The following is a 259290-nucleotide window of genomic DNA, read 5'->3' as shown; positions in this document are numbered from 1 at the left end:
TGGATACCCCTGGTTTAATGTGTTATTTGGCTTCTGGGGAATTGCCTTTCTCTGAAATATTGATAATTGACCGTGGCTAGAGGTAGGAAATTAGCTAGGTTGTGCTGGTTTGTTTTTTGGGTTTTTTGCAAAGCTTTGCAGATGTCTGACTAAAGGGCCTTGCTCATGTTGACTAACTGATTTGGGAGCAAGAAGGATTTTTCCTCAAGTCAGCCTAGCATGATCTTTTGGTAATCTTTTGTCTCTTCCTTTCTTGAGTGGAGCCTGGGCCACTTCCTAGGATCATCTGTGTATATTTTACCTTAGAAATCTCCTGCCACTTCAGTGGCAAAGACACAAAGCATTGGTAGTACACACTTGTCTCTTATGCTCTCTTCCTTTGTCATGTGCAATAGCCTTTCTTTTCAACAGAGATTAAGTGCATTCATATTGCTTAAAGTACTTAATGGAAATTTAAATATCTATATATTATTTCAAAATCCAAGCCAAAATGTATGTGGTAAGTAGGGTGACCACCTTTTCAAAAGGGGAAGGCGGGACACGTGCCTATCTTTCCCCCCACTCCTGCCAGCACAGCTGGACAAGAGTGGAGCAGAGGTGGATGTGGGCTGCCTGCTGCAGACTTGGGGCCTTCTTTTCAGGAGCCCCATGCCAGCTGCATGCCCCCTGCCCACCTGGCAGCATCAGGGTCAAAACTTTGCACTGCTGCCAGCCCCACTGCTGCCGGTCAGGCAGGGAGCGCCTCACCATGGCAGTGCAGCCAGGGTGGAGCCCCTGGGGGCAAGGCAGCAGGGCGGGGAGCCCACAGTGGGCAGCCCACATCCACCCCCGCCCTCCACACAAATCTGGGGGGGCACATGACCCTCCTGTGTGTGTGTATGTGTGTATCTAAGTGCCCTGGATGAGCCTGTGGCTCCGTCCTCCTCCCTGCCCCAGCCCCCATGTATTGCCCTGGCTGGGCAGTGCCCCCAGCCCCTGCCCCACTCTCTTCCTCCCTCACTGTGTGGGGCGCCCTCAATCTGCCCCCCCCCCCCACCCCCATGCCCCCATAGCTTCTGCAGGGAGCTGCTCTCCACGATTCCTGGCTGTATTTCCCAACTGTGTGTATTTGTGAGGACGCGCACATGCAGGTGCGTCTTGCACCTGGCAGCCCCTTGCAGGCTGGAACTCTGCCAACCTGCAACAGGAAACCCACCATTTCCCAATCCCTGTAGATACTGCAAATCCAGGACAGATTCTTTCCCAGAGTTACACAGCCTGGGACTGGGACTTCAGGTTCCCATTGTGAGACTGTCCTACCCAATTAGGGATGGGTTGTCACCCTAATGGTAAGTCACTAGCTTTGGCTTTTCCCAGGTAAATTAGATTGTAATGTTAGATTTAACTTTGTAAAGTTGGAAGTTTAAAAAACATGGAATTTTAGCCAGAAAGGCTCCTAATCTTTACTATGAGTACAAGTTTAATGTGGCATATTTCAGCATCTTTACCTTGATAATAGTGTGATCAGTTGTCTTTAAACTAGTATTTATTAAAAAAGAACAAGAAAAAATTGCTTTCCCTGTGCAAAGTTCCAAAAGGACCGACATGGTGTTTATGGTGGAATCCTGGTTTCAGTCTTAACCATAGGGATATGGACAGCTACATAATTAACTGCCTATAAAGTAAAATATCTGGCCAACTTCTTCAAACCTTTCTGGAGATCCCAGTTGGATGCCATTCTGCAATAAGGCCTAGTTCAGCACATAAAGTACTTAAGAACATATTTGTGTGTTCTAAATACGGATGGGATTACTCATGTATTTTAGTGCTTTGCTGACCGAGAGCCTCTCAGGGAAGCACCCATTCTACTGCGCTACATGTTCCTGCCACAAAACTAGGGCTAGACCTTAAGTGCTAGTAACACAGGCCTCTGTCACCTGAGTTAAGGATACATCTCTGTTAAAATGGTAAATATAAAATTACCCTGTCCTTAGAGCTCATCAGCAAATAAAGAACAGTATCACTAGAACCATTACAGTTGGACAATAGTTGTTCACTATAGACTTGTAACTCTTATGGATTGTAAATTGGTGTAAAGGAGTAGTGACCACCTTGCTCCTCTCAAAAAACAATGAAGGTAATGTCCCAGGTAGGTCTTAACTAGAAGGCAGGATGTTCCTGGAGAAATCTTAATATGGAAAACAGGGTCACAGAATAGGAAAAAATGTAATCTACTTATGTAAAAGGATCACAAATAACTTCTAATAAAATAATTTAATTAAACAAATATAGCCTGAGATTTCAAATGTAGCTTGAGTTTTCAACAAGATATGTGGAAAGTTAGACTGTGTTCTAGAGCCACAGGAATATTAAAAATTGATGATGATGTTTGAGGATACAGAATAGAAGTCTTGTCAGAAAGGAAGAATTAGGAGTGAAGATTAATGCACAAGCTGACTGTCATTGAGAAAGCATGATAATGAATCTAATTTTTTTTAAGATGGACAGCTATGACTTCAATAAAACTACTTTATGATAAGAAAAATAAATTAGACAGAATCTAACTTCATATAGGCAAATTTTTATATTAGCTGTTACTTACAAAGAATAAATCTATTTTTGTAATAGTCTGTAGAAAAATATTCCTTACCTTTCAAACTAAACTTGGCTAATGTAAATGCCTCAAAATTACAGAGGTCAAAAATAGGTCTTACGATACTTACAGCCTTAATAATAGAAGGATTGTGATTTCTTTACGATGTCCATTCATTGAGACTTGACTATTATTGAGTGCCTGCTGTTCCAGTTAAACTTCTATGCCTTTGATGCTTTTAATTTGTTATACATTATTAAAGAAATGACATTAACTAGTTGGTTAATCTTTTTTAGTGATACTTGCCCGTATCTTTTCTCATAATGAAAACTTTCATGTTTAAAGGATTGTAATGAACAGTATACCTGTAATGTCCCCCTTGGATTCTATTGTACATACTACATACAAAAGTGAAGTTACAAAAGTGGTGAGATATTAACTAATGCATAAAATCAGGTAATGAATAATTCAGTAAATGAGTTAATAAATATTTCAACACAAAGTTGGACCCTGGTGAATGCCTGCTAACCTCTTAGTTACTGAAATTCCTTTGTGTATTTGTTATACCTTACTTAATACTTATTAAATTTTAAATATTCTGTATAATTAGGTGGGAGTTTACAAAAAAAAACCCCGCAGTCATAAATATTAATCAAACTTTTTTAAAGGATTTGGCTAAAATTGACTAATAATAATCTCCAGGCTACTTAACAAAAGACATTTATAGAGACAGTCACATTTTGCAGTCATATGTTTATTTTCATCTGATGATGTTAAAGTTTTGTTATCACCGTTTTTCCTATGAGAAAACTGAGGCATTGAAAACTGGGAAGATTTGTCTGTGGGCACACTGCAGGTCTGGGGGACAGCTGAAAATAGAACCTGGCTGTCCTCAGAGCCAGTCACAATTTTTGTTCACTGGCAAGGCTTTATTTAATTTAGTCAAGCTGTTTAGCATTAACCAGAGGGATAAACTGTCATATGTGGAGTTCTCAGTTGAAAATCTGACCACCATTGAAAATTAGGACAGACATTTTGTCATAATTTTGGCAGCTTTAAGTCTACTCAGACATGATGTTTTGATCTAAAGGCTAAATATAAATTTAGCCTGTAGGTACCTAAATAGGGCACACAGGTTCCAAATGTAGTCTAGAACCACTGAGCTCTATTTATGAGGCCTCCTGCAAAATACCGCAAATGCATTTGACTCTAAATTCTCTCTCAGAATGAAAAAAAAATGAGCTTGTCAAGATCTGACGGGCTGCAGATAGCCTATGTGTTCAGCAGGCAGGGCATTCAGTCTCTGGCTGGAGCTTGCGCAGGGTAAAAGGTAAAGCAGCAAGAGAGAGCTGGGGACATGGAAGACACAATCAGGTCGTAACAAGGAAGGATGTAAACAGTGTCTGAACAAGAGAGCTGAACCTTGGAAAAAGCAAAAGTTGCATATCACATGGCCAGAGGCCTACCAGGGCAAATTGTAGGCATGCAGAGTTATTTCTCTTTGTTGCTTTAAAATTCCATTATATATAAAGTTAAATTACTGTACATAAAGGCTTAAGAATAAAAGTGCAGCGGAAAAGCTGTCTATGTGGGTCAGTCACCAAGTAATGTCTTGTATATTTTTTCTCAGCCAAAAATTCTTGAAAAAAACATTAAATCTGCACAGAAAATGTTTACATCATTACTGTACACATCATTGCTGTTACCAAACACCCGGGTTTTCCCAGACCTGTCCTCTTTTTGGATCCTCCAATCTTTGTCCGGGTGCTTTTTAAGAATACGACCGAGTGTTAGATTTTGCTCTGCTCATCATCAGTGTTTTTCCCAGCAGCGTCCCAGATGCCTGCGGAGGGTTCGGGACTGAGAGTATGGTCGGGGTTAGAAAGGTAAGAAAGGTTTATTGACTTAACAAAAACACGACTATGCACAGATAACAAAACAGACAGACAATAATAATTCACGTCGGCAACTTATCGGCAGTCCCCTCTGATGCCTGATGTACAACAGGTCTCTCTTCTGCGAAGCTCAGCAAAGTCAGGCGTCCCTGATCAGCGCTGTCTGAAGGGCACCGGGAAGGACCCTGCTATTAAGTCCTTGGGCTCCTCAAGGTCCACGGGCCCACTAATCCAGGCCAGCAGCTAATCTTAAATCAGTATTTCTTTCACAGAGCTACATCTTCCTTTTAAATGATTTCCAGATGTGCCAGACAATTTATAATAGCTGAGCTATGCTGATAACTTACAGCCATTCAGATTCTTTTTACTTCAACTGTCCTTAGACTGACTAATAGCAGTACAAGCCTTGCATTCTTTTGATAAGGTTAATTTTAACTACGCCACAGGGACTTACTACTTCAAGGCTTTGCTAAATTTACTAGGCCTTACTTCATACAGGGCCTTACTACATCTTAAACTTTAATTAGGCTCTTAGCAATAACATATAGCTTAATATCTGAACAAATGAGAGAAAAACACTTGGTCTAATCTTCATAGAGCCTTCAGCAATCACCTTTATCACACAGACATAATTTTCAATGGTCACACAGCAGTTCCTGGCTTTCCCTAGCAAGAAGCTGCTTGGGGCTGGGGGTAGCAGTAGGAGGGTGATTGGAGGTAGGGGGTTCCACATGCATGTTTACATGCACATGCATGTGGCTGGCGTGCAGCCAGGCAAGGTGGTGGGAGCAGCCCTGGCAGTTGGACACAGGTAAGTCTGTGGGGAGGAGGGACATGAAGGCCAGGGCTTGGGGACTGTTCAGGGGGGCTGTGTGTGTGGCAGGGGTGTGTGGAGGGGATGGGTGTGGGGGAGATGGAGCAGGTGCCTGCCTGCTGCTGCTGGGGGATGGTGGCTGGGTGCTGGGCCTGCAGCAGGGCAGGGGTGGCAGGGGGAGGCACATGCCCCTCCAGTGGGGGAAGAAGGTGCAGAGACCCTTCGCGGACAGCAGGGAGCTGTGTGGCCGGGTCAGTGGCAACAGGGTTGGTGGCCTTGCTCTCAGGGGCAGGGTGGCTGGGAGATGCTGCAGGGCTGGAGGGAACAGGTGGCTGCAGATCAGGAGTGTGAGGCACTAGCAGGGCTAGAGGGGGCTGTTGCTTGAAAGTGAGTGGCACCAGGGGGTGGGGGACTATGGGTCAGGAGTGCAGGGCACTGGCAGCATTGGGTGGCTGCAGGTCAGGAATAAAGGGCACCAGCAGGTATGGGGGGCCTGCAGGTTGGGAGTGAGGGGCACCAGCATGGCTAAGTGGGGTGGGGTACTGTGGGTTGGGGGTGAGGGTTACTGACAAGGCCAGGGGGTCTGCGAGTCAGGAGTGAAGGGCAGCAGTAGGGCTGGGGGGCGCTGTTACTTGAGAGTAAGGGGCAACAAAATGGGCAGGGACAGGGCACCAGCATACCACTGCCCCCCACAATCATATACCCCGTTCCCCCACAACAGATGTCCTCTTTTTGGAACTGGAGTAAAAGGTGGCTGAATGTGGTTCTAACCATATCATTCATTTATGTGCTTCTGGCTGTAGAAAATGGCATGTCTTAATCATGACAGCCCTAAGAGCCTCTAGGCTCAGACAGATCTTTCACAAAACCTTTGACCTGTGTGATGTTAAATGAAATTAAATTGGATCTATCTTATTATACATAATACAAAATAGAATATAGGTCTAAAACAGGGGTGTGCAATTATTTGGGCCAGAGGGGCACTTAAAGAGTTTTGGTGAGCTGTCCCAGGCCAGATCAGCCCTCCCGGCCCCTGCAACAACTCACCAAAATTCCCTAAGTGGCCCACTGGCCCAAATAATTGCCCACCCTTGATCTAAGGGTGGAGAGGACAAAGGTTAGGGAAACCTTTGTTCCCTGCTTCTTCATCCACTTCCTCCTCTGCCCTGAGTCCCCAGCACGCAGCTGGGCCAGTGCCATGCTGTATTCCTGCATGCTGCCTTGGGCCACATGGGTGCAGCTGGAGCAGCTCCTGTCCAACCCAGCCATGTGCCAGGGGCTTGGGGTGGTGGAGGCAGTGCAGGGAGAAGGGAGCCAAGAGCTGCAGGTTATCTGGGCCCAGCTGGGCCAGTTCCCCACTCCTCCCATACCCCGAGTCCCCAGAATATGGCCAAGCCAGTGCCGTGGTCTGTTCCCAAACACCACTTTGGGCTACGTGGGGGCAGCTGGCACGGCTCCTGCCTGACCCAGCTGCATGCTGGGGACTTGGGGTCAGGCAGGAGCTGCACCAGGGTCAGGCAGGGTCCACACCAGCCACTCGAGCTGCGCCCACATGGTGCAGCCTGAAGCAACGCACAGTAACACGGAGTGACACCACACTAGCAGCATTGGTGCCCCTACCAGCCCTCGCCCAGCAGAGCCCAGATAACCTGCAGCTTCTGGGCCTCTTTGCCCCACACCTCCTCTCCTGCCAGTAGGGGGAACCTTACCTGAGTTTTGACTCGCTGGGGGCCAGGCTGGTCTGCGAAGGGCTGCAAGGTCAGAGCAGCCTGCAGACAGCCTCATTGGCCAGAAACTTCACCAGCCAGCCTCATAGCCTCACCAGCCAGAAGCTTGACCAGGAGCTCAGTGCCCCCTGTCTTGGAGCAAACAGTGGGGGCTGGGGGTTAGGACAGGGAGGGAGAGGCTACTGCTGCTGCGACCAGCTGGCATGGGGAAGGGAAAAGGGCAAGAGGTACCAAAAGCCAGGACAGCCATGGGTCAGATACAATGCTCCTTAAGAGGAGCAGCCATGGGATGGGAAAAATCATTCAGCAGGTTGGATCTGGCCCGTGGGCCATATTTTGCCCACCCCTGGTCTAAAATATTGCATTGCCACTTTTATGCTTTAGACCATCTTCTTGCAGGAGGGTATGGGCAGGGGTCTGTTCTCAAATCTCACTGGTACCACAATGAACAAATTCTGGCCACAGTCATTCACCAGAGAATTCGCTCTTTGAAGAGGAGCTCACAGCAGGCACAAATGTGCAGCCCCCTGCATTGTGCCTGCACGCCCTCAGCAAAAGGGCACATGTCTGGAGGCAAGAGAGGCCAGAGCAAACTCCATTTGTTATGCATTTCGTCCATTAAGGATCCTGCATCAGCTGTACAAGTTATAAGCCTTTGGTAAATAATTCAAGAGAGATGGGAAAGACATAACTCACATGATACTTGGCAAGGCCTCAAAGGGCCTAGGTCCATTTTCCAATCTTTTCTCTGCACTCTTTGTACCAGGGGTTTGGCCTCCTGTTACAGTCCCTAAAGCAGATGAAAATCCTCTCTCCCTTCCCCTTATGGCTCGAAGGTATGCCCTCTCTTTTCCCCTGCTGTACCTGGGGTTGGGCAGCACCAGAGCATTTCAGCCTACTGCGTGGGAGCCAGGATCAGTTGGGGATGTCAGCAATGGCAGCTGGTCTGCTATTTTACCCTATTTTTGTAGACGTCCAAATAAAGCAAAACCTTTTCGTTCTTATTTGTATTTTAATTTATATGTTCTGACTTTATTTGTTCCTCTATTATGTTAACATTTCAGGAATATTTTAGTGAGCCAATATAAAGAAGAAACATTCTTAGAAAATTGTATACAAATACTTAAGAATATTGCCAGAAATTTTCACACTCAGCCTGATTCTAAATGCTACATTCATCCAGTCAGGGAATAGAATCAAATCCTTTGACTTTTTGTGCATTCAACAAACCAATACAGATTTGATTTTAAGTTATGGTCCTCACCTGTGACTTATACAGCCTCATTAAGAACAGAGCTGACACATTCACAGACCAGGCTTACTACTAGTTTGTTGAGGTGCCATCAAGCAAGCAAAATAATTCATATCCCATATTTGAAGTTTACTTTTTCAGAGTCTATGTTTGCTTGAGTAAGACTTTGATGTCATGGATCTAAGAGAACTATCAAGGATATGATCAAGAGAGAGAAACTTTGCAGGGGGAAGAGGATGTGTACAGTTCCTGATCTTTAATGAGATAAAAAACTAAATGTCAGTGACACTAATTAGCTGTCTCCAGGGATGAATTTAGATGGCAGTCTGGGGTATCTAACATTGATAAATCTGGCTGAGGGCTGAAATCCTTAACCTACAATGTAGGGATAGGTAGGTGTATTCCATGAAGTCAGTAAAATCAGTTATTGTAAATAAATTATCTAATGCATTTGACACTGTTTTTTCAGTTTATAAATGATTTGACAGCTTATCCTAGATTTCTGCAAGTAGCTTATTCATTACTTCTGAGTATGTTCAGAACAGTTTGGATGAATGATTTTCAGCCTACGCACTTCCCTTCAGTTATGCTACTGGTATTTATGGTGCATGATGGGTGACTTAATTTACATAGTACAAGTTCTGCTCTTCAGCTGGATCACTACAGTTCTTTAAAGAAGAAAATAACAAATGGTGACTAGTAAAAAATAATTAATAAAGAACAAATAGTCTTGATCACATCTAAATACCTGGTTTACCATAAATAAAGCTAAAGGTTGAAGAACCATTTCCTTCGGGTGGCATTTACCAAGGTGTATCATGTGTTCCCATGAATGGGCATGAAACTCTAGGTAGGAAAGAGCATGAAATATGTATTCAGATGGATGCATGATGAGACTCCAGAAGAAGAGGGCAAGGCACAGATTAATTTAATTTTTCTGGCTGCTAGCAGGGAACTGCTAGCAGCCAGAAGGGAAGGAGCCTCCAGGGAGTAAGTGCCCAGTGACACAGCAGCTGCTTAATATGCTTCACCCAGGGCTGATGGGGCTCCATGGGCTATGCAGGTACCCTTGCCCATAAGATATTTAAGGGCCAGAGAGGAAATTCTATGCTTTTAAGGGGACAGAGCACATTCTTGTGTTTTTGTATTATGTTATAGCCCGGGGGCTTGTGTTTGGTTTATTGTTTCATACCACCAGTGGTTTGGGTGAGGCTGTTTGGGGAAGGAGGAGGCCTCATTGGGGCCTGTTACAGAGTGGAGGCCCCAGTGCCAGAGAGGGCATGGCATTTTGGGGCGCGGAGGTCCCAGCGTCAGTGAGGGCACAGAGACAGGACTGTGGAAAGCCCAGTGAGGACAAGGGGCCAAATTGTAATGAGGCCAAGGCAAGACAACGCCAGTACCATCTGCAAGGCTTGGGGCATGGTAAAGGGACGGTTGGAGCCACGCAAATAGCCCATAAGGCTAGGGTGCCCCCGAAACACCCACTTGAAAACAAGACCCACAAGGGGTCCAGGAAGCCACGGGGTTCAGTAAGACCATCAAACCGTGCCCAAGAGGACTTAAAAGCAGCCTCCCTATTTTCATATTTTTCATCAAAGATGAGGCGGACGAGAACTCAGGGTGCCCTTTGGGCCAAATGGGCACAGTCAAGGGGTGTTAGGAGAACATGGCCATCCTTAAGGACCCCATCCTGTGACACTGCAATAAAAGCATAACCCAAAGAAGTGCTGGGGAGACAGGCCTGTAGACCACAGTCATGTGATACCTCAGGGGTGCTAAAGGTTCTGACCCTATGTAACAGGGAACCCCAACCCCTGACACAAGGAGAGCGGAGAGTCAGAGAAGGTTGTAAAAAGACTGAGGGGCAGCAGGTATGAGCTGCCCAGGTGAACTGAGTCATGGCAGCAGCCCCTGTGCCAGGGAAGCAGAAAACAGGGGCTTGGGTCACATAAGCCCAGCCCTTAGTCACAGAAGAGGCAGTTTGACCCTGGCTGTTGCAGAGCAAGAAGCACTCAGTTGAACTGGCTGCAGCTTGGCATCTAGCCAGCTCAGGAGAGGTACCTAATGGGCTGGAGGGGTGGAAGCAAGCCTGACTAAGTAGGAGGGCTTGAGGACTAGAGACAGGAAGGGCTTTATATTTGAGTTAGGACTGGTTAGATTGATGTTTTGTGTTTGAGTTTCACTGGAGGACTGGATTTGCCTGTAGGGGTGGATTGGAGGCCACATAATGGAGTGCCTGGGGGCACTCTGGGAGTCAAGCCCTGCCAAGGAGCAGCAGGAGTAAGCCAAGGACTGGGTGCAAGCTGAGAGAGGCAGGTTAGGGCGGAGACCCAAGAGCTGAGGTCCAAGATAGTGGACCAGGGCTGAGAGCTTGACCAGAGAAAAGGGGGCCGAGGCTGGGATGGCTGAAGCCCCAGCGAGTGCTTTGAGGCCAGAGGGAGTGCTACCTTAAAGAAGAAATATCCTGAGGGAAGCATAGAGACCCAGCACCAGATGAGCTACTCCTGGCCTCCAGGGACTGCCTGCTCCATAAACTAACAGGAACATCAAAGACATGGCAGGCAAAAGATTGAAGATGAGGTAGAGCTAGAGAGTGCAACAAGTGGGTTGGACACCAGGGGACAAGACTCATGAGCTTGCTACACCTGTCATGTCATTGGTCAGTAGTCAGTGGCTGCTGCCTAGTGTCACAGTATGGATTTTGCAGGATGGAGTCGTGTCTATGTAAGTCATGACTCATGAAGATTGTATTTATAATTCAACTTCCCTGAGAAACAAAAGAATGTCTTATGGCAATTCGCTGGGGGTTTTTCCCAGATCTTTTATCTTACTATAACTTATCTTTCTATGGGTAGCCTCTTGGGTTTCCATAGGTACTGAAGCATTTCTGCAGAGCTATTGTGTATCTAAAATTGGACTATCTTGGCCATCTTGTGTCTAAATTTCAAATGTCTCTAATCATCACTTATCTTGCTACTACTGTCAGTATCTGTGATTTAGGCAGGAGTCTTAGAGGGGAGAAGTGGCAGATTCTGTTCTGGACTGGCAGATTTACTATGCACCTTGGGACAAAAATTACTTAACTCTTCTGTCCCTCACTTTCCCTGTAGGTTTAAAGCAAATACCAGTGATTGATTACCCACCCTTGTGAGATGACCTGAAATCTATAAATACAAACAACTGTTCTTCTAATACAGGGGTTCCCAACATTTATGTGCCCAAGGGCACATTCAAATTTAAAAGAAAAAGCAGCAGGCACCGATATGAATATTAAAGTTTAGAATTTAGAATCCTGGTTATGCGCATGCGCATAGTTTCATTTGGGGAGGGAGTAGTAAGTGCCACTCCGTCACTGCGTCAACCAGACTGACTCCGTCTCATTTTGGTGGCCGTTTTTTACAACCTGAGTTCAACCAGCAGTGACAGCATTTTTTTTGTTGGAATAATGATTTTTACTGATTGTGAAAATGCACATGGGCACCTGAATAAACCTCAGGGGGCTCCATGGCACCCGCGGGCTCTACATTAGGAACTGCTGTTCTAATACTATGTTCTTAGATTCCCCTTGCCTTAATAAATAAGCAGTATTTAGTTTGCCTTGTTTGGCTTGACTGTTTTCCGGAGCAGGAGAGTTTAGCCTGAGGGGTGATATTTGATGTCTTTTAAGAACCTCTAGAATTGTGTTTTTAAGTGATGGATCTCTCATTTTGAGAGGATCAGGCAAGGATCAGTACCTTTAACTTTTAACAAAATGGGAGCTAGATACAAAAATTGCAGTTACCTTATTTGTTTTATTTGTGTGTCCATTTAGAAGCAATGATAGAGAGAAACAGGCCTAGGTGATGATGAGGCTTCTAGATGAATGCTGTTCAGCTGCTCAGGGGCCATATGACACATGAATGTCCCCTGATGCACCACATACCTGTGCACCCTCCCCTTGCTGCAGCACGTGCCCACATGAGCAGCCCCCCAGCACTGCACTGTGCACCACATGGCACTAGACTTACCCTGAGTTCCTTATCCTGTGCCAGGCAGTGCTGCCCCACCCCCTGGGGTAGATGCAAAACACAGAAGCCAGAGGAAGGAGGGGGAGTCCAGAGATTCTGGCTACTGCTGCAGCTGAAGCAACAGGGGAGTGGTGGCCAGGTGGGAACCCAGCAGGGGTGGTGCATTGGGGGTACATGTGGGTGCTTGTGCACCCCCTGAGCGTGGCAGTGCACCCCCTACAAAAAGGCGCCACCAACAGTGTCGGCGGTGCCTGCAGGTGGTCACCGCTCACCACCCCACTGCCGCCGGCATCTGTGGGTGGTCTGTGATCCTTGCTGGCTGCCGCCGAGGCTGCCAGTGGTGTCTGCAGGTGGTCACCAACCCCTGGTTGGTGCTTGCCATTCCCCACCCCGCTGCCGACAGCGCCAGTGACGTCTGCGGGAGCTCCCTCGCTTACCCCCGCCCATGCTTCCACCACTCCCGCTACCACCACGCTCCCGCTGCTGCTGTGCCCCCCCAGCCATGGGAGAAACAGGTCGTTCATAGAGCCCAGGGGCCACAACTTAACCCCTTATAGGCTGCTAGATGGATAAACTTGATCTAGGCTACAAACAGACATTGCTTTTGCCCTGGGAGAAACTATTTTATCTCGGGATAGTGTGCTCATTCAGATATTCATGTCCACTGTCCTGGGATAAACCCTAAAAAGGTTCATGAGTTAAGAAGTGCTAACAGTTTGTCCTGGGATGCCATGAAGTGCATCTGAATGGTTGTCCTGGGATTGCATCACTGAATCAATGTCAGAAAAGTGGCAGTGTGTATGTACAGCCAGCTCACTAACTAAACCCTGATTAGAAGGGTGATGTGTGTACACACTGCAGTCCTGGGATTTATCTGTTCCAGGACAAACACAGGCACAACTTGTCCCAAGACAAATGAAATGTCTATCCCTAGTCCTAGTCTAACGGGAGTATTTCTTAGAGCTGCAGCATAGAATATCACACTTAATTTCCAGTTAATTTGTATGAGTTGATCTCCAGCTCACCTATTCATGGTATAATAGTACTGCTGAAGAAAAACTAAGTGAAAAAAAACTGTTTGGAACTTTCATTGTGCTTTCTGTCAATTCATTGGCAATGTGGTTAAAGCTATGTTTACAAATGCACAAAAAAGCTAAGTCAAGTGAATTTACCTTCATGGATCCTATCCCTCTAAGTTTAAAGAAGGGGAAATGATCACCATTGTTGGATCTTTGCAGCTGAGCCCTTGTGACACAGGAGTAGAAGCTGAATTGGGATCCCCATGACCAAGGCTGTCCAATTGGTGGCCCATGGGCTGCATATGGCCTGTGAGGGGTTAAACTGCAACCCCAGGCTCCTGCTTAGCCATGACTCCTCAATGGTAGCTGAAGCTTCCAGGCTCCCCCTCCCTCCTCTGGCTTCTGCATTCTGTGCCTGCCCCAGGGAGCAGTGTGGCATGGTGGAGGGCAGTCAGGGTGAGGCGGGGGGTGAAAGGGGCCCAAGAGGGCATGCACTGCAGCAGGGTACGTGTATGTGAAGTTCAGTGTGGGGGGCTTTCATACAGCATGCAGCCTGGGACCCCTGCTACAGTGGCCTGCAGCACAAGTGGCCTTCAGCTGTTTAGAAGCTGAACACCCCTGCCCTCTACTGTTACATTATATGGGCACCCTAATTGGACTCAGTTGTTTGGTTAAAGCTTTCAGTATAGAATCTCTATGGGAGCCTTACGTAATAAAGATAATGAACACTTTAAAAGTAGAATGACTGTAAACAACTTGAGGTGTATTACAAATGTTGTAAACAGTTTTTGGTGGGGGGGTTCCTCCTCAAAGGATGACAAGAGCACTGGAAGTTTGGACACGTATCCACTTAAGATCGTCAGTGAAAAACAGGGCCACCTTACTTCCTGGTGCAATCCTGTTTGATCCAGTGGACGTTCACTAGATTTTTCTTGTTCCTAAATATAACTTCAGGGGCAGGTAGAGGAGGTTTTGAAGGCAGAAGCCAGTCACTTTCTTTGCTGGAAGATAGAAGTGGGAAGTGTCTGCTTTCAGAATTACTGTGTGCCCAAGGGGAGTGGCTACCTGTTGTAACATGGGATGTAGGGTAAAAAAGATCTCATTAGAGAAAGGGCACAGTTTGTACCTACTGAGTCAACTTTACCACATCTGAATAAGGAAGGGACAAACAGACCATTGCTAGATTCAAGCATTGTGTAATTTATTTAACTTTATAATACCACAGGCCAGTTACATTGGCCTGTGTCATCAACTGTAAGTGTTCCAGTGAGCTAGCAGCTAATCCAATTAGCCTTCATTCTTCAGTTTCTAAAACTGGAGCTGAAATGTTGAACATCATGTTGTATTCAGCTTCATTAGTTTAACGAGCATTCTTCCTCAGGTCTGAAGTCCTACATAGTGTGAGCTTTATTAGAAACACATTCTGCAGATAAATGAATTGATTTGGGGAGAAAAAGAGGTTCTTTGCTCACTTTAGATCATTTGTATTTGTGGTTGTGTTTGCAAAATAAGTAAGAGTGAATGCGAGAAAGGTTGCAAGAGTCTCAAAGAATGGCTTAGTATCACATTTCTTAGGTAGCTGATGCCGTCAATATCTGGCTGTTAGTATTTTACCAAGGTCCTTTGTTCTTTTGAAACAAGTGTAACCCATGTTTCATGTAATGTATTTATCATTTTGATGGAGGGGTTGAGGACAAGAGGTTTGTTTCTGCACTTTGTTTGTTACAAAGATTTCTGGACCAGCACATTGCCATCAACCCTCAACATTTCTCATGTATGATCATGCAACCTAAACATCAAAATTTTAATGGAAGAATTCTATAAAGGCAGACAGGACATGCTGCAATCTGGGGACCATATCCAGAGAACTTTCCATGGCCCCAGGGATCACTGTGATGTCCATGGCACATCAAAAGGGAGGGAAGTTGCTATTTTACGACCTTATCCATTCTCAAATGTAACAGACAGTTCTGTGGAAGCAATATGGATAAGTAATACAAAAAAGTATTCTCATAGTCACTTCAGTGATCACCATGACTCGATGAATACTTCACATCGTTCTAAAGGTAAGCGTGTAATAGAGCCAGGAGCCTCTGTCTCTCTAAGGAGGAAAGAACAGCTGAGCTAAAAGCTAGTAGTACTGGACTGAACAGCCAGGTAACACTGGTTAGTGGCTATGGGGGTGGCTTGGAGACCATGCAGCAGAGTGCCAATGGGGCACTCTGTGTTTTGAACCCCACACAAGGCAGAAGCGCAGAGGAGCTGAGGCCAGAGAATCAAAGCCTGACAGTGGGGCCAGGACTGTAGGCCCCATTGAGAGAGAAAAAGGGCCAAGGCCAGCAAGGCTGAGGTTCAGACAGACTGGTGCCTAAGTGGTCAGAGTGTCCTGATGGGGTTGGAGAGTCTTCCTTCCCCTTCCTGCCCACCATATTAGTGACTGAACAACACCTGCAAGACATGGGCATTGCTATATGGGCACTGGAGACCACAAATGCTGCCCCTAAGACATGGGTGGTGCCTGGTCTGTGTCAGCAGGGTTTTGGGATAGGTTTTGATAGCACACTGGGATCAGACAGTGTAAGTCAAGGTCAGGTTAGGACATCAAAAGTAAGATTACCCTGGGGCTTAGGGATGGTCCCCCACTGCAATAGGGCATTTCCATTTGTGGCAGGTGAAACTGTAAGGGAGTACACAGAGGAGCTGGAGTAGGGCAGGATCAATGCAGCCACTAGGGGACACCACCACTGCTCCAGGGTCCATCCTGTCACAAAGCACTATTAATTTGCCAATAGTGAAATCAGTCATTTTTCCTTTAAAACATTAAGCTGATTTTGGAGTAGGAGAACACCTTTGACATTTAGTCTTGGTTTTCACTGATGCAACTGCAGCTGTTATTCCCCTAGTTTCAAATAGACTTTCTATTTTGTTAACCAACAGCCCAAAAACATAAGTGAGGTAATAAAAATAAAACTAGGACACCTCTATTTCTTACTGTTTATTTATTTTTTTTAACTATGGGCTATAGACAGGAAGCTGGAAACTGAACTAGTGAGTATTAAGATTCCATTTGAACTCCAAGCAGTTGAGTTAGATCAATTAATACCAAACAGGACTTACAAACTGCTATTCTATCTCATTTTATGCTTTTATTTTCACCAGTAGTAATGCAAACTTGGTAAAAGCTTCTGTGGGTCAGGACATATCCAGAATAGTTCCAATTAAAGCAACAGTTACAGTGGATTTACAACAAAATTAAGTAAGAACAGGATTCATCTCTATGCCTTTCCTAGTTGATTCTATACTAAGTGTCACGGCAGGGTCCTACAGGAGGGCCGTGATCCCCTTAAGGCCCCCTCTCCATGCCAAGCTGGCCCAAGGGCACCCTCTATTTCTCGCCCACCACGTCTTTGATGGTTCAAATCAGTTGGGAGGCTGCCTCACGTCTTCTTGGACACGGTCCATTGTACCCTCTGGTCTTGTAGACTCCTGGACCCCTTGTGGGTCTTGTCTTGCAAACGGGTGCTTCGGAGCACCCTAGCCTTATGGGCTATGTGTGGCTTCAACCACCCCCGATACCCCGCCCCAAGCCTCGCAGATGGAATCAATGTTGGTCTGTCTCTCTACATACACTGCCTGTCTCTGGGGCCTTCTCTTGCACTGCTGCCCCCTTCTCTGGGGCTCTCTGCACCTACACTTGGGCATCTCAAAGTTGCGCTCCCCACTCTGGGGCTTGCTACACCCAGGCTAGGGCGTCTCAAAAGTGCGCACCCCTCTCTGGGGCTTGCTGTGCCTACACCTGGGCTTCTAAAACATGCTGCCCCCCTTCTCTGGGGCATCTCAATAGTGCCCCACCTGGGGCTTGCTACACCCATACTGGGGCATCTCAAAGTGCCCCCTCTCTGGGGCTGGGGTCCAGGCACCCCGTAAGCTGCGCCCTTACTAGCACTGGGGTCCTCACACTCAGCTGTGGGGCCCCTTTGAGGATACTGCACCCTCACTGGTGCCAGGGTCCCCCACTGCTGTGGGTTCCCCCTGAGTACGCTGCACCCTCACTGGCGCCAGGGTCCTCACACTCCGTTGCGAGTCCCTGATGAGGCCTCCTCCAGCCCCTTATAGCCTCACCAAAACCACCGGTGTAATAAACAACAAAATGCTACAGAAACTCGAGCCTCCTGGCTATCACTTAACTCAAAGCCGCCTGGCTAAACCACATTGCACAGACACCCTAGAGCTACCATCCAGAACTCTGCTCAAGCAGTACCTTTGAGTGTCACTACTTCTCACAACCCCACTCCAGGAGCTCCTGCCTCTCTGGCTGCTGACAGGCAGCTGCCAGCCTGGCCTCAGCCCTGGGCTTTATAAGAGCCAGGCCTTGCCCCTTACAGCTGGCTGACCGCTGTCAAGTGTGGGTCATTTGCTGCCTCCAGTTGCCCTGGCAACCTGCAGCTGTGCTCCTTATCCACTGCTAGGGCTTTTTCTCTAGCAGTTTCTGCCCTCTAGGAGTGGGGCACCTCAGTGCTCTGCGACACTAAGGGTACATTGTTCTTGCTTACCTCTACTAGAGGACAAACTTCTCAAATATTGTGAGAAGCGTTTGAACTTGTATGACACGTTCCATACAAGGCACCATACTGCCTATATTCATGTTTAATGGGAAATTTTCTAAACAGGTGAGGCATGCTTTGTTTAACATCTTTATGTCTATCTGATTATAGCTTTGCTAAACTTTTAATCACTATCCTATTCAGGTGTAGCCAAGTTGTAAAGCTCTAAAAATTACCATGTACATACAGTCAGTTGAGTTTGATCTACATTTGTTCTCTAATTCTTCAAATGTTTTACCTTTTACTGTGTATATTTCAAAGTCTAGGTGAATTGCCTGCACCAGCATGCCTGTGTGACCTCCTGCTCCATACACCAAAATAACATTTGGTGTCAGGCAGTGATTTTCAACCTGGGTGCTGCAGCCCTCTGGGGTGCCTTAGATCTATTTAGAGGTACCATAAAATGCTATGCAGTGTTAGCACGGTTAGATGTGCAAATGTGATTCATAAGAATAAACCCAGAGATTTCAAATAGGAATCCATAAAACACACTGACCTGTTGTGGGGTTTTTTTTAGTTCTTTGCAACAGAAGAATTGTTCTATTTTTCTTTAATCAAAAATCAAGTGAAAACTAAGAGCTGGCATTTTCCAAGGGGCTCCCTGAGTCTAGTGAGAGATGCCTTTAGTCTCAAAAGGTTGAGAAACACTGGTCTGAGGAAAGAAACACTGGATTGGGAAGCTGGAAGCCATTTATTCAAGTTTTACTTCTTCCAACTGTTGGTTGTATAATTCTGTTACTTCAAAATTTTTATCATCAGGTGAAGGTATGTGCCTCACCTTAGACAGACAAAGTTGCTTTTGCACAACTGGAGAAAACCCTAGTTTCTAATATGACAATTCAGGTCTCCATCCACTTTCAAAACTAAGAGTCAGGTCAAATAGTGTTTGTTGCTGTTGATAAATGCTGTTTTAACAATTAAATCACACTCCTGATTCTCCATGCTCCTGTTCAGCTTAGTAAATAGTATTGTAACTACTGGAAAAGTGGATGATAAATCCTACTTGAACTGGTCCACACAAATGATAAAAGCCTATAACAGTCATCCATTGCTCCTTCAGCTCAAGGAAGTCATTTGCACTATGAACCTAAAAGCTGTCACAGATGTTCCCTACTTGGAAGTCATTACTGGCAGAAATATTGATGTTTCATTCTTCTCAAAATACCTAGGACAGTATACGTAAATCATGATGGAAAATGTAAATATGGAAAGCTCATTCAACTTGGAAATGATGAAATGCCACATAAAGATTCTAGTCTGGTGCCTTAGCTGTGAGACCACCTTTATTATCCCTTCAGGTCCCAGACTTGTTCACCATCCACCATCTGCTGTGAGTAAGGCAGGTGTTATACAGAAAGTATGCTTGTTTATTGCACATTTCTGCCTCATTCACTGTTCTTTCCATGTATCTGAATGTGACAAGTCCCGTGAAAAAAGGAGTATGTGTTGATACTACTCTGTGGGTGCGTCTACATGAGATGCTAACTGCACAGTAGTCTAATAACACTGAACAGTAGTGTGCTGGGCAAAACCCATGCTAATACATTACTGCACAGTAATATTAGGCTACTGCTCAGTTAGTGTCTGAAAAACCCATGCATCAGCACTACTGTGCAGAAGTGCAAGTTACTATACATTAATTTAATTATCCAAGTACAAAACTTAATGCACAGTAACTACATACATTAATTAACATGTAGATCCACCCTGTATCTCCCTATCATGCACAGACACAAGGAAGGATTAAACTTCCACTGATAGCCTTAACTCTGGTATTTCCAACTTTCGGTTGCTTGACTTTTGCAATTGAAATGAGGTTTTAACATTATCTTTTTATAGTTGGGAAAATCTAGCAGTGGTAGGATTAATTTGTAAATCCTACTTTCCTATTGTGAGATATGAATTACAACAGTCTGTCTTATAAGAAACAGCAAATATTATTTGAGATTAACTTTTTATTTTTCTCCACCTGCCCCATGACCACAGATAAACATTTTAGAAAAGCAGGGTACCAGCTATGTAACTTGGTGTGAGTCTCCTAACCTAGCTAGGCTTTCATTATGCCTTTTGTAAAACCAACATAACTTGGTTTTCCTTGGAATAATTGTGTAGGGCTTCCCTAAGGGTTGGGTCCTAATTGTTTAAGTCAGGGGTTGTAAACTGGGGGTATGCATACCCCTAGGGGTACTTGGAAAGGTGATAGGGGGTACACACAGACAGGCAGGGATGGAACAGGGCGGGCAGGGGCGAGAGCAGTGGTGCCCCTCTGTGGATGGACAGGGGGTGGGGGGGCTCATACGTGGCTGCCGCTGGCACCCACCACCCCGTGCTGCCACCTCCCAGGAGCAGAGCCATGGGGGAGGGCAGTGGTGCCCCTCTGCAGGCCACCACAGGTGCCGCCAAGCTGGTGGCTTCACAAGGTTGCAGACAGGCAGCATGCAATTGGCTGGGCATGAGGCCTGTCAGCAGCTCATGGAGCCACATGTGCAACAAGCCATGAGAAAGTGTGGTGCAGTGGGGGTGGCGGGGCAGCACAGAGTGGTAGGCGGCGTCAGCAGCACGGGGCAGTGGGTGGCAGTGGCTGCATGCAAGCCCTCCCCCAGCATGTGAGCCACCCCCCCGCATGCAAGCATCCCATGTCCTGCTGCTGCCACAAGAAGGGGTTCACTTGTTTAAAAAGGTTGAAAACCCCTGGTTTAAGTGACAAAACTCCCACTGACATGAACAGAAGCAAGGTCTAAATGTTTGTGATGTACAGAAAACTCTTAAAGCTCTTTAGTGGAAGACATCAAAACACAGAATAGTATCACAGAGCTTTTATCCCTGTGCACATTCTCCCAGGCCACAGAAGGATTTTGTAACAATCCCAATGTACATGTCTCACTAAACTAATATTTGAGATCATAATTGGACTATATATGAATCATATCAAAACTAGAGTTTTCACTTCTCTTTAGCTCATCCCACAGAAACTGGTGTTAAACAGCTCACAGTTACAATTTTAATAGTTCTTTATTACATTAACAATTTAAGGGATTTGGCATAGTAAACTATCTTACTGGCACAAAATTGTAATGAAAAACAGAAAAATCAGCCTCAAATGTTTTTGTTTTTATGACAATGGGAATATTCTTGTTGTATGGGATTTAAAAAGATAATTCCCATTAAAATTGCAAAGGGTTGGATGTAGAAATAAATCCTGCCAAATTTCTTCCTGGGTTTAAATGGTTCATTTCAGTGAAGTATCTCCAAGAATGTTTAGCCTAACAAAAGAAGTACATTTCCCAAGGGAAGTATTTTACATACCAAGCATTACCATCCATTAACCTTGTTTAGAATAATGGGACATCTTAGTGGTAGAGAAGATCCTGGATGAAAAGAGGGGCATGTGGATGCCTTTCACTATTTATACACAGAAACAATGAAGCTTAGCATCAAAACTATAAATGTTGAACTGCATGGGTCAAATGGTAACCTCGTGTAAGCAGGTACAAATCCCAGGAAAGTTTGGGGAAGAAGCAGAAGTGATATAAACAGAATGAAAAATAATTAAACTAATTGGGAATTCCATGGGTGTTCAATGTGTTGTATACTAACAGGCAGAAAAGATAGCAGTGAAAGCAAGGAGAAAAGAGTAAAACAAAAGTGGGAGTGGAGAGGCACTACTTTGATCTGCATAGGTTAGACAGTGTCACAAAATGAGCTGTCTCTTCTTTAGTGGAGTCTATGGAGCCCCTGATCGGGTGACAGAGAGCAGGACTTCTGGGACATACAAGACCTGTCTGTCATCAGCATAAAAGTAGTAAGGTTGTTGTAGCCATGATGGTGCAGGAAATTGGGGGCAGAGGGTGTTGTGATACCTTGAACTGAACCTTAGTGAAGTGGACCTGAGGAAGGGTAGTGTGTGCCTGAAATCTTGTCATACTTCTTTCCCAACTATTGGTCCAATAAAGAATATAACAAGAAACTTTGCCCCTCAATAGGAAAAGCCGTTAGTACTCTCTTGGAAGCCTCTGTACAAGATAGGGAAGGACTGGCTTCAGCTTTGACTCCTGCTGAGGGGAACCTGTTGAAGAGGACAGAAAGGGTGTGTGGAAGGAGCTGTAAGTGGCTGGAAAGGAAGCGTATTAGCAATTTACAGAAGAACTCTAGGAGGTAGAAAAGCCAGACAAGACCTGTTCATCGATCACTGTTACGAAGTGCCCAGGGAGTCAATAGTGTGGGCAGTTATGTGGTTAGGACAGAACAATAGTTGCATGTTTAGGTACCAGGACTGGCACCTGTAGCAGAGGGAGGACATGTTTCCCTTATGGTGTCAACCTAATGCTGATGCTAAAACCCCATTGAGAGGAAAGTGATTATAGGTCCCTCGAAATGGCTGATAAAGTCCTATAGTCTTGGAGAAAGGACTGTTTTGTTTGGACTATCGTGTTTTCTTTGGAAGGATTTTTTTCTTTCCTTTCTGTTAAAAGGTCAGAGCAGCAAATCACAAATTGGCTGTTTACTCAGAGGGAAGACCAAGGCAGCAGATGAGTCTAATCATCTGACAGTGAACTGGATAAAGGAGTCTCTTACTGATGAATAGAATTAGATTACAGACTGGTAACAATGCTTGAGTTCTGTCTTCTCTACATCTTCAACATTGCTATTGCCAACAGAGCAGCTGATCATGCCTGATAATTTTCCTAGTGCAGACAAGACTAAAGTGACTATAGCCAGGTCCTATCTCATTCCACTTGTTTAAAAAAAGAGTAACTGTACTGTTTTTTAGTGATCTATAGATTCCAGATTTTGAACTGTTTCCATGGTGTCTTGCATATGGGGATTTGGGAAAGAACCCATTACATATGCGCTTCCCCAACTCAGAGGCCAGCCACACCATGCCAATTCCTGACAGGAGTTACAGCAGCACTGGGCTGTTAGTGATCTTGAACGGCCATTCCACAATTAAAAATGACCAAAGAGTTGCCATGCTCCAGCTATGTCACTTTCCCCTATCAATCATCCTCCCTGCTTCATAGGCCATGAAACAACTCACCGGCTTCTCAGAGAATATTTCTGTGTAGGAGGAATTCCCAAAAAGCTCCAGAATCTAATCATCAGCATCAGATGAGTTACTCCAGATTTGTGTGTGTTGTAGTAAAGATCAGGATCATGTCTTATGTCTCTTTCCTGAGCAAAACTGAATCTTTTATCTTTTTCAAGCTCTGTTCCAATGTGTGTGGGTTTCTCTGTGTGTGTTCAGCATAAATATGGATGTTGAGAAGTGCTGTGTGTGTTGTCATTCTCCCACCCCTCAATGTCACTAGCAAAAATAAAGAAATAGCTCCTCCAGACAGGGCAGAGTGAAATTATGAACCACAGGGACTGCTGTTGTTTTGGGAGAAAATATTTTAAAGACTTAGCCCATACAACTAATTAATGTATTGTGCATAGGTGGCATCTTTACTTTGTTTAGTTCCTGACTGCTTCTCTTGGAAATGATGGTGGGGAGGGGGGAGGGAACCATTTCAAACTGATCAAAGGCATTGTATGAAAAGGCTTCATTTTCTTTTTAAATACAGAACTTGAAAGATTGTCCTGTTCCTGTGTGTAGTGACCACAAGCTTTTTCTGTTTCCAAAAAACAAAAGAACTGTGCGTCACAAAGCTATAAATGCAGCAAACATAGTGTTAAGTCTCAACACAGCTATTTACACAGCAAATTTAATTATCATTAGATAGCATGATACCAGGGTAGAGAAACCTGCCAGAAGCTAACTCAGAAAAATATGATCAAGGTTAACTAGAGTAGACATGGCAGGGGTGGTGCTAGAGGAAGAGAATCTGGGGAGTTATAGCCACCCCAAAATTCACCTTAGGCCCCCTGGAGCCACCCCTCCCAGTGCCACCCCTGTCTAAGTCCCCCACCTCTCCCCTTGGCTGCCAGTGCCAACCCCAGACAGCTGAGCCCGTCTCACTCCTACCCACAGCCCACAGAGGTGCAGCACTCCCAGCCCGGCCCATGGGGTCTGTGTCCTGCCTTTGTGTGGGGATGAAAACAAAAAAATATGATGTATAGCACAGCCCCCACAATTTTTTGTCTATCTTACCTCAGCCCCCCACCACTGGAAAGAGGCTGCTGGGACATGGTAATCTGATGTAAACCCTGCTCAGTTGGAGACCTAAGGCAGTTTTTTAGGTTTGGTAAAAACAAAAGCAAATGGTGTTGTTTTACTTCTCTCTGGGCACGTCTACACATGCATTATAAGTCACTTTTCCTAATGCGCAGTAAATTTAGTACCTCCAATGTGAGGTACTAAACAAATGTGCATTAGGCTACCTTAATGGACAGTAGCAAATGCACATGGTTTTTAAGTGACACTTAATGCACAGTAGTTTATTTTACTGCATGTTAGCACAATGGCATGTCTTTTTATGGGACACTTTAATACAAAGTAAAATAGGCTACTGTGCATTAAAGCACATGTGTATATGTGCTCGCTGTGTGAAATTCATGGATATAGATGACCAACATGAGGCCTGTACAAAAGGCACTTGCCATGATGAGATGTGATGCTGGAACTGCATGCAATCCATTCTTCCCACTCTTCTGCTGAGTAGTGTTGTGAATTATCTATTACTTAACAAATAGATACTTGATTTGATTTCTAGTTACCTGTGAAAGAGGGGCAACCCATTCCTCTCCTTTTCCTAAGTAATTTCTAGTCTTTGTCTAACTCTAATGCACTCCTTTCTGGTGTTGCTGAAGTATCTATAGAAGATACTAGTTGATAGTATATTTCAGGGGTGTCCAACTCATGGCCTAAACGCTGCATCTGGCACACAAGGGGTTAATACACAGCCCTCTGCCTCTTGACCAACCACCACTCCTCCAATTGTTCCTGTTGATGTGGCAGCTGGACTTTCTTGGGCAGGGCAGCATGGCATGACCAGGCTTGGTGAGCTTGCTGCTTGAATGGGGTGGGGGTGGAGGAGGGGAGGCTTGTGCTGCCTGTGGTGGGGGTTGCATACAGCGGAGGATCCAGGGAGCCCATGCGGTGTGTAGTCCCCGTAGAATGCAACCTGTGTGGTATGTGGCCCCTGGCCACTCTGTAGTTGAAGAGATTGTATATAGATCTTGGTTTATATAACCAGATTACTTTGCAGAATGAAAGTAACTCCTTACTACAAGTAGCACTCTCCTACAGTGCTCAATATACCGCAACAATTAGGCCTGCATAAGAAAATATTAAATCCAGTGTATTTTTAGCAGATGTGAAAATTATAACGATCTACCTCTATTTAGTGGGGAGAAGGGGGTGGTACTGATGGGTACATGGACAAGCCAAGGGCTGCAGTCAGGGAATTTTAGTGTGGTTTAAGGAAATGAGGCTAGATTGTGGCAGATCACATCTTCAGTGCTTCTATTAACATTACACTTGTCCAATGGATTAATAAAGGGCTTTCGACTCAATCTGTTGATAATCCTTTCAATGTCATAGGAACTGAACATACCACTTTTCTATTAAGGCTGAGATACAATGTTACATATAACATCTTAGGCCTGATCCTGCTGGCACTAGTGGGAGCAGGCTTTGATTTTTAGTGGCTATGGTAGTGATCTTTCACATCAATGATTATTGCTGTTCTTTCAGTCCAAGTACCTCAAATTCAACTGGCGGCTTATCTTTATTTCTGGGTATACTACAGGCTAGCTGTCTCTATTTAGCACCATTCAAAACTAAGTTACTACCCTCTGTTGTATTTTATTTCTTCTGCAAATCAGTGTTGGAAAATATCTAGACAAAAAATATGTAGCATGAAACTCGGTTTCTTTACTTTTTTTTTGCATAGACACAAAGGAAACTGGATTTCAGTATTTCTCAATGTAAGTTTCACAGGTAACAACACCAGTATAATTACTTGTCAAATTATAAATCAATGTTAAATAGTCTCAGCCAAATTTTGCTCTTATTTACATAAGATAAAGCTTATTGCCCAGTGCAAACTCTCTCTTCCTAGTTTCATGAAAGAAAATGGTTCATGTTGCCAAATCCTAAAACTGAACCTGTATATCTTGGGCTCCCAAGTATCTGCACTGGGTAAAGAAAATGCAGTTGGATTGCATAAATTTGTTTGAAAAGTCACTGTCTTTCTTTGAATATATTTTCTTTAATCAAAAAATAAAGATGCCTTCTTTACTGGAAAAACAGATTTGTTGTCTGCAGCTCTACAATACCAAACAAACAGAAAAACAAATTTAATTTTCCGACTGTCCAAGCAAGTAACAGGGAAAGAAAGCTTGCTATTAAACCCTCCTTTCCCCATCCCTCCCCATTTTTTTAAATATGCTGCAGCACTTTTTAAAATTATTACTATATTTTTGTTTACATGTTTTTGGTTTGATTCTAGGCAATTCTAGTATTTTTACTTTTTGCTCAGTAAGTTATATTTTCAAAAAACTTCATGTTCAGTACATCAGTTAATTTAGGTAAACCATAATATTTAGTTAGAACAACTGGTTTCTTTCCAAGATCAATCCAGATAATTTGTCTTCCTAAGATTAACATCCCAAAAGTTCACCCTGATTTACTTCATATTTAGTACAAATCAAGACTTTTGCTGAAGTTCACATTACTGTGTCTGTCATCATTTTTACAGCTTGGAAAAGCTTTTCAAAAATAACTTGCATCTTAAGTCAGTTTATTATTCTAAGTCAAGCCTACAGAATTACCAATGATTCACTAAGTTGTAGTCTGAGAGTAAATCTGCTATTTACTCGAAAATCTGCCCTGGCAGAGATGAGACATCTGTTAGGGAAGCATTTTTTATAGAAGCACAAGGAAACCTCATTGGCACCCTTTTGTTTAATACATACTTCCAACTATATTAGTAATCTCAAGTGAGGTAATCTTGTGCACTTGCCTTGTTTTGTTTTGTTTTGTTTTTAATTATGTTGTACTGACCACTAACTATAAGTAATGCATTGCCACATCATTTTTATTTAATGTCTAATCCACTTCTAATATATCAAAAGACATAGTGGAACAATTCCAGTAGCTATGTAGTAAAGTTTACTAGCAATCCGCAGCTGCAACAGCTCTGCTTGATTTAAATATCATATAAGCTGGATGTTTGAGTCATAATATATACCAACTCTGCCTTGTGTTTAAATACAATTTATGAACTTTTTTATTCCCAGATGAAGATAGAAAAGGCCACTTTTCACAAACCTCAATAAATTTTAGTTTATATGGTAATGTAAGTTTTGCTTGCTCCACTGTAAGTGTAGTTGGACAGGAAAAATAAAGATGTAATAATATGGTTAAATTACTAAACCCAAATAACAAAGTTTAGTTAAAACTTTACTGCTACATACTGGGCATGTCTACATGTGATGCTACATTGCCGTAGTGACACACTACAGCATAGCAGCTTGTCGCTACTGCGATGTTGCGTTGGCAGGTACAAACCATGACACCAACGCTACGTTACTTTAGCAACAAGATACTTCATTACAGTGCATTGCTATGGTGGCATAGCATCTAAAAATAAACGTGCACCACCTGAATGGCACAGTAGCATAATTTAGGACTTCCAAAAGGAAGTACTAAATGACAGTGCAGTAACAGCTGCACCATGGGGGATACATGTAGACACACCCACTGTTCATTAATGAAATATGAAGAGGCCCTTGAAAACAATACAAAACCAGTTATAACAGAGTAAACAATGGCACAAAGACTCACCTTTGTGACTCCTATATCCTAAGTGTAGTGAACATCAGCTCTGGAATGAATTACAACAATTTAAACAGCGTGAAACTGTGTATTTGAGATCTCGGCTGTGATGCCATCTCTGTCTTTGGATTGCAGGTAATGTATGATGTGTATGGTTTTGTTTCAGTTTTTTTTATTCTGGGAGAGTCACTGCTCTTCCAGGAAAACCCCCAAGGATTTTCATGATTTTTCTTCCGGAACAGAAATGGCCACCCCAGAAGAAAAATAACCTGAAAATAACCAGGGTTAAATTGCTCCCAAGAGTTTATACATATTCTCTTTTCAAAGAAGCCATAGCGGAGTCCCCCAGAATCCCAGGGTGCTTTGCTCCTGCCCCTTCTCCTCTTTCCCCCAGGGAGACTGTGCCACATTGTGCTGAAGGGAGACACAGAGTACCCCTGAACAGTCTGGGTCAGCCAATCAGGGCTACCCTGTGCACTGATGTTGTCAGTCTCCAGGCTGATTGAGGGAGCCTACAGAATGCCTATGTGGGGCCTCCTGACTGCACAGTGTCTGCACTGCAAGCTCTTTAATCTTCAAGGGCTCACAATTCAAATGTCTGTTCAGGTGTCTCCAGGTCATTTGTTTTTCCTACTGGTAAAGCAAACCTGGGACAATTCTCCCATATCACTTGAACGTGTAGACATAGCCCTTTACTCCACCTCTGTCCATTTCTTTCTCTTTAAAGAAATGCTTTACAGTTTACAGCATTCTTATTTTATTTTTGTCTTTTCCAGGGAATGGCCAACTTTGTGCCATATTTATCCACTGCCCTTTCTGATCAGGGCCTCTGTATATTCATGCAATAATAAGACTGTGTTTACAAGAAGGCTCTCTAATTTTTATGTGCCACTGCAATTGAAAGGACACCTTTTACGCATGGTGCCTTCTGTGCTTCTGGTTTCAAAGTAGACTAAGAAGAGAAATGACACTCCGAAGTGCCAAAACCATGTCCCACAAGATTGTAGTCTTGAAAATTTCCCTTCCACATCCTGAGCAGGCATTTCCTCAGTTCCAAATCTGACAAAGAACACAACCTGGGAAAGAACTGCTGCAAGGATCCAGGAGCTCCTATTGAACAGAACTGATTGGGAATTTGTAAAAACTCATCTCCATCATTTCTAACTCAGGTCATGATGATGACTTTGCTAATTATTTTATGACTACAGAACCAAGGAACCATTACAAACTCCAACATGAAAAAAACAAGAGGCTTTCTTTTCCTTAATGGAACGGTAATATGACATATTTGAATTGCAATATTTTTTAATAACATCTCTTTAAAAAAATCATATCAACATGTATATATCAACATTAACAGTAACAGAAAATGTCACAAAGACCACTGAGAAACTGGGAGCCAGATCTACTTGAGAAAGTGTAAAGTCCATCAGGTGATGCCAAACTTACAGTAGTTGGTGATGTGGGCCCCAGGATCTAGTGCCCGCATGAAGTGAGTTTGATAATGTCAGTACAGCTTCTGAAGGACCCAATGCCATAATAAAAATAAACAGATAAACCAAAGACACACCGCCCTGTTTTTTTCCTAGGTTCCTGACACATCTTACATTTAAGACATGATTAACAGATTAATTGTGCAATAAATAGTAACCCAGCCACATGTTCAAATCAATTTTAAGGCATAATAATACAGTAGACAAACCACAAAGTTGTTATACATATAATGTGCAACATCTTTATGGCTTGTTGGTACCATGCCTTAAATTGAATGTGTGGCCAGTTGGGGTTGGCCCATGATAGATCCCAGCACTCAGCTGAGTGTCAGGTTACAGCATGGTGTAGCCCCATGAGACAAAGCTGTACCCTACCTAATTGGGCTGGGGGAAGAACCAAGCCCTGGACCCTGGGGGCTCCTGTAAAAACAGCATGTGCTGCCGAGCTGCTGTTTCCTGATCAGGGGGGCCACAGCCCAATCTTGGGGTCTTCGTGCCTGGGGATAAGTAATAACCCAGCTGGGCAGCACAGCAGGAGGTTTATAGGTCCTGATGCATAGGGACCCAGAGCTTGGGTTGTAGGCTCCCAGGGACCTAGAGATTGGGCTATAGATTAGGCTGGCAGCACACAGTTTTACAGTTCTCTGGATCCCTGTGCACTGGAACATGCAAAACCATATGTGCCCTCCAGCTAGGGTTTTGACAATCAGCTGGGACCAGGGACTGGAGTGGAGATGGTTCCAGATCTCAATTTTGTCCTCAGCCCTGACTGCCTGGGGTGGAAACAGAGGAAGAGGCTGCAGAGACCCAACTTCTCTCCTTTGATCAGCTCCAAACTGTAGCTCAATCTCCCAACCCAACAGCTAACATTTGTTGGGTTGGGAGGATTGATTTAACTCATGGTGCTTTCTGTGAAGTGCCATGGGTTAAACCTAGGACCTGTATTTCTGTCTGTGCCTTTAATGAAACACCATCTTGTCCATACAGGTGGGCCTTCAAAGTCCAGGCTGAGAAGCACTGCCAGGACTACATAGAAAATTTAGCATCCTTCTGCTCATTCTGTGCTCATTCTGTTGATTGAGGGAAATGTAATTGGAATGACAGTGAGTCAAGCATCTTTCACAACTATTTAATTCACACACTGATGTGAAAAAACAATCAAGGCAGATCAGCTGGACTAATTTTGTAAATTACTAAAGTAAGGTCAGAGAGCATTAGTCCTGAATGAAAACATTCAGTAAATAACTTTCCATTCTCTTTCCCTGTTAGACTGCATTATGATCTTGTGAGACTGTAGGGACTGTTTTGTGAACTTACTACAGTACACTCTTATTTACAATAGTACATCTGTCGCAGGGCACCTCGGTGCCCCTGCCCCTATAGAGGAGAAACTGCCAGGGAGCGAGTGAGCGTGCCCTGGCCTGACATAACGTGCCCAGCTGAGGCTTGCTCAGGTAATGAGCGCAGCTGCGGGTTGCCGGAGCAACCAAGGGGAACCAGCTGCCTGTAGGGGGCAGGGCCTGGCCCTTATAAAGCTCGGGGCTGAGGCCAGGCTGGCAGTTCTCTGCCAGCAGCCTGGGAGGCAGGAGCTCTGGGAGTGAGGATGTGGAAAGGAGCAGGACGTGCAAGTACAGCTTATGATAGCCCTGAGAGGATGGGCACTATGGTTTAGCCAGGGGGCTTTAGGTTTGTGTTATAGCCAGGAGGCTCTAGTTTACGTTTGGCTCTGTATATTACACCCGGAGGCTTGGGCGAGGCTGTAGGGGTTGGAGGAGGCCTCAACTATAGGGACCCCAGAGAGTGTGGGGTGCCCTAGCACCCAGAGGGTGCATTATCTGCATAGCGCCAGGGAAGGCGCAGCTCACACGCCAGTGCGTGAGCAACCAGCGGTGAGGAGTGCGGCCAGTGGGTCGCGGGCGCAACCCGTAGGTTGCGGACGGGGACCTAGACCCCGGATTGCGTGTGGGAGAACATAGACCCCGGCCCCAGGAAAGGGGCGGTATTATTGAGTAGCCCAGTGTGGGCACGGCGAACCCCAGAGAGGGGGAGCGCCATTGTACGTTATTGAGTAGCCCAGTGTGGGCACAGTGAGCCCCAGAGAGGGGGAGCACCATACCGAGGAGCCCGAGACGGGCATAGCGAGCCCGGCCGCAGGCTAGTGTGGTAACACCCCTCAGACTGAGGCAGGGCGCTGCGGTTGCCCCGAGGAGACAGGGAGTAGCAGCGCAGAGAGCCAGGGTCAGAGAGGGTGCCCATGCGGTTGGCCCATAGGACTGGAGGCCCGCTACGGTGAGCCCCAAAGAGGGGGGAGCACCATTGTACGTTATTGAGTAGCCCAGTGTGGGCACGGCGAGCCCCAGAGAAGGGGGGAGCGCCATACTGAGCAGCCCTAGAGAGCGGGGCCATACTGAGAAGCCCGAGACGGGCGTAGCAAGTCCGGCGACAGGTTAGTGCGGCAACACCCCTCAGACTGAGGCAGGGCGCTGCAGTTGCCCCGAGAAGACAAGGAGTAGCAGCGCGGTGAGCCAGGGTCAGAGAGGGTGCCCGTGCAGTTAGCCCATAGGACCGGGGTCCGCTAGGGAGTCCCTGAGTGGGGACCGTACCATCAGGGGAGGCCCAGCGGGAGGCTGGGCACGAGAGAGACAGACCGGACAATGTCTATTACATCTGCAAGGCTTGGGGCGTGGTATTAGGGGCTGGTAGGAGCCACGCATAGCCCATAAGGCTGGGGCACTTGGGTAGCGCCCATTGTACGGGGAGACCCACGAGGGGTCCAGGAGCTTACGTGCCCGAGGAAACACAAGGCAGCCTCCCTATTACATATTGCATCAAGACGTGGCGGGCGAGAATGGAGGGTGCCCTCGGGCCGAAGTAGCGCGGTGAGAGGGCCTCAAGGAGATCACGGCCCTCTGCGAGGACCCCGCCGTGACAACATCTTTGAAGATTATTTACAATCAGTGACTTTGATGCTGGTAACAATATATCCTGTGCATAAGCTACTTTCAAAATGGCTGAAACTGGTTTAAGATAAACCTGGATGGATGTAGTATCAGACTTAACTGATTTACATTGGATCAGTTTATTGAACTGCCTCAGATCCCCTCCAGATTCAAGTTAACTCACAGTCCCCCAACATCCCAGGATGCTCTGTACCCCTTCTGCAAAACCCCCTTGAAGGGTGGGTGGGCTACCTGTGGGCCAAACCATCTGCTCCAGCTGAGCAGGGAAGCATGCTCTAGTACCACCTCCCTCCTTCTGCCCTGCCTTCTGGCCTGGGCCACTTCAGGCATGTGACTGCATTTCTGGAATCAAAAGTGAATGTCTGTTCACTTGCCTATTGATTCAATCTATGAAGCTCAGACAAACCTGTGAAAATTGAATCAATTCAGCCTCTGGCTTTTTACCTGTCTGTAGTTTAGCCTAAGTCAGTAAATGTAGCAGCCATTCCACATGCAGTAATTGCTGGCACACAGCAGTAGATGGCAGATCCCTTTTCGTTGACTGATGAAACATTAGCCAGGTCACCGACCAAGAATTGGTTCCTGCTGACTAGCAGTCATCTTTAACTTCCCTCCAAATGCTGAACAAAGACAGGATTTCAGTTCTCACTCCAAGCAGGAAGACTACAACACAGATGCTACAGAACTAAAACTGGTTGTACCTTCTGAACCATGTTTTGAGACTAAGTGAAGTGATGCTAGCTGAGTAGTTAAGATACTTTCCATTAGTGAAACACTTATCTAGTAGGAGTTCTTAAAAATATAAATTACTTACATGAAAGAAACATATGATGTTCTTAAGTAACTATGGATGAACTAGCTCTGATTAAACAATATGGTTAGTCTCAAATTCTTTTTGTGAAGGGTCACATGAATTATGATAGACATGCTTATTACAACAAATCCCTGATCAGCCCCATTCTAAGGAAAAGAAAACAAGGATCCAGGATATTATTCTTGTATAGTAACACAATAGAGGGTAAGAAAGAGAATCGGTTTCATTAATGCTAATGCCACCAGATGGTGCTGAACATTGAGCTGACACAGATCCTTGAAACTTTCAGTCTGCTGCATATAAATGGTTAGTTTGTTTTGATGTGGGTGAAATTTAGCCGGGGAGAAGGAGTTAACACTACATCTAGAAAGTTCTTGAGGTCTGAAAATAGAGCTTACACGAGCATTGTATGGCACAGCAAACATATGCTGGTGCTTGGCATGGTGAAGGAAGGGTATTTTACTTGTTTTGCATAGTTCTGTTTTTCTGTTTTTAAACTATTCTTCACACATTCTCTGTCTCTGAAGAAGAATGTCTTGTATTTGAAAGTTTGTCTAACTTTGTCCCAGCTACATAGTTGGTCCAATAAAAGATATCACCCTGAGAAATCCTTGCTTCTCTCAGGATTTAAGGCAGTATATATTTACCACTATTCAGTCAATATTCACCAGGGCTGTGCATGAAATTTTGACGGCTGTTTCATTTCAAAGCTGTTTCGACATGTTTTGAGCTAGAAACAGTGAAAATAAAACAAAACAAAAAGCTTTGAAACGAAACAAGGGCACTCGAAACATTTCAAAACTTTCAAAACGTTTTGCGTTTCGAAGCTGGGTTTGCTGCAGCTAAACAGAAACTAGGGAGAGGGAGGGAGAAGAGTGGGGAAGGACTGTTCTGATACTGACATCTAGCTCCCTGTTCACTTCCCCGGATCTCTGATCATTTCCCCAGCTCTTCCCAGGGGACACAGGCCCACGATCTGCACGTGGGTTTCAGGAGGCTGCTACTGAAACTGCAGCGGCAGCTTGCTGAAACCCAGTGCACAGATCCAGGGGCTCATACCCCCCGGGAAGAGCTGGGGGAAGCAAACAGAGGGCTGAGGAAGTGAACCAGGAGCTGGGGGAATGTTCAGGTGCCTGAACATTCCCCCAGTTGCCGGTTGGATTCCCCCAGCTCCCTGATCTTTCCCCCAGGTCTCTGATCACTGTCCCCAGCTCTTCCTGGGGGGCGCTGGCCCCTGGATGATGCAGGATGACAGCAGGCTGCCACTGTCAACTAGGACCAGCACTGAGAAGCCTGGTGCTGCCGCTGGCCCCAGCTTGCAGCGGCAGCATGCTGTCATCCCGCACACGGATCTGGGGGCCCGCGCCCCCCAGGAGGGCTATGGGGCTGTGCCAGACTCCTCCTTGTGGCCTGGGTCCCCGGATCTGCATGCGGGATGACATCAGGCTGCCACTGCTGTTTGGGACCGGCGCTGGGCACAGACCATGCCAAGCGCCGGGAAGCCAAGTGCTGCCCCTGGCCCCAGCCAGCAGCGGCAGCATGCTGTCATCCCGCATGCAGATCCGGAGCCCATGCACCCTGGGATGGCTGTGGGGCTATGCCAGACTCCTCCCAGGGGGTACGGGCCCTCAGATTTGTGTGTGGGATGACAGCATGCTGCCGCTGCCAGATGGGGCCAGTGGCAGCACCAGGCTTCCCAGCACTTGGCACGGGCTGTACCCAGCACCGGTCTCAGCCAGCAGTGGCAGCCTGGTGTCATCCCACACACAGATCTGAGGGCCCGTGCCCCCAGGGAAGAGTCCGGCACAGCCCCACAGCCCTCCCAGGGGCCGCAGGCCTCCAGATCTGTGCGGGGGATGACAGCAGGCTGCCTTTGCCAGCAAGTGATATGAGTTTTGCTTTGAACAGTTTGAGGTGCAGTTTCCCAGAAACCCCTTCACCTATCTCTTTGAAATTGTCAGGCTTCATGTCCTCAGAAGAGGCTACTGTCCCTGTAAATTTCATCCAAATCCGGCAAGAAATGACAAAGTTATAGGCATTTTCATGTTTCCCCATTATAGCCTACGGGCGAAACATCAAAACTCATTGAAACAGTTTCAACAAAACAAAACAGAATAGTGCTTCAAAACGAAACAAAATGAAATGATGAAATGAAACACTCTGCCTTCGAAATGGCAAAACCGAAGTCGAAACAAAATGGTGCTTTTCGCACAGCCTTAGTATTCCCCATGAACATTATTTTCCAACCCAAGGAAAACCCAAACAACTTTCCTAGTTAAATGGCACTGTGACAATATTATTCATAGGCCATTTTGCTAACAACGAAACCATAATTTTTGAAAAAGAAAACAGTTCAGTTTTTAGAAAAAAGCACTATCTACCTAATTCAATAAAAACAATAATGACATCCAAAAATGCATCTTAGATGGTGTAAAAAAGTTTGTCCTGTAATGTGTGGGAGCTTGCATAAGTAGAGAGATTTGATATTATATTATTGCAGAATGTTTCTCTGAACAAAAGGATAAGCTCATTTTTATTAATGACTAGCTGAAGTACCCATTCTTTGCCCAGGATTGTTATTTTTGTAATTGCAATGTTTGTTTATTTTCAAAGAACTTAGCACAACATATATAGGTAAAAAATATTGTTAATTTTTAAAGAACATAGTACAGCATATTAAACATCTAATATTTAACGTGGAGCAAAAAAAAGGCAAGTGTCCATATAATAATGACAATTGAACTGAATTCGCTGCATCCAAAATGGAGTGGTACCAGTTTGTTATCTGAGAAGCAAAATAATCCCAGTCAATGGAAGCCCCAAAAAGGGCCAAGTGAAAAATAACCAGCATATAGTTTTCTTCGGGTGGTATTCAATAATTTTTTGGAAGGTTTAGAGTAGATAGGACCAGCCACACGCACGCGCGCGCACACACACACATTTTTGTTTATCATTTTTATATAGCTTTGATTTGTAAACCTGTTAAAATTTCTTAAATACAGTACATAATTATAAAAAGTAGGTACTACATTGCATCAAACATGTAAGATAGGTCCTTACAGCAGTCAGTAGACTCTATTCATTTACAAACCACAAGGATGTGGCTTGTCACTTAAAGCCCAGGATGCTTTATAGACATTGATAGAATTCAGGTTTGAACCTGGGTATAGTTAGCTTGTGGTATTTGTGGATTCCAATATTTGTAGCATTTTAAGTGAGAGCCAAAACCCTGAATCTGAATATCCTGAACTTTAGGAACCTTCACATTCATATCTAAACTATGGGGGTAGGCTCCATCTTTAATTTGTGGTGTCGCTTAGCTTTATCACATTTGTAGCTTCCTTGACTATAAATAGTACTCCTACAGTCTGTTTTCTCTACTGCTCTCCTGATCTGACAACCAGTCAGTGACAACCCTAGAACAATGTGGTTGGCATAGACTTCTAACATGCACCATTAGTGCCTCTCTCAACCTATTTGTTTTTCTTGCTGATGGAGGTGAGTGGTTTCTGTGGCAACCAGAATAATGTATCCAGCTCAGTCTGCAATATATTAGTGAGTCAACATAGATCTTTTTTATTTCCATTTTCCTGTTGGTTATTAATATCATTGTTTTTTTTTTCTTTTAAATTGGAAACATTTGTTTCACTGTTATATTTTTACTGTATGATGAAAGTAGCCTTAAAATGTTTGACTTCTGTTTCTAGTCTCACACATTTTCTGCTTCTTGTATACTAGCAGAGCAAAAGAGGGATGCTGCAGTTTAAAATACTGGCTTGTTTTCACTCGCTTAAAACGCTACAAATATTTCTATCCACAAAATATTAGATGCATTTATTCAGGAACTGACATGTAATGATCACACCATGTTTTACTGAAACAAGAATTCACTGTTACCTGCATTCCACAGAGAGCACCTTTTGCTTCACTTACCCAATTTCTAAGACGGGTAAGCCCAGTGCCAGGAGTAAAACTCATGTCTCCTGATTGCTACTCCTTTCTTCTAGCTACTAAAACATGCTTCACTCGCAGGAGAGAAATTGGTTTAATGCCACCTGTGCTTTCACCAAGCCAAAAAGCAAAACACAACTTTACAGTATGTGTCTGGGTGTCTCAGTAAGCAACATATTTTCCCTTCCTCAGAGAAATGTGGAATGATGAAAATGTATGCTGCAGTAATGTCTCTGGTTTGCTGAGTATAGTCAATTTTACTATGTTTTTTCATATTTAGCAAATGTGACACTTATCTTGGAACATATCTGTTATTTAAATGCTATCTATGTCTGTCAGGGTACAATGTAGAAAGTACTATTTTAAAGGTTAGATTAATTGTGAACACTGATACTAGTAAGAATACAGTAGCTCTTTCATAAAAAAGTGGCACAGTCCATGTGAAGGATCATATTTTCACAGGCATTCTTTCTGCAGCGTATAAAGATGGCTTTCTTTCCTTAGTCACTGTAGCTGGTGAGCAGCATGCATTTTCAGGGTCCTATTGCTCTCCTAAGGACTAAGTGGAAATTCACATGATTGAAAATATACACTTTTGTAAAATCTTTTATTTTGCCCAATGCTTGTACAGTGTGTAGTATTGCACAGTAACAGTTTCTTACAGACAGTAAACAATACTTGGAGCTTGCAGAATGAGATTCCAAAGTGATTGTCTTGTTTGCAAAAAGAATGCAGAAGATTGTTAATCTGAATGTATGACTGGGAGAACTAAAGCAGACTGCAGGTGAACTATTGGAGAATAAAGGCAGGATTCTCATGGCAACTGGCTTTTTCCCATTGCTTAGGAACTTCTATTACACTACCTGTTTTAAGGTTCCTTTATACTGCCAGGGCAATTTAAGAAGATTTTAATTCAAATTAGAGTCAGGTGCTAAGAATTTGAGCCTGCTCCCATTGAAGCCTGTGTTAAAACACCCTTTGAATTTAATTAAATGGGAACTGGATGAAGACCTAAGCAAATGATCCTTCTGGGGGCAGGGAGGGATCAAGAATTTTTGCATTACAAATGTCACCTAATTTATTTTGACAAGTGTGATCATTATTTATGGGACTACTTACCAGTACTGTAATATATATTGTAAGTCACAAAGTCTTAGTGCTGTGAGACTTCACTATAATGTTACATAGGTTAATTCTTGCTTAGAAATACTGAAGGTCTACCTTGTTCTTGTTGATTTTGATGAGAATGATCAAGTTTGAAGATTCCTAGGGAAGAGGAAGTAAGCATCTACTGTATTATTCAGTAAAGCCTGGGGAGAGAGAAAGAGGTGTGCAGCAGGTAATCTGCTTCTAGGACCTGACTTTTCAACATTTTGCACCTTATACAGTTCTTCAGCAATCCCTCACAGTCAAGGGTGACTGACTTCCATGCATGTCTCATCTGTGGGTCTGAAGATGGCTGACGAGACTAGTCAGGGATTGACAGGCTCTTCTGCAACTCAGGCACGTGTTTCCACATGGGGTGAGTGGTGCTGGAATCTTGATTTGGTCTGCGACACGCTCTCTCTGTGATTCCTGCTTTTCCATCTCCTGTTGTTGTTGTAAGACTTCAAAGTACTGAGATCCCTGCAGCAGACTCTTCCTCCATTTGTAGTGGTTCTGGGTGATAGTCTCCGACAAGTTGATGTTGATGTTGCGTTTTTTCAAGTTGGCCTTGAAGATGTCCTTGAAGCACTTTCTCTGCCCTCCTCCTAAGCGTACACCTTGACTGAGCTGGAAGAATAAAGCTTGTTTCTGGAGTTGGACATCTGGATGATGTGACTCACCCAGCACAGTTGGTATTGGATGATCATCACCTCAATGCTCATAGTATTTGCTTGTGAGAGGATGCTAATCTATCTTCCCACTAGATTCCAAGGATCTTCTGCAGGTAGCATTGATGGTACTTGTCCAATGACTTGAGGTGTATCCTGTATGTTGTCAACGTCACAGCTCTGTACAGTAAGGTGGGGATCACAACTGCTTGATCTTCGAATGCCCATTTCCTCAGGTGTCCAAAGGCTGCACTTGCACATTTGAGGCTATGTTGGATTTCTTTGTTTATATCAGCTGTCTGCAAGAGATGGCTTTGAAGGTACAGAAAATACTCAGTGTTCTTCAGAGTTTCACCATGAATCTGAATTACCAGAGCTGGGGACTGCTTATTAACAGCTTGTTGATGGAGGACCTTAGTTTTCTGGATATTAAGTGTAAGTCCCATTTTCTTATATGCTGTGGTAGAGACGTGAACAATTGCTTGAAGATCTGCCTCCAAGTGAGCACAGGCTACAGGATTATCAGCATACCGGAGCTCAATGATTGAAGTTTGGGCGGTCTTGGTTTTGGCTTGGAGTCAGTTGAGATTAAACAATTTACCATCCATTCAGCAGTTTAGCTCCATTCTGACTGGAAGCTTGTTGGTGGCCAGATCTACCATCAGGGTAAGGATTGTTGAAAAGCATGTTGGAGCAATAATGCAACCTTGCTTAACTCCCATCTGAATCTCAAAGGGATCTGTGATTGATCCGTTACTGAGAACTTGCATCTAAGCAAAGTGAATATAATACACCCTACACTCATATTGCCTAACAAGTCAGGATTGCGTATTTGTGGTTGTTTTGGCCATCTCATTTCGATACCCATTTTGGATGTGTTCAGTCAATGGTCCTAGCTTTGTTTCCAGTTTCCCAGAACAGTTTACTTGTCCATTCATTTCTCCAGGGCTGTACCAGTGAATGCACTCTACATTTTCCACCATTGTGTACTTGCATTTTTTAATGACTTGCTTGAGTTGCAAAGTTTGGATCCAGAATGGAACTGTCACAGAATTCGTGGGTACTACAGCTCTGAGGTTTTGGTGAGAAATCGAATGAACAAATTATTGGAAATAACCACTGGGCTGTGTGTGAACTTCCATGAGTGTGCATTAATGGAACAATTACAGTCCTTCCTAATTCTAGTGGTATTTTAGTTGTATGAACTTGTATCAGATAAGGTTTACCATCACAATACTAATTTGAAATCTGGTTTAGCACAACTGTAGTACGTGATTTTAAGAATTCACTGTAGACTCTTTGCAAGCACAGTGGCAAAGGCTACTGTAAATAAAAGAAGATCAAAGTAAACTTAAAAGTAGGAACGAAGATGGACATAACAAAGTAAGATATACTTACATGTAACCCAACAAACTGGAAATACTTCATTTTCAATTTCCTGTCCAAAATGCTCGCAAGTCTTAATCTCTGTATTTTATCATACATTTTTTTCCTTGCTATTATCAAATATAAACTGTTATGGACATCTACTTTACAGTCTTTCTATGAAGATGTGGACTACATTTTTTTTCTTTTTAATATGTTTGTCAAGCTGGCACTTTATAATGAAGCTGTGAACAGAGCAGCCAGTTTAACTATTATATAGCGAAGGCTGTCTATCACCATAGTCGCAGCATTTTCAAGCAGCAAACAGAATGTGCACGCCCCCTTGTATGACTGTATAAAAAGTGGGAGTAGAAGGATCCTCACCACTCCTGTTCCATTTGCCTCTGGAAGCAGAGCCAGTAACATAATGGATTGTCTTCATTAGATAAAGCCATTCTAAATTAGTTTTTTCAAGATATAATTATATTTAATATTACTAATAAAGGGCCAGAGCATGGTGTAATATGGCTGAAGAGGATGCCAAGAGTAAGTCAGTCAACCCATTCATGCTCTTCTGTGCAATCTCCCCAGACTGTGGGGGCTCACAAGGCCCATTAATCCCCTTTACCCCTTGACACATACAGTCTTCACTAAAGTAAGTGGATATAACCTTTTGAAATTATTATTATTTTGGGTGGACACAACACCTTTGTTACTCAGCAAAGGTAGGTCAGCACAGAGAGCAAAATACTCTGCATCTAGTATAACTGCAACTCTTATGGGTTGCACTTCAAGGCACAACAAAGCCAAAGAGCGTTTTACTATCTGCAGTGTACATAATTGGCCACTATATAGTGAGCCACACTATATTGGAATTTGATTATTTACAAAAGATAGGCAGAATGAAGACTTAATAGTCTTTATTAGAGATGAGTCTGAGCAACAGACTTCAGATCTGGCTCCTAGTTTTCCCTAGAGCACTGGCATATTCACATCCAAGGAGCTGATGATGGTGGCTGTCTCTCATCTCCATGATGTAGACGAGACATCAGTGACCTTGACCTAGTTTGCAAATCTCAGTCATTCTGAATTCGATTGATTTAACATTCCAAGAGCCAGATCCTTGGCCTCAGCCTTCTGCTTTCTCCTGGCCAGGTGGCTGACAGGATTAAACAACCATCTGCATACTCTCCTTGTTTTAAGCAACACGCTTCCACTGGAATATGTTTACATGTGGGCGGTATAACACTGGAACAGCCAGTTTGTCAAGGCTCACTCCAGTCCCAAAGACAGGAGGGAGTCTGGCTTGAGTGCCCTGTATTCTGGCAATCATGGATTAGTTGAAAGAAGAAGTATAAGTAGGGCACAGCAAATGGGGCAGCTGCCTTGGGGAAGGGTGCCATTTAGCTCAGTCCCTTTCCACCCCCCCACCCCCATACCATGGAGTGCTGGCCTTTCTGGCTTCTATGGCTGGCTGTGCTACGCCTGAGTAGCAAAGGCTCCCAGGGAGGTAGGGCCATTCTAGTGGCTGCAGCAGTGTGGGCACATGCAACTACAGCTACAGAAGCTGCTGCCAGAGTGCAGAAAGCTGAGGAAGGTAAAACTCTTTGCCCCCCACTCCCTAGTGGTCAGCAATCTGCCCAAGTTGCTGCAGGAGCTCGCTATGGCTCTACTTGAAAACAACACTGTACAGCAGTGTACCTGTACTGGCTGCTGGGGTCAATTCAGACTATTATCAGGATTGAGACAAAAGGTAGCAGAACACTATTGATGCTATAAATGTAACCAGCTGAGCAGAGACATTCCTGAGAATACAAACCTGGTTTTAATCTGTTCTATGCACTGTGAGTGAGTGGGTATCTCCCATAAGAGAAGGTCCAAAATTTAAATAAATCTTGAGTTCACAGTGGATTACTGCTATTTCCAAATGGGCTCAGCTATTTGTGGAGATTAAAACAAATCCTGCAGCATTTTTTTTCTAGCTATAATCCTCAACTGTAACCAATCTGGATGTGCATTATAATATTATATATAAAAACTGGAAAAAGAAAGCAAATTGGGGCAAAAAACTGTCACATGGCATCACAGTGATACATAGATCAGCAGCAGGGGAATGAGGAAACTGAGGAACCATGGGTTCTATGGCAGGCCCTGGGGAAAGCATGTTGTAACAGGGACAAAATCCCCTGCCAATTTCCCCCTAAAATTTGACCCCTTCCCTTCTAACTGTCATGTCTCTTCACTGAGCTGGTTTCCTGTCATAGGGCCCTCCTCCTTGTTTTTCCTCTGGGCTCTCGGGCCAAGTCCCAGTCTCTTCCCACTCCAGTCTTAGACTCCTTGCTTGGCCAGTGTCAGCCCCTTCCCCCCATCCCAGCCTCCTTGCCAACCACCCCCAGTTACAGTTACTCTCTATCCCCCAGTGTAATCTCAGTCCTTGTCTCTGTTGACTCCCATTCGTCCTCCTTGGTCCCTCTGCATTCAGCTGAGGTAGTTTCCTCATTTATGCTGCCGCAGTGCCAGAAAGGATGGTTTTTGGGAACAGGCTTCCTGCTTTTAGTACTAGTGCCAAGTCTCACCTGGGGCCCAAGCAGCCAAAGGCAGCCATTACAGGAAAAATCCAGCATCACCCCACTATCTCTGTTCCATTGTTGGGATTGATCTGGCACCACAAGAGCTCAAGCATGGTGAGTAGAGTGAAGACAGGATGTATGGAGATTAACTGAATATGTAAACTGAGATTTTTTTTTTCAAGGCTTCTAACTTGACCAAGTTTGGGCATATTCTGATGAGAACAGTAAAAGGCATATTTCCTCAACAAATTTTAAAATCCTGTAAGATGCTCTAAGACTTGAGGCACTAGTTCCATTTAAGGGAAAGGTCACCAGGATATTTTTTGACATGTTTGGCAAAACAACGTATTTCTTCCTAGCCATGTTCTCAGAAAGAGACAAAATATATTGACTAAAAATTTCCAAAAGAAACTTAACTGGAGGCAGATTCTTGGTATGAAAAATTTCAGCCTAAATGGCTAAAGCAAGGTCTTATAACGGAAAGTCATGGTATTACCAGCCGTATCTACAACAAATGCAAATGGGAACTGCATTTAGAATTAATTATTCAATAAGTAAGTAAATTAAACAGACTATGTAAATCACAAAAAACTGTAGAACTGGAAAAATTACTTTACAAAAGGTCAGGGGAATTTTAAGCCATCTTCTCTGTGCATCCATCCCTTCACAGAGAGGCTTCATTGAAGGGGAATAAGCAGAGTGATTCAGGCTGCAAACTACCATTATTACTTTATCAGTTCACATTTTGTAATATGACAACTACCAGAGCCCAATCAAGATGAGTCACAATTGTGTCAAGTGGGCTAAATAAATATTAAGATGAGGTCCCTCCAAAGATCTTACAACCTAATGAAAGAGAAAACACTTTAATTCTACAAATGGGATCACGAATCTGTGATTACACACAGTTGTGTGTACAACTTGAAGGTTCAGAAATCAATATATAAAGGATAAAGAGCAATGATCCCCTCACTGGTCATCTATTGTGGCTACTGGCCATTTTCTGTGGGTTTTACAATGAAGATAGGTCCTGTGAAAATTCAATGTGGTCTATCCTAATGAGACCTACAAATTATGGGTGTCTTCAGATGGCTAACGTAGTCATGTTTCCCCAGTAGCAGCAGTTTGCTCACATGTATTATTACTACAGACTCCTCAGCTCAGCAACTGCACATCTTGGCCCCATCCATGTATTAGACCATACATGGACAAAATACAGCCCGTGGGCTGGATCTCGACCACCAAGCATGGGTGCCGACCATGTGGGGGCCCGAGGGCCCTGGCCCCCTTGGGAAGAGGGCTGTCACCTGAAATGTGTAAAACTTTCATCATGTCCATCATCTTGGGTCCCCCTTTTCCCCACACAGCAAAAATAAAAGTTGGCACCTATGCCCATAGGCAGCAGAAGGCCGGGGCTAATGGGGCTTAGCCCCCACAAACATGGGGCCACTGTGGCAGCACAGAGGAGCACCCAGAGCCTGCAGGTGGCCAGGAACTCAGCCTGTCCTGTGTGGAGCAGTGCCCAGCAGGTAAGTGTGTAGGGAGGCGGAGGGGGCGGGAAGTATCAGGTGGGGGCAGATTGAGGCTCCCATGGTGAGGGGGAGAGTGGGGTAGGGGCAGGGGCTGAGGTGAATGGGCCCTGGGGTGGGTCGTGGGAGGGTCGGAGCCCGGGCAGCTGGAGGGCCAGATGTGGCCTGTGGACTGTATTTTACCCACCGCTGGCCTATGCCTATGCCACCAAGAAATTTTATCTGGCCTATGGCTGGTCCCTTGGTCCATCCAACCCAGGCACAGTGGGCAGCCCAGGTTGTGGTATGTGCAGCTTGTCCTGTCACCCCAGGCACAGAGTGGGGATAGGGTGGTATGGCAGCTGGACTTGTTTCCCAGCAGCCCCTACAGCAGCAGGTCCTTCCTGCTGTTGGTGCCAGTCTCCACCACAGGACCTGGCCACACTGCCTAGGCACTTCAGTCCATCTGCCCTGCACCCACTGCTAGGGGCGCACAGAGCAGGTGGGTGGGGTCTCCGTGGAGACTGGCCCGGACCCCTGCGGACAGGGTGTCCTCATCTGAGCAGGTGGGATGGGGCTGCAGGTGTGTGGGGAGCTGCATCCAGGAGTGGGATGTGGGGGTAGGGCCGGGGTCAGGGCTGGGATTGGGATTGTGGGATGGTTGGTAACAGTGCGGGGCCAGGGCCTGGGACAAAGCCATAATCTGCTGTCTGCACGTCCCTGCAACAGGCGCCAGTTCTGTGGGCAGAGGCATGTGGGGAGCGGATTGTGGCTCTGCCGTTGGCCCCTGCCTTGCTCCGTCACCACCTCATAATCCCAATCCTGGGCCTGGCCCTAGACCCAGCCCTGGCCCCATCCACCTGTCCTGCTTCCAGACATCACTTCCCACCTGTCTGCAGCCCATCCACCTGGCCACCCCCACCCTGCCCAGGGGGTCCTGGGCCAATCTCCATGGAGACTCTGGAATCCCTGGGCGGTGACAGCATGGAGCCAGGGCCTGGAGTGGAGCCATGATGTGCTCCCTGCCTGCCCCTGCCCATAGAACTGGCACCTGTTGCAGGGGCAGGCGGGGAGCAGATCATGGCTCTGCCCCAGGCCCAAGGCCCATGCTGTCATGGCCATGAAATCCTGATCCCAGCCCTGGCCCCACCCACTCCTCCCGCTCCCAGATGTCACTCCCCACCCACCTGCAGCCCCAGCCCATCTGCCCAGGTGAGTGTGATGCAGTCACTTAGGGAGTTTTGGTGAGCTGTTGTGGGTTGGGGGTGGGTACTGAATCGACCCACGACAGCTCACCAAAAATCCCTAAGTGGCCCTCCAGCCCAAATAATTGCCCACCCCTGGATTAGAACATGCTTTACTGCGATTTCTTCTTCCGTTTTGGTTCCTGTCATGGTAGAATATATCATGGAAAATCTCTGATTCCTAGCTCTGCTCCTGCCAGGCAACTCATTGTTTACATCATGGAGCAGCTGCCCCCAAGAGAGAAATGTACAGTGTAGTTGCCAGTATCCTCTTCCTACCAATCCAGCTCAATTTGCTTCTTTCCATGGTATCCCATAGGAAAGAGTATATCTGACCAACAGTCTCCAGGCCTACTCTGAACTATGATTGCTAGGTCTGTACTTTTATTATTACAGGTTTGCGGTGGAAAAATAAACCACAAGAGTGAAGCACTCTTGTGGTTTGTACAGCTCAGCAGAATTGACAGTATATTTGGATTGGATGCATTTCATTTTTTATTAACACTTGAGGATTCGCACAAAACACTAACAACTACTTGTTTATTTGTTTATTAGATTTATCTTGCACCCTTCCCAACAAAGGCTCAGAGAGGTTTACAGGAAGACAACAAAATAGCTTATAAAACAAGAGAACAAATAACTTATAAAAGCAAACAGAGTATTAAAATCAAATATAAAACAACCCATCCTCCTTTTCCCCCCTCCTCCCCTGAAACAATATCCCAGCTTATTTTAGCTTCCTGAATCTTTGGCCAAACAGGCAGGTCTTGCTGCACTTTCAGAAGATGTCCAGGCTGGAGTGGGCCTCGGGGGCAAGGGAGTTTCAGAGATGAGGAGCAACAGCTAAGAATGATCTCCCTCTTTTTGACCAGGCAAACTTGACACATGAATGCTGAAGGTTGCTCTCAGCTTCCACTCCCCCCACCAAATGATTGACCCCATGGGGAGCCTGGCCCCCCCACCAACAATTTACCGGACCAGGCTGGCAACCAGAGTTGGCCTGCGACAGGGCCCCACGCACTGGCTGCAGAGCCATGTGCTGGATTAGACCTGGCATGGTGAGTCTGGGACCGTGCACTGGCTCTGGGGCTGTGTTGGGTCAGAACTGGCACACAGCTCTGGAGCCAGCACAAAGGGTTGGACTCACCACACGCCTCCAGCCATAGTGCACAGTCCCCCCCCCCCCCCGTCCCCCCACCCATAAGCTCCTAACCCCCAAGTTTCCTGTATCTATGTACTGCTGGAAGAACCATGAGCATTAGGCTCACTTCTTTGCACTTTTGGGGCTAGAATTATGGCACATAGGCTGTTTGCAGATGCTAAAAAAGAAAAGCAAAAAACAAGCTGCACTTTACCAGAAGAAGCAGTGTGTTACTTCAACCTAGCTGTGCAGCGTTTGTAAAGATCAGGCGCTTCAATGGGGCTTTATGGTGCTTTTAGCTAAAGCTGATTCAATCAGCTATTAGATAAAAGCACCAACCCCCCGCCCCCCCATTAAAATGCCCGATCTTTACAGATGTTGGGCGAGGTGGGTTGAAGTAACGCACTGCCTCTTCTGGTCATGCACAGGGCTTGATGAAGGAATGCACTGAATTTAAGGTAAAGCGCCGTTTTGCGGGGAAGGGGGGGTTATGTCTGCAAGCACCCACTATACTTTATTTGCCTTGTTAGGTATGGTTCTGTGTCTATGTCAGATAATTCACAGTATGTACATATGTCTCTGTACCTTTCATCTAAGTATCTTGGAACAATTTGCAAACATAAATTAAACTTGTTGTGTCTCAGGAAGGCAAACAGAGATTATTAGGTCCATTTTCCAAGTGGGTTAATGATGGCTGGTTTTTTCAGAATGCACACCTATCTATTCCTAGCCATCTGTTTTTGTCATGTGGCAGCATTATGCCTGTTCAGTTAGGGAGGGTGCCTAACTATTTCTTAATTGAACATAATATTTACCAGAACTGCAACTGAGATGACCATTGTATGACAAATGCTAAATAGTTATCTGAAGCTGTCAGTTCCAAAGAACTTAGCCAGGATATGTACACCATAAGCAGGGAAAGCAGTATATATTTGCTTTGCCACTTTCAAAGCTGCTTTTGAAATATGTGTATCTCACTTCATAAACCAGCCCAAAGTGTGTAGTGTTGATCCAGAGTTGGGATAATCTGGGTTTATCTTTATCCAGAACCTGATTTGAGCATAATATAGGGATTTGTATTTTCCACATTCGGAAGGCCTACTTTGCCTGTACCATATATCTGTAGTGAGCTCTGAGCTCACTGCTTGGTCCATGCAGGGTCCTGCTAGAGTTTTGCATGAGCAGTGTGCTCTGAGCTCACTAGCTGATTGGGACAGAGTCTAGCCAGAACCTTTGCTTTCATGTGGCTCTGGAGCACAAGGGTAAATATTGTTGCTGTTTGCCCTTCCCATTTACCTCCCTCCCCACTGAATTTAGCAACAGGGGAAAGGAAGGGGTGAGCTGTGGCAGTACTGCTCATTCCCTGGGCTCCAGAGCTGGGTGAAAACAGGGCTCCAACTACAATATATGCTGAGACCTCACATGCAACACAGCTAAAGGTGGATGCAACCACACTCTGGATCCACCCCTGCATGGAGCTTCTGTTTTTCTTGGTTGTATATGGTATGAGGAGAATGTTCCTCCTAATGTGCTTCTACTTTACCTTATTCTGCCCTCTGCATGGGGAGATATGCTTCAGGAAGAAGGATTATGTAATTCAATCATAGTGTACACTTGCATATGTGTTTCCCTCCAAATGCCTGAAAAAAAGTGAGATGTGATATCCATATTGCAAATGCAGGCTCCAAATTCCAGAAAACTTTGATCTCTATTCAGATGTAAGCTCTGTTGCTCAGGCCCATCACTAATGGAAAGAATGGCAGGTGGAGGCACGATCGCATGATCACATGGCTTCGAACATGTGTTTCCAATATGCCTTTAGTAATGCATCGTTTAAAAGCTGTGGACATGGATAAACATCAAGAGCCAAATGTATAAAAGTTGCTGAGCACTTGAAGACAACAGAAATTGTGGGTAAATGCTCAGCACCTCGGCATTCATCCCATGTGGGTGTGCTATTTTCTGGGTCTTAGATCTAGTCTTTAGACATCTAACTGGGCTTATGAATCACTCAAGTTCTGCAAACATGCAACAGAGGCAGGAAATGTATTTAGCCTTGCTGGGGTCATAAAAGTTATTTTTAAAAGGTGCTGGAAGCTGTTCAAATAACATTATTTATATACTGTTTTTTTTGCCATTAAAATAAACTTAAAAAATGCTGTAGCCATGCTTACTAGGGAGATAATCAAACAATAGTGGAAAGGTTCCGGGCTTTATTCTTTCATTCCTTTTGCTTTTTTCTTTGTAGTCCTGCTCTATTTTTCTAATGAAAGCAACAATATTGCTTGCCATGGAATAGGAAACTCATCTTTATTTTTTTTAAAGCTCCAAGTAAACAGTGCAAAAAAATTCCATGCATTTTTGCTCATTCAAATTTTAAAATTAATTTGCTTTAACTGTGCTAAGATTCCTTTTGTGTTTCCTTTCCATAAGTACCCTAGTAAATGAATTTACTGAAAACTATACTTGGAAGTAGTGAGGTGTAAGCCAATACTGTGAAGGCTTATTTTTTAAATTTATATTTATGAGTATTTAAACTGCAAAACTGTTTCCAGGAGTTACAACCCAGCCCCTCAAAAAACAGAACAATACTATGTGAGCTATGTGGCAAAATGGCTTGAATGTTGAACGCAGATATTACAATGAACCACTATTGCTCATACTTCTGCATGGGCATACTGGCAGTCGACACCCTCAACCTGCCAGCCAGTACCCAGTAGTCTGCATCAGTAAAAGGGCTGTTTCCAACCCCTTGCCCTTGCTGAGTGCAAAGGAAGCTGGAATCGGTTGCAATCTAGTTCCTGCCCTTCTCCCTCAACAATGTAGTTATGTGCTGCCTCTGGTTGGGCTGGATTGTAAAGTAGGTGCAAATCTTGTCCCAAGGCCTTACTCAGATACATTTCCTCTGAGACCACAGTAAAAGTGGAGTAAGAACTTCAGGGTTTGACCTGAAATAATGTATTTTATTACATGCAATAGGTTATTAAATTGCAAAGTCAAGAGCACAAAAATTAGAAAATGACAGAATGAAAGTTGCCTGCTCAATCTGAATTCATTTTCTTTGAGGATCATAGGAAAGTAAGGCTGGAATGGACCTCACAAGGCTGTCTAGTCCAATCTCCTTCTCATGGCAGGATCATCCCTGACTACTACTTCTTTTTCTCATGTCTCTACACCACATTTGACCATCATGTTACACACATTTGTGCTCCTTTATTGTACGTTGCAAGGCCTTTTGTTGTACATGTGCCTTCAAGCAGCAGGCATTGCAGCAGATGTTGCATAGTCTAAGGTTCTGTGCCACAGTTACATGGTTGGACAAATGGTATAGCTGCACTTCTTCATTAGTTCCTTGGAGCGTCCAGCTCTGGTATGTAGGTGGTTGAGACATTGCCACCTTTGCCATGGTTCATTAGCCCCACATGGTAAGGACTCAACTTCAGGCAAGTCCATTTTTCCACTGTCATATATTTTCTTCAGCCTCTCGTTCCACATCTGCAGTTGTCTCCCTGGGTGTGGCATCAAGAGGCTGGGTGCTGGCGAGGAAGTTCCTGCATGACTCCAAACATTTATGCGCTGTGGGATGGTCATACTGTGGGTGTCTCACATCTTCAGTTTGTCTTGATCATTCAGTCCTACTGGCCACTGCTCTTCTGATGTCAGGCAGAGTGATCCCAGCCAGCAGGTACACACTGTTTAGGCTGTGATGCATCGGCAGTTAGCGTTCAAAATGGGATCAAGGCACTTAGTGTGTATGGATCTTTCCCATACAGGGCATGCATACTCGACAGAGGAGAAGCTGAGAGCCAGAGCAGTGGTTCAGATGGTTGAAGGATTCACTCCCCATTTTGAGTTCGCAAGCTTATATAAATCTTGTTCCACGTGCTCACCTTTGCTTCTGTCATCATGATGTATTCTTTGTATGAGAATACAGGGTTCATTCATTCTAGGGTGATTCCAGGGTAAACTGGATTTGGACAGTGGGATAGTAGCTTCCTGGACCATGTAACGTTGAGCTAGAGGTTAGCCTCATGGTTTTTCAGATGGAAGGCACATATTTGTGTTTTCACTGGGTTGGCACATAATTGGTTTTCAACGTAGTATGAGGTTAGGTCAATTAGTGCCTCACTTAGGGATTTTTCAACGTGGCCAAAGCCAGTGTTTTGGGCTCTTGTGTACAGGTTGTCTACGTAGATTAAATGTTTTGTTTCCAAATTGATTGATTGGTCATTTGTATAGATGTAATATAACAGTGGTGCAAGTATGCTTCCTTCCATTAATCTGTTGCCTCCATCTGCTTCACTTCTCATCCAGTTTGACAAAAAAAGTCTGTATTTGAGCAGAGTTTGTATCGATTCTTTAAGGTGTAGATCTTTTGTCAGTTTTAGGATTTTGTGGAGGAGTTGATGGTGGTTAACTGTACCGTAGGCAGCTACTAGGTCGATGAACACAGCTCTGGTGATTTGGGCTCTTTCAAAACCATACTCAATATGTTGAGTTAAATTGAGCAACTGGCTCATTGTTGATTTTCCAGGATAAAAGTCGCCCTGTTAGGGGATTAAGTATTTATCCATGTACGGGGCAAGCCAGTTCAGATGTATGTACAATTTGTATGTGTGGCATAGCAAAGACATCCATCTGAAGCTCTTTGGCCCAGATGGATCTTTTCCTGGCTTTAGAAGTGCTACTACCTGAACATGTTACCATATCTTTAAAATTTTTCGACTGGCTCTGCATGAGTTATATAGGCAGAGGAGCCATTCTTGAGTCTGGGGTCTGAACTGCTTGATTTGTTCAGGAAGAATGAATGTTTATACATGTGCTCCAGGAGTGGGAAGGGGGGTGCTTTAATTAGAGTGGCTCTGAGAGCATGGAACATCATGTGTACCAGCACCCCTGTACTGAAAAATGTTGATGGGGCACTTTAACTAAAGCTTGTCAAATGAGCTTTAGTTAAAGTGCCCCCGCCACCATTTTTCAGCATGGGGATGCTGATACATGTGACACAGGAGTCTGCTGGAGTGCAGTAATTACCATACTCCAGCAGACTTGATTAATTCTGTTCTGATGCGCTGTAATTACAGAGCATCAGAGCAGCCTTGCCACATGTGTATAGGCACCCTATGTCATCAAGGCCAGTTGCTTTTCCAGTCTTTAGTACATTAACGCCAGCATTCAGCTCTGTCTTTAAGAAGGGGCTTGTAAAACCTAGGTTTTTGGATTATTTGTACCTTTCCCATATGAGTTTTTGTCTGTTTGTTTTTGGTGTTTGGGCTTTTTCCAGTGAGAAGCATCTAGTGAGCAATTTGGTTAGCAGTGACATTATGATGTTTGTAGGGGGTGAGAGCTAGTGCCTTTTGGTGGCTGAAGTATTAGCCATTAGCCCTGCTCTCCATTCCCATCACCCTGGGTTTTTCTGTCACACCTTGGTCTTAAGTGATAGAATGGGGTGAACAGGAATGTACCTGGTCCACAAGGCAATCCACCATGTGAGTTTAGGGGCAGTGCTGCCAGATATCTTTATAGGGCTTCTCCTCCCCTACACTCCACCCACACCTCTCCCAAAGAGGTGTTCTGCAGCAAATGTTGACATCTTTCCTTCCATATTAGTCTCTCTGGTTCCCTCTTCCTTCTGGTGTTGCCCCTTTAGGAATGCTGGACTCCATTCCCAAAAGTTGCCCCTTTAAGGTTCTGAAATCCAAAACAATAAAACCTGGGCTTGCCTTGCCCTTTAATCAGTGTAGTAATCCTTTTAGGAGCCTGAGGGGTCCTGCTGTTGCGGACCTTCTCCTCTTCCTGCTTCTTCCCGTGCCTTACTCTGTAGCTCAGGTTACTCCCCTCCCGGTCCCTTGGATGCTGCCCAGCTGCCTGGCTAGGGTCAGTCTGGCCATTTATTTTCTTTGGCTAAGCTGCTTGCTGTCCACATCTCCTAACTGATGGGGGAGGGGTTTCTAGCATGGCTCCACTTCCCTGGAGCTCCTCCAGTGCTTCCCCTTATGCGCCGTCCCCAGCTGCTTCAAATGTGTTGTGCGTGGGTCCATCAACCAATCTGGGAGCTCCGCCTGTCCCTTGTGACTGCCTAGGAGCTATGGCATGCTGTGTTTTCCCCAGTTGTTTCCTGTTCCCAGCTTGACCCAGCGGTCTTCCCAGTCTACAACCTAAGAAGGGCATGCAGGCAGCAAGGGAGTGCTTTTTGGAGGCGTGTGCGAAGTGGGCCCTATTCGATTTGGACTTGGATTCATCCTGAATCATGGACAGTAATTCTATTCATTGATTCGGATCACTGTCCCCAATTCAATTTGGCCGAATCTGAAGATTCAACGCTGATTCTGAGAATCAGCAATTCACACATAGACACAGCTTTAAGGTAACAGTTGCCAAGCTGGGGGCCGTGGGGGGCCCCCAGTACACTCCCCAGTGGCCCCAGAAGTGAACCAGAAGTGCTTCTGGTCCACTTCTGGGTCTCCTGCCAAGCATGCTGGGGAGCTCCCACGCTGCTGTGGGACACTCCATGCGCCCCAGCATTGCAGCATTCATGAGCCGCCTGGTACCTAGAGATATGTAGAAAAAACATTTAAAGCTGTGTCTATATCAGAATCTCCAAATCTTTCTAAATCTCTGTGAATTGATTCAGAGGGTTCCAATTCAATTCGGAGAGATTAAAGGGTCCTCTGATTTGATTCATTTTTGGAGATTTGGCCACTGAATTAGGCTGAATCTCCACTGAATTGAATCAGGGACTGAACCTTCGCACAGCCCTACTTTCTGGACTCTGGGTTGCCCAGTAAGCGTCCTATTCTTGAGCTCCTGCTACAACAATGATCTACCTTTTGTAGGTTGTCACTTAATTTATGTATTGTTGTCCATGCTTTTTAGTATTATGCATATCAGTTAATTCAATCAGGGTCTGCCAGGATTTCGTGTGTTCTTCTGTGATGGCTAAGATGAGCTCCTCCCCCTGTAGTGATGGTGTTTGCAGAAAAAGGGTCTAGTGCATACCATTCCCTGTAGTCTTTGTATAAGCGAAGTGAGGCCTGGGATGTAATTCATGTGGCAGCCTCCATACTAAACCATTCCAGCCACATGTCTGTCTAACCTGCTCTTGAAAACTTCCAAAGAAGATTCCACAACTTCTGTAGGCAGCCTGTTGCTTGACCAGCCTCGTAGCCAGAAAGTTTCTACTAACTCCAACCTAAATTGCTTCTACTGCAGCTTGCATTCATTGTTTATCATCCTGCACCCTACAGCCACAGGGAAAAGCCCGCCTCTATCCTTTCTATAATCGTTCTTCAGGTATTTGAAAAATGATATCAAATCCCACCCCAACCTCCAGTGTTCTCTTCTCCAGACTAAATAACCCTAGCTCTTTCAGACTTTCCTCATAAGTCTTGTTTCCCATGCCCCTAATCTTTTTTGTCACTCTGCACCAAATTGTCTCCAAACGATCCACATCCTTCCTGAAGTGTGGGGCCCAAAAACTGGACACAGTACTCCAGGTGAGGCCTCACCAGCATTGAACAGAGTTAAAAAATCACTGCCCTTGATTTGCAAGTGACATTCCTTTTAATACAACCCAGCATGCTGTTGGCTTTGCCTGTACACTGAACAAAATGGGAGCCCTGTGGATAAAATAATACATAACCACATAATTAAGGAACATATGATAATTCACATCCAAAAGGGGACTGAACTGAGGTATCACCGGCAACCTTCAGTCTGGCATTTCCTGACTTTTCAATGCTTATCTTTGCAACCTAAAAAATATTTGTTTTTTCATAGAGGTAGGGTTTTTTTTAATGTAATAGCCAAGTTTGTTTTAAAGAAAGTAAAACCAAATTTTATTAAGCACGATTGTAACTCCTAGTTACATATCATCAGGGTCCAAACGCTCCATTTTCATCATTGCACTGGAGATTTGTGCTTGTCAAGAAAATATAATTATTAGCCACTCAGTGCAATTTGGCTCTCCTCCAGGTAGGGATGGGTAATGGAGAGGTAGGCTGCTGGGACTGTGTGTTCCGTCAAGGCGGTAGTTGCAGAATAACACTTGCTTTCTTTCTTTTCTGTTTTCGAGTTGGGGGAAAGTACCATCTCATTTGGTCCTTCCACCAGAAGGGGAGGGACCACCAGAACCATGTGCTTGGTCCAGGGCATCGTTGGAGGAATCCAAACTTGTTTTCCTCTCCCAAGCATACTGCTACAGCTTTGCTGGCAACTCCCAGGCATTTCCAATTCATTGTCAATTGCTGCAGCTGCTTTGGTAGTTACATGAAGCCCATGCTTTGCAATATTTGCATTCAATTATTATTTTGGCATGCTGCCAACATTTTCTCAAACTACTCAGTCAACAGATGGGGCAAGTGACTTCTAACCATGTACACCTGTATATGGAATTTCATGGAATTTCATAGAACAAAGTAAAATCATCTCTCTTCCCTAATCCCCCCCCCCCCCCGCAAATTTCAGAGGCTTGAGAAAATCAAGGAAAGGGATAGAACTTCTCAAAAGAGTTTGTAAGAATCTTGTGTAATGTAAAGAGATTCTACCTACTTCCATACAAGCTGGCAGCAGAAACTGGCCCAGCTAGATAAATATCAAAAAGCACAAATAGCTAGACTTCTTAGTTTAAAAAAATAAAATTATATACATATACCTACATATACATATATATACATATATGTGTATATATATATATATACACACATACACACACACAGATGCAAAATTAAACCCTTTGTTAAAAAATTCTTCTCTCAAACAGCTGCTTCTAGTCTGTCTTTCCTTTTGTACCAGAACCATGCATATGTCAAGATCCAGGGAGCCTCTGGTTTTTTTTGTGTCACTCTATAGCCTGTAGATATAGTTCATGGGAGTTGGCTGTTGATCAGGAACCTATTAGTATTTTTACATTGCATCATCCCAAACTAAACCACCAGTGTGAAAACCTGCTTCAGGCCAGTTGGGAAGGTTTTGGCTTTGCTCTAGCCCTAAAATACGCAGGGGTAACATGTCTACAAGTAATAGGCAATAACCTTTTTAAGGCACACATCTGCTGGTGTAATTATTAGTTTACTAGCCATAGTCATTTGAGAGAGGTCAATCCCCAACCCCCATTCATGGATTCTTAGTCCCCATCTGCAGAAGTGCATGTCTGGGCCTGACTTAAATATACTACATGGGTGAGATAGTTTCTGAGAAACATGAGCAGTTTATTCTTCTAGAGATTAGGCATCTAGATTTAACCTCTTATATGAAGGAGGAAGCTTTACCACAGCACTCTCATACTAATCCTTACAGCAATATGTATCAGATAGGATTTGGACCCAAACCTTCTGGCTTAGAAGGGCGGATGATACTAATTGCTTCCCACTGAGATCAGAAGAGAATACCTCCAGGGTTCTTTCCTTCAATTGTTCTTTTAAAATAAAGACCTGTTCTGTACACAGGTGTTTTTGAACAAATATAACCATTAGGGCTGTTGGAGAGGGGGCAGAGAGTTACCTAGTATACTAATATATTAGTTACTGTGAGGGCAGTCATACCATTATAAATGTGCTTTTACCAGTGATTAAGCTATACCACTTCCATCCTGGTAAGAGCTTGTAGCAAGACTGGCTCTGAGGGAGTCTGTGGTGCCCCTCGTGGCCAAAGCAATCCTGCCCTACTTGAGCTCCTCAGAGTAACCTCACTGTCTTGCCCGCCACTCTTTGATGGAAACTGTATTTTACATTGGGAAAGTGTTCCCCAGAGTCTCCAAGTGTGCCTACTAGACTCAAACTTGGCCTAGCTTCACCTGCTTCACCAGGCCCCAGTCCTGCTCATGGCAACAGACTCAAAATCCACTACCCTACTTTAGACCCCACTGACCTCTGCATACTACTAACTGACTGACCCTATCTATGCCCTCCGGCACTAACTCGCCGGGCATTAAATGTGACCTCCAGTCTTCTCCAGGAGTTGCAAGGCATGGGCATGGCTTTCATCTCATTCCAGTCACTAGGGCTTCTCACCATCTCTCTCCCCCTGGTTCTGTCTTTGCTTCTGCCTTTCCCAGACTTTAGCTGCTCTGCTCAGGCCTTGGCCCTCTTGGCCAGAGCTCAACTTGCTCTCTCTCTCTGTACTCAGACCATAGCCCATCTCTGTCTCTCAACTCAGGCTTTGGCCCTCTTGGCTTTAGCCCACCCCTGGGCTCCTAGCCATGTCCTGGCATCAGCCCATCCTGAACTTCAGCCTCACTATCTGGATCTTCAGTCCTCTTAGCCTTGGCCCCTTCATGTCCCTGCACCTTGCAGGGCTCAAAACGAGTGCCCTAGGTACCCCACTGCAGGGTGTCCTGCTCACTGCTACAGCCACAACTCAGTCCTCTGGTAAGAAACAGAGATCAGTAAGATGTTTCAAACCAAAATGCTTAAAGCCCCCTGTGGGTCATTGTGCTGCTGCAAAAAGAGCCTCATCTCCACTCACTGGCTTCCTACCAGCCCAGCTGGTACTCATCCCAGCCTCATTGCCAATAAACTTGAACTAGTCACTATGTTTGTCAGTGGCAGTCTAGACTCTCCACCAATTTCATTGTTCTTTCCCCAGATTAAAATAGATTAACTCAAGTTAAACTCTTCTGCAGAGAGAGGGAGCAGTCCAGGCAACTAAGCCCATTTAGCTAAGTGCCCTTTGCTAAGACTGCCAACAAAAGTGCCAGTTAATGCCAACTATGGTGGTGATTTTTGACGTGGGATTATTTTCATTTTGTAGATGCTTATTTGACCACTTGAGTGCAAGCTCATTTGTTTCTTTCCTGAGCTATTCACTCCTCTCCTCTCCACGATGAATTTGAAGCATATATCTGATGACTTGGAATGCAAAGATTAGATGAAGTTAAAAAAAAAAGTAATTTCTTTTAAATCTTAGATCAATATTTACTTGAAAGTCCCCAAGACTTTTGGCAGTCTGTTTCTGGCAAATATCTAATCAGAGCCTCAGAAATGGGAGCCTTTTAGGACAGCTGGAATTTTTAACAGGCAATCACATTTTTGTTAACATTTTTTCCCTGTTAGTCATTTATCATTTGTCACTTTATTTGTTTGTTTCTCAAGGATTGTTACTAAAGAATGGAAGTCAAATAAAATGTAACATGATCTGGAACAGATTGACTGCCAACTCTGAAAAAAAGATGCAGATTAAACAATTGAATCATCCCATGTTCACTCCAAAAATTGGAATGCACAATCAAAAAACCATTTTATGACTATTTCAGGACCGGTAGTGGAAGAAAAGAGCTTAAAAGCAGAAGTAAGTATGACCTCATGTGATAGCCAGAAAAAAAACATTAACAAGCCCAGAAACAATAAAAAGTGACAGATGGATACACTTACACAGATAACATCAGAAATGCTTCTAGACAGCCAGGCTATATTCAATGGTGACATTTAATGCCAATAAAATATTAAGATATCAAGAAAAATATGAATCATAGAATCAAAGGACCAGAAGGGACCTGGAGGATCATCAAGTCCGGTCCCCTGCTATGAGCAGGAGGTAATTGGGCTCAAACGAGCTCAACGAGGTGTTTGTCCAGCCTCCTCTTGAATACCTCCAAGGATGGTGACTGCATTACCTCTGCTGGGAGTGTGTTCCAGATTCTAGATACCCTTACAGAAAAGAAGTTTTTCCTTATGTCCAGCCTAAATTTTTCCTCAACTAGCTTGTGCCCATTGGGCCTCATCCTCCCAAGGGGTGCCTTTCTGAAGAGTTGCTCCCCTAGATCTTGGTGTTCACCCTTAACATACTTGTAGGCAGCTATCAAGATATCAAGTCACCTCTCAGTCTTCTCTTGCTCAGACTGAAGAAACCCAGTTCCTGGAGTCCCTCTTCATAGGGCCTAACCTCCAGGCCCCTAATGATGCAGGTGGCCCTTTTCTGTATCCTTTTGAGCTTATCCACATCCTTTCTGAAGTGATGTGCCCAGAACTGGACACAGTACTCCAGCTGTGGCCTCACCAAAGCCGAATAAAGGGGGAGAAGCCTGTCTCTGGATCTGTTTGCAACATATCAGCTGATACACGCCAGAGTTCTATTTGCTCTGCTGGCAACTTCATCACACTGTTGGCTCATATTCATCTTCTGGTCGAGTGTCACCCCCAGGTCCCTTTCAGATGCAGTGCCAGCCAGTGGACCACCAGCCATCATATAGTTGTGGTGAAGGTTCTTCCTCCCCAGATGAAGGACCCTGCACTTGTCCCTATTGAACCTCATCTGATTACGTTCTGCCCATAGGACCAGTCTGTCAAGGTCATCCTGGATCCTTGCCCTATCCTTAAATGTGCCTGCATTTCCCCACAGCCTAGTGTCATCTGCAAACTTAATTGTTGAGCTTTTTACCCCCTCATCCAAGTCATTGATAAAGATGTTAAAGAGCATGGCCCAAGCAGTGACCCCTGGGGGACACCACTGGAGATGGCCCTCCAGGATGAGGCCATCCCATCAATTACAACGCTTTGGGATCAGCCTCTGAGCCAATTGCCAACCCACCTCACTGTAGACTGGTCTAGGCCAGCACCCTCTAGCTTAATTGAAAGAATCTCATCGAAAACAGTATCAAAGGCGTTGCTGAAGTCTAGGTAAATGATTTTAACCTTATATCCCTTGTCCAGCTGATTAGTTACCTGATCATAAAAGGACACCAGGTTTGTTAGGCATGATCTACTCTCAACAAAGCCATGCTGATTGTTTCTTAATACCCCACCAGTTACAAGCTTGTGGTTGATGGCCTTCTTGACAATTTTTTCAAAGATTTTTCCCCAGACTGACTGGTTTATAGTTTGCAGGGTCGTCCCTCTTCCCTTTCTTAAAGATGGGTATCTCATTACCCCTCTTCCAGTCGTTCAGGGCCACTCCCAAGTTCCATGACTCTTTAAACAGCTTCGCCAGAGGCCCTGCTATGAGCTTAGCCAGTTCTTTCAAGACTCTCATATGCAGGTCATCTAGCTCAACAGACTTGAACACTTCCAAATGTTCTAAGAGTACCTTCACCTGTTCGGGACTAATTTCATGTAGATTGTTGTTTTCCCCATATTTCCTGGGCCTCTGGACAAGTGAACAGCTCCACACTGTCGGCCCATGTTCATTTTGGCATCAATAATGACTCCAAGATCCTTTTCTGCCTCTGCACTGACGAGAAGGGAGTTCCCCAGCCTGTAGGTGTGCTGCTGGTTCTTCCTCCCCAGGTGCAGTACCTTGCACTTGTCAGTGTTGAAATCCATCCTGTTCTCATCCGCCCACCCCTGTAACCTGTCTAGGTCTGATTGCAGCCTATTCCTCCCTTCTAGAGTGCCCACTTCTCCCCACATTTTAGTGTCATCTGCAAATTTGAACAAGGTGCTTTTTACACCCCCTTCCAAGTCGCTGATGAAGATGTTGAACAGCGCAGGCCCGAAGACCAAGCCCTGTGGAACCCCAGTGCCCACATCCCTCCAGGTCAAAAATGACCCGTCCACCACCTCCCTGGGTGTGGATCTCCAGCCAACTAGTGACCCATTTGACTGTGTAGGTGTCAATGCCACAGTCCCCTAGTTTTTTAATGAGGATGGGGTGAGAGACAGTGTTGAAGGCCTTCCTAAAGTCCAGAACGATTACGTCCACTGGTACACCTGCGTCTAAGGATTTTGTGACCTGGTCATAGAAGGCCACCAGGTTGGTCTGACAGGACCTGCCTCTAATGAACCCATGTTGGTTGCCCCTAAGTATAATCTCCCCTGCTGGCCCCTCGCGGACGTGCGCCAGGATAACTCTCTCAAAAAGCTTACCCAGGACCGAGGTAAGACTGACTGGCCTTTAGTTTCCTGGGTCCTCCTTCCTCCCTTTTTTGAAAATGGGAACCACATTGGCCCTTTTCCAATCCTCTGGCACCTCACCAGAGCACCATGAGTGCTCGTAAAGCCATGCCAGGGGTCCCGTAATGACCTCTGCTAATTCCCTCAGCACTCTGGGGTGGAGATCATCAGGACCTGATGATTTAAATACATCCAGTCTCTCCAGAAGTTCCCTGACTAGGTCCTCACTGACCCTAGGCATGGGTGTGCCTCCCCTGGGACCTATGGGGGTCCCAGTGGGGGAGGTGACCTGGTCCCTGCTCAGAAATATGGAGGCAAAGAAATTGTTAAATAGGTTAGCTTTGCTCTCTGGTGTGATGACCAGATTTCCTAGTGTGTCCTGCAGAGGCCCCATGTTACCTGGTACCTTCTTTTTACCCCCTATGTATTTAAAAAAGGACTTCTTGTTGTCCTTGGTCTGGGTAGCTAGTCCAAGTTCCATATCCTCCTTGGCCTTCCTGATTGCCCCCCTATAGCTCCGAGCAACTGAGGTATAGTCCTCCCTGGTGATGGCCCCTCCCTTCCATTGGATGTACGCCTCCTTTGTAGCTAGATGTTCCCGTATGCTTTTGGTGAGCCATGGGGGCTTTTGTGCTCTCTTGCCCTCTTTGATCCGCATTGGGATTACCTCCCTTTGGGCTTGGAGGATTGTCTTCTTAAGGAACGACCACTCTTCCTGGACACCCGACTCCCCTCCACTCTGGGACCTCAGTGCCTCCCCGACTATTCTCCTTACCTCATTGAAATCTGCCCTCCTGAAGTCCAGGGCTGCTGCCTTGCTGCAGGCCTTTGCCACCTTGCGCTGGTTGGTGAATTCCATCTGATCTCCATGCCTACCTTGTTCTTTCTTGATTATGCTGTGGACTTCCCCCTTAGGCTGTCTTGGTAACAACAGTGCAACTTGGCACTTGATTAACTCTTTTCACCTTCAAAGCATTTTACAGTATTAATTAATGTACCAGTATTCGTTATCTAACCTGCCAAGGGGATTGAAGACCTGCACAAACACGTTAAGGTCAGTGCTATAACATACTTTTTCTGCCCATAGGAAATTAGAATCAAATGCAGACACACAGAGAAAAGTTCAGAAACTCAGGGCCCAATCCTGAAATCTCTTCTGATTCAGGAAAGTATTTAAATATGTGTTTAATTCTTAGGATATGAATACCTTTTTCACACCCCTCCTTGAAGCCAATGGAAGTATGAACATAGGATCATAGTAAAGCAGGGCTGGTGGCAACCTCATAAGGTCATCTAGTCCAGCCCCCTGCTCAAGGAAGGATGGTCCCTGACTAAATCATCCCAGCCACATGTCTGTCCAATCTGCTCTTGAAAATTTCCAGGGATGGAGATTCCACAACTTCTCTAGGTAGCTTGTTCCAATGCTTGGCCACCCTCATAGTCAAAAAGTTCCTCTGAATCTCTATCCTAAATTTCCTCTGCTGCAACTTCAGGCCATCGCTCCTAGCCCTATAGCCACAAAGAAAAGACCATCTCCATTTTTTTTAATTGCCCTTCAGGTATTTGAAGACTATTATCAAATCCCCCCTCAGTCTTCTCTTCTCCAGACAAAAGTTCCCTAGTTCTTCCAGCCTTTCCTCTTAAGTCTTGCTTCCCAGGCCCCTAATCATTTTTGTTCCTCTTTGCTGGATTCTTTCCAGTCTGTCCACATCCTTCTTCAAGTGTTTAAGTTCACTGATGTACTAGAGCCCTAGAGGTTGGAGTCCTACCATCTTAATTCAGTTGGAATTTGGGTTGAGTACAGATGACGGGATCAGGTTCATCTGGTGGAATCAGTGCTTGAGCTGATGCAGAAAGTAGTGAAGATGTCACTGTGAAAGGCTTTTAGGAAGATGTGGGAGATTTTGAACACAGAATTTGTTTTGATGTAACCAGTAATTTAATGTTCTGCAACTGGGTCATCCCTAAAATAGAGAGCATTGTGGTTAAGATGAGACATGACTTAGATTGAGCTAGTACACAGTGGCTTGACATCCTGGCACATCTTTCAAGCTGCTATTTTTTCCCCTCAGAATCTCAGTTTTTCATTGAAAAAAAAAAAGGCTTGGCTGTCATGGTAGCATAGAAAGTTCCCAAATTATGGGCTGAGTGCAACTGATATAGAGATATCTCCTTGAGCCTGATGGCCACCTGGAACAGTACCTGTGAGAGCCATGTGGTGTTAACTTGGCTGCCTACAGGTGATAAAGAGTAACATTTTAACCAGTTCATTTTTTTTATAAGATAGGAGGCAAAAGAGTACACATCTGTACAATATACTGAAGGTGCAGCATCTGGTATACGTCCTTTCTGTTTTAACCCGATATAAGGAGCCAAGTCCAAGGTGCCTAGTAGAAGTTACAGGCATATTAAAGTCTCCCTTTAGGGGTATCAAGGTACAGGAGCCCAGAAAAAAAATCAAGAAATGCGTAGGACCCAATCACATTTTGCACACCTGTACCACTTGCTGTAAATACTATCATGTCTTGATAATTCAGTGAGTAGACCTTATTTTATCCTATGGCTTTCCCAACTCAGTCATCTATTCACTCTGTCCTCTAACCTGAATCTGGAAGAGGAACTCATGCAACACCATTGTTATGGAATTTATGGTTGTTTCCAAGTGAATCCTACATCCAGGTCCCCTAACATAGCACTTCTGCCTTCTTCTCCTAGGAGAATGAACAGTATGCCACAAGAGAAAACAGGGTGCAGCTTTACCCATGTATCAGCTGCTACACAGTAACTGCTCATGAGCACACTCTTACCCTATAGTCAGTGGAGACAAATTATTAACTTACCTCTTTCTCACTGACTTTTATTAAGATACCACAATTATGATCCCTTACTGGGCATAAGGGTGTTTACATGGGCAGTTACTCACCCTCTCTCTTTTACCATGCAATAAATTGCTCATTGCTTATAGATGAAGGTCAGGTAATGGCCCAGACAGCTGTGCAAGATCCTGTTAAAAGAGGGTGGTTCTTCTCAGAATAGGTTATTTGAGACAGACTAGACAAAATTTGACGGTGACGTAAAGCTCCAGAAGTTCTGCTTTTTGTATTTTTTAAATTAACCTACAATACACTGTACTCTGGTTTTAATAGAGAGGCTCCCCATTCATACTATTAACAGGAATATTAGCAGTTTTATCATCTTGTTCCAGGTAATCATCTCATTCCATATAATTATTAGCTCTTGCTTCTTGGATGAAGTAATCGTTTTAAATCAGCTCATATTTAATTAGCCCATATTCCCTGCAGAATGCTACAGGCATATCCTGTGCAGGTGTAGTCTTGAAACTGTAAGCTTGGTCTCAGAAGTGATTCCAACAGGAGCTGAATGTCTTGTTCCAGGTGGAATTCAGCAGTACAAATCCCCTTCTGAATGAATGGTACCATTTAAGGGAATAAAAGAGAAAGAGGGTTGTCTCAGAGGGTGTGACAAGTGTATCTACTTCTGAATAGGACTCCAACTGAGCGGAACAACCTCTTCATGGGTAAACAAAGGCATACATAAGTGTAATACCTATTATAGAAAAGAAATGAGAGCATGCTGTCCTTATTAATGTTGCCTTTTCAGCCTTGTTTAGATATTTCCCTTTCTTCCTTTGGGTAATTTATGCTGTGAGAGGTTGAGAACTCAGAACTCCCAGGGAAACCCACGGGTTGAGAGTGCTGAGCCCCTGGCCTGGCAGTCCTTATTTGACTGAAAAACTGGTCTAAAAATGAATAATGGAGTGGGTTTGGTATGCTCATTGTGTGCTCAAATCCACATTCAAACACTGGTCTTGATCCATGCATGCAACTCCTACTGACTCAGGCACTTTGTTAGTAGGAGGAGCATGCATGAAGATTGAGTAACCACAGACTGTTTCCTGATGGGATATTTCTTGAAGCTAGGGCTGTTTCAGTTCTCTTGAATATTCAGTATTCTGAAGAACTATTTGCTGAAATATTGGAAGGAATAGGAAGAAAAGTGAATAGAAAATACAGAAAAGCAGGTACTAATTATACTCAAAGGTAGAAAAGAAATGGCTCTTAGCATCTATATCTCAGCATAATGATGGAACAGTTAAAATAAAATGGTTTTACTAGTGCTTGGTGACACCCAAGAAAGGTAGCTTTTGTGAACCAAGCCCAGCTTTATAGTTTTGTCTGCAAATAGCAAAAACATGGACTGCTTAGCAAGCAAAGATTACTTTAGGCTATAGCATGAAAAAAGGAGAGAAACAAAAATATATATTCTAGTTTGTCTGCCAGGGTGGTACAATGACAACTGAAGTTTAACAGTGTGAGTGTAGAATAGCATTAAAACAACTGTTCACCACTGGAAAGATATTTGTGAGAACCCTTCTGAACTGTTTCCTTCCAGTTACTGAAAAGTTCCTCCCAGAATCTCAGTGTGGGTTTAGGGTATAAAGAGGCACAACTGACAGGATCTTCACAGCTCACAGCTGCAGGAGAAATGCCTGGAATAATATAACCCTCTCTACATGGCCTTCTTTGATCTCATGAAAGCTTTTGACTCTGTCAGCTGAGAAGTGTTGGGGAGGATCCTTCTGAAGTACCGATGCCCAAAGAAATTTGTCACCATTCTCTGCCTGCTCCATGCAAGCAGTAGTTCTTAGTGATGGATCTATCACAGATCCCTTTGAGGTTAAAACAGGATCATTACTCTGATCTTCTCAATATTCCTTGCCTCGATGCTACATCTGACCACCAACAAGCTTCCAGCTGGAGTGGAACTAAACTACTGAATGGATAGTAAGCTGTTTAACCTCAGCTGACTCTGAGCCAAAACCAAGGCCACCCCGACCTGAATCATTGAGCTTCAGTATGCTGATGATGCTGTAGCCTGTCCTCACTTGGAAGCAGATCTTCATTGTGAACATCTTTAAAAGAAAAGAAAATGGGACTGACACTTAACATTCAGAAGACTAAGGTCCTCCACCAACAAGTTCCTAATGAAGAGTCCCCAGCTCCAGTAATCCAGATTCATGGTGAGACTCTGGAGAATGTTGAGTATTTCCCATACCTCAGGAGCCATCTCTCACAGAAGGCTGACATCGACAAAGAAATCCAACATTGCCTCAAATATGTAAGTGAAGCCTTTGGACACCTGAAGAAACGGGTGTACAAAATCGCAACATCAGATCTGAAACAATCTCATGGTTTATCAAGCAGTCATGATCCCCACCTTGCTGTATGGAGCTCAGACATGGACAATGTATAGGAGACATCTAAAGTTGTTGGAGAAGTACCATCAACACCGCCTGAGGAAGATCCTCCAAATCCAGTGGGAAGACAGAAGCACCAACGTTAGCATCCTGCAAGCAAACACCACAATTACTGAGATAATGATCATCTGACATCAATTTCACTGGGCTGGCCATGTCATTTGGACATCCAACTCCAGAGGCCCAAAGCAAGTTTTATTCCTATTTTCCTAGGCAGGATTCCGCTCTCATTTACCAAATGTAAATCCAGAGTAATTCTGTCTTTTTCAGGAGAGAGATGCTGATTTTAAACTATTACAAGCATGATCAGAATATGGCCCCTAATATTAATATTTAATTCCTCTCCTTGGTTGTCTTCACTTCTCCCTATGATGATTAAAGGTAGTGTATTTGGGGAAAATAATTCTAAATCTCTCACTTAAATGAAGGAAATTTTCCCCAAAACTCAGTTCTAGGGTATGGCATCTGTAGTAAGTGGCCGTCTTAAGGGTGATCGTGATGCCCATTGGTGGCTGCTCAGCCCTTGCCAACCTGGCTTCTCTTGGGCCATCTCTCTTTTTCTCACCTGCCACACCTTTCATCAATTTCTGCTGAAAGGGAGGCTGCCCCAGGGCATCCCAAACCTGATCTCACTCTTAGGACCACAGGCACTTGTGGTCATTGCCTTAAGGGGTAGTTTTTTGGGCCCCATCCTCTCCAATACGCACTCCCAAACCTCACAGGTGATCTAACATATGCCCTTCGTGGGCTATGGGCTCCCATCCCTGGTCCTTGCACCTCCTGGGCTCCAGACCTCTGGGCTCTCTAACCTTGCTGACACATTGCCCTTTCCATGGGCTTGGACCCTTTGGCTCCATACTCTGCCCTCTCGCAGGCCCCAGGCACTGGAACTTCTCTCAATGCACTGTCATCTGCCCTAGGCACACAACTCTCCTGGTCCCATCCTGTCCCCCTCACCCCAGGCACTAGACATTTGTGCTCTAGTCCTCCCTGAGCACCAAACCCTCCTGGGTCACCTCAGGCACCAGACATTCTCGCTCTAGACCTTCCTGGTCTCCCCCAGGCACTGGACATTCATGCTGTAGTCCTGTTGCCCTGTGGGGTCAGGCCAACTCTCAGGATCTCAATATTACACTGTTAGACAGGAGGGTGTGACACAATTGCACATATACAAACACACAAATGAATTAGGTGTACACACACACACACACACACACACACACACTACCAACTCAGGCACATACACATCCAAACAAGCCTAGGCATATTCAAGCACATACACTATACCCACCAAATGTTAGACAAAAATCAGTTGTCCATACCCACAAACCCAGTACACATACACAGATCACTAATTCGTATACCATGCTCACAATGACATATATGTAAATATATATACATACATAACTGACCCACCTACACATACACACAAGTAAGTTCCTAACTTGGATGGTACAGTATGTATGTATGTGCTTAGGGTACCTGGGATACTTGGGGGAAGGTTAAGGTGAGAGAGAGAGTTAAAGTATAGGGAGTAAAAGTTGCCAGAACTGGGATTAGAACCAGCAGACTAGAGAGAAGCTGGCTGAGGAATTGAAGCTTGGGTTTACTTAAGATCAAGTGGCTCCAGGGTTACTCAAGGTCACTGGTGTCAGGGGAAAAAAGCCTGGTGGCAAGGAGGGAGACAGCTAGGAAAGAGAGAGAGACAGAAACCTGGGAGCTCAGGGGAAAAGGCAGTGGGGATAAGACAGTGGCAAAGAAACAGGGGGTTTGCAGGCAGAGAGGAGCTCAGGACAGGTGCTGGAAGTGGCGGTGAGCCAGAAGCTGGAGGGAGAAATGAGACAGAAGTTAGAGGGGCAAGGACCAGAGATTGGAACAGGGCTGGACTGTAGTAAAGCAAATCCAACTCAGGGGTCCAAGTAACAGTTTTATTAAACAGACAACACACTACACAGCCCCATGAAGTTATTGGTTCACACACACAAGCACTCACAATGGCAGCAGGAGAAAGACTCAGTGGAAGTCCAGGTAGGGAAGAGAAACAGATTCCAAGTTCTTGGTTGAAGAGGGGGTGGGAGTGATAGCTACCTATCCAGGCTGGAAAGGGGTCTTTGTCCAGTAGGTGTTGTCCAGAGGGGGGTTGCCAGCAGGGCCTCTGGGTGGATAGGTGGTGTGGCATGGTGCTGTTCCAGATGGAGAGGGCGTCCCAAGGAGTCAGTCTTCACTACCCATTTTTATGGGGCAGATCTCCTATGGGGAGGGCCTGTCCAGGCAATGTCAGTCCTGTTCCAGAGGGCTCCAGGTGTTCTTACTGGGCACATGCAGCCTTGGCACAATGGTGGGTTGCCTCATCTTTTGTTTCATGAATACTGAGGGTGGTTTCAAGGGCTGGGTCGTTGGTCCCCGTCTTGATGTTGATGGTTCGGTCATTCAGAGGGAGCTATTTTTAGACCTACTGCCATTGTCACTCAAGCACCCGCATTCATCCCCATTCATTCAGGATCCAAGTTACATAGGAGGGGTAGGTATGAGTCATAGGTTAGGGGACACAAGATGGAGGCTTGACATTACAAGATGGAAAGATGATATGACTTATGCTAACTTCCATATGTAGGCCTAAAACAGTAATCACACAATATAAAAGCAGTAAAAAAATTAAAAAAAAAAATCAAAATAAACATAATAATTATCACTTATAAAACAGTGGATGTCTATATCAAAATAGCAGGGCACATATTTGCAAAGAGGGGAGAAAAAAATAAAACTTACTACCTAAAATAAAATGTTAAAGCTTATCCTACAACTTAGCTTACTTATATTTATCTATAGGGAATAGAGAGGGAGAGAAAAAGTCAGAAATGGTTGGGGAACGGGAGGGAATGCATTTTAAAATAAAAAAAAAAAGAAAAACTGGGAGTTTTGCTACAGTTCCCGCTGGGCACTGGACCCTCCTGGTCCCCCCAGAGCACCAGACATTCCCCCTCCTCAAATACCTAATTCTTTTTGGGCTCAAGCTCTCTCTGTCTCTTCAAGCTCTCTCTCTCAGCCTCAGGCCTATCTCTTCCAAGCTCTGGCCCAACATTCTGCCCCTCAATGGGCTCTGGCTCTCTGCCTCTGGGCCCGAGGCCCTCCATCCTTCTGGCCAGCTTGGACTTCCATACCTCCCCTTCATTCCCTTCCTCAACCATCAGTTTATTTACCAGCAGCCCTCTTGGGCTATTCTTCTGTCCCTAGGCCTATCTCTTCCAAGGCCTGCCTTGCCCCTCTCAGGCCCCTGGACCCCCAGGCCTATCTATTCTGAGGCCTGGCTAGCTCCTCTCAAGTCCTGGCCCCCTGGCCTATTCTTCCAAGACTTGGCCAGCTCCAGGTCTCAGTGCTATTTACTAGGGGTGTGCAAAGTGGGCCCTATTCAATTTGGATTCGGATTTGGCCTGAATCAGGGGCAGTGATTTGATTAGTTAATTCGGATCACTGTCCCCGAGTCGATTTGGCCAAATCCAAATCTGAAGATTCAATGCTGATTCGGAGAATCAGCGATTTGGCCATAGACACAGCTTTAAATGTTTTTTCAACATAACTCGAGGTACCAGCGCGGCTCATGAATGCTGTGATGCTGGAGCAGATGGAGCCCCCGCCCCCCCCCGGCTCAGCGATCAGCCACGGGGAGGCTCCAGGTGCCCCCCCAGACCCAGGAGGTATTGGTTGCCAAGCCGGTGGGGGGCCCGGTGCATTCCCCAACGGACCCAGAAGTGGACCGGAAGTGCTTCTGGTCCGCTTCCAGGTCTGCTGCCAAGCATGCTGGGGAGCCCCTTGTGCTTCTGCACCCCAACATGGCACCCCAGCTTTCACAAGCCACCTGATACCTAGAGGTATGTAAAAAAAACATTTAAAGCTGTGTCTATATCCAAACCTCTGAATTGATTTGGAGAGATTAAAGGGTCCTCTGATTCAATTCAGATTCAGAGATTCGGCCACCGAATCGGGCCAAATCTCCACCAAATTGAATCGGGGACTGAAGTTTTGCACAGCCCTATTGCTTACTTCAGCTCAGCAAATATCTCAGGAGCCCTGCTGTCAAGAGCTCCTCTCCCAGTGGCACTCAGGGCTAGTGCCTGACTGGCTCAGGCCCTGGGCTTATATGGCTCAAGCCTAGCCTCCTTCCAGTCAGGTGACACTTTAATCAGCTCCTGCCACACCTGCAGGCTGCTCTGCTTCAGCCTTTACTCTTAAATTCCCAGACTTATTTTTATGTATTTTTTTTTCTTGGTAGTGCTTATTGTAGTATTTGAGCACATAAAAAGTAATGATTTTAACCTCACAGCCCCCATGAGATGGAAAGTTCAATATTCCTATACTGTTACAACTGGATATACTGAAGTATATAGAGGTTAATGCCACAGTGACTCAGTTCTTTTGGGGTGACTCAGCTTGGGACTTCTCAGACAGGATTTGGACAGATGAGAGAGTACTGCTCTCACTGGAGTCGTGGGTGCTGCAAATCAAAACTGATGTGGGTCAGGTTGGGCAATCAAAAAGCTGATTTTGAAAACATGGCCCTCAGCAATTTACTGAAGATTACACAGGAAATCTGTGGTAGTCAGGAATGCAATCTCTACCCCTTGAATCCACATGCAGTGTCTTAACCATAAGACTATCCTTCCTCTTTGACAGGGCAAAATACACAAGGTTTCAAAGCTACAGGTCAAGGTGAAGTGTCTCATCTCTCCAGCAAATGATAATGCAAACCTCAGAAAAAGTGTATGGTAGAAATTACATTCCCTTGCTGAAAAGTTATTGACCAAGGGAAAGCAAGGGAAAAGAGATTATAGGGGAGGAGGGGAATATGTTTGGCTTCTTCCCACAAGGAAGTCACTGGGTAATATGCTGTTTATAATGTCAATGTTATAAATAAGTGTGCTAGTTTTTTGATCTGTGATTATTGATTTTTCCTGTAAAATATTCTTGTGGTTGCCCTACCTGTCTTTGAGAAGTGCCAGTTGTATTGATTAGCATGGAGTTGTTCACTACACAGTGACTCTTCTAGCATTGATTTTTTTTTTTTAAATCTTTTACTTTCTCCCCCCCCCTTGTTTTTATAAAATATTTCCCAGGATTCTTTGTTTTGTATTTAACACCAGGCTCATAATCCCTCTTTCTTTTCTGAAGTGAAAGGTATTTCACAGGTTAGTTTAAACAATAAAGTGCAAAATGCCATGCAGCAGGGTAGTTTAATGAACACTCAACATGCACTTACCTAGTGCCTCTGGTACACCTTAAGAAAGCATTAATTATCACACTAATCAGATCAATTGCAATCTGAAGCATCCGCTTGTAATTAGAAAATTGATTATTAAAAAAGTTAAGTTTTAAGGCAAAATTCAGCCTTGTGTCTTGTAATTGCACTTACATGGGTGGGGTTTAGTCAACAGAAAGAGCACAGAGGAGCTATGGTTCCAAATGAGGGTGAAGACCTAACCAGGAGAAGACGAGGAAATGGAGTCCATCAAGAGCTGTAGAAATAGATCGTTTTGTCCTGTAGTCTCTAGCAGCTACGTTATCCTCGGGTATCATCTGTAACACCATAGGAAAAATATTTCAAACTGACAAATAATTTTTTCAGTTTTGTTCCCCTCACATTTAAAAAAAATGACAACATTCATATGAAGCTTCATGTAACCTTTTTATAGTAAACCAAAAAAGTATGTGAGAGAGAAAACCCTTGGCCTTTAAATCCTGGGCCTAAGTTACCTAACTATATCTCTTTTAAACAGACTTCCATCCACCACTAATCAATCAATAATCTCAGAATATCCTGATATGAATAATTGAAGGTCAAAATATAAAATGCTATCTTCACAGTTAAAGATATGAATAGAAGGGGACTTCCAACAGAGATAATCAGCCTTGCTTATGAACCTGAGTAAAATGGACATCAAATTAGATGTTTCCAGGAAGCTAATAATCAAGCAAGCAGCAAACTAAATAGAGTCAACAAGTCAAGGAGAAAACTTTTCAAGTCTCAGAGTTAGAAAACTTTCTTACTCAAATAAGAAGTGGAAGCTTGGACAGGTTTAAGGGGGTACATCTACACAAAACTGCGAAGTAGACTAATAAGCTCTGCAGTAAACGTCACACATCTACATGTGCACCCATTATGCTGGAGTAAACTAATTCATTCTGCAAGTTCTATCCTGCTGCAGAGTTTTTTACTTCGCAGCAGCACAACAGCACACATATAGATGCTGTCCCCACCAGCTAGCCATGCACTGGAGCACCCTCATGGCCCAGCTAGCCCCTCCACAGAACCAGGGAATGGCGGGGCCCTGGGCTGGCAGGCTAACCCCACAGTCCTCCGCCAGCTGGGGCTGCTCCAGCCTAGCTCAACATGCTGTAGTCTTGGGAGCATGTATAAACGCTGCACCAGGGAGCAATGAACTCTGGAGCAATAAGCCCCAACATTTATTGCTTTGCATTAATTGCATGTGTAGATGTGCCTAAGGTGGTGACCAAAAAGGATTGCTTTAAAACTCATTTTTGCCCTTTTCCTTATTTTCCTTTTGTGATGTTGAAATACGGCCTGAAAATATTTTAAACGATTCTTTTTTCTTTTTTGGTTTTCTTGTTTTAAATCATACTATCAGAGAAGTAAATTCTGGTCTTCTCTTAATTTCCCAGAGGATTCATTGGTGATTTGTGAGGTTGTTTATGTAACAGGGAGTGAAAGGTTCCTGTTACTTTAAGGGGACAGTGCAGCCGGAGGCAGGCAGCTGAGCAGGAACTAGCTGCACTACAAGCTTACTGTGTGTGGCAGATTCTCAGACAGACAGGCTGAGAGAAAAGCTTGCAAGAAGCCAGGTCAGGCTACAGCAGGGAGGAGCAAGAGGACCATTAGGCAAAAGGGGAAACTCTGGTGACTGATGGGGAGTCACCTAACTGGAAGGGGAAGTACTTCAGAGCATAAGTCCAACACCAGAAGCGAGGTGTGCAGTCTGGCCCTGCATGTTACAGGAAGCAAAGTTCCAGGGATAGAAGGGCTGAAAGAGACAGCTCCTGGCAAGCACCTAAGCTACCTGTAAGAGCTGGGAAGTGAGAGCCCAAAAGGAAGCAGGGCTTGCAGGACGGTATAAACCCAAAGTGGGGGGAGATTTTTTCATTGAAAGCGGTTGCTTGTTTTTGTGTTGTAAATTGAAACTGGAGGACCAGGTTGTGGCTATGGGGGTAGAATAGAGGCCACAGGGGCACTTGAGAGGCACCCTGCATAGAGCCCTTGGGGTCAGGGGCCACATGGGGGTTGAGGAGCACCAAAATTGTCTGGCTTGGGTTGGGGACTCAGATGGCTAAGGGGTGTATAAGCAGACTTGCCAGAGTCAAGGACCCCAGAGGGCTGAGAAGTGAAAAAAGCAGCTTTGCCTAGGTCTGGGACCCCAGGAGCTGAAGGGGCCAAGGGTCTAGTGACTGAGACAGGGACTAGGGGCCTGGAGATTGATATATAGAGGGGGCTGAGGCTGAGAAAGCTGGGCTGGAACAAGTGAGCCATGGCTGGAGGCCTGCAGCCAGAATAACAATGGGCTAAAGCTAAGGAAACAGAGGCCCTACAACAGTGGTCACCAACTCACGGATCCCAATCTACAGGTAGATCCCGGAGCCTCTTTTGGTAGATTCTGAGCTGCGGGGACAGCTGGGCATGTGTGCATGCACACACTCACCACCTGCAGACCCAGCAGGTCAATCTGTGGGGGAGGGAAGGGGCAGGGGCCAGATCAAGGTCCCCGCAGTGCCCGGCTGACCCTGCAGCCCAGCCAGGAGCAGGGGAAGGTAAGTGGGGCCCTAAGTATTATTAGTTGCATCAAGGCAGTGGTAGGCAAGGGAGGGTACCCCAGGGAGAGAGAGTGGGGCAGGAGGCGCTTGGCCACAAGGGGGCATCATACCCACTCCATGGGCCTGGATCCTGCTATACTATTAGTTCTCACATCTTCCCTGAAAGTGTCAGGAGAAAGGTGGGGGTGATAATATTTTAACAGACTTCCTGTTTGTCCCCTAAACATGTTCACTGGTCATCAAAATTGTATGCAATGTAACAGAGAAACAAACAAAACAAAACAAAACAAAACAAAAGTCAATCAGAGAGGCTTAAATAGTATGAGTGCAATTTTTTACCTTCTCAGTTGCACGCCTTTCAATCTGTTGGCTCTGTTCTTATTGTCATTTAACTTCTTTTCCAATCATCCCATAGTTTTCCAGAAAACATTTAATATAAATGCTGTTTCGGAGGGGTTAGGAAGGAAAAGGGGAAATACATCCCAACTTCTTCATTCATCATAACAAACCAGAAAGGCACAAGTCCATTTTGGTTTTTGTTTTCACTTTTAACAGACAGTTCTGCAAATGGGTGGATCCAGGAGGGCTACACTGGTACACTTGCCATATCTCCTTGATTCCTGCTCCAACCAAAGTTTAAAGACAACTGCCTGGCAGTGACAGCAGCATTTCAAGTCAGGCAATGCTGAGGATGTCACAGTTCATTACAATCTACCTGATCCCTTATAAACTCTTCATTCCATGGGTGTTAACAATCCTTTCTTCTTTTTAAGGGTCTTGAAGTTCCACTAATAAAGCTATCCTTTGTTCTGAAATGTTGCTGTCTCTTGGTAATGAAGCTTTCATTTCACAGCCCTGCAGATTGTTTTTAACTCTTTCCAATAAAGTTATATTTGTTGTTGCTTAAATAGGATATTAGTAACATTTCTAGTTTATTTTTAACGGGAGAAAAATATGTGTTGTTTTCTATGTGATGATGCACATCACCACATGCACTCCCCTTTTCAAAATTCTAGATCTGCCCATGTCTGTAAAATAGTAAATTATATTGAATTCTCACAATCTGGTATATTCAGCTGTTCTGTAAATGGTCTCATTGCAAATATCAAACGACACTGTTGTTGTAACTTTATAATTAAAAGCACCAAGGATGAAGAAGGCTGAATAGTCAGCCCTCAAATGATTGGTTAAAGTATGTAGGTTCACTGTTGTTATTTCATGCCAAAGAACAACATACAAGCTATGAATCTGCTTTCAGAAGCTGCAGAAGTATGTGTTATGACAGAGTAGGAGTATTTATTTGATGATAGCTGGCCTGATTGACTCCATCTAAATCAATCCTAGTTCTCTCAGGCCTGTAGTCACAACGAATGCTATAGATAATGTTATGAACCCATTTGTAAGCTAAAAATACCTGAAAATGCCTATGTTTATATATGCTTTTGCTGTTACAACTAAATCCATTATGCCAGCCTTGAGGCATGTATGATGTACAAGGGAGACACAGAGCATAAACTTGACATCATCCTGTCTACAGCAAAAACATGTCACTGTATAGCAGTGGTTCTCAAACTTTTCTAGATTCAAGACATCCCTCTCTAGACTTACGGCATCCCTCAGAAAATGCCAGCACTTAGCTTTGATCTGTTTCTTGACTATGGAAAAATAAAACTAGAGCAATTTATCTCTTGCAAGAAACTCAGAAAGGTTACTTACCCTGAGGTAAGTGGGGAAGTCGGGGACTTGGAAGAAGCAGAAGCAGGAGGGGGCAACAGGGGAGGTTCATTCTTCCTGAGAAAGTAGGGCAATTGGCTAGTTACATCAGGTGCCTGTACATGATTGCATGAATGAATGACATGTGCCCCCGGAGGCTGGGGGGGCATGGCAGCACTGGTGGCAGCAGGAGCACAGTGGCGGTAAGTGGGGAGCTCCCGCAGACGCTGCTGGCACTGTTGGTGGTGGGGGTTGATGAGTACTGACCAGGGGTCAGTGACCACCCGCAGACGCTGCCGGCAGTGTTGGCGGTAGCGGGGGGGGGGAGGGGTGGTGAGCAACAACCGCCCACAAGCACCACTGACACTGTCGGTGGCACCTTTTCATAGTGGGTGCACTGCCACACTCAGGGGGTGCATGTGCATCCACATGCACCCCCTACACGTCGCCAATGCACAAATGCACAGATCCTGGGAAACAAGCAGGAAGAACCACCAAGGAGGTGATACTTGCCCTCTATGTGGCACTGGTCAGACTGCAGTTGGAGTACTGTGTCCAGTTTTGGGTGCCATACTTCTAGAAGGATGTTGATAGACTCAAAAGGGTCCAGAGGAGGGCCACTTGTATGGTTAGGGGCTTGCAGGCCAAGGAGAGACTCAGGGACCTAGACCTCTTCAGCCTCCGCAAGAGAAGGCTGAGAGGTGATCTTGTGGCCACCTACAAATTCAGTAGGGGGATGCAGCAAGGGATTGGAGATGTTCATAGATTCATAGATTCATAGATGTTCTGTTCACCAGGGCGCCTCTTGGGGTAACAAGGAACAATGGTCACAAACTGACAGAGAGCAGACTTAGGCTATGTATCAGGAAAAATCCACATCCCTCCTGAAGTGCAGTGACCAAAACTGGATGCAGTACTCCAGCTGCGACCAGACCAATGCCGCATAGAGGGGAACTATCACCTCCCTAGACCTGTTTGTGATGCACCTACTTATGCAAGAAAGAGTGTGGTTAGCTTTACTTATTACCTCATCACATTGGTGAGGTAATAAGTAAGATGCCAGAGCTGAACCCAGAACTCTTTCCTGCCTAGGCAGAGGGTTGGACTCTGTTGAGGTCCCTTCTGGTCCAAGCATCTATGAATCTGTGAATCTATGAATTGGAAGTCCTCACATAGTCATGGAACTATGATGTAATTGGAGTAACAGAGACTTAGTGGGATAGCTCACATGACTGGAGAACTGTCATGGATGGATACAAATTGTTCAGGAAGGACAGGCAGGGAAGAAGAGGATGATGAGTTGTGCTGTATGTGAAAGAGCTGTATGATTGCTCAGAGCTCCAGTATGAAACTGGAGATAGGCCTGTTGAAAGTATCTGGGTAAAGGTAAGAGGGGAGAGCAACAAGGGTGATGTTGTGGTGGGTGTGCGCTATAGACCATCAGACCAAGAGGATGAGGTACACGAGGCTTTCTTCAGACAACTAGTGGAAGTTTCCAGATCACAGGTCCTGGTTCTCATGGGGGACTTCAATCACCCTGACATCTGCTGGGAGAGCAATATAGCAGTGCACAGGCAATCCAGGACATTTTTGGAGAGTGTTGGAGACAACTTCCTGGTGCAAATGTTGGAGAGACCAACTAGGGGCCACATTCTTCTTGACCTACTGTTCACAAACAGGGAAGAATTGGTGGGGGATGTAGAAGTGGATGGCAAGTTGGGCAGCAGTGACTACAAGATGATTGAGTTCAAGATCCTGGCAAAAGGAAGAAAGGACAGCATCAGCATATGAACCCTGAACTTCAGAAAAACAGACTTTGAATCCCTCAGGGAACTGATGGGCAGGATCCCCTGGGAGGCCAGGTGCAAGAACAAACCATCCAAATGTGCAGGAAGTACAAATGTGGGAAGTGACCAGCTTAGCTTAGCAGAGAACTCTTTGGTGAGCTTAAACACAAAAAGGAAGCTTACAAGAAGTGGAAGCTTAGACAAATAACTTGTAAGGAGTATAAGAATGTTGCTCAGACATGCAGGAATGAAGTCAGGAAGGCCGAAGTGCAATTGGAGTTGCAGCTAGCAAGAAAAATTTCTATAAGTATGTTAGCAACAAGAGGATGGTCAGGGGAAGTGTGGGTCCCTTACTGAATGGGGGAGGCAACCTTGTGATAGAGGATGCAGCAAAGGCTGAAGTGCTCAATCAATGCCTTTTTTGCCTCAGTCTTCACAGGCAAGGTCAGTTCTCATTCTACTGCACTGGGCAGCACAGTTTGGGGAGGAGGTGAGCAGCCAACAGTGGCAAAAGAACAGGTTAGGGGCTATTTTGAAAAGCTGGATATATACAGGTCCATGGGACCAGATAGGATGCACCTGAGGATGCCAGGAGAGTTGGCTGATGTGACTGCAGAACCATTGGCCATCATTTTTTAAAACTTGTGGTGATTGGGGGAGGTCCCGGATGTTTGGAAGAGGGTAAATTTAGTGGCCATCTTTAAGAAAGGGAAGAAGGAGGATCCAGGGAACTACAGACTAGTCAGCCTTCCCTTAGTCCCCAGAAAAATCATGGAGCAGGTCCTCAAGGAGCCCATTTCTAAGCACTTGGAGAAGAAGAATGTGATTAGGAACAGTCAGCATAGATTCACCAAGGGCAAGTCATGTCTGAACATGACCAACCTGATTGCCTTCTGTAATGAGATAACTGGCTCTGTGGATACGAGGAACACAGTGGACATAATATACCTTGACTTTAGCCAGGCTTTTGATACCATCTCCCACAGCACTCTTGCAAGCAAGTATGGGCTGGATGAATGGATTGTAAGGTGGATAGAAAGCTGGCTGGATTGTTGGGCTCAATGGATAGTAATCAATGGCTCAATGGCTAGCTGGCAGCTGGTATCAAGTGGAGTGCCCCAGGGGTCAGTCCTGGGGCCAGTTTTGTTCAATATGTTCATTAACAATTTGGAAGATGTGATGGATTGCACCCTCAGCAAGTTCACAAATAACACCAACCTAAGAGGTGTAGATATGCCGGAAGGTAGGACTAGAATTCAGAGTGACCTAGGCAAATTGGAGGATTGGGACAAAAGAAATCTCATGAGGTTCAACAAGGACAAGTGCAAAGTCCTACACTTAGGATGGAAGAATCCCATGTACCGCTATAGCCTGGGGACAGGCTGGCTAAGCAGCAGGTTTGCAGAAAAAGACCTGGGGGTTACAGTGGACAGTAAGATGGATACGAGTCAGCAGCATGCCCTTGTTGCCAAGAAGGCTAACAGCATACTGGGCTGCATTAGTAGGAGCATTGCCAGCGGATTGAGGGAAGTAATTATTCTGCTGTATCTATTCTGCACTGGTGAGGCCACATCTGGAGTACTGTGTCCAGTTTTGCCCTCCCCCCCCACTATAAAAAGGATGTGGGCAAGTTGGACAGAGTCCAGCAGAGAGCAATGAAAATGGTTTGGGGGCTGGGGCACATGACTTCTGAGGAGAGGCTGAGGGAACTGGGTTTATTTAGTTTGGAGAAGAGAAGACAGAGGGGATTTGATAGCAGCCTTTAACTACCTGAACATAGGTGACATGTGCCTCCTGAGGCTGGGGGGGCATGGTGACTTCCCACAGGCATTGGCGGCAACGGTGGGCCGAGCAGGGACCCTCTGCATGTGGCCGTGGTGGGGGGGCGGGGGGGGGCAGCATCTAGACTCTGAGCCCGCAAGTGCTGGCAGCACTTCTCGTGGGGGTGGGGCACCAGCACTCTGCCTGCCCCCCTGCCCATCACCTAAGCCGAGAGCGCTTGCTCTTAGGGTGGGGTGGAGAGGGGCACGTGAATGGTTGTTCCAAAGAGGATGGAGCTAGACTGTTCTCAGTGGTGACAGATGACAGAACAAGAAGCAGTGGTTTCAAGTTGCAGCAAGGGAGGTTTAGGTTGGATATTAGGAAAATCTTTCTCACTAGGAGAGTGGTGAAGCACTGGAACCAGTTACCTAGAGAGGTTGTGGAGTTTCCATCCTTGGAGGTTTTTAAGGCTTGGCTTTACAAAGCCCTGGCTGGAATGATCTAGTTGAGGATAGTCTTGGTTTGAGCAGGGAGTTGGATTAGATGACCCCCTGAGATCCCTTCCAACCCTAATTTTCTATGATTTTGTGATTTTGATTCCTATTCAAATCTTTGGGTTTTTCTTGTGACTCGCATGTAGGTGTTTGCACACCTAACAGCACTAATATTGCATGGTACCCATTAAAGGATCTTGTGCCATTTGGTTATGAATCACTACTGTAAAGCTTCATTGTTATAATGGAAAGTGTACTCGGGTAAATAATTCACAGTGCAATCCAGGTAATATACTTACCTTCCCGAATGGTGGACCAGATAAGTCAGCTCTTTTCATAAGAGATCCTTACATATTTCTCATCCTACCTGAAGCCTATTTGAAACAATCTTGATTTCTCCAGTTATGCTTACAGCATCACTTATTGGAATAATTATCAACTTACTGGAAAAATAAGTGTGTGCCTTGCTGTAGTACTCTTTCAGGAGGCACCAATGGTAGCTGCACATTAAACACTTCTAGAATACACACTTCTGTGGCAACTTACATACTGCTGGTAATTACTCTGTCATATAATAACTAGGGTTCATCTTTTGGGACGAGGTTGAAGTCTTGCTCTTAAGGGTGCTGAAAATGGAAATAAACGTTACTATGTAGATATGCTCCATTTCCATGTGATTATTACAGAAAGGCTAAATTCATTCTTGGTGTAATCGGATCACTTCATAGGGATTGTAAACTGCTTAGAAGCACAGGCAGGTCTAGACAATGAAACATTCAGTGACCAGTCTAGAATAGTGTTCAAAACCAGTGGAGCTGCATTGGTGATTGGACCAAAAAAAGAGAAGAAAATGCTTAATGTTGATCAGGAGCAGTTTGGATTTTAACATAACAGCAAGCTTTTGCAATTGGAACTCTGAATTTTTACTGAGGAGACCATATGTGTTTGTGACCATATGTATACTTTAATTAATACTGAAAGTGTATTTTCTCATAGTGAGCCAAGGAATAACCAGTTATGAGAGTAAATACCCAGTCTAAGGGAGTCTGAAGTAGATGCAATTTTAACAGGACTATAAAATTGTAGTGCATGGCTGATGACAAGCTGCAATATGACACAACAAACTATAGTTTTGTGTGATATGAGAAATAAAGTAAAGTTGTCTTATAATAACTCGGAATTTTAAATCAATCTTCCAAAGTTATCTGAGAATTAGCATGGTACAGGGAAGCTGTTTTTATGTAAATGTGTTCTATAGGAATCTTTCAAGATTTACTGCTATGGTAGTTAAAGATGTCATGAAACAATCAGCAGAAGAAAGGAAATCTTAAGTGTTCTGGGGGTCTCTTCAGTATTTAAGACTGAATTTTGCACCCTTGAATTTTGTTCCAGCTGTTTCTATACTTCTTTGGCTGTAATAGTAGCTAGCTACCATCATTGCTATCTATCCATGCACAGATTTTCTCTACTGAATTTTTGCATAGGCATGGGCCCACATGCCTACCAATAGCCACTCACTGGTCCATCATCAAATACCATCTCCATATTCCTTCAGAGGCCAAAATCACAAAATAACACTCTACTGTGTACACAAAGGTTAGAGTACCCAGACCTTTTACATCAGAAGTGTTGTGATTTCTCTGTATTTAGGACCTTCCACGTCTGCAGATGGGGCAGGATTTGATCACCACTACAAACAATCAATGTGCATTACTATTACCTTTTTGTGGGACTCATCACTATCTTATCTATTCTTTCTTAACATGGATTAGAAATACATTTGTTTTCTACAAAGGAGGCATGTCTAAATGTGCACTGGGCTGTGCTGTTGTTACTGTGTAGTCACTTAGTACTTGCTTAAGCAGGTATTAAATGACTGCACAGTAACCAATGTTACTGTGCAGTCTGGATGCCACACGGGTCTTTTCCCATGCAACTGCACAATAGCAACAAGCTACTGTAGCTCACCGCTACCGCACAGTAGCATTAACATCATGGTTTGTGCCTGCTGATACTACATTGCCTTAGCAAGCTATGGTGACATAGCATTTTGTGTAGACACACCCAGGGAAAAACGTTACCTTCTGCTTTCTAAACAGGGTACTTTCCCAAATGGGATATAGATCTACCTGCAAGGAAACATGGTTGGCATTTCCACTGCTGTGCTAGAGTAAAACTTTCAGGTTTAAGACTAAGGCAAACATAGAGCTAAGTTTGAACTCCACTGGGAACAACTTCCATATCTAAGGCCCCCTATTACCTCTTTATATCTGCTTGGAACTTGCCCCAAAGTAATATATTTCAGCATAAGGACAGGTTGTAGGAGGAGTGCACTTGCAGTTACTAAATTGCTAGCTGCTATACCCCAGCAGTGACCAGCACACCCCTTGCCCACCAAAAAACAACTCAGCCACTTAAACATCCAGATTTTGTTAAAGGAGGCTGTAACAGCACAAGATGTGCTCTGTTACTCACAGGGGCATGGGCCAGCAGCACAGCAGCTTGCAGGTGGCTAGACTCCCAATCAGGCATAACTGCCTGATTGGGAGCAGGGCCCAGCTGCTTGGGATAAAAGCAGGCCCTGAGCAGCAGCGCTGGCAGTTTGCTCGCCAGCAACCAGAGAGCAAGAATCACGCAGTTGGAGCTGCTGCTCATAACATCTTGGAGGTATAGGGAAGGAGCTATGTGGAAGGTGGAGACTCCTAGTCCTGGGGCCTGACCTAAAACTACACCCTGCTGGGGCTGGATGCTGTGGTGGGACTGCTGGTGGCAGGGCACTCTCCAGAAAATGCCATACCTGTGCCTTCTCAGTGAAGGGCAGGTATGGGGTGCCAGAAAGCCTCAGCCCCTGCTACCTTGCTAGTGACCCCATGGAGGGGAAAGGCTAGGGGAGCACACCCAAAGCCAAAGCAAGGGCCCAGGCTCACAGTAAGTCCTGAGGCAGGGCCCAGATCAGGAAGTGACCAGGCTCACTGCGAGTAGTGAGGTGCATGTAGGAGCCTAGTGTGAAGCTGCAGGGGGGTGGGGCCCTAAGCCTACTAGGGAGCTAGATGTGCAGTTCCTGGGGCAAGGTGATAAGCAGATTAAGGCCCAGCGTTGGGCAAGGGGATTGTGAGGCCCAGCGTTGGGCAAGGGGATTGTGAGGCCCAGCGTTGGGCAAGGGGATTGAAGCCCAGTGTCGGGCAGGGGATTAAAAGTGGTGTGGCTGCACTTCAGTTCCATAAAGTTAAATTGCTACACTATTGATGAATACCATATTTCACAGTGCATATGTTAAGTTTTGCAGCCCAATTTTTAACTCTTAAAAGTCAACCTCAACTTATACACCATATCACCATCCCCTGCAAGTGGCACTGGGCTCTAGCGCTGAGCACCGAGCTCCGCCCTGTCTCCTGCAAGCGGTGCCAGGTACCCAGGGGGTGAACAAGTGCCATAGCACTGCTCACAGCAAACAGAACCAGGACCAGACTCGGTGCTTGGTGAGCACAGCCCCATCCCGTGAGTGGTGCTGCCTGGGATGCGCTAGCTGAGTCCTGAGCCTGGTGCCACTTGCAGGGGATGGGGCTGTAGCAGCCGAGCACCAAGCCTGTCCCTGTCTGTTGCGAGTGGCGCTGCCAAGTGCCAAGCCCAGTCCCATCCCCTGCGAGCAGCACCAGGCTCAGTTCTCAGCTGGCACGGCTGGGTTTGGCACTTGGCAGTGCCACTAGCACTGGATGGGGTGGGCTTAGTGCTTGGCTAGCATAGGCCAGGCAGTGCTGCTCACAGGGGTTTGAGGTGTTTTAGCCAAGCACCAAGCCCAGTGCTGTTCACAGGGGATGGGGCTGGAATCCGTGCTTGGCTCATCCTCTGTGATGTGCAGCCCCATCTTCTCTGTGCAGCCTCATTCTCTGTGAGTAGCGCTGCCTGGGCTGTGCCAGCTAAGTGCCAAGCACAGCGCTCCTTGCAGGAGACACGGCTACGCTTGGAGCTTGGCAGCACCACTCACAGCAGACAGGGCCTGGCTTGGTGTTTGGCTGGTGTGGCCCCATCCCCTGTGAGCAGTGCTGGACTCAGCACTTGATTGGCGTGGCCCAGGCAGTGCTGCTTGCAGGGGATGGGGCTGTGTCAGCCCAACACTGAACGCAGCCCTGTCTGCTGCAAGCGGCGCTGCAGCACGTATCCACCCCCCAGGTGCCCAGCCTGCAGTGAGAGCACACAGGGACTGATATAAATCGATCCCATATTTCTGATCCAAAAAGTTAGGTCAGCTTATACACTGGATCTATGAAATTCCTGACTTTTTGGATCAGAAAAATGGGGTCAACTTACATACTGTGTCAACTTATACACAATGAAATATGGTATATAAAGAGATACAGTGTTCCTGTGCAGATGTGACACTGCTATATGCAGTGCTATAATGCTGGTACAAATACAGAGTCAAGCTTATGATCATGCAGACCTGCCTCCCATTAAAGGGAATTAAATGACTGTACATAATCCTACAACTCATGGAGAATGTTTTAAGAACGGTCTGGCTGGTATCCAGTCTGAAGACAGCTGAAGTTCTGGAAGAGTGCTAGGGTCCTTGGTGTAAGCTTCATCTTTGGACTGACAGCATAACAGCTGTGAAAGAGCAAACCAGGGAAGCTTGGCAGAACATTTTACATTACACAGTGTGTGCAAAATATTGGTGTAACATATGATGTTTTGGAGTAACTCTGAGTTACTGCTTAAACTCCATAAATGTGATGTTATTGCTACATTGCTTGAGGCTTGCAGAGCCATCTTTATCAAATATGAACTGGAGAGGATGGATCACATTCCAGAATTTCATGCTGCCCTTACACAAGCTGCCTTAAGAATGGGAGAATTGAAAGGAAACATTCATGTATAGACATGAATATTTAAAGAAGCTTCCTAATGAATATAATGATTATAATGATAAATTATCTATGCATTATCATGAATAATAGTAGTTTACACTCACATAGCAACTTTCACCTGACAATGTCCAACTACTTTTCAACTATTAAAGCTTAGCCCACTAAAATCAATGTAAGCTCTCCATAGGATTAGCTCATAAATGCCAGGTTATTACTAGAACATTATGTGAATGCATTGCATGATGGTTTTTGCCTCTCAGTTTTTGTTATAAAGCGTATGTTTGAGGAAAAGGTGACTTTCATCCTAAGTGCCCTGTCTGCCCTGTCTCCAATATATAATATTACTGAAACAGAACTATAGAGTACAGGAGCTCCCAATCTGTGGTATGTGTACCACTACTGGTACGCAGACAACCTGTCAGTGGTACACATTAACAGATTTATTATAATTACTTCATATGACAAAAATTTGCTGGTGGTACTTACAGTTGAACTGAAAAAATGCTGGTAGTACTTAAGGTTTTATCATTTTAAATTGGTGATGCACAATCTGTCAGAGTTTGGGCACTGCTGTAGTAGAGCATGCAGCAACATTATATACACTTTTTTCCATTGAGGAAAGTTGCCATGTACAGTAAAATCTTTAGTTCAAGAGGGGGGAAAAACATCTTGCTGGGATCCTTTAACCCCAGCTGACTTCTTGCCCCTGGGGCAGGGGGCTGGATTCAATAATCTTCTGAGGTTCCTTCCAGCCCTAGCTATGAAATCTATGACACACACACACACACACACACACACACACACAGTCTTTCCTGTCAGTTATTAGTGTGTTAAAATTTTCAAACTGTTTTATTTTTGTGTGTGTGTGTATCAGAAAAAAATGTATTTAAGCAGTATATTGCTTTGTGTCAGAACTTTTTAATAGGACTCCCTTTTCTTCTCTTGCTTAAATTATTGCATGCTCACATGCAATTCTAAGAATTGCAGTAATTCAAAGGCACTTGACATCTCCTGAACACATCACAAGAATTCCAGGAAAGGAGGCAGGGGAGACCTTATAAATATGTAGTAAGGGGAAGTGAGAACTAATATAGTGTAAGTATGATAGACATGGGCATGAGACTACTGACAAATAATTCCTATACATCCAGTCCTAATCATAAGACCTCTGAAGTACCATGGGTGATATTGTTACCTGATTGAAGCCAAAAGGAGTTCTGCCATGACTTCAAAGGAAGCAAGATTTACTTGTGTAATTAGAAATGGGACTAAGCCAAAACCCCAAGTCTGAACAGTGCCTTGAATTCTGAGTGACTCTGTAGCTTATATTCATGTCTGTATGTAACTACCAAAAGCAATTTCACCATTTCAGAGAAATACATCTGTAGGGGTACTAATTAGGAGGGGAGTTTGGAAGGAAAGAAAAGTATGCAACAGGACAGTGTATATTTGTGTTTGTCTTGCTATTGCAGGTAAATGTAACTTCTTTCACCCTGGCTCCCTCACTGCTAAATGCTGCTTCCTTCCTTCACTCTGTCCATTTTGCTTCGCACCTCTTGCCCTCCTCACAGAGGACGAGAGGCACTTACCACCCTAGGGCTAAGTACAGACATTCAAAAAGTCTGAACCTGAATCGATTCAAACTTTGCAGGTTAGTCTCAGCTGAGTAGATGGAACCAACAAGCAAGTGAATAGACATTCACTTTTGATTCCGGAAATGCAGGCACATGCCTGCAGCAGTGTTCCCTCTAACCTGTGTGGCGTGTGCGGCCAGAAAAGTGTGCTCATGCTGCGCTGCCAGGCGTGCCTGTGCAGCGACGCACACCACACAGCTTAGAGGGAATGTTGGCCTGCAGTGGCTCAGGCTAGAAGCTGAGAGGGCGGGGGGACACTAGAGTGAACCCTCCCTTCCCTTCAGCAGTGGCCAGAAGGCTGGAAGGAAGCTGAGTTGGGGGTGGGGAGTGAGTGGCCAGGCCTGAGTATGATTGGGGAGGGGTTTAAACCCCTATCCTGGCCTGCAGGGACCCCAGCCAGGATGTACCTGGAAGGGGAAAGGAGAAGCGCCCTCTGCCAGGCATTTTCCCCATAGCAGTAGGGGGGAGTGTGGCCGGACCCCAGCCCTCAGCAGTTGCCTGAGGTGAAGGGGTGAGGGAGGTGGGATTAACCCCTCCACTGCCTCTCCTCTCCTACCGGCATGGGTCCCGTTATATGCAACCTGAACATCCTAATATGCAACCTAAACATCCCTTTAACCCCCTTCCCCACTCCAGCTCAGGAGTCCCTGACCCTACTCCCCACAAGGAGGTGGCAATATAATGCCAGGAGGCATTACTTTATGGTTAGGGCTGCCAGGCTCTGGAATGGGCTCCAAGGGTGGTGGTGCTCTCCCCTACCTTGGGGGTTTTCAAGAGGAGGTGAGATAGATATCTGGCTGGGGTATTATGATCCCAGCACTCGTTCCTGCCCAGGGCAGAGGGTCGGACTTGATGATCTGTTCAGGTCCCTTCTGACCCTAGAAACTATGAAACTATGACAGAAAGGGGCATTGCTCTGGTGGTGGGGAGGGGAGTGAGGGACTCCCCAGCCCCTCCTGGAGCCCAGCAGGATCTCTGCCACAACCCCCAGGACTGGGGAGAAGCACAACGAGGTGTTTAGGGCCAGGAGGACCAGACATGCCTGCCCTCTTCTCCTGCTTTTGCTCCTGCCCCATCAGCTGCTTGGAGCAGCTGGGTTCAGGCTCTATAAATAACCCAGGTCTTACAAGGTGGAGGTGGCAGAGGGGAAGGGCAGGGGATGGGGCAGTGCAGCTCCCCGCACAGCCGCCTTTGCCCCCACCTTTGCCCCCACCGCACTTGTTCTGTATGAACTCAAGGAGGAAATCAATGTCAGACTCCTGCTCTTCCCCTGCGCTACTCATGGCTTGGCCCTGGCTCCTTGCAGCACCTGTTGCACCATGCTCCTGCCTGGCCCTGTGGGGTGGGAGCAGCTGCCCATGGCTGCGGCACAGGGTGCTCAGCTACGGCTTCCCCAGGCCCTGGGGTGGCTGCTGCTGCTGCATCTGGGCTGCAATGTGAGCTTGGTGAAGCCCACCCACCTCTTGCTCTGTTTTGATGTTTCTCGGTTTCTAGCAGCCAGCTCTGCTGCTTGCCAGTTCCTTGTGTGAAAATAACCTGCCATGCACCTAGGTGAGGGGACAGCTCTGGCAGAGGTGGATTAATGAATAGACAAGCTGGGCACAAGCCCAGGGGCCCCTTCCAATTCAGGGCCCCAGAATCCTCATCAGCCGGGAAGCAAAAGCCACAGTTTTAAACTTGGTGCCAAACTGTGAATGCCTTTCACATTTGTTTCCCTGGGAGCTGGAAGCAGGGCCCCTCCACCAATGGGGCTGGGGGTGCAGGGCTGGGGTTAGCCTGGGAGCACAGCACCGCAGCTGGATGAGAGGCAGGCCATGTGGTACTGTATTGGGTGGGTGGAGGGGGTGCGGGGGGTGCTGGGCTGGGCTGGGAGAGCCGCGCCCCACCTGGGGATGGTGGTGGTTGGGGCTGGTGTCAGCTGAGCCAGGAGCGCTGCACTGCGCCTTTGTGGGTGGTGGCGCTGAGAGGGCCTTGGAGGCTATAGCCCCCCTAAAATTCATCTTAGCCCCCTTGCAGCTAAGGTACCCCTCCCAATGCTGGTGCTGGCCCACAGAGACATGGTGTGGCCATCTTCATCTGCGTGGCTGCAGAGGAGAGGCCAGCAGCAGCCCCCTGCAGGTCAGTGTAACAGAGGCAGGGCAGGGAGCGAGACTGAGCTGAGGTGAGGTGGGGGGTGTGGAGGGCTGCCTCCATGTGATCGAGAGTGGGGGAGGGAGAAGTCATGTTAGGGGAAAGTGTGTCTGTGTGTGTCTGCCTATATGTGTCTGTGTGTCTATGTGTGTGTCTGCCTGTGTGTCTGTCATTGTGTGTGTGTGTATCTACCTGTCTGTGTCTGTGTGTGTCTGCCTGTGCCTGTGTGTGTGTGTGTGTGTGTGTGCGCACCTGTCTATCTCCCTTTGTGCATTTGTGTCCATGTGCAGAGAGTGAGAGTAGAGTGCACGCGCCTGGGTCTGTGCACGCCCGTGTGTGTGAATGTGTGTGTCTACATTTGGCCGTAGTGGGGGAAGGGAACAGGGAGAAGAAGCGAGCATGTGCACCCCAGCCTCTGCTGCCAGCGCTAGGAGGGGAAGGGGCTTCTCTCCCCACTACAGCCCAGCTCCCATGGGGGCAGGGGCCCTCCACTTTTTTGCTTGCCCAGGGCTCCAGTACACCTTAATCCACATCTGGGTACTGGGGTTGCTGTGGGGCAAGGCAGAAACCAGAGCCCGCCTCAGGGGGAGAGCAGATAGGCTGGTCTCCCCCCGCCTTGTGAGATACAGGGGCTTGCTCTGGTGCTTTGGGTTCTACCTGCTGCTGCACTGGGTCCCCTCTGCCTCTGGCCCTAAAGGCTTCGGGCCCGGGCTGAGATGGCTTGAGGGGATGGGCAAGGTGGTGAGGTGGGTGGCTGAGCACTGAGGGAGATTGTGTTGGCCCCCCACATGTGTGCAGGCGCCAACTCATGGCTGCAGGTTTCAGATTTCCTGCAGCACCATGACTATACACGTGCACAGAAAAGTTTTCTCGTCTCCCCTTGGCTGCAAGACGGGCCCTTAAAACGAGACAAGCATACACACACACCCCTAGAATGTTCCATACACACACATACACCATCCCCCTACGCAGCACAGCCTCTGGCAGCTGCCCGGGGCTGGCATCTGGCCATGCCCTCTGCCACTTGAGCAGTGACCAGGGCAAAATGCCTGGCAGGGACCCCAGTCCCTTGCCAGTGGGAGAGGGGAGGGAGGGGGAATTAAACCCCCTTCCCTCCCTTCTGCCTGAGCCTGCCACAAGCAGGCTCCACCACTCCAGTGGGGGAAATCTGGTTGCATCCCCAGCCAGATTTCCCACACCAACCCCTTGTCAGCCAGCCCTCACTTCTCTAGTTAGGGAGCAGAGGGGCAGGGCCAACCCTGCTCTCTGGAGCAGACAGCACAGCCCAGCCCAGCCCAGAGCTGCAAAGTCTGATATTACATTCAACCAGGTTTATCTTAAACCAGTTTCAGCCATTTTGAAACCGGTTTATGTGCACTGAACGTCTGTTCTGTTATAGGTTTAAACTAGTTTCTGATCACTTAAATTGGTTTATGTGTAACTTCTATCCCTAGCCTAGAAGACTACCTCTGCACATGACAAGCCCTTGTCAAAGGAAGCTTGCTAAACAGATCTCCACTTTCATGGCCTGTTTCTCCAGCTGTGGACAGCAATGAGAGTGGTGGGTCCAGTCCTCTGCTATCCCTCCTCATGCCCAACAAGAACAGGGCTGGGATCTGCCTTGAGATCCTGTCTGGGAAGGCACTGTACATATGGACAATCAAAGTGTGTCATGCTTGTGTCCTGGCTTCCTGCTCTGACATGACATGGAGGGGGCACCTAGCAGCAGCAACACCAGAGCAAGCCTGGCTAGCCTGGCCCATCGTGTACAAGCTATCCATTGTCAAGAGAACTGGTGACCTCCAGTAATAGCTGCTGCATGGGGCCCTGGGCATAAGCACCTTTGTCTACCACTTAGACCCAAGAGCATCAGCAGCCTGCCCTTTCTGTAAGAAGGAGGTAGAGGAGACTCTTTTCCATGTCTTCCTGGACTGCTCCTGGCTGCAGCTGTTCTTTGCTTCCCTCAGGATCCTCTTTGGCACACTGGAGTTGGACTTCTCTGAGATTGTGTATATCTTCTCTATCCTGTACTGCGTGAAAAAAAGGAGTGTGACCTGCCTGGCCAATTTCTTGCTGGGCTGGGACAAGATGACAACTGTGAAAAGCCACAAAAATCAGCTCACAGGGCCTGGATCTAATTATGCCCTCCTTTCTGGTCCAGACCTGGACACTTTACTTTGCAGTTTGTGTTATACTGAGCCATTGAGGGAGCTGTCTGCAAGGTGGAAGATGGACAGCTTGTCCTACATGTGTAACCCCATGAGGAGAATGGGGGAAGAGGTTTCAGTCTCTGGTGGCATGGTGTGTTTTGTTGCTAGGATTTCATGCTCCACCCCTGGGAGGTTCATATACCTTTGCACTTTCACAATTTGTTTTTAACATTTGTATAATAATGGTTTTTAAAAAATTAAATCATACTTTCCTTTTGTTTCCTTTTCTTTTCCTTTTTTGAAAGACATTTGCAGTATGATGCCAGACATCGGTGTCAATCATCAGTTTCAATTAAGCAGTATGATTTTTTTACTACTTCATGTATGAAGAGAAGATGCATGATCTTGTTAGAAACAAAGTTCTTGTTACTAGTGTTATAGTCTATGGCAAGTGTCTTCAGTGTATTTTTCTACTTCCAAGTCCCCATCAAAGAGGGTTTTCAATATCCTGCATCCAATATTCTTTAATATTGTCTTTCTATAAGTTTGATTTATAAAATAGCATTTGTTTAGATATACATACTAAGTGTCAAACTATTCTTATTGTTTTATTAGTTTTCTTTATCTGGTCTCACATGTATGGATCTTGCATTGACCTCAGTGTAATTGTGCTCAGGGGGAAAGCAGAATAGTGGAGTTATAATCTACAGTCTTAGTGTCAAGTTGAAATAACTATGCTGCCTTCAGGGACAAATACAGCTCTCATCTAGGTGGCTTCTGCAATTTTCCTGATGGTAGAACCAGTAAAAGACTATTGTGAAAGTAGAGGTTAGATTTAGGGGCTTATTATGAGGAGGAGCTCCCCCCCCCCCCCCACACACACACAGGGCCTGAGTACAGTAGCATGGGGTCATAAGGGATAAATGGAGGAAGAGGTCTGAGATGACTAAGGGAGAGGCAAGAGGGACTGACTGAAAGGACTGGCCACTGCATGAGGTCCATGTATCTGTATCTTACCTATCCTAAGTTTTACTCTTGTCACCCTTGTATCTCAGTATCTGGTTCCTCCAGTTTTACATGTATGATAATTTAGGCCACAGATGGCTACTTGAGCTGGGTAATGCGTTTCTGCATGCAATCCTTACATCAAGCACTGAAAACAAAAAATATGTATTCTAGAGAATAAAAAATTGTGTGTCTTTCTTATTAAATCTACATGTATCTGTATAGGTACTATATTCACATGTTATATGTACACTCATTATATATGGACATCATATTCAGATAGATATTTTTCAAAGGTATCTTCCATTACTGGCTTTATTTTCAGTGGGAGAATACATGGTATTTAATAATAATGATGTGGTTTATTTTTTATTGGCTATTCTGTCATAGGATTAAGGCATTTGGGGTCACTTATTACTATGAGATAATCCCTCCTGGTTTGTTGAAGGCACAGCCAAAGCTGTTTCTCTATTTCTAAAAAGCTTATGTTATTTCATAGTGTATATTTATACCTACATCTATATCCCTCTCATATATGTATCTGCACATACATTTCATAATTAATAAATTATATATTTATCATAGAATTATAGAGAAGTAGGGCTGGAATACTTTTGATACTGGGCCCACCCTAAAGAACTCACATTGTAAAGAGATGGCCTGTTTTAGAGGACAGGTATAGCTCAGATGGCTAAGCAGTGAAGGCATGCATGAGTCTATTCCATTATTTTTGTTACGTTTAGGCAAAATTTTGCTTTCACGGAAATTTGTCTTAAGAAAGACCAGTTAAGAAAGTGAGTAAGGATATTAGGGTTTGTTATTTATTTAAATATGTTTGCCAACATAACAGAACACACGTTGCACGTTCCTTGAGATTGACTGGATACAATAAGAGAATTCTGATAATTCTTCACTTGATTGCAACAAACTATTTACAGCAAGCAACTAATTCCTTGAAGGCATCTCTTTTTTATTATTTGCAAAGCAGCAAGGAACAAATTTTGGGCCCCAATAATAATGAATGCCACAGGCTGGATCCTTCAGAGGGATTCATGGTGGTGACCCCTGCACCTTCATGAAGTACAGCCATGAATCCCTCTGCAGCCATGAAGTCACCACCATGAATCCCTCTGTAGGATCTAGCCTGTGGCATTCATTATTATTTGGCAAATGACTCATACAAAAATACCTCAGATGATGGATTCATATCAGATTATTCACTTTGACTACTGTGTATTTACTATTTGTAATTTGTTATTGACAGTATGAGATTGGTCCTCTTAGTTACATGGCACTGTTTTTGATCCCTGTTTGCATTTCTCTCAAACCCACAGAGAGGTTGGTTTCAAGATGACCAGGTCACATAAACTCTCGTAAAGTGCATGACTCTGTACAAGTATTTACCTTCCTTTTGCCTGAATATATTTGCACACCAAATTCTGCTCACTCAAATGATCACAGAAAGCAAATATGTGGAATTTATTTGAATGTTTGAGCATTCTTTTTAGGATCATTGGTAAGCAGGGCTGGAAGGGACCTCACAAGGTCATCTACTCCAGCCCCAAGCTCAAGGCAGGATCATCCCTGACTCAAACATTCCAACCCAGTGTCTGTCCAACCTACTCTTGAAATTTCCAGGGATGAGGATTCCACAAGCTCTCTAGGCAGCTTATTCTAATACTTTACCATCCTAATAGGCAGAAAGTTCCTCCTAATCTCTAACCTAAATTTCCCTTGCTGCAGCTTGAGACCATTGCTCTTTGTTCTGTCATCTACCTCCACTGAGAACAGTCTAGCTCAGGGGTTGGCAACATTTTTTGGCAGTGCCAAAAAAACCTGCAACCTTGACTTGTAAGATGTTGGTGTGCCGGGGCAGATGATAAAGAGGCCTGATCCTTGTTGTGGCAGTGCATCCCCAGCCCCTTCCCTGAGGTGCATGTGCCAAGCAAATGCCTTTGCGTGCTATGCTCTGGCACTCGTGCTGGGGATTGCTTACTCCAGTCTAGCTCCATCCTTGTAACCACCCTTCAGGTAGTTGAAGGTTGCTATTAAGTCCTACCTCAGTCTTCTCTTTTGAAGACTAAATAAGCCCAGTTCCCTCAGCTTCTCTTCAGAAGTCATGTGCTGCAGCCCCCAAACCATTTTCATGGCCCTCCTCTGGACTCCCTCCAATTTGTCCACATCCTTTCTGTAGTGGGGGCCCAAAACTGGACACAATACTCCAGATCTGGCCTCACCAGTGCCAAATAAGGGGAATAATCACTGCTCTTGATCTGCTGGCAACATTCCTAGTAATGCAGCCCAGCATGCTATTAGCCTTCTTCACAAGGACACACTGTTGGCTCATATTCAGCTTATTGTCCAGTATAACCCTCAGGTCCTTTTCTGCAGAGCTGCTGTTTAGCCAGTCAGTCCCCAGTCTGTACCGGCGCATGGGATTGTTCTGTCCTAAGTGAAGGACTTTGCACTTGTCCTTACTGAACTTCATGAGATTTCTTTTGATCTAATCCTCCAATTTTTCTAGGTCTCCTAAATCTTAGCCCTACCCTCCAGTGTATCTACTACTCCTCTCCTCCCCGCCCCCCCCAGCTTGGTGTTATCTGAAACTGCACTCAGCTGCTCCAGGGCTGTGCTGCATGTGTTGACTGCTCTGGGACCACGCTGTGGTGGTTGCTTTGTTGCTCTGGTATGTATGCTGGAGCAGATGCTATGTGCATTTAGCTCAATTCAGGTGCTGTATTAACAATGGCAACCAAGTTGGCCTTCAATTTGTGACAATCCTGCATACACGAATCATCAAGAAATCCATGGAAATAGTGAGAAAAGAAAAGGCAAATCAATACCAGAGGAGGATGATCACAACAAGCTCTGTGCATGTGATAGAGGCTTTGGGGCCACACATGATAAACAAGCTACCAGACTCTAGACAAGCTGAAAGGGAACCAGCACAGTGTTGTCTAGTAAGTGTGAATAGCCAGAAAGAAGGTAGAAAATCCTCCCATAGCAGAAAGCATCAAGAAGGTCTGAAGCAAAGCAAGGTTTTTGTTCTCTGTTACTTTAAATCTATACCAAAAGGAAGAAGCATAAAACTGGTCTGTTCTACATGGCTGGGTTTAGGTAAAAAATGGACCAGCAAACCAGTCACATCATTTTACAGTCAAATTGGTCTTCTCAAAAAGAATTTGAGGAAATTAAACCTGAACCATTTGGGTAAAATATGTCCACCATAAATTCTGCTTCAGAGGATGAGAGCATTAATAAACACTTCTCAAAACAGCCCAAAACCAAATGCAGAAGTCCAGACTCAAACCTTAACCAATGCATTCATTGACATCCTTGCAAAAGAAAAGGGTTTACTGTACTACAACAGATATTTGAAAAGATCAAAGAAAAATTGGACAGCAAAAGGACATCAAGATTATACCATGAAAAGCTGTAGATTATGTTAAATTAAGAGAGTAACAAAAATCAGACAAGTTCTGTTTGAAATACAAAATTGTGACATCACTGAGACTCAGAAATTACTAGCAGCTGGTGTCCAAGTATGTCTGTGAAACGATGGGGATAAAAGTCACAAATCATCAGCTCCAATCAATCCTGAGAAACGTCAGAAAGAGGAAGAGACTTGACACAAAAGTCTTAGAGAAAAGAATCAACTTAAAGACATTGCCAAAGGAAATAACATCAGAAGTAAGGATCAGATGTTCAGAGGTAATATGTTCAGAACATTCAAAGCAAGGATCAACAAATATGTGAGAGCAAAAAAAAAAAAAAGGCATGGAAGACAAGATATTTTAATCCCAGAAAAAAAATTAAATGCTTTTTTAGCAGAACAGACTTACAAACAAAAATAAGATCTTCAAAACTAGTCAAAAGAGATCATTTAAAGAAAGCTCTGGAAGGCCTGTAGAAACAGAACCACAGATTCCAAAATCATAGAGAAGGAGGGCTGGAAGGGACTTCTATAAGTCATCCAGTTCAACCTCTTGCCTGAAGCAGGATCATCCCTATCCAAACCACCATATACAAATCCTATACTAGAATAGACTGTTAAATTCTGGAGAAAAGGTATGGGATAGTTAACCACAACTACAATGATGCATGGGTTATGGAAAACCTAAACAAAACAATCTAAATGGTCAAGGCATCCCTTTAGCAAACAAAGAATTGGGCGGTGTCAGGACCAGGTTTTTTGGCTTAACTGAGTTATAGCTTTGCACCTGAAACCTGTGCAACTCAACAAGTAGCCCTACCAGACAAAATTGTTGCATGAATGACGGGAAACAGCAGCATTAATAATAATAAAAAAGCATCAATTAGCTTCCAAATATTAGCCAATCATTTCTCCCAGCCATGTGACAACTGTTGACATAGATCAGATCATACGTATGATCACATTCACATCATATGTACTTGAATCTAAAATAAGTTTTTTTCCTCCCATATAACATGGATAAAGACAGTATTGTGGAAAAAGGCATGAAGAAAACCCAGGAAGAACAGGAAAATCATTTTAATAGGGAAAAACTGGTAGAAAGCATCAAGAAGACTGATGAAAATTTCTCAAAGTGGCCAAAACAAACCACTTAAAACAGTCAATTAAAGCTGTCATTTCAGGTAGACAAAACAAGGTTTGTGTCACAGACTGAAACCTGTAGGACTTAATTTGCAACTAGACCAAGCAAGGAAAGCCAGAAATCTCAAACCCTTACATACTCAGAAAGCATCAGATCATACACACAAAAAATTTATGCCACAGACACAACTAGTCAAGGGGGGCCATATCTGGCAGAGAAAAAAGAAAAGATCTCCGTATAACAACCCTTAACAATGGATTTACAAAGAATATGGAGCACAAAAGTTGAAGTATTAAGTATCGGGTCTTAGATGCAAGAGTCTCCCCATTGTTTTTGTTTTCTTCAAGTCTTCTTCTGTGTTCAGACCTTTAAGAAGCTGGCTGATCCCAAGTTCACTTTGAAAGAGTGCTAATTCATAAACAATGCCCACAATCTAGGAGATGTTGATGGGTAATAACCTTATTAAAATGGCAATTAAATAACAAAATATGACAATCTCTTTATAGCAATGTAAAAATCATTTTGGCAAAATTCTGTGAGTTCCTTTTAGACTGCAAGCTCTTGGGGGCAAGGGCTATCTTTATGGCTTCAATCCTGAAGTGACATGTGTGCAGGATAAAGAATTATGCTTGCAGTGCCAATGGGATTCTGGTCTCACTTAGGTTACTTAAGCAATACCCTAATATAAACAGTAAATAATTATAATTACACTAGAATAATTGTAAAGAGAATCTGGCTCAGGCATTATTATTATGTTGTTGTTGCTAAGTATTAATACCTTTGAATATAAAATGCTTCACACTAGTGGGCGTATCTACATGAGACATTTTACTGCAGAGTAGACTAATCTACTGTGCAGTAAAGCATCACAGTCTATCTGTGTGGGCATTTACTGTACAGTAAATTAGGCTACTGTGCAGTTATTTAGTACCTGTAAATACAGATATTAGATTAACTTTGCAGTAGTTACTACCCAGTACTGCATTTGTAAATGCTGACCAGAAACAAATTTGCTCCCAGTTAGCCTAGGCAGCAGGGAGCCATAGGGGACAGGGAGCTCTCTGTACCTGGTCCTGATGCTACTCAGCTGCTGGCTCCCCCCAGGAGCCAGGAGTCGATTAGCTCTGAGACTGGGGAGCTCTCTGCCCCCTGTCCCGGCTCCCAGCATGGGACTGGGAGCTCCAGAGAATGAGCGGGAGCTAGGAACCCAGCCCCTGCTTACTCTCCAGAGCAACTCTTGTGTGGCATGAAACTGGGAACTCCAGCCACCACTAGCTCGCCAGAGTTCCTCACTCTGTGCTGTGCAGAGCTGCTCTGTGGGGTGGATGGGGGCTGGGAACCGAAGCAGGGAAGCTGCCAATGAGCCCCATGTCTCCCTACTCAGCAGAGGGCTGGCTGGGAACTGTCCTGCAAGTGGGGCAGCTGCTGGTGAGTCTCCTGCCAAGCCAGGGGGAAGGGGACTCACCAGCAGCTGCCCAGCTTGCAGGACAATTCACCGCCAACTCCCTGCTAAGCAGGGGGACCCACCTGGCAAGAGGCTTGCCAGCAGTTGCCATATACCCAGGACAGCTCCCAGTGACCCCCCCTGCCAGGCAGGGAAGCACCACCCAGCAGAGGACTCGCTGGCAGCTGTGCATCCCACTGTGTACCCATCCTGATGTGCACAGGGCCAGAAGACAGCTGCCACTGCAGCCAGCAGAGCTCTCCTGGCCCCATGCGCATTGAGACTGGCCCCCGTGCCCCTTGCCAAACCCTGGGCTAGCACCTGGGGAAGCCTGGAGCTCTCCCTGGCTCCAGCAGCAGGACAAAGCAGGGCAGGAGTAGCCCTGTACCAAGCTGCTTCTGTTGGGAACAAATCTGCTCCCAACAGGGTGTACATGTAGACATGCTCCTAGAGAAGGCTTACTGCACAGTATTTTACTGCTTAGTGGGCATGTCTACGTGTTCATTGATACACCGTAGTTATGGCGCATTAAGTTTAGTACTTGTATAATCAAGCACTAAATCAATGCAGAGTAACCGGCATTACTGCACAGTAATGTATTTGCGCTGTTTCTGCTGCGAAGCACTACTGCGCAGTATTATTATGCTTCTGTGCATTTAGCATCCCGTGTAGATGCACTGAGTAAGTCCAAAGTGCATTAACAGCATGTGTGGATGTGCCCACTGCAGACTTTATCCTGCCTTCACTGAAGAAAGTGAGGGCCAAATAATCTGTAGAGATAAAAAGGAACAGCACCATTGGAATCAATAGAGAATATGGCCCTGAGGATTTTGGCATAGACCTAGTGGGAGGAGAATCAGGTGTTTTCTCTTGAAGTTTAATAAAATGTATAAATAACTAAAATGTTGGTAAAAAATCTAGTAGGAATGTGTGGATGACTTAGAGCAGTTCTTGTTAACTGCTGCATCAAACGAAACAAAATCTTTGCAATTAAATTTTTCTTGGGGGAAGGGAGGGTTTTCTGAACTCCTACACCTTTGTTAACAGCTTAAGACAGCATAATTGGGTTGTGCAAGGATCTTGTTGGGGCTGATTAGGCAGGAAAATATGCTATGACCGCTCCCATTAGGAAATACATGTGAAAGAATCACCCATCCTAGCAGAGTTCAGTCCTGCTCCCACTTGCTAACGTCAGAAGTCCCAGTGATTTCAGCAGACGGAGAAGCAGACTTTTATTTCTTACTCAGCCAACGTGTCTATGAACGTCAGAGATAGCTGTGTATACTCAAGTGTTCAGCACATGTCAGCATTTGGATTAGTTCAACTTTTGTCTTGAGTAATAACTCAATAAAAACAGGTTCAGGACTTTCAGACTTGATTCTCTGCTTTTTAAATGTATTGCTAGGGCTGCAGGACCTGTGCTGAAAAAGTGAAACACACAGAAAAAATGTCAGGAGTTAACTGTGAAACACAAATCTAATCTAAGTTTTTTGATACCTTTTTTACAACTGAAATACTTCATCACTCTTGTGCTTCTCAAAGGCAAATCTCTGGCAAATCATGCTAGGCAGTACTTTCATAACGTTCTCTGATGAGGTTGCTCTCAACTTCTTTGTTATGATTGTACTGTCTCAGTGGGCGTGTCTACATGTGAAAGACTCACAAACACTCTCTCATGGACCTAGAGGGACAGATTTTCATCTCCAGCTTCCTGTGTGCAAAAATGAAGTTTATTTCCTACCTATGGGGACTTTTTGTCATCTTTAATTTTCCCTGAGACTGCTGAAGGGCATTTGAACCCCAAAACTTTCAGAAAAAGATAATTATTTTTTTTGTGATTTCCTAGTTTGTCTAATAAAAGGTATCATCTCTCTGAACCAAGAGTTCTAGATTTTTGCATTTCTTTTTGTCTCACACCAACATAGCTACCAAATACATCCCTGAAACATGGAAGATGCCAAATTTTAGCCAATTTTGGATTTTAAACTTCATTGCTGAACAACAAGAAAGATTTCTACACCTTCCAGCTTGCCATCTCCAGGGAAGGAATCCTACCTGATCTGCACAACAAAGGGCAACTCAGAACAACTTGAAAAGACATTCTCATGGACCCAGAGGGATACATTTTCATCTCCAGCTACCTCTGTGCAAAAATGAAGTTTATTTCCTACCTATGGGGAATTTTTACCAACTTTAATTTTCCCTGAGCCTGATGAATGGTGTTTGAGCCTGAAAGCTTACAGAAAAAGATTTTTTTTTTGCAATTTCCTAGTTGGTTTAATAAAAGGTATCTTCTCTGAACCAAGAGTTCTAGATTTTTGTGTTTCTACATGTGAAAATAATCTGGGAGCAGCTTACATGTGCAGGGACATGGGAGTAGATTTGCTGCTCCCGCTCCCTGAGGCCCTGCAATGGGCCCTGCAGCAGCCAGAGGAAGCTGTAGGCTCCCCCTGGGTGCTAACACAGGGACCAGGAGCTGTCTCCTGGTGGGGGTTAGGACATTGCTCCCTGCCCTGGGAGCTACCTGCTGCTAGGGAGGTCTGCAACACTAGAGCCTGGGTAGGGACAATGTTCCCACTCCACAATCATGGGGCCTGGGCTGGGAGATCCTTATCTTCCACTGCCAGCTTCATGGGAGATCCTTATCTCCCAGCCCAAGCCCCAAGGTCACAAACCTGGGCTGGGCTGAGAGATCTTTATCTCCCAGTGCCAGCTCTGAAGTCACAGAGAAGGATCTCCAAGTGTTGGCCCCGCAACCACGGAGCTGGTGCTGGGAGATACCGCTCTCCCAGCCCAGGTCCCACAACCACAGGGCTCAGGCTGGGAGATAAGGCTCTCCAAGCCCCAGCCCCAGCAGAGTAGGAGCTGGGAGCTCCCTGCTGCTGAGGCAGGGAGACATTGTCCCTGCCCAGGCTCCAGTGGAGAAGCCTACCCCAGCAGCAGACAGTTCCTGGGGGCAGGGAGCAATCTCCTGTACCCTGCTAACCGGCTGACTGAACACAGTTGCTCCCAGTCAGGCATCTACGTGTGCGCTAGTGTGCAGTAAGTAATCTCAAGTAAATTTGCTACTTGCATTTGCAGGCATCATATTTACTCATGATTAGAGCCAATTACTACGCAATAAGCCTCTGCATGTGTAGACACAGACACTTACTGCACAGTAATTACTGCACAGTAAAGCATATCGTGTAGATATGTCTAGGCATATCATGTAGACACAATCTCAGGTGAACTACTGGTTTCTAAAAATGTGTCTCATACTTTAGTTAACTTTTAGCACTCATGAAAGGTGCTGGTCTTGACAGTATGTCAGATACATGTTATTTATTCACTGAAACTTAGTGAAAAAGTACTGCTAGAGAACCATACCACCAAAATGTGCCAACCCTGTTTTGAAAAAATAGTTCTAGTGCTAAGAAGGTAGTTCAGTTTTCATGTCCACTTCACTCTTGGCATTACTACAAATATTTCTAGAAGTGCACAAACTGTATTGAGTGTTAGTGATGTAAATAATTTTTTCAGTACAGAGTGGGCATTGACCACAACCAGCTATCAAATGGCAATGGCATTTGGTCACTATTGATCTAAGATAGATTTGAACAGTGATGTAGAAGTGAAAAGATCCATATCACATAACCACACAAAACAACGTCATTAATAAAAGAAACCAAAATCCATTTTAAAAAGAACATTGCATTTTGCTGTGCTATAAAATGCATCACTTCCATGCAATGGGAAAGTATGAAAATGGTATCCTTGCTAATGCACACTTAGATAATACTTAATAATATTTGGCATTTACACAGCACTCTCATCTTCAAAGTGCTTAACTTCAGTTAATTTTCACTGATGCCTTATTTTTCCTTTAATAATCATACATAGTTTCATCACATCAAGCAGCAAAATATCTACAGGCAAATTCTAATCATATATACGTTGGCATGAATCTAGAGTAAGCTTTAAATCAGTGAAGCATTTAAACCAATATAACCAAGATCAGAATCTGACTCTTACATTCCAGGAACATGACCTGTTATTGGATGATCTGGTACATCTAAAAATAAACATTTTGGTCTTAGTTCATTCTAGAAATTATTTTGACATTGGTTCTCCCTTGAGTTATCAGACCAACTTAAAGAAAAAATAAAATCATTGTGCTTGTATTGTCTAATGATTGGTTCCAGTATCTTTTATCTGCTAAGGTCCAAATTCCTTCCCCTGGTTGGGCTTGGCTGTTGCCTGCCTTATATCTGGCATAGTCATTTGTACTCATGCAGAGTGGGTGCCTGCTACTTTCATTCTGATCTAGGTTTACACCCACTGTGCACAGCAGTGAATGGCTACAGACCCCAATAAAGACTCAGTCCCAAATGTGTTAGCAAAGGAGATATACAACTCCCAGCCTCTTGTAGATCAGCTAAATTGTCCCCACAGGAACAATGGTAGAATTATGTGGTGGAGCATGGGCAGATCCAGAATTTCCTAAAGGGGCTGCAGCATACCACCCCTCAGATCATGGTGTGGGGGGCAGTGAGGCATAGCTGGGGTGGCAGGGGACATCAGGAGCTGGGCAGGGAGTAGGCACATGAATGGGGGCCCACTCCCTGCTGCCACTGTCCCCAGCTGACCTGGGGGCAGGGTGGGGCAGAGCCAGTGGCTGTGGGTCATGGTGGCATGGGGAGTCAGATTTGGTTGCGGACAGCAACAACGGCACAGGTTCTTCCTTCCAGACCCTGCTGCCTACCCACCCTTTCCCCCTGACATCCTTCACTGGAATAAAATACACAGTTATTGCAGAAGCAGGTGCTAGAAAGAGGAACCTTGCTGTAGACACTGCTTCTGTCCCTGACCAAGCCTGGCTCTCTGCACTGCTGCTTCCCGAAGTGGGGGCAGGAGTGGGGCAGGAGCTGCTCTGGGACTCCTGCCACGTCTGCGTTAAATGATGACAGAGGCAGTGGTGTTCAGGTTCTTCCTTCCACTGCCTGCTTCTAGCCATGAAGGGGTGGGGGAAGGGGAGGCAGGAGAAGGGGCAAGCAGAAAACAGGCACTGGAAGGAGGAACCAGTGCACTGCTGGCGTTGCCTCCTACCAAACCTCTCACCCCACACAGCTACAGCCTGCAGCTGGGGCAGGGCAAGAGCATCTCTGGGGCTCCCCCCTCCGCACCTAGGTCAGTTGAGAACTGCTGCATCCTGATGGATCCAAACCTGTGGGGAAGGGCAGAGAAAGGTAATTAGCCATGTTAATCTGAAATCAGGCAGAAGCAGGGTAGAACTAGCTTTCATAGTACTTCTTTGAAGGCAGAGCTCCATGGGAATAACAAGGCAAACAACTGTGGATCTTGGCCTGACTGTGCTCCCCTGGGGCTAACAACGGCACTAAAATAGCACATTCTCTGTTCTTTGATGAAAATATCAGTTTGGTAGTTTTGTAACAAAACACAGATGCGACTGTCTTGCTATGATAGGGCCTAATCCTGCAAGCTCTTTATATTCAGACTTCCCATGGATTGTCATGGGAGTTTTTCTTGCTCAGAAGACTTGCAGAATTGGACCTGCAGTATGCTATCTTGTGGCAAAAGTATACAGGAAGGTTGCTTCAGTGCCAGGAGTGTGCTTGTTTGCTCAACATTTAAAGCTTTTTAGAAGTGTCCTATGGAATCTTCCCTCTTGTAAATTCATTGTTCAGGCCATTATATTCAAGGTTATTAGCAGGTCTAGCACAGTTGCGATTACAGAGAGTCAGATAGCTTTTCCTTGCTCACTGATAACCTCAGAAAAGTCTGTACAATTTTAGTTTAGCTTTCACTCTTCTGTAAGACACGGGGAGTATAATCCATACCAGTAAACAGGTTGCCTCTTTCTTCCCACATACAAATTTGTGGAGGATAAAATTTAGTTTTTCTTGGGGAACTAACATTTATTTGAAGAGTCCATCATGACTGGAGTGTTAGGAAGAGTCAGATGTTTTCTTTCCAGCTTTTCACTGTATCCTATCATTTCTTCAACCTCCTTTAAAATTACTTGGCCAACCTGGTACAGGCAGCTAGAGGCTAAAAAGATTTCTTTTTTATAATGATAACTTTTATGGGGGAAAAAACAACTTTCCAATAAGTCAACAGAAGCCTGTGAAGTGGTGAATTGACTCAGCAGAAAATAAACATATTTCTCTAAATAAGATAACATTTATAATGATAAAAAATATGAGTCTAAATAGTTTTTAAAATTCTCCAGTCTGGAATTTAGCTTAGATTCATAGATTCATGGATTCATAGATGTTAAGGTCAGAAGGGACCTCAATAGATCATCGAGTCCGACCCCCTGCATAGGCAGGAAAGTGTGCTGGGTTCAGATGACCCCAGCTAGATGCCTATCTAACCTCCTCTTGAAGACCCCCAGGGTAGGGGAGAGCACCACCTCCCTTGGGAGCCCATTCCAGATTTTGGCCACTCTAACTGTGAAGAAGGACTTCCTAATGTCCAGTCTAAATCTGCTCTCTGCTAGCTTATAGCCATTATTTCTTGTAACCCCCAGGGACGCCTTGGTGAGTAGAGCCTCACCAATTCCCTTCTGCGCCCCCATGATGAATTTATAGGCAACCACAAGGTCGCCTCTCAACCTTCTCTTGCGGAGGCTGAAGAGGTCCAGGTGCCCTAGTCTCTCCTCATAGGGCTTGGCCTGCAAGCCCTTAACCATATGAGTGGCCCTTCTCTGGACCCTCTCCAGGTTGTCCATATCCCTTTTAAAGTGTGGCACCCAAAACTGGATGCAGTACTCCAACTGCGGTCTGACCAGTGCCCGATAGAGGGGAAGTATCACCTCCTTGGTTCTGTTTGTCATGCATCTGCTGATGCATGATACAGTGCAGTTAGCTTTGCTGATGTTCATCTTGGAGTCCACTAGGACTCTGAAATCCCTTTCCGCTTCCGTGCTGCCAAGCAGGTCATTTCCTAGGCAGTAGGTATGCTAGACATTTCTCCTCCCTAGGTGCAGCACTTTGCATTTCTCCATGTTAAATCACATTCTATTGTTTTCTGCCCATCTGTCCAACCTGTACAGGTCTGCCTGTAGTTGTTCCCTGCCCTCTGGTGTCCTACAACAGCTTCCTAAAAGCAGTCTTCATACTCATTTTGTCAAACAAATACCCTTTTATAGCCCTTTCTTTGATGAAGTATGCAAGGAGGAGGAGAAATATTGCTGGAATTAACCCCTTGCTTACTGAGGACTCTGAGGTGTTCCTGAACCCCGTTACAGAACCTTTTATTGGATTATCCAGTATACGATATTTAAAGTTATGCAGTGGGCTAAACACTGCTTCAGTTTGTGCCTGAATACTTGAAGTTGATTCAAGGGTACGTAATGAACCACTTTTGGGTACCAGGAAAGCCTTTTGGGCTAGGGACAGAAGTTACACATAAACCGGTTTAAATAATCAGAAACTGGTTTAAACCTGTAACAGAATAGAAGTTCAGTGCACATAAACCAGTTTCAAAATGGCTGAAACTGCTTTAAGATAAATCTGGTTGACTATAGACATATACAGGTTTATAAACTGGTTTATGAAACCTGTCCCAGACCCCTTCCTGGTTCAAGTTAAATCACAGTTCCTTAGCATCCCAGCATGCTTTTCAGCCCTGGGCTGGGCTGTGCTGTCTGTTCCAGAGAGCAGGACTGGCTCTACCGCTCTGTTTCCTAGCTGGAGCAGTGAGGGCTGGCTCACTGCCCTCCCCCTGGTAAACCGCTGCTGGGGTCTGGGGCTAGGGAGTGGGAGTTAAATGTCCCTTCCCCCAAGTACAGAGCTGCCCTGCCCTGCTTACTTAGTTCTGGCTGCAACTATGGACTACAAATCCCACAAGCACCTGGAAGCAGGAAGAGGAAGTGATGAGCAACCTTGCAGAGTCCTGCTGCTGTGAGTCACGACTGCAAATCCCAAAGACCTCAGGGGCAGCAGGAGGAGGAAGTGAACACACAGTCCATGCTGGCTATGTGCCAGAGAGCCATGTTCTAGCACCCCCTCTTCCCACCCCTGCAGCTTCTGCAGGCATGTGGCTGCATTTCCTGAATCAAAAGTGAATGTCTGTTCATTTGCTTATTGGTTCAATCTTTGCAGCTTAGACTAACCTGAAAAGACTAAATCAATTTAGCCTTGGGCTTTTTGACTGTCTGTACTTAGCCTTAGTGCTAGAGGGCTATACACTTTAATAAAAAGTGTTTCCCATTAAGGCTTAGTATATGGGGCTTCTTCACATAAGACATACTTAACTCTGTTGAGAGTAAGGAAGAGAATAAAAGAAGCCTCTTGCTTCCTAGGTCAGTTGCCCTTTATGGCCAGGAACCACTCACATTTTGGCTGTATTGGCCTCTGACAGCAGCTCACAGGGAAGTGTTGGAGGTAGTTAGTTATTGCCACTTTCTAAAACCATAATCTTGCCCCATGGGCTCAGAGGCCCTCCATGAGGCTTTAAGTCAATTGTATCAGGAGGAAGAGAATGATTCAGAAGTTCAAGGGTGGCCAGCTCGTGGCACATATGCTGTAAGTGACACAAGGCAGCCTCTGTATGTGGCATGTAGCAGATCAGGAAGGGGACAAGCAACACAGTGGCAGATACAGCAGAAAGTCAAGCAGCAGATGGGGCAGGAAGCACAGGGAAGGAGAGTAGTAAATTGGTCAGGAGAAGGGGTTTGGAGTGTCCCTCAGAGAGGGTGCAAGGCTAACTTGTGGCATGCCTGCCAGAATGTCTGTCCTCCTCTGGTTCAGTTTATGGAAGTAGTCTAGAATCTCTGCCACCAACTTCCTCTGTCACTGTGACCTTAGTCAAGTCATTTAGTGTGTTTGTTTCTCAGTTCCCCATTCAAAAAATGTGGATTATGGTCCTTCCCTACCTAGCAGGGGTGTCACAAGGATAAATACATTAAAGACTGTGAGGCACTCTGATACTACAGTAACAGATGCCATGCAGCTACTTAAGATAAGGAGTCTATGGTTTAAATCACTGCCACTGCAAATAAATGTTCTCATCTAAAAAGGGACCAAAAATTGCATCATTGATACATATGTATCTTTACAATCTTTATGGATAACACACACATTTACTTCCATCAATTCCTGAAATATGAGGATCTTCAAAAAAGATTATAGTATAGTTCCAAAATAATTAATACTTAAAACAAACAAACCAACCAACCAACCCCTCAAGCAAGATCTGTGCATGAAAATGATCTCAAGCCTTGTCTACGTAATAACAAGACATATTTGGTTCTTGAGAAAAAGAGAATTGTAAAAACAAAACTTTCTAGATGTGAGTAGGAAATGACTTCTGACAGCCACTGTCACCCATACGTACACATCAGCAAAGGAAACCAAATGCTCTTATTCATGCCATTCCAATTGAGCAACAAATGGGACAAGGAAGCACAGGAAAGGAAGCAAAAAGCAGAATGTAGATTGGGCAGGGGAAGGGGATTGGAGTGGCCCTTGGGATTCCACACCAGCACTATGGTGGCTGCCTTTTTTAAACTATTTACATAGTGGTTGAAGTTGATTACAGCTGTGGAGAGGTAGCAGATGGAAAGGAAGACCAGATATTTATACAGAGGTTGAGAAACAATTACTACTGCGTCATGGGTTGTGAACTACATAAGGGCCAGTGTGGGGACACTTAGATGATGTAGAACCAGTCTAGCAGCTCCTATGCTACCCTTCCTTCTGGTTGCGGGTGTAGAAGGATTGTGATTTCTTTAATCTTCAGCTGCTTTTTCATCTTCTTGGGGCCACAGACAATAAACCACCACTGGGATCATAAGAGCCTGAGGAACAGAAGCTGTTCCTATTTCTGTAAAATGGGTCTAATGCTATAGCCGTACTGATATAAAACAACTCTATATGTAAACGTCTTGTTTATATATAAACTTCTTTATGGATCTAGATCAGCCACTGAAAAAACACTATTCTTTTTTTGCTACCCTTTGGATGTATCTACATGTTCATTAATGCACTTTTGCTACTGCACATTACATTTAGTACCTCTAATGTGAGGTGGTAACTAAATGTGTATTAGGTTGCCCTAATGCACAGTAGTGAAAGCACACACTTTTTTAGTGATGCTTAATGAGCAGTAGCCAAATGTTACTGCTCATTAGAATATTAGCATGGTTTTTGCTGTGATGCTCTAATGTGCAGTTAAATAGGCTACAGAGCATTAAAGCACACGTGTAGAATGTGCCTTTTATATATTTCCTCCTGTAAAAAAGCCCAGTTAGCTGTAAAATTTAGAAAAACATTTTAGCCATGTTTCAAGACATGACCATTTTATTTAGTAAAAAAGAGACAAATTCTGGCTTCTTGTTATATTTATGCACACTGACATTCCAAACACGATCAGAATTTTTCACAAAAGATGGACTTAATATTGTAATGAAAAAATATAAAGTTTTGTAGGCATAAAGTCATTCCTTTGAACAAATTTTACTTATCTTTTTCTATTGCTTTTTTCACCAAGATGATATTTCCTAACTATTGTCATGAAGAATCATAACTCTTATTGCAATCACCAATATACTTTCAAAGTCTACATAAATGTATATCTATACTTCTTACCCTGCTTCCCTGGTGAAATTAAATAAATAATTTACCCCATCTCCCTGGTTTAAATAATCACACCAGAACCCCCTAATAGTATTGCAGTCTTATTATGTACAGCTGGAAGTACATTATTCCTTACATTTCTGCTAGCTATATTATAAAATGTTTATTTCATTTTCCATAGTATGGATGGTAGCATTGCCCAATTGAAGGCCATATGCATTTTGCCACTAATGTCAGTGGACCCAGGATTTCCCTCTATTTTGGTCACATTTAAATGGTAATATTTGCTGTGTTATTTCAGCGTCTAACCATTTCATTATTAAGAATTAAATTTGAAAATTGTAGAAAAGATTTCATTCAGGTTAGCATTTGAAATGTGCCATTAGAAATTTTAAACAAATGAAACTTCAACCCTTCTGTTGCTGAAGTTAAAAGTGCATGTTTAATTATACTCAGATTGTACCTTGCTGCGTCAGAAATGGGCAATGGAAGACAAGGGTGTGAGCAGCTGTCTCTGTGACAAATGAGCATAGCTACAGTCTCTGTGTTCCCCTAGGGGCACAGAATAGCCCCAATTAGTATGTCCCCAAAAGCCACCAGCTAGTTTTGTGTACAGGAAGGAGTATCTTGGACCATCTGCTGCCTGCATGCCAGAAAGCTGAGACAGACTCTTTCCTGGAGTTCCTCCTTGAGTGAAGTCATAGTTAAGCCCTCATGGCGCAGTATACTGCTGCATAGATATATCTGAGCTCCCTCTGAACAAGCTCAGCTAGCTGTAAGACTCCGGGCATAGAACCATAGAAAAGTAAGGCCAGAAGGGACTTGATGAGGTCATCTAATCCAGCTTCCTGCTGAAGGCATGATCATCCATGTTTAAATGATCTCAGCCAAGTGTCTGTCTAACCTGTTTTAAAAACTTCCAAGGATGGAGACCCCATAACCTCAATTCCAATGCTTAACCACCCTCATATCTCGTAATATCAAATATAAATTTCCCTTATTGCAATTTAACATTATTGTTCCTTGTCCCATCCCCCACAGCCACAGAGAATAGTCTATCACCATCTTCTTTAAAACCACTCTTCCAGTATTTAAAACTGCTATTATTAAGTCCCCATTGGTCTTGTCTTCTCCAGACTAACCCATGTTTCCCAGATTTCTAATCATTTTTGTTACTTTCCGTATGTTAGCCCAAGTGGTGGGCTGTGCTGACATGGCCCTACTTGATCAGAGCTGGCTACGTTACTTCAATAGAGCACCACATTGTGGTCTTAACTGAATAATGAGTAAAAGTCATCTGTTAAGAAATATGTATCTGTTATCTTAGTAGAATACTAAGAAAACAAACACAAACATATTACACACACACACAATATAATTATATATAGTATATAAAATATAAAATATATATAGACATATATAGATACAGATATAACAATAGTTGTATTTGTATTTGACATCCTCTCCCCTGACCAGCAGGAACAGGGTAGAGAGGCTAGGGATTCACTGGGCCCTAACCCCAGCCAACATTTGCACAGCGTGCAATTCTCTGGTGCCCCACAAACTACAACAGAGAGGCTGAGCTGGTAGACATGATGTCATTGGCTTCCGAGCCCCAGTTAGGCTTTGCTTGAAGCAGCACTGACTGCATATTTTATTCCAGTTCTTTGACAGTTCAGGCTATGGGGATGAGGAAGAAGCATAGTGTTTATTGCAGTTCTTCCTCCACTCTTGTACTCCCAACTTTGGTAAGCAGTCCATATCCAGGGCCGTTGTTTTTCAGAGATGAGTAGCTAAAGGGAGCAGGTGAACATCATCATGGTGACTTTCTCTTTCCTCAGAGCCATTGGTCACTTCTTCTGGAGTCTTACTCATCCCTGTCCGACTTTGCATGGGGGAGCAGAAGGGCATGTATTAACTATTGCCAGAAGTGTATTTCAGCTAACCTAACCTATAATAATAATAGGCTTATTCTGTCTGTCTGGAGCACTCTGATTGGTTGTCTTGGCAGCTAATCACAATGCTTACTGAAACAACCAATTAGAGTGTTCCGGACAGACAGACAGCAGGCTCTGCCAAAGGAAAAAAATAATTTAAAAAGCAGTGAGGGGCTTGAGTGGGCTGGAGCTGCCAGTAGGCCCTGACCTGCAGGGGACCATGGTGCTTCCCTCCAAGGCAGTGGTGCCCCCTGGTACTGCCCAGGAGGAGTGCTAGCAAGTGGGTTCTGCTATGGGTACTGCAACCGTGGAGGGAAGCACCAGGGTTTCCTGCAGCTCAGGGCCCACCAGCAGCTCGCTCCCCAGCACGGGAGATGCAGGCAGGCTTCAGGAGGAAAAAAGGTCAAGCCCCTCGCTGCTTTTTTTTCTTGTGGGGGGGTGGGGGAGGGTGGTAGTGCTTCCCTCTGCAGTGACAGTGCCCCCTGGGGCTGCCCGGATGGGGTGCTATCTGTGCTGGTGCAGCCCCAGCTCACAAGCAGCACCCGCTGGATCCAATGGTTCATGGGGCGCTGGAAACTCGAGCATGTTCAGGGAAGCTGGGCCTTGGTGGGCTTCCAACACCCCATGCACCTTCCTGCCATCTGGGACTGCCCAGGAATGGGCTGGCTGCCCTGGGAAGGTGGCAGGAGTGTAGCGGGGACAGTGCCTTTCGAGTGTGAGAAGTTTTGATTCCATTACAGTACTCGGTCAAAGGATAACTAAAAATCCTGCATTTAAAGAAATACTTTTGCAATAAAAATGTAATTGCAAATGTTTTGCGGGTTTCAGCTAGTTAATGTGAAAATGGCAGACATTAACATTAACAAACGTTCATGAGACAACTGCAAAGCAGTGCTTTTGATAACAAAAAATGTAGGGCAGTATTAACAATTATCTGATGATAATACAAAGGGTTCTTATATAGTACTAGCTAGCCCACTCATGCTTAGATTCTATTTTAAGGATTCAGATAGCTTTTCCTGAGTCACTGATGACCCTGAATACATTTAGAGACATTTCAGGCTTTCTGCTGTGACCAATGATCTATGGCAAATCCATAGTGAGATAGGTTTGATCCTACTTGGTGATCCTACATCGGTGGGAATTTTGCCTAAGGGTGGACTGTACACATACAGGCAGTCCTCAGACTTACGACACCATTGGTTCCTGAAAATTGTTCCTAAGTCAAAGCATCATTCCTCGGGACCAGTTTTCCCATAGGAACAATGTTACAGATGCTCCATACAGCTACATCCAGCTGGTGAGTCTGTTGTGGTGGAAGGGGAGGGGGCAGATCAAGGCCCTGGCAGTGAAAGAGGGCTTGGGTCTGGGGTAAGTGCTGTCCAACTGGGGTGGGGGTGAGGGGTGCAGGACAAAGGCACAGCTCATCCAGGGGATGCAGGGATGGGGGGACCGCAGGGATGGGGGGCTGCTCCTGCTGCTGCATGTTGCTGATCCAGGATGGCACGAGGGAGGAGGGGTGAGGGCCCCCAGATCTGTGCGGGGCTGCACTGTACTGCGTTTTGGGCAAGCGTGCCAGTGCTGGGAGTGGGGGCTATGCCCTGCTGCCGCTGTCCCAGCCAGGGCAGGGGGGCAAAGGACAGAGCCTCTGCTCTGCCTCTGGATGAGTGGCACACAGTGGTAGTAGGGCATAGCCCCCACTCCCAATGCTGCTGTGCCCACCCAGAGCACAGTGCAGTGCAGCCCTGGCCCTGCCTGCCCCATGCAGATCCAGAAGCACACGCCCCCTGTGCCCTCCCAGACCAGCAGCGTGCAGTGGCAGGAGCTGCCCACCTTGCCCCCCCCAGACAAGCCACATCTTTGTCCCCCACCCCAGCTAGGCAGTGCTTGCCTCAGCCCCAATCCCTCCTTTGCTGCCGGGGTGTTGATCTGCCCCCTCTCCTTCCACCTGGATGCAGCTGTATCGAGCACCATAAAGTTGAAACCTGCATCAGAACCTTGAAACAGGGTGTCCATTTATAAAGGTTGTAAGTGCCGTTCACCAGAACTCAAAACATCATAAGTCGAGGACTGCCTGTACCTAGATGCATCTCCTTAAGTTTCTTATTTGAGATGAAACTGGATACACTTTGATGAGATAAACAACCAACAGCAAGCTTTCCCCCCAACTTCATTTGGCATGGTGCTTGCCTTGGGCAAAGCCATTCATGGACTCTGTTGTTTATTGAGAGAATGTGAGACCTAGCTATTTCTATATTGTTGAGAATGACATTCCTGTAGACAGACAGCTGGAATGAGCCTACACCTAGTACAGTGGTTCTCAACTGGGATTTTGCACTGCAAGAGTCTTTGAAGAATGATGCGAGAGCCTTTCAGGGGTGATGTAGCCTAGGCACCATTGTTGCTGCCACTGGTGAAACTGTCCCATATGCCTTGTGAAGAGCTGGACCCAAAAGGGCTGGGGCAGAAGCATGTGCACCTGCCTGCATTAGAATTATCTTACAAACCTAACAAAGCAAAAGCAGCTGCTCTTGTGTCAGTCCTTCCTGGTCTGACCTGCTATACCCCTCCCAGAAAGAGAGAGAAGTAGGGCTTCTGCTTCTGGGAGGAGCAGGCAGGTTTTGGTTTATCAGGACCACTCTACACATTACAAGTATTACACAATTAACTGGTTAATTGCATAATTACATTGAGACCAGCTACATGTGCAAAGCAGCTATCATACCATGAAAAGCTCCAACCCACTACAAAGTTAGACCTCAGAAATGTACACTTTTATACATAGCTGGTTGCTATGCAGCTTTAATTTGCATATGTAGCAGGGGCTTCCCTGTGGCTGGGAGACCCATCCGAGACAAAAGGGTGCAACATGCTCAGCCAGGGCTGGGCATCCCACAACCAAGGGGAGTCTCTGTTCTAGCAGCTGCCAACTCTGGGTCCTGACAGCACCCTGCAGCTGCCAGAACCCAAAGACCTGTAGCTGCAGATGCTGGATTCCTACAACATGCTTCCAAGTACTGGGACAAAGCTGGGTCATGGCAGCCACCAGGCACAGCTTCAATCTCCTTGTCCCAGGAATGCACAAAACCCCCGTGGCTAGAGGATTGTAGCTGCTATGCTCCCAGCCTCAGGGATGTGTGAAACCCCTGTGGCTGGGAGATGCCAGCCTCAGTTTCATGCACGGCAGCAGCTGGAGGATTGTGGCAGCTGCATCTCCCAGCTGTGGGGGTACATTGGGTACCCCTACAGTTGAGGGGGCTCCCAGTCATGGAAGCTTGGTTCTTGCTGGTGCAAGGGGAGCCTGAGATCAGGTTTGCCCTGCACTGGCACTAAGGTGTGATGGGATCTAATGCACTATTGTGTGGATCACACATTAGATCCCATCGCGCCTTTACCTGAACACATAGAGGAACACTCAGATAACCTTAACACAGGCAGGAGCTGTGTACTGTAATACTTACAACAGACTGCCTGATGTCAAAAACTAGGAGGCAGGAAATCTGGCAAGTTTCAAGAGCATGAGCATTGCTCATCAGAGTCGCTTCGAGTAGGATAGGATTCAGAGATCGTATTTATTAAAATTCAGGTTTAAAAAATCTGGTGACATTTTGCAATAGAACCATCGATTTTTGTAGGGGAGAAAAGGCGTTTTGTTTTTACAGTTCAAAATGCTTATTTTTAGAGGTAACTAAGTGGAGGAGTGGGTCCTAAGGGTTAGTTGGTTTGCATCCAAAGTGGCTGTTATGTAAGAACCAATAAGCTCTCCAAGACAACATTTTAAGCAAGTCCGCAACTTCATCTACACGAAATTCAGCATCAATTTCCTGTTCAATGTCAGAACCAGTGACTGTCAACCAGGGTGTCACCAGGTCCTCTGAAGGCTGCTATGAGGTGTGGAGATGAGCAGATAAGTGCAGACTCAGGCTTGCAGTCCTCTCTGCAAGGTGAGCACTGTCACATGCCCCCCCTCCCCCCGGCTCCCATGGACCACTAAGGACACTCACACCTGGACTCCCCCTCATCCCTGCAATTATACCCCACATCATTGCTTGCATCTGTGTCCCTCTTAAACCCACAACTCAGTGCTTGTAACTGTGTGCACTAGGGTTGTTAACTCTGTTTGAACCCATTCTGGGAGGTTTCCAGAGTGCCAGCATGCCCACAACACACAATGCGAACATGCCCGTGTGCTTGCATGTATCAGCTACATATTATGGTGCATAGACTCTAGGTCAGGAAGGCAAATGCACCTATGACATTTTAAAAACCCACTGGACCACTGTATAAATCAAATTCAACATTTAATATTTCTTTTAATGAATGCCCTAACATTTATCTCCCAGGTGACTCTCAGCAGTCTCCTGGAGATTTATACCTAATTCCTGGAGACTCCAGGGCAATCCTGGTGGGTTGGCAACCCTAGCATTCACTCTTTCAAACCACAAGTCTGTAACCATGCAGCTTCTGTGCGAGGAGACTTTGCACCTTCTCTACTCTGTAAGTGGAGGGCCTTTAGCTCCCCTATCCCACACCCCAACACAACCCTAGGCTAAGCCACTATATACTGCCATGTAACCCCACCTGCCCCCTTACTAGGGTGCCACCCTTGTCCTGGCCTCTGCATCTCCACCCCAAAAAAATGATTTTTTTTTTTTTTTTGGCAAAAATCTTGTTGGTTGAACAAAAGATATCATCTCTACTATGAGTCCTGATGGCCACCCCAGGAGGAACACGCATCAACTGCAGATGCTTCCTCAGCCAAGCGAAGGGGATTTGTACCCGAAAGCTTGCCAAGAAGAATTTTTCCAATGATCTGAGCTGGCCTAATAAAAAAATAAAAAAAAAAAAATCAGATTTGCCCCCAAAAACCCTTCCTTGTAACACTGACTAAGCAAGTGCCTGCTCTGACCAGCTTCACATCTGCCTGGCCGCTCCTCTCGCCTCGGGATTTGGCCAGGAGGGGCGACGAGCTCCCCCCGCCCCCGGATTTCTGGGGCGGGCTGAGTGCGGCCCGCGGGCCGAGCCCCCCCTCGCTCCGGGCCCGCAACAAATCCGGGGGCGGCCCAGGCCTGGCAGCTAGCTCAGAGGGTTACCTCCCACTGCCGAGCCCCGACCTGGGCCGAGCCGAGGGCGGGGCCGGATGCGGTGGGGCGGAGCGGGGGCGGAGGCAGGGGGGGTGGCTGCACTGCCGGCCACTCACCTGAGCTGCCGGAGGCGGCGCGGGCGGGCGGCAGCGAGCCGGGCCCGGCGGGCGGGCGGTGGCCATGGCGCAGGCGCAGGCAGCCTAGCGCGGCGGCAGCAGCAGGAGGCAGAGGCGGCGCGGAAGCGGCTCCCTCACCCCGTCCCGGAGCCGGTGGCAGCGGCCGCGGTCTGCATTGCCCGGCCCCGCCCCGTGCCGCGCCGCCATGTCCGCGCGGACCCCGCTGCCCACCGTTAACGAGCGCGACGCTGAGAACGTGAGTGGCCGTTGGGCGCGTCCTCCCCCTCCCCCCCGGGCCTGGCTGCATTCCATCCCCCCCTCCCTGCCGCGGGCTCCCTCGGGGCCAGGCCTCGCCACCCCACCCCGGGCCGCGTCATCCGCCGCCTGGCCCCGCCCCCCCCAGCCCGGCTAGGGGGGGCCGCCCTGCAGGCCCGTGCCCTGCCCCCAGCCCTCTGGGCTGCTCCTTCCCCATGGGCAAGGGTGTCCCCTGTGCCCCGCTCATGGCTCTCCCCTTTTCCCGATGGCAGGTCCCGTTACCCCCAGGCCTAACTTGTGTGGCCATGGGTGGGCTGCCTGTGTGCGCCCCCATGCAGGGCCCTGCTAAGGGAGAGGTTTAGTGGGATGTTGGCCGCCCTCGTCGTGGGGACAGCTCTTCCCCTTCTGGGCAGCTAGCAATGCCAACCTGCCGGTATTACCATGGTGTCCCCAGGGATTAGATGTAGAAATCTCCAGGAGGTGGCTGAGAGTCTGATAAATGGTAGGGTATTCATTAATGTAAATAGGAAAGATTGAATCCGCTTTATACGCTAGTCCGGTGGGTTTTTAAAATGTGCATTTGGCTTCCTGAGGTAAAGCCTGCGCACCGTAATCTGTAACATGCATGCGGGCGCACCGGCGTGGTGTGTCGGGCGATGCACTGGTGTGGTGTGTCAGGGGGCACGCCAGCAACCTGCCCAAATAGATTCAAACAGAGTGGGCAACCCTATGGGGAGGTGGTTGGAAGGGGGAAGGGAAAGCCCCCAATGAGGTGGTGTTTCCTCTATGGGTGCATCTCCCATTTTTCTCCCTGCAGGTGAAATTGAGCAGCGATGCTGTGACACTGGAGATTTGGGACCTTTTTTTGGAGGGTGGGGGAATCGAAATAGAAACAAGAAGCCGTTTTGGGGGTGGAGTGTGGGTCCAGCGTGGTTGGCCGTTGGGCAGTTGACAGAAAGCACGAGAGGGGGGAGTAGGAGAAGGAGATTGGGTAGAACAATCTGGCCTTGTTTGTATGGACAGCGTCTAATGAGCAGGTGGGATTATTAGGAACTTGCATAGAGTATAGTACAAAACAGTGTGTAGATCCAAACCGGCATCAGGGCCTCATGGTAGGGGAGCTCATCCAAGCACCTAATGCCTGTTCCAAAGAGTTCAGGCTTGTATGAGATACAAGGCAAAGGTAGGGGAGAGGGGAAGGCTTCAACACAAAGGTAAAGAGCCAGCAATGAATGGATAAGTGTAAGACCTGAGAATATATTAGCATACTATAATCTGAATTTTTAGTAAAACTGATTCAGCAAAACTTAATTGGCATAACAAGGTAGAGTAGAACGTTACTCAAGGGCAAAAACCACAAATAAAATTAATTTATCATTCACTACTGTACAACCCACCCATCCTGGATTGGCTGATTTATGTAGGTGTTGCAGCAGAAGTCGTTCTTAAGACTTCAGTTTTTACAAAAAAAAATACCACCAAAGATGTGAGTGTACATATTATGTGTAGGTCTCCATTTTGTAACTTTTGTGGGAAAGCAGAAGGTGAATGCATGGCAGGTTAGTGGGAGGAAGGAGACAAGATATAAAAGATCTTGTTTTATACCAATGTGGTATAGCCAAGGGTTCAGGAAGAGTTATTTGTGGCAGGAAGAGATAAAGGGTGTGCCTGAATATATATGATTATATTATACATAGGGCTTGCAAAATCCATTTATGCATGGGGAGTAGGAAGCATTTCCAGAAAGTGCAGTTAACTTTTATAGAATCTAAACTTCAGTTAAAATAAAGAAAATTTTGAAAAGTGGCTAATGCAGGGGTGGGCAATTATTTTGGGCGGAGGGCTGCTTACTGAGTTTTGGTAAGCCATCAAGGGCCACATGACAGGCAGCCCAGGGCAGATAAATATTAATTTTCTAAATTTTTTAGGGGCCTCACGGGCCAGATAGAATGGCCTGGCGGGCCGCATCTTGCCCATCCCTGGGATAATGGTTACCAACATCATTTTTTTTTTATAAATAGAAAAGCTGTTAACTCCTGACTGTGTTAGTGTGTGTGTTAGAGATTGGGTCTCCTTGGCCACCTTGAGTTAAGCACCCAAAATTGCTTGGTGCTTTTTAAAATTTTGGGTCGAGTCTCTAACTAGCTCTTGTATATATGAACATAACCATTTAAATACAGGCTGAAACCATGTGGTGATGTTTCAGCACCATTGCTGTTGGGGGCAGGAGGAATAGGGTTCTCTGAGTCCCCGTCGTCGTCGTCCCCCCCCCCCCCCCTTCCCCACAACTTTGTGCTCAGTGGATGCTTGGGAATATGCTTTGACAATACATCTGTTATTCCTAAACTCCTTCATACATGATATCATGTTGTAAGACCATAAGGCTGGTCAGAGACTTGCTGCTTCATGTTCTTGGTTGGGCAACAGGAGAGAGGCTTCAGCAGAGTGTTCTGAATTTGTAGTTGTTCCAGAAGAGGCGTTTGTGTGTCAGGCCTGCATAATCTGACACATTGTGAGGGGAAGTGGAGCTACCCACATTAGTTTCTTGTAGTGGGGAGAAGGGGCTGCATTTATTCTTTTGTTTATCCATTAGAGGTGCTACGTCATCCACTTCCAGAAGAGCAGAATTAGTTCATTTGATGAGAGTTATGTGTGCAACAGTTTTGATTGATTTTGGGGGGGCGTGATTTCGGTGGTTTGGGACAGGGCAGGAGACAGTGTTAATAGATTAGTTTACTGTTTGTATTGATGAGACTGGCATTAATTTAAGTCTGAGAGTTAAGCTACCAGGAGGACAGTGTTTTCACACCCACACTGTGTCATGGAGTGACCATGGGGGTAAGAATATGTAATCAGGAGAAAATGTGATTCACAGGAGCATGGCAAATGGCCTGGTACATTGACTTAGTTTATTGTAGTAATAGATACTCCGGATTTTAAAATTATGTTTGTGAAACTTCCAGAAGTTGTGCAGCTATTACTGATTGTCCCAGAGTGCGGTTTGGTGCTACTGTGCACTGGTAGACCTCTTTGAAAATGCTGTGTGTGAATCTCAAGGATCAGATTCTAGACTTGTTTCCTGGCGTTGGCTGGTGGATGATTCTAAGCAGAAACTCGTGTATAGCTCCAATTGTTTCGATACTGTATGAAGTCATGGAAAATTGTCTGTTTTCTGTTGGCAGCTGTTTTTCATTGTTTTTTCCCCCCAAAAATTCCATCATAAACTATTTTTAGTGGGTAAGGAACAGGTCAGTGTGTGTTGCATATTGCCAAAAAAAAAAAAAAAGGAACACTGGAAATGGAGCCTACAGCAAGAAAAAGGATGGCACTTCCCTAGAGGACATACAGGAAATTGACCCCATCCTTTCTGCCTAGTTCCCTGTGTTCTCTATTCCACTGCATTCTCTGAAAGTTGCCCAGAATACATAGTACTGTGGAGTAGTCTTTTCAGTAAGTTCCTAGCAAAGTGCTGGAATGAATGCTGGACAAAGGGATGCGAGTCCTTGAGCTAGTGCAATATAATGAATACAGACAAACCACGATCATTGGTACGTCTATCTGTGTGAAGCCATCATTTACTCTATTGCTGAATAGTGTAAACCTTAAATCATTTCCTGTGCTATTCTCTTCCATACTTCTTAAAGCTTTGCTTACTCTTCACAGTATGCAGCATCTGTGGCCTGAATGTTTGACACCCCTGGGGAAAAAGCAAAAACTTTCAGCCAGAAGTTCAAGGCCTCTTTAAATGATTGATCCTCTAAAGCAGTGGTTAAGGGTGTCTTTTTAGTTTTGAGGCACCCTTCAGAAAATGCCCGCTTAGGTTTTCCTTGGTTTTTGATTAGAGAAAAATAATAGAGTAATTCTTGTTGCAGAGAACTCATAGTCCAAAACAGGTCAGAATGTTTTTAACACTGGATTCTTATTTGAAATCTCTGGCCACGTCAAGATGAATGCAGCTGTGTGGTGTGTGGTGCCGGAGACATGTCTGTGGAACCACATAATGCATGTTCAATTGTTCTCCATGCTACAAGAGAGCACTGTGGAAGGGTTTTAAAAAAACCCCCGCAAAGAAACAAGCGAAGCAGCACATGCACGGGCAGGGCAGGGCAGGCCACCTGGAGTTATGCTGCTTCTGATAGCCAAGCTCTGCATGGCAGAATCTCCACTGCTGCAGCCCCGGGAGGCCCCCAGGGTTCCAGGTAAGGTTGCAGGGGCCAGCCTAGTACCCCGCTGGAGTAACTTGCATGCCAGAGCACACGTGGCACAGGCATTCCCCTGGGACAAGTAGCAGCAGTGCAAAGTGCACCACTGCGAGTTGTCCCCAGGGAACCAAGCGTCCACACCATATGTGGACATGCCCTCTGAGTCTATTTTGTGAATCATGTTTTACACGCCTAATATTGCTAACGTTGCATGGCACTCCGTGGCATCTTTGAAACGCATCCTGGTTTAGAATCACTGCTTTAAGGTGCCACCCTGCTCTGTCTTCTGCCTGACTTCAGACTAACCTGGCTTTGTTACATCTCTATATAGTCGGGACAGTAAGAATTTAGGGCAGTTTTCCAATGCCTTTTTTTTCATGTCCTATTATATCACATGGTGAAGTTAGAGAATGGCTTTTTGAGTTAAAGGCAAAAGAGAGGAAATATGTTTTGTTCCTTTTTGTAAAGCTATAAGGTTTTTTATTTTGTTTTTGTTAGTTTTTCTGGTGAAGGCAAAGTGTTTGACAGTGGTGATTATGCTGTACCTACTTGCTTTGATGCAGTTGATGAAGGCATGAAAGAGCTTTTGTCTCCTTTTTTCGGACATAGAGGTCACTTAACCAATGTTTTGGGAACTCCCTTACGATTCTATAGGCAAGAGAATTCTATTGGATATTATTAATGTTATCCTATTTTTTTCTAGGTCCTACCCTATCAAGACCTTACTGTGCAATGTAGTATACAGATAAAATGCATGCTCTCTGTTTATTTAGGTGTCAGAGAGTATATCAATGTGGGCAGAATGCAAGATGGTAGTGCTGGAAGAGTAGAGTAACCATGAACAAAGTTGAAGAGAAATTAAAAAAAAAATTTGTCAGTACCAATACCAGGTGGGAATGCATTGTAGACCTCATGAGAGTAAGTCTTAAAAAGGGGTATAGGAGAGTTTTAAGTTGATTTTGTGATGTTTTTAAGTTGTGGTAGCTTCCTTCTGCACCTTCCTCCCCCTTCTGCCCCCCCCCCAAGTTAATTAGAGATTGGAAACTGTGCAGTATTTTGGGGAGGGGGGCACTGTGGCTTGCCCATGATGGCTGAGACTAGACTTTGTGTTTATTTTGATGGAAAAGAACTCGAGAACATGTGCAAGGGAAAGGATGAAATTGGCTAAGAAGGTGATAAGGGGAGATGAGAGATTTGGGGGTTAGGTTAACTGGGATAATATTAATTATGCTATAGCTAAAATCTTTTTATTACTTGGATATGCTTTTACATGATAAGAACACATGGTTTTGATTTTTGGGAGGAGGGGCGTGGGAGAAAATCTCTCAAATTCTTTCAGTGCCTGAAGCAGCAGCAGTATGGCCTAGTTTCTGAGCCTTGTAGGTTCAAAAATGCAGTTTGATCTTTCTCTTCTGCAAGTGATATTATGCTTGAGTGGCATGAAGATGAGCCATTGCTCCTCCATATAAGATTATTTTTTATGTGGGCAAATGTGTCATTAGGTTGTAAATTTCTTAGGTGTTGGGAACATATATGCTGTCATAGTCTTCTGTTGGAGATTGACTGTCTTTTATTTTTGCCTGTATTAGTGCTGTACAGCAGGGACTAGAAATTTGCAACCTATAGGCCAGATCTGCTCCGTGAAGCCACTGGATCTGGCCTACGGAGCTAGAGGGCTTTACTGCTTGGCACTAGGGAGCTTTATGCTGCATCACAGATGGGCTGCAGAGAGAAATGGTGCTGGCTGGATCCTACTGCCAGGTCCCCCAGTACCTGCATTGGGTTGTCTTGGCCCACCACAGGAAAACATTGTGCAACAGCAGTCAACAATACAATGTTATATTGAGTTCCAAGTGAGTTTTTATGTTTGGAGAAAAATTCTTCTCCAGGTATCATATTGTGTATGAGATGTATTCTCTGAGAGAGTTTAATATTTTTTCTTCAGTTTAAACTGTAGACCAATTTTAAATCCCTTTAAATTTTAAACACAATGGTTCAGTGTGCATAAACAGCTTTCAGAATAGCCAACACTGGTTTAAGATAAACCTGGATGGATGTTGTATCAGACTTAACTGAGGTAGGCTTAATCAGTTTATGGAACTTCTGTCCTAGATCCTTCTCCAGCTTCAAGTTAACTCGCAGTCCCCCAGCATCCCAGGATGCTTTGCACCTCCCCTGCAAACACCCCCCCCCCCCCCCCGGTGGGCTGGCTAGCTTTGACCCAGCTGTTTGCTCTAGCTGAGCGGGGAGGTGTCCTGTAGCGCACTTCTGGCCTGGGCCACTGCAGTCATGTGGCTGCATTTTCAGTATCAAATGTGACTGTCTGTTCACTTGCTTATAGGTTCAGCCTATGCAGTTTAGACTAACCTGTGAAGACTGAATCGATTCAGCCTTGGGCTTTTTGACTGTCTGTACTTGGCCAAACTGTCAGTTTTAACTGGGTGTTCCTGATAGTAAATGTTTTGAAGACAAATAACTTGTGAATGCCTTTTGAGACTTTACGAGACTCAAAAAGGTCCTCTAAATACTGGTATGTCAAGATCTTGGTGGCAGTTTTAGGTTTTGTAACTTGTTATGATGGCAACAGTAAGAAATTTGCAAATTGTTAAAATAGTATTTTCTACAAAGCGGTTTTCCAGTTTGCTATTTTCATCCTAATTAAATAAATGTCCAAATATATGCAGTAACTATTGCTGTAAGATAAATAGGCAGTGGTGTTATTGGAAGGTATAGCGAACTTTTAGTTTCATCCTTAGAGGGAAGAATAATTAGAAAATAAATGAGGAACTTTTTTTTTAATGAGTATCTTTTTGTTTATAGGCACAGTTTCAAAGAGAATGTTTTTTTGTTGAGGCACATATTCACATACGTATAATAGACTTCTAGAGAGTTAACCTTCTGTTGGGTTACAATTAACCTCAGAAACTGAACTAGAGGCATTCAAGCAGCAGTGTTCTGGTTCAAACTGTAGTGGCAGATCACTAGAAGGCTGTTTACACATAAAACACATTGTGTAGATTTCCTCTGCATCGGTTTGTTCACAGCATCTGATGAAGTGAGCTTCAGTCCACGAAAGCTTGTGCACTAATATATAAAAAGTATATTTAAAAATATCTCCTTTGGTTAGTCAAGAAGGTGCAAATCTACCCTGCCTTCTGTTTGTAAACTCTTAATATATGATACCCATTGTTTTAAAGTTGTTTGTCATGACAGGACAGATTATTTCTCTCCCTTTGATGTGCACTTAAGTCATTGTGATTGTGAAAGATAACAGGAGGAGGATTCCTCATACTCATTTGTATCAAAGTAAAAGCACTTTTCTTCTTTTTCAGCTTTGATTTCGCTCTTTCTGTTTCATTTACCGTGCTATCCTGGGACTTGCATACTGCCCTGATTTTGGCTTTACAGACTACTTCTTGCTGTCATCTCTAGTGTATTTTTTTTCTGTCAACTTTTTGTCTTATTCCTGAGTGGAAGTGACCACTTTCAGCTGTTGTTGAAGTTAGCAGGAATTTTAAGTGCTCGATGCAAATTAGGAACAGTTCCTTTATGTGCAAAAATGTGTACATTTTTCATGTGTTTTTATAAAGCATAAATACTTAACCAGATAACATTTTGTTCTGTTTTTTAAATGGAAATATTTTTGTTTACATCAAAGTGCTGTGTTGTTTTTAATTGTAACTATGTAGTGTTGTGCTAGTGCAGGAGGATCAGACAGTTTTGTTATTGTTAAGGCAAACTTCTGGTAATCTCAAGACTTTCACTTGTAAATTTTATACAGAATGTAAACAAACTTCTACAAAAAAATTTAAAATATCTGAATAATACTTGATGCAGGTAGGGAAAATTAATCTAAATGTTTACATCTTAAGTGTCCCTTAATTTATTAATTGAAGGGGTGATGGATAATTTTGTGCCACTTCATATGAGAATTTTTAGGCAGATTGATTGAAACACTTGTGGAAACCTTATAACATGGCCACATAGTATTGTTTGCCTGAAGTTATGAGTAAAGTATAACATTTTGATAGTTCAGCTGAATCTACTTCTCTGTTTATATTTGGTTTACAGGGTTCATGTGAGAGTAATGAAATAAAGGATGTAAATAATGTCGACTGAAATAACTTTGGGTGTTAGTTGATCCATGGTGAGGGATGTAGAATGATACTGCATTGTGCCATAACACAGCATGGGAAGAAGGCAAAGGAAAAGGGTGAAATGGACTAGAAAGAGTAGTTTTTATTAGAGGCCATCTAGCTTTTCTTGTTTTGAAATTTAAATAACATCTAGCACAATAGGCATGGCAGTAGTGTTAAAAAGATTGATGTTTGAAACATGCAAAAATTGCCTTCTGGTCTCATTTCTCATTTCTCCTTCACCCCTTATCTGAATGTGTGAGCTAGTTTATGGAGAAGTAACAGACTACTCTTCCTGTAAGCTCTCCTGACTCCTCCCCAAGTATTCACTTCAGTAAGTACTTCTCAATTCTTTCCCCCTGTGCTGCAGCGATACCACTGCTTTGGTACTAGCTTTCACTCCACAAGAGACAAAGATGGGGAGGGTGTTTTTTTACACAAAATAACTGATGTTATACTGGCAGTCACCTTGCTGTAACATCCAAAGTAGGAATAATTTTTACTTCATGGTAGGTTCAGTTTTCACTTTAGGGTAGTTAGTTAAGGTCAGCATTATACCCTATTCCAATTGATGCCAATACCCTGAATTGGCATCAATTATCTCATAGTAAAATTATAATGTTTCTTACAGCAGAGTAGCTAAAGCATGTTTTTTTCACAGTAAAAGCATTCCTCATGTTTTTGTCAGTGAAGGCAGCTTTTTGTCGTTGTGTCAATGGATTTCTTCTTTGAAGAATGCTGTCACTACTTTGTCAGAAATCTTCATCTTTAGATATAGTTCCTTGTTCAGTACCAGGTCAAATTTTCCCCTTAGCAAAATTCTAGAAAATATTTTTTTCATATTAGAGTAGAAAAGGCTACCTGGCTTGTATAATTAATCTCCTTCTATGAAGCAATTTCTCTTCCTGACTTAGTCTTTCAAATACTATATCTTAGTACATTTGAAAAGTGGTGGCAGTTCTAATTACCATCTCAGCATCTTTATTTTATTTTTTTTACATATTTTTAAATATTGAAATGTGCCATCATGTAGTGTGTTCTACCCTTTATTGGACCGTCTCTCCAACTTTGTTTTTCTAATGACCTGAAACAAGTAATGTGTACAGCGTGGCATGTCTTTGTGAATTTTTGTTTGTTTGTTTGTTTTCCAAGCAGTATTCTTCCATGTTCATCCCAAAGATCCTTTTAATAGAGAGAGAAACTGGATTATAAGGATCTGATAAACCAAAAAGATACTTTTCTGCAGAATATTTTGATGCTATTTGTTAAAAAGTTATTAAAAATCTTTCATTAATGTGTAAGGATTTTTTTTCCCCTCCAAGTAAGTTGCCTATCATGTTTTGTTTTAGGTGATGCAATATAAATACATAATGGAAATTCCCTAGCACTAAGATCTGAGATGAATAAGAGATTCACAAAATGATGCTGTTTAGTAAGAGAGAACATTATTTTATTAATTAGCCTAGTAATAAATTGTTACATGCACAGGTTAAGGGATTTAGAGGGACACTTCTTATGTAAAGAGACATCTGATAGAACAGCAGTACTTTGAAGGAAAATTATAAAGAAACAGAAGCAAAACTTAGAGCAGTGGGGGCCAACCTTTTTTGGCAGGTATGCTACAAATTAGGCCTGTGATCTTCCCCAAGTGCTTCTCTGATCCTTTTCCGCTGCCCTATCTGATTTCTGCTCCCAGCTGTACTCCCTGCCCAATCTCCTGCTTTGTTTTTTGCTTCCCACCCAATTGACTGCTGTGTTGACTGTCCCCTCCCCAATTTGCTGCCTTTGGCCCTCCTGCTGCAGGTTGGCCACCCCTGATTTGGAGTATCTATTATATCTACGTTTTTCTTTTGGCTTCATTCTAACAAGTTATTTTTTTCCTCTAGGAGGTATATGCGTTACATTAGTTTTATATAATTTTTCTTTAGCATCTTCATTTGTTTCTCATTCTTCTTGTGGACTGTAACAGCAATAGGTACTTTCTGCATCTGAATTTGACATATATACCATATTTAATTGAATCTAAGATGACCCCCAATAATTAGACTCTACATACGGGAAACTTATAAATCTCTTATAATTTTCCAGGTATGGAATCTAATTATCCAAGGCTTGTGTTGAATTTGTCCCCCTGCACTATGACAGGAGGGAAAGCAGTGGTAGGGGGGAGGGTGGCTGGAGAGGTCAGGTGGTACCCTTGCCCTCTGCCCCACCCCTGCACTGCATCGTCCCACCCCCCTGCTCCTTCCCTCCCTTCTCCCCACAGTCTCCCCTGCCTCTTCCCCACCTGCCCCTCTTACTGTCAGATGCTGCTTGGGCTCTATTCCCACCAGGGAGCACAGCATGTGGATGTGCAGCCCCTGCTGGCCATGCATCAGTGTCCCTGCTGCTGATTGTCAGGCCAGGCAGAGGATGCATGTCCATGTGCTCTGTGCCCCAGGAGGGAATCCAGCCTGAGCCAGAGCCCAGCTATGCCTGACAGGGGCAGAAGCTACAGAGGGCAAGTAGAGTGAGGGCAAAAAGCTGCTGAGGGTCTGACTGGCCCCAACCTGGGCTTAGAGCCAGAGCTGCAGCTGCCTGCTCTCACCACCCCTGCCCTGCCCCCTCATTTCCCTTTGTACCTGAGTCCGAAGATGAGGGGCTTTCTCTCTTAGGTTGATTGGGGAGGAGAAACTTTGTCTTAGATTCCTAAGTAAATACAGTATCCATAGAAGATACATGTGTAAGTAGGGGCTTATTGGAATTTGTATGTTAATATATTCTGCTACAGAATAAAATGGAGGCACTCCCAAGAGACCATGTATCTCTTCAGTTCAAGACCAGTTACAGATACACGCCTGCCTTTTTTTGCAGGGTGTCTTTGCCATTAGCTGCCTTCCAGTTAGTCTAGAAGAGATTCAGCAGAGGACGTTGATAGGATTACTTTTCAAGTTGATCCTAATCTTCAGGAGGAGAGTTCATGGTTGGTAGATTAACCTGCTAAAGGAGATTAAATCAATTCTAACATTTTGGGACAAATGAATAGTTAGTTCATAAGAGTGAAGGCATTTCAGAAAAGACCTATAGGTGTAGAAACCAAAGAACATAGGAAGTAGACATTTTCAAGGCTACATCTGCTCCGTTGAACGAGAAGGCCAAGACTCATCCTTTTGTGGCACTCAGTAAATTGAGAATATTGTAAGTACTGGATCTGAAGACCCTAAAGTGAAATGAAGGAAAAAATTAGTTCTGCATGAAAATGCTGACATAACATAATAATGTTGCTACATAATAAAATAAAAAAAACACTCTCAAGTGTTCTGTTCTTTTTTTAAATGGTAAGACATTCCTGTCATATAGTCACTGAAACTAACTGGAAAGATACTGCCAGTTGATTTGATAACTGTTTCAAAAGTGTTTGCAGAGGCAGCAGCAGTTTTCAAACGACTCTTAGAACAGAAGGCATGGATATATATCCCTTTCTTAGATGATCTAGTGCTAGATAGTGGCTAATAGAGTTCTTCAAGGCACGTGGCTTGTTATTTAACATGTCTAGGGGTAATGAGAGTCCATCCCAGCGGTTGTTAAACTAGAAATGGCTGCTAGTTAGAACACAAGGAAAATGTTCTATTAAATAAGAAGGTTGCTAGTATATTTTTTGAAGAACATCAGGCTTAGTAGCAAGAACTATTCTGATAAACATCTGCTGAACATTACTATTGTTGAAACATCTACAGAAAGGCTTTTCATAGAACATGCAAGTGGCCTTCATGAGGAATGCCTATATGCAATAATTTCACAAATATAGTTTCTCAACTTCTTCTTAATGGTAATCTGGTCAACCAATTAACATTCCTTTAAAATTCTTTTCTTCTGTTGGTGGACCAGTGGATGAGTACTTAAGAGTATGTTGAATCTAAGACACGGAAGACAGTACACGAAGGCACTTGAGAAGGCAGCTTCCTCTATCCCCTACATAGTCAAAAGGAAAAGTTCATAGATTGTTAGGGGCTGGAAGGGACCTTGTAGATCATCAGGTCCAGTCCCCCTGTACTAGGCAGGAAAAGACAACTGGGGTCAAGTGGCCCCAGCAAGGTGACTGTCCAGTTTTCTTTTGAAGATTTCCTGGGTAGATGACTGCAACACCACTGGAGGGAGTTTATTCCACAGTCTGGACACCCTGACTATGAAGGAGTTTTTCCTGGAATTGAGCCTGAAGCAGTTTTCCAGGAGTTTGTATCCCTTGCCCCTGGTCTTCCCCAGGGATGCCCTGGTGAACAGCTGTTCTTGATGTACTCCCTTGATGTAGCGGCAAGCTGCTACCAAATCCCCTCTCAGCCTTCTCTTCTGCAGGCTGAAGAGGCCCAAGTTATCAACTTTCTGAAGATAAGACCAGTCAGGCTAGGTTTGAGACATACTTGAATCAGTGGTGTACATAAACAGGCTAGGAGAAACCAGGTCATTTATCCTGCTTACGGAAGCAAGTGTTGATATAATTAAAACTGCCTTTAATAGCCATTCAACATTTTAAAATGCTGACTTTGGAAATCAACCTATCATTGGAAAAAAAGCACCCATATGAAAACATTTTCTGGATAATGACAAGCATAGGGGAGAGGAGTTTTTTTGGTAAGGTGTTTAGACAGAGGTGGTTTGCGTGGTGAGGGGAGAGACTTTGAGTGAAAACTTGTAGCACACAGAAATTTATTCTTCAGTAAAGCTGCTTGTTTACTTCATTAAGAGTGAAATTGAACCTGACCAGAGTATAGTCATAAATATGACACAGAATTTCAGGATTTGATTTTTTTAAAAAAAAGAAAATGCTAAGACAGTTGGTCAGCATAAGCAGGGAGGTCATGAATACTGTTACTTTTACAGCGAAGATAAAATCTGGAGGACCAAAGCTCAGAGACTGGGGAGAGGGAAAAAAAACAAATTAGGACTTCTTGGGAAACAATAGTGAGTTTTCCCCAAATTGCCTGCATGAGAAATGAGGAAGAATGGTATGTGGTGGGAGCAGCTGGTGGTGACCCATATCCGTCAGGCTGTTCTTATTCCCTGCAGGTGATCATTATTCACCTGGGGAGTGACTGAGGCATAGCAAGAGGGATTGATTTGATTATTTAGGTAAAGAGGAATGTTGACCCATTTCTCCCTTTTACTCAATGTTGTCTGCTTGGTGATATTTCCTAATGAACGCCCATCAAGCCTGTCTTGATCTTCCAAGATCAAGTGAGCAAGGAATGAAATGTTTTAGAAATGTTTTACCAGTTTGTTTGTTTGTTTTAATCTGAGGATCTCTAGGAATGGGTGGATTATGCTTTAGTTGAATGGCATGGTGGGGTAGACATCTAAATGGATTGCTGTCATCCCCTGTGAATATATTTAGGGGTTTAACATGGGTCCAGTGTGAGGTCACTGTAAACAGATCATCACTATGGAACCACAACACAGCACTGTGCAGAGGCATGACTATGTGTTCCATAGAGTTTTTGGCTTCCCTCATTTCTCCTGTTTCTTAATGGAAGAGGGGTATGGCTTGGAGCTCTGGTTTCCAGCTAGGTTCCCTGAGCAGGTCTGAAAGTATAGACTATAAAGTATAGACTATGTGCCCTCTAATGCACACTTCAGTTTATAGAATTTAAGGTCCCTAGTGCCAAGCTGGACAGCACTGTTGGGTAATTTTGAGGAGTGGTTCCCCATTAGTTGATAGATAAAAGTTGGAGCTTCCCTGTTTAAGCATGTTATGGCATACATGTTTTACTGTTTCAGTATTTTAATGAAAGTGTTTGGCAGAAGCCAAGGTGTTACTGTAGATAATAACAGTGTGGAGCTGTGAACTCAGCAGCTTGGCCTGTTCTTCCCTTTGCCCAAATCCTGCTCTCTGATAACAGGGAGATTGAGCCAGGGAATTAAGGCATTATTGAACAGCCAGCAGCTACTGCCGTTCATGGTCTTGCTTCCGCCCCAACTATTTGAATATCATAAGGGAGAAGAGGTGGATAGGAATGTAATTTTCTGCCTTTTGCATTAACTTCAATTTATCTTATTCCTTAATTGTATTTGCTTCCCTCTGCATGTCCTCGTGAGTTTAGGGAAGAGCAGGTGAGCTTGCTGTGCCTTTTATAACATACTAATGTGACACTGAGGATATACTTGTGTGGGTGCAATGAATTCTCTGTGTAGTTTGGGAGACTAAGTCCCATCCTGTGAACAGTATAGATGATCTGTTAGCTGAGATGACTGCTTACAACTCTCCAGCAGAATTTTCCTAGTTCCTCAGGCACTGAAATGATACAGCTCTGTGTACAACTGTAAACTACCTTCTTATTCTGTTGGAAAAAAATAAACGGGTGTTTTTTATTGTGTCATCTGATCTCACTGTGATCTTGGAAAGATGCATGGCAGCATTATAATTACCAGTGTCCTGCAGTTCTGGTCACAGAGCAGGGCCCCATTATGTTATATGCTGCACAAACCTGGAACAAAAAGATGACTCCTGCTCCAAAGAATTTACTAGCTATGTAGAAATCCCACCTCCCTTTCCAACCAACAGAGAGAGATATAGGCAGATTAGGGAGTACAAAGAAATGGTGAATGAATATTGCTCAGCACGTTAAGCATTGGTCTCAGTCCATTAACATCCTGCCTGTTGCTAGAAGTTTATAATAGGGTTGGAGTGTTGTATCCTAAGTGGTCCAGATGTCCAAGAAGAAAGGGGTTTTTTTAATCAATCTTTTATTAGATCAACTATAGCTGGGAGAGCTGTTGGACAAACGTTTGAGCATCAGATGCCCTTCCTTATGTCTGAAGGAGAAGCAAATGTAGGCTGAGCTAAATAGTAGGAAAAAAAATCCATATAAATGCAAACAGTCTGCTTGGTGGATGGAGGAGGGCTGCAAGGTGATGTGTACAGGAGCCAGTATATGAAAAAAGTCCAGGCACTCTGGTTAGTGGTAGAGTGAGACCATTCAAGATGGAGGTGGCTGTTACTTGTGAAGTGCAGAGAGATGTTTGGTAATATTTGCTTGATTATAGTGAGCCATAAAGCCACTGTCTGTATTAAAACCAGATTCTTTACTGTCCAGTGTAATTATGCATTTTTGTTGTCAGGCCTGTCTTTTGGAGATGTTATGTAAATGTCCTTTGAGTGCAAGGATTGTGAGGTCAGAGAGGGAGTGGTTGTTCTGTGAAAAATGTGCTTCTACTGGTGTTCATGTGTCTGTTTTATTTATTCTATTTATTCTACTAGATAGGGGCTTATACCATGGGCAGATTGAGATGGAATTCATATTTGTGTCCCATAAGGTGCTAATATATTTTGGTTGCCTTGAAAATGAAGTCCACTTATGCTTATGACATAAGGAGAAGCAAGTGGAGCAATGAAAAGAGTTGATATGGCCAAAGTTAGTACCTATGAAAAGATGATTTCTGTGTGGCATTCTGATTGGATGCAAGTGGAGCAAGACCAGTTGCCAGAGAAAAGGTGCTGTAGTACTTGAGACATGAGCTGATGAGGCCTGCACAAGTGTTTTTGATCTGTAATTGGGTAAGAACAGCCATGTTGTTGGGAGGTATGTAGCAAAGGATTTGCAAGAAAACCTGGATATGAGAAACTAGAGAAGAGGTGAGCATCAAGAGTTGATGTCCAGATTCAATGCAACTGAGAGAGGAAGCACTAGAGTGGCTTGTTTGAGGATGGAAAAGAACGAGAACTGTTCTAGATGTACTGAACTTGTGTTGACAATTAAATATCGGTAAGGAGAAGTTGGGAAAACAACCTGATTTTTGGTTTGTGCAAAAGGAGGTAAGTTTGGTATAGAGATGTAGATTATACACTGATAAGGTACAGAGGAAGATGATGATCAAGAACAGCCATGTGAATCCTCCACAGTGAGCTAGGGGTGAGGAAGAGCCTTTGTAGGACTGACTGAAAAAACAGGTAGAGGAATAGGGGAGCCAGGAGGAGTCAATTGTGAAAGCAGGAGTACAAGATTTTGAGCAGACTAAGGTTGCTAGTGTTAGAGGTGGTTGACAGGTCAGAGAGAATGACGATTGCTTTTTGGTGCTGAACCATGGCTTAGAAAAGATCATTAGAGGCTTTGGCAAGCACAGGTTTTCAGTAAAATGCAAAAAGCAGAAGTAGATTGGATTGGATCCAGAATGAAACTGTAAGAGAGGAACTGCATACAGCAATTAGGCAGTACATCTAATAAGCTTAGAGATGAAAGGCAGAATGAAAGTAGGACCAAGGCTGTTTCTATTTATTTTAAGATGGGAGAGACTAAAATATATTTGAATTGTGAGGGGGGAGAAAAACCAAGAGGTAAATAACAAAGTAAGTGAGAGGTTCACTGCGGGAGCAAGGAAATCAGATGGGATGGGTTCTGTGGAGTAAGCAGAGGATTAGGAGGTGGAGAGCAGAAGGGGGTGAGAGACGGTAACATTGCTTTTTTTCAAAAAATGTATTTTGGAAGAAACTGGCAAGATCTTATGTGCAGGAATAGATGAAGGCAAGAAGGGAAGGTTTAAGGAACAAATCATATGTGATGAGGGAGCAGCTGGAATAGCAGGCATATAATTCTTTTAAGTCTGACAATTGTTCAGCTAGGAAAATGGCCTTGTGAAAAGAACAAATGGCACATTAGTAAGTAGGCCTGATTTGCTGCTTCTCTGGTGGAATTTCCACAGAGGAAGTGGATATTGGAGGCTGAGCCAGGCCTGTGAGTTGGGTAAATGGACCCTTGCAAAGGTAGAAGAGAGCAGAGTCAAGAATGGAGGAGAGTGCAACATGAGAATAACAACTATGTTAATGGAAGGAGGGGAAGAGAGGACAAAGAGATGAAAGATGATATGTTGCTCATGTTGAAAGTCCAGAAGTCTTAGAAAAACCAAGTGACAAGGTGAGGTTGTGGAGATTGTGGAAGGTGGAGAAAGAGATGCAGACTTTGAGAGAAAGGGACATGTTTGGTGAAGACAGGGCAACTGACAGACCCTGGAAGTCGGTAGGGAACTGAACCAGGGCTGCAGAACAGCGATGTGATGGTGAGTACGCAAGGAATCAGAAACAGTAAACAGCATACGAGTTGCTGAAAGTGTGTGGGAGGCGTGAGTGTATGAAAATGAGAGTCAGTGGGTCAAAATCAGTTCAAGGCCAAAGAGAAGGATTGTGGTGGATGGTAAAGGCAGAGAAGTGACTAATATCACTGGTTATTGAGCTACTTACTTGAGTAAAGTTAAGCACATGTACAAGTCCTTATCACTTTCCCCTCACCAAAGAAATTTGTAGAAGACTATGGTAGTTTAAAGTGTGTGTGGTTCATGAACCTAATTTGACAAAAAAATGTATACCAGTATATACAATTTCTGGCATATAGACTGCCAAACAAACAGAATTAAAAAAATCTCTCTGACTCATCAACCAAACTACAATTCAAAAGACGCTTCTGGTGCAGATTACACCTCTTTAGGTAAAAAAAAAATTGCTCAAAAAGGGTTTTCTGATTGGTATTTACATTTTGTTTAACTGGTTTGAAGACAACGTCTCGAGCAATGATCCAAATTGACCAGCTCTGTGGCTACATCGTTTTAGAGGTGCCTCCATTTTGGTCTAAGAAGATCCTGAGGTGCCTATATTTGGGCTACTCTGCTGCTTCAGAAGCAATTCAGACCAAGGCCCTCCACTCCCATCTAAAATTACTGCAATCCATATTAGGGCTGGGAGCTATCTAAACTCTGCTCAGGTCCCCAGTTTCTATAATGTAGTGAGAGTACATCTGGTGACTTTTATGCTGAGAGCATAAATATAACACAATATAAAGTAGTGGTGGTTTGTGCCCTTTTTTTTTTTTTTTAACCCAGTAGCCTTGTGAAAGGCGCACGTGCTCAGCACATGAGAGACTTGGTTTATAGGCTCATTTCACCCTCACAGGGGGATTCACACCCACATCTTAGGGAACTGCCATAACCACCAGGCATTCCAGACCCAATGTAATGGGGGGCTGTGCTTTATTACTGAACTCAAAGCAGTTTTAAGGACATTCTGGTTCCACTGTGGTTTCACTTCTGTGTGACCTGGATCCTGACATGATGAAAGTGCTTCTCTATACTGATGGGATGGAAGTGTCCTTGTTGTAGCTCTGAGGGGTGTACATTCCAAGTAGGAGTCCAGACAAGCTCTCTGTGGTTAGCCATTTCCAATTGGCCACTTCTGGGTGCCTCCATGCTGATTGACTTAGTGATGTGGATTGCCTAAAGTGGCAGTTTGATTTTGCCATACAATGTACAGAAATCCTAGCGGCCTATCCTGTTAATTTGGATAATCTTTCTATAGAAAGGTGTATAAGTGGAATCTGAGTTTGAGTAAGATCTGGCCTGTGGTCCTTACCCAGAGAACTTATGAATTTAATTTTAGGACAAAATTAATTTTAGCTTTTTTCCCCTCTTCAGGATGCATTTTCCATGTAATTTTCATGTTTCATTTTGAAAATTGGCTGAGAAAATACTATTAAGTCTTAGAAATTCCTATCCTTTATAATATCATTTTCAAGGAACAAATGTGATCAAAATAACAAAGAGGCCTCAGCTGCTATGAGTTCCTCCATAATTTAACAAGTCCACTTTATCAGACTGGTGATGTTACTATCATTCTTTAGGTATTTTTATACTTTTTCCTGAGCTACTACCTTTTCCCTTTTATCAGCTTTACCATGAGTGGGTGGGCTTGGGATCAGACTGTGGCTCCAGATGGTGCGCTCATATTTGTGGAGGGGGTCTTATTTGCCTTTCTGTGTGGGGATAGTGTGCTCACTTTTAGAAACAATTTTTATGTGGAAGATGACCATTTTATGGGTGTGGTTGTGGAAGAAGGCTCAGGGAGATAAGTAAGAATGAAAAGCAAGGAGATGAATGAACTTGCTTACTGTTTTTTCATTCTCTTTACTGATCAAATGTGTCTATATAAGTACAAGTTATTGTGTCTGTATCTGAGCATCTAATTGTTTTTTTTTGGTATTCCTGTTGTATTTTTCCTGAACTTTTTTCTCCTGCATTTGTCTGGCACTGTTCTCACATAATATGTTATTTCTTCCATTATTAGATTTTCTACTAAGTCTTTCCAAGTGATTTTTCAGTAGGAGCAATTGCTTAGAGCTACACATTTAGGATTGCATTTCTTTTACTATAAAGAGAGAGATTAAGAGTAGCTTGCTTCTTCCTATTTTAAAGATGTGTATTGGGAGTTGGTCTTTTAATGAGATTTAAATCTTATTAGAATTCAATCTCCAGGAGATTTTTTTTTTTTCTAGTTTCTTTCAGAATGGACTCTGAAAATATTTTTACTATCTAGTTTCCCATATCATGTGTAAAAGAGCCAGACCAGCATTTATATTTCATAAAAATTGGTTGGGGATAGTATCATGCATTACTACATGAATAGTGTTCTGCATTCTCAGTTTTTACTGGTTTTTTGGTTTTTTTTCACTGATAAATTTCCTGATTTTTTTTTTTTTTAAGTCATTCAATTTTTACTGATTTACACCTTTTTTTCAGTTCAAATCCCTGTTAACTGGCACGAGTGGGGAATGGCCGGTTAATAGGGATTAAGTGCCACTGTGCTGTTTACTGGAGGCACAGGTTTGTGGCTGGATGTGGGTGGGAGGGCGGTGGTGGTGGCCACATGTGGAGCAGGGGAGTGGCAGTGGCTGCACGGGGGCCGGGTGAGGGTGGCTGGAGCCGCTGCCTGGGGTGCGGAGGGCTCTGCTCTTACTCCAGGCAGGGCGGGATGAGCCGCAGGAATTGCTCCTGGGGCAGGTGGGTCCAAGCTGCACCCTGGCAGCTCCGGCTTCAGCCCTGCCCCAGGCTCTGGGAGCTGTGAGCCCTGCCGGGGTGGGGCAGGAAGGAGAGTCTGACCTCACTCCCTGCAGCAGGTGCTGCACCCAGCCACTCCGCACAGACCTGTGGAGTTAGAGCTGCTGCCTGGGGGCATAGGGCTCCTAGCTCTGACCCCGGGCAGGACAGGAAGTGCTGGTGCTAGGGCCCAGTTTCTCTTCAGCCCCTCCTCCCCCCTGCCCCCCAAATCTGGCTGTGTGCCACTACCCCCTCCTGCCAAACGCTAGGGCAGCCCAGCAGCAGGCTACTACAGCAGGAGGGAGGGGTGCAAACACAGCCAGGGAAGAAAGGCAGGGTGCGGCACCATGTGCCTCCTGCCACTGATCCGGGGGCATGCGCCCCCCGGGGAAGAGCCCAGCATAGGCTCCACAACCCTCTCGGGGTCGCATATCAGCAAGAGCCACGCCCCCTCCGCTCTGCACCCACTGACAGCTCCCCCCACTTTGCTCCCTGCTGCAGCCCTGGGAACAGCTGATGGACTGTGCTGCTTCCCTCCCCCCTCCCCTTCCCTAGTTCTAGCCTTTCTCCCTCCCTCACCGCCAATTTCCCCCCTCAATTTAGACTGATTTTTTTTGTTTTAAACTTTTCTTCCTTTTATCCTGATTTTAATTCTGGTTTTTGTTTCGAACATAAACCCCGGAAAATTCCACTGAGAATGTGGAACACTATACATGAAGTTAATGCAACTTCAGTTAATGTACAAAGATATAGAAGTTTGTCTATAATGTTTATCATTTACATTATCTCCTTCTATTCTTTTGCTGTTATTTTGTATTTTACAGTTTGTATTCCACAACTTAATAGCTTTGTGGTTTGTCATCTCTAACAACCATGACATTTTAAAATGTTAGATGTAGCATTGACTGCTGAAACTTGAAGCCTTCTTATAAAATGTTCTAATTCTGGTTGTTGCCTTTGGTTCTTTTCTGGAAACATTTTAACAATGTGAGCTATTTGTATAAGCTCCATATTGCAAATTGTTGTTTTGCTATAATGCTTACCAAATACCTGTTTTAAGGGTTATCCACCTCTGAAAACATTCTTCCACCACTGAGTCCCAAAAGGTGTGCTGCACCACATTAGTGTGTTGCAAGAGCAGCAGAAATGTGTTGTGAAAAATAGGCTGGATTGGGCCCCAGCTGTACATGGTGGGTTCAGGCCTGTGGACCAGATCTGGCCTGTGGGCCAATGAATGAAGCGCGTCACCAATTTTAATGAAGAAAGTGTACCCCATGTATTAAAAATTTTGGAAATGCTGTACTGTGGTAATACTTGCTTAAGTATATAAATCGATGGTTCTCAACCAGTGGCCTGCAGGCTGCATGGAGCCGAGTCAGCACACTGCTGCGGCTCAAGTAACGTTGTTAAATGGATGCACAGGAAGTAAGTTGTGTGGGTGTGGCCCACAAAACACATTGAGAGCTTCAAGTGTGGCCCCTATGGCAAATAGATTGAGAACCACTGATCTAAATACTTAGCCTGGATATGAAGGCACTATTCTTTTTTAGTCTTGATATTACTGAGATCTTATTTCTTTGTTTGGTTAAGTGCCTTATGCGTGCTTGGTTAGTAAGTGCACCTTTATATAATAAGCAGGGATCTGGCTTCTCCGTTTCTCATGGAAAAATGCAGATTTTACCCTTTAATGGAGAAAAATGTGGGAAACCTGTAGGTCTCCCCTCATAGGCTGGCAGTCTTCTGGCCTGCAAGGGGTTGTTTGGGGCTGGGGGGAGTGAGGGAAAGGTGACTGGAGGCAGGGGGTGCCAGGTGGGTGTGCGCACACACCTACATGGCTGGCAATTCATAGATTCATAGATGTTAGGGTCAGAAGGGACCTCAATAGATCATCGAGTCTGACCCCCTGCATAAGCAGGAAAGAGTGCTGGGTCTAGATGACCCCAGCTAGATACTCATCTAACCTCCTCTTGAAGACCCCCAGGGTAGGGGAGAGTACCACCTCCCTTGGGAGCCCGTTCCAGACCTTGGCCACTCGAACTGTGAAGAAGTTCTTCCTAATGTCCAATCTAAATCTGCTCTCTGCTAGCTTGTGGCCATTGTTTCTTGTAACCCCTTGGGGGTGCCTTGGTGAATAAATACTCACCAATTCCCTTCTGTGCCCCCATGATGAACTTATAGGCAGCCACAAGGTCGCCTCTCAACCTTCTCTTGCGGAGGCTGCAAAGGTCCAGTTTCTCTAGTCTCTCCTCGTAGGGCTTGGTCTGCAGGCCCTTGACCATACGAGTTGCCCTTCTCTGGACCCTCTTCAGGTTATCCACATCCTTTTTGAAGTGTGGTGCCCAGAATTGCACGCAGTACTCCAACTGCGGTCTGACCAGCGCCCTATAGAGGGGAAGTATCACCTCCTTGGAACTATTCGTCATGCATCTGCTGATGCATGATAAAGTGCCATTGGCTTTTCTGATGGCTTCGTCACACTGCTGGCTCATGTTCATCTTGGAGTCCACTAGGACTCCAAGATCCCTTTCCACCTCTGTGCCACCCAGCAGGTCATTCCCTAGGCTGTAGGTGTGCTGGACATTTTTCCTCCCTGTGTGCAGCACTTTGCATTTCTCCTTGTTGAACTGCATCCTGTTGTTTTCTGCCCACTTGTCCAACCTATCCAGGTCTGCCTGCAGCTGTTCCCTGCCCTCCAGCGTGTCCACTTCTCCCCATAGCTTTGTGTCATCTGCAAACTTGGACAGAGTACATTTCACTCCCTTGTCCAAGTCGCTGATGAAGACATTAAAGAGTATCGGTCCAAGGACCGAGCCCTGCGGGACCCCACTGCCCACACCCTTCCAGGTTGAGACCGACCCATCTACCATGACTCTTTGGGTGCAACCCTCTAGCCAATTCGCCACCCACCGGACTGTGCAGTCATCCACGTCACAGCCTCTTAACTTGTTCACCAGTATAGGGTGGGATACCGTGTCGAAGGCCTTCCTGAAGTCTAAGTATATGACATCCACCCCTCCTCCTGTGTCTAGGCGTTTCGTAACCTGGTCATAGAAAGAGACTAGGTTGGTCAGGCACGATCTGCCCGCCACAAACCCATGCTGGTTTCCCCTCAGCATAATCTGCCCTGCCGGGCTCTCACAAATGTGAACCTTGATAATTTTTTCAAAGACTTTACCAAGGATGGAGGTGAGACTGACTGGCTTATAGTTGCCCGGATCCTCCTTCCTCCCCTTTTTGAAAATGGGGACCACGTTAGCCCTTTTCCAGTCCTCCGGGACTTGGCCCATGCGCCACGAGCGTTCGAATATTCCTGCCAGTGGCTCTGCAATGATGTCGGCCAGTGCCTTCAGCACCCTCGGATGGAGCCCATCCGGGCCTGCCGACTTAAAGGCATCCAGTTCTTCCAAATGACTCTGCACCACCTCAGGATCTACGTATGGAAGTCTGGCGCCTTGCTGCTGCCTCTCTACAACCCCAGTGAGAGACTTGTCGTGCCCCTCACTTAGGAACACTGAGGCAAAGAACTCGTTGAGGAGTTCAGCCTTGTCCCCCCTGTCTGTCACCAATTGTTTCTGCCCATTTAGCAGTGGTCCTATTCCTCCCTGGGCCTTCCTTTTACTCCCTATATATCTAAAAAACAATTTCTTGTTGTCTTTTACTTGGGATGCCATCCTCAGCTCCATGGTAGCTTTGGCCCGCCTATCTGCCTCCCTACAAGCATGAGCAGAGGAGGTATATTCGTCTTTAGTGATCTCACCCTGTTTCCACTTTTTATGTGCTCCCCTTTTGCCCCTTAGGCTGCCCTGGATTTCTCTGGTCAGCCACGGAAGCCTTCTGGCCCCTTTCCCTTTTTTGCCTCGCTCGGGGATCGTCTTGCTTTGTGCCCGAAGGATCGTTTCCTTTAGGCACAGCCACCCTTCTTGGGCTCCCATCCCTTCAAAACTCCTACTCTGCAGTGCTTCCTTGACTAATCGCCTGAGTGCATTGAGATCAGCTTTCCTAAAGTCCAGCACTTTCACCCTAATAGTTACCTTACCCACTCGCTGTCTTAGGTTGAATTCTATTATAAGGTGATCACTGTCTCCCAAATGGCTACCGATCTGGAGGTCCCCTATCATGTCATCTCCTGTTGCCAATACCAGATCCAGTATGGCATTCCCCCTAGTGGGACCATGCACCTCCTATGTCAGGTGGAGTTCCTGTATACAGGTTAGAAACCTGCGTGAGCGATGGGACCTTGCTCTCTGCGTCTCCCAGCAGATGTCTGGGTAGTTTAGGTCCCCCATGACTACCGCCTCTTTAGCTTTTATGGTCTCTGAGAGTTGCCTCAGGAGCCCCGCATCTATTTCTTCCCCTTGGTGTGGGGGTCTGTAGCAGACCCCTACCACCAAATCCCTTTCTCCTTGCCCCCATGTAGCCTAACCCACAATCCTTCTACTTCCTCAACCTCGGATTCTGTCTTGATGAGGGTTGATGTATATTGCTCACTGACATAAAGTGCAACCCCCCCCCTTTCTTCCCCGACCTGTCCTTTCTATACAATCTATAGCCCTCAATATGTACCACCCAGTCATGGGATGAATCCCACCAGGTCTCCGTTAGCCCCACTAAGTCATAGGTGTTTAGTGCAAGCAGGAGCGCTAATTCATCCTGCTTGTTCCCCATGCTCCTAGCATTAGTAGATAGGCACAATATAGCCAGGCAGGGTTCTGGGAGCATCCCCAGCAGCTGGATACAGTTAAGCCTGGGGAGGGAGGGAGGGAGGGTGGCAGAGCTTGGGGGCTGTGTGTATAGGGTGGCACGCGTGTGTGTGGGGGGGGTCCTTTGGGAGCAGTGGGGAGCTGTGTGGCCAGGCTGGGGACACTGGGGGTCGGTGCCTGTGCTTTCAGGTAGGGTTGGGGTGGTTGGGAGAAGCTGCATGAGGGGGAGGCATGACCAGGCCTCCTGGTGCTGCGTGGAAGCCCCAGCCCAGGGCAGGGGGTGTCACAAGTGCCCCTCCTCTTCCTTCCAGCCCACAGTGGGGCCAGACTTGCTCCGCTGCATGAGCTGCAGCCACTGTACTTTGAAATGGAGACCCCCTGGAGCCCCTCGCCCTCCTGCTGCCCGCAGCATGGTCTGGGCCATAGCCATGCTCTGCTTCATGCTGCTGCTGTGGAGCACAGCACTGGTCCTCCCCATTGTGCCCTAAGTCCAGGTCCAGCTTCAGCTGCAGCTGCTGGTGTGGGGCAGTGTGTGGTGCCCCTGCCACTGCCTACATAGACCTTGTGCTGGAGGGTGTCCCTTCAGTGTCCTTGCAGACCACCATCCTGTGAGTCTGTGCAGGGGTGGGCAGGGTGGGGGGCAGCTGGTGACCCCCTCTGGCAGGGCTGAGTGTGAGGAAGGGTGCTGTGGGTCAGAAGTGAGGGCCATCTCCAGGGCCAGGGGGCTGTGGGTCAGGAGTGAGGGCCAACGGGGCAGGGCACTGGCATATCAAGGAGGAAGCGGAATTCGGAGAGAGAGGATAAAGGATCCTGGGCAGGTCATGCACTTAATTACAATTCTACCACTTGATATCAATAGTGGTAATGTATGTCCTCTATATTGTTATAAATATTTTTCATTTATGACTCAGCATTTTGACCAGCTTCCTGACTCTAACTGATGCATTTAATGCCCAAATATCTAATAGTATCCAGTACTTAGAGCAAACGTTTGTTGTAATCTGCGTCTTTTAGGAGTGGAGACATAGTATCTCCAATTTAAATAATTTTCCTCTGTACCTAATTGCTGAACAAAAGCTTTAATTATTTCTTGTTAGAACCCACTTTTTATTTTACTTGAATGTGAAGCATAAGCTTTTAGCCTATAATGAACATTTTCTATTCCTAGTAAATATATTCCTTTAATTTCTTTCACATCCCTGGTCTTTTATGATAATAGTTTGATAATCTAATCAAACAACAATTGTGGTTAGGGGGCATATAATACACACAATGCATTGCATATAATGTATACAATGATAATGGTCTTGTTTTATACTCTTTTCCCAGATACACACTTATGACTTGGAGATTATTTTCATCTTCTTCACATAGTTTCCCCCAAATCCATTTTTTTTGTAGCATTTTATATAGAAGTGTGCATTCCATTATAGTAAATGCCCCTCTTGTCCATTGTTTGAATATAGGTTTATCCATTAATGCAGTTGGAATACTATACAACATGCAGAAGTTTTCATACATTATTTATGTGACTTTACAGTCAGCTTTGTTTTGACACTCAGTTTAAGCATTGTTGTCTCTCATATAGATGTCTATAATCTCCTATGGATGTCTGTATTTTAGCAAGAATCTTACTATATACATTGAAACAGTAGGCCTGTAGTATAATGAATCAGATTATTCATAAGCATTTTTTATAATTATATCTGCCTGGTAGAAGGTGCCCAGCAATTAGTGTTACCTCAAAAAAAAAAAAATGAAGTTCACTTGCAAAAAGGCGAAGAGGCGATTGGCACAGATGTCCTGTGAGTATGCCGAAACCAATGTCCAAGTCAGAATTGCAGAAGCCAGTGTTGATATCATCCCTGCCAGGGAGCTGTAGAGTTGCATTCCAACTATGGGAGAATCACTTGGTATTTGCTCTCCTCTGATTTTACTTCTTAGCCAATGTGTGTCTGTAGAAGGAGACTGCAGAACCTAGAAAGGACCCTGCCATTCTGGTATTCATCTGGAGAATGTTTCTCGTTCCTCTTCTACCTCATTCCTCTCTGTAATTTAACTTTTATGAGCCCAAAACTTCTGTATGGGCAGTGATAGCTTCTGCCCCCTGGTAGTTCTTCTCCAGAAGCACCTAGATCTTGTGACGGTGTCTTTGGAGTCATCTGTATTGTATTATCTTTGTCATAATAAATATTGTTAACTGGCAAGTTAGTTCATCAGCCAGTTTAGTAAGACCAAAATCTTTAATATGAAGTAAAAACTGATTATACTGAAGAGTGATTGAAACCATTCAGAAACAGTTTGTCCTGTTATGCACCCTGGGAAATCCCAGAAAACTATGAATTACTGTAGATCATCAGTAAAACCTGAGGACACTAACTAATGTTGTGTTCATTTGACCTATATGTACTCAAATGTACTCTGAATCCTTGAGAGAGAGAACTGTAACTAACAGGCATACCAAAAATAAATTAGCAAAAGATGAAGTACACTGGATAAAATGCTCAGCTGAAGTAGTTATTCATCTCATGAAATGTACACACTTTTTCTGATTTGACATTATTAGGTTAAAGATGAGTTTTAAATATTGCCAAGTGAAAATAAGGTCTCTGTGGCTTCTGGTTTTAGAAAGAAAAAGTATTTATTAATTTTGTTCATTTAAGCTAGAAACAAGAAAATCCTAGACATCTTTAAATCTTTTCTCTAGGCACGTTGCTGCTCTGTCTTCTACAGACTGTTTCTGCTCCTACTTTCTTCCTCCTTTGGAAGTCAGCCCAAATACAAGAAGCACTTATATACAATTAATAGAAATATGCATCTTTTCAAACGACAGCATTTTCCCAATTTAATGTTTACTTACAGTAAATACTGTGCCCTAGTAAATCCTTTTTTTTCTCTAGCAAAAATATTTTGTCCCTTCATGTTGTGATGCTGTGGGAATTGGCATTAGCTCACTGGTTAATTTTTAAATTAATAGAATTTCACTTAGACCCACAATTTGGAGAAGTTTTGGTACTAGCTTTGCCATTTTCAGTTACTTTTAGCAGTAGTAAATGCTTTAAATCCTTCTGATGACTTTTTTGCTGTTATAATGGGATGAAGTGGCAACACTGAGGCGTCTTTATAGTCAAATGAAGTGGACAGCAACCTTTGCACACCACCAGCTGAGTGATTTCCAAAGCACATCAGCAGTGAGGGACTTTACCTGCTCTTGTGCCAGCAGCTGGGAGCTGCGCCTATACCACTTCTGCTTCTCCTGGCCCCTGCACCTCTGGTTGGGTATTGGTGCAGCTTCCAGCTTGGGGAGAGCTGGAAGCTGTGTGCATTTTGCTGCTGCTTCTTCACTGCAGCTGGGAGGTGGGGAGTATGCAGGGGCAAGGGAACAAAGACAGCAGTGCCGGTGCAGCTTCTAGTTCCCTGGTTCCAGCCCAGTTCACCACTGGCTGAGAGATGCTTCTGCACCACAGCTGGGAGTAGCCAAGGGGTGGGGAGAAGAAGCAACTGTAACGGCTGGGTTTCCCACCAGTGCAGCTACTCCCTGCTTAGCTTTTGGGCTCTGCAGGCTAGATCCAGGGACTCCACAGGCCAGATATTGCCAATCTTTGGTCTAATGCAAGGATGTTAGATTCATACCCTGCCCCAGGCTGGATATGAGCTACAGGGTTCCTCGCAAGCTGGATCCAAACTATGGCGCAAGCAGCAGAGGTGGGGTTGGCAACTGTGGTGGAACCAGTAGCAGCTGTGGCAGTACCAACAGCACAGATATTAGAACTGGTGGGGAAAGTGGCTGCTTGTCACACTGGCAAGGGGCCAAGCCACTGCAGGGCAGCAGGGCTGTTGGCACAGCCTTTGTGTGCCGCCTCTTCCTCTACCCCTTTGCTGATAACCAGATCCAACAAAGCTTTGGATTCTGTGGAAGGCTTTATCTCCTCTACTGTCTTCATCCTCAGATTCCCTGGGCTGCCAATATCCTAGCTGACTGGCTGGAGCAGTCTTACAGTCTGAATCTGACCCATGAGGTTGACACCGTAATGTCTAATGTATGGAATATTGGAGCTGCGTTTTGCAACTTCACAATAGTAGTTACAATTATGAAAGGCATTTTTATCAAGATGTCCTAACTCCACAAAGTATTATAGATGCACTGCATTTACTTCATAAATTAAGTTTTAAAAGTGATGGGAGGAAGTTTAACCTTGTCTTAGTATCATTATATTTTTAATTTAATCTATAATATGACTGGTTCTGATGACACATTGTCTATAGCAATTTTTAAATGAGGGAATGTTGTTTCTACTTCTTATTGATCCTTTTCTCCTTCAACGTATGTGACACTTCTGCTTAACTCAATCGTGGTCAGATTAAAGGATCTAATGAATAAAATATTCCATCTTTACCAATCTAGATGCTATGTTTATAGTTCCTTCCAACTAACAAAGAGAAATAAAACATAAAAAGGTTAATGCTAGGAGAGAAATGTATTTTCTAGTATCCTGGGAAGTTTCCAAATACTAGAATAACAAGAGTTTACAGAACCGTAATTTATATGAAAAAACTAGTTTACATCTCTCAGAACAGTTTTTCTAGCTTGAAAGAAACCTTGAATCAGTTAACTACACCTTTATTAACAAAGTGTTATCTTTGCAACAATAAAAGAATTGTGGACCACTGACTTGCTGAATACATAAAACCATGCCTGTATCTTGGCTGCTGGTGAACTTTGAGCCCACAACTGCAATATAATTTTACCTTTATAGATATATCAGCTAGAACTCAGGGGGAGGGGAGGTTTATACTCTTAACCTGCATAGCTATACTGGTAAAAATTTGTTTAGATGCAGTTTATATTGGAAAAGAAAACTAATGTTGATCAGTGAGATAGCTTATTCTATCAATATAGTTAAACTATTTTGCTTCTGTAGGCTGTTTCTCCACTAAAGTGCTTTGTGGTTATGGTTTTATAATTATAGCTATATCGGCAAAGTTTCTGCTTTAGGCTAGAAGTCAGCAACCTTTTAAGGAGGCAAGCTGGGCACTTGGAACCCAGCTGTTGGCTTGGGCTGCCAGTCCCCTGATGCTCTGATCCTTTTCTGGCTCTGTGCCCTACTCTGTTTACTGGGTACCACCAAAAGCTATGGTAGACACCAATGGAGGACTGCAAATTTGGTGGCCAGGGCTTGACAGGACGCTTTAAGTTGCTGCTTTAATGTGTCCCCTTTAACTTGCATCCCTTACTCCACCGAACCAATCTTTGTGGGCCAAATCCAGCCTATGGGTGGTAGGTTGCAGAACCGTGGTACAGACTAGTCTTTCAGTCTGTTCTTTCCTTAAAAGTAGCGTTTTAGAATATAACTTAGTATAACAATACACTTTTGGCATTTTAGATCAACATTTAGAATAATGAAGGTATAATTTTGGAAGGTCCTGATTGATGCATACTACTGCCAATTTTTTTTTAAATTGTCTTTTCATTTTACCATTATATAGTATATTGATGGTTTTTGTAAAGTTGCATCTACACAAACGCATTTTAAAGTTTCAGTTATAGTAAGATCATGTTGGCTTTCTGACTTTGGCCTTGGATGCAAAGTAGACATCAGTACATTATGCTTGTTTCTAGTATGGTTAGAACATTAAGTCTTGCATTATAGGTTGTTTGTTGGAGAAAAACCATGTCAAGAGTGGGTCTTGACACAGTTGTTTGTATAATGTAGGAATGACTGAAAGTGAATTAAACTATACTGTATTGAAAACTAATGTTATCACAAAAATATTTAAATCTTTATTGTCATATGCTACTTGCTTGCGAACAAACAGAAGAGAATATTCAGTAAAGATCATTAAATAATTTGTCATGGAGTCTAATTAAAGAAAAGCTTCAACTGTATTTTGATTTCACAATGCATTTATATCAGAGTCGGTGAAATCACATCCTTTAATTCTATGAGCTATCCCCTATGAATTTCAATTTATTTTTTTTTAGTGTGACTTATATGCACAACCTGTTTTGGTTCAGTATATCCAATTACTGGAGGTCAAATCCTCTAAACTCGCCACAACCATTTTAGATTTTAGCAAGCAGATACAGGTTGTAGCGGAAACTTTTCAAGCCGTATTGGAGTTCAAAAAGCAGATGCAGCTTCAGTGTTACTGTTTTCCAAACGAGTCATCTTTGCAACCAGGGGTATAAATATAGTTTTAAAATGATCTGTTTAACCTCATCTAATTATATCGGTTAAACAGTTAACTGATAACACAGCAGCTCAGACACAATTGCTGCTATGACTGGGAGCTGCTCCAGGGGCTCTTTGGGGGGGAGGAGGAGGCAGTGGTATGCCCAGCTAGACAACACAGGCCAACACAAGAGGGAGGGAGCACCTGTGAACAAGCAGCTAATGGCTGATTGAGAAGTCCTTAGGTTGCTTACTGTTTTCCCTTTTAACCTCCATAAGCTATGGGTAGAGACCTACTGAAATCATGATTTCATGGAAACAGTGATTTCAGGCAGGCCCTCTGAAAAAGTGTGGGCTCCACGAAAAAGTGCGGGGGCTGTGTTTTTGGCAGGCTCCATTGGGGGGGAAAAAAAACCTCACCAAAAATAAGATGCTGGCTCCCTCTGGGGAGCAAGCAGTGCTTGTGGCCGATGTAACTCAGGTGCATAGCCTTCTAGGGGAGGGGAAGGGAAGAGGGGGGCTGCTGGCGTGGCAGGATGGCTGCTGCCCCCTGCCTTTGATGATTGGCTGTGAGAGCTGTCTGTCATACAGCCCCGCCCCTTGCTACCAATTGGTAGTGAGGTCATGCAATGTACAGCCTTCATGGCCAGTCGGAGGTTTGGGGGGAGGCCCACCACACTCCACCCATGGAAATGGCTGCCAGCTCTATGATCTGCCTGCAAAATTGGCTGGCAACCACTTAGACTTCTAGCTATGGGTACTAGTCCCCCTTCTTCCTTGCACCTCCCTCCTCTCTCCCTCCAGCCTGCCCCACCTTTTTCTGGTTGCTGCTGGGGCACTGCTTGGCTTCTCCCCCATCCCCTTCCCTGCTGGACTGTGCCCTGCCCATGCTAAACAATAACTGGTGAGCTGACTGATTATCAGTGGGCTTTTCAGTGAAATTATTAATTATTTAACCTTTCACATCCCTATTTGCAATGGGACAATATTGCAGGCCAGGAGGCCTTTCCAACGTTGTACATCTTACACATAATCATAGCACAACTTCCCAGTATTGGGTGGCCAAAATGGTATAGCAGCTTTATTGATTCCTGCAACTATCTTTATTGGATGTTTTGTTTATACATATGTTTTTAGAAAACCAACCTTCCTTCCTCCCTCAAGATAATTTGATATATTATTGATTGCCAGTTCCTCTCTGTGTTGCTGTAAATATTCTATGTACTTCCAAAATAAGGTTGTATCAGCACCGAGATATATGATGGCTGACAAACTATCAGTTTGTAATTGGGTAATTAGATGGCCAACTGTCACTGGTACGTAACAGTGTTATATACCTTCAATAAATGTGTATATTCACTTTAAATATTCGATTATAGCCAACTCTTATAAACAACTAAATATGCTGAGGAAGTAGGTGAATGTTGAATTAAAAGTAATATAGCTAGTCTTTCCCCTTAGATTTGTTTTTCAAAACACTTCAAGTTTTTTTGAAAAAATGCTGGAATCTTTGTGAATGTTGGCCTGCATATATATGAAACATCTGCCTTTGAGAACTGAAAAAAAGTTTGCTTTTGGAAATACAACTAGTAAGTTTTTGTGGTAATATTTATGCCAAGGTATGAAGTAGCCTGTCTAAACCATGTGTTTAAAGAAACTGTGTGTGAGGAAATATATTCTTCAATACATTACTTCACTGAATAGCAGTCAGCTTTTTTGTGTATGGCTTAAAACAGCTGTGTCAAACATACAGCCCATGTGCTGGATCCTGCCTGGTGGCATACCTAGTGATAGTCATGGTATTATGCACAATCCAGAGCTCTGGGGTCCTATTGGATGTGGCCACTGATGGCAAATAGTAAGCAAGGGCTGTGCAGTGCAGCTAGGGACCTACTCAATTAGTGATTTCATGGATTTTGCAGGTTCTGCAAAGGTCCAGCATTGCCTGCAAAATCTGGGCAATGCCCGTGAAATCTGCAGGAAAAAATAACCTACCAAAAATAAAACTCTGGCTTCCCAGAGGGAGCCAGCAGTTATTACCATGCTGTGGCATCCCACCGGGGTTGGGAACAGCAGAGAGGGCTGCCCACTTGAAAGACTGTCGACAAGATGGCTGCTGTCTCCCCCCCCCCCCCCCCCCCCCCCCGCCAAATGCCTCGCTGCTGATTGGCTGCAAGGGCTACTTGTCTTGTGGCCCTGCCTCCCTCCAGTCAGCAGTGAGGTGTGGGGCTGCATGACGGACAGCCCTCATGCCCAATCAGCAGTGAGGGGCAGGGCTGTATGGCAGGCAGGCAATCAGTGGCAAGGGGCAGGGCCACTGGGGCCCCTCAGCCTATCAGAGGTGTGGGGGCTGCTGTCATCCACCCACAAAATGATTGCTTGGACCTGCATTCTGCCCACGAAATCAGGAGGGCAGCCCCTGTGAATTTGGTAGGTCCCTAAATATAGCCCTTGGTTGCCCTGTGGCCACTTGGCGCACTGCCACTTGTGTGCCTCCTCCATGGCAGGCATTCACCTGGCCTGTGGCCGCTTGCCCTACTGCTACCACAGCCACTGCTGGAATGACTGTTACTGCTACTCCATGCCATGCCCAAGACTGGATTCAACCTGTGAGGAGCGCCACAATCCAGATCCAGTTCCGAACGCAAGGTTTGTTTTGATACCTCTGACTTTAAAATGTTTGAGTTTGGTAAACAAATAATCAGTGGCTAATGTGCACACTTAATGAATTTAAACAGTATTGAGACTTCCTACAACCTTAAGTTCATTCTGAGGCTGAACCAACTCAATGGTTGTTTCATGTTTAGTGTTAGGAGGATGATATGACCTTTATGAGTTGTACTCTGTGCAAACTTAAATGATGATCAAATCACTTCTCTTGAAAGAATCCAGGCAAGCTGTCTTGTTTGCCAGAGGAGTAACTGAATTATCCTTCGTGCAGGACTCATGCTAATGGAAAAGATTATTTCATCCATCTGTGTCATTTCTGAAGTGTGAGTTCTTCCCATGCACAGCATGTTCCTTCTCCTTCCCCTCATGTCCTTCAACCAGACAGCCACTCCTGAGAGGTCTCAAAACTTACCTATTACACATGGATTTTTTCACCCAAGTTTTCTGCTTCAATCAGGTCTGCTGCTTGAAGTTTCAGTGTTTGCTGCAATTTGAATTAACAACAAAGATTGCCCCTCTTTGTTTTTAGGGCACGTCTAGACTGCTTCCATGGTGCTTCTGCAAGGGCCACAGACAAGCATTCCCTGCCTACCATTTCTGCTCTGCAGGCCCCAAACTCAGAAATGAGAGGGTGAAATTGCCTATTGCTTTCTTCCCCCACCTCCTTGAGTATATCATATTTTCACACACACAACATGCCCCAGAATAAGAGATGCAGAATGAAAAGAAAAGATTTTTTTTCTTTTATTACTGAGCAGCAGCTAGGGAGCTGAGCCTGCCCTTTGTTCTGCTCCCTGGAGATCACATACAGACTTTACTTCTGTTTCAATTTGGCTGAAATTGTGACCGTTTCCTCACCTATAATGTACACACTGCTGCTTTTCTGGAAATGTTACATGTGCTACATCAATATATATGGTACTGTATTAAGTATAGTGGTGGAAGAAACCCCTTGGGGCAGGTTCAGTGCCCCAGTTTTCTCCTGTATTTGCTGAGAGGAAGTAGGTAGGCAGGGCATACTTAGCAACCTTCTTAGGAGTACTAATGGAAGTAGTAGAGATGTGCTGCAACAGTCTTTTCTGATACTTTTTCAGGGAAGGTATAGGAGCCAAAAAAGAGTATGTAAGAAGTTTGGGGAAACAATGATGGATTTACGCAAGTTGTACAAAGGTGAATCTTTGACATTTGGGTCTGGTGATGTGACTGTCAGGTTCAAAAAACACAAAGGAAGTGTCATTTATTAGTGCAGAGTAGGTGAGGATGGTGACCTACATTGTTGCTATTTGCTTCTAGTCCCAAACATCCTATTTTGTTGTTGGCTTCCAGAACTGGAGGGGGGTCACAGGTTTTCGAGGCAGTGTAGTTTCCTGATACCTACTTATTAGGCCTGTGTGAAGTGGCTAGTATTCGCTTCGGATTTGCCCAATTTGGGGGACAGTGAATCAATTTGGTGATTCAAATCGCTGTCCCAAATCAATTCGGCTGAATCTGATTCGGAGATTTGGCCGCTGCCGAATTGGCCAAATCTCTGAATCAGACAGGCCCCATTCCCGGCCTGCTGTCCCAGCCCTGTCAATGGCTGCCCTACCTGGCCCCAGCTCCCTGCTCTTAAAAAAAAAAAAAAAAAAAAAAATTCACCAGCTGCTGCGGGGGGGGGGGAGGCAACGATGCGCACTGCCCCACGCTGCATGGGGGACTCTGCCATGAGCCCCCAGAAGGCCCAAGGCTGCTGCAGCAGCAGGTGAGTGCGGGGCTTTTTTAAGAGCTGGGGCTGGGCGGGGTAGCCATGGGGGAGGGTGGCTGGCAGAGCGGGCGGGGGGCATTCAGGGGGGCTGGGGGAGCAGGCAGGGGATGGGGCCTGGCAGGGGTCCCCCCATGGTCCCCTCCCTCCTCCAGTCCCCCCTACCCTGCCCCCTACTTACCAGTGCGGAGTCTGGGTCCAGCTCCCTGCAGCAGCGAGTGGCCCTACTATTTACTTTTTTTTTTTTTTTAAAGCCTACTGCTTGATGTATCTGGTAGCCTTCTGGTTTTTTTTCCATCCTGATGATGATGTCTTTCAGCCATTAGCTTTCTATAAATTAACTTCCAAGGATTTTTCATTTGTCCAGGGAGAATCAGTGGAATATTCAGTGCATTTTTAAATCCAAGGTATAATAGTTTTTTCTGTAACTATCTGAAGTTGCAAAACTTACTTTAATTTTCCTTTGTGTTGTATGTGTGCTCCTGAATTTTAGCTTTTGCATACATTCCCCTACTTGTTTAGTTCAGTTAGGCTTAATGTCTGAAGATTTTTTGAATGCAGGTAATTCAAACAAGATTTAAGTACACTGTTAACCCAGTGTTAGTGGTTTGTGGGGTGTGATTTCTTGAAGTTTCAGTGGTGATATGCAGGAACATTTTTTTTCTTTTCATCTTAATATTGGGGTTTTTTTCTTTAAAGGGTTTTTTCAGTATTACATGTATTAGGTTTCAGATGTGTCACGACCCAAGGGTGTGATTTTGTTTTGTGTGTGCTTTGGCACCACTGAATTATTTTCCCGCCAATTTGTAGCTTTCTTTGCAGTGTGCATTTCTTCTTTGCAGCTAAGAAATGCACGTTGCAAGGAGTTCCCACCATTCGTATTCTAATTCGAGCCCCATTATTGGCTTGCATTAAATTATTCACGCGTGGTGGCTAGCGATTGGCTTGCTAGCCGTATAAAAGGCTTGAGTGGTTTCCGCCCAACTTGGAGGACTCCACGAACACCAGGAGGAGGAGACTTCACGTCTTGTGAAGATCTCTAAGCGCTGCGGAGCCTATTGGACCCAGCGTATTTAAAGCAGGCAACAGGGGTCTGATCAGCTTCTAGCCTCTCCCTGTCACCAAGCGCAATGCTCGACGTATCCCTCTCCCTGCGCGCAAAAAAGATCCACGGAGCCTCGACAACTCCGTGGGAGTGATCCTAGTACTGTCAGAGTCCTCAAACGAGGACTTAAGCGGAGCTTTGCCTGGGAAACTGTCCAGCCTACACCGCGACCATCTTCGGTGTAAGTAAACAATCTTGAATCAACCATTACGTGTCCGTGCCTAATTCTAGCGTGTCGCCTGCTTTCTCCGACCCAGTGTGCCCGGGCTGCTAGCCACAGCCTCGGCGGTGCAAAAAAGGGCCTGGATCACTCCCGGCCCGCACAATATGTTGATATAATGTTACAAAGCCAAAATGTTATAAAATCAGTGGAGTTGAAAGCTGGTGCAGTGTTTTCCTATTAAGTCAAAATAAAAATGTTAGTGACTGTCTAGTGCTTATTGTGGTTCTTTCATAGGATCATAGAGAAGTAGGGCTGGAAGGGACCTCCAGAGGTCATCTAGTCTAACCCCCTGCCTAAGTCAGGGTCATTTATCCAAACCATCCTATACAAATCCATTGTCTACCCTTTTAGTAAAACTACGTGGACAACCCCGACACAACATAAGACATAACACCCTAACCTACCACAGGTAAAGTAGGGGAACCATGGAAGCTAACATCCTGCTTCTGTAGAAGATTGTTAATAGGTGTTCCAGGGATCTCGGGTAGAGGGCCCTAGCTTTTAAAACTTATGTTGTATTTGATACGATTAAATGAATGATATGAATGCATTATGTCCTCTGTGTATGTATTTCTAATCACTTTCTTCTGTTTTACATCTACATTATGCTGCTTCATTTCTCTTCCTTTCTTGTTCATCTCCCTCCCTTCGCCATCACTTTAGTTGCCTTAGCTGTTAGTCACATAAGAGCAGCGATCTTTACTCTGACTTACCATGTTTACCTTCATCTAAGATCACTTTGAATTTAAGGAGATCCCCCAATGATTTAGATTCTAGACATGGAAAATATAATACATTTATAATTTTCCATGTCTAGAATATAATTGTTAGAGGGTCATCACAAATCCCACCCACCTGCTCCCACTTTCTGCTGCTATGCCTAGCTGATCTGGACATAAGGGGAGCCCCAGAGCTGTTCCTGACCTGCTTCCTACCCCAAGCTGCAGGGAGCTTAGCTCAGCCATGGACAGCAGCGGTGGAGTGTAAATTCCTCCTTCCAGAGTTCACTCCCTGACAGTGAGGGTTGGGTGTGGGTGGAAGGGGAAGTGGAGCTGGCCATGCTGGTGTAATGCTGTTCCTGTCTGAGCTGGGCTTCTCACGCTTCCACTCCCTACAGCTCCCTGGTAGAGCACTTTGGTACTCCAAGACAAGTAAGGCAAGGCTTTGTTTTCCTCATGTTGAATGTATGGGGGTGGGGGAAGCCTTGTCTTAAAATTGAGTAAACGCAGTATTTCTGAAAAGCTAGGTGAAGCTTGTAGAGAATAATAGTCTGGGGCTATTTAGGAAGAAGAGGGCCAAGTATAAACAGTTGTCCTGTATTTGAAGGAGGCTTTAAACAACAACAAAAACCTGGATACTGGGATGGGTAAGCTATATGTGTTGGGGTGAAACCTGAATTGTGATCTGAGAGTTTGTTTGGTATGTTTTAGTGAATATCCCTTTTCCTGCTCAGAGTGAGGGCAAAATATCTTTTACTGTACTTTCAAGGTAGTAGCATCTGTGAAGACTTTTATGAAAATCAGCCCCACCACTTAAGGCATCCCTTGCATAAAGAGAAATAGAGCACAGCTTAGAAAGCCAATTAAGGGGCATTTCTTATGCAGTTAGTACTTTTAAATCACAGTGACAGATATCTTAAAGACTTTTTTGTTTCTCAAAATGTATAAAAGCATTTTGAATAGCATGGTGTAATGTCTTCTTCATTCATGGGTAGAATACATTCAGTCTACTGCCACTGGCTGTAGTATAAACAGACATCATCAAATGAAGCAAGTCAGCTGTACTGGGATATGTCCTGGCACAGCTGTTCCATTTCATTGAGTGAAACATGTTGCCCATTGTCCCACTCCAGTGAGTGGCAGGGGCCCAGTCCTGCAGGACAGTACTTGGGGCATGCCTCTGCAAATGAGGGAATGCTAGGTTTCTCCACTTGCAGAGGCGTACCTTGATTCTGACTCTGAAAGTGGGGAAGTCTGGGCAGATGCACCCAGGGCTTTGGGAACCCAGTCCTACGTGCCTTGGGAATTCCTCTGCAGAGAAATTCCTAGGGTACATAGGATTGGGCTCCTGAAGCCCCAGGAATGCCTGCCCAGAGTAGAGTGGCTGGAGCTGCCTGTACCTCCTGCCTTAAAACAGACATATGCTGCAAAATAGCAGTACAGATTGATAGCTTCCTTTTGTCAAAGCCACAAATTTGGGCATTTGTGGGCATGGGTGTGTTTATCTCTCTCTCGTTTTGCATTGCCTTAAAGATTTTTATGATGGCACAAAGTGATGTCTTTTGGAGTCTCAGAATGCTAGAGGCATAGAATTGCAAACATGTCCTGTCATGAGTAGCTTGCAGTCTCAAAAGCAATCCTCTTTGTTGCTGGAATCTGGGAACTTGTTGTTTTATGCTGAACATAACCCTGTGAAAGGTTTTGTTTTGTTTTTTGTTTTTTTAAAGACCTTGAAAACCTCCTAAAGGGCTTAGATACCATAGTAACAAGTGCAGGTTAAACATTTACTTGGTCAACACTCATCTTTACATATCACTTTTATATTTATATCTATATATCTATCTATTTACAGTCATGTCCCTGTGCTTGGGAACACATGTGAGTGTGGTGTGTGTATTTTCTTTGGGAATGAATTTTTAATCTACTGGAATATAAATGGATGGCATGTTGTCTATTAATGTGAATGATATGTTTGTATGCATATTGATTTCTTTTTATATTTATATAATATTGTATGCTTTATGAAGGGAAAAGAAAGCTTGAATCGATTAATCTGTTTGTCAATATATGTTAATCCTAGTGTTTACACATTCCTTCAGCCTCCCATCGTGTACATATTATGTTTTTTCAAATGATTGTAGCACAATTTTTCTATCCATTTTCTTGCACTCATTTATAATTCAGGTTATGATCTTTTGATGGAGCTTGAGTTCTGACATTTTATGTGCTTTGGCTGTGTAGAAAACTTGCATCTATATCATTAATTCTGTTAATTATGTTCTTACAGGTAGATAAAAATGAGCACTTCCAGTGTTTAGATTCTTTAAAATTCTGCCAGTGTATTTTAGTGGATGTCAAAATTTAAGATGCACTTAATTTTGTTTTTAAAATCACTACTTAAGGGTTGTTCCCGGCATCTTCATCAGTCTCAGTTGAATAAATGGGTGGCTGTGCATAAGATGAACTATCAGACAAATTATAATAGAAATGTCTCATGGTATTGGTCTATAACATGTTCTGCTACTAGAAATGGAACTAGAAATGAAGTTTAAAAAATTTTTAAAATACAGTATCTGAAACTCATTAGCTTTCAGCAAAAGAATTTCTGCAAACTTTTCTTAGAATATTTTCAGGGAGAAGCATGGAGCTTAAAGATTTCTGGTAAACATACATGTGTATGATATGTTCTTCTTGCAGGAAATCTACATCTAACTACTAATTTTGATAACCAATCAACAGTTTAGGTAACTTTAGAACAGGGGCTTTTGTAGAGCCCCATCATCCAGCTCCCCAGTCTGGTACATTCTCCCTCCTCATATGCTAGATCCAGTGCCTGCCCTGTCTGCTCCATTTGGTCCAGGACCAGTGCCGTGTGCAGTGTGGGTCCTGAAGTGGGTGGTGCCTGCAGCACAGTCCTGGACTGGCCAAACTAGGAACTGGATCCTGCATTGTGGGGTTTGGGGTGTACTCTGTGGGTCCTTCCCATGCCACACTCGGTGCCTGTTCCAGCTGGTCTGGGACCCATGCTGCACATGGCATCACCCAGGACCAGCAGGAGCAGGTGCCATGTGCACTGGATCTAGCATGAAGGGGGAGGGGTCTGTGGACCCAAACCAGCCCCTGGAGCTAGTCCAATGCTGTTCATCTGGCCCATGGAGCTAGGTGGGTTTGACACCCCTGCTGTAGATGATTGAATGAACTTGGCATTCAGCTTCTGGGTTTTAATTCTAGTGACAGTTGTTACTATGTTGTACTGAAATTTTCAATTACTCAAGTTTTGTATGCAGGAAAGTATTGTAACAATAGTTTTCAATACTGCTGCTGGTAGACTTGAATCTTTTTTCTGAATTTCTTGACCCTTTTTTCTCTCCTTTGCTCTTTGCTTGCAAGGCTCTTCTCTCTAGAGCAGTGGTGCTCAACCTTTGAGTTTACATTGTAATTGAAAGTCAAATTGGAATAGAGAAGCTGAGTTCTTTCCTCAGCTGTGCCAGTGATTTTTACAAATGAGACCTTTACGTTATATATGCATGTGATAAGAAAGGAAATGTGAGAATGGAAGAGAGAACCTAATTCTGTTGCCAGTGACAGCCGAAAGCGGTCTTCGGTGCAAGAAGGTACACTCAAAAGAAGGAATCAAGTAAATGGGAGTTTTTAAATTTTCTCAGTTGTGTTTTTCTTTTAGTTATACTTGCTCCATCATCTTCATTTTTTTCTTTTTTCATGCAGTTATTGAGTATTATCTGTCCAGCAGACTGGAGTCTTTGAGCATATCAGTGCTGAAATCTTTGTCAAGGAGCACTCTCTTGCTGCAGCTAGGTTGCTTCTGGTGCCTGAGATTGCTGTCACAACTAGGTTGTGTATTTCTGTGGTATTTTGCCTACTCTGCAGGGCTAGGGACAAAAGTTGCACATAAATGATGAAAAGCTGGTTTAAATGTGTAACAGTATAGAAGTTCAGTGCACATAAACCAGTTTCAAAATGGCTGAAACTGGTTTAAGATGAACCTGGCTGAATGTAGTTCAAACTGGTTTATGAAACTTCTGTCCCAGACACCTTCCTGGTTCAAGTTAAATCACAGTCCCCCAGCATGCTTTTCAGCCCTAGGCTGGGCCAGGCCGGGCTGTCTGCTTGAGAGCAGGGCTGGTCCTGCACCTCTGCTCCCTAGCTGGAGCAGTGAGGGCTAGCTCACTGATGTCACTGGCAGGTACACTGCCCTCCCCATGTGCCCCCCCCCCCCCCCCCCCCGGCAAACTCTGGCTGCGGTCTGGGGCCAGGGAGGGGGTTTAAACTCACCTTCCCCTGAGTACAGAGCTGCCCTGCCCTGCTTACTTAGTGTAGGCTGTGACTGTGGACTACAAATCGCAGAGGCACCTAGAAGCAGGAAGAGGAAGTGAGGAGCAACTCTGTAGAGTTCTGCTGTTGTGATTTGTGGACTGCAAATCCCAGAGACCTCAGGGGCAGCAGGAAGAGAAAGTGAACACATAGGCCATGCTGGCTAGGTGGCAGAGAGCTCTGCACCCCGCGGCCCCCCCCCGGGCTTCTGGCTTGAGCCACTGCAGCCATGTGGCTATTTTCCATGAATCGCAGGTGAGTGTCTGTTTGTTTGCTTATTAGTTCCATCTTTGCAGTTGAGACCAACCTGCAAAGGCTGAATCAATTCAGCCTTGGGCTTTTTGACTGTCTGTATGTAGCCCAGGAAACTACCTTTGTTGTAGGCAAATGGACTGAAAGCTTTCAAGTACAGTATTGAGTCAAAGTTAAGGGATAATACTATATAGAATAGAGCAGTGTTTTAGTGATTTAAGATCCAGCAGTATAATCAAGCACGTGCTTAACTAATAGTTTTGTCTGGAAGTCTCACTGAATCAAAAATGCATGTTCTGAAGCACGTAGTCAGATTGGACTAAGATGATTGACTTCTCAGTGTCGGACAACTAATTCCAAGGCCTGTGTACTATAAGTCCATGAAGAAATGAGCATCCTGTAAATGTGAAAACTGGACTCAATTAGAATACAGAGGTTAAAGCATTATTGAAGGGAACCATGTGTTGTTAAGACTCCATAACTCACTTCATCTCTGCACATTGATTTCACTTTCCTGTAATATTGACTTAATCCTGTATTGAGAACTGTTAGCATGACTTTTCTGAAAACAATGACTACTTCATTCTATTAATTTAATTTAGTATTTATAAAGTAAACAGTTAATTTAGTATGACTTAATGTGGGTTAGAAGCAACTTTTCATTATTACCATTGCAGACCTGTTTTTGTTTAAAACAAGAAAAAAAATGCACTTATTTAAGGAAACAATTCATGTATTATTTGTTAGAAACCTTAAATAAACTAGTTCATAGATTTAATAGACATGAGGGCTGGAAGGAACCTCGAAAGTTGAGAGCCCAGCCCCCTGCCCCAGGGGCAGGAAGTCAGCTAGGGTCAAAGGATCCCAGCAGGATAAGCATCCAAAAGTTTAAGGAGTCCAGAGTAGGTGCCTGCACCACCTCCGGGTGGAGTCTATTCCAGGCCTTGGGGGCTCAGACAGTAAAGAACTTTTTCCTTATGTCCAGCCTGAAACAGTCCTGGAGGAGTTTGTGACCATTGGTCCTTGTCCCTTGTGGCGCTCTGGTGAACAAATGTTCCCTCAGATCCTGATGCATGCTCCTTATGTACTTATAGGCTGCTACTAGGTCACCCGAGCCTGCGCTTTTCCAGGCTGAAGAGTCCCACAGCTCTCAGCCTCTTTTCATAAAGCCTCTTCTCCTGCCCTCTGATCATGCGCATGGCTCATCTCTGGACTCTGGAGAGTTGGCTAAGTTGTGCCTGGTACAAGTTAAAATCTAACCATATTATAGAACAACTCTCAAACTCGAGAGAGAGAATAAGAGTAAATAGAAAAAAGTTTGCATACTTAAAAAAAAAAAAAGTTCCTAGGAAATGCGACTTGTGAGGAGATGCTTTAAAAAAGAAAAGAAAAAAATCCAATATAATAAAAGCATTTTGGAATTGGGCTTGTAAATAAATGTTCTATTTGTCCTTGTGAAATGGCACTCTTTTTAACTGCCACATGACTAGATTAATGTACACTGTGCCATAAATAAACTCTATGCTTTTACATTTCTTTTCCAGCTTGCCTAGAAAGTAAACACCTCAAATGTCTGCAGAACGCAGTTGTGGGTCTTGATGTAATAATTCCAAGCAATGTGCTTGTAATGTTAACACAGTCTTTTTAAGGGTTTTGCTTTGCTTGTTTCTGACTTGATTACTTGAGTTTCTAGGCATAATAACCTGACTTCTCTATCTACTTACATGTTATTCAATGCTGTTCATATAGAAGTTGGTGAATACTTTAGTTGCCTTGTTTAAACTTACCTTTCAACAAAAGAAAGCTTCCTATTCGTGAGAGGAGAGCAAGAGAGCCAGCAATTGGGTAAAATTCAGAAAACTAAAATAGCTGTGTTCAGAAGTCGCTTGGTTTCATAAATGCTGATATGTTCAATTTGCAAATTGAGACTAACATTTTTAAACATTAAGATGTATGTAAATACAGAAATATTTTTTATCTGTCTTGATTTAACAAATGATTTGTCTGTCTCTTACACCTCCCAAGTCCCTAGAATCACCCTTTCCAGGAGTTGACTAGTCTTCTTTCTTTCACCTGTGATCCTGAGTTATGTTGTATCCATGATTCTGATATAACATTACATGACTGTTTTTGTTCACAAAATCATCATCAAATGGGGGATCTCATTGAATTATCTCCACTCTGCTTAAATCCTAGCTTTGATTGTCTGTGTCCAACAGGTACCTTCAGATATCTAAAAAGATGCACTTATGCACATGGAGATTTCTAATTTTTCTAAAAATTCTAATACCTGGTAAAATGATCAGTGAGTATTTCTGATAGGTTCAGGTGTTTTTAAGATGTAAATAGAACAGTTATTTCTTTGTGGACTTTGCTAGTCTAAATCAGGGCTGGCAAACCTGTGTCATGGGTGAGTGGCATGGACAGCCTGTATGTGGTACTTGGCAAACTGGGGACATGGCCGATAGGGCAGGAGCAAAATACAGTGGCAGATCAGGCAGGGAGCACAGGGCAGGGAACAGGAAGTAGAACAGCCAATTAGGCTGGAGGAAGGGGATTGGAGTGGCACTCAGAGGATGAGAGATTGATTTGTAGCATATCTGCTAAAAATGCTGTGCCCTGCTGGCCTGTATAACCACCCATTCTCATTAATGTACAAGTTCCTCATCTTCCCCCCCCCCCCAACTCCTTGTTTATACCTTTTTTCTTGTCTTGTTCTGGTCCTAGGCCAGAAGAGTTTACAGTTTGATTGTGCAGTTATCTAGCTTAATGGTGCCTGGATATTGATTGGAGTCTGGGTGCAGTTGGACTATATGTATTAATAATAAGCAAATACCAGAAGAGTTTTTCTGATGAGAGCATATTTTCAATTAGGTTCATATTTTACTATACATGGTGGGATCAACAAATAAGAACTGCCAACCTTTATATATAGGCTTGGCAGAATTTGATTTTGATTTTTATTATTTGCTTTAGTTTTGGTGGCTAAAATCAGTAATTATTTACTTTATATTTTTAGCATTTATTTCAATTTTTATCAATTTAAACTTTTTTAGGTGGGGTGAGGAGAGCCTTGGCTGCACCACCCATGAATTGCTGTTTTGTCAGGTTGTGCTAGGAAGAGGGGTTGAAGGGGCAGGGTTGCTGGCAGTCAGGAGCTCATGGATGCCAGTCATAGCATTGCGGGAGCGTGGCCTGTGTGTGTATGTGTGTGTCTCTCCAGGGAAACTCTGTCCACAAGTGTGGCTGGTGCTGGAGCAGTCTCTGAATGGGTAAGGACCTTCCCTTGCCTCTTCCCAGTGAGTCCCTGCTGCAGGGGGCAGGTTTCCCTTGTGTGCCTGCCTGGGGTTCAGCTCATTCTCTGTTGGCCTGGAGTGGTGCCAGAGGAGCAGCCGGTGCCCTAGTGGGGTTGTCTGGGAGCCAGGGTTATTTCTGCTCCTGGGGCACATCCTTGGCTTCTGCCTACCTGCTCCCTCCCCTCCCCCCCCCCCCTTCAGTTGAGTCCTGCAGCCTTAGTCATAATCAGTGTGTGCATGCACAGACCCCCTGTCCTGGATTTCCTAACTCCCATCCTGGATTTTTTTTCTTACTTCCTCTTTCAATGATTACTAATGGAAATATTTTTCTGTCAATCTGTGAGTGTAAGGTGAAATTGCCATCTATTGGTGTTTGTCGATTTAAAAAAAAAAAAAAAAAAAGCTTATTTGTATATTAAGAAATATTTTGAAACATCCTGTGTTCTGCTTCCATGAGAATCTCTTTCCAAGTCTCATGGAAGTATTTGTATTTATAGATCTAAAACATTATCAGTAGGTTTTGATCAGAGATTCTCAACCGGGATGCTGCAAAATTCTTTTAGGGGTTACATGCTGCCATCAGGTGGAACTGCCCTTCTGTGCCTCTGAGAGGTTCTGTAGTCTCTCAGAAGTGGACTGGGAAGTGGCTGTGGCAAGAGAGGGCGTGCTTGTGCAGCCTGGCCTTGAATGAGACAGCTGCTGCTGGCCTTCCTGACATATACTTTACACTACAGGATTCTAAAGCAAAGCAAGGCTACATACAAATAACCTGGGATAATTCTCCTGGGTTTGTAGTCTTGGTAGAAAAACTTACCCAAAGACACCTGAACAGACATTCAAAAGCCCCTGAAGAGCAGAGAGTTTGCAGCGCAGGTGCTGCTCAGTCAGGGGACCCCTGTGCACACACCTATGTGCTCTGTGGGCTCCCACAGTCTGCCTGGTGACATGTCGGTAGCACACAGGGTAGCCTTGATTGGCCAGCCCAGGCTGTTCAGAGTCAGTGCCTGTCTCCCTACAGCTCAATGTGGGTTTGTGACAGGGGCGTGTCCTGCTTCCTGTTTAGCTGGAGTTGTAGAGCCCAGCAAGTGACTCTCTGTCCCCCTCTTTGGGGAGGGTGCCGGACGGCTATTGTGGCTTCTCTCCAAAGGGTAAAACTGTACAGACTTTCACTCTCCTAGGAGTGATTTAACCCTAGTTGTTCTCAAGTTATTTTTTTTTTCCCTGCAGCAGCCATTTTGACTGTGCGAGAGAGATCCTGAACATCTGTCACTGGTTTTTCTTGGAAGAGCAGCGACTCTCCCAGGAGAAACTATGTATGTACGTGGCCTAAGAATCATCACTGAAATGCATCTCGGACTCAGTAATTACAGTAACATGCTTACCTGTTTTCAGAAGGGGGGGAAATTCCTTATTCCTTTTTTTTATTCTCTTCTCATCGACTTTGGGCAATCCTCAGGGTGTTCTGATAATTGGCTTCTGCGTGGTATTTTTATGCTTGGATCTGCCGCTCTTCTTATAGTCAGGGTCTTATTCCCATCTACCTTTGGGGCACATACAGTAAGTGTGTAAGAAGTTGGTGCAGTGTTGCGGCAAATAACATCCAGCGCTATGAAAAGTGATAGGGTTAACTAAGATGAAGAATAAGCACGTGAGGAAGAGATTACAGTTTTTTTTTTTAACTCAGAAATTGATTCGGGAACTTTACGGATATGTCTGAACATGCTAATGAAACTGGCAGTTTGACGGCAGGCACCGTGAATTAAAATCTGGGGCGTTTGGGGTCTCATATCTGCCTTGTGTGGGGAGGAAAAAATGGGGCTACTTCTTCCCTCATCTGCAGGTAAATGATTGCTTTAGAACAATAAAACGCTATTTCCTATATGCAGAATTATTATATCAAAATTTTGTTGGCACATTAGAGCTTGAAAGTAATATTTAACAATAATTAAATAAAAGCTATGTTTCTAAGAAAAGCAAAAAATGCTGTATTTTTATTGTCTGCACATAGTAAATAAATAAAGATGACACTCAAAATAATTTTCTAATAATTTGCAGTGGGGTGATGGTGTTGCAGGCAAAGAAGTTCTGTTTTTAAAATGATTGAACTTTCAGATTCCTTCTTTCTTTTTTTCTTCTCCAGAAGGACTAAGGCGCACACAGGCTTTTTGTAGTTTACCTGCATTAGTAAAGGTCTTGAATTACTATTCAAAAAGTAGTTTCAAGTAGGGCAAGTTATGTAGCGCCGGAACTTTTTTACAGGTTATTAGGACAGAAGGGACCTTTATCATCATCTCCTATCCTTTTACATAGCACAAGCCTTAGAATTTATTTTAGTAATTTGTGTATCTACCTCAATAACCTGTGGTTGAAACCAGGGTGTATTTTCTAAGGAAAGCATCCAGTCTTGAATTGAGGGTTACCTTCACTATTAAAAACGTGCACATTATTTTCAGTTTGAATTTGCCTAGCTTTAACTTCCAACCAATGGATCTTGCTAAAGTTTTTGTTGGCTACGTTAATGAGTCCTTTGCTGACAAATACCCTTTTCCTGTGCAGGTGCTTATAGACTATGATCAAGTCATCTCTAACCCTCCCTCTAATGTGTTACATAGACTGAGCCTTTTTAATGTCTCCCTTTGGAAGGGTTTTACAGAAACTGGCTGGGGGTGGGGGAGGGGAGGGTGTTTTTGAACTGTTTTGAGTCTTTCAGTGTCTCTCTTGAGCTAGACACTGGACTTGGACATTTTATTACGTCCATGCTGCATTGTTGAGGCCACTACTGTTGCAGTACACTCTCTCCTTTTACCCAGTATTCCCTTGTGTTTACACATCAAAGAACCTTTTTATCTCTCTTAAGCCACCCTGTCACAGTGGAAACTTGTGTTCAGCTGGCTATCCATCATAATTTAGAGTTCCTTGTCACAGGATCCAGTCCCCAGTCCTGTAAGTGAAGTTTTCTTTCTTTTTCCAGTGCCAGTCTTTATCACTTGCAGTCCTTACCAGCAGTGATTTTTTTTTTGATTTTTTTTTTTTTTCCCCCCCCATTTGTCTATCAGTGATCTGAGAACACAACTTGCAGCTTTTGGCAAAAACGGTTGCTTGTAGGGACTCTGTAAGGAACTGCTCCTCCTCCCCAGTTTGATGTTGACTTCTCATGAACAATTACGTTTTGACGTGTACTTCAGTCTTTCAAATGTGACCCGGGGATTTATTTATTTATTTATTTTTAATAGTTCTTTTCTAGCTTCTCTGATTCAGTTTGAACTTAAATGCAGCTCAGTAATTTCTCACCTGAGTGGTCCTTATCAAATCAGTAGAATTACTCACCAGCTTAAGTATTTGCAGAACTGGGGCCTATGCCAAATTTGTATCGTGGGTGAAATGTTTACCTTAAATTCTGCTTTTGTTATTTTATAAGGACTGGTAGAGAAAATCAACTTAGGAGTGCTAGATTATATATATTGGTAGAAACAATGAAACCTACTCTAATGTACTTCATCTACGTCTGTCCTTTTTTTAGGTAAAAGAGCTAGGAGTTATTGCTCAATACAGATACTGGCTCAATTCCTGGATGCAATTAGAAATAAGATAAACATTCTATAGTAGCAGAGCACAATATGGAAATGAAATGCTGACTTTGACACTGTCCATGTTTCAAATGTACTAGAAATTAGAGGCACTTTAACAGTGTTTCCTTAAAACATGGACTTTAAAACACTAAAAGCTGTGTTCCATTGAGGTTGGAAAGCGTTTGTGGGGTTAGGGGGCAAGAGGTTAGGAAGAATTTGCTACTAGGACTGGTTTAAAAGGGTAAGTATAAAATAATAGAAGAATGTAAAAGTCTATTGTGTGCTTTGTTACTCTGACCCATAACCCAGGAAAGGAGCATTCATAAAGGACCATATTTCCAGGGAATGGGGGTCAGCCTAAATGCTATTTTGCGTAGATATAAAAAATACGTGCATGCTTTTTTGAGGGGAGAAGAATTTTGTTTTCACAGATTTGTTATGTGTAGTGTAATGGCAGAGATTGCCAGTAGGGAAGCTAGAGAAGTGAATCAAATCACAGTAGGGCTATGGTACTGCTAGTGATAGTCAATGCAGCCTTTTCACTTGGGATTTTGTGACATATTTAAAATGGGTTCATCAGATATTGTGAGAGTAAATATAGTGATATATAAAGTAAAATATTAGAATTAAAGATGGTCTTTTATAATGGATACTGATGTGTGTGGGGGAATTGGCAGATAGTCGGGAGCACAGGGAAGCAGAAGGTTCCAGACTGAAGTAGTTCACCATGACTAATAGATTTTCTTTCCTATTCCGTGTCTGTGGTTGTTTCATGAACCCGGGAAAAAAACCCACACTACCGTGTTATTTAATTAAATGGATAGTTGTTATCAACATTTAGGGCGATTTAATGAGTTGTCAGATTGTGGTCTTTTGTTCTGTTTTCCATAAAGGAAATATAAGCATCTGAAAACTAGGGAGGTAAACTCACTTTTGGAGAGAACTTTTTTGCTTTTGGTTTTATTGCTCCAAGTCTGAAGGACTGGATTTGATGGTTACCTTGTTAAATAAATGACAGATGTGTACTTCCTGTGCTTTCCAAGTACACTAATTCACAACTTGCAGAAAAACAAGGATAGCTCTTTTAAAAAAAAAAAAAAAGAAAGAAAGAAAAAAGCAGAAGTACTTCATATTCATAAAAGGCAAAACGTTGGGGGTTTTTCTCAGGGTTTGACAATTACTGTTGGAATGTGAATTGTTACGTAGTCTGTATTTTAAAAACGTTTCATATTTACATTTTATATGTACCATAATCGTTATTGATCAGTCTAAATAATACTTTAACTTTACATATAGAAGCAGCTCTGCCACACCTCTCAATATCCATCTTAATACATAAGCCAAACTTCCTCCAAAGGCAAAAAATCTGCCTACACTACTCTTGAAAATAATCAAGAATGCTTTTTAAAAATTACATGTTTAGTTGCAAAAATATTTCCATAGCATAAACATCTGTTTAAACTCCTGTGTAAATTTATTTCTAAATATTTTCTTTTTCTTGTAGCATATCTCTGTGGATGGGTACACTGAACCACACGTGCAGCCTATCAAATCAAGTAGCAGACAAAACATCCCCCGGTGTAGAAACTCAATTACATCTGCAAATGAAGAACATCCTCACATTGGAAATTATCGTTTATTAAAAACAATAGGGAAAGGAAATTTTGCCAAAGTGAAGCTGGCAAGACATGTTCTTACGGGAAGAGAGGTAAGCTTTTAGAACATGATTAGTATAATATTTTTGTTTCTGTGGTTTTGCTTTTGGCCTTCATAGGTAGCTGTATTTTTATATTTTTAAATGTTTTATCATTGTTTATAATTGCATATTTGAATTTTAAGAACTGACTTTTAGTACTGCACACTAGTTATAACGTGTAGACAGGATTTAAATTTCTCTTGAGCTTCTTTATGTTGTTTGAAAATTATTTCCTTTTTTTTTTTAAAGATACTACAGAACTTTTTGAGTGAGATGTTAGGGTGGCGTTGCTTTTGTTTTGCTGTTTTAAGTTTGTCAGGAAATCTTTGTCTTTCTCTCATTCTTCCTCCAACCTATATAAATATTCAAATACCCTCAAGAATAGCCTTTTTTGATTAAGACTGGGAATATTACTTTTTCCACACTGGTGGCTTACAGGCATGGAAAATAAAATCCTTGCCTGTATACGCTGACAACCTATAGAAACATAAGTGGATTCTTATTAGTAAGAACTTTGCTAAGTATGGTGACTGAGGATTAACAAGTGCCTACAATGGACATATAATTTCACAGCTGTGTTTATGCATGTAAGCGTGCAGTATGCTTCCTCACATGCTTTTTAGTATTTAAAATGCACAGCGTTTTTCACGAGTTTAGTGATGCCTGGTTTTTTTAATGTTTTTGTTCTCCTCCCCCCCACCCCCAGGTCGCTGTGAAAATAATAGATAAGACCCAGCTAAATCCTACCAGTCTACAAAAGGTAAGACTTCAACCTATGTAATTGTGTAAACAGTCAAACCACTATTTACTTTCCTTGGCAGCAAATTTTACTCTTTCATCTTGCAACTAATTTTCTGTGGTGTGGGGGATATTGTACCTGTGCTAATGAGGCATGAAAAGTGGTACCTCGTTATCTTTGCTGTAATCAGAGTACTAAATTTGTGCTGACTATATGGACTGCACCTGTACCTCCTAGTTGGATGTTACTCTTCTCCCACCAGGTTTTGTTTTGACACCTGTGAAAACAATTATCTGAAGCCTTGCCTTGCTGCTAGTCAAAGGTGCAGAACAAAAATAATTTTTCTTGCTCATTTAAAATGTAGCACTGTTAACAAGCAGTTGTTTTTCTTTATTTTAATATGACTGACATTACATTTTTCTTGTTATGAAGGATGAGAGATGCATACCAGTTACTGATCTTAATAGGTATGCTGCTTGGTTCATATGTTCTTTCAGTTTTTAGTAGTTTCTCAAGGAACTGTTGTCAGTTCCTCTGTGTATGTGCCTGTAAAAGAGATGTATATGCATACACTCAGAAATGACCCCAGTAGCTTAAAAATACTGCTCAGTTTGTCTCACTTCCTGTGTCTTTTGCAGAAGCTATTCAGAAACTCCTTACAAGCCATTGTTGTGTGTTGTTGTGGGAAGTATTTACTGGCAAACAGGGTAGCTCTAAGTGGTTTTCAGCAGAGACCTGCTTTGTAGAGCCAGAGAGAGGCAGAGTTAACTGCTCTGTGATGTGGAGCAAGACATCCAAACCCAGAAGCTTTGTTTTTAAAGGCTACTTGGCTTCTCTGGCTACAGGATCTTGTACATTTTTTTTTTTTCCCGTTCTAGCATTGAGAATCCACAAGAAACCCTGTCTGTCCTACTTCAGTTTAAGACTACCATATAAGGGAGTTTCTACACCCCACAAAAGGAGTTTTCTTACTAATGCTGCTTAGATTGGCTAAAATAGAGCTAATAGGGCTTGGAGGGCTGTGTCTGCAGTTGGAGAGGCATATTCCAGATTTGTTTTCCTTGCAATTAGAAATCTTTTACCTTTTACTTAGAAATCAGGGAATTTGCCCTCAACAAGTAGAAAGGAAAAAAATTGAGTGGTATAATTAAAGAGTGCAGTTACCATAAGTCTCTGACAATTTAGTGAAAGTTCTTTGTATTAATAGCGTCAGCCTATTCAAAATCCTGTATACTTTTCTTTATCATTTTAAATAGAATTTGTAAATGAACATATATGAGCTTGTCAAATAACTTGTTAGCTGTTAGATTTTGAAATGACAACTCGCACAAATGCTTGAAACAGTTTCAGTGAAAAATTTTAACTTCAATTACTACTAAAACAGTTTTTAAAGAAATATTTTGAAGGGTATATTTGCATTCCTCCTCATGCTCTCCACTGTGTTTTAGGTGGTTAAAAATGTCTAAACAAAGGTTGGTAAAAAACAAAACAAACTAATCACGTGTTAAGTTTGGTTCCGTGTTAGTCATGCTTCTGTAAGTGAAAATAGAATACTTTGGCTTGCTGATTTTTGACATTTGTAATTGTTTTAACTGTTTTTGTGTGTGCATGCCTGCATGGTGGACAAAATATAGAATTAGACCAGGCTAAATAAAATAAACCAACCAAACAGAAAATCTTCAGATAATATGAACCAATGTAACTTGTGTTCCTAAATATAACAGGGGAATGCGCAGGGCAAAACACACAACATTCATTTATCTCATTTAATTTTAAATATTTTAAGTCAGTACTATTTTTAAGTGGTTTTAACACAGCCAGTAAATTCACTTAATGTGATGTGCCTTAACTACTCTTGCTGAAGGAACTGTGATTTAAAAATTTTGCTTTTCTGTGTATTTAAATGCACAACCTAACTTTATTTTTTATTAAAACTTGCATTTGATTTACTTTTGATTTTCTATGGGAACTTTATACTTTATCATACATATTCACTCCATCATCTAATTGTATGTTTGTAATTTTCCAGACTTTTAAGTTCTGTAACAGTCAGTTTAAAAGATAGACCAATTAGATCATGGTTATTTGTTTTGAAGTACAACAGTTGCTTAAGATACAAGGTGTGGCTACTTTTATTTCTATTACAGCAATACCTTGAGGTCCCACTGTGCTAGCACGGAGCATGCATAGTAAGACAAGATAGTCCTTAGTTTTAAGGGCTCACAGTTCAAATAAACAAAGCAGTGAGGGAGTGAGTCTTTTTATTCTTATTTCGCAGGTGGAAATCTCTATGGCACAGGAATTAAGTGATTTACACAGCTATAAATGGGTCCTTAGCCATTTGGACTTGGGAGTTAAAAGCAGCTGGATGTAATGCTAAGTGCACAGCTCACAAGTGTACTATTGGCTGTAGAAGCTAGTATGCTTTATGACCACACTAGCACAATGTGCTGCTAGAATGGGGGACCTTCTTTGGCACAGAAAGCTTCTGTAGAAACAAAAGTTGAAGGTAAATCTAGTGCCTCCCCAAAGAAGACTCAGTTAAGTTGTAGGAATCTACTTTCCTTGCAGTTGTTGTAATCAAGTCAAGGTCTTATTAGTTACATGAGCGCTTTCATTTTACCACCCTGTTCGTACGTTTCTGTAAAAGGTTTTTTTGAAACTTCGTGCCTCAGTTAAGCTTGTTTGGGAAATTTGGATAGTCTGGATTCCCAAACAAATTACATTAACTTGAGCTAAAAGTGGAGAATACAGTTTAGTAATATAGCATAAAAAATCCCAGGAAATGTAATTCTCTCAAAACCAAGCATTTGTAAACCCCAGAAAATCAGCTAAAATAAACACCCCCCTCTAAACTTTTAAAATCATGTGTGTTCAACCCCTGGCTTATAGGACATATCTTGCCTGCATTTCCATGTCATCTGTCCCGTGGTGTTCCCCCTGGGTCTAGCAATTTGGCGGTGGCAGTTAATGCTCCCCCACCATCAAATTTCCAAGCCCTACAGGGCTGGATTGGCCCCACACAGAGGGATTGGGCCCTAAGCAGGCTACAGACCAGCCTGGCACTGCTCATTCGGTGCACAGGACAAAGTTGGGCACCACTGTGTTAAATTATTAGTCATTAATACATCCAAACCACCTTCATTCTGTTCTATGATGCTATTTCTTACCTGTACAGTTACAGTCAGTATATATTAATGCTTGTGGTCCCAAACTGGATTCAATTTATTATTATTATTATTTTTTTTTAAAACAGTAGATGCATGCTCCCCTGTGCCTTGTGGAGTCATTATGGGGCAAAGTTCAAGGTGTCCCTGTACCTGAGAGATGGATTCCTCTTTCTTACTGTGTATGAATAAATGTGGTTTCCCTGGCAGAAACATGTAGATAAGGGAAAATCTAGACTGTGGTATCAAACATGTAGTGCCTATAGACTGGATCCACCTTGCAAAGCCTCTTCATCTAGGCTACTAGAAGGGTAGGTGGGTGGGGGGGGGCATTATGGGAAGAACCTACGACAAAATCCAGGGCCCACTAGCTCTGTTGGGCATGCCCCTCAGTGGCAGAGGGACTAATAAGAATTCTGCTGCCACAGCCTCATTTTGCCCTATGGCCACCACCTCATGCTTTGAGGAAGATTCAGCCCACAATAGAGCTTTGTAGTTTCTAGATCTGGCCCAAGTTTGGGGGTTTTTTTGTACCCTTTGTACCCTTGATGAGCACAGTCATGCGGTATATGGTGCTGCAGATGCATCTGCAGAGCCACATGCAACACACTCCGTTGTTCTCTGCACTGCAAGGGAGCAGTATAGTAGGGGATTTTTTGACTCCTGGATATTCCACAGATATGTAGATCCCACAGAGAAAAAAAAGGTGGAGCAGCACACACAGCAGCTGCATGTGCCACCCAAAGCCAGAACCTGGCTGGCTCCATGTGGCAGGATGGCTGCTTCTGCAGCCCTGGGAGGCTCTCAGAACCCCAGGTAAGGCTGCTGGGATCAGGCCACTGTTGTCCTAGCCTCTCCTACCCCACCTGGGGTAACTTGCCGCGCGCCAGTGCACACGTGGCACAGGCATTCCCTGGGGACAACTAGCAGCAGCACACGATGTGCTACTGCTTGTTGTCCCTGGGGAATCAATCGCCCACGCACATCTGGATGCGGCTTTTGGGTGCATCCAAACGAGTGTACATGTGTGGTTTGTAGCACCTTAGAACTGTTTGAAGCACTGCAAACTTTATACAGAGCATGTGCAACTGTTTACTGCACTGCAAATTTGATACCAGGAACTCTCAGCGTAAAGGGAAAAAAAAGAAACCCAACAAACAAACAAAAAACTGCTGCAAAAGCTGTGCCCAGGATGATGTTCTGGCTACCGGCCAGAGCATTTCCACTGCTTTAGGTGTCCCCTGGCTCCTCCAGCATGCCAGGAGCTGGGAGGAGTGGGGAAATGATAGTTTCCTTGAAGTGGGGCATTTTCTCTGCAGGAAACCCCATGTGCAAGGGGTGTGCGCAGCAGCAAAAAGCAGTGGCAGAAATTTGTGGGGATATGCCTTGTGTGTCTAGGGCTGGGATGGTTGGGTTTTTTCACCACTTTAGAAACAATACTAGATGTTGATTTGAAGGGTTTTTAATAAGTAAAAGCATACCTCTGTGTTCAGAGCATTGAAAAGGAATGGGAGTGAGGGGAGGATAGAGTGGGAGGAATTGTCAACCCCTCAAAAATGCAGCTGAAATTAGTCAGATCTCAAATAGCTTCAATTTTAAAAACTTTTCCAACATGGAAAAGTGGCTTCAGTCTATAAAATGTTGAGTTCGATAATTAGCTGCTTCATGCACAATAGTCTTTCATAAAATTTTAATAGTTTGTATTGGATATGAAATATTAAATGTCCAAAAGATTCTATATAAGTCTATATAAATTCTACTTTGTTGACTAATGTGTCTACTTAAAGCTGCTATAAGATGACATTTCATGCACTATTTCTTTTGTAAGTGCTACCATTTCAACAAATGGATCCTATTAAAAAAAGTGCTCATAGAACTATGAGTTGTCTTCACCTACCAACCAATATTTAAAAAAAAATTAAAAAATGAAATCTTTAACTTGAGCTATGTTGCTCATTAAAGAAGTGCTGGATTGAATTGTGGACAGACAGTGCATAGTTATATATGGCATAAAACACAGGCCATTTAAAATATTAATGTTGCAAAGGAAAATTTTTAAAATCAGGAAAGAACAGAATTATGGCTGCCTGTGCAACCTTAATTTGGCTCTATTAATCATGTATGTTAGGAACCAGTCCTTAATTACATGAGTATATACTTTTTTCTGCAGGGCACATGCCTTTTTAAGCACATAGAAAGGATGACACTCTTATTATTGTGCAGCTTTCCAACATTTTGTCTTCTGTGTGTTTTGTTGTTCAATGGGCTCTGCCCCATGATTTAGGTGTATGTACACTATTCAAAGTACATTTGTCACATCTGGTTCCGAGAACAGAGTTATTTCTCCTAGGCTTTTCTGTGGTCGTCACTACTAATAGTATCAAAGTGTTTCACAAAACTTAATCTTCACAATATCCATGTGAGGTGTTTATCCCTGTTCAACAGACAGGGAGTGGAGGCCCAGTGAAATTAAGACTAAGTACCAACTAATTTGGGGAGTCTTAGCTGAAACATCCAAGATCTGTATTTCCTGAATATTTACCATTATGTAACTCTTCAGAGCAGCCAGAGCTGCAAGAGGCAGTTCTACAAGTCAGACTCCAGTGTGTCTAGCGGGGTGCCCATAAAATGAGGAATGCACAGTTAGTGAACATCTGTGAAACTGTGGTTTAAGTGATTTGCTTAGTGCGTGGGAACTCTGGCCAATGCAGGAAAAGAATATAATTCTCTAGGGCACCATTCACCTGCATTTTTAATATAAGGTCTGCTGTCTCTTTTTCTCCCTTCCTCCACAAATGAGGCAGAGTTCTTTATTACCCAATTACAGTTGGTTGGGAACTGGATTTTCTGTTTTGTGGGGAATTGCACAATTTTGAATTTTTTCCCCTTAAGTATAATGAAAAACGAATGTCTAAGCTTCCTGTGACATGATGCTCACAATAAAAATATTTTTGTTTTTGGTTGATCAAAATGTTTAGTTGTCATGATGACCTTTTTAAAACTTCTTAGTGAGTTTGTCCCCAAAAATAGTTTTGAAATGCAGCATTCCATTCCAAAAAATATTGAAAACTCCCATTTCAGCATTCTTGAAATGCTTTGTTTTAAAACATTCTTCATATTCATGATTTAAAAAAAACCAACAAAAAAAACCTTTTGGACAAAAATTGACCAGCTCTATATATAAAGCCCTAATTCACCCTCAGCGCAGGTCCATCCTTTGAGACAGGATTAATTTGGAAAAAGAATACATGCATAATACATGCATCCCAGGGGACTGAATTAAGGCTGTATGGACAACTTTAATTCTACCATTTCTCAACTTTTGAGTGCTTAAATTTACAACCTTAACATAACTGTCTTTTTTTTAAAATAAATATTTGTGTGTATGTGTGTGTTTTGTGTGTGTTAAATCTTCTTGTGGGGTCATACAGACATGCACACTGTTCATCAGTAGGGTTGGAACCTTTTTAATCCACTGCACAGGCATTTGTTGCTTGACCTACTAGTGATTGATAGCAGTTGCAGCCAAATTTGGCTCCTGCCCTATTGTCTTCAACCTGCCCTAATCTTGTCTATTCCTGTGGTCTGGCTTCTTGTCCTGGTCCTTTTCCTGTCTGTAGGCTTTTAATCCCAATTTCCTAGTTTCCTTATTTAGCTGATTCCTCTCCCCTCTCACCCCAGTTCTTTATCTGATCTCTCACACTATTTTTCTTGGGCCAATTTATATGACCCTCATCAGACACAGACAAGTAAAATACACTGTAGACCAACTCATTGGGTGTGTCTAGGTGAGCGCAGACATTGGTATGTGGTGTACATGTAGTATGGTATGTAGCATTCCTTGTGCTGCTACTTTGCAGCATGGGGGGGGGGGGGGGGGGTTGGACCCGGGGAACACGATCATGGGGATGCACTTGTGGGGATGCACCCACTGAGTCCAGAATAACTAGTTATCTTTAGATAAGCAGATTGCACCTGAGTCTTTTTCTCTATCAAGATCCTGACTAAGATTTCTGGTAGGACTGTAGGATCTATCAGGTAAGTCTTTGGAGACTTGAGTAAACAAGGATTGAATTACTTTATTGCTTCTATTTGAAGGCCACTTTATTCCCTGAATCAGGGACCCCTGAGGTACTAGGGTAAGCTTGATACAGGACCTTTGATATCACTGCAGGGAAGGGGATGAACTACTTCCAATATTAGCCTTCTATTGATCAATTTCATCCAGCACCAGTTGTTGTGACCTCTTTAGAACTAGGACCCAGTCTGACAAGGCTGTGTCCCAGTCAGTTCTGGGAGGCATTCAGGTAACAGCCACAGTCTTTGTTGCTGTCCAGGGTGCTAGATCTTGATCACAGTTCTGAGGACCACTACTATAGTCGGTCTAAGCATGTCTTCAGTCCAAGTTAAGATTCATTATGCTATACTTTCTGGGAATCCACTTAGGGTAGCTTCTTCTTAAGATTAAGACTTCTCTGCCTCTATAGGTATCAGTGCTTGGACCCATGCTCTTTAATATATTCATTAATTACTTGGATGAGGGGGTAGAAAGATCACAGATGACACCAAGCAGTGGGGAAATGCAGGCACATTGGAGCATAGGGTCAGGATCCAGAATGACCTTGACAGGCTGGACTCATGGGTGAAACAGAATCAGATAAGGCTTAACAGGAATAAGTGCAAATTCCTACATCTGGTTAGAATGAACCCTCACCACAACTACGCTATAACTACATAATGGGTGGTGGCCCACTGTCTGGCACAGCATTTGAGTGTGAGAGACCTGTGGGTTACGATCAACCAGAAGATGAATATGAGCCATCAGTGCGATGAGGTTGCCAGAAAAGCAAATATAACTCTGGCATGCATCAGCCGATGCGTGTCCAATAGATGCAGGGAGGTACTCCTCCCTCTCTATTTGGCACTGATGAGGCCTCAGCTGGAGTACTGTGTCCAGTTCTGGGCACTGCACTTCAAGAAAGACATGGATAAGCTCAAGAGAGTACAAAAAAGAGCCACCTGTATGATGAAGGTCATGGAGGATAGGCCCTATGATGAGAACCTTGGGGACCTGGGCCTGTTCAGTTTAAGTAAGAGAAGGCTGAGAGGTGACAACAAGTTTATCAGAGGTGAACGCCAAGATTTAGGCGAGCAACTCTTCAAGAAGACACCTCAAGGGAGGATGAGAACCAACAAACATAAGCTTATTGAGGGTAGATTCAGGCTAGATACAAGGAAGAACTTCCCTGTAAGGATCGCCAGAATCTGGAACACAGTCCCAGCAGAGGTGGTGCAGTCACCATCCTTGGAGGTGTTCAAGAGGAGTTTGGACAGACACCTTGTTCAGTTTGTCTGAGCCCAATAACTTCCTGTCTATGGCAGGGGACTGGACTTGATGATCTTACAGGTCCCTTCCAGCTCTATGATTCTATAGTTGGCCCAATATTAGGATATCTCAGATTGCCACTCATCAGACCACTGAAAGAGTGCATCCTTTCATGGAAGGATAACTATGTTCCTATTTCATGGAAGGATAACTATGTTGCTATCTTAGTGGCTAATTTAACAAGCATTGTTAATAAGGTATGATTTTTTTCAACAGGTCCTTGTTAGGGTTCCCCCAGAATATAAGTAAGAGCTCTGTTATGCAGTTCCAGGGGGGCAGGTGATTGCCAAGATAGATGGATGCCTCCAACACTGTAGCAGGATATACTGAAACCCCTGTTATCTTGAGTGAAACAACTTGGCTGCAGTCTTCAGGCATCAGATCTCCCAAATCACTCTTCTACCAGTAGGAATACTTGTACCATCTCCTAGAAGCTTGTGGAAAAGTTCTGGTCCTAGAGTTTGACTGATCATCTCCACTCTTCTCCTGAAAACAAAACAAAATGTCAGGGCTTTTGAGAGAGTGTTTTCAAGAGGACTTCTGGCCTCCATCTGTCATGCAGGCTGTGATTATTTGAAAGGAATTCTTTTCACTTGATTCTTCAGTCATTCCATACCATATTTATTCCTGTGCTCATTTCTTTGAGGACTTTTTGTTCAAGGAAGGAGGATAAAACCTTATATCAGACCATTGGGTTTTGAAAATAATCTTAGTTGGGGTACTTTGCAGTTTTGTATTTCCTTGCCCTTTTCCTAGTCAGAACACTGCTATTTCAGGAAGTGGAATTGGTTTTTCTCTTAAAGATATAGAGGAAGTTCCATTACAATTTGTGGAAAGGCTTTTATTCCAGTTTCTTCCTACCAAAGAAAATTTAAGAGCTGATCTCCCTATCCTGGTTTTGAAACTTCTCAATGTATACCTCTCCACTTTCAGTTTAGAATGGCAGTTCTTGTTTCTATAACTTCTGCTGCTAGATCCATAGATCTGCTTTGTGGCAATTTAATCTACAGGATACTTAGCTTCATCTTTCTCTTCCCCACCCCACTCATAGGAAGTACCTAGTAGGTTGGTTCCACTGCTGGAACATGTTGGGTAACTGAATTCTTGAACTGTTAACAGCACAAACATTTTCACCACTCATGGTAATGTTTCATCTCAGAAATCAAGGAGTAATACTCTGTCCATTATCTCAATGGCTAGCTGGTCTAAAAGAAGTTCCCGTTCTTCCTTTTCATTCATTCTGCTTTTATCGGCCATATGCTGAATCAGTCAAGGACAGCAATAAATATTTCCCAGTCTTCCCCCATCCTACAAGGTTCTTTTAATGATTAGATGCAAAGATCCCAATTGCATGTGTACGGGGGTGTAATTCTCCCTATCCCATCATACCCAAAGACATCCTTGCTAGTACTCAGGCAAGGCTGTGCTTTTTATATAATTTGGGAGAGAGAATCTTGAAAGTCCCCTTTGTCAGGGAGCAGTCTGATTTCAGTCTGTTGTATTTACCAGCTAGACTCATAGCACTACATAACCCAGAGCTACAGAATGTTATGTCAGATCATCTAAGCAGACGGTTATCATGAATAATCAAACAAAACATCTTGCAAGAATGTGGTCATCTACCACTAGACCTGTTTGCAACAGCTATGAGCAATACGTTCTGCTTAAAGGGAAACTGTTCTGATCCTCTTACAATATATTGAACATTTCAGGGTCTCTAAGGAGGATGTGTGTTTGTTCTTCCCTGCTTTACATTCTAAGGATGTTAAGGAAGGTGCTATGAAAACATCAAACAGTCATTATAATAGTACTTGTTTGCCCAAGACAATTTTGATACCTTGATCTTCCAGACTGATCTCTCAGGCAAGTGGTCCTCAGCAGTCCTTCAATACAAGGAGGACAGTCTTTCAGTAAATGGGAAGTTCTCTGAGTCCACAGATGGGTGAGGAGGCAAATCTGAGATCTGCATGTTTGACTGCAGACATGACAAAGAGTTCCAGCAGGAAGGAGTGGGTACTAATTATGTCAGATCACAGCTCTTTCCTTTTTTCTCTCATCTGTCTGGCTCCATAATGAGGCCAGTTTGCTTGAAGTGACGGATCCTTTGTTGTGTTTCATGGTGCCATTAGGGGTGATTCAGTACTCAAATCTCCCAAGTATTAATGTTAATATCACACTTATTTAGGTTGGCCTTCAAAGTGTCCTTAAACCTCTCTTCTTTTGCCTGCCTGTAGAGTCATGACCATCAGTGAGTTGGGAGTATAGGATCTGTTTCAGGAGCTGGTTGTTGGGCATCCTTATGACATGTCCTGTTGAATGGAGCTTGTGCTTTATAAACATGGCTTCAACGTTGGTGGTGTTTGCTTGAGACAGGACACTAACATTTGTTCTTATGTCCTTCTAGTTGATTAGAAGGAATTTCCAAAGATGTTGCTGATGGTTATGTTCCAAAGCCTTAAGGTATTTCTAATTATATCATTCAAGTTTCGCACCCATACAAAAGGGTAGGAATGACAACAGCCTGATAAATGAGAAGTTTGGTTTGGGTCCTCATGTCACTATCACTGAAGACACTGTTTAAGAGATGTCCAAAAGTAGCACTAGCAGATTGTATCTGGTGTTGAATATTATCATCTATGTCTGTCTTTGTGGCTTTTTAGACAGGGGAAATACTGAGTATTCTCCAAGGACTGCCCTCTACTTGTAATACGTGGAGGAGCAGCTCTTTAGTCCAAGCAGCTACTCACTTACTCAGCTAGGCAAAATCAGCAGGCCCATGTGAGTTGAAGCTAGAGTCAAAGGTAAATGGAGAGGGGGGCAAGTAACAGTGGGAGGGACAGGCTGTGAAGTCTTTGCTGCATTCCCTCCCAAGCAGCCCACTGTGAGTCTCCCCTGCATGCCTCGCTCTCCCCTGTGCAGTTTGTGTTATGCATTCCCCATCTTCACTGTGTCTCCCCTACCACACAAACCACCCTGGTCTGGGGCAGCTGACAGCTTGGCTCTTGCTTGAGTGTTAGGTCTGGGGCTGAAGCTGCAGCTGAACTGCCACATGCCCCAGGAGGCCACATGCCCCAGGAGGGTGCTCAAATTACATCAAAGATGAGGCTTTCCCTACCCTACCCCCCCACCCCCCATGTTGGTTGGGGGGGGCAAACTTAATCTTGTATTTGTGCAAATGCGGTATTTTCCGCTCATCTCTGGGAGATCCCATGGTTGGTCTGAGCTGTTTCAGTGAGGAGCAGATGAAGAAAATTTCTCCCATCTCCAGCTCATTTGACCAACCTAAATGTAGGTGGAGCCATGTCACTGGCTTCTCTTCCTGGACCATGTAATTACAAGCAAGGTGGACCTTAGATGTGAGGGTTTAGTTTATATCATGCATGTACAACAAGAGGCCCTGTTATAAATTAATGTATAGAACAGGATATTTTTTAATCTCCTTTATTCAGTGACTTGTGGGGGTTTTCTCATCAGCGAAGAGATTATAGGCAGGGGATCAATTTAAGGGTAATGTGGATATTTGCACTCCAGACTAAAAGTTCTCTTGACTTTCAACATTATTTTATTCCAAAATAATCTGTAAAGCAATTATTTTATTGTTACCATCTACATTTTGTAAATTAACTGGGGTTTTTTTGTTTTTTGGGGATTTTTTGGGGAGCTATGTTACTGAAATCTGTTAATCCCCTATTGGTCTCTTCTATCCAAGTAAGAAAATGTAACGTTAAATTTAAGCAAATAAATTGGGGGAGGGGTCTTTTTTGACGTGGTAGAATTTTCTTAAAAGAGACAATTGTGCAATTGTTTCTTTTATTAAAACTTCTGTGAAACATTTAAGCATTTCGTTTTCCCCATATTTGTTTTTCAGTGGAGCTAAAATTAACTTGGCTGTTTTGTCTAAGTACTTAATTTTATACAAATTCTAATGAAAAACTAGTTGGGAGAGCTGAAAGATTTTTTGTTTTACCCTTGACACACATTTCAGGACAGAAAGCTAGACTTTCAAACATAAAGCAATACAAAAGTATACTTAAAGACACTTGGAACAATTTAAAAACTTTATTGAAAGCTGCATCTGTTTCACAGTGGTTTTTCTCAGCTATAATTAAGGATCTAGTGAAAACATTCAAACCAAAGTCTTTCAAGAGCTGTAGAAAGCCTGAATGATTTTTGCACTTGTGGCTTGATAGGAACAGCTTAAAATAGTAAAGGAAATGTAAACATATAGACATTAATTTGACAACAAATGGAAACTGGTAGCAGTGTTAAGAGAAGGAATCTTATTCTCAACCTTCTTTTGACCTTTTACACACTTGCAGGCTTGCTGGGTTGTGTGTACAATTTTACTGCCCTGTATAGCTGGAAAAACAGTTGAGATTGGGTTTTTGCAGTAAGGAGCTGCTTGTGGCTCTGTTTTTTGATACAATAGTATTTTGTTTCAATGAAGATTGTTCTTGTAAACATATGGCAAGGAGAAAAAAGGGAAACTCAAGCCATTTCACCTATTTGAGTATATGAAAACCAACACCCAGGAACGAGAAGGTGGTGCTGCAGCATTAAAGGAGCTATTTTTGGATGAGATGTGAAATTGAGAATCAGTGTCATTACCCTTAAATATCATATGGCCCTTAGAAGGGAAGAAGGTTCTTAACCCCAACATCCTGCCCAGATTTTAACTTAGATAATTTATTTGGCTCTAAAAAACTAATTGTGATCTACTGATTACATAGGATACAGTCTTTAAATTTATGTAGTAGTATTCCAAGTAGCTGTTGCCTAAAGACATTTTTATGTATAGTTTGTCCTGTATGGAGGATACCTAGTTATTTAAAGTAGATTATATACATGTACTTTCTCACTCTCCTGTGCTCACGTCTTCATTGCATAAAATGTTATACTATCAAAGTGTTTTACAGAATACAAAAGATGAAACATAAAAGGATTTTTTCATCTTCCTCAGTATTCCCACCTTTTTGGACTCTAGGTACATCTACATGAGATTCTGACTGTGCAGTAGATTATTAATACTGCATAGTAGTACATCACGGTATGAATAGTGCTAGTATGCTACTGCACAGTAGCGTCACTTAAAAGACGTTCACTGGCGCTATTGTGCAGTAACTCCAGTTAATGTACATTTATTTAGTACTGTTTACAGAAGTACTTGTGTAAACAAGTACTAAATAAATGTGCAGTAACCACTATGCAGTAGTGTCTTGTGTAGATGCTTCCAGTTTTAGCTAATATTTAAGCACTTGTGGGTTGTTTGTATTTAGAGAGAAATGGAGGTGGGAGTTAAGTATTTGACCCAATCCTGTCTGTTTAAAAAAAAGAAAAAGGTACATAAAGTCCTGTATCCTTCAGACACAGTAGATGAAAGATTTTTTTTGTTTGTTTGTTTAAAAGACTTCAAACCCATGCCAGCCAACATTCCATCCAAAAGCTTTCTTAACTTTTTCTTAGATCATGCTATAAGTAGGGTTCTCTGTAAATCGTGCCAGAAGTGCTGCAGCAGCTCCTTTAATATTTTTCGTTTTATTGCTTGCCCTCCCCAGCCCTAATTGGTGGAGGGGCCCCAGCAGCCAGGCCATTTGCCGCTAATTGCCAGGGAAAGGGATCAGCAGTAAATGGCCCAGCTGGCAGGGCCCTCTGCCAGTCAGGGTGGCAGGGCAAGCAGCAAAATGAAAAACATGAAAGGAGCTGCTGCAGAGGGGCACTTCTGGTGCAATTTATGGAGATAGCTATAAATTGTTCTTCTTCTATAGTCTTTCGGCTGATTTTCCTGTCCTCTCCCATCTCCCTTCCCTGACATGTTTATATCCGAACCCAGTCCTCTGTTCCCCACCATTTATACCAGTAAACTCCTTGGACTTGTTAAGCAGTGGTAAAGCCATTGTCCAAATTTGCATGCAACCTGAGTGATTGAGCAATGGTTTTCCATTATTCCAGTGATAGCTAAACAGAGGGGTATCAACTGTTCCCTCGCTTATTCTTAGGCTTGGCAGAATTTGACTTTCATTTGTTAAATAATTTCAATGGATAATATCAATATTTATTTTTAAACATTTATTTTGATTTTTATCAACTTAAGTTTTTAGGGTTGTGTGAAATTAAGTGTGAGGGGAGACGATTTATTAATGACAGTATACTGTTAAAAGCTTTATAAAATCATGTCAAAATATAAAGAATAAATATCCATAGATCAATAAATCATACCCGCTTTAAATCACTTCATTCATTTGGTAGTACATTTGTGTAAAAAAAAAAAAAAAAAAAAAAAAAAAAAAAAAAAAAAAAATCAGGTCTTTGATGCATAATTTGCTAGATCCAGCAGACTAATTTAGATTTCAAAAGCTCTCCAAATTTTAGTTTGTAATACAAAATGTTGAGCTGTCCAAGTTAGTCTTCAGAGGCACATGTGACGTTATCTTGAACCTTTCTGAACAAAGTGAATGATCTTTCCACAGACACTGAAGTTACCACAAATTGTAAAATGTACCACAAATTCATTGATGTCATAGAATTCATCTGTTTTTAATGTGTGATCCCTGGCCGCAGGAAAAAGATGAGCAATACATTGAATGTGCAGCAGATATAGATGTATTTCTTTCAACTCCTTCACTACGCGTTGTATGTACACTGCAGAGTCACTGTTGACTGACACAATTTTCCCACGCTAGGCCATATTTTCTCAACACATCTTAAATCCAAACTGACATGACCTCTGCGTTGCACTGAAGAAAAACAGAGAATTTTAATACAGTTTTATTTACAGACTTATTTTTATCACTGTAGAATACTACAGGGGCTTTAATTGCTAGTTGTCCTGCAAGCTTGGGGGTTAAATCAATTACTAAAGAAAATTTCTCACCTCTCAAAAGTTCCGTTGCCATCAGACTGTAAAGTTGTCGAGGCCACAGGTCCCCAATATGACCATGAGGACATCATGGGAGACCAAGCCAAAGGCTTTTTTGAAATCTAAATATATGACCTCAACCTCTTTTTCTTTGTCCAGGTGATACATCACCTGGTCATAGAAAAAGTGAGGTTGTTCAGGCAAGACCTACCTGCAGCGAAGCCATGTTGGCACTCTCTCAGAATGTTGCCTTCCTGTTGTTGATGGTTTCTTTGATTCCCCCCCCCCCCCCCGCCCCCAAGATCTTTCCAGGGATTGAGGTCAAACTGATTGGCCTGTAGTTCCCTGGATCTTCCTTCCTTCCTTGAAGATGGGCACCACATTGGCCCTCTTCCAATCTTCAGGAACCTCTCCTAAGTGGCATGAGTTCTCAAATATCCTTGCCAATGGTCATGCTGTGATGTCAGACAACTCTTTTAGCACTTTTGGGTGCATTCCATCTGGGCTAGCTGATTTGTGGATGTCCAGCCTCTCAAGCTGTTCCCTCACAAAATCTTTGCCAATTATAGGCATATGATCGCCTTTACCCTAGTAGTCCTGTGTCCTGTCAGGTAGGGTGATCTCCTTGGGCTGGTGGAAAAAACTTCCCAGACACTGAAGTGAGGCTAACCAGTCTACAGTTCCTCAGATTCTTTTTTTGCCTTTTCTCAGGAGGGGAAGAGTAGAACACAGATTCTTCACTGGGTTAGGCTCCTTATCCTCCCATAATAATTCGGGCTTGCCAAGTAATTGGGGAGATGTACAGCTGTGGCAAACTGAAGAACTGCTGAGGTGCTCCAACTGATTGAAGAAGAGGCACACTTTGAGGTAGAAGCTGCAGCAAACCTCTGAGCAACTCATCTTTAATTCAGCAAGCCCACTAAGAATTAACTAGGCTATGGACCACCTTGACAGAAGCAATTTAGATTCTACAGTACCAGCTGCAATGCACATCAGAAAAGTGCTTATTTCCAAAAGTTTGCACAAATCTGTAGAATATGCCAGCCCTCAATACAGTAGCAGCTTTTGATGTGTTTTGTTTTGTTTTTTTTTAAATCACCTGAATATACAATCATATTACCAGGTCTGCACACATAATTTGTGCATGCTCAACTCCATGGTTCTGGTACTAGGGAAAAAATGTGGTCTGTAAATTATAATGCTCCAGTTTCGGAAGTTATACACTAAAAGAATGAGCACTGAATGCTTCTCTGTGCTGAAATAAAACCTATCTTGGTCACATTTTTCCATGCTTTCATAAGGTCTACAACTGTTTAGTCTTTTAAGCAAAACTTTTCACTTTAAGAATCTAAACCTGTCAAGAAATTTAAACAAACAGATCAATGTTACTCTATGAGCATAAACAGTGTTGTCCACTCTTGCTGTGTTACTACGCTGCTTTCCTTACAAGAATAAAGAGAGAGCATCAATATCTAAGCTTTTCATTTTTTACCGTTTCTAGTATTCTTGGATGCTATATCTTCTGTATCCACAAATGAAGCAAGTATACTTTAAAAAGATTACAAAAAAAAACAAACAACACCCCCCCTCCCCCCAAACCAACCCCAAAAGGTGAGAAAAAAACACCAAATTTATTTAAAGGTATTTCAGGGTTTTTTTGGCATGCTCAGGATTGGCAATACTAGTAACATCTAAGCTTAATCGGCTTACTTCAGTGAACAATGAACACATTTTCTATTAACCCTCCTCAGCTGTCTGTGGCAGCAACTGCTTTTCAGCAGCTGCCAACTGTCACTTGATAGTCTGCCCCCTTCCCAGGCAGGGCAAAGGGCAGGCTGTCAAGTCATGGGTTCTCCTAAGGGCAGAGGTGACTCTGGGAGCAGTCCCCTGGTGCCCTCTGGCTGAAAAGCTTGCCTGAGAAGCTCTCCAGCCATGGGGCTGGAGAAATGTCTGTACAATCCAGCTCCTGGGCTATTTTTCTGCAGAAGAAATTTCAGCACTCTGAAGTCTACATCCAAGCCCTTCTTAGAAAAAATCTGGCTCAATGAAGTAATGAAGTTCACAATAGAAATAGTGGTATCTCTATGCACTTCAGCAATGACCCTTCTCTTGGCCATGTCTAGCAGTCCCACAGGAATATAGCTAAGAATCTGTCTTTGGAAAAAGGTCTGAAAAGGCAAGATATGTGGCTGGAAATGCCCCAAACAATTTACAGTCCCTTTTATATAACTGCAAAATCCAGCATTTTATTCTACTTCAATTATTTTCCTTTGACTAGATTGAATATATATATTTTTTTTCTTTCTTAGCGCACACACCCGTGAACTGAGAAGCATAATTAAGGATAATAGGATTTGCATAAATAGTATAATTCCACAATTCTTCCTGAATTTTATGTACATTTTCATAACACAAGTCTGTACAAGTTTCAAAATTAAGCTTTTAATCAAATTAAATAACTATCTGTAAGAATTTAGCTAGTTAAGTCTCAGAAGACTTCATTGGTTTAAATATTTGTCTAAAGTATTTTTCATTTTCAACCAGTCTTCGAAAGAAACGGGCTGCCAAAGCATTTCTTAGTAAGAGGAGAAACAAAGGCAACTTTCTACAGTTTGGATTAAGTTTATCTGCATCTAAAATATGACCATTTCATAAATAAAATGTAATTAGACTTTGCCTTATATGCTGTTTCAGATTAAGTTAATTCTTGCTCTAACAAATATTGTAGGTATTTTCAGTTTTGAATTTTGCTTTTTAGGTTCTGTATGTTTGATTTTAACTCTTTGCAATAATTAGAAAAAGCAAGTCAGTTAAAGGGCTGTTAGGCTTAGGCCAAAGCTATACAAATCTAAAGCAAATGAATTGCATAAAACCTTTTGAAGAAGTTGTAAGAAACTGGACTATGGACTAGACAAGCAAACTGAGAAGTTGCATAATATAATAGTATTAGTATCCATATAAAAGTTGCTGTAATTAAATTGCTGTCCTCAGAAGCGGGATTAAAACATTAAATTTATATACATATAAAAGTATTTCAAATCTGAAAAAGGACCAAAGAAAAATATGATTTATATTTAATTGTTGACAAAATTACATACATTATTCTATGCAAAGATTCTCAAAGGGATTAAACTTAACTGGTTAAAGATTCAAATTGATTTCACACAAAGTAATAACAAAGCTTGTTGTACAGAATATTTAAATATACAAAAAGTCAAAAGCAGGAAGCAGACAAAAAAAATCTACTTTTCTACAGCCTGTTCAGTAGGAGTTTATAGCTTACTATAGGTACCTGACTAATATAAAGGACTTGCTTGCACCCATTTTCAATGACAGTACTTGAGTGACTAAGCCAGAGATGAACAAATACGGCCTGTGGGCTTAATACAGCCTGTCAACAGATTGTATCCAGCCCGCAGATGGGTAGCCACCAACTTCCAGGTGGGGATTAGGGTATTATTTGTGTTATGGTAGTCCTTTGGATGTAGAATTATAGGCTGAGAAGGACCTTTCTTTTGCTATAGGTGCAACATAACTGGCAGTCCAGCATGGTAGTACCAAGAAAGGCCAAAAGGACAGGAGCTACTGGGTGCATGTGACACCTAGTGAAGGGGAATATAGCAAAGAGATGCAATTGCTGTCTTTTTGTTTCTGGTGAAAGGTGTAGTAGCACACATGTATATGTAGTACATATACAAATACATATACATGGATGCCCCAATCCCCACCTGGAACCTGCCAGGCATGTCCACAGGTGATGCCTGCACCAGCCCTGGGCTGTTTCCTGTGCCCCAGCTGGGTGGTGGTGTAAACTACAGGCCATAGGTAATGGGTAGGGGAAGCACACAGTGGCATGTACTACTTATACACCCCCCTCTCCCCCTCCTGATTTTCTGCACTGACAGTGGGGCACAGGGCTGCAGCCCAGCCAGATCCAGGGCCCAGCAGCACTGGGAGTGATAGCACAGAGTTGTGTCCCCACTCCACAACTATTAGTGTTTACTCATCATCCGTGCTGTGGACGGTGCCAGCCAGTTCCAGGTCAGGGAATCGGTGTGCGCTACAGCTCTGAGCGGGAGGCGGGGGGGAAGGGGGGATGAGGAGGAAAGAGATGGAGAGAGGAGAGATGGGGCCAGCAAGAGGACACAAACACTTTAAATGGCCCTCTAGCCAAAATAACTGTCCACCTTGACTTAAGCCATGAATAGCTTATGCAGGGTATCCCAAAAAGAAAAATATGGATTATACTTTTTACTAAATAATACTGGCAAATATTATAACACTTTATCAATTTTTTTAAAGCTTGATTTTTTTCACTTCCTTTGCTGTGTAACTACGCTATCATAAGTCATATTATTCTTAGAAAAAAGGAACTCATTTATATATATATATTTTTATATTACATAGATTAAGTTTTTAAAATCATAGGTTGCAAATTTCATAGGGCTACCTTAACTTCCTAGTGTTATAAGGCACACATCCAGCAGAAAAGGAAGATTCATAGTTCTCCAACATAATAAAGCAGGAAGCACAGAGTAAGCGGCAGAAAGCAGAGGAACACATCAGGCAGGAGAAGGTCACAGGAGTGGCACTTGAATAGGGTGCAGGGCTTGCCTACCAAAAAAGGTGGTCCCCACTGCATGAACTGTTTTAATAGTCTGGGAGGGCATTTGATTTTACACCTCTCTTTGGGCCAGGATGCAATATTATTTACCTCAACTCAATCTTGAATAACCTAAATATACATTTTGGCATTTTTTTTTTTTTAAGATTATTTGGAAACTGCTTCAGGATTGAGAACATTAGTAATTGTCTACAGTGGACGAATTAGTGGGTAGACTACAATAGAGGATTCAAAAGCACATCAGGACTACAGTTTATAAAAGAGTAGCACCATAAGAAATATGGTATACCTGCTTTTATACTGTACTGTTTCAACCATGTGAATTTACAATCCTGGGTCTAAATTTTTTTTGACCAAATCTGATGTAACCTATTTAGGTGTCTAAGAATGATCTTATGGTGAGGTCCTACTCACAACTAAGATGTGGCTAAGATGAAGACATCTTACAAAGTAAGCCAGTTAATGATTTTTTAGAGATTTGATTGGGAGAAATATGATACAGCACTCAGAGAAAAAGGAGGTGTAATAGGACCTGGCCCTTAATTTCATAATATTCAGAGAGGGTTGACAGATAACTGCCAGATTGCTCAATTATGCTATTTAGTAGCTCTTACTGCTCAGTAAACTGATCATTAAGATATTTACAGACACAAAAGTACTGCTGGGATCCAGCAGTTCTTTCTCACTGGTGGCAGTAGCAGGAATTTAGGCAGACAACTGTTGAACATGGTCTACTGCAAGAACACTCAGGTTTGACACACTGCAAGAAAGCAGATCCCTACCTCCTCTTCCTTCCATTGGTTGAATATCCATTGTCCATACTCAAGACAGATATGCCTACCCTACACAAGTTGAGCTTTACTACATAGATAGATAGATATAGATGTAGTAAAGCTCAACTTGTGTAGGGTAGGCATATCTGTCTTGAGTATGGACAATAGATTTATATACATATAAATCTATATACACTACATATATACACGCTCGTGTGTGTGTATCTCTACAGACAGACACTACATACACATGTGTGCTACTACACCTTTCCCCAGAAACAAAAAGACAGCAATTGCATCTACTTGCTATATTCCCCTCACTAGGTGTCACATGCACCCAACCCAGTAGCTCCTGTTCTTTTAGCCTTTCTTGGAAGTACATGTTGGACTGCCAGGAGACTACTGGCTATCAGCAAACAGTTATGTTGCATCTATAGCAAAAGAAAGGTCCTTCTCAGCCTTCAATTCTACTTCAAAAGCACTACCATAACACAAATAATGCACATAAAAGAAACTTGTGACATAACACATGAAAGCTTAATCACATAACTAAGCCTGTACTTTTGGATTTCATACAAAACAATGGGCTGCACTAAAGTTTACTGCAGGGGAAAAAAGAGAGATGGAAAATTGGTAAGAAGATCATCTGAGTTGAGCTCAGTCTAATAAGATCATCTAAAGTTCTGAGTTTAACTTTTTAAAAAGCTATTTTACTCTATTAAAAGTATTTAAAGTGTATTATAGTCTAAATATTCTGTATCCTGAGAGAATTGTTCCTATCACTTGCAATTATTGGTCATGTGTGTGCACAAGACTTTACACTAGGCAAAAAATAATAAACAAATAGCATAGAAGGCCTGCCCTGAAAAATTTATACTGACTATCACTTTAAACTTTTCACTTTTTAATTGCATCAAATTATTCCACGTTTATAATAATGATCAGAAAAATTAGATGGACATTTTAATTTACATGTAAGCTGATATTTCAGGAACTGTTTAAAGTCCTGGTGGAAAGAGCATTTACCTCTACATTTTAGTATGAAATAATGTGCAGTCTACTGCACAATTTAGATTGTTAGATTTAGTAGTCTTTTCCCTCCTCTAGGTGAATTTGTTATTACATTAGATAAAACTGTAAAATAACTATTCCTAGAAAGATAGATCACTATGTAGCTTACAAATTCAGAAGTTTTACAATAAAAAAACTGACCAGAGTATATCAAACCAGAACTTTTCAGGTTGTACATTGATGCATTTAAAGGGTCAGGAAATCAATTGGTTGGGCTGGTATATTTCATAGTCTATAAAAAGGTATCAGCAACAGTCATGTGACTCCAGCCTAATGAAGTCTACATCAGGCACACAGTATGCAATTCTTGGATGCTTACAGACCAAAAGGGGAGAGTGAGCACGAGCACTAAGTTTTTCATGAGCCCTGTTTAAAGGGAACTGAACATCAGTGTAGCCAAGAATGATATAGCAATGTTCATGATTTTGCTTCTCATTCATTGTTGTAGATTTCTTTTAAAAAATTGTTAAAGTTCTGTTTAAAACTGCAAAGTAATAATCTATTCTTGCTAAAAGTTGAGAATCCCCCTTCCCCCCCTCCCCCCCAGCTGTTCAAGTAGGTGACTGCTGATTTGCCTTGAAGAGTCATACTTATGCAGAGCTAGCAAAACCAGTCCGACTAGGGCTAGCTTGGTAGTAGGTTTCCTGAAACATGATCCTCAGCTTGCAATAACTCATCCAGTGAGAAAAGACTCAGAAAAAGATAACAATGCATTAGATGACTTAGGGAAAGGACACTGACATTATTAACCTGGGCCAACATTGAATCCTCTCAGGAGAGAGACGGGGCATACTTAAAGGTAACTAGAATTTAAATATACTTGTTTTATATTAAGTCTACAACAAAAGAAAAATAAATACTTCATAAAATGTGATGTAGATAGAACCTGTATCTCAACAAAATGCGTAATACTTGCCTTCATTTTTTGGAGACAAAAATGGGGGGAGGGAAAGGACATCTTAGAGTAAATGTAAGATTAAGTCATGCTTACCACGTTTGAATATTCACCTTCCCCCTCTCCTCCTTCATGGCCTAGAGCTGTTATCCAACATACAGTTATCATACAGCACTTAAAATGGCAAACCATCTTATGCTTTCATCTAACAGAGATCTTGAGTCTGAGAGAGTTACCCCAAAATATGTCCTAGTCCAACCTAAAAGATCATTGAGTAGAAAGCAGAAGGTCAGGATAATGACTTTTACAACTGCATTACCCAGAGACATCAGAATGTTGCTTTAATAATACATTTTTACACACACACACACACACACACACACACACACACACACACACACTTTTTTTCCGAAGAAGTGGTTGTCTCATGTTCTTAACCCTTTCAAAAGTTGCCTTGAAAATTGGCTCAAGACTTTGGGCAATAATTTCTAAACTATTACTCCCTAATCATAACCTGAATGGTCTTAATTTAATGATAAAATAGAAAACATTTCTGGACATTGGAGGAGGGGTATCAGTTTCTTTGAAAAGCCTAATTGTTTTTTTAGCTTTGCTTGGTATAATACACTACTTTTTTGCTTCACACTCCATTAAAATAGTATTACATGTTTTTGGAAGATGTTTTGCCTAAAAAATTTACATTTATATTTATACTGACGCCCCCTCCCTCCCCCACCCATATTCTTTTGTCATTTGGAATCTCCTATTAAAATCTATTTAGGAATCAACTAAAGAAGAGAGGTTGACACTAGCTTCGACTATTTATGATTCTACTCGAAGACAAGTTTTCTGAAATCATCCAGATAAATACTTACTGGAGGGAAGAAGGCACTGCATAAAGCTAGTCTAAGTCTATCCCAACCACATAGTTGGTCCAATAAAAGATATTGCCCACAAAAATCCTTGCCTTTCATATTACCATTAGCTACTTGAGAACTAGCTAGTAGCTTTTTCTACCTATGGGCAGGTAAGGAGTTGGAGCCACCCTGTTCCAGCGAGCACTACTAAACTAAAAATATCATTTAAAAATTGTGTTCCATTAGTCTCATAAGCTACTTGTAGAAAAGGGAAGGAAAAAAGTGTGAAGTTGTTACCTGCGTCTAATGCATGAATTAGGATTGGGGAAGGCTGAATTAGACAGAGGGTATACAACTGACGGTTCCCATGCATTCTGAGCCAATTTCAGTTTTGGAATTTTGCCTAAACCAGGCATAAATTTTATGCCTAAACCAGGCTTTAGGTGGCATTACACAAGAAAAGACTAGACACTGCTGGGGTAATTCTACCTAGGAGAGGGCCTTATGTGAAGAGAAAATGGAGAGTAAGCCTGCTATATGTGATCCTGTTACTAAGAGCTAGTGTCAAGGTCATGTTTTAGTTAAAAAAAAAATAAAAAAAATATCCAATTACTCAAATGTTAGAAAGTTAAGCTAACAAACAAAATATTTATTATGACTCACTACATGTAGTGTTGGGGTGATGATGTATCCATGATGGCCCAGGAAAAATGCTGTAGTGAATACCCTGACCTAGAATTAAAAATGGTTTAAGAGACAGGCAAAGGACACAAGGAGATCCTGTGCTGCAATTTGTAAGAAGTCACCCCACAGCCATATCACATTACTGAGCACTTGAACAATAAGACTTCTTTAAATTAAAAAGAAAGTCAAACAAAGATAATACAGGCTACAATGGAAATCTGCTTGGGAAGAATGAGACAATGGAAAGAAGAAACAATGGATTTTCCTCACAGTCTGGTATGTGTGTTGTGTTTTGAGGGAAGTCCAAATAATGCAGCCCAGGGTTCATGCTATTCATTTGCTCTGCTTCACAAATATGCTCCAGCTGCTCACACTTACCCAGAACATGGTCAGCTGGAAGAAAAATACTTGCCTGAAGTTTTTGCCCATCACCAAGCAGTCAATGGAACCGAGTCAACATGGTGCATAGTGACCAGTGATGTCCCCCAGGGCTCAGTACTTGGATCAGTACTCTTTAATATATTCATAAATTATCTGGGTTTGGGTGTCAGAAGTGGACTGGCTAAATTTGCAGACAAATTTGCAGGTTGGTAATTCAGGCCGACCTGGACAGGCTTGCAAGGTAGGTGGATCAAAACCTGATGACATTTCAACATGGAGAAATGCAAGGTGCTCCACCTCCAGAGAAAAAACCCACATCATACTTATAGGATTGGGAGTGCTACATTCACTAGCACTATGACCCTCAAGCCTCTTTTGATCATAATAGACCTACAAGATGAACATGAGCCCTCCAATGTGATGCCACAGCTGGCAAAGCAAATAAAACCCTGCCTTGCATCTATCAACGTGTTTCAAGCAAGACCCAAGAAATCATCCTCCTGCTTTACTTGGCCTTGGTGAGGCCACAGCTGGAGTACTGTATCCAGTTCTGGGCTCCACACTTTAGAAAGGATGTGGAGAAGCTTGAGAGTCCAGAGGAGAGCCACACATGATTAGAGGTTAAGAGACCAGACCTTAGGAGGAGAAGCTGAGGGGCATGGAATTCTTCAGCCTGCAGAAGTGAAGACTGAGGGGTGACTTGGTGGTAGCCTACAAGTATATAAGCGGTGTGCATCAGGAACTAGGAGAGCGTCTGTTCACCAGGGCACTGCAAGGGAAGACGGGGTCTGATGGTCACAAACTGCTGGAAGACCATTTTAGACTGGACATAAGGAAAAACTTAGTTTCCAGAGTCTGGAATAATCTCCCCCCAGAAATGGTGCAAGCACCTACTCTGGATACCTTTTAAAGAAACACTTGGATTCAGATCCTGATGGGGTGATCTGACCTCAGCTGACTTCCTGCCCCTTGGGCATGGGGCTGGATCTGATAATTTCGTGAGGTCCCTTCTAGCCCTAATGTCTATGAATCTGTAAGTTACTGGAGCATATCATAAGGAAGGCCATTTGCAAGCATCTGGAGGAGGAAAAGCTGATCAGAAGCAGCCAACATGGATTTACTAAGAAAAATTTGTGTCAAACAAACTTGATCTTCTTTGACAAAATAGCTACTTGGCTGGATGAAGGGGGAATACTTTGGAAATAATGCATCTGGATTTCAGCAAGGTTCTTATACGGTCCCTCATAACCTTCTCCATAAACAAATTGGAGTAATGCGAGCTGGATAAAGCTACTGTAGGGTGGGTAGACAACTGGCTCAATAAACTCAGGCAAAGGCTAATTGTAAATTGATCCAGGTCAGAACAGCAGTCCAGTGCTGTTCAATTTCTTTATTAATGATTTGAATGAAAAACTTCATGAGCAAGTTTGCTGACAACACAGAATGAGAAGGATTCTCTGTTGGAAGACAGGAATGCGATTCAGAAGGATCTTGACAGATTGGCAAACTGGGCTGACGTGAACAGGATTAAGTTCAGTGCTGACAAATGCAATGTGCTGTACCCTGGGAAGAATAATTAAAAATACAAATACAGAATGGGTGACATCTGGCTGAATGACAGCACTAAGCAGAAGGATTTGGGAGTCCTGGTAAACTGCAGACTCAGTATGGGTTTGCAATGTGATGCAGCTGCACAAAAGGTAAATGTAGCTTTGTGATGCATCTGTAGAAACATTACATACAACACCTAAGGGGTGATAGTGCCTCTTTAGCTGGCACTGATTAGGCCTCATTTCAAGTATTGTGTACAGTTTTGAGTTCCACATTTAAAAAAGGACATGGAGAAATTAGAGCGGTTCAGAGGCAGGTGACAAAAATTATAAAGCCAAGGCATGGGAGGATAGGTTAAAGAAATAGGCATCTTCAGCCCCCTTGGATCTCTTGAGCATATTTCAACAGGCTTTGCAGCAGCAGAACGTTGGCTGTTGTTATCCTTTACTTTACCTGTGGCAGATTAGGGTGTTATATCTTGTGGTTGTGTCAGGGCTGACTGTAGTTTTGCTTCCTTTCCTTTTTTGTGTCCTTAGTCAAAATATTTAGCAAACTTCAAAGATTCATTGGAATTTGATAGGGTTATGCCACTTCTGTTATGGCCTCAAACTTGTGACCTCTGGGCTGTCAACCATGTGCCATAGAGTGCATACACATGTACTAAGTCGACTTAAAATAAGGCAACATAACTAAGTTGACTTTAAGCCAAGTTGGAGCATACACATGTACAGCTCCTTGACATGGTGGCAGCCATCTTGTGAGCTAAGTTGACTTAATCAACGTGACTCAAGATATAATACACATTAGAGGTGTATTATCTTGTGCTGCATTTAGGTAGACTGTTCCACATATGCATGTACTCTCTGACAGTTAAATTGACTTAAAGTTGAGTCAGCTTACTGTCAGAAACTTAGTACGTGTGTACACACCCTTAGTGCCTGTGCCACCCCAGCCCCCTGTAGTTTTGCTAATAGGCTAGACAGTGCATTTGTATAGGATAGTTTGGATGGGGATGATCCTGCCTCAGGCAGGGGTTGGACTAGATGACCCTGGATGTCCCTTCCATCCTGACTTCTGTACGAGTCTGTGGTCCTAATTTTGGACTCTCAGTCCAAGTCTGTGCACATGTATACAGGCAAGCTCTTCAGCTAAGGGGTACTAGAGGGCTACTCCCTTAGCCACCCTCGTGCTTCGGGAAGCTTATTGCTTGACAGTCTGTCCTCTCCCCTGCCTCTCCGTCTGCTCAGCATCGTGAGCCCCCGGTCTGCTCCTCACACTGAAGGTCCTGGTGTGTGAGGAGCCATAGTGGAGCAGCTGGTGGCTGCTTCTCCCCTCCCAGTCTGCGAGAAGAGTGGGAATAGCTGTATCCAATGCTTTTTCCAGACAGGGCTGACTCTGGTTTCTGGAAGGCATGGGAGCTTTTACCTACAGCTCAACTCCTGTTAGGCCCTTGGAGGAGTTGAGCCTCAGGAGGTGTACAAGCATTTATTCTTCCAGAAGCCACTTCTACCTGGGTGGAGTTGGATTATTTTTCCCTGGAACCACTATTTTTAATCTGAGAGAAAAAAATGGAAGCACTTGTACACTTGTGGTTTCTACTGGGAAAACAGCTGCTCTGTGACAATATAGTGGATTCCAGAGAACTAAAGAAAATCTAGTGCAGTTCTCATGTCATTTTTGTCTAATCTTGAAATATAATGTAAAATGGTGGTATGTACTTGAATTGCCTTTCAGGCTCCCATATTCCATATAAAACAGTAGTTTTATCAACAGTAAATACAATCTAAACAAGAATTATTTTGTTTCCTTAATAGTTATTCCGAGAAGTACGAATAATGAAGATATTGAATCACCCCAATATAGGTATGAATTTAGCCTTTCCTGTTGCTTTTAATATTAATAATTTTATTTGGCTTCAATTTTATTTTAATATATTTTATAGATGTGTTGTTATTTACTCATTATATCATTTTAAGATGAGTGTATGATAAACAGCTATATCCTGCTACTTTTGATTATTGTCCTACTTGCTTAAGTGGGACTAGCTGCAGAAGTAAGTCCAGCAGAAATTTGGTTTTCAGAGAGTATCTTGTTCAGTCAAGGGAAATAAGTAATCTTCAGTAAGAAGAAGCATGTAATGCACAGTAGAGAGTCTCACTTGTGCTTTACTGTTAGTGTTGCTCTCAAGGGTGAAAAATCCATAGTTTCTTAGCACGACTCTGGCAGAACTCCATTAGCTCAAAGATCTATGAGCGAGCATCCTACAAAATTGTATCTGCAGAAAAACAGAACTACAAAATATATAATTTTCACTTTCTGCTTTAGTTCCCCCTCACCTTCAGGGCCCTACTTTGTGATGACAATTCTTCTGGCTGAGGAGGGCTGGACAGTCTTGTTCCAGAGACAGTTAATGTTCCTGAATCGGCCAGAGGGCTTGTTGCATACAAGGTATGGACAAGTCATACAAGTTATTACATACTAGGTACTCCTTTTTTTCTCTTTTCTTAAAGCTGAGTGTGTTGCTTTCCCAACATTCTTGGCTCCTGCTGGCTTTTTTTCAATGACCATTGTAACTTTGTTAATATTGTAATCTGATGGGAAGGTCCTTCAGAGTCTAACAGTTTCAGTATTTGTTTAATTTGGCACCTCAACCTTGCGTCCTTTGAGTTGATCAAAAATCCACAATTTCTAACCTGGAGCAGTTTAATAGTGATGTAAATTTATTTTTTATTTGCAGTGTTTTTTCAGAACTCCAAAGTAGAACTAAACACTAATTTCAGCATGAATTTCCTTTTAGGAGAGTGTTTTATGAACTGCTGAGAAAATTGTACATGTTAGATGTTCTTACAACTTAATTTTGTTAAACTTTCTAACCAAAAAAAAATCTTTGTTCTGTCTTGGTGTTGTCATTGATAATAAATTTTAAGAGTAAGGCTTTTTCACTGTCTTTAAATTTTACTTAGGCTTTTGTTGCTTGATGCAATATTTTCTCCTTTCTTTTTTCTTTCAGTAAAATTATTTGAAGTTATTGAAACAGAAAAGACCCTGTATTTGGTAATGGAATATGCCAGTGGCGGTAAGAAGATATTTAACTCCAGTTTTGTGGGTGATCAGAAATATGGGAAGTACATCTTTGTGTATAAAAAAAAAAAAAACAAAACAAAACAGCCATGTTGACATCTGAGAGTTGGACTGTGCCTTGGCTATTCTCTTTTGGCTTGTTGCCACATACAGTCCCTAAGCAGAACTTAATGGGACAGTTCTTTCTTTGTTTACATAGCGTATATGCATAGTTAACCTTTGCTAGAATGAGAGTCTAATTTAGGCCTGTATGTTTCTGCCATTTTTAGGTTCCTAGTGACACTGGAGGGAGCACAAACCAAAGAGGAGTTTTTCTTAACCCAGTTAAAAAAGATATCCTGGGAGGTGGACTGTACAAATGCTCCTCCAGCCCCATGACTAGAGAGCTTCACAAGTAAAGTCTCCAGCCATGGGGCACTGGAGAACTACTCCCTGAGCCATCCTGCTCCCTGAGCTGCTCCTGCCTGTGACTTGACAGCCTGCCCCCTCCCCTGTTTAGGAATGGGACAGGCTATCAAGTAGCAGTTGGCAGCTGCTGAAAAGCATCTGGCTGCCACAGACAGCTGGGAAGGGTTTCTGCCCCAGGAACATGCTTGCTTCCTCCCACCCACCCCTGCCCTGTTGTTTCAGGGTTACTTTTCTCCTAGGGGTGACCATTTTTGCTTTGGGAGGTGAAGAAACCTGAACCTCTATACCAGTGATTCTTAACCAGGGTGATGCAGCATCCTGGGGTGCCTTGAGATGCTTTCAAGGGTTGCAGGGTGCCACACAAACTTAGCGCTGTCAGGTGTGCAGACACGATTCACTATTTAAATCTACAGATTTTGAATAGGAATTCAGGGTATTAAAACCATTCTGACCTGTCGTGGTCTGAATTCTTTGCAGCAAAGCAATTATTCTATTTTTTTCTAGTCAAAAAAGGAGTGCCTTGAGTGTAATGAAGGGTGCCTCGATTTATAAACAGGTTGAGACCTACTGCTCTGTTCACTTCTGGGTTCTATTGGAAGAGCAGCGATTTTCTTGGTAGAAACTGAACGTCTATATCTAGCCCCAGCTTCTCTTCCCGCCCTCCCCACCTGTATGTAGTTATCTCACAAATTGGTAATAAAATGCTAATTACCTTTCCATACTTGTAAGGTCAGACACTAATTTATACAGAGATTTCTAAGCATGTGTATTTTGATCAAAATTTTCTGAGGCTTGGATCCTAAACTGAAGTTGAGATAAACTACCAACCTTAGCTAAGGCTCTTTTATTTATTTATTTTTAATTGTGTTGATTAAACAAAAGTAGTATGCCTCATACTCTATCCTTTTCTTATTCAGGAGAGGTGTTTGACTACTTAGTTGCACATGGAAGAATGAAAGAAAAAGAGGCCCGTGCAAAATTTAGGCAGGTATGAAATAATATTAACTCTTTCAAATGCCTTTTTTGCAGTATATTTAATTGACTTGCTATGCAGATTTTTTTTTTTTTAAACTAAAAGTCCATAGCTGTAGTGATGTTTGTTAGAGCTCTAATGGAAAAATCACTGAGGATTAAAATATCTAGTCCCTGAGCATATACTAAAAATAGTAACAGACTGTTTAAGCTCTTGTTAATACATATACTTGAGAAACCAGATTTTTTGCTGTGACTTGCTATCGATTTTGTTAACTCTGAATGTCCTGGAATATGTAATAGATTTTTTTTCTTTTGGTTATTTATAAAAACTACACAGGTATTTAGGTTTTACTCACTGTTTATAATACACTGTCCATTGTACTAGAGGTGCCCTTTAAAGTCTGAACATTCTTAGCCTTAACTTGATTATCAGCTTTCATATATGATTCCTGCCATGAGGAGAGGAAATAAGTTTTTTATTTGCACATTTTCACATTTAAATATATGATAAGCTTTATAAAATTCATTAATTGATTGCAGTATGTTTTAGCAGGTAAAGCAGCTGACTCCAGAAAATCAGCAAGGTGTTTAAATCTTGCACCAGTTTATTACAAAAGCTCTAATACAAAAGTTAGCTACCTTTTTGATTTGTTGTATTTTATGTTCACATTCTATTCTAAAATTCTCCTTTTGGACTGAAACTTTCTCTCTTCCAGCACTGCTATTTTTAGGAAACTTTGGCTAAAAGTATTCAGTTCTTCAACCTACCTGTCAGGAGGGGGGCCAGAAGAGACAGAAATATATCTATATTTCTTAAACTTTTAAAAACCTTGATTACTTCCAATATGTACTGTGTAATCACTCAAACAGTACATGTTAATGGTGTTTTAAGTAATTTGACTTAAATAATGCAATGTTAGTTTGTATTTCCGAACATATGTTGAACTTTCTTATGTAACGGGGATCTATTCTCAAGAATAAATCCCATCCAGAATACTTTTGTGGGTGTGGATGCTAGATTAGATTAACATCAGGAAATGGGTAAAGTATCATGAGAAATTGGAAGACTAGTAACATATACAGGTTATTGCTGAACACTCATTAAAAAAGAAATGCTGTGTAGAAGTTTCTAAGTATATATTTAAAATTATTATTATTCTATTTTAGAATAAAACATGCCATGGAATTTTGAGAAATGCTAATAATCCATTCAGTTTCCTACCTCCCGCCTCAAGAATTATGCAAAAAAAAAAATCCTCGCTTCCCTTCCTTATGGGGGGAGAGATTAATGCTTCTATATTCAGTTAAATTATATCTTATGCTCATAATTTAAGTTCTGAGTTGCTGATATGATGCTGAAACTTGATTCTTGGAAATAATATAGCATTAAAACATGTTGCTGCACATATTTTTACCTATGTGCAGGATGCAACACTGTAGAATTAATGGAATGACACAAAGGAGCACCCAAACTGACACTATATAAGGGATTTTCGAACTTTAATAGAGGTTAAATGGAAAGATCTTTGGAATTGAAAGCTTAATTTATTTCTTAAGCTAAACATGATATTCCACTAATTCATATTGGAAGAGAAGATTAAGATTAGTATAAGAGATATGAAACACTATTATGTAGGGATTCAAATTTAATTTATCTTACTGACAACATTGGTCTTTCAGATTGTATCTGCTGTGCAATACTGTCATCAAAAATGTATCGTTCATCGTGATCTCAAGGTAGGCTGCTGTTTTTCACTTACTTATTGATAGTATTTGAGTAAATTTCTTTCCTTGGCCATGAACAAGCATGACTTTCTACCAGTGGAAATGTTCCATCACTGGAAATTCCTTCAGGAGAGGGAGCAGCACAGGCATTCAGCCTGCGATCATGCTCTCCTCTGCTCTGTGTACTATGCCAAAATTGATTAATTCCTTGTCTAGTGAAAGTGTAAGGAGCCGCAGCTGCTCCAGTCCTCCCATTCCCAGAGGGACTGGAGCACCAGGTCCAAGCTCCCCTCCCACTCCTCTAAGTGCAGACACTGGCCAGAGAGCACGTGGGGAGCAAGGAGCAGCTGCACAGGGAGCGTTTTCCCACTGTTCAACACCACTTGGGACCAGAAGGAGGCAAGCAGCAGCTACTCCCTAGGCTGTCCTCAGACCAGGGTGACCCTGATTTTGGAAAGATGCAGGGAGCATTTCCCTGCTGCTCAGCTCCTGGTCCACAGGAGGAGTTAAGCAATGGCAGAATGTCCAGGTGTTGTTTTCCTGGGAGAAACTCTCCCAGGAGCAACCTCTATCAGGTCAGAGATGGGTTATTTTTTCTCCTGGAACCACAGTTTTTAGTCTGGGAGAAACTGTATGAATGTCTATACACTCATTGTTTCTACCAGAAGAGCAGCGGTTTTCCTAGCAGAAATGTGATGCCTGTACATGACCTTTCTCTTCAAATATAACTTCCATTATTGTTGTATCTACATTTCTCAAACATGATAATGAAGTTAATTTTTCCTATACCCCTACAAGACAGGTAGGTATTGATGTCCATATTTTGTACTTGGGAAACTGAGTCACAGAAATTCTGTGTGTCCATTGTCCAGCACTGCAGCTTTTTCTGCTTTTCTTATTAAAATACTGAGCCTTTGATGATGGACTGCCTTCCTTTCTGCTAGTATTGGATTTTTCTTGGCCAAAAGTGTTGGCATCACGTTGGCTCCTGCATGTCTTGCATGCATGCTTGTTTTGGTAACAGGAATAAAAACACGTCTCATCATTTAAAGGCAAAATGTATGTTAAATCTGACACTCTTTTTTGATGCTTTTAACTCTGGTACAGGTATCCTAATACCTGTATAAGCATTCCAGCCACAATCTTTCTCCTTACCTTATGGCTAGTTTACTTCTCCAGAATGAGGAATTCAGTTTTACAGCATCTATTTGAAGCATGTCTCACCACCATTTGGTATTCTGTGCTTATGGGGTGATGCCCAAGTATTTGGAAAAGCAAACATCTTGGTCTGGATTTGTTTTGCATTGTACATTTGTATATGTACAAAAGGATGAAATTCCATTATCCAGCATTTTATCCACGTTAATTTTTTGGGGTTTTTCCCCAAGCCTTGACCCCCAGCCCCCGCAGGCCTAACTGCATTCAGCTGCCAAGGCTGCTCCCACTACCTTGCATGGCTGCATGCTGAACATGTGTGCTCACAGACGCACGTGTGTCTGCTGCCTCCAATCATCCTCCCCTGCTCCCACCATCAGAGCAGGGCATAATCTAAGACATTGGCTCAGTTTTCAAAAAACGCCCAACAGAGATTGGAGGGTCCAAAAAGAGGACACGTCCAGGAAAACCTGGACATATGGTAACCCTACAGAAAGCCATTCAAGGGCTACTGTTGTAGCCTTATGAGCCCTAGCAGCTGAGATGTTCTCATGGCCCTGATACAGGAAATTTAGGCCTATGATTCCTCAGAGAGATGGCTCTTTTGAGTTCTTCTGTACCTTGCTCCAGAAACTGCACTAGTAGAGTTGCTTTGAACAACATACCCTTTTTTGTGGTGAAAACAACACTGATTCTTCAAATGATTATCCACATATATTTTACTACTTTGGTGGGAGTGAAAGACCAGATCTCTCTGAGTAAGAATGTTTATTGGGATTACATCTGGACCTTCACATCTTCTGGAGCCACCTAGCAAACGTGATTAAATGCAGGACAGTTTCAACCACACTCTACTTCCTTATTACCCATAACTATGAGGTGGAACATCTGCAGCCCTGTGTTTTCTTCTCACTGTTTGCTTTCATTTTCTTATTAGCTGTGTTATTAGTTTTAGCCCATTGGCAATACATACTTTGCATGGACCCCTCTGAAGCTGGCAACAAGAAGTTACATATTTCTGCCTCACCACATTCAGTTAGCAAGAACAGATTATTATTTTAATAGAACTCTAGCTAGCTATACATAAGTTCATTATTTTCCTCAAAATATAAAACATGACGATACTATAGCTGTTTACCTTTTAACTAATATTAGTGCTTTCCAAAAAGCAATCGTATGCACCTGGCTTGGCCCAATACTGGGATGGCCTTGAACAGCAAACTTTATTCTACTTTCCCCATGCTTTTGCTTACTGAGTTATGTTGAACACTTCCATCTCTACAAGCTTAAGCATATAGTATCCATATCTCTAGCTTTTGCTAGGTTCCCAGTTTGCACTTGTCATTGTGGTGTTTTTGTTGCTAACCACATCCGCAGCCGCCACCTTCACATAACAGATTAGGAACAACCACAAGCCTAATTAGTCTTCTGATCATTCTCAGTTCTGTCTTGATAAACCTGAAGTCTCTCGTCTCCTAACAATGATTTTCTCTTTTCTCTGTCTACCTCTGAACAATACTTAACGTTTTTACATTTTGAATTTTCTTTCTGGAACTTCCATGTATCTGACTGTCTCACAGATGATTGCTTGAAGTCCAAGGTGTGTTCTGGTTATGGTGCTCTTGCTAAATAGCTTGAAAGACATGTGGAAATCTCTAAATAGTTGATTGCCTCCTGCAAAAGGTGCTGAATAGCACTTTTAAATGTTTATATAGTTAATACTTTCTAGCTGTGAGAACTGTTGTTCTGAAGAATTTTTTACTGAGTGATGTTCTTAAGCCCAGCCAAAGCTCTGGTTGACTCTTGGTTACCATGGAAATAGGCAATGCCCCAAGTATGAAGACTTGTCTAACATTGAGGGTCCTAGACTGAAAAATCTTGAGAGGCAGAATTTTTCTCCTTTTTATAAGATTGATGTCTGCTTTATATTAAACAGCTTGCATCATCCTCAGTTTTTAAACTTCTTTTTTTTTTAAACACTGAACACACCTATTTCAGACAACAAGAATACTTCTTATGGTTGTTCTTATTAAACAGGTCTGTTACATGTTTTTCTGGCAAAACCATCTCTTCCTGTTATTCTTAGATGTAGGGTCGGAAAGGACATAAGTAGATCATCAAGTCCAACCCCCTGCCCTGGGCAGGAGAGAATACTGGGCTCATATGACCCCAGCTAGGTAATTGTCAAGCCTCCTCTTAAAGACCCCCAAGGTAGGAGCCAGCACCACTTCCCTTGGAAGTTGGTTCCAGATCCTAGCCGCCCTGACTGTGAAATAATGTCTTCTAATGTCTAGCCTGAACCTACTCTCAAACAACTTATGGCCGTTATTCCTTGTTACTCTGGGAGGTGCTCGGGTGAACAGGGTCTCTCCCATTCCCCGCTGGTCCCCCCTGGTATGTTTGTAGATGGCCACCAAGCCCCCTTTCAGCCTTCTCTTGTGAAGGCTGAACAGGTTCAGGTCCCGTAGCCTCTCATAGGGTCTGCCCTGCTGTCCCCAGATCATGCGAGTGGCCCTCCTCTGGACCCTCTCGATGCTGGCCACATCTCCCCTAAAGTGTGGTGCCCAGAACTGGACTCAGTATTCCAACTGTGGCCTGACCAGTGTAGCATGGTGGGGAGGATCACCTCCTTGGCCCTGCTTGTGATGCATCTGTGGATGCATGACAAGGTGCGGTTGGACTTACTGACTGCGTCCTCACATTGGCGGCCCACGTTCATTTTGGAATCGATAATGACTCCAAGATCTCTTTCTGCCATTGTGCTTTAAAGAAGGGAGTTCCCCAGCTTATAGGTATGCTGCTGGTTCTTACTGCCCAAGTGCAGTACCCTGCACTTGTCAGTATTGAATCCCATCCTATTCTCATTTGCTCACCCCTGTAACCTGTCCACGTCCAGCTGTATCCTGTCTCTCCCTTCTAACGTGCCCACCTCGCCCCAGATCTCGGTGTCGTCAGTGAATTTGAACAGGGTGCTTTTCACCCCCCCATCCAAGTCGCTAATAAAGAGATTAAACAGTGCGGGCCCAAGGACCGAGCCCTGGGGGACCCCACTGCCCCCATCCCTCCACGTCAAATATGACCTGTCCGCCACCACTCTGGGTGCAGTATCTCAGCCAATTTGTGACCCATCTGACTGTGTTGGCATCAATGCCACAGTCGCCTAGCTTTTTAATGAGAATGGGGTGGGAGACAGTATCAAAGGCCTTCCTAAAGTCCAGAAAAACTATACCCACCACGGCACCTGCATTCAATGATTTTGTGACCTGATCGTAGAAGGCAATCAGGTTGGTCTGACAGGACCTGCCCCTAATAAAACCATGCTGGTTGCCCCTGAGCATCACCCTGCTGGTCCTTCCCAGATGTGCTCCTGGATAATCTTCTCAATGAGCTTCCCCAGGATCAAAGTAAAACTAACGCCTATAGTTGCCTGGGTCCTCCCTCCTCCTTTTTTTGAAAATGGGGACAACATTGGCACTTTTCTAGTTGTCTGGCACCTGGCCAGAGCACTACGAGTGCTTGTAAAGCCATGCCAGGGGCCCCTCAATAACCCCTGCCAATTCCCTCGGCACCCTGGGGTGGAGAGCATCGACCTGCTGATTTGACCACGTCCAGCCCCTCCAGAAGTTCCCTAACTCGGTCCTTCCTGACCTTAGGCCTGGTGGAGTCGCTCCTGAGTCCATCCTGAATCTCAGTGGGGGAGTCCTGGTCCCTGCACAAAAAAATGGAGGCAAAGAAATTGTTAAAAATTCTGTGTGTGTACACTTTTGTGAAGCCATTTTCAAATTTAGTATCTGGAACTTACTGAAGTTGTGGGCTTTGGTTTGAGCTATTAAAACATCTTCCAGAATAGTTACAGTTTATAAAAACAACTACATGGTCTTCCCAAGAAGTTTGTATTTAATTTAATAACTGCTGCCTTAAAATACCATATTTATAGAAGTGTGTGTTACTCTAGAGAGTAAGCATATTTGATGGTTTTCACCCTTTTCATTTAAAATACTATATTTATTTTTTCTTTCCTGCTTTGCTTTTTATATCCAGTAAACCTTAAACAACTTATGTCCTCCAATAAGATACAAGGAGGGATAAGTTAGCCATACCTTTCACATGGCAGTTCTGTTTTAAAGGATTTATTTTACTGTTTCTGTAAGTAGTGATACCATATTTTCTCACATACCACATGCCCCAAATGAAATGCACCCTGTTTTTGGAAAACCAGAGTTCAGTAAACAAGATTTTTTCCAGAGTTGTGGCTGACTATGTGACATAAAGTAAGTCCTTCTGGGAACATAATGTCCAGGATGTCTGACACCAGGAAGTTCTTGGTGCCAGCTGCCTCACCCAGACTGGGTCCTAGGCTGTGACACTTCCTGGATGATACTCTTGTGTTTCCAGGAGAACTTACTCCTGTCACACGCACAGCTAGGTCAAGATCCTTAAAAGGCAATAGCAAGACTGTTAGTTCTTTAGTGTAAGTAGTTCTTTATATAACTTCCTGTAAATAAAGTGGTGTTTCCACATTACAGACCACCTCAAGATACTACTAGCAGCTCACTTGATGCTTCAGACACAAGCTGCAGTGTTCAGCCAATAGCTTCAGCAGCTGCTTGACATACACAGTATGCTTCTTTTCCAAAGAAGAAAACAGCTTCCCTGCTTAAAACATGTACCCCTTTTATGGGGCACTGATGTGTGGGGAAACAGGTGTGTTATATATGAAAAAATATGGTATTTCTCTTCCCAAGCACCTGCCACTGCCCCAGCCATACTCCCTCCCTCAACATGGGGGCCTCAATCTCCACCCCCTCCCTCCACCTCACCCCACAAACTTACTGGCAAGGTGCTTCTCTCTAAACTGTTGGGCTGCATTCCTGACTGCATGCGTGCTGTGGCTGCATGCCGCGTGCATCAGTGATATTAGAGCTACGCTGGCCAAAAAAAGCTGATTACCAGTAATGTTCATTTTCCTTTTATCGGTGTCAGTCTGATATGTGACCAATATGTCGGCATACCTCTACAACTAGATATGTTGTTATAGCTGCAGTTCAGACAATATGTGATGGGCAAGCTTTATAAGCAACTGTTCTTTAGTTGATCTTGAACTACTGCTGACAGCTGCTTTCCTCCATATATTTTCTCCCCATTTTCTATATTAAGTGATTACCTTCATTAACATAATATGGTTAAATGAAAGTAATTGTTTTAGCTGTTATTTACCTTAGTCTGTATAAGTTTATTCGCCAAACCTGAAGAAAGGCGTATTTTGCCCAAAAGCTCATTGTAACACCTCACAACTACAAGTTGGTCCAGGTAAAAGGTATTGACTAGCTTTGCAAGTCTTACTTATTGTTTAAATTTATGACAGCAATTTAGTTTGAACATGTATTTTCTCTGAAATATACCTGCTATTTTGAATTATGCTTTTATGCGTCTATGACATGGGAACTGGATCGAACAAAGGAAAAAAAATATGTATTTGGAAATACTGAAATGGAACCCTTTCTCATCTGTTCTCATATTTACCAAGAACAGTTGTTGAACGGGGAAAAATTTTCACAGTAGAAAGTATATGTACGTATACTAACATGTAACATTCATCAGCATCTCCCACTGTAGGGTACAGCATTTTCAGTGAAAGTGTAAGTGTCAGTGTTGCTCAGTGTAACAGCTGTTTGCAGTGGCTGGGCCTCTAGAAAAATCAGAGCAGTTAAGGATTAACCAGAAGTGGGAGTGTACGTAACCTAAAGATTACTTCATTTCTGCAGTGTCAAGAACCTATGCTGAGGAGAATAAACTTTTGAGGCTAAGGTCTAAACTGTGCATAGACAAATTATATGTTTGTTACAGGACTTAAAAGGAGGCACCATCAATTTACTCTAGTGAAATTGTTAAAAGAAATTCCATCTTTAATGCTGTAAAAATCTTGAAAGATACTTTTAGAAGCAAGCAAACAATTTTTCTTCTTCCTTTGTTTTTTTCCTTTGTCATCTTTATCCCCATTCCTAAATCCATCTAATTACTCCTTTTAGTTAGAAATATTCTTTTCTCAAGAATAACTTGGAATGAATTTTAATTTTAATTCAAAACTACATTATCTGGGTGAATCTCCTACCAAAATCTAATTGTATGGCTAAGAGCCTTCCTGGTCTGTAATTAGAAGTAATGATTGAAGCCTTAATTTCACTTTATAGAATCATGGAATCAAAGAATTATAGGACTGGAAGGGACTTCAAGAGATCATCTAATCCAGTGGTGATAAACTTGTTTTTTGTTTTGGCCGGATGGGCAGTACCCAAACTGTCCATGGGCTGGATCTGGCTGCTGGTCCCAGTCTGGTATGGGATGGTTGTGTCATGGGCCCATCTAGCCGCACAGAGGGGGCAGGGGGCATCCTGGCTCCAACCTGCCCCTGAGGGGGGGAGGGGCATGGCCCAGCCCTATAGGGGGAAGGGGGCTTGACCAGGCGCAGCAGGAGGGTGGGGAGAGGGAAGGCTTGAACCAGCCCCAGCTCAGCCCTGTGGAGGAAAGAGCATGTCCTGGCCTCATCCAGCTACAGGGGTGGGGACATGACCTGGCCCCAACCTGCTGCATAGGATTTGGGAATTGAGCAGTGGGAGAGGATGGCTGTATTTATTGTCACTGCTTCCCTGCCATCAAATTTCCCAATCTGTGGGGAGCCCCTCAGGCTGGATACCAATGGCTCCGTGAGCCGTGTATGGCCCACAGGCTGGAGGTTGAGCACCCTAATCTAATCCAGTCCCCTGCAGTGATGCCAGATCAAGTAGACTTACACCATGTCTGACAGAGGTTTGTTTAACCTATTCTTAAAACCTCCAGTGAAAGAGTTTCCATAACATCTCCTGGTAACATGTTAAACTGCCCTAAGAGTTGATAAGTTTTCCCCTCATAGCCAACCTAAATATTTTGCTGTAGCTTGGGTAGATTTCTGCTTTTCCTTCCTTCATTGGACATTGAGAACAATCGGTCACTATCCTAGTTATAATAACTTACAACACATTCCAATATTATCATGTCCCCTCTGTCTTGGATTTGTTCAGCCTAGAAAAGACAAGTCATTCAACCTTTCCTCATAATCATGTTTTGTAAACCTCTTATTCTTCTTGCTCTCTCTTGATTCTCTCAACTCGGTCGGTGTACATTATTCCAGATGAGACTTCACCAATACCAACTTGAGTAGAGAAATTGCCTTCCTTGTCATAGATGCAGCTCTCTCTTAATACATCTCAGAATGAGGTTTAGCCTTACTCTGCAACAACTATATAGTTGACTCCTCCTTAGTTCTTGATCCATAGTTACTTTCAGATTCTTTTCTATGTGGCCTTAACCAGTGCCAAATTTAGATTTGCACACTTGAGTTCTTGTTTATATATTTGGCATTTTATTGAATTTCATCAGGTTTATTTCAGACTGCTTCTCCAATTTATCAGTTATTTTTATTTCTTATCCTGTCTTCCAAATTGCTTACAACCTCCCTCAGATTGTTGTCTGTCAACCACACACATTTTAGAAGCATGAAGAGTGAAGCAAAGAAGGCATTGAATTTTTTCTGCATTAACTATAATTTGCTCTCACTCCTGAGTTAAATAATCAACTTTTTAGTCTTCCTTTTACCTCTAATGTATTATGAAACCTAGTAGCTTTCCTTCCCCATGCCCTGAAATGAAAAAAAATATGCCCCAATGTATTACAATAATTTACTGAGCTGTTTATGGTCTGCTGTGTTGCTTTTCCAGTAGATATTCAGGTAATTTAAAATCTCCTAGTCTCATCAAGTTGACTTTTGGATGCTTCTGCTTTGTTGCTCAACAAATATCTTATTCACCTCCCGTTTGTGACTACGTGATCCATGATATCAACACTTTCTTTTTCCCTTTTATCTTCACATGAAAAACACTCAGCAAATCTATTCTTTCCTCTTGAACTTCAGAGTAATACAATTCTTGCTACATGGTATAACACCCATTTTATTTGCCTGCCTGTTCTTCTCAAACAAGTTATAGCTTGCTTTACCAATGTTTTAGTCCTGTCATTTAGGTATGTCATTTTGGTTGCTCAAATGAGACTGATAATTCTTCCTATTTATGCCCCATACTCCTAACAGCAGCATAGAGATTTGGCAGATGGTCTGTTACCCTCACTTGTGTCCCTTATCACCCTGTTGCAGTTTTCCCACCAGATTCCAGCCTTATGTCTAGGTTGCTATTGTGTACAGTTGTTGTTTTTATTGTCTTTTAACTTGAGTTCTGGGCTTTTTTCACCAGTTGTTCTTAGACCTAGTTTTAAGAGTTACTTGGTGTCCCAGGATGCCCTTCCCCCTCCACAGAAAGTGAACCCGTTTCTCTTGCCATTTCTGCTGTCAGACTTGTGCCACGGCTGAGAAGGTAAAGCCACCTGTATCAACTTCCAGTTTTAGTCTGTCTTTCCCTGGGCCTTCACTGGTGAAGCAGTATTTTCTATCCAAAATGAATAGGTGGCTGTGGGAAAACTCACCTGGCTTAACTCCTCATCTCCTAACTGCCTGTTTCTCTGTTTCTCTTGGATCTCAAAAGAAGTTTCTTCAGGAGCAATGCCAATCAAAGCTTTGGGGGTCAACAGCTGAAGAAAACAAATCATTCCCTTTTTACCAGTTTTAGCCACGCTTTGTCTTATTCCTCATAGATAGAAAATGCCCCTTCATTTTCAGTTGGAGGAGAAGCTTTAGTGTCTGCTTGCTATCAATGCTATACAGTACCCTTGTATTCTGCTTAAGACATTCCATTTCACTAATAGTCTATTACTATTTGTTTATCTCTCAGTCTTCATGGCTAGGGATAGACATTACACATAAACCAGTTTAAGTGATTAGAAACTGGCTTAAACCTGTAACAGAACAGATGTTCAGTTCACATAAACCAGATTGAAAATGGCTGAGACCAGTTTAAGATAAACCTCATTGAATGTAGTATCAGACTTAACTGATTTGGGTCAAACTAGTTTATGCAATGTCTGTCCCAGACCCCTTGCTGGTTTAAGGTTTTAAACTAGACTCTCCCAGCATCCTGGCATGCTCTCTAGGCTGGGTGGGGCTCGCCGGCAGGAACGACACATAGGGGGTGCATGGGGGTGCCAGTGCACCCCCTGTCTGGCTGTGCTCCCTGTTTCGCCGGTGGGCAGGGGGGCAGGCAGGAGCACCAGTACTCCCCCTGCGAGCACCAGCCAGGGAGCGAGGCCACCAGCAAAAGTGGCCATGCCGCTTCTGGAAGTAGCCGCAGGAGTTCTGGAAGTGGCATGGCTGCTTTTTACAGTGAGTGAAATTGGCCATATGATCGGCTGCTGGGAGACACCCCCCCGCCCCCCCCCCCCCCGGTTGCTGACTGGTGTTGGGGGGATGGGGAGGGGGGCATGTGCCCTCCTGATTCAGTGATTCAAGAGGCACCAGATACCCATGCTCTCTGGTCCACACCAAAACTAGCCTCTCCCCTCTGCTCCCTGGCTGGAGCTTGGCAGAGACTACAGGCATCTGCCTGGCTTCCCCCTGGTCCCCACCTCCCCTCCACACTGCCTGCTAAGGAGGGATCCCCTGTCCCCTCTGCCTAACACAGACACTTCTCAGCATTAGCTAGCAGACCACATGCTGGCTATAGTCCATGCTGTGGCAGACAGGACAAAGACATCAACAACAGGTAGCTGGTAATGTCCCTCTGTTGTTTTTTTGATGGTGTGATAAACACTGAATTATCAATTCCCTGCTGGGCTGGTCAGAAGGGTGGAGGGGGGAAACCCCTCCCTAATCAGAGTGTCCTGCCAGGGCCTGTCCACTGCCCCCTTAGCTCAGCATTGTGTTAAGGAATGGAGAGCTGGTCTAGCGCCCCCTGACTTCTAGCCTGAGCCACTGCAGGCATATGCCTGCATTTCTGGTATGTCTTTGCGAATGCAAACTGATTCAGTCTAGCCAGGGTAGACTAACCTGCAAAGATTGAATCAATTCAGGCTCAGGTTTTTTGAATGTCTGTCCCTAGCCCATGAGTATATGACCTACCTCAAATTTTACTTTTGTCAAATGCATCTTGTCCATGTAGAAGTATATATTCAGCATATTAATACCATGCATATGTATGTGAAATTGCAGCATGTGATATGTTTATCTTCTCTTTTTGACACCCTTATCTGCTCATATTCTCAGGTGTATCCTAACATTTTGAATAACCACTCTAATGGAAACTGCCCCCACTTTAAATCAGTTTTCCAGAGATTAATTTCCTCCAGAATTGCATCTGAATGAGGCTTAAGACCAAAGTACTTGCTGCTGGAAGATTAAACTTTGTTCTAGCTTTACAGTCTTGCAGTATTCCAGGGCTAGATTTGGGCACTTCAAATAGAAGATTTCCAGCTTCCCAATAGGATTCCACACTTCAAATGAAGCTGCGTAAATTTCCAAAATATGAAACTTCAGTACATCCACTGAATTTTTTTTTTTGGACGCAGTTTTGTTCGAAATTCATTTTAGCAGTTCTCTGTAATTTTACATTTGTCTTTCTTTGAGCCCTATATGGTTGCATTTATTTAACTCAGTACCTAGTTTTACAAGGGGGAAGAAATTGTCATCAGAAGATTTCTGAACAATTTTACTTGCGAAAACTTTTAGATTAATTTGAATTGTTTGACGCACTCAAAAGATAACGGTAAAACAATTTTCTACAATTTGTTTTAGGTTTGACCTGCATATTTGACCATGGCTTTACAGTTACTGAGTTATGCTACTCTTCCTTATTCAAGCTGATTAAACTTTTATAGCACTCATGTGTTATGCCATGGGATTATACACTACTTAAATGCTGCAACTTCATCTGAGATTTTAGTTGCTGTTAAAGAATACTCTATAACAGTTGCAGGGATGAATCTTTGGCAAAGGATACTGACATGACAGATAAAAAGTACATTTGAATATCTATTGTCAGAGCAAAACAGAGAAGATCTACTCTGTAGTATCTAGAACTTCCCTCCTTTCCAGTGTTCACCCCACTGCAAACACAGTAAAATGTACAGGCGCTCAAATTGTCCTGTTTGGAAACAAATGGCTGAGTGAGTATGTTTAGAGCTGAGCATTTGTTCTGGAAAATCTAGTATTTACAAGTCTAGTGCTTAGGTTTCTAATTGTAAACTGAACCTGAAACAACACTAGTTACCTTTTGGACATAGGTAGCCAATTTTAACTTTTGTCTATTTTTACACCTGGCAGTAAATATAGTATGTACTGTGAATCTTTAGAATTTTACTGTTTTTGTACTTCTGACCTTTTGAATCAGGTACCACATATATTTTGTACAGGAACTCTCCTTTCCAGAGGAATTTGTTCCTTTTATTCTCAAAAAAATAAAATAAAAAATAGCATCATGCATTTTAGAAAATGTAACCTTTCTTCTTTCTGTCAAGTGATATGTTGTTGTGTCTGAATCTTATATTAATTGCCCATGTTTTTCTTTCAATATTTTTCTCAGGCAGAAAACCTTCTACTTGATTCAGACATGAACATTAAAATTGCAGACTTTGGTTTTAGTAATGAATTTACAGTTGGTAATAAGCTGGACACATTTTGTGGAAGTCCTCCCTATGCCGCTCCTGAACTTTTTCAGGGAAAGAAATATGATGGCCCAGAGGTGGATGTGTGGAGCCTTGGAGTCATTCTTTACACGCTAGTCAGTGGATCATTGCCATTTGATGGTCAGAATTTAAAGGTACAGTTAACATTTGAAATCTGCATGTATACTCTCTAATTTTTCAATGTCAGTAATACATTTTTCTTTTTCTTTTTTTTAAGGAACTGAGGGAGCGAGTATTAAGAGGGAAATACCGTATTCCATTCTATATGTCCACAGACTGTGAAAATCTACTTAAAAAACTACTAGTCTTGAATCCAATAAAACGAGGCAGCTTGGAAGTAAGTAGTTTCATCTTTGTTTAAGAAGTGAACTCCAGAACTGTTAAGATGCTTTAAATCTGGAATAAAAAGTGGGATTTTCCTTCCTAAAGAAAAAGAAAAGATACTATTTACTTATTAGAGGCCTCAAATTCTCAGGCAGGTAAAGCAGTAGAGCAGTGCAGTTAAATATGGGGAAAAGGCAAGAGAGAAGTCTTTTTCTTCTTTTTTGGGTGATCAATTTTTGGCATTGGTTCAAAGGTGGGGAAGTATCAAATGAGGTTGTAGTTAGCTTCTCTTTGTAACAAATTTGTTTTGAGAACACCCAGACCCAGTGCAAAGCAACACCATGAGAACTCTTGCCATGCCGTAACTTCCAGCCTTAAGAGGGTAGGGGCCATTTGAGTAGCTTTGTCTAGGAGAGGAAATGAGTTTTCATTCGTCTGGCATTATAAACATAAATATTAAGAGCCATTAGACTGGCAAACTCAAAAGTTATTGGCTATTTTTTCTTAATTTTGTTTCCTCTGAATTTTTACTTGGCAGTAATTTATTTCTAGTTACCTGAGAGTTTAGCTAATTCTGTGCTCTTTCAGCTAGTGAAAATGAGAAGTAGCATTGTCATGTGGATTTGCTTTTAAAACACCTCCCAGATTACCAGTTGTTTCCCAAGAAAAGTCATTTGCCTGTTCAGTCAGGTGCCTTAAAGGGAATAATTTATTCAGGCAACTGAATTTTTAAAAAATAAAAAAATAAAAAAAATAATAATAAAGTACTTCTCAAATGGCTGAAGCACTGACTTGACACGCTATACCGGAGCTTGGCAGCATTTTTGCAGCGAACAGCTGCTTTGAACGGAGTTTATTTTTGAGCACATGCTGCTACCAATCTAGCCTACTCTGGTGCCAGACCTGCAGTCGTCACGTCCTGTCTGCACCCACCCCCGACCCTGGCATTTCTGCTCTCTGCTGCCCAGGCAAAGCCCATGGTGACAAAATGCCTTGGATGCCCCCTCCACCCCCTTGTTCTGCAGGGTGGATAAAATAGCCTGTGGGCCCTAGGCTGCCAACCCATGTTTAGACTTCATGTTTGATTTGCATAGAGATTCATGCCACAGGTTTCAAATATGTTTTTGATTTGCTTTTGGAGCTCTGCAACAAAGAGAGACTATTGAAAATAGGTTTGTTACTAGCAAATAGGCCAACAGTTAGCAATGAAAAAAGTCAATGATAAAATAGTTCTAGAGATACAATCTGTATTATTAGTCACCTGTGAACTTTTTTCATTTTCAAATGTGTACATTCATAGTAGTGGATACTGTTCTAAAGAATAAATCCTATTTAAGCTTCTTTGTCTTTCTAGTGTGGTGACTTGTGCTTTCTGGCATATACTCAGTACAGTCTAGGATGCATTTTCATAGGGAGCTGTTCTGTGCATAACTTTCTTTCAAGTTGGTTTTACTTTTTGACTTGTTAAAAAAAGTATTTTTCATTTCAGAATAATTATGTTCAACAGGTTATGGGGCAAGTAATGGTGTGTAACTTGTTTGTTGCTTGTAATAAATTACATCTAGGTATTTCTGCCTGAAGAATGTGGTATAAGAGCTTAGTGGAAGAAACTGAAGGATTGGTTTCAGAGTGATTGGCTTCTTTCCAGGTTTCCATTTATGAGTTTATGTTCAGAAATTAGGTCATCTTTATAAACGTTTAACAGGTTCACACTTGGGAATACCGGTTCTTTAAAACCCGGAGGCCAAACTTGGCTTCTCACTATAGATATGATAATCATCTAAATTTGGTCTTTGAAATGCTTCTTTGTTACTGTGGGGTGGTGTTAATGGTAGCATCACTGGAGCTTAGCATATTAGTTGTTGCCAAATAGGTAAAACAGTGAAGTAAAGAAGTAAATACATGTTTTGAAGAATCAAGGGTCTGAGGCAGATTTGAAATGAAATATTAGGAAATAATCCATCTTCTCATTGGAGGAGAGCTGTCATAAATGTTTTTTTTTTTACTAATAGGTTATGAAGTATTTGATGTAAAAGGTATAGGTTAAGTGATTCTGCTTCTTTCCCTTTTAGGTATGTGTGACTATGGGACACTATTGCTTTTAAATGCATATTTCCATCAGTATGTGTATTTATAAGGGTTTTGGAAGTGTGTGTGTGAAAAATATATATATGTTTGAGCTTTTGAAAGTCTTCTGTTGAATCAACTTTGCTCTCTTAGTTAATGACTTATTGTTTCTGAGCTGTGCTCTATCACAGCCTGCTCTTGCACTGCTCAGTAGAGCTCTCCTTCATGCTGTCTCCCAGATCATCCAAAGGGATGTTTACCACTCAATTACAGCAAAACTGGAACCAGAGAAACATCTTTTAAATAGTACTTTAATCCTAAACTGGATCAGTTACATTTTACGAAGTTTGTGTAAGCCAGTGATTCTCAACCAGAGTGCTGTAGTACTGTGGGGTGCTTTGAGGTATTTTCAAGATGCTGTGGGGTGCCATGCAATGTTAGCACTGTTCAGTGTGGAAATATGATTCACAAGATAAACCCAGAGATAACAAATAGTAATCTATACTGTCAAAAATATTCACATGTATTGTGGTCTTTCTCAATTCTTTGCAGCTAGAGAATTGTTCTATTATTATTCTCTTGTCAAAAAAAAAAAACAAGGGAAAACTTAAGCTGGCACTTCCCAAGGAGTACCTCGAGTCTAAAAGAGTTGAGAACTCTGGTTTAGGCTTTTTAACTAGTTGCAGGAAAGATAGAAACACATTAGAAGTCTGAAACTGTGATTGCAAAGCATGTCAAACAGCAAAGGGAGGGACAAAGCTAAGAGAACTGCGTCAGAAGTTGTACAGATGAGAGAGATTTGATAGATTTAAGGGCAGGTAAATACCTGAAAGTACTTCAATCTCCTTTTTGAAATTAACAACATTCAAAATTAAATGTGTTAATTTAAAAGGGGTGAAGCAGGACATTACAAAAAGAACAAAACCCAACAACAATGAAGTAAAATAAGAAAGGAAAGTGGAACAGGGCAGAGTTACAGATGCAGAGAAAAAGACAATATTATTTTTTGAGATGGTAGAGTCTCAAACCAAGGCAAAACATTAACAAAAGATGATCTTTCCTAAAACAGTAGACAAAATTAACTTGTGCACTGTCGGTTGAAATATGTTTTGGGTTGATGATCAGCTTTTTAAGTATTCTAACCAAGGTTATTTCCTATAATTAGTTGATCTCACTACAGATAATTAGCTGGTCTCATCTATAATTAGCTGATCTCACTACAAACAGCAACAAGGTAAAGCCTCTGACGTAATGTGTTTAATAGTGGGAGACTAAGAATATACAACTATATTAAAGAAAAACATCTTTGAAAGGTGAAGAACTAAAAATGGACTTTTTATGCATAAATCCAGACAGGAGAAGAAGGGACAAAGCTAAGGGAACTACATCGGGAGTTGTAGTATTGTAAGCATATTGCTGAAAGATGTTACTAGGAGTGGGGGAGAAGCTGGTTTCTGTTGTCTAAAGAATAGTGGCTGTCAGTAGAAGCAGTTTGCTTTCTTATTCCTTCTGCATTTCACTAGTGCCAAATTAAAGGATTCCTACCCCTTTTTTTTCTGTTATGGCAAGGTTTTGCCCAGGGGGGTAAAAGGGGTTACTGGAGCCCCCTCATAGCTAGTACCTAGGATGGGGATGCCCCCCTCACCCTGCCCTAATTATACTAATATCTTTCAGGATGCTATAGCTAATTGATTTCAGTCTTATTGCAAGTTTTTGCTCGTAGATTAAAAGAGGAAAACAAGCATTCATGCTTTTCCAGCTCCTAATCAGTTTTTCATCGTTGAATTAGTTATGGAACTGATTTAAATTTAAGTAACTGAAATGAAGAAAATTAGTGTCTCCTGCACCTGCAGGTGGTTAATCAGTGACTTCCTCCAGTTCTGTGGTTTGACTTCCTTTATAACATTGACATATAGTGCTTAAATAGTATTTAAATTATTTTAATACTGTAGCATACCTGGGCCTTTAATATAGGTTGTCATAATTTTAAATTTAATTTTAAATAGATTTATTTTTAATATGCAGCAGGTTATTTAATCCTGTATTTTAATCAGCCTGCTCAGCCAGTGCCATTGGGACGAAGTTTGGTGCTCAGGGCAAAGCCCGCAGCAGCAGTCCACTGTTGCGCCGCGCACAGATCCAGGGGGGCACATGCCCCCCTCCATGCTTGCCCAGGAGTACACTTCTCCATCCCTGCGTCCCTGCCAAATGAGCTGCTCACAGCTATGTTCCACATCCCACCCTGGCTAGGCAGCACCTGTTGGTGCCCCTTTGCTTCAGCACCCAGGGTGGTTGCCCCGCTTGCCCCTCCCCCTGCTTGCTACGGCACTGTGCTTAGGGAATGTGTTTTTTACTCTTCTGTTTCCACTATTACTGCCCTGAGCCCACCTTTTAAATGTTTAAATTTTTGCCTTAAAGACAAGCAGGCTAGTATCTCAACCAACGTAACGTGCCTGTGTAAAGTTATAGGATATTATACCAATAGAAACAACATAGTTAGCCATCAAGTTTCCACCCAGAGTCAGGGAGCTAACACTTACAATTATTCCTGTTAGATGTTTAAGTTATTATTATGGTAATCATGTAAAAAGACAACTCATGCCTTTCTATCCAGCAATCAGATTGTGTTCAAGTTTCATAGTTGGTAGGGTTGGAAGGGACCTGAGGAGATCATCTAGTCCGACCTCCTGCCATGGCAGGAAAGAATACTGGGGTCAAACGACCACAGCCAGATGTTCGTCCAGCCTCCTTTTAAAGACCCCCAGGGTAGGAGCCAGCACCACTTCTTTTGGAAGTTGGTTCCAGGTCCTAGCCACCCAGACAGTGAAAGAGCGCTTCCTAATGTCTAGCCTGAAACTACCCTCTGCTAGCTTGTGTCCGTTGTTTCTTGTAACTCCCGGGATTGCTCGGGGGAACAGGGACTCTTCCAGTGCCTGCTGGTCCCCCTTGACTAGTTTATAGACTGCCACTAGATCCCCTCTTCGCCTTCTCTTTGGGAGGCTGAACAGGTTCAGGTCCCTCAGCCTTTCCTCATAGGGCCTGCCCTGCTGACCCCTGATCATGTGGCTGGCCCTCCTTTGGACCCTCTCCATATTGGCCACATCCCTCCTGAAGTGTGGCGCCCAGAACTGGATGCAGTACTCCACCTGTGGCCTGACCAGTGTCGCGTAGAGGGGGGAGGATCACCTCCTTGGACCTGCTTGAGATGCATCTGTGGATGCACGACAAGGTATGGTTGGCCTTCCTGACTGTGTCCCCACACTGTCGACCCATGTTCATTGTGGCATCAATGATGACTCCAAGATCCTTTTCTGTCTCAACACTGGCGAGAAGGGAGTTCCCCAGCCTGTAGGTGTGCTGCTGGTTCTTCCTCCCCAGGTGCATTACCCTGCACTTGCCAATGTTGAACCCCATCCTGTTCTCTTCTGCCCACCCCTGTAAGCTGTCTAGATCCACTTGCAGCCTGTTCCTTCTTACTAACGTACCCACTTCCCCCCATATCTTAGTGTCATCTGTGAACTTGAACAGGGTGCTTTCTACCCCCTCGCCCAAGTCACTGATGAAGATGTTGAATAGTGTGGGCCTGAGGACCGAGCCCTGGGGGACCCCACTCCCGCATCCCTCCAGGTCGAATAAGACCCGTCCACCACCACCCTCTGGGTGCAGCCCTCCAGCCAGTTAGTGACCCATCTGACCGTGTAGGGAGCAACACCACTGTCTCCTAGTTTCTTACTGAGAATGGGGTGAGAGACCATGTTGAAGGCCTTCCTGAAGTCCAGAAAGACTATATCCACTGCGACACCTGCATCCAAGGACTTGGTGGCCTGGTGGTAGAAGGCCACCAGGTTGGTTTGACAAGACCTACCCCTAATGAACCCATGCTGGTTGCCTCTGAGTATAACCTCCCCTGCTGCCCCTGAATATAACCTCCCCTGCTGACCCTTCCTGGACATGTGCCAGGATAGTTCTTTCAAAAAGTTTATTAGCATAGTAGCAAGGAGCCCTGCTTATGGTCCAGAATCCAGTTGTAGCTGGATACTCTACAACCACGGAATAAAAAGATATTCCAAGCTACTTTACAAATTTTGCATGCTACTGATGCCCCTGGAAAATATTACACTTAAGACATGATTAACTGGTCAATCACATCTTAAAGTGTAGCATGGCCAGACATCCAGGCAGTTAAATGGCTTAACAGAAAGCAAAACCGTCCACAGAGTGTTTTGCACAAAAAAAGTGTAGTAATTTTTGTTGCTGGTTTAAATCTCACCTGAAAATGAACGTGTCACTGGATGGACTGTACCAGGGCTCAAATGGACCCAGTGCAGTCCCTGCCAGCCACTGATCAGCAGCTGGCTCTAGAGTCTTGCACTAGCCTGGTGGATCCTCAGAGGCAGACAACAATTAGCTGATTGTCTAGCATAAACGTTTACCAGTGTAGAGGGAGCCTGGGATTATGATCTCTGACCAGCTCCCCCTGTACTGGCAAGTAGGGCACAACTGGGGTCTGATCCCCTATCCCAAAATCACATGTACTGCCATGCATGTGCAGCATGGCAGGAGGCACAATTGTTGGGATTGTGGATTGAATCCTGTCACACCTTTTAACTGAATGTTTTTGTAATGCGTGGCTAGCTTGCTGGCCAAGCATTTGTTTCTGCCTCTCACATGCATAGATTTGTGTTGGTTGATGCTGGAACCAAGAAACGTATTTTCTAAACTGGGATCAATCAAGCTTCCATTGAAGTGATTTACTCTAGTGGGATTTGGATCAAGTCCAGTTGATTGAATAAATAATTGAATTATTTAACTGAGGTTTGTTTCATTTCTTAGCAAATTATGAAGGATCGGTGGATGAATGTGGGCCATGAGGAGGAAGAATTAAAGCCATATACTGAGCCTGAACCAGATTTTAATGACACCAAAAGAATAGGTATTGTGTGGAAGTAAAGGATAAAATATAACCTTGCAAAAAATTACTTTAATTTTCTGAAGACTGGCATAAAACCTTATTATATAAGTGAAATGTATCTGCTATTTATTTAAATGAAGAACTTATTTTTATAGTGACCTTCCTTATAAATATTTTTACCTTGTTCTGTCCCAAAGTATATACATATTTAATTAATTGAATACGTGGTAAAAGTTTTCAAGAGAATACTGTACTGTAAAAAATGAAGCTGTGTAAGAGAAGCAAGACCTGAAGAAGGATACATTACATTCAAAACCTTGTTTAAGTGTCTTTCAACCATGCAGTTTGTTCAATAAAAGAGATCACCCACGAAAATCCTTTCCTCTTGCATACTTCCAGGACCATCGTGGGTCTGACATCACTCTAATACTACCTGTGAAGCTGCAGCTATTTTAACATTGAACAATAAATGAAATGTAGGCTCATTTGAGTTTTAAAATCATCAGTTACTTATTTTAGGTTTTCTATATTCATTGCAAATTGCAGATTAATTTTGAACATTATTCCTGCCAAGAATAAATTGTCGTTTTGTTTTTTTTAACGTTCAGACATAATGGTCACCATGGGCTTTTCGAGAGAGGAGATCCATGAATCTTTAGTAAACCAAAAGTACGATGAAGTCATGGCTACCTACCTGCTTCTAGGTAGAAAACCAGCAGAAGTAAGTGTTATCTACTATATATCTGCCAATTAGAATTCTAAGTCTCATTGGATTAAATAAAATTGAGGTTTTTTTCTTTTTTATTCCTTGCACAAGACTCTTAAAATTAGCTTGGGAGAGATGATGGTTCTTTAATGTCCTAGCCTATTGATTCCCAACCCTTTTATACTGCAAACCAACAAACGTTCTAATTTACATATTTAAATTTAATTTTTACGGAGTTTGGGGGCAGGGTTGTGAGGATCGGATCAGGTTGGGGCACCAAGGGACCCTGCAGGGGAGGGGGCTGCACAGGCAGTGGCCTGAGGGGACCCAGCTGGGGTTGCCCAGGAAGAAGGGACTCTGCTGCCTTGCCCAGGAGCAAGCAGCAGAGCTGCCTCCCTGCCCTCCGCCCTGGCCATTTCCCCACCCACAGCCGTGAGCAGGGCTGGGGGGTTCTGCCCGGCCTGGTGCAGGCCTGGTACCTGATGCACAAGCAGCACCTAGCCAGGTGCAGCCACGGCAGTGGAACAAGGTGCACAGAGCTGGCTGCTCCACCACCCAGCTTTAGCCCCGCACACATGTGACTGCTGGCTGCTGGAGCCACGGCCTGGCAGCCAACTGCCTCCCTATCCTCCACGTCTGTCCCGTCCTCCGCGCCGCTGGGAACCCCTGTCCTGACCATTCTTCTCAGACCTTGATTAAGTGTAGTTAGCTAACGAGTAAAATGTCCTGGTATTAAGTTTAATGGTGTTTAGAGAAAAGGTCAAGGAAGATAAAAGCAATGACACCAAAGCTCAGGATTTGAGTTCTTCTGGCAGTTTTGGAAAGTGTCCCAGCACTTGCTTTCAAATTTAACTGTAGGCAACACTAGCTATTATGTAAATTAAAAATCGAGGGAATGAGAGCGATCTAGATATTCTTTCTTACTGTGAAAGGGTTTACTGAGGTTCTGATACAAAGTCTGTTGAAAGCCTGGAGTCTTCATGACTTCAGTGGGCTTTGAGTCTACTCCTGACAGACCTCATTAAAAAAAATTACAAACAAAACTGTCTGAAAAATTCACTTTGAAGGAGATGAATCCTGTTCAGTTTGAGTAGTTGTGTATTAATATAATTGTGTTCCTTTGCTTTCCCTCTTGCTTCTAAAGCAATGCAGAACCAAAGAAACTGACCCATGCTTGGCTTGCATAGCCAGTATTTCAGAACGGCAATTGATTAGACATAAGACATAATGCTTAAATTTTTGTAAATTAGCTAATACTTTGGGGCTTGCCTAGTTTTTATTCTATTTATGATGCCACATGAATGCTGGACCAGGGATCAAAAGAGTGTAGATGAGGTGAGCATATGTGGAACTTGGAGGAGAACCCAGTTGCATCTTATCTCCCTTCTCAATGTCCCTTTGTCCCTAGTGCAGAATTCTGACACATACTCATCTGTTTACAGTGAGATGAGTATTCTGTTCTAAGGGTGCTCTCACTTATCACTTTACATAAGGCTAGGTAGCATATTCCATATTTTCTTGCATACCACACTCTCAATTAAAACATGCACCTTGGATTTTGAAAGGTAGAATTTCCGCCCCCCCCCCCCCCCCCCCCCCCCTCTAGTCGCAACATACCGTGTGACTTAGGAAAAGTCAGTCCTCCTGGAAATAGAAGTGGCTAGGAAGAGTGGCAATCTAGAAGATAGTCTGGGGGAAGCAGCAAGAAATTTCTGGTGTGGTAGGGTAGCGACAAAGCTAGGCCCCAAGCCCTTAAAGGGCAGTAACAACAGTTACTACTTTTTTGCAAATAATTCTGTATACAAGTTCCTGTGAATCGTAAAGGCTTGTTTCCATACCAAAAATCTCATCAAGATACTACAGGCTGCATGCAGCAGCTTACATGCCCTGAACCAGTTCAAGTGTGACTTCAGGCACCAGCTACAGCGCTTAGCCAGTGGCTACTGCAAATTCTTTAGTGGTTGTGAGAGGGTTAACATCGAACTCCACACTTTCTGCTTGCTGGGGCCAGGGAGAAATGACAGCCATCTTAGCTGCAATTAGAGCAAAGTGTCTGCATATTTCTATTCCTCCCTCTGTTCCAGCAAAGAAAAATAAACTCTCTTGCCTAAGACACCCACCTCAGTTTTGGAGGGCTGATTTTTTTAGGGGGAAAAGGTGCATGTGGCATGGAAGTAAATACAGTGTTAGGTTTGAATTTATTTCTGTAAATTATATTTACAGTAAAATTTCTGCTATCCGGCATTTAACTAACCAGAAATTCCATCAACTGGAATTTCGGGCTCGCCTGCCAGATGCGACTAGGGAGTTGTGGGGGAAAGCTCGCATGCAGCAGCTGCTACTACCACCCACCACCCTGTGCTGCTGCCACTCTGCATACAACCACCGCCACCCCCACCCCCTGCTCTGCGTGCAGCTGCCACCACCCTGTGCCACTGCTGCTCTGTGTGCGGCCACCTCCACACCCCACTCAGCATGTGGTTGCCCCCCACCTCCCCACCCGGCTCTGTGTTATCTGAAAACCCCTGCTTTTTTATGTTTCTAGTTTGAAGGAAGTGAGTCCTTGTCCAGTAGTAACCTGAGTCAACGGTCTCGACCTAGCAGCGACCTCAGCAACAGCTCTGTGCAGTCTCCCGCTCACCTGAAAGTCCAACGGAGTATATCAAGTAATCAGAAACAACGGCGATTCAGTGATCATGGTGGGAATGATATTCAAACAAGTAAATTAACATATACAATTTAAGTTGGTGTGCAGTGTTTTGTGATCCTGGCAGGTCCATTTTTCTGTGCATTTGTTTTATGCTTCATCATGCCACCCCATAATGCTTTTTATTTGTATAAATGCTTCAGTGATAAAGGAGGGCCAGTTTAACAAATTAATCCCTTTGACCTTACTTTTCATAACCAATTTGTGTATATAAATAATTATATTTGCATAATAATTACTATATATGCGTGTGTGTACGCGCACGTGTGTGTGTGTGTGTGTGTGTGTGTGTGTAGAGATATATATATATAATACACACACACACACACACACACACACACACACACACACACACACAATGTTTGAATTAAGTCCTTGAACAAATCTTTCGTTTCTCCTTTTCTTCCTTGCTAGGTCATTTCCCCTATAAGTGGCCGGTACTTAAGGACAGATCTTTAGCTGATATAAATTAGTTTTATTTATGTCGGTGGAGTACGACAGCTTTTCCCCAAAATATTTAAAAATTGAGTTGAAAAGGGAAAACTGTTGTTGCTCATTTGCTAAAGAGAAGATAGGGAAAAGTCTTTTAAAAATAAAATATTAAAAATAGGAAACAATTTCCCATTCATTAGCTTGATATTCCATTTTCTTTGCTTGGTTTTTTAACAATTTTATTAATGATTAAACTAATGTAAATACTAGTTTTAAACTTAAAGTTCAGTACCAGTATGAAACAGGAAGTCTATGATGAACTTACAAATGTGAAAACATAAAGTGTAATGAAGAGGCAGATACATTTTAAAACTAATGGCTGCTTACATATGTTAAAAAAAACATAAAACGGCACTTTACTTTGAATTTGGTGTGTTCCCATGCTGAGCCCAGCACATGCCCAGAAGAGGCACTGCATTAGTTGGACCTGGCTTACCCAGATAGATTGGGTGCTATAGTTGGGGCTTTTTTGGTGCTTTTATCTAATGCTGATTGAATCAGCATTAGATAAAAGCACCCAAAAGCCCTGCTGAAACGCCTGATCTATACAGGTGCTGTGGAGCCAGGTCAAACTAATGCTTTGCTTCTTCCAGTAAAGCACTTTTTTTGTTGTTGTTTTAGCTTCCGTAACAGTGTGCGCACCAGTCATTGCCTTAGTCATTCAGAGTTGGTTATCAGAGAATTGTACTTCAGCCTATATTGACTGAGAAACATGCAAAGGTAGTTTCTAGATAGTATTCATATTCTTTTCATTTGACAGTTGGTCCTTCAATTCCTCCTGCTGTATCATACACTAAAAGGGCTCAGGCAAACAGTGTGGAGAGCGAACAGAAAGAGGACTGGGATAAGGATGCATCTCGTAAACTAAGCAGCACTACGGTTGGATCCAAAGGAGAAATGGCTGCAAGTCCACTTGTAGGTCCAGAAAGAAAGAAATCAACTACTGTTCCAAGTGTGAGTATGTGGGTGGTTTTGTTTTTTTTTTTTTCAAGCGTTGCTGGGATAAAATCTGTTGTGTATATGGCATATTCCATATATACTTTCCTTATATTAGTGAATATTCTGTTAACCATATATTCTAATAGCTTATTTTGGTATATCGATAGGAAGCTATGCTATAATTACCTTTTAAAAAAAAAAAAAAAAAAGCTTCAAGCCTTCTTCCAGAAGTGTGTTTTCCTTTTATACTTTCAGTAATGATCTAACCTAACATGATGCCAGGCTTGATTGAACAGCATTGTGGATGTTCAGTGCATACACTTAAAACATTTCTTGCTACTTGAATAGGGATACAGGATGCCTAATTAAAGCATGAACTTGGAAGACAATGTTCTTTGAGTAGATGTGATAACTTTTATTAGACCAACTGAGTAGTTGGGAAAAAAGTTCTTGGCAAGCTTTTGGGCTTAGTCATCCTTCTTTGGGCACAGGGAGTCTCTGGTGGTCTGAGACTCCAAGGAATGAGTTTCAGACCAGCAGAGACTCTCTGTGCCTGAAGAAAGGTGACTGTGCCTGAAAGCTTGCCAAGAACTTTTTTTCCAACTACTCGGGTTTGTCTAATAAAAGATATCACAGTCTAGTCAAAGAACCTTCTATACCTATGTCCTTAGACCAACACGGCTACAACAAAATACCCAGGAACTTGGAAGAGCTATTCAGTGTGTGCAGGTCTCACAAGTTATAAGAATCAAACCTCTTTGTCAAGATAAGATATACGTTGTCAAATATGAAGATAGAAGCATTTGTGCAGTTCAGGCCAAAAAAAAAACAAACCAAGATGCACTCTGTAGAAATTTTCACTTTTCTTTGGAATTCCACTGTGGCTTCTTTTGGATTGTTAGGATGGAATTCATGTTCCTGCTAAATAAACTCTCTATATAAGCAAAACATGTTTAAATCCACTACATTTAAAGACTACTTCTACTCTAATAGCATCTGCTGTAGATCACAGCTGCCTCAAAACTATTTTTCTCTTATTTAAAAACTTCTCCCTGGTGGGACTTGAAGTTAGGGCTCAGTGGATGTGTGATTGGACTGAGTCCTGTGAGATGAGATTTTATTAGATAATCAATCTGTTGGTGCCTCCTCAAAACTGTATCACCCAAAAGCTGATTATGCTGGTGAGTGTTAGAAGCTAATATATCCAAAGTATTTCTTTACTTAGAGCTAATTAAATTGAGTATTTTTATGAGGGAGAGTGAAAAAATTCATATACTTGCTATTAGGTACTATGATTGTACAGTATGGATCTGTTACTATTTGTAGGGCATTTGTGAGAGAGGCTTCATGAGGAGCTAACTTAAGATAGTGCCATATGATGTTGCGGTTGTACTTCAGCTCGACCAAGCATTTCTTATGAAAAACTCCTACTTTTTCTTATAACTTGTTATGTTAACATTAATTTCTAACTAACTTGGCATAGATGAGTAAAGCAGAAGGCAGGGCAGAGAGAATGAGCCAATTTTTAAAATAATTTTAAATAGCATGGTGGCAAGAAATACATCATCAGGTTATAGGTAAGGACAGACTATCAAAAAATAGTTCTCTGTGACCTTCACCATTTTAACACACAAACTTATTTGGCATTCATCGCTGTACTTTCTAACAAAATACACTTCAATTCCACATGGTAATTCCTAATTTCAACATAATACCAAGGCTGAGTAATGCAAAAATCTCCTTTCGGCAAAGGGGGGGGAAAAATTAGGATCAGAACTGGATAGCATACCAGGATGCCCAAATAGTCCTGCAGACCTCATTGAGACCTTACAGGGATATCATAGTTCACATTCCTAGCAGGATTGGAACCTATTTACCTTTTTTGCCATCCTTAGGAACTGGATGTTAATAAAGCATTAACTTCACTTTCCCATTCTTTTTTATTTTATTTTCCATGCTTTTCTTCAGTGTTCTTCGTCCATGTTTTTATTCGTAGATAGTGTGGTAATGACAGGATTAGAAATGGATAGATGGTGAGGTAACTTTTTTTATGTCAAAAGGTTAGTTAAAGTCTTTTTCATAAACAGTTGGGAGTATAACTTGCCACGGCGTTAAATATGTTTTCATTTGTCTGATATGTTTGCATTTTCTTATACCTTGATACCCATATAATTTTGATGAATTGTTTCTATTTTTCCTCTTCTATCCTCCTTTCCAGAACAATGTTTTTCCAGTTGGCGGGATGACAAGAAGAAACACCTACGTTTGTGAACGATCTACAGATCGTTATTCAGCAATACAGAATGGGAAAGACAACAGGTAGGCAACATTTTAGCATTTGTGCTAAGTTACATCAGAGGAGAAAAATAAACATTTTACCAATTTGGTTACAGTACAAAACACTCTGTATTGTGTAGTGAATCAAACTTTGCATACAGTTGTAAGTGTCTTGTCATCTCCAAAACCCTCTGAATGTTTTTATATTGTGATTAGGTTTATGGCAAAGTCAGTGTTTCTTTTTTTACTTATTTCTATCCCAAGCTATTTAATTATCAGGAGTAGCCTCCATCACTGTAGCGAGGACAGAGGAACTTACAGCCTAAATGGACAAAAATACTCTAGAGTCAGATGATGGCTCTGAAAGTGTAAGACTTGTTTTGATTTGGGTTTTTTTTAATTGTTACATAGCAACTATTGAATAAGATTTAACTCTGTAGCTGACGTAGAACTATGGATCTCATGTTTACTTAACTTCGCCCAGAAAATCCTTCAGTGGATTCTAGTTCTTTATTGTATCTGATAGATGTGAATATTACTGTGGATTAAATATATTGTTATTTTGGGGGTTTTGGTGAGGTGGGGGGGGGGGCGGGGGTTAAAGAAAATCTTTATACATTAATTAAACTCTTGTTACGTGAACAATTTTTGTTCAAGAAATACCTGGGGAGCCACAAGATCTTTTCAGGGGTGCCACTGCCACTTGACATTGTCCTATGTTCCTCTGTTTCCAGGAGGTGCATAAGGCCCCACACAGGGAAGTGGCTGTGCCAGTAGGAGACACTCCTGCCTACATTAAGTTCATCCCCTGGTTGAGAGCCACTCTATATTATTGCATTAATAAAAAAAAATTGCCATGCTGCTTCAAGTAAACATAGATATGTTTGACTGAAATGTTAAGTATCAGTACAGTACAAGGGGTACACTCATGGGGGTTTCCTGAACAGAATTCTGATAAACCTAATGCAGCCAGGAACACCCCCTGCTGGTTGCAGCTGCTTTCTTTTGGCCCTGCCTGCATTTCCTGGGAAATGGGTTGCCACTAAATTTGGATAAATCATAGTACCTTAAGTCTAAAAAGTTTGAGAATCACCAACCTATATGCATCTATATGTTATCCTAAAATAATCTGAAGGCTAAGAACTGCTAAGATCAGAAAAGCCCCATCAGAAAATGAAGGGCAGCTGGTTAAACTAATTGTATTTTGGTTACCATCACTTAACTATATTTTGCTCAATAAATTGAACAAAACACTATGTATTTTCTCTAATTTCCTAAAATATAGGATTGTGAGCTATGTTTGTGAGTCAAACATGGAGGGAAAAATATAAAGCCTTGCTAAATTATTTTTGATAATTGTGGAATGATTCAAAAGCAGCCTAAAACTTGTTGCCATTTCAGAATGGTTTACAAGTACAATTATGAACTTTTCAAGAAAAAATGGATAGAGCATTGTATAGGCATTAATTTCAAGAGGAGAATTGTTTTTCTGGTTACTGACAGGTGATGTTTTAAGAGTAAAAACATTATGTAGTTTTAACTTTAAAATATTTAGTATATCATAACTTTCTAAGTACACAACATTTTGATTAGTACGCTTTCTAAAAATAACATATTAAATAATACAAGTACAATATGTCGGAAATTTGACAATTGTAAAATATTGTCTGTGATGAAGTGGCTAGGTTTTTGTCTGGTTCTTTTAATGACTGAAATAAATATTCATATGGTTGTTTCTCTCTTTTTCTTGGCTTTCTTATAGATATCAATTGAGTTGTAATACAGTGCTACACTCCAAAATACATAGTGTATTATAGCTTAGTTTGTTTAGTGTAGTTGAACACATATCCTGCCACAAGCTTGTAATGGAACTAAAAGCTTTTATCTATTGGCTTTCTTCTAGAAATCATATATTGCTTTGGGACTTGGTTTCTGCTTCATTATTAATAGATTTCATTATGCTTTGGTAAAACTAAATCTTTTATATGTAGAGTTTGAGGATTCTTGAACACATGATAGTTTGGTTTTGATGACTTTACAATTTTTTTAACCAGAAGTTATGTCCTAAGTCTTCCAGAGGCACCCTGAGTAAAAATGTGGAGTATTTTAATTTACGTTAATTAGAACACTTGAAGTCTGCAGTACTTCTGTCTGTACCACATAAACCAGGCCGGTCCAACTTCAAAGTAGCCAGAGGCCACGTGCGCCCTGGCCTGCACACATCAAGGGCAGTACCGTTGGGCTATGCTCCCACCGCCCCCCAGCCTGCACATTCCATGAGTGAGTACTCTCACCACTCCTACCCACTTCCCCCAACTCCCTTTCTGTGTACATTGGGTGAGCACATCACCATGCTGCTGCAATCCCACCTCATCTCCAGTTCCTTGCAGGCTCCCCTGTAGCACCACACTGCGTAGGTGCTCTGGGCTGCTGTCTCCCGTGGCACCATGGGCTGCACTGCACCATGCTGCCTCGCCCACTAGGGCAGGGGCATGCAGCCTGGAGGCCACCGGTTAGGCAGCCATAACATCAGCTAAGCAGAAGTCTCAGTGCTGGCACAGATGCCTATAACGGTCTATTTCATGACTTGGCTAGTTCAGTTTAACAGTGGTGAATGTTGCGTATTGCAGTAGTGGAAACGTTCTCTCTCTGATTTAATTTTATCGTACGATTTTGGAGTGGGGTAGTACCCCAGGTGTCCTAAATGACAAAACCATCGCTACCTCTGTTCTAGGAAAAAATATTTTCTTTTCGGACCTATAATGTCATCTTTAAATCTTGTGGTCCCATGGGACACTGCAGGATTCTTGTGGGAGTTGTGTGAAAACTTTAAAACTCTCCCTGCAACATGGCATCCCCCTGGAGAAGTCCCTCTAGCTAGGTTATGTGCTTTTTAAAGTTTAGCTTCAATTTCAAAAGTCAATTGAAAATTCTTATGTTCAGGTATTTCGTGTGTGATTGTTTGGGTTTTTTTTAATGAAGTTGTAAAATTGCCTGCTTGCACTTGATTTTCTGGCGTCGATCCAGCATAGCAGCCAAGCTTTCTGATGTGCTGCAGTGTTTGGGTTTTTTAGAAACCCCCCCCTCCCCCCCCCCCCCCAGTGGTTTTCAAACTTCCTGAAGTCACAGAACCTTTCCATATAATTTCTTCTGCCCTGCCCCTGGCTCCATGAGCCATATGGGGTAACATGGCCCAGTCTTCCATTACTCGCAGACTTTGTAGAATCCCTGATGACCTATTGGAGATTTCCATTCCTACTACTGAACACAGTTTGAAAACCACTATCTTAAGTGTGGTTGTCACTGCACATGGTTGTCAGAGAGCTTCTTCCTGCACCATTAAGTTATTCCACATATAGTGAGGATCCAGAAATAAATGCAACTTTGTGTTGCTTAAGTTTCAGTAAAGCATTTTGCAATAAAAAGCTTAAAATAATCCCATAAAAAGAAGTATAACAAGTGCCTAAATATGACTTGGAAACTGGTAAACTTAATAATCTCATTCATCCTTTTAATTGTTTGTACATATACGTATTGTATTACACTTATGCCATAAGCACTCGGGCTCTGAGAGATTTTTACCCTAGCAGTACCTTTTACAGTGGACATATATTTTGCTTGTCCTTGTGGTCTGAACTCCTACATGAATGGCAACATATGCTTCCTGTCCCTTAATTCCTCTTGATCATCTGGGCTTGAGACAGGGCTTTTGTAATTTGGTTTAGTAAATGTTTTTACCCTACAGTGGCACTCAGAATCTGGCTTTTCCCTGCTGTTTTGTAGCTTTCTTCAGTTCATCCTCTTTCCACCATTTCTCTTGGTCTCCACCACTTGTTAGTGAGATGTGAGGTTCCCCTGGGTTGCATCAAGTAGCTTCTGCAACTGAACGAAGCTTCATTTTTCCCCCTCACTTGACTGTCAAGGTAGGTTGCCCTAGATCACTTGGATTCAAGCTGTGTCCCTCCTGCAATAGCACTATATGTCCCACAGTCAGGGATAATAAATTGTGCTCCTGTTTTTGAACAGTTTTGTATCCCTTATTATCTGCAAATTTGATCCCAAAAGAAGCACAAGACCAGACTCTAGGTTTTCCTCCTGAGTAAATTGATGGGATTGTTCTCTGACCCCAGAGTTTAGTACTATGTGGAATTCAGACCTTTCAACGGCGAAGTGCCATTTTGAAAAGACGATCTTCATTGCTGGCACCAGAAAACAGACACAGAGATGCTGCCAGAGGGAGATCCCCATCCCTAAATACTTTCCAAGAGATGCATTCACCTCCCCTTTGTCTTTCTTGCTCCAAATCTGTGAGGCCTCATGGGGATCCCAAAGCAGTGCAGAAATATTCCAGTATTTAAGTACTGGCGCTGATGCTTCCTCCTCGCAAGTCACCCTCTTCAGTGTGCAAGGATAAATATCCAAGCCATTCTTTTATGCCTACTCTATCACCTTGTTTTCATGGATCCAGCACATTGCCACAGACTTCTGATGTGGCACTGAAACATGTACACTAACATTACCACTCTGCCAAGATGTGGCCTGCCAGTGTGGTCTCCTGCAGTACTATTTTCTCCGTTAGTGATGATGTCTTCAGTGACACCAATTTATTTCATGTAACTGGGTGACTCGAGCCATTTGAGACTATAGACTTTGCTACTTTCTCTGGCTCTGTTGAATCTATCAGCCCCCCCTAGCTCAGGCTCTGATCCATAGAACCATCCCTTGTTTCAGGTTTGTTGGAACAATTAAACGAAGTGTCCTCTTTTACTCCAAAAATGATCATGGTTCCGAGTGTGCTTATAGTACTTCTTACCATGGCCACAGGTTTCCCTTGAAGAAAAGCACTGGACTAGGCCACTGCCTCATACTTCCTTGCTTCTAGTTCAGTGTCCTCACGGGTCTCTCCCTAACCTTCCCATGTGAACTCTTTTGGCTGTGGATCCTCCACTGCGGGGAGTTTTCTGGGACTGGTTGTCTGCTTCATTTTTCTTGCACCCCCACCTTTGCCTCAGTCAACATTTTGATCTCATGTCCCTAGAATAGGAAGATTTTCTGCACCCGATCTGTAGGATGCAGGAGCTTCCTAATGAGCTGTTGTTGCTGCCCTCTTCTACTGAGGCAGCTGTCCTTCCTTCAGCACCATGGATGGACAACTTTCATGGCTTTCAGGACCTCGTGGATACCTTGACGAATCTGTATCTAGAAAGTGGCTCTGCATACTGGTGAAGCAACAGCAGGCCCTGCAGTAATATGATGGATGGTCTGCCTCGCTAATGCATAAGGCTGACAAACAGTTGCATCTTGCCTTGCAGGGAAGGTGCCAAATTTGAATGCCAGTGAGTTAGCATTCAGATTTGAATTGCCAAAGACATACTTTTTCTTCATTTGGAAATGATGCTGCTGTTTGGGAGTGATCGGGTGGGGAGGAGGCTGGTTTATCCTATAGCGTGCCTCAAGTATCTCTTCTCTTCTGAGATCAGGATGCCTGATCAGACTGTATTTCCCATGCTCCATCATGGGGAGGTATTATGGGAGATTTAGAGTCTGCCCTTTTAAGGCATGTAGGGGCATGAGGCAACCACATACAACTTCCAAAACAGTGTGGTAGTAATTCCAAAAAAATACTGCAACCCAACACATTTTGGGGTTTTTTGGATTAAATATTTTGGGATTTTTAGGTACCTTGGTTTTTGACCAAAAAAAACAACTTGCCAGATTTCCAATTTTGCAAAATAGAAGAATTAGATTTTAATTAAGGAGGCTGTCTCAAGAAACCTTCAAAATCTAATTTTTAATAATGCTGCTTCTTTTCTTGCTTCCCTCTGGCAAGATAAATATGGACATCCTAGGGAGCAGGAAGTAATATGTTTTGGAGTAGGACTGATGATACGATTGTGTTTAATGAAATACAATAAGAGAACTTTCTCCACCCCATATTCTGCATTTAACTAACTTTGGCTTTGAAATAACAACCCCCCTTAATTCCACTAGTCTCCTCAAGTTATTTGAGAAATGTCATCTCTGTGGACTGGCAGTAGATTATGAACACTTTTTCCTACACTGAAATTTAACTTGCTTTTAATCTATTCTTTCTACCAGTTTTTTTCCCTGATGGGTATAATCAATGTCTTTTTAAATTTTTCAGCCATGATTGATTTTGTTTTGAAATACTGATTTATAATGAGACAGTTAATAGCAAATATATGTCAGGTGTTGTAAGCAAACAAATTCATATAAAGCATTTATAACTCTAGTTATTTATCATTTTATTGGTAATAATTGTTAGTTATATTGTAAAATATCCTTCTGCATGGTTCAAACTGAGCAGCAGCAAAGAGGAATATAAGTTCTCATGTTAAAATACATAAAGGAATGTAAATTAATTTGGAGAGGAAGTAGAAATGAAGAGGGCTCCATTTCTGAAATATTTATTATATAACTTCCAAATTTGTGATTTGTACTTGATAGTCTGTAGTTTATAATCCTGACTCTGCTCATTTGTCTGCAGTTGGTACTTCAAAACATGAATGCGAAAACTTTTCAATCAAAGCTTATCACAATGTTCATCCACCAGAGTACTGTATTTCTGAAATTTCTTCTTCAGCATATTTCCCACTTATTGGGATTTGCTTTTTCAGTCCTCTTTCTCCACAAACTGCTGTTCATTGCCATCTCTTCTGAAAGACCACATGTTCTTGAGTCTTGTTTTACACATTTCATGCTGTCTTCTTGGATCTTTCTTCCTTTCTTCTGTTCTGGATTCTCATGGCCCAAATTTTTCTTTCCCACATACTTTCCAGGCCTTCTGGCAATGTGCCCAAACCATCTGTCTGCTTTTACTCAGTTTTTCCTCTATCGTGTCCCCTTTGCCAGTTGCAAAACTGGACCCGGTTGCAGGCATTTCTCTTCATTTTTTGCATGATCTTGCATCTCGGTCATCTTCATCATGGATAACTTGTTTCTTCATTGCTCAGCAGATCCATGCACGGGCTTTATCACTGCCATTTTTTTTTCTTTCAGACAAACAGACATTTTTCTGTTGCAAACCACTCTACTCACTTTGCTCTGTCTTTGTCCATGCCTTATTTATTCTAATCCTGACTTCTTTTTATCTCTCTGCTTTCTTACACAATGGACCCCAAATACTTTAATTTGCACCCCGATGATATATGGCGGTGCTCCGTGCCTTAGATGTGTTTCCCTCCGTGAAAGTGTGACATGTTCTCTGTTTTTTCCTTGCTGATGCATAGGCTGTGTCTTTCCAGGATGTTCCTCCATCTATCCAAGTCACTCTCTACCTGTTCTCTGCTTTCTGCAATCAAGACCACAACATCTGTGAACATCATGCACCAGAGGGCATTCTTCCAAATGTCCTTGGTGAGTGTGTCCAAGACTAGCACAAACAGGAAAGGGCTTAAATGCTGACCTTTGGACCCTAATCTTGACCAGGAAATCTTCCACTCCCTGCTTGTGCTTCTAACCTATGTTGCTGAGCTGCTTGTGTGTCTTGCACAACTCCCTCAGACTTCTGGTAGCAGTTGTTCTCTCATGTACCATCACATCACTTCTCTTGGTGCATGGTCGTATGCTTTTCGCCTTGTCAGTGAACACCAGGTGAAGGATTATTTTTGTTGGTTTTTCTGTACTTTTCTATTAGGAGCATCGCTACAAAGATGGCATCAACAGTTGATTTATTTTCATGAGCATAAACTGATTGTAGCCAAGTTTGACTTCACTTCTCAGTCTTGGTTTGATGATCCTTTCCCACCAGTTCGTGATGTAAATTCATTACTTTTATTCCACAGTCTTATACGTTTCCTTTGTTCTGAAAAACAAGGTCTTTATACATCTGGTATTTTTTTTGCATAACATGATCTTATTCAAGAACTTGTTGAGACTTGCACTTTCATATTTCAGTGTTTTTCATGCCTCACTTGGTATTCTGTCTGGTCCTACAGCTTTCTGATCTGTCATTGTATTGAAGGTATCTGTTACTACTTTCTCCATTATTGATACAACCAGCACTTGATTTATCAAAACTTGTCTGTACCGCTGCCTTGGGCTGGCTTCACTGATATATCTCTCAAATTAATGCTTCCAGCTATCTTTGATCTTTTTGGGCTCTGCCAAAATTTTGCCTTGCTTTGTCTTCTATGTACCATACTTCCCAGGTATCTCTGGTTTCCCTGTCTTGAATCCTTGCAAGATGATGAAAGTCTTTTCTGTCTCCCTTCTGTTTTCAGATATTCCAGGGTTTTAGTCCTAACTTCTGCCACTACTTTCTTTGCCTCCTTCTTGCTCATTTATATTTCTCATAATCTTTTTATTCTTTGATCTGCCATACTTTGAACCTTTTCTTCTTTCCCTTGGTCATTGCCCATACCACCTCATTTCACCACCAGTTTTTCTCCCTGAATGTAGAGCTTGTGGCAAAAAATATCCACAACCATGCATTCAGCCATGTCTTCTCACAATTCATTGATAGTCTTAATCTTTCCAGGTCCCTCTTGACCCTTCTTTTTCAATTTTCAGCATTGATTTAGCTTATTTTCATCTACAACTACTTGGTCTTACATAATTTCATAGCTAGCAGTTTGTGCTCTGTGAGATAAGTAGGGATGTACTCAAACCACGGAGCCTAGTGTCAAATTACATGGGCTTGCTGTGGCACCAGGCTTCAATTTTGTGCCTCTGATCGACTGGGGTACCCACTGCCCTCTGGCCCAGCCTGACCCCAGTCCCCACTTGGCCCTGGCTTGCACGGGGGATAGGAAGGGATTCCCCCCCCCGCCCTGTGTGGGCATGGACTGCTGCTGTCACTTTGCCTCTTGGCCAGGCCACACTGCCTCCCCACCTGGATCCAGCTCTGCCCCTCTGGCTGGGCCACACTCCCTCCATTTCCCACCTCTCCCCATCCCCTTCAGGCCATGCTTCCTCCTCACCTCCCTGACGTGGCTCTACTGTCCTTGGCCTGGCCACACTGCCCACCCCAGCTCTGCTCCTCCAGGTCCACTCCTGCTCCTTATGTCCCCATCCCCCATCCTCCGCAGCACCGACTTACCCTGGGATGGGCCCAGCCAGAGCAGGTATCTGTGGCTGCAAATTAAAAAAGCAAGGCTGGGCCTATCCCTGTCTGCCCAGGCTGAGAGGCTGTATGAGGGCAGCCCTCTTGCCCAGTTAGCAGCTGATTGTGGTCAGCAGCCATCTTGCTGCTGCCTGGGAGGGTGGGCGGAGGAAGAAAAACCTTTTATTTTTACATGGAGCCCTGCTTTTCCCCATTTTCTTGTGGGGATTTTTTTTTGCAAATGTCTCTAATTTTTGTGGAAAATGCCTATTTTGCATTAATTGTGAAATTGCAATTTTGGTATATCCCCAGTGATAAGATACTCCCTGGAAATCTGGAAATTACATTTTTTTTTTTCAGTGTATAGCCAGGGACCAGAATATACACAGTCTAATTACTTGTGTTTTCACTTGTATAGGAGATAATGTGTTCATCTTTCTTAATAAAGAAAATGTTCATAATGGCTAACTTGTGTAGTTTGCTGCCTGTTTGATCTGACTGTTATCATTCCTAATGCCAAGCCAGGTCCCAGGATGGTAGCAGCTACATGTGTGCCTCTGTCACAGCCAGCCTTGGGTGCAGATGCACTGCAGTAGCATTCATCATCCTGCCTTTAAGTACCAGCTTGATGGCTCTAACCCTGTCACTGGCCTGCTTCTCTTGTCCTTTATGTCTCTATCCAGAATGACACCAACACCATTGTTTCTGCCTTGTCCATAGTAACCCAGCTTATAGCCTTCTCCAGTGTCCTTAGTTTTCTCATTCTTCCATTTCACTTCTTGAATACATACCAACTATATTTTTTTCTCCTTTTTAGTGTCTTGGCCAATTCCATCCTGCCCTATAATTGAACCAATATTCCATCTCACTGTTTTGATCTGAATTTTTGGCTGCACCAATCAGTTGTGATGTGATGTCTCTTCTATACTTGACATAACCCCAGGAAGCCACTGCTGCACCTCACCCCTAAGGAATGCACTAGCAGATGCTTATCTCCTTATGTTTTTTTGTGTTCTGAATTTGGCTTCATTTCTATGACTGGCTGCTTATCAGATGCCAGTCCCCTCTTCACTTATCCAGGTTTATGACCAGCACTACTAGGACTGATGCTGCCAAAGTGGCTACATTTTATTCTGGAATTTACACTGCCATATAAATATCCGGAATTTCTCAAATTGCCAATATTCTGATTCCGTTTTCTCCATGACATTTATTGATAGTTATATCTGAACTGTCCATTCATCTTGTCCAAATATCTTTTGGTGGTATAATTTCTCAGAAACGGAAAAAGGCACTACCCCTCCAGTTGATGCTCCATGGTGCTTTCACCCAAAGAGATTTGGAGGTAGAGAATGAAGTCCTTCTTTTATACTGGTTCCCTTTTTAATTGTAGATGATTTTGTGGATCCAGAAGAACTGCAGATACTATCTACACATCTGGGGGTTTTTTAATTGTATTTGTTTTTGGTTGGGTAGATAAAAATGAGCCATTGTTAAAATTAGCTACCCAATTTACTCAAATAAAAGATGACTTTTGAATTTCAGCTATTCCACCCTCCCAATAATTAGATTCCATATATGGAAAACTTACAAATTTGTTATAATTTTCCAGGTATAGAATCTAATTATCAGAGGGCCATATTAAATTCCCCACCCGCTCCCTGTTATAGTAGAGAAAGCAGTGGCAGGGGTACAGGCAGCCCCCTTGCCTTCTGGCTCCCTCCCTACGCTATTTCCCCCTACAACTACCTGCACCCCCTGTCACCTGCCCCATGCCTGTTTCCCACAGCCTCTGTCCCCTTTCCCCATCACCTCTCACTGTCAGACGTCACCCTAGTTCCATTCCCTCCCGTGGCACAAAGCTCATGGAAGCACAGCCTTTGCCCAGCCTTGCAGCAGTGTCCTGGGGCAGGAGCTGCCTCGCTGCTGATTGATATGGCAGGGGACAGAAGGAATGGACCTGAGGCCCAAGCTGCGCCTGACAGTAAGGGAGGGAGGGGAGAGCCCAGGCAGTTGCTGTGGCTTTGTCTCTGGTACCGACCTGGGCTCAGGGCTGGAGTCAGAGCCCCAGTAGCTGCCTCTCCCTCTACCTCCTTCCTGTACACAAATCCAAGATGAGGGGCTTTCTTTCCTGTGCTGACTGGAGAAGAAACATCTCCCCTTGGGTTCATACAAATATGGTAACTACAGGGTTGTTGGTTGTAGCCGTGTTGGTCTAAGGACATGGGCAGGAAAGGGTTTTTTTGGTAGATATGATGTCTTTTATTAGGGCACCTAACACCAGCAGAGTTTCCCTATGCCTGAAGAAGGGTGTTTGCGCCTGAAAGCTTGCGAAGAACACTTTTTCCAACTATTTAGTTGGTCTAATAAAAGATATTACATCTACCCAAAGAACCTTGCTTGCTAATGGTAACTACAGCAACTACTATTATTATAGGTAGGTACTGAATGAATCATCCTCTTCATATATATTTCTGCAGTGCACTGAACCCAAGCTGTGACTTTTATCACTTTTGCTGTTTCAGTCTTTGGAGAAATGAAGCAGAGACTGAATTACAAAAAATGTTACGGTCATTTTGATAGGTGGATATTTATCCACTAATAACCAAGAACTCAACAATCTCACCTCAATTAAGTTCACTTTGAGCCCATGATTCCAGAGGTGAAAAGTAGTTGCAGTGTAACCTCCATAGCTAGACATGTTTCCAGAGTGATCTATTTCTGATGAAAATATTTTCTGGCTGGGAGTATTTGGGTATGTGTGTTGCACAGAAAATTACCACTGTAACAGCAAGCACTCTGAGTTAAGGAATGCCAGTGTTCAATTTTTTCAGTTTTTATTCTTCCCCCTCCCCATCAAGCTTATACATTATAATAGTCTTTCATTACATGAGCACATACTATTCTTGGAGATGTTAGCTCCTAATTATATGACCTCTGCTGAGTATGTATAACAGATTTTTCAAAGTCACGTAACTAACTTTTGAAAGATGTTCAAAGAATAACAAAACACACATCCTTGACAAATAGGCGATGCAATGCCAAATAAGTAACGGAGTGCTTTCTTGGTTGCTTGTACATTTAAAAAAAAAAAAAAGCCTTTGAGCTGATAAAGTAAGCTTTCCAGCAGCATTTATGAATGAGATTATTTTCCATTAAACCTGATGAGGAAAATCCTGTGCATTTTTTATGAAGAATACAATTGATTTTGTGATTACTATTCATTATAACCTGTGCGCTAAAGATTTTGTTGCAGTTTTGTCTAGTTCACAGATTTTTACATGAACTTTCTGTTTTTGGAACTGTGAGCAAATTTAACTGTCTTCTTTAATTGTCTTTTTGTTATGGTAAAAGCCTAACAGAAATGTCTGCAAGTAGCACATCTTCTGCAGGCTCCGCGGTTGCTTCCTCTGTATCAACACGACCTCGACACCAGAAGTCCATGTCTGCATCTGGTCATCCTATAAAGGTCACACTGCCAACCATCAAAGATGGCACTGAAGCTTATCGACCAAGGTAAAATAACGCTTAACATTCATTTAGTGCAAATTTATATTAGTTTATATAGCCTAAACTGTTGTGGCGCCAGTCCCTCAGTACAAGCATGACCAGTCTTCTAGTAAATGGGAAAGTCAGTTTATATATCCTAAACGGCACTACTTTGTAGAAAAACCTATTCTGAAAACGGTAATTAATTTGTCACATCATCTGGGTTCTACAGAGTTTTTGATCTAGTTTTGTCCATGGCAGAGGGCTTACTTCTCTCATATCACGCAATAAATATGCCTCTGAAATAAGTCTCTGGCTCCAGAAGACTTTTTGGAAAACTGCAGTAATGATGTATTTACCCGATGCAGACTCATTCCTCGTAATATATGCTGACATATTCGAGCAGGATTGTTTACATTTTCAACATGTTGGCACTGATGATTGTTATACTCATTGATGTTGGAAAAAGCACTATAAAATCATGATGTTCAGTGTGGGGGGATCAAAACTGGCTCCAGAAAATCTTTCCACATATCTAATGGAAAAATTATTTTTAAAACAAACACTTAAGTTTTAGGTGTCTGAGAGCGTTAGAATTTTTTTCATTTGTTGACCTTGGAGAACAAGTGCTGACTCTGAGAGCTTTTTAGCTTTGCCTACTCCACTTTTATCCTTTTTTGTCTGTATACAGTTTTTAAAAGAGAGCTACTCTTAACATTCAAGAAACCATCCGTTCTACTGTGGAAAAATTCCACTTGATTCCAAACTCAAATCTTGAAAGTAAAGTAGGATTTAAAGAAGAAATTCCTTCAGCATTTTTTCTTGGTTCTTGAAAAACAGTTACGTGGAAGTGGTGGTGATTTGTTTTGTTTTTTGTTTTGTTTTTAAATGTGATGCGTCTTTTATATGTTTTTCTTTTTTTCCCAGCAGTGCAACTCAAAGAGTGCCTGCTGCTTCCCCTTCTGCTCACAGTATTAGCACTACCACTCCAGACCGAACCCGCTTTCCTCGGGGGAGTTCTAGTCGAAGCACTTTCCATGGTGAGCAGTTACGGGAGCGGCGTAATGCCACTTATAATGGACCACCTGCTTCACCATCACATGAAACTGGTGCATTTGCACATGCTAGAAGAGGGACATCAACTGGCATAATAAGCAAGATAACCTCCAAATTTGTCCGCAGGTTAGTACTTCTGTGCATGTCTTTGTTTACCAGAGATTTCTCACTAACCGTGGGTTAATAAATGACTTTATAAATAATTTTTTTTTCAATTTCCATTCTTTTGGAGGATTTCTATTGTGATAATTTAGCACAAATTTGTATTTAATTAGAATTAGATTCTCTTTCCTTTTGTTTGTTTTTTTTCTTCCAGAATCCATTGTCCTCTATTGTATAAAATTGGATCTGGCCAGCTATTCTCTTGGGGTTTTATGGAAAAAAAAAAAAAGTGTCACATTTCCTGTATAAATCACAGTAATTTCTTTTTCATATTTTATCACTGAATGAAAAGAAATCAATTGATAAGGTTTAATTAAAGAAAGGACAGCTTGTTTTATACATCTGCCAGGGGCCTAAATGAAATTTGAATAACAACAGCATGGTTTGTTGTTATAGATATAGATATCTATAAATAAAAAATAAAAAAACAACAAACCATTGTTGTTATTCATATTTCATTTAGGCCCCTGGCAGACATTAGTATTAAGATGCAGATTAACCTGTTAATCACACAATAAATTGTAACCCTGCCGCATGTTCAGGGAATTAATGGTGTGAAAATAATGGGAAACCAGCCACAAAAGTATTCCACAAAAGATTTTAATATTTTTGCACCTGGTTTCTATCACACCATGATCATGTCAGGGTAACTAGAGCTGGCTTAAGACTCTAGTCAGCTGATTGTGGGACCTGGCCCCAGTGCAGTCCCAGGGCTGGGACTGGCATTCAGCTGACTTGTCAGTTCCAACCTTGGGACTAGATCAGGGGTGGGCAAAAAGTGGCCCGTGGGCTGAATGTGGCCCACCAGGCCATTCTATCCGGCCCATGGGGCCCCTAAAAAATTTAGAAAATTAATATTTATCTGCCCCTGACTGCCTGTTGTGCGGCCCTCAATGGCTTGCCAAAACTCAGTAAGCGAGCCTCTGCCTGAAATAATTGCCTGCCCCTGGACTAGATGGACATCGTGAAACATCTCTGATGCTGATCCAGGGCTGGGACTCTGTTATCTGATTATCAGTCCCAGCCCCAGGACCACACCTGGGTTCAGCCTGGCTGCAGGCATGTGTTCAATTTGTAGGGGCAGTGGGGAGCTGGGGAGCCTGAGTTCCCTCTTCGCAAGCAAGTAGCAATGGTAGGTATGCACATTAAATGAACCATTGTGCCATTAAATTGAACATGTGCCAGGAGCCATACAAACCTGTTACCTCCTCAATGAACAAGTTATTATGTAAAATAGTGTTAATGAGGAGAACATTTTCAGTTTTACAACAAATTGTAATTGCTGAGTGATATTAGTGCAATATAACAGAAAAGACTGTTCTGGAGATAGTATGATTCTTAGAGAATTCAGTATATTCACTTAAAATAATCCATGGTATATTTTTCCAGTCACAAGTTGTTGTAAAGAATTCTCATTTCTTAGCACAGTGAATTTGAAATGTAAAAATGACAGAAATGTTGCTGATCTGGAGATCCTGCATTGCAGAGAGAAGTACAGCTCCCAGCTTTAACTCAGAAAAATTTCTGCAAAGCATTCTGAGTTACAGCTTTACCCCAGACCAAACAGAAGTTCACTGTTGGGGAGGGGAATCTAGGTGTGGGCTGGGAGTCTGCAGACAGGTTGGTTCCCATAGCAATGGCCAGGCTCTCTGCCAGTGCTTACTGTTTTCAGAATGGGAGTGGGGAAGGCAGCAGCAGGAGCTTGTTCTTAGGACTCCCCAGCTGCTGTGAAGGATGGGGTGGGTGAATTAGAGCCCCACCTTGAAGGCTGTTGGGGAAGGACCTCCAATACACCTGCCCTACCTTCCAAGGAGGGGCTGGCAAACCCCCAGACTGAACTTCCTGTGCTCTCTTTCCCCTCTCCCGTTCTGAAAACAGTAATAGGTAAAAGTTACAGAAGGTGCTACATTTTGAAACATCTTTATCTGCTACCTCATACAATGAGGGATCAGATTTTCACCTGATTGGCCATTTTTTAAGCTATTTGCAGCCGTGCACTTGTTTGGTCACAGCTATAGACTGCTTTCCATGGTCAGATTGGGTGAAAATTTTCACTTCTGTCTGTGCCCCTAATTTGTCAGTGTTAAATAGCCTCTCATTCTCTGCTTTCAGTTAAATTTTCTTCTCTATAAAGCGATACAGAATCTAAAAGACAAGGAACTACATTGTTGCTTATATTTTATTTTAGTGTTTTTGCAGTGCCTAATCAGCACAATCTTGGTTCATGACTGGCATTTCTAGGCCCTGTCATAACCCAAATAAATAATAATGCCACCATAAGTGGTATTATAGAAAATATTATATATGATCTTAAGTCACATTTTACATAACTGCTTGAAAGCTTTCTTGTAATAAAATCTGATTTTGGCAGGTTGTTTGTGCTTTGCAGGAGCTCATCAACTAATTTTTTTAAGAGACTTTCAGGAATTTATCTAAAGGCATCAAGAAGCAGCCTGAATAAAATATCCTGTTGTACAACTATCAGTTTCACAACATACATAAATCTTTACATTTGTTGCAGAAGCATGTAATGATATATTCATTTTTGTAAATGTGCTTTTAATTTTAAATCCCTTACAGTTCTTAACTATGAAACTTTCCTCTTTCATGTAGTGATTACAAGATCAGAAGTCTTTTGAACTTTATGGTAATTTTATGAAAAAAATTGAGAAGATGGGAAATAAATTTTGTTAAAATCAAATTAATTTACTGACAGTTTCAGTACTTGTCTAAGCACATGCACTATAATTAAGACACGATCTATGCCTTGATTTTTTTTTTCCAGAGACTTGAAGATACAGTGTATGATCCTGAATTATTGATAACAGCAGTGCTCATGTACTAGAAAATTTTTAATTTTTATTTGCTATATCCCAGTACTAAAAAATGATTTGTTGTTCCGTTTGTGCAACAAAAATACCCATTATGAGGAAGTTTAATTTTATATTAATCAACCTTTTCAGGAGCATATTTTAATTGTTTTTCATTATAACTTTGTTTCACTTGTGTGAAATGAAATAATGGACGTGTTGCCTTGCAAGGAATAGTACTTTTGAAGCTAATTTAAAGTTTGAAATTTTCATTATACTCAGTTATGTATAGGATACATGCATATTTGCTTGTGTAGGATAAATTGTCTGTGGTGTGTCTCTAATTAAATAATTTTTAAGACAAAAGTATTACCATGTATGGTGGAGATATTTTGTTTTTGGTAGGATTTTTTGCTACGAGAACAGCAAATTTCTGCTTTCTTTCTCCTGTCAATAAGAACACATTCTGCATTTCAAACTTCCAAACTTTATTTTATTTTAGCTTTGATATATTTTTAAGTAGCTAAAGTTGTCTTTTCAATAACGTTAGTCATTTCACCAAATGAAGTGCTTGCTGTTCCTGCTTACCCAGATCATTTTTGGAAGGTGGGGAATTTGGTTAAATATAACAAAGTGCCTTTTAGTGTCAGCCTTACACTTGTTTTGACTTTTAGTTGTATTGTTTAGCAATCTTATTCCTTTAACATGTTTTATATTATTCTAGAAGCAATAATTTTAAAGTATTTTAATTATAAAGGTATCACAAAGGAGTGGTATGACTGTTTTGGCAAATGTGTGTGCTTTTGTGTTTTCATGGTAAGTACACCTAGGGTTTATTCATAGTAAATGTTTTTAAATATTACCTGAAGTGCATCTTGTTTAATATTCAGAGTATTGAGACATTGTGTTCAAATGTGTTTTTAGAGTTTGCTCCAAGCTAGATTCTCTTACTTGTCAGTTAACAAGAAGATGATATAGTGTGTCTTTTAAATGTTATATGTGAGATTAAAAAAACTCTTTGAAAATATGTACTAAAATGCTTGTACTGCAGCATTAGGAATGTACCCACTTTAATAGGTATTTTTTCCAAAGTGACAGAGGCTATTAGCAATTATTGTAAAGCAGTTAGTTTTATAAACTAATACTCCAGTTCAACAAGGTGTATGTAAGTACCTGCTTAATTTACAGCACATCAGTAATCCTAATAGAGTCAGTGGAACAGTTGATCTGCTTTAAAGATAAGCAGATGCTTAGGGTAACCTTTTTGAATTGGGGCTCGTGGGTTCAGTCATTCAAACTCATAGGCCCCTGCTTAGCTTGAAGGATGCTCACATATTTAAATGCAAGTGTTCACCTCTTGAGTCTGACTCTGGGAGAGCACTGAGCATTTGGCTCCAGTAATAGTTTTGGGTACACAGCATCTCTCTGAATCAGGTCCTCATTGATTTACAGTACTATAATTGCACTTTCCAGGAAGACTGGAGTCACATGTGGCCATTTCTCAGTATGTTCTAGGTTAAAACACTAACTGTTGTTAAATTAAATGCAAGTGAAAAATATTAAAAAGTTACACATCAGGCTTGAAATAAATGAAGGTATATTATAAGGACGTCAAACATAAAACTGTGAAATCCTGCTAAATAAAATGTAGTTAGCTGACAGTTTTGCTCAATATTTATATTAACATTGTTCTAGATAGAGGTTTTCTTGACTTTTTATTTTTTGTTTTATCATTGAATCTCAACCTTAACTTTGTTTTGAGGGATCCAAGTGAAGGCGAAGCCAGTGGCAGAACTGACACCTCAAGGTGAGGAGCCACTATTAATACTTCGCTGCTAGGTCCTTTGCATTAAAGGTTTAAGTGGTTTCTGAAAGAGTTTTAATCAAGATGCAAAATAAAATAGTGCTTCAATCACCTCTATTTAAAAAGCATTTGTGTTTTGGGTGAGTTTCTATACCCATCCTTTTTAAATCTTTGAAAAAATCACTTTGATTTTTAAATAATTCTTTGCTTTTATGTATTTTATATTGTATGCTTTGTAAAGAAGCAACCTGTAAGTTAAGTATACTACTGTGAAAGTAAATGCCCTATGTCAAGATTATATCAAATTCTTTAGATACTACTTAAATTCCATCTTTTTGTGTGTTTATAAATGTTTAATATTATTTCATTTAATAAATATTTAAGTGAAATGTAAGTTAATACTTAGTATGTGTATATGTAGGGTAAAAAAATTTACTGTTTTCACATACCTTGTTCATCACCAAAAAGTCACTGTTTACCAACAGTGAACACCCCACAGTGGCTGAGCAGTCACTGCTTTTAAACTTAAGATGCTAAATGGCTAGCATGGGGTGGTAACTGGTAGATTTTGTCTTTGTATGGCAACCATTACATGTAAACAAACCTGTAGGCATAAGCAGTAACCTGCTCTGCAGTGTTCATCTTTCAGTATTCATCTTCTTCGAGCTTATTTCGGCATGTTGGCTCTGCCATTTTGACATGTTTGATAAAAACTGTTGTGAAGTTATCTAATGAATAAGCAATGAACACATGGCAGTGTGTTGCTGCATTCTGAAGTGGTTAATTACAAAAAGTCCTCATCCCGTTTTTAGAATAAAATAATTTCATAGACCTTCCTATTTTAAAAAGCAGCAGATCTTTAAACAGGATATATAGAGCTTAATATAGCTAATATGCTATGTATATACTTGAATTTCCTGTACCAGCCTCGTTTTCTTTTTCCCAGGTCTCTAAACTGCTGTGCTGCTGACCTTTCATGGGATGGGATGGGGGGATCTTTAGCTTATTCAAGTCTTCTAATTAAATTTATAAGAGGGGGTTGTGTTCAGCTTTGACCTCACCATGTTACCCTTATTACTGAACATCTGCTGTCTCTCTTATGATCCCCTCACATCGATAGCATTATTGAAGCAGGAGGCCATTTCTTGAAGTGCTACACGAGTCTACACCATGACTCTGCTGCTTCTCAGCATCTATTTAAAACTGGTGTGGCTCTATGGTGGCGACAGTAAACCATCATTTTTAACATTCTTTTCAAGAATACATTTTATGCTATTAAGGTGGCTCTGCTCCTCACTGCATAAATAAAAATGTTTATTTAAATGAAGTGGCAGGTTACCGTTTTGCCTAGCTGTGTATAAAACCCTTCAAAATTAGTCCTCTGGAGCAGGAACTATCTTCCTATATATTTGTGTCGCATTTAGTTTCAAGCACAGCTACAATACAAATCCCACCTTGTTTGTTTGTCATGGAGAGCCACACCTATCCATGATTCAGTGATAGCTATGAAAAACAATGTGAGAGTTAAAGCCTTGGAAACAAGGTTGGTTATCTCGAAAAGTGAGCAGGAAGTGGGGAAAATAGAGAACAGCAGGGCTGCAAGGAAGAGTTATGGGGAAAAAATCATGGTTCAGAAAGTCTTGGCTGAAAACGTGTACCATGCTTGATTTAACAAACCCTGTCAAAGAAACATACCCATCCCAGTACTGGATGGTAGCAGCAGCATCTTTGGATACCCATGAAAAAGAAAACAGTCAAATCTGAAATAATCTTAAAATATAAATGAGTATAATTTCAGCAAACCATTATGGTAAAATCACATGTTTTAAGTGATCTGACTGGGAAGTATAGTCCCACTGGTTGTGTTCAGTGGAAGATAATTACTTGGGATTTTATCCGAGTCATTTTTCATTTAAAATGGCAGCCTTGTGCCTGTTCCTCAGTACTGCTTCTGTGAAATATCTTCTTGCAATATATTTTTCTGGGGGACAAAGATGATATTTACCATCCCGTTAAGTAATTGCAATATACATTTCTGCTGCATAAGTTAAAATGGCATGTATTACCAAAATAAGAGTTCCTCTTACATAAGAGAAGGGAGGTCGGAATTGCTGAAAGAATTCTTAAAAACAAATTGGATTCATTGTGAACATAATGACCTCCCATTTGAAAATACAGAAAATGGGTTTTACTTCATGCAGAAGCATGAAAATTTGAAGAATGCAGGGTGGGCTTCCTTCCTTTGCTGCTTTTACAGCATCCTTACACTTCAGGACTATGTGTCCCACAGATGAATAAGTATTTATTGATGCATGGTGTGGTTTAAATGATTGGAACAGTGGACATCAATAAGATTTTTAATATAAATCCACTGTCTCTTGCTGCTGCAGCACAGAATACCGTGTGTTTATAGTTACTTTTGCAAACATGGTGTTTAGGATAATTAGGAGTTGTATTTACCTTTTAGCCTTTTATTCATTTCACTCTTGATTATGCCATGTGTTTTTTCTCTAGGAGTGCTTCTGGGGAACCAAAAGACAGAGAAAAGGAGGATAGTAAAGATTCCAAGCCCCGTTCTTTGAGGTTCACATGGAGTATGAAGACCACTAGTTCCATGGACCCGAATGATATGATGAGAGAGATTCGAAAAGTGTTAGACGCTAACAATTGTGACTATGAACAAAAAGAGAGGTTTTTGCTCTTCTGCGTTCATGGTGATGCCCGGCAGGATAGCCTTGTTCAGTGGGAAATGGAAGTGTGCAAATTGCCACGACTGTCTCTCAATGGAGTTCGTTTCAAGAGAATATCTGGGACTTCTATTGCATTTAAGAACATTGCCTCCAAAATTGCAAATGAGCTTAAGCTGTAAAGAGAAACTAAATTTATGGGATCAGGGAAGATTCATACATGATCTACACTTACATTTTGAATGTACTGGTTATGCCTAATGTGATTGGCCTGTGAAACTCCCCATGTAGAAATTGTCCCTATTGCAATAAGGTTATACATAGTTATTCTGAATTGTAAAATTAAATTCAGTATGACCTCTATTAAATAACTGTAGCTAAAGAAGTTATGTTCACATGTACAGGTAAGTATATAGAGCATTCTGTTCATTTTATGTTCATAGAGTTGTATAATAAAAAGATGATTGCTTAAATACAGATCTTGTATAGTTGTCTAGATTTCTGCACAGAAATGTATGTTTGATGCTTTGAGTTGAAACGGTTCTTCCCTATCATTTACATTTTTGGTGGTTTTTATAATTCTTACCTCTATCATGCTTTTTTAAAATTGTGTCCAGAGTCAAAATGCACAAAAATAGTTTTCACAATTGTAGCACGACCATTTTTTAGTTATTGAAAAAAATCATATACAAATTTGAATCTGAAGTCGATAGATAAATCGGCTTTTGTTCTACACAAGACTGTTCCTGCTTATCTTTGGCTCTTATTCTTGACATTGGACAGTGTTTAGATGGAAAATACAAATATGTTTACAGTGTTGGCACTTACAGTTTAAAAACTTTCTTTTGCCTTGGACCAGCTGAAAGTGCTGGTGAACAGAAATCAGACATAAGTAATGTTTTGTTGCAAATTATAAAACTTATTCTCATGGCCCATTGACAAATGTACTACCAAAATGGAGATCAGTAAATTATTTCTTTTCAGTATCATGATGTAAAATATCACTTGTTTGCTGCCTTCAGAATATTGCAAATTCCAGTTTGTGGAAATATTAATATTTGGACTTTTTCAGAGCACAAGATAATCTGACATATTGACCAATGGTAGAAGATATTAATGCCACCTCAGGAATTAACTGGCTTTTGGAATATTTGCCCCCAAAGAGTACATGCAATTCCATATGATACTTTACAGCTAAACATACATTGTTTATAACAGTAGATTCTTGATTTATGCTTATGTGGTTGTACAATTTGTTCCCATGTAACCTGTTTGTTTAATATTTTACCAGATTTCTTGTATTTATTCCACATCATTATGCCTGTAATGTGCAGCTTTGAAATTAGGCATTTGCCTATGGAAGAAGAAGAAAATGTCCTTCATAATTAGTGATATAAACTATGTAAAACCACTAGTACTGGTACATTTTAATACTTGTTATTTTGTACTGAATTTAACCATAGAGGTTGGTTGTGCAATGTTATTTAATGTTGTAATTACTGTAATATCAGCATATGGGCCCCATCTGCACACTCTTGTGAAGAATAGGAAGTTCATTCAAAAGCTGTCACTTTAAAAAAATAAAAATAAAAAAAATCTGTGGTAAACTCTGTAACCCTAAGGTAGAAGGCTGTAAGTGTAGCTAATATGCCATTCAGTATGGCTTCTTGAAAGAGATGGACTTTACATGCTGTACTGTACTGTGATGTAGTTTCTTCTGTAACAGTTATGTTCTGAAATGGACGTGTATTGTTGCCTTAGAAAAAGGGTGGTGTTTGGAAAGAGAGAACTGTAGCCCCTTTTTAGCCAGTGTTCATTTTAAACAAATTTTGATGCAAGTCATCTTGATTTCACTTTCACTGGTGCACTCTATTAAAACTTACTTGAATAGTTCTCATACTAAAGCACTTGTTGTTTGCCCTTTATAAGATGAAAAAACTGTTACAAGTAGATCCTTTTAACAACATGGGAGTTGAGAAGTCTTTCTTGCAGGTGTGTTCTTTATCTGTTCCTTGAGCTGAGGAGACGTCTTCGCATTCTATATTATGCAACATCAGCATCTACCTCACTTCTCTTGTCCTGCTCACAGTGCTGAGCACCTTATAGGCCAGTAGTCTCCAACTTTTGCTGGCCCATGGGCAGCAAAGTGCTGAGGAAATAGTGTTCCACAGGCCATGCAGACTGTTCTCTGTATCAACCTGAACAAATGTGTATGGAAAACAGTTTTCTAAGGCTCAAGTGGCCTGCTGGAGACAAAGCTACAGGTTGGAGATCATTTTTCCAGATCGGGCTGGCCAAACTTGCTAACTGTTCTAGCCACTAAACAAAACTTGGCATGGCCAAGTGCCACAGGGCACAACTTCAGAAACTACATGTGTTACCTGCATGTGAGCTGTAGCTTAACCAACCCTATTCCAGAAGAGTTTGTGGATGCTTATTCTTTAGAATTGGGACCCTGCTCCAAATCCTGGTCTTGAGATGTGATCTCTTTGGCGGTGTCTACACAGCAGGGTGCAGTGCTGTGTGTAAAAGTAACAGACCTAGCTTTGGTATCAGAATCAATACAGCTGCACTAGCACAGCAGTCAACCCAGACTACTTTACCCTACTGAGAAGTGTAAAGCAGGGTAAATTACCCCAGGGCAGAACATCACATCAATGCAGGGTTTTGTTTCCATTACCTGGGTTAGGTCATTTGTTATTCCTGTGTGGTACTGTGCTGTGTAGACCTAGTCTTGGATTACTAAGAAGCATCTGCATATAGAATCACCACAACTCAGCATGGAAAAGAATTTGGATCCTTGTGCAGTTGATCCCAGAATCTAAATGTGACTGGAGGAAGGCTTACCTTTCTTCTTGTTGTATAAGGAAAGGTGGCTCTGTGTGTTTGGCTAATTCTGCCTTTTGTGTGAAAATGCACATCTAAAATAAACTGTAGTACAAACACTTGCCTTTTAGAAAAATTCTGTGTAAAACCCTGGGAACCTGTCATGCTGACAGTGTGCATTAAATCCTTCTGATAGTTTTCCCGCCTTTCACATTCTTTTTAAACCTTTAACTGCCATACATTGGTAGCACTTCGAATTATATTATGCAGTTGGGGGGTGAAGGCTGTATTACTTCAGTGAAACAATAGGGGCAGCTTTGTAAAAAGAGGCAGATTATAAATTAAAGTGCAATTACACTATGAAAAGATAACTTTATAAAAATGGCATCAGTTGTATGTTCATTGTTTGTCTGATTTCTATATCAGATTTATTCAATTTACAAGCACAAGGTTAGCTGCAGGCTCTGCAAATTTGCCCTGGTCTCCCAGCAAAACTGGGCTCTTTTGTGCATCATCACCACTTATAAGACATTTGGTGAAATTTTGGTGTTAATGACAAATGTACAACCTTCTTTATTAAAAGCCTTGATCGAAGACATAATATAGAGAGACTGGGTAGCACAGGTGTGCCAGCAAATATAATTTGTTTTTCACAATTTCCTGTTCTTAGCAGAGATGGGGAGCACCTCGAGGGAGCATGCAGAGCTGGGAGTTTGAAGTACATTTTTGCTTGCTAACTAAACAACCTAATATGGAAGTCAGTAAGATAGTAACCATTGAACTCTTCCTGCCCCCCCCCCCAGTCTGTTTTATAGTCACTTTATAGATATCCTGTTAATAGATGGCTACATAAGATACTTTGTAGGTGATAAGAAATGCAAACCTGAAATGCATAGTGACTTATATGAGGTATCAATGTAGCATACCACCAGTGTTGATTTGCATGGCTTCCTTTAAATTGGGAGAAAATCTGAGACTCCCAAAAATTTAAAAAAAAAATCATGTTTTGCAATTCTAGGAAGTGTTAAAGATGCCTCAGTCTTCAGACTGCTTAAATTCTTAGTTGTAATGACGTGACTGAACCTCTATTCATGAAGAGAAAAGGCTTACAATGCAGCATACTTGTACTGTAAAAATGTATACAGTCATTCCAAACATGAAAAACCCTTCTTCATACCGTCCGATTTGCAGCATTAAAATATATTGAGGACAATTAATATACTTTCTTAGTTTTCATTTTTGCTTGTCTGGGTGAAAATATGCATGTGAACAGAGGGTGGCATCAGATACAGCCCTTAATTATGACAATCATGCCAGTAACATTGGAAGGAATGCTAATACATTCTTTTGCACATTTCTGTTAGTTATCCCAGTCTAAGAAGGAACCAGGGAAACATTACTGGTTACTCCGAAAATCATGTGACACTTTCCATTTGATTTCACTAGTTGTTTCTCCATTGGTTATCCAGTAATTCATGATTTAGAGCAGAGTTGGCTCAACTTGTGAAAGCTGAACCTGCCTTCAGGAGAAAACTAGTCACAGCTCTCTACAACTCTCCATTACTAAAGGTCTTCTAGTATTTAAATGTAATGTTATATGACACTAACTTTTTTTTTAAGAACATTGCATATATTCAGTATTGAAGGATGACAATTTTTCACACATTGCTATTTCAAACAAATAGAACCTGAGTTTGTTTTATACAGTAATGCTATGTGATTTTTTTTTTTAATTGTTAGGCCTCAAGATGTTGATATTCAGCACTGAGGTAGGTTAGTGAATGGACAATCTTGTTTAGCAGACACTTAGGAGATAGCACTTCTTCATTATATGGTCCTTTCTTAACCACTTTGAGCCATGTCATGCTACATAATGTTGACAAAGTATCTCTGGGTGCATCTACATGAGATGCTGACTGCGCAGTAGCATGTCACAGCATGAAAGTGCTAATACACTACTATACAGTAATATTAGGCTAAACAGTTACTACACATTTATTTAGTACTTTCTTATAAGTAAATACCCTGCATCCCTTTTGCAAGTAAAATAAGGAAATATGATCTAGATCAGGGGTGGGCAGTTACTTATGCTGGAGGGCCACTTAAGGAGGTTTGGTGAGCTGTTGCAGGCAGGATCAGAACCCCACTGCTCCCGCCATGTCACGTGTGCGTGCACACCTGCAACAGCTCACCAAAACTACTTAAGTGCCTGGGTCCTGGGCCCTGGTCTCACTCACTGCCCCACGACCCTGGCCTAGCCCTGGGGTCTCTATGGAGACTGGCCTGGGAACCCCGTAGCAGGGTGCGCTGGACCTGGTGGATGGAAAGAAGCTCTCAGGTGGGTAGGGAGTAGTGTTTGGGAGCAGGATGAGCAGGTGCAACTGGGGCTGGGATCTTGGAGTGGTAACAGCTCGGGGTCTAAGGCAGCCATGATCTGCTCCTAGCATGCCCCTGCCTATGGAATTGTGCCTGTTGCAGGGACATGCAGGCAGCAGGTGGTAGCTCTGCCTGGGCCCTAGCCCTGTGCTGTCTCTGCCCCAAGATCCCAGCCCTGCCCACCCATGGACCCATCTCATTTGTTCAAACAAGCACACACTGCCTGGGGTCTTGGGCCAGTCTCTATAGAGAACCTGCCTGCCCGCTCTGTCTGGTGCCACTGGTGGGGGCAGGGGGCTGAGCTAGGGTGCCCAGGCAGCAGAGCCAGATCCAGTGGTGTTGAGACTACCTGTGGCAGCTGGAAGGAGCTGCCAATGCCAGGAAGCAGAATCCAGCAGCTGCATCATCCCAGCCCCACTGTGTGCCCAGGGGTGGTGGGACCAAGTCTTATTTAGTCTGGAGAAGAGAAGACAGGGGATTTAATGGTCTTCAACTACCTGAAGTGGGGTTCAACAGAGGATGGAGCTAGACTGCTCAGTGTTGGCAGATGATAGAACAAGGAGCAATAGTCTCAAGGTGCAGCAAAGGAAGTTTAGATTAGATATGAAGAAAACATTCTCATGAGTAGTAAAGCACTGAACAGGTTATCCAGAGAGGTTGTAGAATCTCCATCCTTGGAGGTTTGTAAGACCCAGCTAGACAAAGCCTTGGCCAGGGTGATTGAGTTGGGGACGGTCCTACTTTGAGCAGGGGGGTGGACTAGATGATCTCCTGATCAACCCTCATTTCTATGATTCTATGACTGATTGCACATGCCACAGCCCAGGCTGTCCCCCGCACCTGGGTGGGGGGGTGACTGAGGGACCCGCCATGGGCCAGATAAAATCCTTTGCCTGGTTGGATCCAGCCTATGGAGTGCATTTTGTCCACCCCTGGTATAAATGAAACTGAAAAGACAATTACTTAACTAGTTGTATCATCATGCTCAAAGAGGAATCATTAACAGGTCAATGTCAAAACAGGGAGAGGTACCCTTAGGGGTTGGTCCTGTTCACTAGCTTCATTAATGACTTGGAGGATAGAATTGAGTGTATTCTTACTAAATCTGTAGATGACACCAAGCTGTGTGGTTTCAGGTACTTTGGAGGCCAGTCTTAGGATTCAAAATGACCATTTATCCAGTTGGGGAAATGGCCTGAAATAAATTCAATAAGGGTAAGTGAAAGTTCAACACTTTAGGAAGGAGCAATGGAATGCAAAAAATAAAACTAAAAAAGGAACAGCTGGCTAGACTGCAGTACAGGATGTAGGGATTATAGTGCATCCTAAACTTAAATTGAGTCAACAGTGTAACTTTGATGCCAAGAAAAGCTAATGGCATACTAGGATCTAATTACAGGATTGTTCCCACAAGCATTTTGTGGGAAGTGACTCTCACATTCTTCAGCACTGGTGAGGCCTCATTTCAAGTACTGTGTCCAGCCTCTAAGAATGACATGGAAACATTGGAAAGAGCACAGAGGAGAGCAACAAAAAAATGAAAGATTTAGAAATCATGATGTCTGAGGGAAAGTTGGAAGAGCAGGAATTATTTGGTCTGGAGAAGAGAAGACTAACAGGGAATTTAATAAGAGTCTTCAAATGTGGAAAAGAAGTATAAAGAAGATGGTGATCAATTGCTTTCTATGGTCATCTGGGACAAGAAAGGCAATAATGGCCTATATTACAATGATAGAGACTTGCATATGAGGAAAAGATTTCTACCTGCAAGGGCAGTTAAATTCTGGAAGTAGTTACCTGGAGAGGTGCTGGAATGTCCACCATTGAAAGTTTTAAATGTAGGTTAGACAGACTTTTGTCTGACATGGTTTGGAGTTAAATGTTCCTACCTAACTAGTGAGTTAGACAAAATGACCTTTCACAGTCCCTTCTAGCCATGTTTGTCTATGATTCTTCTTTTTTCCTCAGCTTGAAAAATAATTTTTAAATACGTCTCAGATATTGCTTTGTCAAGGAAGTTGTGGGTTTTTATATATAAATAATATTTGCAGTCCTTGCAGTAACTGTCTAATCTCAGAGATGTATGGATACTGATGGTGCCTAATCATAGAATTATAAAAAATGAGTATTGGAAAGGACCTCAGGAGGTCATCTAGTCCAACCCCATGCTCAAAGCAGGACCATCCCCAACTAGATCATCCCAGCCAAGGCTTTGTCTAGCCAGGATGGAGATTTGTCTTCTAGGATGGAGATTCCATAACCTCTGGGTACCCTCTTCCAGTATTTTACTACCCTCCTACTGAAAGAGTTTTTCCTAATACCCAGCCTACTCTTGCTGCAACTTGAGACCGTTGCTCCTTGTTCTGTCATCTGTCACCACTGAGACAATCTAGCTCTATCCTCTTTCAAACCCCTCTTCAGAAAAGGGCAAATAGAGTGCCCATATTTAAGAAAGGGATCCATTAGCATGGTAACAATAGGATTTCCTCAATTTAACATTAGTTGTCAACACGAGTACTTTATGACTGTCATTTTGGATAAATAATGAGTAATAATGCTAGTACTATAAAATGCTAACCTCTTGGAAAGCACTTTGAGATATACTTTTAAATAGCATAATGAAAATTAGCTGTTTTACAGTACATGTAATGGGCATTTAAAGTTCTTTGCAGAAGTACTTATCACTAGGGTCATTTTACAGATGGAAAACAAGCACGGTGAGTTTAAGTGGCTTGGCCAACATTCTGGTGGCAGAACTAGAAATAAAACCACTTTCCACTCAAAAGTTTTTGTTTGCTTGTTTGTTTTTTAAGTCCTGAAGGGGCAGACCATAGACTGGACAAAATGCACGCACCTCCCATGCAGACTTTTCATACACATGCTCAGCATTGACTTCTTCTGGGAGCTACCTGTTAAGCCAATTTGGCCGCAGTCCATTGGGAAAGTTTGCATTGGAAGGTTGTGGACTGAAGAAAAGGAAATATTGCAGTCCTTTGACCTAGTTTCTGTTACCTGCAATCTGAGGCTGCTGGGCAACTTCTCTTGCCATGAAAGGCTGCTGTTTTTGCACACTAATCTATCTTTGTCTGTTTTTCTGGAGAAGCAGAGTAATAATGTACACACATTGAACTTATGTTTCTCACTAGGTACAACAGCGACACCAATTTAAGTCTTTTCAGTCAAGTTCCTGGATAATGAATTTACACATGGTTAGTGATCTTCTTATTTCTGAGCCAAAGCCTTTAAAAATGAATTCAGTTCCATAGCACCCTGCCTGATAGCAGCCAGGCCATAGACCTTATTTTTCCTCCTAAATTAGCTTTATCCCTGAATGAAAGACCTCTTCTTGTATCCTGATAATCTAGCTCCCACATACGTTGATGTTGGAGATGGAAGGGAAAGCATTTGTGTGATACAAATAAAGGCAGCAATGTTGTAAGTGAGATTTCTTGATCAGGCTAGTGCTTGAATTAATTTCTGGCTATGCCACCAACTTCTTTGCATTCTAGGGTGTCACACTTCTCTGCATATTTCTCTCTAAGATAGAAATGATACCTCTTTCCCATTGCAGGGGGACAGTGAAGCTGATTTTTACCAAGGTGTTTGAAAGACAATTAAGATCCCTGATAGGTCAGAGGACAATAATAAGTAAAATGTGTGGGGCTGGGGGATAGGGAAAATCTCAGCCCTTGCTTATATTAGGAGAAAGTTTGCTATACACAAGCAAACCCTAAGGTGTATGCAGACAAAACATGAAGTAGAGCCTTACTGTGCATCACCAGTTCCTCAGTAACTAGCTCTGTGCATGCTCTTACCTGGCAATAGATAAGAGCTGAGCCACAGCCACTCCATGCCCTTTGACCTCTTAATAGCTAGTTTGTTTACACATACCCTTAAGATGTGGACCTGGAAGAAACTGGGTGAAAGAGGGTAGAGCAATGGTTTAGCTTTCATCTACTAAAGGGGAAGGGCATGCACCCAGGCAATTCCCATGGAGCAGCTGATATACAATGTAATCCTTTACCCTTTTACCTCATGGTAAATCATATGTCTGCTACACAAGCTTATCCTGGTGCAAGAGTGCTTTTCTCTATAAAATTATCTACACTTAGGGTTTGCCAGCATGCAAACATTGTTTTAAAAAATGACCCCAAAGTGAGCTTACAGGCTGGAGATAGATGTTACACACAAACTGCTTTAAGTGATCAGAAACTGGTTTAAACCTGTAACAGAACAGAAGTGCAGTGCACATAAACCAGTTTCAAAGTGGCCAAAACTGGTTTAAGATGAACCTGATTTAATATAGTATCAGACTTACCTGATTTAGGTCAAACTGGTTTATGGAACTTCTATCCCAGACTGCTTCCTGGTTCAAGTTAACTCATGGTCCCCCAGCATCCCAGGATGTTTTGCAGCCCTTGGCTGTGCTGTGCTGTATGCTCTAGCAGAGCAGGGTTGGCCCTACCCCTCTTCTCCCTAGGCAAAGCACTATCACTGCTCCAGCTGGCTGAGAAGGGGGTGGGGATGGGAAACCCTGCTCTGGACTGCAGCTGGGGTCTTCCTGGCAGGGGCACAGCAGCCCCTTCCAAGCTCCCCTCACCACTCAAGCAGCAGGAGCAGAGGGCATGGCCAGACATCAGTAGCCTGAGGGGTGGGGGGAGAGTTTAATTCCCCCCGCCCTCCCCTCTCCCATGGGCACAGGACCCCAGCCAGGTTCTGCCTGGTAGGGGTGCAGCATCCCCTGTCAAGCTTCCCCACTCCTCCCCCACCCCCACTCACTGCAGGAATGGGTGTTGTGGCCAGACACCAGTATTCTTGTTGACTTGACAAGCAAGATCAATGCTCGGGATCTCGATATCTGTTAGGCAGGAGGGCATGACACAAAATTATATATGCACACAAAATGTACATACAAAATTACCGGTCCATACATGTACACACACATGCATATTTAAGTGCCCACTCAGGTTACAGTGTATTTAGTATTTGGGTACTTGGGGTGCTTGATGCCAAGGGGGTTGGGGCCCAGGCAGAGGAGGAAAAGTCCAAGCAACATCAGAGGTTGGGGAACCAGAGCTGGGAGAGGAGAACGATGTTAAAGAGGTCAGAGGCAGCAGGGAGAAATGGGGGTGTTGGAGGCGGCAGACAGAAAGAGCCGAAATGGAGGTCAGAGATAGAAGTGGCAGAGAGATGGGGCTGGGATGGAGGTCAGAGAGAAACAGGGTGGAGGGAGCTGGGATGGGGCTAGAAGTGGCAGAGAGAAAGAAGCAGCAGAGAGAGATGGAACCAGGACAGAGGTCAGAGAGATGGGGTGTTAGAGGCGGCGGAGAGAGATAGTGGTTGGAAGCGGTGGAGAGCCAGGCTGGGGCCAGAGGCAGCAGGGAGAAAGAAGTGGCAGAGAGACAGGTCAGAGAAATTGGGGGGTGGGTTAGAGGTGGTGGGGAGGGAGCCAGGACAGGGCCAGAGGCAGCAGGGAGAAGGGTCAGGGTGGAGGTCAGAAGCAGCAGGAGAGACGGGGCTAGGACAAAGAGAGAGATGAGTTAGAGGTGGAGGCGGCCAAGAGGCGGGGGGCAAATGGCGGAGGAGCTAGGGAGATGGCAGAGAAGCTGGAGCAGAGAGCAAAGGTTTTGGGGCAAGCTGGGGAAATGAGAGTGGAGTGAGGCAGCTGGGAGGCAGAGTCAGGAGCTAGGGTTGGGAGCAGAGCCTCAGAGAGACAGAAACTCACTTGGAGTCATAGATACCAGTTTATTTTACCAGGGAAAAATATAGTGCAAACAAAATTACTAGTTCTCAAGCATGCACCTTCACACGCTCTTACAAAATGGTAGCAGGGGAGGAAAGGCTTAATAGAGGGATTGAAGTCAAGGTGTACAGAAACAGAACTCAGGTCCCTGGCTTGGAGGGAAGATGCAAGTGATAACTACCTATCCCAGGCTGAGAGTTGAATCTCAATGGCCAGTCAAAGTCTTCTCCAGTAAGATGTTGCCCAGAGGGGGTTGCCAGCAGGGCCTCTGAGTAGATAGGTGGTATGGCATAGTGTTGGTCTGGTTGGAGGGCATCCCAAGGAGGTCACACTCTACCACCCCTTTTATAGGGGTGGGCTAACTGTGACTCCAATGGGGAGGACGTGACCAGACAAGGGCCAGTCCTGCTCAGATGAGGATGTGCAGTTCCAAGTGTCCTCGTTGTCCGGTGTACTACAATGGTGGAGTTGCTGGTTTCTGTTCTGTCCTTTGTTTCCATGTTGCTGGTTTCTTAGAGGGTTGTAATCTTTCAAATGTTAAGCCTGGAGAGGGTCTGTGGTTTCAGGGAGAGTAAATGCAAGGCAGTGGTAGGGTCGTTAAGCTGATGGTCCGCTCATTCAGTAAGAGTCATTCTTAGGCCTGTTCCCATTATGTCTCAAGCACTCTCATTGTCTCATTCATCCAGGGAACCAATTTATATAGGAAGGGTAGGTATGAGTCACAGTTACAACACAATTACAATACAGTACAATACAATTACAATAGGGTCTGCCCAGGCATAGGATAGAAGATAGAGACTGGACGATACAAGATGGAGACTTGACATTACTCTGGCTAACTTACAAAAACAGGCCTGAATCATACAATATCAATATAAAACAGTAAAAATCAATAGTAAGAATAGTGATCACACAATATTAAACAGTAAAAATCAATACCAAAGTAACAGAACCCTATTTACAATGATACATGGACAATATAAAAGGGGCTGTTTACAGTAATGGGATACAAGAGTTAATCCTATGTTTTAGCTTAACTATGACTGTATCACAACTACGTATAAGGAATAGAGAGGGCAAAGATAAAGTCAGAAATGGTTGGAGAAGGGAGGGGAATGTATTTCTAAATAAAAAAAGAAAAACTTGGGGGTTTTGCTACAGCCTGAGGCGAAGGTGACGGTTTAATCCCCCCTGCCTCCACTCTCCCACTGACATGGGACCCCAACCAGAGGGAAGGGAGGGCTCGCTCTAGCGCACCCCAGCTTCTAGCCTGAGACACTGCAGGCATGTGGCTGCATTTGTGGAATCAAAAGTGAATGTCTGTTCATTTGCTTCTCAGTTCAATGTATGCA

The 259290-nt window shown here is 43.0% G+C and overlaps 1 protein-coding gene and 1 long non-coding RNA gene across 7 annotated transcripts; one reads left to right on the top strand and one right to left on the bottom strand.

The window, feature by feature from the left end:
* Positions 1-57876: 57876 nt before the first annotated feature.
* LOC132245077 (uncharacterized) lies at positions 57877-114753 on the bottom strand. 2 transcript variants are annotated; one of them, XR_009456913.1, is made up of 4 exons: positions 114674-114753; positions 70983-71146; positions 65536-65665; positions 57877-62261 (listed from the first exon to the last, which is right to left on the bottom strand). It is a non-coding gene; the product is annotated as an uncharacterized LOC132245077 (long non-coding RNA). The 2 variants fall into 2 exon arrangements; XR_009456919.1 differs by lacking the exon at positions 114674-114753 and adding an exon at positions 73733-83070.
* A 28-nt stretch (positions 114754-114781) lies between these two features.
* On the top strand, positions 114782-250017 carry MARK1 (microtubule affinity regulating kinase 1). Of its 5 annotated transcripts, none has more exons than XM_014598058.3 (18): positions 114782-114929; positions 165377-165580; positions 166275-166328; positions 194367-194415; positions 195563-195628; positions 196959-197029; positions 198697-198753; positions 211395-211631; positions 211715-211834; positions 218722-218821; positions 219409-219521; positions 222052-222205; positions 223466-223659; positions 225863-225963; positions 238340-238501; positions 239402-239656; positions 244265-244309; positions 246821-250017. In XM_014598058.3, the coding sequence occupies exons 1-18, from the start codon at positions 114879-114881 to the stop codon at positions 247173-247175; spliced, it is 2388 nt and encodes a 795-aa protein (XP_014453544.1). In that variant the 5' UTR covers positions 114782-114878; the 3' UTR covers positions 247176-250017. The 5 variants fall into 5 exon arrangements, with proteins under 5 accessions (XP_014453544.1, XP_059573729.1, XP_059573728.1 ...); XM_059717746.1 differs by lacking the exon at positions 114782-114929 and adding an exon at positions 156897-157010 and having other exon boundaries at positions 239405-239656; XM_059717745.1 differs by lacking the exon at positions 114782-114929 and adding an exon at positions 156897-157010.
* Positions 250018-259290: the final 9273 nt, after the last annotated feature.

The sequence above is a fragment of the Alligator mississippiensis genome, chromosome 1, assembly GCF_030867095.1.
Source record: "Alligator mississippiensis isolate rAllMis1 chromosome 1, rAllMis1, whole genome shotgun sequence".
Lineage (NCBI taxonomy): Eukaryota > Metazoa > Chordata > Crocodylia > Alligatoridae > Alligator > Alligator mississippiensis.
The sequence above is the reverse complement of the archived record's forward strand: the minus strand, read 5'-3'. Positions and strand labels throughout refer to the sequence as shown.

Excerpts from the sequence above, each read along its gene's own strand:
- MARK1 (XM_059717745.1), top strand. The coding sequence starts at position 156,912 with ATGCTGGCTAGGTGGCAGAGAGCTCTGCACCCCGCGGCCCCCCCCCGG. Across the intron at positions 198,754-211,394 it reads TCGTTCATCGTGATCTCAAG|GCAGAAAACCTTCTACTTGA; the intron begins GTAGGCTGCTGT and ends TATTTTTCTCAG. Across the intron at positions 223,660-225,862 it reads AATCAACTACTGTTCCAAGT|AACAATGTTTTTCCAGTTGG; the intron begins GTGAGTATGTGG and ends CCTCCTTTCCAG.